At 29.9% G+C, this 277,388-nt stretch overlaps 3 protein-coding genes and 1 long non-coding RNA gene across 5 annotated transcripts; 2 read left to right on the top strand and 2 right to left on the bottom strand.

Moving 5' to 3' along the window:
• Positions 1-34,906: 34,906 nt before the first annotated feature.
• On the bottom strand, positions 34,907-125,990 carry LOC129966938 (uncharacterized). Its single transcript, XR_008784318.1, has 4 exons — positions 125,891-125,990; positions 87,757-87,852; positions 75,745-75,822; positions 34,907-35,032 (listed from the first exon to the last, which is right to left on the bottom strand). It is a non-coding gene; the product is annotated as an uncharacterized LOC129966938 (long non-coding RNA).
• Positions 125,991-126,729: 739 nt separating this feature from the next.
• Positions 126,730-131,975, top strand: LOC129966821 (stress-associated endoplasmic reticulum protein 2-like). Its single transcript, XM_056081399.1, has 3 exons — positions 126,730-126,936; positions 129,654-129,726; positions 131,908-131,975. The coding sequence occupies exons 1-3, from the start codon at positions 126,853-126,855 to the stop codon at positions 131,943-131,945; spliced, it is 195 nt and encodes a 64-aa protein (XP_055937374.1). The 5' UTR covers positions 126,730-126,852; the 3' UTR covers positions 131,946-131,975.
• Positions 131,976-152,845: 20,870 nt separating this feature from the next.
• On the top strand, positions 152,846-174,203 carry LOC129966683 (eukaryotic translation initiation factor 3 subunit E-B-like). 2 transcript variants are annotated; one of them, XM_056081198.1, is made up of 13 exons: positions 152,846-153,023; positions 163,247-163,364; positions 165,442-165,559; positions 166,921-166,963; positions 167,105-167,209; positions 167,952-168,077; positions 168,195-168,218; positions 168,312-168,436; positions 170,770-170,887; positions 171,398-171,609; positions 172,522-172,624; positions 172,710-172,844; positions 174,103-174,203. In XM_056081198.1, the coding sequence occupies exons 1-13, from the start codon at positions 152,934-152,936 to the stop codon at positions 174,130-174,132; spliced, it is 1,347 nt and encodes a 448-aa protein (XP_055937173.1). In that variant the 5' UTR covers positions 152,846-152,933; the 3' UTR covers positions 174,133-174,203. The 2 variants fall into 2 exon arrangements, with proteins under 2 accessions (XP_055937173.1, XP_055937174.1); XM_056081199.1 differs by lacking the exon at positions 168,195-168,218.
• Positions 174,204-265,293: 91,090 nt separating this feature from the next.
• LOC129967012 (uncharacterized) lies at positions 265,294-269,879 on the bottom strand. Its single transcript, XM_056081642.1, has 3 exons — positions 269,581-269,879; positions 267,197-267,611; positions 265,294-266,035 (listed from the first exon to the last, which is right to left on the bottom strand). The coding sequence occupies exons 1-3, from the start codon at positions 269,734-269,736 to the stop codon at positions 265,410-265,412; spliced, it is 1,197 nt and encodes a 398-aa protein (XP_055937617.1). The 5' UTR covers positions 269,737-269,879; the 3' UTR covers positions 265,294-265,409.
• Between the last annotated feature and the right edge of the window lie 7,509 nt (positions 269,880-277,388).

Raw genomic sequence — 277,388 nt, 5'->3', positions numbered from 1 at the left:
GTAATTACATAATACATTATAATATTAAAACAGTACATATGTATTAATTTTTCTGTGTATCCTTGACGCCTCTTGTAAGTACAAAGCACTTTTCTGTTTTCATTAACAAAATGCATTTTAGGTTAGTTTTGAGTGATATACTAAAATATGAAGCGTTAGTTAAACATTTCCTGCTGTTTATTTTACGTTTTATTGTACATAAAACGAATTTTCAAAGTTGGAATGACTGTTTTCTCTTTCGCTATACCCGTTTTTAGCTTTTTTCGGATTATCCGCGATTTTTGTTATCCGCGGCGGCCGCGCCACCTAATTCCGCGGATAATCGGGAGTGTACTGTATATATATATATATATATATATATCGAAGACTGGAACGTCTAATAAATATTTATCTATTAGTCATGTACTTTCACATGAAATGCTCAAAGAAATCTAACCATAATTATGACTTAAGGTCTGTTTTGTTTTTGTTTTTTTTGGGGGGGGATCAAATTATTTCAAGTAAATAAATCAACTAAAATGTCCAATTAAAATAATGGATTCAATGTCATTGAAACACTAGCAAGCATAAATCAATTAATTCAAACAATGAAAAATATTATTGTAAAATATACTTAAAATTATATTTAAAGATTTATTAAAGATTATTATAAAAATTGATTAAACCTATAAGAAAATAGCACCGATATCCCTCATAAAATGTGCGAATACAGTTTTTGTTTAATAATTTGCTTTTAAGTAATTAAATAAAAGCATTAAAATGTATATTCATTTTTAATTACGAAACTAAATTTTGAAATAGCTTTCGTAATTAGCATCTACTTATCAAAGAAGAAACTCTGAGCAGATTTTGAAAGCTCTATGATCAAATATCTGTTCTGCTGCAGAGCGTTTTCAATATTTTTTGCGTCACGCATATCGCAATTTATAGATTTATGTCAATCCATAAACAATATCCTGTTAATAATTCTATAAAAATAAACGAGTTAATAATCTAACAAAACGAAAAAAAAAGTTTTCTTCAATTAAGTTTTTCTTTTTCCTTTTATATTTTGCGTTTTTGTACCACAATTTCTTTATAGGGTTTTCAAGGAATGTTCACATGTGACAGTGAATCAAATAAAAACATTCGCTTAGAACATTAGAACTTTATTTTACGCGTGCTGTTTTCTTTTTCTTATAAATGATCCTTGGACAAAAAAACATTTATGCAATAAATTTATCTCTTTTCTTAAATTCCAGCTAATTATGTAAATGGTTAAATATTTTTATCCCATGTTTAAAGCTTTCCCTTTTTTAATAAAACAAAGAAAGAAAGATAGGTCGTCTCACTTACATATTACTTTATTAAGCATTAAAATTTAACCTCCATAATCCAGGTTAAAATCATATGAGCCACAGATTAATAAATAAATTTAACTGGCAGACGATAATAGATCATAAAACATTAAAGAGGCATTTAAAGTAATTATTGAGATTTAATTCATTATTTTCTAAGAAAACAAATTCATTTTAAATTAAACAACAAATGTATCAAATTTTTAAAAAATAAAGATAATGAATCTTAGAAATCTTTGTTGCTTTTAAATTTGTTTATTTGAAACAAAAAAATGTTTTAAATTATTATAATAAGATGGCATTTGTCTCTCAATATATTATTTGAAAGACTACAAATTATAATTTATAATGGTTGCTTAGCATTTGTTCAGTGTTCATTACGCGTATTGTATTTATTATTTTTTTAACCTTTATAAAACAAAAATATTTTAGATGATAAAAACAATTCTGCACGCTTTAAAAAAAGCAATAACGAAAAAATGCAACGTATTGAAAATAAAATGATAATCTTGTTATAAAAGGCAGTTTCTCTTGTTTTGTATTCACCACCAGTTTGGAACTTTTGAAAACAACTATATCATTGAAATTCTTTCATTTTAACAAAAACTCAGAAAAACAATATATATTTAGACAGTAAAGGGCGCAAAAAAAATTTAATTCATTTATTCAAGCGTATCAGATATAATGCTTTTAAACCATTCATTTGACATAAGTAACTACCTTTTTCTATATTTAGTCATCAATAACTAGGGCGGGAGCTCTAAAATAACAAACGATATAATAAATTTAAGAGGTTACAGAATGATCGAAAAACGATGTCCATTATTTTGTACTTCTCAAAATAGAGTGTTTGAACACATAAAAGTGCCACTCTGTCTCTAGAATATTTATGAACAGTCAGCATTACTTAAAACATAAAAGTTGCGCATTATTCCGAAGATTTCTGATGTGTTCTAGAAAAGAAGCTTAAAGTTGATAGTAAAACTTTCACTGCTGTTATTTGTTTACATTCTTGATTTTCCATCGTAATTCAATTAAAAACTAGAACATGAAGCTTTCCTTAAATTTGTTAATCATTCATTTTGTTACCACCATTTACTGTTTGCTTATTAAATTCTAAATTAACTCATTTGTGTTTAGAGTTGCTTTAGAAACAGGATAAATTTGGTTGCCGAGTCGCTATTGCTGCTGTTTACTTACTAATTTGTTTCTTGACACTAATTCAATATCGAATAAGGACTTTCTCCAAATTGGTCAGCTATTTTCTTTGTTGTCACAATTTACTCACTAAAACCTAAGCCAACTAAATTATCTTTTAAAGTTGTTATAAAAATTGAAGTAAAAATGAGTACCGAAAACCATTGTTACTTTTCATTGCTAGTCGTTTGCTTATTGATAGTAATTCATTATGAGAATGTGCACAGTTCCCGAAGTTTCACAACCATTCGTTTTGTTGCCATTATTTTACTATTTGCCAGTCTGAGTGAATTGGCCATAGTTTACTAATACTGAAGCTGGGACATCTATTTATCAAGAGGCGAGAAAAAGCCATGGTAATATTCAAGAGATCTTTAAAATATATTGTTACAAATCTGTAATTTTGCTACCCGGCATGAATAGTATCATCGTGGGAAAAACCGTTGTAAGATCTGTCCTGTGCGAGCTGAGTGGGTGCCGCGTCAATGACCTCAGAGCTTGGCGACCATTTGGTGACTTGGCGATGAATTTGGCGAATTTGGCGATTAAATGGATAATACTGGAAAGTTCGAGAACTTTCACGATCCATCAACTAAGACACGAGATATACCCAGGTACGCCCTGGTTGGTCTAGAAGATTCTAACCCCGCCTCCCGGAACTATAAAAGACAGGCTTTCTGAAGCTGCGGGGAAGTCGTGTGTGAGAGTAGTCGGAGTCGCCGACAAGTGACAGAACTGGAGGATTAGACAGCAAGGAAGCTGCTGCACTAGCGATTAAAGGCGCTGCGTTATCACGATTGATTGGCGGTATTTGTAGAAAAATTTTGTAACAATAAATTAACACGGTAGTTAACTAATACGAAGATCTCGATTATGAAGCCAAATTATTCATCTCAAAAACCATTCAGCCAAAGTATCTCAAAATTACATAGCCGACTTTGAACAAGAAGCTAACCTGCGAACTGGAAAATGCGAAGCAAATAACATAAACTCAATGGCATTGGAGGCATCTCTAATCGTTATAAAAGTTTAATATACATAAAAAAAGATCTCAATTAAACTTTCAAGCATTACGACAATTATTGAAAAGCAAGTTTTATAAAACATATAATATTTAAGGAAATATATTAATGAATAAATGTAAAAATATTTAAGGAGATTCGAACCTCAAGTCGAATTGTTCAATGATAATGCTTCTGTCTTGATTTGCTTATCTGAAATTTATTTTAAAAATTCATTCTTAATCATATAGCATATAAGTGCACACAAAAAATTTTGCTTAATAACATCCAAAATGTGTGAATATAAAACCAATAACTAAAATAATAAAAAGTATTACTGCAATATTTATTTCAAAGTATTTTTAAAAATTAGAGAAATAAATCGGACGTAAATCAAATTCTTACTTTTGAAAAGTTTAAATTTGAAATCTAAAAGTTGTATGAAAACTGTTTATGTAATAATATGTTTCGAGATTACTGAAGGAGAATATTAAGGTACTAATTCATTACTTTATTGTAAATGAAACGTACAAAGGGAAAATATTGTGAACTTCGAAAAATTCGATTTCCCCGTTTCAGTCCCACCTCGAGTCTAAAAAACACATTTTCAAAATTACGTGTATCTGTTGTAACGTCTTGATATAGACTGATCAAGTAACGAAGCAGAATTTCCAGACAATTCTTTATTTTTACAGCCCTATATATACAAAAGAACAACTAAATAAATAGTTATTTACACCTGTTGTAGGAGACACAATAGTCAAAGTCGAAGGCTTTCTTGAAACTCAGTTGGTTCTCGGACTCCGAACTCGTGGTCGTAGTCCAACAGTCCGCCTGCAATTCGTTTCTTCCCTTCTCCTAAAAAAATCTCCGCACTTTATTTCGGTGACAATCTCCGCCTCTTAATTTTCATTGGTCATTTCAGCTCCCTTTCGGCCAATCGGGGTTCAGTAATATGCTCCCTCAGTGGCGCCAGTGGGTCGTGGGAAGCTCCTTTCACAATGAGAAACATTTAGCATCCAGATGTTTGGACACTCCTTTCTCTTTGAAGGTACTATCAATACCTCTTGGACTAGGAATTCCACATGTGGTCTTTCACTGTAGTCGCTAACGAACAGATGCGAGACCACCCAGGTGAAAAGATCCACCATCTAGATATCTCGAGGCGTTTAGTAAGTAACAGCGACTACACGGCTGTCTGTAAATGTCTTATCAGTACTGGGAAACGGGGAATGTTACACTGTAAACATGATAGCCCAAAAAGCCTTTTAAGATAGATGAATGAAATTTGTTCTCATGTTTTAACAGTATATTTTCATGTTTCTGTTAAATGTTGAATGAAATGCATTGATAGGAATTTTGTTTGACCGGCTGTCCGAATATAATTTAACACGATAGATCCAAAACGACGAAAACCAGAAAAATAAAATTTGATACACAGATTTAACTTCTAAGGTGTAAGCACGTATCAAAATTTCGATTGAAATCCATTAAAGAATAAATCGTCTATCACTTCTGTACTTTCATGAGTATGTAAATACGATAGCTCAAAACCGAAATGACCTAAATATATGAAATTTTTTATGAAAATTTGTAAATGACAATCGTCATTCTGTATCAAATTTTGATTTCTGTGGGTCGGAAAAAGGGAGTGCAAAATTTGTATTCAGAGATCTAGTGTTTGTGCATTAACCGCATCATAGCGATTCATCGCCAAAGATTGCACACTTGTACTCTCTTTCGTAATTATTTTTCACCAAAGATATGCAGTTCATAATATACGAGTGCACTTATGAGAGAGAATATGAAAAATTTTCAGATGACTCTTAAGCCTCTTTGGTTTTTAAATTGAAATCTAATTAAAATTTTGAAAGCTTCTTTCCAAATCAGATTCTACTTTCCAAAAAAAATTACTTTCTACATTTGGTAATTCAAAAATTTACTCTGTATACTGTAAAGCATTTTGTGTGGCTTTTTTCATCAAGCAGCTTACTGATGATAAGTCAGCCTATAAGCATTCTGATACAATGTTATGATTCATTTTATAAAAATAAGAGTATAATCAGATTGCTTAGGTAAGTCCTATCACTGACTCTCCGACCCACCCGAAAGCACACGGATAAAAATATTGAATGACCTAACCGCCGCAACAACACTGGCGGTAACTGTGGTTGAATCCTATAGGCCATCACCGGCCACGGTACAACCTATCCCGAAGGAAGTACGTCCCGTCATCGATGGGAGGAGCCAGATCCCCCACCTTTTTGTGTACCCTCCATATGAAGCATCTCATCCTCATTTCGAGGTGCAACCCCGGGGGTTAGATTGCTTAGGTAATAACAAAATCTTTTGGTGCCTATATATTTTAAATGTCTCATTAAATCTCTGTACAGTTATCATAGAATTCCTGTACACAATAAAAACCCACGGGAGTGTTTTCTCCAAAATTTTCTTCCATACTTTCTAATAAAGGATGTATCCACTTCATACCGTATAAAATTTCAGACCTTGCGTAGGACTCATGATTGGCTTGCACGACCTTGGCGAACTAAAGTTATGAGATATTGATATTTGTCATGAATTTAATATTTTAATTGAATCTATCTTGTGATACTTGACAATTAATCTATGGCATGGAATTAAAAGTATCCGAAAACTGAATTTGTGTCTTAGATTCTTATTTTCCAACCGATTGAAGCCAAAATTGTACACAGAGCTATAATTGTAGTCACAAAACCAAGTATCCATTTTGATATATTTAAGTAATTATGTACTGTGTTGTTTTTTTTAATTATCGCGTTTACTTGTTTGTGAAAGTACATACCGAAATAAAAATAACCCTCTGACAGATTTGATTGCGACCCTCTGACAGATTTGATTTTAAATGTTAAATTGTACCAAATTTTACCTATCTAGTTATATTTACTCTGATGTTATCATTATATTCGGACAGCCAGACATAGACTTCCTCTGAATGGATTTTTCTGAAAATTTGATAAAATTCTACAAATATGCTGTAAAGACCATAAATCATATTTCATCGGCTTAACTCAAAGCATTTTTAAGTTATCGTTGTCACAGACAGATAAATATAATGCCAAAAATGGGTTTTCGAAATCGGGAGGTTTAAAATGTAGATATTCTTCAAAACTTCGAGTTCGAATTTTTTGACGATTACAATACTTTCTCTCCATTCTTTGCATACGGGAAAGTAAAAATTCAACTTGTATATTGAAGTAACCAAAAAAAATGAATATTTAAATTATGTCTTCGTATGTATATTTATTTATCAGGGCTTCAGTTTTAAGCTTGTGGTTTTTAAAAATAGCTTTGCAATTAATTATTCTTTAGTAAGAAACTTTTAAAACTTTTCTATCCAACTGATCAGAAATTTTTCCTATAAAAAAAAGAGCAACCCAAATTTTCTACTCGGCAAAAGCAAATCACGGCCCATGGGATATCTTCTCCGTCGGAACAAAATTTCCTAGAGGGAATTCGGTAACAAAAAACAAAGGCGGAATTCTTTGCATGGCGCTTGCTAGTCTAAGGGCTTTCGGAAAGAAAGGAATGTGGGTTAATTCTCTGCTGCATTCATCAGCAGTTTCGAATGAAATAGTTCAATGCAGTTTTATTTTCTGGTTCGGGTTTTCTTTTGTATTTACTTTTTATATCATTGCATTACTTCATTGTCATGGCTTTATCCGGAAAAATTCCACTGAATTTATCTTCTTTGTATGCAGTCATTGAAATAAATATTAGGGCACAACGCAAATAACAAAGTTAATCATCATATACAAATTAAATATATAAATGAAACAAAAAAAAAGAAATATAGTGCATTTTTATAAATGCAAATCATTGTAACTCAAACAGAATTCATATATCAATACAATTATGATTCAATTTTAAAGTTAAAAAAAAAGTCTTCTTAACATTTAACGCTTTCAAAAGTTTTTCGTAGGATTGAATTTCTGAATTAAAAAGATCTCGTATCTCTTTACTTTTAAGGAATATTGTGGCTGACTATCTGACCCAAAAATCCCTCAATGTTACTTCTTTAGTTTATAAATAATCAATGTGCTTCAACATATATTAACAAATATTGAATAATTTTAATAATAAATGTTCAATTTTCCTGTAACGTACAATCTCAGCAATATTTGTTTTTTAGAAAAACATTTTTGTCAGCATTATACATCCTTTTGATATTTTTTTTTAATTTTGCAAATACTTTTACATTCAGCTATCCTCTGATTCTTTCTGCGGATATTTTATTTCAAGTATAATTTAAATTTGATAGAATATGATTAGTTGAATTAAAAATTATCTATTTATGAGTTTTTATATTTTAATATAAAGTTTTAATATAGAGTTTTTTAAAAAATAACCTTCAAGAAAATTCGGCTGTTTTGTTGGTTAAAAGAAATACAAGAGTTTTTCCTTCAAACTGCTATGATTCTCATTATACAGCTAATGATATAGTCTTAAAATGGATGATTTTTTAAAATTTCTTTTTATGTTTTAACTAAGCAATAGTTGCCATTGGCAAGACTTTCGTTACTTCAACTTATATTTTAGATCACCGACACAAAATTAAAGCAGTTGTGGATATTGTCCATAAAATTTAATTCAATGACAGCGTAAAAAACATTTTTATTTAAAGGAAACATTAAGAAGAAGTTTTTGTTAGATAATGAAATACACATAAATCTTTGAATAAGAAAGGAAATAATACAATGGTAGCAACTCGTGCATCGCATGATTAATCCACTTGCGCAGCTTAAACTGAGATGCCATCTTGGTAAAAGCAAGATCACCACACAGTAGATAATTTTAATTACATTTAGATAACTTTGCGCGTGTTTTAGTTTCCTAAAAATTAAACGAAAACGTTTTCTGAGTTAATTCATTTTTTTTTCTACTGGCCATTTTTTCCGAAAGAAAATTTTGTACTTTTTATTTCCGGATACTAATTTCAGAATTAATTAATAACTTGGTCCCAAACGAGAGACGATAAAAAAACCAGAACTAGAGGATCATCTTTTGCCCACTATGTAATATTTTTAAATGTCAACATTCTGCTGTAATCGATATTATCATCGATCTTCTCACGCGAAGAGAAGCAAACGATATTTTTTCGTGCATCACGCAGCATACAGCTTATAACTATTATCTAAATTAACCTTTTCTCTTTCATGTGTCCTTTGCGCCATTTTCGGTTGCAACCGGAAAGCTTTCTAGCGAGAGAAGAGAAAAATGGAGTTATGAAGTTCTGACATTTAACGCGATGGAGACATTTGTGGACTGAAAGGGTAAAGCCGGAATTATCAAAACTATTTTCGCTTTCCAAAAGAAACATAAACCACTTTCTAGAGAACAAGAAAAAATGTGAAATACATTCTAGGATTATCGTAATAATAAAACTTCTATCCCATTTCATTCCTCATTTTACTTTTCGCAATGTACCATTTATCATGTGTTACTAGCGGAAAACAAGAATTCCATCTGTTAAGGGTGTCCCAAAATTAACGCGATCTGAATTGCCACCATTCTTGCAGTTAAGTGTTGGTAACCTTATTTAAAATACCATTTGACAGCTAATAGTTTAGAGTTAAAAAATGGAAGCGTTACACAATAGAACGACGTGCTAATGCAAGATTTGAATTAAATAAAAAATGAAGGTTTTTTTTCCTTTAAATTGTTATATTTTTATTTAATTGTAAAGTACTATGGAATAACACATAGGGCAAATGGCCTCCACGGATTTGATGACATATAATCATTTTTGTCGAATTTTTCCATGACCATTTTGTATAAATATGGCTGAATTTCGTTGATGCAGCGTTGAATTTCCACCTTCAATGCCTGCGTGCTTGTGAGCTCGTTGGCATAGACTTTTGATTTCAAATAACCCCATAAAAAATACAATGGTGTTAAATCATACGATCTAGGAAGCCAATTCTGAAATTTTCGAACTGTGGCCGCCAGACTTTCATTATATTGTTTAACCATGAGAAGAACGCAGTTCTAACGTGTAACGCTCTGTTTTTAACTAACCCTAAATTATCAGCTTTCAAATGGGGTTTTTAATAAGGTTGTCAATACTTTATTGCACGAATGGTGGCAAATTCAAATCTGGCTTTAATTCTGAGACATCCTTTAGGTTCTACTTTAAAAAAGAATATAGATAAAATTTAAGGAAATTTTTGATCAATGTCTAAAGAAAATTTTTAAAAAATTCAATGCACCTTCTTTTTGTAACAATATTACTAATCTGAATGTAATTTATTTAAGTAAATTTATCGTTTTCGTAAATAATAAAGCGAACTCGCATAAATACAAATAATATCAAAATAATTTAATTATGTGAGAAAAATATTTTACAAATAAAATATGAAAGCATATAATCTGAGCATTTAAAGTAATGGCTTTTTGAATTGAATCTTCTGAAAATAATGTTTACAAGGTAATAAAACGTAATAAAAATATAAAATAATATTTAATTATACGTTAAAATAAATTAATTTTCTTTATGCTTTTAGCTTTAATGAAATTTCCATTCATCAAATCTGAACCCTTTTAATACATATAATTTCTAATGTTTGATAAGGTTTCTTCTTAGACTTACGCTTACACTTTTTTTAAACTTGTTTGCACGACAGGAAAATAGGTTTTTCTAGCCGTTAAACAAGTAATATTGTTACGAATCCTTGATGCGGCTTCCCAGCATAGTGGGTTCCATAGGAGATCCCAGAGCTTGGCGACAAACTTCGAGACCATTTGGCGACTTGGCGACGAATTTGGCGACTTTGGCGACAAAATAGATTATACCCGAAACATCGAGAATTTTCCCGATCCGTCCAGGTAGGAACGGAGATACGCCTCGAAAGTTCCTGATTGGTTGAGAGGCGTCTATCCCCGCCTCCTGAGACCTATAAAAGGAAGCACCCGCAGCTGCTAGGGGAGAGTAGACGGAAACGACAGTCAAGAACTGGCCTTCCAGAGTTAAGCGGAGCAGCGACGGAGTGAAGCTAGTGCTGAACTAAGCTGTGTTCTACTGTCTGCAGTAGAGTCTGTTGTATGCTGCTGTTTATGCTATTTTGTATGCTTCTGTGTATGCTGCACGTCTCGGCTGAAGATAATCGTCTTCTGTGCTGTATATAGTTGTCGTCTTTGTGCTGTCCTGTGTGTCTTCGTGTAAATAAACGTCGTTGTTTTATTTTCTACTGCCGCCTGCTGATTGAGCGTTCTTCACACCATATAACTTCCCCTATCCAAACGAACCCCGGAAATTCCGTAACAATATGAAATCCATTTATTTAAAATGTCAACTTACTGTAAAATATGAGCTTTAAGGAAACAATCTACTACAAACTACTGTGAGTGCAAACTAAAAAGTGTATATATAACAAAATAAAAGCGAAAACGGAAATCCCAGGGCAAAGTTAATGCCTAAAAAGGTACTATTTTATCTTACATTTATTACTGGAAAAACATGGAACTGAATGGTTTAAAGGAACAATAATTAATGGTAACAGATTATGCATCAAATTAATTCTTAAAATTTTATTATTATTAGAGAAAGAATTATATTGAAATAAAATTAGTATTATTAAGAATTTATTTTCAATTTTAAGATAATGAAAAGACATTTTTGTGAGATAATATTTTTCCTAAATGCAATCGAAACACACTAAAAATGTACATAATTTTTTATTCTTATATTTGAATTAGTTACTTATTTTTATAAAAATTTCATTTCATTTAAAATTGGCAGTGGCTAATCATTTAAAATATGAATAATAACAAAATTTAGACACGATATGAATTTAAATATTTTAATAACCACCTAAGCGAATATATTTTTCAAATCTTTAAAGAAGACATCATTCTGTATTAAATGCCATATGTGCCATCATTAAATGTTAAATTCTAAAATATAATTTGTATAAATTACGAACAATTAATCACGTGTAATGGAATAAGTTTTTGCTGGACTTCACCTATGCCTCGATATTTTGCATTTTAATTTTTAAATAACTGTTCCATTTCTCATTAAACATATATCTGGGAATATTTTTGATATTTAATATATCATTTAATGAGTGCGTGGGAAGCATTTTATTAATTGGAAATTTTAGTACATGGGAATTGCATAAAAATCAAATATTGTTTCTCAAAAACTACTTTTTACAAATGTTTAATCGGCACCATAAACTTTTGTATTTTTATCAATATGTCAACATGCGATGTTTAAAGAATCATGTTCAAAGTCAACCTTATTAGGTAACAAAAACTTGAGCAATTACTATTAAATGATTAAGGAATAAGACATTTTTCAAGAAATGTTGTTCTAAAATTACAACAGCATTAAAATCGGCATATCTTTCAGTTTGATTCCATAAATGGAAAAATGACGATGTCATTTCATGCGTTATTAATAAGTATCCGTATGAGAAATAGATTTGTGTAATATAAAGAAGGATATTCATCTTGAAGTTTCTTTCTGCTTGAAATTGCATTCACCTTATTAAATTAAAAATACTATTCTCGTCTAATCAATTTAAAACCAGTTTAAGGACTCAAGATGAGTTCATTATCCGAATAAAAAAAATAAAACTTTTCAAAAAGTATACTTTTGAATCCTTGTGACTAAACTGAATATCAGAGAAAGATTCAATTTTTATATACATCTATATCGAAACTGTTTCAGTCATATAATCCGATAAAAAAATATTCAAACGCTATTCGTTATTCCAAAGCTAATTATCCTAAAATAAAATTGCAAATACCTGTCATTTTAAAAATGTGTCATCCGTAAATGTAACAATTTTTTTTTTATTTCAAGACATCGTCTTTATATTAATTTCCCAAATTAAGTGTTTTTCAACTTACAATATAAAATTTCGAAAACATGTCCCAATTTCCCAGAAGAAAGTAGAATATTATATATATATATATACAGGGTGGTTATAATTAAAGTGCAAGTGTTTGAAGGGCTAAAGAAAAACTACTTGGAGTATGTTGAAGAAATTTGGCATATGTTACATTTACAACATGGGGAAATAAATTATACAATAAAAAATTTTAGTTTATTTTCTTGCAATAGATGGCGCTGTAGATTATTAAAACGTTGTTTTTGTTCTGTACTATGTAAAAATGAATGCCACTTAAATTTATAATCATTATGATGATAAAAGTCATGTATCTTTAAGCTATAGCCCTGACATTGTCAAAAGTAGAACGTGTTCTGCTAGTAAAATGTTATTACCAAAAGAATAGCAATTATAGCTCTGCGTTGAAAGAATATCGTCATCTTAAAGATTTGAGAAAATGAACGATGTCTGTGAATGGTTTAAAGAAAATAATTACTAAATTTAAAGCTGAAAGAGAACTCGGAGTGCTCCCTGGAACTAGAGGAAGGAGATATGTGATGTGGAAGATATTAGGGAAGCAATTGATTCAAGGTTAGTGGATCAACGACCTGTAAGCGCTAGAAATATAACAAGGACTTTATCAAAACCATGGTCGACCGTATGCAAAGTCTTGCGCTACATTTTCAGACGCTATCCGTATAAAATTAAAATTTTGCAGCACTTACAACCAGGCGATTCACAACAAAGAACTGATTTCGCCAACTTCATTCTTGCCAAAATTGATGAAGACGAATCGTGGATTCGAAAGATTTTGTGGACTGATGAAGCGCATTTTACTTTATCCGGTCAAGTCAATATCCATAACTGTAGAATATGGGGCTCATTCAACCCGCATACTTTTTGGGGGTAGCCCTTGCATTCAACGTTTGTTACAGCTTGGTATGGTATAACTGCTTACTTTATAAAACTTGGTCCATTTTTTTTTCGAAAATCTTACATTAGCATGGTTAATTCACTGCACCGTAACAGGTATTAGTTACACTCAAATTTTAGAAAGTAATGTAATCCCTGCTTTGCAAGACAGAAACTGCCTCGATTCAACAATATTCATGCAAGATGAAGCCCCACATCACATTTCTCATTGTGTAACATAACTGCTACACCGAACTTTTAATGGAGATAGTATAGTTAGCAGATGTTTCCAAAATGTGTGGCCACCGCGTTCACCTGATTTGAATCCTAGCGATTTCTCACTGTGGAGATATTTAAAAGATTGCGTCTACAAGGACAAACCTAACTCTGTAGTTGCTTTAAAAAGCAGCATTACAAGACATGTCCTAGAAATTCAGCAGGAAACATTAGGTGCTGCTGTGATCACACTGTCTTGCATCTACAGCATTTGATAGGACTTGAAGGATCCCATATAGAACAAATATTATGTACTTAATGTTTTAACAAAGAAAAATGTTATAATTACAATGTATAAAATAAAAAAAAAGCCTTAAAAAGCGCCACCTATGACAAAAAGATGAACTTTTTTTTATTGTGTAATTTATTTCCCCGTGTTGTAAATATAACATATACTAAATTTCTTTAACATACTCCAAGTAGTTTTTCTTTGACAGTCCTTCAAATACTTGCACTTTAATTATAACCACCATGTGTGTGTGTATATATATATTACAGCCTTTTGTAAGTTTGAGCAAACGCTTAATTATTAATAAGTATTTGAAATTTGGAGTCTCTCTCATTAAACGGGAGTTCCCACATTTTCCATACATTTCTAATTTTAATGAATCTTTAACGATTCATCACATTTAATTGTCGGCGTCCGTGCATAGGGGTAGCGCATCTTACCCGTGACCTGGGGTCCCGGGTTCGAATCCCGGTTCGAGCATGGTTGTTCTTCTTCTGTGCTCTATCTGTGAGGTGTGTGAATGTGCCCCCTTGTAAAAAGGGTTGTGCAAGCGAATGTGTGTGAGTTTCATCGTCAGATGAGCTAGAAGTCAGACTTCTGCCCTCGGGTGCTTAGGGGTCTTTACCCTCAGAAGCTACTGCACTCCCCTTTACGTGGTAACGCGGACACGACATCATCATCATTACATTTAATTTCCGTTTTATTAACAAATGGAAAATGGCAACTACATTTTTTTATGAAAAAGGTCAAGATAAGGGTTGGAATAATAGTAAGATAATTCATTTCTTGCAAATGCTGAGTTTGCAAGAAACCTGGAATACAAAACATAACAAAGGTTAGATAAGCTGAGCTCAGTGACAAACTTATTTACTGTTCTACTCAAAGTAATTTTACTATTAACTACAACATTAAGATTCGAAACCTTACTAACCAAAGTAATTCTTACTCACTTTAAAGTTTCACAAATTATTGTACTTCGATTTTGAATGCGGTACTGCTTTTTGATAGTAGGCATTTTGATTTTTTTTATGATTGTCGAATTGAATTGTCCTTTAGGAAAAAATGAAAACATTTTAAACAAAGCGGATTGAGTCACAGTTATCATTCCATATGCTTTTGTTGTATTGCCCCTTACATTCCTTTTTACGATAATTCGTTCCAATAACATAGTTTTCACAATTTTTTCTAAACTTTTATCAAAATAATAATATGGTTTCATTTAATAAAAGTGTGTGTGTGTGTGTGTGTGTGTGTGTGTGTGTGTGTGTGTGTGTGTGTGTGTGTGTGTGTGTGTGTGTGTGTGTGTGTGTGTGTGTGTGTGTGTGTGTGTGTGATGAATCTCTGGGAGTTTTCTTACTTACGAAATTCTTTGTCATTACATATTTTTTTTTTTAGATTGCTACAAACTTTTATTATTTTACTGTGCCCTCCAAAATTACGATTTAAAGATATTATTTCCTATATTTTGCACATTAAAAAATCCTTTGGGGGGGGGGGAGTAAAGAATTTTTCATAATGTTTTTGTGATATTTTGAAATTTTGAAGCTATTGTTATTTTATTTTTTTTATTCACTACTACGTTCTCAAACTGAATGAATAAATTAGCTGATGACTCAATCTTGAATTATCAATCAATTTATTCAAACTAGTACAATCAAAATATTGCACTACAATTGGGAATAAAACCCCGTAAAAAATTTCACAATTCCAGTATTTATAAAGTGAAATTAACATTCTTACAAGCTCAAAATTTACAAACAGGAAATCGCTAGCTAGACAAAATCATGTAAAATAAAAGAAATGACATTTTTGTCGAAATATAAACTTTTGATACGTTCAGTAAAGTTATGCAATAATAAATGTAAAGAACAAGGACAATTTTCGAATTTAATTACATCTTTTTCTTTTGTTTTGTTATGTTTTTCTTAATAATTAGATCAACATTTCATCTTAATGGCAATTTTAAAATCACACATACTGGAATCAAATATATAAGCTCTCAATGGAAACATTAAAAGCGAAAAAAGAATTGTCTATGGGTTCAAGAATTTTATACATTCAGAACGGAAATATTCCCTCACTTTGAAAATAAAATCGCTTAGTGTGCAATTATATTGAGATCGTGATATTATTCAGTTGGTCAAATCAATTTCAGATAGTTAAAATTGCTATAAACTTATATTGAGTGTTGCGAGAAAAATCTCAAGCTTAGATGTATTTTATTTAAATTATATTAATGTGTCTCTTTATTACATTAAAGTATAGTTTCTCTATTAAAGTATTATATTTAAGTAGATAGAAAAATAAATAATTTTAAAAACGCCGTGAAATCTAATTTATCGTAGACATAATCTAAAACAATTTTAGGATTTTGAAACATAGTCTTGTTTTTAATTTCGATATCACGCATTTTCCAAAGCAAAATATATCAGTATATTTTAATAGTCCCTGTAATCAGAAATCTCATCTTAACCCTAAAAAATGTCTCAAAATAGTCTGAAGTGCATTCCACCATAAACTACTAAAACTAAAAACTGACGTCGTAAAAGCTATATGAAATGGGAGTTTTTTTTATCAAAAAAGCCTAGGACAATGTTTTTACTGGACGATATTGCTTGGACTTGAGGCATTCAGAGAAACTTTTCCTGTAATACCTGAAGGGCAGACGATTTTCCTTTGGTCACGTACACTTCACTTCTTTTCTCTTGAGTAAATCTCTTCTTCAAATTCTTTTTGGAATTTCTTTTTTGAGTTCTTTGTTATGGGCTTAGAGTTAGAATAGTTTAATAAAAATATTTTTCTATCCTTGTAAAACGGTAGAAATCAAACGGCATAGAGGATTTGTTTCGGATTTATTGTTTCGGGACTTGATAGAATTGGTTGATAAATTTACTGAATAAAATTGACATACTAGACTGCTATAAAATTTTAAAAAATTAAATAATTACTTTGTTTTTATAGAATATTTATACTACCTCAAAAGCTTTGGAAGGATAGGATTATGTAAAACAACTTGAATGAATTCCAAAAACACAATTTTCAATATTTGAGATTTTTAACACAATTTTCGGTTCACAGATTGTCTGTGGCTGATTATGTTTTTATTTGTCTTCAGCATTATTAGATTTCATTAAATCCTTTTTTTTTTTGCACAATGTTTTCAACAAATAATTATCAGAACCAGTTGATTCATAATTATTAATAAGTTTTACATCATGAAGATAAATAAAAAAATTAATTTGTTTAAGAATTGAACTTATTGCTTTCTGAAATTAATTCCCAAAATTGGTAAAATTCATATAAAAAATCGGCACGGCAAGCAATTCGTTGTTATTAAAAGGATAATTTATTTGAATTTAAAAACATTAGTTTTAGGCAACGATATTTTCGACAGTTACGGCGGATAAAACTCAGTCTCTCTTAATTTTTAATAAATTACAATTTTAATTATTTATTTTCATATCCTAATTTAAAATGTTCTTCCAAAAAACATATTTCCATCTTCCAAGGTTTATTTGTACCAAATTTGGTAGCCCTAGGTCAAAATGTCTGTCCTATATAACCCTGGCATAACATACATTTGCCTTTATTATTAATAGAAATAACTTATTGTTACGAGTTTGCAATGTTGCTTCCTTGTTCAGTAACTCCCCTGGTATGTATGCCGAATAAATGACCCTCGATATCTTGATGACAGGAAGAGTATTTGTTAATCTTGGCGATAAAAAGGTTGGCCCCAGCATATTCGAGAATCTTGGCGATATCGTTTTTAAGACTCGAGTTCCAACTTGGGGTCGTGAAGCTTCTTTTCCCTATCATAGAAACTAGAATAAAACTTAGATGTAGAAACGAAGAGTCAATTTAATTGCATTCAGCGAGTTGTAGTTGAATCGGTGGAGAACAGTGAATTCTCTCTATGCATTGTGTGTTCATAGATTGTGATTGTTTAATAGCGATTTGTTCTTTTTATGGTGGTGTTTACTGCAAATGCTGTTCTTGAGCACGCTCCGGCTGTGTTTTTGTTACTGTGTATTAGTGTTTTGTAGAATATAGAATCGTTATTAAACCTATCGGTTGTATAAAACACGAATAGATTTGAGAATTCGTGAATTTTTAGAACAATATTGTCAATTCAAACCAGAAATATTTTTATTGAGAAAAAATGCTCATTGCTCATCCAGTATACTTCATTTAGTTATATCAACGCTCCGTTTTAAAGCAAAACTAGAGCTGTTTCGGACCTCGTAATTTTGTGCCACGGTCAGATGAAGAGGCCGACACCTGAGCTGGAACTCTCCTGTACACACTTCGGTACCACACCAGCTGAAGCATGAACGGATTTAACGTGCACCAGACAAACTTATACGAATCATCGGGTCTGAAATTCAGGAATCCTCCGCCCCGAGGCCAAGACCTTACCACCAGACCAACGCGGCTTTTCAATATGCTTAATAAAGTATGTTCGTCTAAAATCCATCATTTTAATTTAAAGTATTCAGTTGAAGAAATTTGAAGTGAATTCATTTTGTAATTATTGTAATTACAAAGAAATGATTTTCCACCTAGCAATTATTAATATGACAAATTTTGTAAAAAAAAATTATTCGTCTGTTAATGCATCATTAAGATGGTTCAAAACTACTGCAGTAGGAAATTTAAAAATTCTGAATTCTTTTTTTAAACTTTGTTCCAACATGAATATATTACATATGATGGTCAATAATGTCTTCGAAACTGCGTGAGTCGAGATTGAAGAGCAATATGTATGTTTCGATATTTCTGACAAGCGGTACTTTAGAAAATGTCCAGATTTTTTTATTTGATATTTAAATGCACTTCAAAAGTACACCGGGAATACTCGTCCAAAAACTTTCGCGTATACACCTTAATAAAGATTTAAAAAAATCAATAAACAATTATTAATCTGACAGTGATTCATAGATTGTAATTTGAATAAACGGATTTGTTTGATTGTAATTATAAAATTCCTTTTACTGATTGGACATGTGAAGCATCACTCACGATTCAATTCCAAAATTTCTACATAAAATTCATAAATTCTCATTATCTCGAATTAGTCTCCATCAGTTTCATTTTTTCACTACTGTTGTTCAAAAAAATCTGGTTCTATTGTAATTTTTGATATTGTTACCAATTTGTTATTTTGCTATTTCGCTGATAAGGAAAATAGTTTTATAGATACAGTAAATATACATGGATGCCGAGTCAATGATCATGATCTTGGCAATAAACTTGGCTACTATTTGATAAGAATATAAACCTGCAATATTCAAGAATCTTGTCTGTAGCTCTAGCTTTTGTTCTGGAACATTCGATGTCATGTCATGGAAGTTAAAAATATCCGTAAGGCGGAATCAGTTATTGAGTAATAATTGCGTTGAGCTTAAATTAATAATCGAATGAATTATATTATTGGAGTGTTGATCTCCAATGAGTTCGTTCTGAATCCTTTTTGTTGTTGACATTATATTCAAGATTCGTTGTCTGTGTGTTGTTGGTTTATGCAAGTGTTGCTTTGTTTTCTGTGTTTTGGGGTTGAAAAAAGTATCGTTTCATTTACTGAGACCGGTTACGGTTATCATAAACCGTACACCCACCGGATAGTTCGAATTTTTCCGATATAATATATTTCCATAATAAGTCTTCTTGAATGTAAACTGTGAATAATGCACCTAGTTCAGACATCGATGGATCAAACTACTGCGAATGCAGAATTCTTCGAAGTAACATCTTTTTTTTATTTCGTACGCTATTGGAAATTCAAAAACTGGAATTTTTTTACGATGGTAGATGTTATAAAAAAGTTACTACATTTTCCACCAATACATAGAAAAATGAGAGAAAAAAATAAATTCTTTCAAATGCATACTTCTTCATTCAGAGCAATGAAAAAAAGTTCTTTTTGAATAGATTCCATTTTCTTTTCCAAATATCGGCCGAATAAGTTGAAGAAATAGTTTTTTTACTTGTACATTACATCAGAAAACAGATATTTTCCGGTATCATGTATATTTTACTCCTTTTAAAATGCAGAAAAAGAATTTAAGTTTCTAGAAAGGTAAATATATAAAGTATTACACAGATAAAAGTGTGTGTGTGTGTGTGTGTGTGTGTGTGTGTGTGTGTGTGTGTGTGTGTGTGTGTGTGTGTGTGTGTGTGTGTGTGTGTGTGTGTGTGTGTGTGTGTGTGTGTGTGTGTGTGTGTGTGTGTGTGTGTGTGTTTCAAAAAAATATTTATGTCTTTTAACCAATTTAATAGTCATACAGATGTTTCCTGAATTTTGATAGTTTTTTTTTTTTTCAATTGTGTGTGTATATATATGCCTGATTTCGAATAATTAACTACATTTTTCCCTAAAACTCAAAACGTTTTCATCGTTTCGTCAACATTCTGATAGCATCATTTTCATTCATTTTTAAAAGTTGAAGGATTTTGTTTCATGTCAGAGTAGTTTGCGAGACGTATAAAAAAGTATTTACCGCAAAATTTATAAGATCGAATTATCACTCATTTACATTTTAATAGAGCCATGATGCCATGAAATTAATTTTCATTGGAAAGTTTCAATGAGATAAGCATATACAAGATAATTAAAATAAGACAACCTTAATATCCTACAATTTCACGGTATAATGAATATGAAATTACATTGAAATTATTAAACTAAAATAAGAAATAATAGCTATCCACGGAGAGCCAACTGGTTGCCAAAGTTGTCTAGTATTAATATGTCACAATTTGAGCAATGTATAATATGACTAAAATTTTCATTAAGTTAATCTGAATTACTACTGTGCAAAAGAATATTCAATATGTTTTGTATAATATTCGTGATTCCTATTTCTCCATTCTTCTGCTTTTCCAGTTTGAAAATTGTCATTGTTCCATAATTGTTTGGAAGGAATTTGTCCCTTAACTACTCTCTACTTGGGTCATCCATAGATATAATGCCCGACGCCTCCTTTATATTTTCCTTTTCTTTAGAAAGTATAGTAAGTCGTGTATTTAAACATGTCTTAAAACTGGTTTGTTGAGACCTATCTTATAAATGGTATTTTGAGACAAATCATAAAAGTGGTATCTTGAGATTTGCATATTATAAGAGGATGGACAGCGGAAATCAAACACATTTGCCATTCATAATAAATTAAGTTTATTAGATATACACGTGCAGTAAAAATAACGAATAGAGTACTTTAATTTTAATAAATTTGCGCATATTCCTTGCTTCTTTATAATAAAAGCCAGAATAAACATATTTGAAATGAAAGAAAGATTATCAATTAAAATAAACAAAAATCATAAATATTTTTTTTTTCAAATTTCGGAATATTGTTTTTTAACAGAAATTTTAAATGCATAATATTACTATTCAATATAAAACTAACTTTTCAAATAAATATAAAAAAAACTTTTCAAATAACAACGCGAAATTTTCGAATTTGATTTATAGTTAATGTTGCATTATAAATCAGCATAAAAATACTTTATGGATTGATCTTAATGACAAAGGATTACTTTAAGTCTCGTAATTTTTTTAAAAACTCTCCCTTTATAAAAAGAAATGCTGGCTAAATTTGAAGCTCGGAAAAATTATTTAAACCTTTAAAAAATCCTTAAAATAAATTTCCTCCACAATTAAATGGCAGCAATTAAATTCCTTAGTTTTTAATTTTATCTTCTGCGTTTAAAAAAAACAACCGAGAAATAATATTTAACGAAAACACACCATAAAAAACGGCGAATTTCATTTAGAAACAAAAAACTCTACCGTTAAATTCTTGACATATAAATAGATGTAAAAAAAACAAGGAAAAATTGCTGCTTTTATATTTTTTGTGAGAGAAAACTCAGAACAAAAATAAAGTAGTCGTTACAAGGTCGAGGTAGTTCCTATGGTTTACTGTTGCTTTTTAAATCAGTTCGTAGTCTTTAAAAATTCAGAATTTTTTGGTTGATTAATCATTTTTATGGGCTTTTATTTAATTTGATTCGTTTCATGTTTGAAAGATGGTATTTTGGGTTCGATTTTAACTCAATTTCTCATATACTGATTTTTAGAAATTATGAATTCCTGATGACAATACATAGTTTTGTTTTCAGAAGTAAATTATTAGTTAATCAATGCATTTAATTTAATTTTAATTCCATACGAGGGGCCCTAGTTAATATTAAATATCAAGAAAAGATGTACTTATTTCAGAATTCCTTAATATGTATAATTAGAAAATGTAATTAAAAAACTTCTAAGTAAAAAAATAATTAAAATAATTCGACTTTTTAGATCAATAAGAAAAGTATTTAAAAATGTGTATTTATCATTTTGTCTTAATACATTATTTACTTATACATCTGCATAAGGAAAATATTTCTCAATAAATATTTTAGAAACAATTTTCTTAGACTCAATTCTTAATTTGAATCCTAAAATTGACCGTTAAATAATATATCATATGAAAGTATTGTAAATATTTAAATGGAATGATTTTTTCCGATTATTCTCAAGAAAACTACAATATTCATAAAATAAATTAAAGATAAAAAATAGAAACATTTTCAAGTCTCAAAATCAAAAGCGTTAGAAAATCATAAGAAATTCTTTAATTTAGCCATAGAAATGTTTATACTAATGACATCTTTGCGTCTTCTTTTGAGCTATTTTGAAAAGTACCAAGTGTTCACGTTTTCTCATATTTTCCACTTTATAATGCATTGTCCATTTGGCAATTTAATATGAAAAACGATGCTTTGAATTTTTTTGGGGGGAGGAGGCATTTTTATCGTTAGTTACTTCTTTCACTATTCTTATGGATTACATAACTATTATTTTGTCATTCTTATTATTTACTAGCCGCCTTTGGCGACCAGCTGATTCGCCGAGAATTGATTTGCTCAGCTTTTATTCAATCTCTTATGTATAACTTCAAGGTTTCATGATTCTCTCAAAAAAATTATTCTTAAATATCAAATAGTGATAAGTATTAGATTTTTATTATTTTATTAAATTTACACTTGAATATTTATTGAGTAAATGAACCTTTATAATGGAATCAAATCCCATGACATCATAGCGCTATTAAGCACATAACTATTCGAGTAATCTTCTAAATTCATGTTGCCTTTCGCATTAATGTACCTTCACATTCTTAATCGTTTCTATAAACTGCGTAGACGATAAACAGAAAGATAAAATTCTACGATTAAATACGATTTGGTGAAACAATGAAAATATTTGAATCTCATTACAGTAATTATATATTTGGTTAAATATTCAGAAAAAAAAATTTTTAAATCCTCAATATTAAGAAAAATTTTACATCATAAATAAATTATAACAGAATAAAATAATATAACTTTTTATATTTTGAAGTGATTTCAAAATTATTTTTGTATCTTAATATTTTAGGAAGTTACCGTTAAACAAGCATTATTTTTCATTAATTAAAATTTGAAAACAAATAGCCTTACGAAGCAACTACAGGTTAATTAATCTGCTCCTTAGAACCTCAATACTTACACACGCACATTTACTATTAGTGGAGATTATGTTTATTGGAAATTACTTCAAAACTGAAAGAAAAGATTAAAACGTCAATTACATGGGTAACATTAATCAAAATCAAATTCGGTTCTGATAGTAGCTTGGCGTTTATTTAGAATTCCAACATAACCTTTGGAATCTAGATTATGTAGAAAGATAACAAGCATCCTTACGAAAGTAAAATAAGAATTTTAATCTCGTGGTAACCAATTTCTAAGAATATCCAAGAAACCTCAATAGTTGTTCTTTCCTATCATAAAAGTCAACGGTATATATTTTGTTGTTCACATGATATTTATCAAGCTTTTCCTAGATTAAACAACCTGTACGTGATAATTTTTTTCTGTACATGTAATACCTGTCTGTGAAAAGAAAACATAAGCCGCTATTTTCACTCTGGTTTCATTATTTCTATGAAGTATGAGCTCTTGCTATGAACTTTGATATTAAAGGTATTCTGGAAACTAATCTTGAGGCTTTTGATAAAATGAAATATGATGTTTGATATGTTAAGGAAAAAAAATATTTTTTATAAATAAAAGGAATCAGAAGTTCAAAAAATATCAGTGTGTTGACAGAAAGTTTTGAAAGAAGGACGAATTATTATGTTAAAATTGGTTTTTTTCTTAATATTTTAGGAATGCTAAAAGTATCTTATTAAAAAGATTGAATGAAAAATAATCTAAACTCGAAACATGTTTTTATTGATGTTATGATCTTTCCCAGTACATAAAAAATAAAAATACAGAATTCGAATTTCTTATTTATATTCCATATTATCTGATGAAGGAACATAGAATTCAAAAATCGCTGTTCCGTTCTATTTGGAATGCAGATTGATATTTTTATTTATGTTACTCCAATTGATGGTATCTCCAAATTACGCAGTTCCTGACTTTTCACCTTTCACTGGAATATTTCCAGTTTTAAGCAATAATACAAATACCAAACTAGGAAATAAAAACAAATAACAAAAATATTTTTAAAAATTTCCTCATTCTCTTTCAAATGTGATCCGAAAATAGTGCTAAGCATTAATCAAACGGATCCTGTAATAAAAATTAACTCCTTACCTGTTCCATTTGAGACTGACACTAATGATGGGCTCATAATTAAAAAATAAGTGGTAAAGAGTATTAGAATAGTGGAGAAACCATTATTTTGACTATCATAATTAAATAAAAAAAGAAAACGTTTCCACCATTTAATAATTTACAGTAAATAGACAGCAAGTATTTAAATTACGCATCGCCAGTTAATTTTTCTAAATAAGTAATTTAAGGTTTAAATAGAATTTTATGAAATTTGAAAGATATATTCATTTATGAATCGCCCCACTAGCCGTTTCAACCTACGTCCCTATTATTAGTAAAATGACCAAAAAAAGAAATCAAATATATAATACGCCTTTAAAAGTTAGAATCAAAAAAACAATCCTTAATTTTTTTCTCCAATTATTTGCCAAAAATTATTTTTTTGGTTCCACAATATAAAGTAACATGAGAAAAACATTTAACTCCCTTCAGTTATCCAGTTTAGTGAAATTCAGTCGCTACAACTGTTTCCTCAAGATTAGAAATCCGTTCTAGTTAAGCTTCGAAGCTGGACATAAATGTGGATACAAATACGATTTCTCGATTGAAATATCACTGATACATGGAAATAATTGTCAGGGAATCTGAATTTCCATGGTATCTCATTTCTGTCAAGTTTATCTGTGATGAGTTATGATCTCTGTGATAGGTCAGCTACCTGAATACTCACCGATTCGTAGATTAAATACAGAAGGTACGACAAGTTACTCAAACATATTCTCCCGATCTTCTTGTCAAAAGCAAATGATTTCGTATGATAACTTGTTAATCAATTACTTTGGCACTTTCAAATCATAATTTTAACAATAAAGTATTATTTACGATTGCCAGAAAGGGATTTCCGCGGATTAGTTATCCGGAATGGAATGCTGCAAGAGACTTTATCGCTAACTGAGGTGCATAAACTAGACTAAATTTAAACATAATGTTCATTATGTTGAGATACTTTTCAAAATGAGGCAACATATTTTGTACTTCCTAATCCAAAAACGATACAATCTGTGATGATAAACAGAAGGAAAAATCTTTGTGTCACAGCATTGTCACCCTCAAACTTCTTGTTAAAATAGAAATACTTAAATTTATATTAAAAAAAACCTCGAAAAATAACAGAAGTAGATGTATATACTTCAAAAGCGATATATTTTTAATATTATTCCAATCCATAATGAAACATCTTTATGATCGTTTTCTTATAACTGATGGGGTAGCTGTGACCTAAGGATAAAGTTAAGGGAACAAGAACTCCAATTCCATCAAAGATCCCCCATATATGAGTGCTCGGCGCACATTAAATCCTACGCCATGAGCCAAACGCCTCCTTCCGCTCGCCGGGGCAGCATGGCAGCCTGAAGAGGGGACCAGTCCAAGTGCCGCTCCCGCCGTCTGACCGGGGCTCAATATTACAAAGACCAAAATAACACTCATGTGGCTTACAAGCAAGATTTTAATATAACTAAATCGTTATAATTGATGTATCTTCTTCTGTTAGTTTGAACTAACTGGCCCGCCAACACACTCTACTTATCACAACATATCTATGGTGCGAATTGCAAGTAGAAGATTACTCTATAGAAAGCTCACTAATCCAATACGCATAAAAATACTATAAGTATTGTTAAACTAATCCAAATAATGAGATTAGCGACCCATAAGATTTTAAAACTTATTTGCTATCTAGAAATTGTATTTAGCTGAGCAGCAGTTTTTCATTCCTGGGCGATTTCATTATTTTATTATGAAATATTGAGGTATTGTTTTTCTGTGTTAGATGTAAACAATGAAGAGAATAAAATTATTGAATGTATGAATATTGTATAAAGAATTTTGTAGATTATAAAATTAAAATCATTTGTCAAAATACACTGCATTACCCGATTTCGGCTTTTGAACTTTCATACATTATAATAAATATTCTTTTTGGCAAGATGATTCGTTGCCAGGTCTATTAATAATTTATAGTTTTTACATCATTGAATAAATTATTTTTATTATCTAATTATTGTAACAATATTCTATCACTAATGGTTTTCAATAGCATTATAAAGTACATTACAGATTTTCTGACTATAGATAATATTCATGTTATTTTTATTATTTTGATGTGCTAGAAATAAATTATTTTGGTTATATTGTGTAGTAAAAATTAGAAAAGATTTGAGCCTCTAACTGAATCATCGTAGCATGATAAAATTTTATGATTCATTCGTCTATTTTTATATTTTCTTTTAAAATTAATTGTAGCAACGATAACTTGCTCAACAAAAAAAGGGGCTTAATATTATTATAATGTACGTGTGTACAAATGCGCTTACTAAAATAGAAAGGCGCATACAACTAAAAATTAGTACATTAAAAATTTAAAAAATTAAAGCTTTAATTCAAATTATAATATCAAAAATATTATTGAAAAATTGCAATTAAATTACGGAAAGAATTTTATGTAAATAAAATTGCCATCACTGAAAAACGAATTCGTTTCATTTTGAGGCTGTGTAAAAGTTACAATAATAATTTTTGTACAATAATAATTCTTTGTAGGTATTGAAATTAAACATTAAAACTTCAATTAAAAGGTAATTAAAATTCAAAAAACTTCTTTCTAAGCGAGAACCTACCCAAGAAGTAACTATATCTTAAAAAGGATAATTATAGGTCCAACGATCTGCCAATTAAAGTGTTTTGCACGACTTTTAATTGCACATATTATTGCGGGACACCATTTATTGTAATTAAATCACCTTCTAATTAGATTTATATTACATTTAATGAGAATCTCCGAAGAAAAGTTAAATAAACTAATACTGATCAAAATAGAAAACACTATCGCTTGAAATAATGGACAATAGTTATAGTTGTCACTCACTAACAAAGAAAATAGTTAAATAATAGTTAAAGTTTCTTCTTGACAAATGTTGATTTTAAGCTGCACTTAGCCTATATCTTATTCCCTTAGGGCCTATTTATCACCCCAGAGAAGTTGCTGGAAAGAACAAAACTGCAGTGAAGTGATAAATGACCCCTTTGGAGAATTGAGAGATGGTTAGATCAACAGCGGCTTTATCAGGTTATCTGAGCAGATAAATAACCAATTTTAAGTCTAGATTTCAACGCTGATTGAAAATTATTCAAGACGTTTGACTTTTTGTTGTTAGTAATGAAATATTGCAATCGCGAGAAGCGAAATTCGATTTAGAGATTTTAATGACTATAGAATTTTTAAACCACCCTAAAACTATAAAAAAAAGTTGAAACATATTTGATGTCTGGTTTTGCTTTGTGCGAATGAATATAGTAACCCAACTACATTCTCAGTTAGATCAATGACTTTTGATGAGAAATCATCAAATAAAAAATGTGTATCTGCAGCAAATCATCAGTAAAAATCAAGATTTAACCTCACACATTTTTATCATAAATAAAATATACAAAAAAAAGATGCAGTGCTAATATTTTTTACTTTCCTCCTTTCGATTAGAAGTAAAAAAAATTTTATATTTATTTTAAATCCTTTATTTACTATTTACTTTTTTCCTCTTGTACAGTTAAAATCTTTATATTTTATATTATATATATATATATATATATATATATATATATATATATATATATATATATATATTAGTATTACAGTAATGTTTTTAGGAATATTTATCAATATTAACCCTTTGCACTCGGAAAGGTAATTCAAAGCATAATTATTCATCTAGCACAAGGGCTTGTTTATTGCTCCGAAATATATATATATTTGTTTTAATTTGTAATAATATAATTGTTTTAATTTTAATTTCCCTGACAAATTAATCTACATCTTTTTACCATTCTGTAGGCGTTTTTAACAATCGAAATTGAAAAATAAATAAAATGTCAAAATGGGGCACCATCCGAGTGCAAAGGGTTAATCAAGAATATATGGCTGTATTAAAAGACACATTCATTTTAGTTATTTTTTGTGAGATAATATAAAAAAAGTTAAAGGAAGAAAATTAACCATTCGCTAAATTTATTTGTTATATAGAAAACATTGAAATCCACAACACATTGGAGCTCATAGAATCGGAAGATTTTAGACTTAATCCCTATAAAATCAATTTTAATGTTAGTCTGCTTGTTCGAGGGTATGTCAACACGCAACTACCTAAATGCTTGAATTTTAATATATGATTTTTACACCCAAATTACAAATCTATATCTAATTTTGGATCAAATCTACCAAGGGATAAACCGTCTATTTGTCATTTATTCATATAAAGAGATATTTCAAAATCTCAAGCTAAGAAAATGAAATTCAATATGTACTCTTGACATCCAAATTAAAAGTTATTATTCAATAACTAGAGGTTTGTTCATTTACCAAATTTTGCTCAGGTATATTCCTGAATTGAATTGAAACGAACGAAAAAATATTTTTCATTTTGGCCAATAATTAAAAAAGCTCTGTTGTTGCTGCTTTGGCAAATAAGTTGTTTATTTTTAAATAGTGCCTGGAACACATTTTTCCTTGTCAGGTAAAACCTGAAGTTATTAACATGCAGTCACAATTATTTCAACTCTCTGCATTTCAAATGGTTTACTGTTAAGTCCCTAATTTACTTCAAACGTCCCAGTATCATACAAACGCAACATCATTCGCCGAAGGTTCTGTATAGTAAGAAGATATTGGAGCAAACTTAATCTCTCGATAGAATTTAAGAGTGGGAGAAACAATGCTATTTCCCTAGTGAGAGTCATATAAGTACCGCTCATTTCCCTGAAATGAAATTAACTAAAATCTAGTTAGTGAAAAAGAACTTCTTGGATTCTCTAAATATAAAAATTTCAGATCTTTTAAATTTTATGCGAATCATTAGCCCTACTGGGTCATTTTGCACCATCATGAGTAAATGTAAATAACTCTTTACTTTCTAGTATTCGAAGTATAGAGAAAATAATGTAATCATCAAAAACTTCGAAATCGGGATTTTGACAAATCTCCATGTTATAGAACTTCCTGAGATCGAAAAAAAAATGATTTTGTGATATGTTCATCTGTCTGTCCGTCTATGACAAAGATACCTCAAAAACGCCTTTAACTAAGATGATGAAATTTGGTATATGGTTTTTCACACAAAATTTGTAGATTTCTATAGATTTTCATCAAAATCTATTCGAAGGAAGTCTGTCTGTCCGCCTATTCGAACATAAGTTAACACAATAACTACAAACCGAACAGAGCTGGATGCATAAAATTAGATACACAGATTTAACATCTATAGGTATCTATTAGGTATAGATTTAACATCTATAACATCTATCTTCTATCTATTAGGTATAGATTTAACATTTATAACATCTATCTTCTATCTATTAGGTATGAGATTTAACATCTGTTATCTGTCAAAGTTTGAGCTAAATCCAACCACGGGTGAATATCTGTTGATTTTCTTACTTTCAGAAGCATCTAAACGAGATACTCACAAACATAGTGACTTTCATATATTAAATTTGATGTGTGACTTTGTGACTGTGTCTGCGTCAAATTTTGATTTCAGTTGGTTCAGAAACCAGAAGGAGTGGTCTTCCTGAAACTCTCTCGCATACTCTCTAATAAACTTGTCATGTCAGAGAATGTCCTGAATATATTTGGCGTACAATAGTTATGGACTATTAACTTTTGGAAATAAGTTTAGCATTTTTACTGAATCTATCGCATCATTCTTGGCGTGTTTTTTGGCGATTAATCCTGGTATGCTGTTAATAGTATCCGAAAATGGAATTTCTGCTTTAGACACGTTTTTCTCAAACGATTGGAACAAACATTTGATACAAAATGCACTTTCAGTCACAAAATCCCATACCAAATTTGATATATTTAAATCGCTCAGTTTTTGAACTATCGTATTTACATGTTTCTGAAAGAGCAGACCAACAGACACTCAACCCATAATTGGTTTTGGCTCAAACTTTGATAGTTTTCGACATTATAAATGTTAAATATGTGTAACGAATGTCTATCTAGCTCTCTTCGTTTTGCAGACATCGTGTTAACTTGTATTCGAACAGCCAAGCAGACGAACAGATTTTATTCAAAATTTAATAGAAATCTGCAAATTTGGTGTAAAGACGGTATACCAAATTTCAACCGTCTAATCCATAAAATTTTTGAATTATCTTTAAGTTTTCACTGGCAGATGGGCATTTCCCAAAAATATGCTTTTTCGAACTCGGAGAGGTCTAAAACATGGAGATTCGTCAAAATCTCGAGTTCGAATTTTTTGACAATTACTAAACTTTTTCTATACTACGTACACGAGGGAGTAAAAACGCGTCTAAAGCACAAATTCATTTTTGTTAGAGATTATGCGAGAAAGTTATGGATAAACCATTCCCACTGGTTTCCTTTAAAACCGAAACTACATACTCAGGAAAGCATATACACAAAATTTAGTAATAATACAGCTAATAATTCTTAACTTCCTGTTTTATATAATATGTTTGAATAAACTTACATATCAAATTTGGGATCTGATATGTAATTGTATTGGATCTGATATGTACTAAATTTGGATCTGATATGTACCATTGGTAAAGATCTATATTTGCATTTAATTCTCTGTATTATATTGCAGCATCCAAACTCAACTAACCCAAAATCACTTTATTATGTAAATATATGAGAAGACTGAGGGAACATTCCAGTTGGTTTTAATTGATTTTAGCAAATTCTACTTCGCTAAATAGTCTCTTTAAATAAATACGTCAAAACATTGTGCCTATATTATGTATCTGATTTTTTAACCATTTATTATATGTATGTTAGGTACACGCTTATGAATATTAAAATTTCTTATAATTCTCATGAATGAAATGAAAATCCAAGAATAAAATAGAACGTAAGAAAGCAAATTTAAATGAATATGGCTGAGAAATTGAATATATCAGGAGAGAAATATTTTCCTTAAAATAATTATCTCCATTTACTCAGTAACATTTACAGTTTCTCTCAGACGTCTAGTCATTGTCATTTCTAACTGTAGAACACTTTTCAAAAATGTCTACTTAATTAAAAGCAAGCAAGTGTTAATAAATATGCACGTAATGATCATTTTAGTTGATTATATTCTTCTATGATGTAACTGTTTCGAAATGTTCTGACAGATAATAATTACGTGAGTAAACTTCAAACCGAACAACAAATGAGAAATGTCATTAAACGGCAAAACGAAATGAAAATAATACACCTTCTCCTACTTTCGATAATGAGTGTAATAAAGTGGAGCATGAGTATTTATTCTTTGCATTTTAATCTCTTCGTTTTCTGGTCAGTCGTGAAATGTTGAAATAATTTCATTGCGTTATACGCCAGAGTTCAATTCCATTATCTTTGCTCCGATATGATATTTTGATTCTTTATTTGGAACCAAAGTAAAGTCTCTAGAAGACTTTCAGTGATAAATGAATTGAATATTTATTTAGAATGGATTCTATATGTATTTATTGCTGGCATTTTTCTTCATGGTCCTCCGTGTATTTGCGAAATTTAAAAATGAATTTCGTTGCCCTATGCATTAGAATTTCAATTCTTTTCTCTTTAAATATACTATTCGAATTCTTTATTTGGAAAGGAAGTAGAGTAAGCCAATTAAAAGAATTTTAGTGATAAATATATTCAGGAAAATTCAAACAGATATTTACTTCATTTTTTATGCTATCGAACAATGACATCTTTTATGTCAGAAAATACTCCAAATTTATGAAAAGATTTTTTTTGTTTAATAAATTAAATAAATACTTCCGAATATCTATGTATCAAACTTGAAGATTCCTGGAAAAAATAAGATGCACAGAATTTCCGATATATTAGTATTTCATTATATATAAATACCGTAAATTTTTCATCTTTTTCAAGATAAAAACAATTTTCCGTAATTAATTTTAGGATTAACTAAGTCTTAAAGCAATTTAACTATCAAAGAAATTTATTTCAAAATGTAATTTGTAAGGGTTGGCATTTGTATAAAGAAATGTACAAATGCCAACACTTATTTGTCACTATTCTTATCGAACGTTTTACTTTTTACGAACTATCCTTACTTTTTGTAAAATCTTTCACATATATTTCTTACGTGTTTAAATGAAACCAACTTCTCTCAAAAATTTTCATTTAAGATCCATTCTCACTTAAAGAAATATAAAGAAAAATTAAAATAAAAATCTTCCATAAGTTAGGAAAAGAGGTTGTAGAGCATCAATTAAAGCGAATGATTCCTTTTAAAAAAAATCCAGTCTTCCAAGAATTTCCAATATAGTGAGAATCAATGAAACAGATTTTTTCTTATTTAATTTATATTTATCTTTAGGAATAAATTTAATGATCGTCTTTTAATTGCATATAAGATATATAATTTTTAATAATTATAATTATATATAGTTTTTATATTGAAGTATTTTTTTGGTATACTCGCTGTTCCCAAAAAACAATTGTGATAAATGTTTATTTTTCCGAATATTTCCCTTAGACGTATAATCCCAAATACAAAGCTCCATTAAATAAGGAGGGCAGTTGTATGAAAATACTTTGGCTTCTAATAAAGTATACAATAAAAAGTTTTGAACAATAAATTCTTAATGAAAAGTGTCAGCTAATAAAACAATTCTTTGTTTTCATCTACATTAGTTTCACCTCTTTTCAGCAAAATTGGCAGAGATATGCGTAATTCTAAATTTAGAGAAACTGGTCTCAAATGTAGAAATATTTGTTTTATAAATGCAAATTCTACAATGCATAGAAATTAACATTTGCAAATATGTTTTGCATATCTTTCTTTACATCATTCAATCTTCCTGCTTTAAATCTACTACTCACACATATTTTTATTCACTTTTATTAGTCGATAATTGCGATTTCGAACTTAAGAAGAAAAACATGAGAAATTGCACAGTTAATAGTATCTCAGGAAAGTAAAACAAATCTAAACAAGATTTAAAAAATTGTTTGATTGCAAAGATGAACTTGACGTTAAGTTCCTCTAGTGAATGACATTTTTTCAACCACTAGTAGTGTTTGTAATGCAGATGATTAATGCAATATGTAATTGTAATGCAGGCACGTGTATGCAAGTGTTTTAGAAGAATGCAACTTTGCATATTTCTCAAAGATGTTCATTTACAATAATTTTTGTAAACGTTTCAATTTATGCAGTATTTCACTATTTTTGAACTAACAGCATTATTATTTTTTGATTATGTTCTTTCAATAATCTATTGTCATATGTGCATTACCTCTGAAATGTAAAATGAAAGGCTTATTCAAACACTAGCCAGAGATATGAAAATGTGCTTTAAAGTAATAAATTTTAATTTTTACATTTTACAAAACAGTGCATTTTCCAATATATTTCCAGTTTCCAACAGTTTGATACTTTAAATAATGTTATTTTATTTATAATATGTAAATAAGCTTTCAATTTTATGACTTAAGCAAAATATATCACCAATGTTCATGCTTCGTTAACTGTGAGGATCCACTTTAGCGTGAAGTGTCAGCATTCCTGATACAAGTTGGTTAAAACAAATTCAATATAAGTAACTTATGAAACTATTGCAGAGACACACCACCGAACATTTCAGTTATTCTTTCTTACATGTTGAATAGACTTAATTCCTGCGTAACCAACATTTATCCGGTCAATATTTTAATTGGAAAATTTAAATGTATCCTCTTTGTTTTTAAGCAAAAAAACTGCTTATAAAAACATTTTATGGAAATAAACAATCTTACAGGAATGCAATAGTTATGTATATTGTTAATCATGTTTCATAGATTTTTTTAAGTATTTGATGGAAAGAAAAACCATATAAATTTACAAAAATAAACACTGTTTATATTATATTGCCGCGTTGAAAAAATAGACAGTCGAATCTCCATGGCCGAATGGTCATAGCACTGGTCTCATAATCAAAAGACCGTAAGTTCGAATCCCGCTAGAGACAATGCGATTCATAATATGTGTAAATATTTAATTCTTTGATTTTATGTTCCTCTTAATTTCATGTTCTAGAAGATTCTGGGCATTTCTTCAGTTTACCAGACAAGTGTTCTGCACTTACTGTCTCCAGAAAAGTATACAGGAATCTTGACTGCTAGTATAAAAGCAGAAGATCTGTCAGTCACTGTGTTCTGAGTTACTAAATTGGTTTAGCTCTGCTTCTTTGTGTGTCATTGAATTCCACACTAGAGTATCTACGCGACAATATATTATATTGTATGTAAAAAAATCAAAAATCAACTGATTCATATTAAAAAGAATATAAAAATGGCTTATCAGAAATATAAATTTAAGTTACGAAGTAATTTGATAATAAGGAAAGTTACAGAGCATAATGATAAAAGAATATAGTAATTGAGAAAACTTACCAATTGACACGTAGAATGCCAATTAATGTAAAGGGAAAAGTTGCTGACAGGAGTCAGTTCATACAGAAGCAGTAACATGATGGGTGGCTTGGCTATTTTCGTAAATACCATAATTTCTTTCGTCATTTTATTAGCTGCTTTATACTCCTATCCTGAAAAATACAAAAAAAACCATCAAAATTGACCCTAAAATGGCCAAATTAATTTTGGAATCCATTAAGCATCTAATATATGGAAAAAGATGTCGATGCCAGAATATAGCGTATGAAAACAAGCATTTATATGTTAGAGAACATATATATTAATTGCTAACTGAATCAAATGAAAATTTCGACTTTCGACAAAACGATTGTCAGATATTCTACTACTACACAAAAATGGTTACTCTTCCAGGCAGAGAACACTTATTTTCATCAATTGTTGAAAGTTAAAAATAGAAATGTTTCAATTTTCTGTTGCCATTTGGATCTCCTTTGAAAAGTTTTTACCAAGTCTTGAAAGAGATTGGTGGTTAAAATATGTATAAAAATCTTGGAAAACTTTTTTCTATTTCATTCCCGGAAGCTGGGAAGAGGCCAGTTTCCGTGATATAAATCCCGTCTATGTTTTTCTAGAAATTACATCTTCAGAAGGACATACACTTAAACTACGCAATAATTATAAAACAATGGAAAATTTTAGACTGGAAGAATTATCAGAAGTTTAATAATCAATTTTGGGGGGCTTCTATTTCCATTCATGTGGCTCTAAACTATTCCGCCAAATACCAATCATACATCGTTTGTAAATGCTTTCATGGAAACCCTAATTTTTTTTTAAATGAGTTTCTTCATTCTTCTAAAAAAATCATTTTAATTACTTATCACCTTAATTCAGTTATTTTGCCGTCTTTTTCTCTTACTTTTAAATAATTTGGTTTAATAAAACTGTTCAGCTGTTTAGTTTAGTTATATTAACGTCTCGCTGTGAAGCAACACTAGGGCTATTTGGGACAGACCTCGTAATTTTGAACCGCGGTCAGATGGCGAGGACGACACCTGAGCTGGCACCCCCGTCTCCACACCACACCAGCGGGAGGACGTTTGGCATGACGGATTTAGCGCGCAACAGACACCCCCCTTACACGATGGTTCTTCGGTGGAATCGGGTCTCGAACCTGAAACCCTACGTCTCACAAGCCGTGACCTTACCACCAGGCCACCGCGGCCTCTGTTCAGCTGTTTAGTAATAATGATTATGTCACATAACTGATAAAAGAAATCATGAGAAAATGGGAATAAGAGCTTGTTTTCCCACAAAATCTTATTAATCAGAGAACAAAATGAAAATTTATTTAATGTAAGAATTGCAGTTATTTCTATGTAGAATTAAATTTCCAATAAGCAACTAACCGAATTTCATGCTACAATCTTCTTGAAGTAATCGTTCAGCATGAAAAGATAGATTGAACACTTAAAATTTCGACATTTTAGAGTTTTCACGGAGTGCATTCTTCTATTGAAATTCTATTCCAATCTACTGGTTCTTCTATTCTTCTATTGGAATTTTCATTTCGCAACAAAGATAAATTAAAATTAAAGTGTAAAAATTTGTAAATATGCATTCATGATAATTTTTTTTATTATCATAAAACGTTTTTTATCTTAATACAAAAAGAGTATACTTCCTATTCTTCTTCATAAATAAAAATGATGTATAAGTAGTTATAATTTATGTTGTTGGTACTTATGGCACTTGCCATGGACAAGCCCGCTGTTCAAAGACAGGCAATTTAAGCCTAAGGGGAAGCGGCTCTTGTTTTTGTCGTAGAGCCAACTAGGGTCAAGAGTACGACTTAACTACACACACGTCACAACCCTTTTTACTGGGCGGACTTCATCCTCGCATGAGAGAATCATTCACTCATCCACAGATCGTAATTTAGACATGAATCGGAGAACGATCACCTCTGATCCAGTACCCCCAGTGGTATTACTGTCGACATGGAGGACTTTGTGACCACGACAGATTTATACGCGCGTAAGCCACCAAACATGCGGGGAATCTTCGGCCGCGGGGTTCGACCTCGCAGCCAAAGGGACGCGAATCCAACGCTCTACCAACCAGGCTATACCGGCCCAGTAATAATTTATAATAGAGCATTGCTACATTTGGAAAGACAACAAGGTATATTCTGGGTCAGGCTTCGTAATTTTGAACCATGCTTATATTTATATAAAAAAAAAAACTACATGCCTCCCTCGTTCCAAGCTCACGAGAGAGTCTCATGTGTACCGGTCTGTGTCTGCTGTGGGTCATTTGTCAAATCAAATCATTAATACGCAATATTTTTATAAAACATGAAACTTTGTCACTAGCTACCTGTAGCTCACATAATCACAAAGAATCATCTCGACCATCTTATATATCGAGTCCCGATGGAAACAAACACCATAAAATCGCGAGTCTTATAAAAAGCAATGATGATAATAATAGAATAAAAAAGAAATATAATTGGGAGGCACTGTTGTATATAATGGCTAAAATTTATTGCCAAAAAAAGGATAATAAGCATCTTCGAAATTTCAATCATATTTTGGCTGTTTCACAGGTATTTATTTCCTTTCGATTAAAAAACAAAAAGTTTTTCGTTGTTTTGGGTGAAATGAAGCTATTTGAACAGAAAAGGGAATTTCAAATCTGTCACAGCTTTTGAAACTGCTCTACCAGTTTATTACTATGAAATTCTGGTTTCATCAGCCAGAAACTGTTTAAAATAGCCACAGTGAATTTTGTTTTTATAATTTTGAGAAGATAAAATGTATATTTCTCTTCAAAAAAGTAATTTCTTTCCAATGAAATTGAATTAGTAAATAAGAAGCGAATAAGATTTTGCATTTAAAATATTCTTTAATGGAATAATAATATACTTAATTACTGTAATTTCCACGAACAGGTTCCTTAAAAGAACTGGAACGATCTTGACGACACAAAACGCCGAAATTTGATTTGTAAATAAAGAGGACTTTTTACTAGTTAATATACAGTGGCTCAAAAAATTGAGAGTACACCTTACTTTTATTTCATAAATCCGACTTTCAATATAAATAACACATTACCGGGAAGTGCAAACATGATATTATTTTCACACATAACAAATGGTTTAATTTAGAGTAAAAATAAAGAAAAATCAACAAAAAATTTCTAAATTGAAAATTTTTAGAAGCATTTTAAATAAACATACGCAGAATTTTATCTCAAAAAATTGAGAATACACCAATGAAATTTTTGCAATATCACGCATAGAAATAAAGTGTCACTATTAAATTGCGTGTCTTTTGGTTCTTATAATGGCCTCTAAACGTCATGGTACCGATTTGACCAATTCTTGATGGTATTTGAAGATATTTTACCCCATTCGTCTTGCACCACTTATTTTAAATGGGTTTTGTTTCTAATTTTGTGTTTTTGAACCCCTTTTTCGGGTATGGCCCACGAATATTCAGTGGCATTGATGTCGGGGTACTGTGGTGGTGTGTGTAACTGCTATTTACAATGAAAAAGACACCATATTTTAAAGTTGCGTGTATTCTGTTTGGGGTCGTTGTCTTACTGGAAAATGAAATTTCCATCTAAACCCAAATTTTTAGCACTTTCCTTTAGATTGCTGCGATGTATATCCAAGTAAACCGTATCATTTATAATGCCATCTATAAAAATTAAATTTCCTACCCCGGATGAAGCCATGTAACCTCAAATCATCACGGAGTCACCATCAAGTTTAACTGTAGGACGTAAATTTTTTGGATACAAAGGCAGTATTAGGCTTTCTCCATACAGTAAGATGGTTGTCACTGCCAAAAATGTTGAGGTTTCTTTCATTACTAAATATAGATTTCTTCCAAAGGTTATTGGTCTTCAATTGATGAGTTTTTGCAAACTTCAAATGCTTTTTCTGAATTTGCAAGCTGGTGAACGGTTTCTCTCTAACAATGCTACTTTTATATCCAGCTTGTTTAGTGGCATTTAGCACAGTTTCAGCACTTACACTTCTGCCTATGATTTTAAAAGTTTCTGCAACAAGTTGGATGAACCATATGGTAGCAGCAATCTAAAGGAAAGTGTTAAAAATTTGGGTTTAGATGGAAATTCCATTTCCCAGCAGGACAACGACCCCAAACAGAATGCACGTAACGTCAAAATATGATGTCTTTTTCATTGTAAACAACAGCTACACACACCACCACAGTACCCTGACATCAATGCCATTGAATATTCATGGGCCATATTCGAAAAAGTGATTCAAAAATACAAAATTAGAAACAAAACCCATTTAAAACAAGTGGTGCAAGACGAATGGGGTAAAAAATCTTCAGATACCACCAAAAATGGGTCGAATCGGTACCATGACGTTTAGAGACCATTATAAGAACCAGAAGACATGCAATTTAATAGTGACACTTTGTTTCTATGCGTGATATTGCAAAAATTTCATTGGTGTATTCTCAATTTTTTGAGGCAAAATTCTGCGTATGTTTATTTAAAATGCTTCTGAAAATTTTCAATTTAGAAATTTTTCGTTTATTTTTCTTTATTTTTACTCTAAATTAAACCATTTGTTATGTGTAAAAATAAAAACAAGTTTGCACTTCCCGTTAATGTGTTAAGTCGCATTTATCAAGTAAACGTAAGGTGTACTCTCAATTTTTTGAGCCACTGTATATACAATAAAATTTAGCATTTATGGAAGGATAAGTCGCTTTTATTATAAAATAGCGTATTAAATATGCTTTTTGAAATATCTGTTTATTAACAGTAAATCCAAACTGTGTCAGGATGCGATAATATAATAATTTATTCACAAACCGGTATGCTCGCCCGAAAACGATTATGTATAAAATTGTTCAAAATCCAAATATACCAAGTCAATAACTGCAATGAACTTATTTTCATTTTAATATATTTAAAATTAAAAAAAATCTTAATATGGAATACCGGGTAATTTGATAATTTGAAAGATAAATGATATTTTTTTCATTATAAAGATATAATTGCTCAGAATTGAGTAAAATCGGCTTAATAGATGCATGATGCTTTTAAATTTTGAAGTACAAAATTTCACATGTGTCCATTTAAAAGAATTCCATACATATAAACTTTTTGAATCTAAAAAAATATGTTTAGAAAAAAATATGCAAAAACCTGTATTTATGCATGCTTTCTAGAAAACTACCCGTTTTTTTTCAGCTTCAAACTATAGCTTGCAGAGCATCTTAAATTCTTAAAACTAAAATAATACTCCAAGCCATTTAGAATTCCATCGGCTTGTTTATTCTTTGAACATAACAGCGTATCTTACAAGCATTGCCAGATTCCAGAAGGTTTACAATTGATCATCAGCTATTATACAAAACTAAACGAAATAATGTGAACAAAATATGTTTATCAAAGAAAAAATCGTTTGCTTTTACTTTTTAATAATATTTTAACAAAATAAAAATAGGAATTATAAAATATCTGAAAAGGAATCGTCTGCTAAATGTCTATTAATAGATTTAGATTATGATATTTATTGAATATGTATCTTTTAATCAATGGAATTCATGCACGTTCTTTATTTACATAATTAAAAGTATGCTTATAAATTTTCAACTTATAAAACTTATATAAGGCAAATTTCAAGATATTTCTTTAAAAACATCGGATATTTTTTAAATGTACAAATCGTTTCAGATTCCTTAAATATGGGTCAATACTCTCTTATTAAAATGACAATACTATCTGATTGAAGTTATGTGATCTCAATTCAGTTTCTAGATCCAATAATATCAAGGCCTATTTAAACTGAGAAAGTGATTCCAATTTCATCAATTTGTCATTGAAGTTGGAATATTCAGGAATAAATTAGACTTAAATGCTGACATCGGAGTCTTAACAATTCTCACCTGATAACGAGAAATTGACGGTGCACGAAATGCAAATCTCGAGTCTTTCATCAAATGCTAATCAACTACGAAACAAAACAAGAGAGCCATTAGTCATTTCGGTTGCTATGACTGATGTGCTTTCCTTTAAATTAGGAGCGATATTCAACTTGCAATCCTCATTACCTTCTAGGTAATCAATTTATGTCCAATTCATCGGTTTTAAGAGAAATTGTTTACACGAATTCCAACTTTCTCTAGTGGGAAACATTGATTTTAAAGGTTGATTGTAAAGCGTTGCACATCTAAGAAAACCATCCTAAATCGATTTCGATATTTCAATTGTGATTCAAATATCGTTGATTCCTTCGTTATTACACCCGAAGAAATTATTTTACTTGGCAACGTTTTACAGTACAACATATTGTCAAAAAACAAATATTAAGAACCATTGCTGTTTATAAAATGGAATGGTGTTTTTAATGAATTTAAAGAAATGTATTAAAATTCAAACAAAAACCCAAATGTCCCGAAATCTCTTATCAAAAATTGCTGAAAAGGCAATTAATCGAAATCATGAAAGAATGGCATTTGTTTATTTAATAATTATTTGAGTAAAAAAATTACTATGCCACATTTTTAAAACGAACTAAAAAATAAAACGATTTCTCCCAGCTCCAAATAGATTTCTAACTCCATATAGATTGTCCTGAAGACAAAATGATTGTGAATTTTTAAAATTCACAATCACAAATATTCAGGATAAATTTGTAGAATTAGGAACTCCATGGAACCGAGAGAAATTATTTTATACTTTTTAGCCCGCTTTAAAAATGTATTTTTTTATATAAAAAAATAACCATTTTTTCATTTGTGTATGTAAAAATTTGCAATCGCTTTAAGTCTAAATATCCGGCGAATTTGTGACTTGGTATTGCACCATCTATTAGTAAAGAAAGATTTTAATCGATTGCAAAATTGTATCGTACAGATAGAAAAAGAAAGCAAAAAAAATAGTTAATATTACATAGTCATTTAGTTCTGAGTTACGTTTAAAGTGTCAAATCCCTAGCTCATCAGGAAGTCAGTTTAAAATTTATTTCAAAATTTACACAAAACAGACAGGTAGACAGAGAAGTAAGCGCGCTAAAAAAAATGTGTTAATAAAATACCCTGTTAGGGAAATATCCATAAGGCTGTTGAGATTTAGGTATTTTATAGAGGTTTATCCAAGAAAAAGCAAAATGGGAATTATTAAGCAAATTTAGATTCTCTAACTCAGATATACTACAGAACTAATTATCGAAAATATCTACTATCTTTTCGAATCAATCATTGCATTGTGAGAAAAACTGTATTGTATGATACGCAGACGGATTCAGAACTGAATAAAGAAAGAAGCACTGATAGAAGATAATCCTTTCGTCATTGAAATGATTGCCATTATCTTCACCTATAGCAATAAATTGATGTCATTATCATCGTTCTTGCTATGTTGCAGAATAATAGGGAAAGAATTAGAATTGTTTCTTGACGTTTCTATCAAATGCAATAGACGTTCACAACAATAGATCTATAATACAAATTGGAAAGGAAAATAGAATATAAATTAAAGAAGAATGGTACTTTTGATAATGCTCAAAACGTATCTAAAATAAAAGGATTTTTTTTCTTTGAGAAAATATATTTCACTAAAATAAAAGACGACATTTTTTCTCGCAAAATCTTTACAGGACACTAGATTGTTAGGTCACACCAAGCGAGACTTTTCGTAAATACAAAAAGAAAGAATATCAGAGAGTAAAGACAGTGGAAACAGTTAATCGTCTCATTCAAGAATGAGAATTTTGGCAATGCATAATAAGTAAATGGTCAATTAACTGGAAGATCCAACCGATTAAAATCCTTCTTAAAATGCAATCGTCAATTAATCGGTTAAAGAACTCATTTCTGTCATTATTTCCTTGGAATTCCATTGGTAATTTTTCATCAACCCACCTTTTAAAAAAACTATTTAGCTACTGTATATAGAGGAATTTTTACTTTTTAAGATATTGTAAATGGTACTGAGGGCCTGCTGGAGAATCTATGCATCAAAGAAGATCCTTCTGAGAAAATTGGAATTATCGGGTGGCTCTAAAGTGAAGAAGTTGATTGATGGTCTCTGATTGATCTTTTTGATTACTTGTGGTGTATTATTATACCCTCAATATGATCCGACTGCTGTATTCACATTCGCATGACTTCGGCTAGAGAGGAACAAGATTTTGTATTCTCTCTTAATGTATCGTATGCAGCTGATGATGTCCATACAAAATTGTATTAAATATGGCAAAGGAAAAATAATTATTTTTCAACTGCAAGGGAATTTTACAGATTATCATATTCATTTATTTTCATGATAATATATAGAAATTATCTAGAGCTTTGGTGACATCCAGTTTAATCCAGAAAGTAAAAATGACTTGCCGGCTGCAAAAATTGACGATGGCATTCTTCTGAGATCATGTGGGGAGCTGATTTTCATATTTTTAAAGCGTACCGCGACCATTTCCAAATATCAATAATATTCATTAACAGGAAGACATACCATATATTACGCAAAAAGAGACACAAGCAAAGGATTTCAAGCTATATCATGATTACCCATGATTGCATCCAGAAACACGTGACAATTCAAAAGTTTATTGCCACCGCACTCTTCCTATAGTATATATTTAGCGCCATTGCATTTCTACTTGTTTGGATAATTGAAAGCTTATCTATATGGAAAACTGTTTTGAGATGACAAGAGTTTATTGTACATACGTGAGAAAAATGGCAACATTGAGAGTATCGCTGGTGTCATGGAAACAAACATAAATACAGAACAGAAAAACAAACTTATATTGATTGACTTTTCCAAACGGATAATCTATTTCCTTTTCTATCTACAAAATTAAATTTACCTAATGCTTATCATTACCAAGCTACTATAGATTATAAGTTACTTTTTGATTAAGTTGTAGTGTTTCACTTCTAATTTGAACAGAAATGCTTCCTTAAATTTACTACTAGATAATCAAATCTAGTTCTTGAGCTATCAAACACAATGAAATAAGGTAATAACAATTTTCAGCTAAAATTACCTTAATAAATCTAGATGCAATGCTCAATTCATATTAAATCACAGCTGCCGGTAAATCCTTTTATATAAGCTAACGTTTTAAAATACATAATTCTGGTCATAAAAATCAGAAATCTACTGGACAAATTTCTAACCCTAAAATTCTCAAATTCACTCAAGAATTACTAACTCCATATAATGAATATTCCAATCATTAATATAAATTGTAACAAAGACTTACTTTGTGGAATCAGCCATTCCCATGTTCTAGAATATTAAAGAATATTTTAGCTTTATGAGTCAGATGCCTTTCATGTTAATGCAGACACATAAGAATTATGCTATAATGCATTTACGAAACAAGCCACTTATCATGAACAGCATTCTAGAGCTAAAGCTAATTAATGAATTATATTAGAAAATGACACTTCAATGGCGGTAAAATATTTATGAAACTAAAGAAAGGTGATGTAATGTAATCAATCTTCTAGAATGAAATATTTCGCACGATATATTATGCTGTTGTACTCAGTCATATGAAACTTTTACCTGCTACAAGTAGTTTAGCAAACTATTAAATTGGATTTTTACAAGATTTGATAAAATTTCTTCTATATATTATTTATATAAAAACTTTTATTCTTAACTTTTATTATATAATGAGATGTAGAAATACATTTTCTTAAGGAACTAACTTTTAGTTTAGTTTAGTTATATTACCGTCCCGTTTGAAGCAACACTAGGGCTATTTTGGGACGGACCTCGTAATTTTGAACCGTGGTCAGATGACGAGGACGACACCTGACGAGGCAACCCCTCTCCACACCACACCACACCAGCGGGAGGACTTTTGGTCAGGTCGGATTTAGCGTGCAACAGACCCCCTTACACGACTGTTCTTCGGTGGAATCAGGTCTCGAACCTGACACCCTCCGGTTCCGAAGCCGAGACTTTACTACCATGCCACCGCGGCCTAGGAACTAACTTTTAAAAGTTAACAATAAAAATTTTTTAGTTCAAATACCTATTCAACATCCATGAATGAGTACCAATTTATATTGATATTCCGTTCTTTCTGAAAATCCCAATTTTGTAGTTTCCATTAGGATTCCGACTTTAGATACAAAATTGAACTTTTGTGCAATAAGAAATTCTTTCATTTTTCTATTCTGTATGATATAGCAAAACTTAACATCTTATATTTACATTATTACAACACTGTTGTCTTCCGTTTTGTTCAGAGATATTAAATAAAAAAGAACGCGTAAATTAAACTTTGAACTATATTATTTTCAGAATATAATTACTGAATTCCTCTCTATCACACTGTGTGTGTGTGTGTGCGTGTGCGTGTGCGTGTGTGTGTGTGCGTGCGCGTGTGTGTGCGTGCGCGTGGGTGTGGGTGTACGTGCGCGCGTGTGTGTGTGTACGTGCGTGTGCTGGCGCTCTACAGGACAGACTGTTAAACTTGAGTATAACACTTATGTATTTTGAAGAAACATAATAATTTGCAAATTTGGTGCTTTTTTTTATTTTAATTTATTTTATTTATTTAATTTTTCTCAATTTATTTTATAACACCTTAAAGTCTATAATCTTTCTTTATCTTAAAATCTAAATCCTCAGTTATTGTCTTATAGATAAACTAATCCAGAACCCCTATAAAGAAAAAAAAATACTTAAAAACTAAATCTTAGTAAACCATTCAGATACTCAATGGGTCCATCAACATAGTTTAGTAGTCTCTGCTGAAAATTTCTCATATCTACTTATCATTAAACCAATAAGATCTACAATGAAATGGGAAAAGCAAATAATAAAAAAGAAAAAAAAATTAAGTACGCAGACATCATAATTAGCGAAAAAGTAAATTAGTCTCAGCATTTTCAGAATCTACAAATTAAAACAACCATCAGTATCAAAATGTATTAACATTGGCGATATATGCAGATTGATGTGGATTACAAATTGGGATTTTACTTTTATGGAGACTATGTGCTGTTGGCTTTGGCCTTGACAGCATTTGACAGATAGGTAAGAAGGAAGAGGAAATGAAGAGCTTTCTTGTTATATTTAGCATTGGACAAGGCATCGATTTTTAAAGGCGCTGGTAAATACACCTTTACATAGGAATAAATAAATGTCAGTAATGGCTGAAAATGAAACACATATAATTAAGAAAAAGAGTATCCCGCATGGTCATAGGAAGGATGGCATCGAGGCAAGACGGCGAAATAGATTATATCGGCCTAATTCTTTATATCATTTTACTATACCATTAGAGGGGAAATGGATGAGATCAATATGATGAGCAATCGAATTCAAAAACTGATACTCTTTCGTATCAGTGTTGTGTACCTGAGGGAAAATATCAAACTGATAAAATGACATCTAACTGGAATTCATCTTTATCAATCATTAAAGATTCATCTGAACAAAAGAAGCAAGATAAAAAAATTTGTCAAACCTGTTTTTGACAGTCTTGTCTCTAAATCATTTGATATGACAAATTACTAAGTAAAAGCATTTCATAGATAAGATGTTCTATTTTGCAAAAAAAAAAAAAAAAAAATGTACACATGGGGGGAAAAGACAATCCTGCAGATACTATAGAAAGGAATAATCATTAAACTGTGCATGATTCAGTTTAAAGCTGAAAAGTATTCCGCTGGAGATACAATAAAAGCAAAAACTGATTCGGAGTTTAACCCCTCAGGGGCTCACCTTCTCATCCCGAGGTTTCCATGGATCTTTACTTTTTCTTCTCTCTTCTCCCTATCTCTTTTCTCTTCTTTATCCCCGTCTCTCTTTAAATTTACTCCCCCCTGCCCCTTCTGTTTGCTTCATCCTTCCATCCCTCGACGGTAAGCTCTCCATGAGAAGCTGACTCCGTTCTATTTGCTTCTTGTTTCTCATGGACAATCAAAAACCCCACCAGTTTGCCATGCGTGGCGACGCATCAGACAGGTGGTACATTTCGGTCCCTGATGTATCAATCGGCCGGTATCACAGACGTTTGACTGGTTTGCTTAAGGGGATCAAGCGAAAGTGGTCAACTTCTGGGGCTTGGCGTTAAGGATGGTTAAAGTTCCCGGAAGCGGCCCTTAGCGTATAGGTTCCGGCCAGCACTAGGGTGGATGCCGAGGCTTGAAATACCCAGAGCCGGTAATTGCCTTCCCTTGTAGGACTCCATGGTGGGCGGTGCCGTTGGAACCCGAATTCTTATCCATTTTGCATGGGCTCTTCTAATCACAGCATTGTTACTGTTGATTCAACAATTTTTATCATGTCTACTATTGAAATATTTCACGAAATTTCGCCATTTCTTGTTCATAAGCTTATTCAGTCACATATTGGAGAAGTGAAAAGTGTTAAAAAATTGAAATCTGGAGACTTATTAATAGAAGCATCGAACTCATCAGAAGCAATAACTTTAAGTAAACTTACTACATTAGGAAACATCAAAGTTAACGTTTCTGTGCACAGAGGTTTAAATTTTTCTCGCGGAGTTATTTCTGAGCGTGGTCTCAAAAACCACACTGAATCAAAACTTGTTCAAGAATTGTCTCAACTAAAAGATTGTGCAGCACGCCGTATTTACATCAAACGGGATGGTCAGCTAATTCCTACGCAGCATGTTGTCTTAACGTTTCAACTACTGATCTACCAAAATTTATCAAAGCAGATTACTTAAGATGCCCAGTGAAACCATATATTCCAAATCCGGTCAGATGTTATAAATGCCAAAAATTTGGCCATTCACAGCAGGCTTGCAGAGGGTCGAAAATCTGCGCTAAGTGTTATGTTTTTGGTTTTGACACTTCTGCGTGTATTTCTGATGATGTCAAATGCATAAATTGTCGTGGAGATGATCCAGCGTATTCGAGATATTGTTCTCAATGGGTCTTGAAAAACAAATCCTTTCAACAAAGATATGTCGAAATATTTCCTTTGCTGAAACCAAGAAATTACTTACTTACCGCAATCCCAAACCAGGATTATTATATTCATCTGCTGTAAAGCAACATTCACACTGTGGCCATATTACAGATTCATTCCACTAAAGCCGAATCTAAACATGTTTTCTAGAACGATTTTATCAACAATACCTGCTAATTCTACACAATAGGCAAAAGAACCACCAATTTCTGCAAACACTTCTTCCACTATTACAACTTAGTTGAAACAAAAACTCGAAAGTTCAAATCAAAACCAGACCATTAAAGCAACAAACAACCAAAACTCTTCAAATTCTAAGAAACCTGAACATTTAAAGGGAAAAAAAGAAAGCAGTTAAAAAAGCTCGTTTGGCTGTCTGAAAGAAAAAGGAAGATTTGACAAATCGTCCTATAACTAAAGACGATTTTTTAAAAAACTTGAAAAAGACTATAGACGCACAAAAAGCTGAAACTCTGATAAATATCCATCCATCAGATGATGACATTTTGACTTCAGCTAGTGAGACAGATGTTCGACTATCTTCTCCGAAAAGGTCCTGTTTTTCCATGAGCTGTTTTTTCCATCTTCTTTATGGCAAACCTGATCTCTTGGAACTGCCGTGGCGTTAAAAATAAGATTACAGATCTAAAAGATATTATTAACGCATAACAACCTTCCATCATTGCACTTCAAGAAACTTACCTAAACCTAGGAGATACAATTTCACTAAAGCATTATAATATTGTAAACAAAATTGAAATGGGAAATAGAGCCTAGGGAGGAATAGCCTTGCTGCTTTCGAGCTCATTCGCTTCATCTCCATTAACCTTAAATACTCCTTTGCAAGCAATAGCTGTTCAAATCGGCACCCACTCATTATTTACAGTTTGAAGCCTTTATCTTCCACCGAACACATCTGTCGATCAGACGAGTCATAATAACCTCATTTCTCAACTTCCTGAGCTTTTCGTCGTCCTAGGTGACATGAATTGTCACAGTCTACTCTGGGGTAATGAAGATGTTAATACCCGAGGCTTACATATTGAAAAGATTTTAAATGATTTCAATCTCTGTTTATTAAATAACGATCAATGCACTTATTTTCATGAACCGACCAGAACGTTTCACTCTGTTGATCTTGCTATATGCAGTCCACCCCTCATGCCTTATTTTTCCTTACAAGTTGACGAGTACCTACACAATAGCGATCATTTTCCTTTGATTATATCTGATAGCAGACGGCAAACCCATCTGCCAGTCACACATCAAGATATAATTTAAAAGCAGCAAATTCGTTTAAATTTCTATCTATGGCAAACAAAAAAATAGTAATTAATAACAGTATAGATACTGCAATCAAAAATATCACCAATATCTTAATTGCCGCAGCCGATTATTCAATACCTAAAATCTCACATAATTTCAGAAAACATAGGAAAATTTTATGGAATGATGATTGTCGAAAAGCATGAAGAGACAACAGAAAGCTTGGGACCTTTTTCGACGCAGCGTAACAAGTTCAAATTTTGTCAGTTATAAGCAAGCTAAAGCTAATTCAAGAAAAATACAATGGCGCAGTAAACGAGAATCATGAGAACAATATTTCAGCAGTATATACTCCTCTATATCCAGTAAAAAATTATGGTAAAGAGTGAAAAAAACATGTGGCATATTTAAATCTTCAAATATCAGAATATTGTACAATAATGGACTACCAGTTACATCTCTACAAGATATCGCTCACTGTATTGCATCTGCATTAGCTCATACCTCAAATAGCAGTAATTATTCTATTCCTTTTTCACACCACAAAAGTGCAGCAGAAAAGCTAACCCCCGGTATAACACAGACTTCACTTTGATGATGATGATGTCGTGTCCGCGTTACCACTGAAAGGGGGTGCAGTAGCTTCTGAGGGTAAAGACCCCTGAGCACCCGAAGGCAGAAGTCTGACTTCTAGCTCATATGAAGATGAAACTCACACATTCGCTTGCACAACCCCTTTTTACAGGGGGGGCATATTTACACACCTCACAGATAAAACACAGATGAAGTACAACCATGCCCGAACCGGGACTCGAACCCAGGACGCCCAGATCACGGGGAAGACGCTCTACCCCTATGCCAGGAAGCCAGCAGATTTCACTTAATTCGAACAAAAACATTATCTTTCCCAAATGAGTAAAACATTTCCAGGTCCTGACAACATCAGTTACCTTATTATAAAACATCTTTCTAATACATCTTTGCACAATTTATTATTGCTTTATAACGGAATTTAGAATGAATACTCTTTCCCATCCTCATGGCAACATGCTATTATAGTACCAATTCTCAAACCAGGAAAAGAACTGTCAAACTCTTGCAACTACCGATCCACTGCTCTCACTAGCTGCCTTTGTAAACTCCTTAAAAAAATGTTTAATAAGCGTCAAATTTATTATTTGGAAACCAATAAAGTTTTTAGTCCCTTTCAAAGCGGGTTTAGACAGGACGCTCCACAACTGATAATTTGCTTGCTTTGGAGACTGAAATACGTGATTCTTTTATTCGTAGACGGCACACAGTATCTATCTTCTTCGATATTGAAAAAGCCTATGACCGCGCTTGGCGATTTGGCATTCTTCGTGATCTGTATAATTGTAATCTACGAGGTAACCTGCCCCTTTTCATACAAAAATTTTTAGAACTTATTAAATTTAGAGTCGCAATTGGAGATCAGTTATCCGACTATTTTATTCAAGAGGAAGGCGTACCTCAGGGCAGTGATCTCAGCGTAACACTCTTTGCTTTAAAAATAAACGATATTTTAAAACATCTACCAACTTCTGTGAAAGGTTTCCTTTATGTTGATGACTTGTACATTTCTTGCACAGGGGATAATATGAGTTTTATTGAAAGACAACTGCAATTAGCAGTAAATAAGATACAAAAATGGTCCAATTTTAACTGATTTAATTTTTCTATGGCTAAACCCACATGTGTGCACTTTTGTCGCAAGCGACAATTTCATCCAGAACCTGAGATTAAGATTGATGGTCAACCCATCAGTGTTGTAAATGAGATTAAATTCCTAGGACTGGCTTTTGATACAAAAACTTACTTTCCGCCCTCATATTTTACATTTACGAAAGAAACTTCAAAAAGCTTTGAACATCTTGAAAGTCCTTTTAAGTATGCCTTGGGGGGCTTCCAGAACATCATTACTTCGAGTTTACAGAGCAGCCATACTCTCTAAAGTCGATTACGGATGTGTAGTTTATGGCTCCGCAAGACAAAGTGTGCTAAAAAGATTGGATCCTGTTCATAATTCTGCTTTCAGACTTTGCAGTGGGGCCTTTCGCACTTCTGTCGAAAGTTTGTATGTTGAGTGTTGTGAGCCTTTTCTAGATCGCAGAAGGAAAATGTTGACCCTTCATTACTATTTTAAAATTTCCATGCATTTTTTAACTACAAACAAAGTCGTTTCATACATCGCTTGCAAAATGCTAGGCCAACAATCATTCCTTTATTTTTCTCAAGAGCTACAAACATTCTCAATGACTTAGGTATGACCAATATTCATGTTATGTCGATTTAAAACATCATCTCATCCCAGGGAAATCGCATGGTATAACGTATTTAAATCCATTCAAAACTTTTGACCAATCTAATGCGATTCGTACAGCTTACCAAGAACTTTTTGCTCATCATAGGGAAGAATATATGAATTTTATTCCCATTTTTACACACGGTTCAAAATGCTCTTCTAATATTTCATTTGAATGTGTTTTTATCAATTCCATTCTCTCATTCCAAATTCACCCATCATGCTCTGTTTTTACTGCCGAAGTCACAACTATTCTTCATGCTTTATCTCTACTTTCTAATAGTCCTCCTGATAATTATATCATATATTCAGATTCATTAAGTGCCCTTGAGTCACTGACATTGCTACATCATTTAAGTCACCCTTTGGCCTTTAATATCCTCGAACTGCACGAACATCTTACATGTCAAGGATTCACTATTCTCCTTTGCTTGGTTCCCTCTCATGTCGGGATAGCTGGCAATGAACTAGCTGACAATTTGACAAAATCTACTACTATTAGTTTAAACTTTCCTGTCCCTTTCAACGATATAAAAAAATATGTTAAAATCAACCTCCACTCAAAATGGCAAAGTGAATGGGATCTCAATAATACAAATAAGCTCCATTCAATTAAACACATTGATAATTGGCCCACTTTATCTGATAGAAAGCATAATACAACTCTCACTCGATTTAGAGTAGATCATACTCGACTCACGCATTTGTTGCTGGGAAAACCCGCCTCTCAATGTACAGAATTGTCAGTTCAACACATTCCAACACGTTCCTACACATTGCCCATAATTCATTTCACAACGCATCCGTTGCTTTCAGTCTTCCTCTGTCACTTTAAAAGACATTCTTCACAAAATTAATCATCCAAGCCTTTTTACTTTCTTAAAAATGATCAGGTTTTACTATTTGATCTAATTAAAAATGGTTCAATTTTAAGGTTTTCGTACTACTTTTTTTACCTTTTACATAAACAAATGATAAAATTTTATACAAGAGTTTATAAACATGGTTTTAATTCATGCCATACGTTTGGCGCAGCATAATCAAGAATGGTTTTTGAGCCACAAAACTCCACTAAATCAAATCAGATCAGATTCGGAGTTTAAAGAAAATCTAAATCCAAACCTTTCATAACATGATGCAGTTATAAGTTAATTATTTCCTCAGAGAAATCGTCAATCACGTTTTCTTAAAGTAACTAATGAATTCAAAAATTATGTACTTGCCAATCAAAAAAAGCCGGGAGTTATATTTTTGAACCTTATGATTTTGTTACATTAAAAATAATAATTATGAACAATTTCCCCAACCATATTCCAAGTAAAATATCTATTTCATAATAATGAAATAGGTTACAATGTATCGCCAAATTTCAAAGTAATTCTGCAGAATCTCTTGTCAAGATTTCCACATTCTGATACCTACAGAATATGATGAATTAGCACATACTGCATTCCTCTAATTCACGTAGTTTCATTAAAATCACACACTGTAACGGTTTGATTTAAACTGTCTGGACAAGAACGGAAAACGATCCCATTTAAACATCGCAGCTCGAAGTAAATAGGTATATAAATATATCTCCCATTTGAAACAACACTGATACGAGGCGATAATTGTCTGCGAGTCTAGATTTCAGCTGCATCTCATTTCTGGGAATTTAGGTGAGATATTCTGTGCACGATAACTCCCTACACATGGAACGTTAGTAACTCGTGAATTAAATTTAGAAGCGTTAGACAGATTATTCTAACTTATTTCCTGAACTTGTTATCAATACAAATGGGTTGATGGTGTTTAGACTGCTGAGTTAAGATTTAATAATTTTGGGTAATTGTGGTCATATATTCAATTAAGAATATCTGTGATTCTGCAACCAAATTTAACGAGCATTTAATCCATTGTAACAATTAATAATATAGTTACGAATCTGTAATGTTGCTTCCCAGCACAGTTAATTTTATCGTAGGAAAGATAGTTTTAAGCACAGCTCTATTGGAGGCTGATTGGTTGACGGATCAATGACTCCCGTGCTTGACGAAAAATTTGGCGGCCATTTGGCAACGTTGGGACAATACTGGAATTTTTATGATTTCGGCGATAGGATTGCAATCAATAGACATAATATTGATGATTGCTGTAGATGATTGCTCGAGTGCTTTCTCTGTCCTGCTCCGGAAGCTATAAAAGGACGTCTGTCTACACAGTGAGTCAATGAAATTTAGTTGGATCAATCCAACGAAGCGCAAGCGTTGAGTGGATTGAGAATCGGTACCGTGCGTCAAATTTTAGAGACGAGTATGAAGCAGCGTCGAGTCTTATAGTAGAGAGTCGACAGTTGGGTCCAGCTAAAGCGAGGAGACAATAAAGAATAGCAAGCGTTTGGAGAAGCTTAGCGAATAGTTACTTGAATCCTCCTCCTCCTGCTGCTGCTGCTGCTGAGCCGTTTTATGTGCTGTTGTATTTGTTTAATACCATTACTACTTAAGCTGCTATTTGTTATAAGTACTGTTGTATGTTGCTTGTGTACGTCTCGTCTATGTATTCGTATCTCCGTGTTAATAAACATTATTTGTAACTGAAGTCTGTTGACCTGTGTCACCATTCACCTCTACAAGCAGATCTGTTCGAGTTTAGTGGAACTACTTGTTTCGTAACAATATAATTACTTCCTGAAGAGTCCTAAAAATTTTTTTAATCTTCTGAAATCTTATCAGATTTATCATTAGAATAATAGCCAGTTATAATGATACGTAATGGCTATTTTGGGACGGATCTCTGAATGTTGAAATTTTCAGACAGACTAGAGATAGATGGACAATAATATAAATATAGGTTAACTAAAAACTCCCAAATAAAAAATAGGGCTAAAACTAAACAATTATTTTTAAAAAAAATTTAACTTTTGTGTATTTCTGCAATCAGGCTATAGTTACATTTACTATTCATTAGTGCACCAAAAGGAAAACGTTCATCTTGGCAAACACTGCTTTTAAATTACTCTTACTCGCACAAGAATTATTAAAGAGCGTCATACGTCAGACAAAATACAAATTACTTCTTTTGGTGAAAGGCGAAAAAAGTTAGATTGTGAAACTTTTAATCATTTCTCGACAGAACAAAACTAAATATTTGCCTACATTTGAGCATTAAAAATAAATTGACAATAATGGTTATCAGAAGATTATCATACTATCATTCGAATAGCTGCAAGATATTCATGTTCAAATTTAAAACAAAAAGATTCTTACCGATTTTAATCAACTTTAACCACCTCTCATTTTCACAGCTCATTCGTACCTGCATAAAAAAAGATTTTTTTTTTCGCTTCTTGTGAGCGTATGTGACTGAATGGCTGGCGCATGCTCAAAGGAAAGTATGGGTATGGTGAGATCAGATTATCTACAATAATAAGAGTCAATTATCTTTTTTTATGTTAACATAGTTCTACCGGATATATATACAAGAAAATTTCAATCCACAATAATCCAATTAAAATTTTCAGGCTGTGTTTTTTTTTCAAAATGTTTCTTAAGATAACGAAATGGACAAACAGCTATTTGAAAGAAGAAATAGTAAAACAGTTTGTGTGAAACCAGATGAAGTCGGCTGAATTCTCTTCTGTAATTCAAAATATTAAATTTACTTTTACTCTATTGATCTCATTAAAATATTCTTGACATCTGTTTGAAACCAAAGTGTAACATATTCATTATAAGAACATACATTTAAATTTTCTTAGTATAATAAATTTCTTAATCTGATTAAAAATCGCTTCGGCATGGAAATAAAATGTCTTCTTTATATAAAAACCGATCAATTCATTTGCTTAAAATGTCATTATGCGAATTAGTTTTTTTAACAATGAAATAATATTTCACGTAAAAATATTGGAACAATTCATTTCAGTCACAATAAAAAAATTCTGAGTGGTATATTGAAATATTTAAGGCTTGGATCAGTCACGGATACGGGTTTGAAAATAATTTTAAAATGTAATGAAATGCTTTAATTTTCAATAAAAAATCATATTACTTGGAATCTGAAAGCAATTTTTCATGTGAAACAGTAATCGGAGTCAAGTGTGATTTTTTTTTCTGTAATCTCAGTGAAATAAAATGAAAGAAATACAGTTTTCGCTTTTAGCAATCCGTATATGATCCGTAGTGGGTTGTCTCTTTTCAGGTGTACTTTTAAGCAAACAAAAATGAATTATTACCTAAGATTGCGAATTTTGTACCGAATTTTGATGCATATATATAAAAAAGATATATCTGATCGAATTATTGATAACTTTTAATTTTCGTAAAGGAAAAATTCTGAGATTCATTAACTATGCTAAATTATTTAATTAACTATGTTAAAGAGTTTCAGTTTTCGATCTAATTAAATCTGTCTTCTTGAATAATTTCCATCAACACCAGTTTTATGAAGATGTGATAATAAATAACAAAATTACAGAGGTGTCCCATTATTTTTGTTGACTGCACAATATTCCTCTTAACACTATACAGTACTTATATGATTCAATTCCTAGAGGAAGTTAAGCTGTATTACATGCCGTATTACATATATTGTATGCCTTATTAATAAATATTCTTGTATTCGTTTGTAATGTTTCCAGTAATCAAAATTTGGTAAATCAGCATCAGAGAATTTCTTAAAATGACACTTTTCTTTAGTTCATGATTAAGCAAAAAGTTCCCATATTAGTCGATTTCAAAAAGTCGTTTTTCGAATCTACGATCTGTATTAAAGTGACATTCTCAGTAAAGCAAGAAAATAGGCAATAAAATCATATACATTCTAGAAGGATATTTTCCGAAGTTTAACTGTTTAAACAGTTATTTTAGATCATGATTACGTTACATTGCACACTTTAAAGTTATAAAAATTAGAAGCACAAACAGGGAAAATCCGAAACTCTGCACAATTCAGAAGATTGAATGTAAGTGATAAAAAAAATAATGAATTTTAAGAACATGGATAAATTGAATTTCTTACGCAATTATGAACAATTTATCTACATTAGAAGTTCTAGAATATTTTGGATTAAAAAAAATTCTTATAATATGACGAATAAAAACTGAATAATGGGAATTAACAGTGCATTTCATGTACCGATATTTCGACGAAACAATTTCCCTTTACTCAAAATTGCTTACTACTTCATCGCTAAAGGTGATGAAGTGTTCATAGGTGCATGCATAATTAGATGCAACACATGGTAATTAACACATCCCTAACGATCCTCTTAACCAAAATACAGAGCACTTAAGGAATATAAATGGGTTTTGATCTTTTATCTAAATAATAAGCGCTTGAGTAAATTATAAACTAAGTGCAGAAAAGGATCTAATTGAAAAGGAGAAACAAAAACTAAGACTGATGTTTTTAACAACAGTGCTCTGTTTTCTATAATTATGAGGTGATTTAGGTACAAACGATGAAATAATGAGGGATAAATAATTACTCTTAGTATCTCAGTTTGTTCACCAACTTTTCCTTCCCTGAAAATCCGGAATAAATTTGAGGAATTTTTGTTTTCTTTTTAGAGTGTTGACAGAGGAACAATCAACACTCCAAAAGGAAATCCATACAATGATCACTCTCTTTAACCTTTCACTTGCTGATAAGGCATCAAAAAATATAGATGGAACGCCAAATCTCAAGATCAAGAAACCATCTTAATTCAAGTAATTATAGAAGCATCATATTTGTCAGCAAGACTGGAAATGTTAAGACTTAGTATCCATTAACATCAATCAAAGTATTTGTAAAACTCTTTTCCTTACTAGTATACTAAATGCGCAGGGAAGTAGCATTACTGATCCTCAACAATACTGAGTGAAAGAATATTCTTTGAAAAGTATAATGGCAGAAATTTTTAAAAATCGAATGAAATACTATCAGAAAAATTAACAACTAAACGTTATAAAACATCAAAACATCTAATATACGTAATAAGTTCATAAAGAATGAAAATTTCAGTTTATAATTTGTTTGGTCGTAAAAAATCATGCAAATGGATATGCATCGGTATTCAAAATTAAGATAACTTTCATTTTTGTTCAATTTCCTCCAGAAGAATCTGACAAATTTTAATAAAAAAATAGCTACCAAGTAACTGTAGGTTGACATATTTCATGTTGATAAGTTGATATATTAAATAAGGAAATATTAAGGAACATTAATGGTTGATATGTATCAACTTACATATTGGTTTTCAGAGCCCATAGAACCAAAAAAAGTTAATAAAGATTAGGATCCTTTCTTTTGTAACTTTCTCTATGAATTCATGTTAAAAGCAAACAATTCATGATTATATATGCCGTTCACAAACCCTCCTCCAAAAAAAGCTGCATTCAGGTCCTAGTTCGTTCTAAAAAGTGAAAAACCTATTGTAGCCATTCTTCCAAACGCCTGCTGAGCATATTCTAAGAGGATAATGACCAGATATCTGGATAGCCAATATTCTTTATTTACCAGTAATTCACTAAGCAAATGAGTCCTGTGTGCACGAGGATTATAGTCCATAAAAATGAAATCAGCACCAACTGTATCTCTAAAATAGTAAACCGAGGATTTCAATATCTCAACCGCATAACGGACAGATGTCACAAAATTTTTCGTAAAGACGTAGATCAGGACGTCTATCCAGCATAATACCTGCCGAAGCAATCAATCTCTGCTGGCATATCTGACTTCCTTCGATGTTGCTTGATAGGTAACCAACGTTTGGTTCCCAACAAATAAACATATGTTGACAATCTATGATCTAAATTATGGTTGCGTCACACTAAATGCTGATACAAGCATCTCTTTTGTGCTGTTACTGAATCTGTTTTGTGCTACTTGCGCTGACAAATTTTTAACGCAAGAGATTTGGAAACTGGGTCAGTTATCCATGAAAGAGATCACAGTCATTTCATGTTAGAGCAAAGGATATTGGTAAGAAAGGATTATAAATAACAGGGAAAAATAATATCTTCAAAGTATTTTATTTATTTATTTATATTCTCTACTTTTAACACAAATTATTTATGAAATGAAATTTGGAGTTGCTTGAAACCCATATGAATCTTTGATTCCACTTATTTCACCTGCTTTCTCCTTTAAATGTGAATTATGTGCATTTTAAAACTAAATTTTCAAGTTGAATATCGTAATATTCACACATTTTATCCCAATTTGGCAAAGGGTGCACGTACGATCAATTTGAAATTATCTAACTGGAAATTCGGCGGATAAATCAAATCTACGTACTTCATGAATTTAATCTATTTATCAGGCTTCATTTGTACGTCAACTTGGATGAAACGACTGGACAGCTGGATCAAAGTGAGTTAAGTGATAAACAACCAAAGTTAGTTGAGGGATTACGATAATCATCTTCCTGAAAATGATTATCGTAATGTCTAAAACTTAATCTTACTTATCCTCTGAACTCACATTTATTTGGCCATGAAAGGGATTGTACCTTTATCCTGAATGTGACTTTGATTGGGAAAGATCAAAGGATGTTCCAAACACTGGAGACAATGTATATTTAAATTTTAAAGCAATATTAATTATTACAGATTTTATAGTAAATATTTGTCGTTACATACAAATTAACTTTTATCAAACTCATGCTTCTCTAGATTAATTATTTGACCAATATTTCATAACTTTAAGCTCAATCTGATGTTTGATTATTTAAATTTCGATTTGAAACTATATCAATTAAGTTAGACAGAGAAGAATGTTTGACCTCCAGATCTCTACTCTTATGTTTTTAATTATAAAATTAAGATTTTACATTAAAGACGTCTTTGAAATTAAATGAATAGAAGCTTGGCCCCAATATCACCATAAAAAAATATTAAATAAATTTATGAAAATTATTCTCGTTTCCGAATAGATTCGGGATATCAAATGAATTGTTTTTTTCAACTGTTATTCTCATTTAAGGAATTCTTTCTACTCTTCTCATTAAAAAAAAGAAAGATGAGAAGTCATTGGAATCCTTGGAATAAATAAACCTTAAAAAAGTCACAATATCCCTAAAAAATTTAACAAAATACTTCAATATTAATAAAATTTTAAATGAAAGAATTTTTTCATATCAGCACTTCATTAATTTCTAATAAAAAATTTTAAAATGCTTAAAAGAGGAAATAAATATTTGCCTAAAGAATTTGAGGAGATGCTTTTAAGAAATTGTCTTAAAAAATAAATATATACTGTTTCAAATTATGGAATAATCCAGGATCTATGACGCTTAGACAATCATTGAAGTAAACATTTCATAAATATTATTATTTATTTTTAAAAAAAAAACTATTTTAACATTTATATAGAAACAAATCAAATTTTTTAAGTGTTCTGTATGCCAAAGCTATTTTAATTTAAATACGTTTATATAAACAACTTATTTAAAATCTCTGTTTAAAGTTTACCCCGGTTCATTTGGTAGTCAATAGAATAATTAAAGAGGGCGGAAAGTTAAAAAGGAGTAAATTTGTATGCAATTTATACATCAAATTTAGAGATTTTTGACTAATTTTCGATTAAATAAATCGGAAAGTTTACTCTGTCCATGTTTACATTAGCACGATGCGCGACTGTCTTAACTATAAATCCATTACACAACAACAGTAGGTGCACGAGACACCTAGAAATATTTTTTAACCCTTTAAAGGGCCATTTTTTTCTAGTCATATTATGTTAAAATATTTTTTAGGCTTGAAATTAGAATAAGGAATGGGATTTATTTAATTTATTAGATAAATTCATTTTGATTAATTAATTTGGTTAATTAATAATTAAATAACAAATCAAGACACATCATTTTGTGTGAGATAAAGAACTGCAGCATCTAAGTTTCTGACTTACTAAAAAAATTTGTCAGAACTTATTCCAACCTACATATTTTCATACAAAGATTGATAAATTTGGTGGAAAGCATACTTCTCACGGCCCTAGAAAGGCTTAAAGAAAGGAAGTCAATTGTTTTGACATTTTTTATGCATATATTTTTTTTATCTTTGTCGTATTTTTAGATTTTTTTATTACAAATTTCATTGCTGATAATTCATAGTATTCCTTCCTCTTGCAGTTTTACTGATATTGATTATCTTGCTTATATTTTCAATAACTGTTATGAATTTTTTTTATTTAAAAAGTATTTTTTCCTCATTTCAAAATCGAAAAGTGCATATCGTTATTCACAATTCAAAAGGTTAAATTTCAAAAGTTCACTGGTAAGTACCTCCTCATGTCCTTAACGCATGCCAAGTCATCAACGTCAAAAAGCAAGACGGCTGTTAAAGCAAACATTGTCATGAAGTGGTTAGAATAAGGATTAATTGCTTAAAGTTTAAATAAAGTTTCGTATTTATCGAAGTCGCTTTATTTTCGTGTCTCTATAGCTTAGTTCGCCTTATTTACTATAACGTAAATCTTATCCGCTATCTTCTTTTTTTGCAAATAATGCAACTATGAAGCTAAAACTAAGGATTAAACGTTTAAAATTTATATGAATTTTCATTATTTACCAAAGTATCACACATCTTCCTTTAATTTTCGTACATCCGTAGTTCTGTTTTCCCTATTTAGTATAATATAAATCTCATCTTGCTTATTGGCATTGGCGACTTGGTATCCGTTTATATAAAGAGGTATCCACTCATAGATTTTCAACCAAACTGAATTTTTGAAATACGACCTTTTGCGACTGAGCGACTCTATTTTCCTTCTGAAATGTTTCTTTTTCTGTAAGTAAATGAAGTATTCTATATATGGGAATAAATGTTTGATTTCTACAAAAACGTCTTAATCCCCATCTCCTTGAAAAGAGAATAAATTTTTGGTTATTTTATATTTCACATTGATCGTGTATAAAATGCACATATTTATTTGTTTAGGGCTATTTTTATTGTTAGAGCATCTGTTTTTTTTTTTATCTTAAGGTATCCATCTAGGGTAAAAACATGATTTTAGATGAAAATTCGCAATTCAATATATTATATATTACAGTTTCAAAAAATAGAAACATTTCTGTTTCCAGCAGTATCTTTTATTTGTTTCTATGTCAGTTAGAAGCCAAGTTATAACAAACTAATTCATACTTTAAGTGATGCTTATTTATAAGCATTTAAAAACTATAAATGCATTTTTTGAAGAGTTTTTTCATGATTCTACTGTACGAGCATCGTCATATCTCAAAAAAATAATCAAGTTATCTTAATAGAATTAATAATTAGGGCTCATTATGTTATGTAGAATATAATGAATTGTGGATTTCATACTGAATGCTCAAGAAACGGATTTATGATTGTTTAATGTAAATATTGTTGAAAGAAATTCCAAAATTTGGTAGATAATTTCGTATATTACACACAAAAATTTTATTTCTGAAAATAATTCTTAGATAATAGTTAGATACACTCTAAGATATGTTAGATATTTAATGTTAGAAAGAAAAATGAAAAAGTAAAAAAAAAAGATTCTCTAGAACAATCCTAGTTTTCGTAAATAAATGCTACATCTCACATCAAAATATGCTTTTTCTTTAAAAGATACATATGTATTTAAATAATTTCACTTTTATTCCTCATTTTGTCCCTATTAATTAAAAAAACCTCATATAAACATTAAAAGATTTTTTTTTTTTTGAAAATTCTCTTCCGAACCTAGTCGGATATCTTAAAATATCTCGCCAACGTTAATTTTAAAATTACAAGTTACCCATAATGTATTTAAAAAAAGATCTGGAAATATACACTGGATATGTTCGCGATGACATTTGATCTTCGCTCTTTAATTATATCAACATACTCTAATTAATTACATCTCTAAATCTTTATCTAATAACTTACAAAGAGGAAGCAAAATTTCTATAAAAGTTACTACTATTTGCCATATTATGAAGCCTTATAAAAATTAATATTGTATTACAACTTATTAATTATATATATATTTTCATTGTCAGACGTCGTTCTTTGATCTTTTTCCCAGGCAAGCTGATTTATTCAATAAGATAGTACACATCACTTTCTCCACAAAATAATTATGAGCCCAAATGTATCTTGAATTCTCACTAATTATCAACAGTAATGCTCAGATAAAAGCAGCCGATAATCCCTCAATTTACTTCGGTTGTTTGTCCGTCAATTCACCAGACGTCGCTGCCTTGTCGCTTTCATCCCAACTGTCGGACAATGTGTCCCCCGATACGCAGATTAAATTCATGACGCAGACAGACATGATTAATCCGCAGGATTTCGAGACAGGTAATTTCAAACTGATCATGCATGCTTATCGTCCGATTTAGATCTGCTGAGGAAATATCTTTTCACCTTCATAATTGTAAAGATAAAGTTAATCAGGACAGTCTGATTCAAAAGTAAACCTGTAATAAATAAATGAGATCGAAAATAATATGGATCTCAAGCGAATTATAATTCTATTTCATCCACAAAGGGTATTAACGGAGGTCACATATATAAATAAATAATATTTGGGGAAAATAAACTATCGTTTCCTGAAGTTTGGCACCTTTTCATCATCCTTTCATTATTAAGAATTATTAACTGACCCAAGATAAATGCAATTAAATGCAGATCTTCTATAAATCGTTCATTTTCTTAAGGAAAAAGAACTGTTCAGACTAGTGAGCAGTTAGTTTTTAATTGCTTTTTTTCCTCCACACTGTGGTTGTATTTTGAATATCTTCATTTGGTCATACTAAATCTAATTTTCATAACAATATGCCCTTTAAAGTTTACATCCTATAAGTGTTTTTACTTTCTGTTACAGGAAATATACAAAAAGAAATTATCTTAAATGTCAAAAAATCCAAGCTCGAGATTTTCTATTTCATTCTAAATTCTAAATTCAAATTTCTAAAAATTAGTTTATAAAATAATTATTCAGAGTTAAAGTACAGCTTATAAAAAACACAATACAATAATGATACGTTGAAAAATGTTTCCCATAAATACATAAAAAGCCTTTCCCATTAAATTTTTTTAAAAAATTCATTCCGTAGGTTTTTTTTCATTCAACTAAATCGGGAATTATATCTTGGGACAACAGCCAATATTGTTACACCTAGAAATAATTTATGGACTTCGTGAAGACAATGTTCAGCAGTAAACTGCTAGCACACATACATTTTATTTAAAATTATTGTGATCCCTATCAATGTATGAATAAATTTCAAGAAAAGCAATTCTTTGGAAAAGATTTCTTCCCTTTCTCCTTGACATTTGCAGAGGGAGATGAAGTAACAATTCACCACCTCTAATCTTCGCCGATTCTTTAAACTCATATGTGCGATGGTTTCATTCAAAATGTTGCCCTTGTAAAGAAACAGTCTTTTTTCAAACATCACAATTCAAGTAAATATGGATGAATATACGTCTCCATTTGAAAGAGCATTGATACGAGGAAATAATTATCTGCTAATCCTCATCTCATTTTCGTAGTATCTCATTTCAAGAAATTAGCTTATGCTGAATTATCTTCTACGTAATAGACCTGATATTTGAGCCAGACAGTGATTAGTGAATTAAAAATAGAAAGAGCAGATAGATTATTCAGACTTATAAATTGAAATAAATGTACAAAAAAACGACAGTGTTTGAGATTTAATCATTTCTGTCAATTGTAGTCCGAATATATTTTGGAAACAACGAATTATCTATCTGCATTCAATATTATATAAGTTTAAGCTATTTAAATAAGTAGTACTATATTTTTCTTAGATATTCAGAAATATATTAAATACTTTTCGATATTCTCTTATTATTATTATCATTTTAGTCACATAATTACATAAGCTAATAATTTCGGCGCATGTTTTGGAAGTTTTTAAATATCTTACTAAAGAGAAAGGAATATCAAAGAAGAATTAATTTAGAACAAAAATGAAATTTATTAATTTTGGACGCATAGCTAAAAAATTAATAACTAAAAAATCTTCTCATGAAATATACTGCTAAAAAATATAACGCAGATATATCGAAATAAAGGAAGATCCATATAGCTTAATAATAAGATTTTATATAAATCCATCAATGTTTTAACAAAGAAAACAATTAAGCATTACCTGAAAGTTACTTCTGCAAAATATTGAATCTAAGACCAAAAGAATTCTTCGTCACTGTAAAGAAGTTACTGCGAGGAATAAAATTGTAAACAATTAGGAAGTTAGTTTTTTGGAGAATAATGAGAGCAATAATTTAATATCTTTTCCGAACAAATAAGTAGAAATGTGCTTTCCTAAATCCAAACATGAACAAAAACGCGAATTTCTAATTCTTTCATGAGAAATTATTCCTGCCATAGTTGGCTATGCGAAATTCTTCAGAACATTCTCTTGACTTATCTTAAATAAATTTTCTGAAGATAAAATGAAAGAAGTATTATTTTAGAGGATAAAATTCAATTTATAAAAAAAAAAATGGTAGTGATATCGAAGCAGTTGATCACAAAATTACTTTTTTCGAATATTCGCTCAATAAATACAAAATGATTTTCAAATTGCATCAGTTGTATTTTTAAATTATATGCTGTTGAAAATAACTTGGAAAAATATTTAAAAAAAATGAGGAGCATTGCTATTGTTGGATTTTACAATATCCAGAATACAAACTCATTAATTCCTTTTTATTTATAAACTCTTATTTCTTTAGAGATTTTGAATTCATTGCCGGACCTTTATTGCAATAATTACTTCAATAAATTTGTATAGAATGCTTTTCACCTTTAACGGGAGAAACGATTAACGGAAGAATCACCTTTACTGGCAGAATCATCCGCTCTAATAATCTGCAATTGTAAAGTTGGTATTTAATTTTTTAATAAATTTTTAATAGTTAAGAATATATAACAGAATAGCTATTTATAGTAATATTTTTGAATATTTGATACTTAAGGAGATAAACATAAGTATAAAGAAATTTCTTGTAATAATAGGAATAATTTTGAGAATAAAATAATAAGAATAAGAATAAGAGATTGAAGTTAACCCCATGAGTGTAATAAAACTCCGAAATCGTTACATTACACTTAAACATTTTTCTTTTATTCAATATTATTTACATCCTTAATCTGGGAGTAGTGTAGAAATCACAAATAAATTAAATAGTACTTGTACATAGCAATACATATATTATGAAACATATGTAATGATTCTCTCAGTTCTTTCATTTCTGATAAGCCCTAAACTCTTGTTCAACGAAAGTACGGCGGGAGCCCAAGACGTCTAGATATCACCGTGAAATTTCTCCCCATTTTATAATATATTATTGACCCGGAGGGCGTTTCCTTTGTTCATTAGAGACACTGAATTATACGGGTTTTGTGGCCAAGGACTCACAAAAGATGTCCGAGCCTACATTTCCTTAGTAGTCACCGGCTTATCGACATCCTTTTTTTGTATGCCAACCCCTTAAGAATATGGTTATCATTATGATTTTTAAGGGAGGGTGTTCTTATTTTTAAAGGAGAAGTTGAGGTACCTGAACTCGAAGGATCAAGAAGATTAAATAAAATGGAAGTTCTTCATTGATATAAACATGTTTCGGCCGTTTTAACTAAATGTTAATCATATTTAAACTTCAAAAAAAGCGAAGAAAGTATAATTAAATCAAAGAAATAAATAATAAATGGTATTTTTCACAACAACGTTCTAATTTTATTGATTATAGTGTAATTTATAAGCAACTAATGAAATATTGAATTATAAATATTTACTCTTAGTAATTTATTCTGCTCTTAATATCTTTTATGTTATATAGTTTAAGAATTAATTTAAGGTACGTATGAACCAAAATTTAATTTTTAGTATCAACAGAAAGTTTTGATTTCGGTTAATTTGACATTTTATGGAAGTGAAGAAGATGGAAACGTTTACTGATAAAATGATTAAATAATCATAGAATCTCAAAATTAAGAACTTCTTTAAAAAGTATTGGTCTTTTATGATTAAGTAAAAAATTGTCAGAGGTATCCTTTCTCCACTGTCATCAGTCATTCGGGAAAATATCTCTTATTATGTGCTATCAAAATTATTTGTAGAACATAGCATCCAAATGTTGTGGATGTAATTCTTCTTTGGTAAGTTTTATAAAATACTTGTATAAAGGAATTTTTGACTTTAAAAATTGAAAAAGAAATGGTTTTAAAAAAATCAGTTAAAACCAAAAGTGTTTAAAACATCGGAAAATGTACGGTTTTTAGGGTTATAAATAGAAGTATAAAGCCAATATCTTCTGCTTTATACATTTAACACGTTATTTTTTTAAAACTTTGACGCTATATTAAGAAATTTATTACCTACTTCCTTAAATAAAAAATAAACTGCACTTTTATCTAGTCTTCAAACTCTCAAGTTCGGCTAACAATTAAATGTGAAATTTTAAATTACTGTCTCTTTATAAAGCATTAAAATAATTTTAAAATCTTTTTAAATGAGAAAATTGCTTATTTTGTGGTTCAGAAAATGCAGAGCGTATTGGAGTAGCACTCTGACAAATTTAAACAAAAAAATGGGTATTAGGTTTTAATTTGAGGTTCCTTTAAAGAGAATTTTACAGAAATTTAGAATCTGAAAAAAATAGCATTCCCAGATGTAAAACAGCATTTAGAGATGCAAAACAGCATTAAAACATATGTAAGCATAAAAACGAATGCAACTTATCAGAAAATGAATATACAATGGAATAATTTAAATGGCTTTATAAAGTAAAATATCTATTCAAAATTATGCCACACATCACTATATCTACCAAATAAATTTGAGCTCAAAAGTCTGTTTAATTTCCAATAAATATCCAGTTATAATTCTCAGAAAACACCCACCTATAGTCCATTATTCAACTTCAGATGTTTATCTGCTAATTCACCGAACGTAGTTGCCCTGTCCCTTTCACCCAAGTTGTCATACAATGTTTCACCCGATATGCAGATTAATTCATGACGCAGATGGACATGATTTATCCCCAGATATCGAGACAGGCAATTTCTGGCTGATCACCCATGCCTATCGATCGATTACAATCAACTGTGTGAATATTATACCTTCCCCCCCCCCTATAAATTTGATTATTTCGAAGTGCTTGCTAATCGAGCTTGAAGGAAAACATTGCTCTACAAAACAGAATTAAGATGTTATGTGGACCACCAGTAAATTTTCGTTTTATATAATTAGAATAAACATTCATTTCCAGAAAAAAATATGCATTTAAAAAAAAAATCACAATTTTGGGAGGATTATTATTTCTTGATATTTGGCATCATCGACTTGCCATCATTGTGATATTGAGAATTAATTCTGGAGATCTTTGGACCCAACTGTCCCAAGATAAATATTATTAAATCCAGTTCTTAAACAAAACTTTCTTTTTTACATGAGTTTCTTTAAACTGTTCTTGCTTGGGAATAATTTCAAATACATTTTTTGCTTCTTCCCCCCCCCCCAAGAATAGGCTTTACATATTAATTGTCTCCATTTTTTTTTCATAGATTCCTGAGGATCGATTTTCATTGCAATCTGAATGTTTATATTTATATTGTTACGAATCTGTAATGTTGCTTTCCATCACAGTCAGTTCCATCGTAAGATAGACCGTTATGGGATCAGCTCTATTGGATGTAGATCGGATGCCGAATCAATGACCCTCGGACTTGGTAACAAACTTGGCGTCTTTGTTGACAAAATGAATGATACTATAATCTTCTGGAATTTTTTCGATAGGACCAACTGGAAACGAAATATGCTTGATGGTTCGAGAACCTCCTCTGCCTGCTTCTGAAGCTATAAAAACCGGCTGTCCAAGCCGAAGTGAGTCGCCTAGAGAGTGGCATAGTCAGTGTGTCCTAAGTCAGCGACGATTTAGTTGAATCAGACCAGCGAAGCGCAAGCGTTGAATGGAGTTCAAATGATTGGTGGATTCAGCCGTGTGCCAAGTTTTGGAAACAAGTATTGAAGCAGTAGTAAGTCGGCAGTTGAGTATACCTAAACCAAGGAATCTATGGAGAATAGCAGCCGTTTGGAGAGACATTAACGAATAACTCTGTGGATTACCTCCTGCTGCTGTTCTGTTGGCCGCTTATTGTGTTGTTGTGGTTGTTTACTACCGATTATGGGATTTATTTGTTATAAATGCTGTTGTGTGTTGCTTGTGTACATCTCAACTATGCAATTGTCATCTGTGTATTCGTATTTTCCTGTTAATAAACGTCTTTATTAGTTATTGAAGCTTGCTGACTATGTTATACCATACACACAATGCAGGTAAATCAGTCTGAGTTTAGAGCAATAATTTGTCCTTAACAATATCTTTGATGACTTTTCCGTCATATTAAGCATCAAAAATAAGTCTTGCATCCAAATGGGCAGTAAAAAAGAAATATTCGTTATTACTATTTTTCGTTTTACAAAATTGGTATTGTCCTTACTTCAATAATTAAGAATCTGATATCAGCTTAATCATCGTACATGCCTAAAAAAAGATAGCCAAAATTGAAGCAACGTTTAAACCGCTTAAGATGTTTATTTAAGTCTCAACTTATAAAACTAGAACCTTTATTTTCAGAGAAATTATTACTACTTTCAGCATTCAGAAGTAAAAAGATAACATCCAATTTTTCTTTAAAATGCATTAATATCAATATATGATTAAATTAAGAAGTTGGTTACAAGATTTGTCATTTGTGTATTTAAAATAGAATTTTAAGTAATAAATTCGGCTTAATAAATAAATTCGGCATTGTAGGCTTAACAACTCACCTGATAAAATTTATTCGATATGAGAAGCACAGATCGCTAAACCTTCATCAAATGCTAATTGAGAAAAAAAGTGAGTGACATTTGTTATCACGGTTGTAATGTTTGAACGTGCTTACCTTTAAATTAGAAGCAATATTCAAGGTGCAGGCCTCATTGCGATAAAATCAGTTTATTTGTAATTCTCCATCTCTAAGAAAAGCGTTTGTAGAATTTTTCAGATTTCCTCCGCTGAGAAATGCTGATTGGATAGAAATTTAAAAATTCCTCATGGTAAGCAGGAAGGCAAGCTACTTTACTTCTAAGTTACTATGTGGCATAAATTGTTGATGTTAGAAACAGTCAATATAAGGACTTGAAAATCACTTTTCAGCCCTTAACTCCTAATATATTGCGGTTATAGAAAAACTTTAAATTCAAAAGTTGTTTTACTTAATGATGCGTATATTTAGTTAATCGTATTTATTTTTCTATCTGCAATATTAAGAAAGTTATGGCGAAATGAAAATTCCGATTCCACATCATTTTGACGCTTTGTGAAGTAGATGGGCCATTTACGAACTCGTCCAAGATTTTTACATTTCTAACAACATATTCCAAAATAGTTAAAATCGAAACAAAATTACTCTAGTTATCCTCTTCACAAGATAATATGGGCAAAGCGCTACATTTTGACGAAGAGTGTTTTTGGGTTCTGGGGACCATGATAAGGGAAAACTTTCCGAAATCTTGTCATGAGAGCCATTGCAATAAGTAGTCTTTTTATAGGAATCTACCTTAAATGTTGCCTTTAGATTTAAAGAAACTTTTGCCTTTATTAACCAAATTTTTCATGGTTTTAAAAGCGAAATCAAGATTTTTAAGTATCAATGATGAATTTTTTTTCGAGAAATTTTTGAATTCATTTATTGTATTTTGTTTTCTGTTTTTAAGATTATATCGAAAATATCAAACGTCAAAGATGAAATTCATTAAAACTTTTTGACAGACTTCTAAAAATTAACCGACTTGCATGATTAATAACTTAATCAGAGCACAATATATCAGAGGTGTATCGCAAAAGCTTTTTCATAACAATATTAACCCTTTCTAGGACCAGGGAAATATGCTTCCCATGAAATTCATCAATCTTTGTATGAAATTATTTAAGTTCTGACAAATTTTTTAATAAGACAGAAACTATATGCTTCAGTTTCTAATCTCACACAAAATAATATATCTTGATTTGTTAATTAATTAATTCATTCGTTAATCAAATTAAATTTATTTAATAAACTAAATGAATCGCTTTTTTTAAACTGATATCATTTCTGAAAATATTTTTTATATACTTATATATTTTTAAAGGGTTAAAATATAGATTTCTTCAATTATATAAAAAAAAAAGATTTTTTGTAGCGAAAATCCTCCAATTTAGTTAAAATAGACGTAACCTTCATACAGCACAAAATCACAGTTCATGCAAGGAAATATTAACCTTTTGCACTAGAATAGTGCCTCTCAGTCACCATTCAAGACGATGCATCATTTTGACGCTTTATTTATTTTTCAATTTTGATTGTTAAAAATGCCTACAGAATGTTAAAAAGACAGATTAATTTTTCGAGGAAATTTAACTTTAAAAAAATTATATGCATATTAATTTTTTGGAGCAATAAACGATCCCTTATAATAAGTGAATAATTATGCATTAATTACTTTTCGAGTGAAAACAGTTAAACTTTACAACAAAAGAACAATCGAACGATATAACTTCTGATTATAAATGCCAGAAGAACATCCATCGGCTTGATAAATTATTAAACCTAACAGTCCCTTATCGGTTGCAAATTTAATTATTTCACATAGTGAAATACTCTGGTGGAGAAATAATCCTCTAGAATGAACACTGTTTTACTTTGCAGAATTTGTCACTCACATTCCGGAATATTCGAAAATATTTTAACTCAACGACTCAAGATGCCTTCCTTTACAACTCCGGTACTTAGGTATAATGGGTTTAGAAATCACTCAACATTTATCATGAACAAAATGCACAACATATTCTCTTTAGTTAATGAACTACGCCAGAAAATGACAGTTCAAAAATTACAGCATCTTCAAAGATGATGAAATATTTCTGAAACTAATGAAAGGTGATGTAACGCAATCAATCTTCCACAAAGTAGTCGTTTCAGTGAATTACTGTAATGCAGAAATGCCCCCTCATTTGGCTTTTATTTGCAGCAAGTAATGAAACATCCTGTGGCAATATTAGTTTGGAAGACTTAACAGGGTGCCACCATTTTTAAAGATAGCATAAAAGATACGACAAAATTTCAAATTTCATTATTTATGGAAAACCAATAAAATTTAACCTGGCCATAAATACTTTATCTCTGTAGATCATTTAAAATTAGTAGTTAAAGAGTTGCTGTAACGACTAACTCGACAGTTACAAATCAATTCGAAACATTTTCAATGAGACAGTTTTACAGAAGAAAGAAGAATCAGAGATTTCATTTTCAAGTGAAATTTTCAACCCATTTAACTGTAAAATTTTCATAAAAAAAGAATTTGAAGCAAAGCGTTGCTATTTTGATACCTTTTCTTAGTTTCTCATTTTAAAGAATTAATTTTAAAGATCTGATAGTAGCTATCTATATCGATTGCAATTGAAGTTTGCAATAGTGAAGTAAGAAATTAATATGCAATATTTAAAGCTTAAAGCTCGTATTTTCATTAATAGAAGCTTACGTATTTACTGAAAATGTTATCATTACATATTGAAATATTATGCATATGAAATAATTTCAACAAATAAAATCAACTAAAAATAAAATTAGTAAATTGCACTTTCAAAGAAAAAAAAAGGAAATGACTCTTTAAGCAGAAGGAAGAAATTATAATGTTTCTGTTTTATAAATAGTTAAAATTATCAAGTAATTGAATGCCTTTTCCTTGATCTTGACCCAAACTGCACGACTCATCTTTCAATTCTTTTTATTTCTCTACTATAACATTTAGCAATAATAATAATAATAATAATAAAGTTAAGTGAGAAACAGAATCGTGAAAAAATTTACAAAATACAATGTTATCAAATCAAACTTGTTCGTAAATAATCTTGTCAGTTGCTTTTACTGCATAAAACCCATCAGAATGACCGAAATAAAATTTTCATTTGAAACTGGTCTGATTAATAACTTAAAAGCTAAAAAAATTATATAATTCATCATATTTTATATAAATATAGAATTCGTAAATTCAGTTTAAATAATGGCATCACAAGCTTAACAACTCTCCCCTGATCAAGTTCATTCGATGATATGCGAGGAGCAGATCCCTAGTCTTTCATCAAATGCTAATAAACTGAGAAAGAAAGCGAGAAACATGTGTTATCACGCTTGTAACGTTTAATGCGCTTTCCTTTAAATTAGAAGCGAAATTCAAAGTGCAGGCCTCATTGCTCATGATGTAATCAATTTACTTGTAATTCTCCATCTCTGAGGAAAGTGTTAATAGAATTTTCCAGTTTTCTCATTGAGAAACGCTGATTGGATGGAAGTTAACCATGTTGTAAGTTTCCGCGTTGCAGATTTAAAGAAACGGTTGCCTTTATTAAACAATTTTTTTATAGCTGTAAAAACGATAAAGATTTTATAAATGTCACAGACTCATTTTTCTGAAAACTTTTGTATTTGTTTATTGTATTTTGTTTTCTGTCTTAAAGATATTTTAAAAATAGTAAGATGAAATTCATTACAAATTTTTAACACACTTATAAAAAATTAACTGACTAATAATGTCCTAAAATGATTGATAACTTAGAGTACAATATATTAAAGATATATCTCGAAAGCTTTTTCATATTAACCCTTCCTAGGGCCATGGGAAGTATTCTTCATACTAAATTCATCCATCTTTATATGAAATTATTCAAGTTGGTTTTAAGATCTGACAAATTTTTCAATAAGACAGAAACTAGATGCTTTAGTTCCTTGTCTCACACAAAACGGTACGTCTTGATTTGTTACTTAATTATTAATTAACAAATTAATTAATCGGAATAAAATTTATTAAGCTAAATGAATCACTTTTCTTAAGACGATATCAATACTAAAATATTTTAATATACCATCACTAGAAAAAATTGGCCTTTTAAAAGAATAAAATATGGATTTATTTTTTTTCAGTAATAACAAAAAAAAACTATATAACGAAAATCCTTCAATTTATCTAAAATAGATAAAACTCTCATAAAGTACAAAATCATAGTTGATGTAAAGTTTTAATATTCCCTTACATCAAAAAAACACCCATGCTACAAAACGCCAGATTATAAATAACAGGAGAACATCTATCTACTTGATAAATTATTAAATCTAACAATTTCTTATCCATTGCAAATTTAATTATTTTGCATAGCAATGATGCTCTGTATAGCTCCGATTGCGAAATAATCCTCTAGAATGAATACTGTTTTACTTTGCAGAATTTGTCACGCTCACAATCCGGAATATTCGAAAATATTTTAACTCAACGACTCAAGATGCCTTCCTTTAGAAATCCGGTATTGAGATATAATGCGTTTAGAAAGCACGCAACATTTATCATAAACCAAATACACAACATCTTCGCTTTTTAGTTAATGAACTACGTTAGAAAATGACAGTTCAAAAATTACTTCTTGAAAGATGATGAAATATTTCTGAAACTAATGAAAGGCAATGTAACGCAATCAATCTTCCACAAAGTAGTCGTTTCGGTGAATTGCTATAATGCAGTTACACCCCCTGATTTGGCTTTTACTTGTAGCAAGTAATAAAACATTCTGTGGCAATACTAGTTTGGAATACTCATAACATGGAGCCACCGATTTTTAAAAGAAAACATAGAAGATACGACAAAATTTCAAATTTCATTATTTATGGAAAAGCAGTAAAGTTTAAGCGAGTCATAAATGCTTTATCTCTGTAGATTATTTAAAATTAGAAGCTAAAGATTTGGAGTTGCAATTAACTCAGCAATTAGAAATAAATTCAAAGCACTTTTGGTAGACCATTTTTAAAGAAGGAGAAAATTAGAAAAATCAGATTTCCTTTTTCGAATAAAGTTTTCAACCTATCTAAATGAAAAATTTTCAGAAATATGAAATTTGGAGCAAAGCGTTGCTATTTTGAAAGCTTTTCGCCGCTTCTCATTTAAAAGAAAGTTTTAAAGATCTGATAATATCTATCTATATCGATTGTTTGCATTTGGAGTTTGTAATAGCGCATTAAGAAATTAACATAAATCATTTAAATCTTAAAGCTCTTATTTTATCGGAACATAATTACTGAAAATGTTATAATTGCATATTGAAATCTTGTGCATACGAAATGGTTTCATATAATTTCTAAATAAAATCAACTAAACAAAATTAGTCAAACCGAACATTCAGAAAGAAAAAAACGGAAATAAATCTTTAAACTTAGAGGATAAAGGCCTTCCATTTTATAAATAGTTAAAATTATCTGGTAATTAAATGCCTCCTCCTTAATCTTGACTCAAACTGGTCGACTAATCTTTCTATTATTATATTACTCTTTCTTTGCTAATTATCATATTAATCTTAATGCAATAAGTGAAATACAAAAATTATTAAAAATTTACTTAACACAATGTTATTAAATCAAATCAATTCGTAAATAATCTTTCTATTAGCCGTTTTACAGTATAAGATCTATCAGAATGACAAAATGGAATTTTCGTTTAAAACTAGTCTTATTAATCAAATAAAAGTTTAAAAAATGTATTTAATGCATCATAATTTTATAGATACAGATTATTTAAGGAATTTCTTTCCAATTTCTTGATTTTTAGCTTAAAAATATATAAATTTTAAGATCTGAATTTTTAAAAAATGCATTATTTTTATATCTAAGAAAAGGCATACCAATATCAAATAGTAAATAATATAATAGTAAATCTTTGTCAATTCCAGCAGATAGTATTTTAGAAGTATGAAAGATAACCTATGGATAACTTCCTCTGATTATATAATTATGACTGAAAATAAAAAGTTACATATAAGCATTATTATTTGTTTTTCTTCTTCAATAGAAAAAATACATCCAAAATTATTCCATGTATTTTCAAACCTCTTTCCAATAATCATGCTCCTATTTCAATGATTTTAGCATTTAATATGTTATTAAAATGGCAATTCGAAACAATTCCATGCAATATTCTTTTTTTCTAATAAAATGAATATGGGGCAAGTTTGACAACTTAATTCCAATTAATTTCAATAAAACTTGTCGAAAATATATGGTTATCGAAAACATCCTAAATTTAAATTTCGATGTGACACTATCAGATTACAATTGTGCACGACGGAATAAAATTTTTCAAACTAGAACCGATACGTTTCTTATAAGTAAACAAAAGTGAAGTAAAAAAGAAGAAGAATATTTAAATTCAAAAGTATAAGAATCAAAAAAGCCTATCAAAATAAATTCAAATTATGAAGATATATTGTAAGTAAATTAAGGAAATAAAAAATTCAATGGAGATAAAAAATAACTTACATTCAATAAACTCGAGTGTCAATATCAATCGAAACCAGCCAGATGCCATTATGTCCATTGTCTTTACGGAACATTGGCCTGCAATATAGATATAAATAGATCTGTATAGCGTGTTTTACAGGTATTTTTTAATAATCATGAAACGAATTGTACTAAATAACTACATCAATTTGTTAGTAATACGAATATTATTGCTTTTGCTATTTTGCAAAAACCGGGAAAGAGGTGAATGAATCACTAAACACGTGCTCCAAATCCCATCAACTCCGAATCATAAAATAATTTTAAGTCAACTCATTTTCGTCATTGAAATGGCAAGTCACATTTACCCTAAGTTTTAAAAGACTGGAGAAGAAATTTAATTAATCACATTTCTTTCATGCCAAGAAAGGATTTTTTTTAACTAACCAAAATTGGCCCACCGATGACTAAACTATGAGCAACTTTATAAATCATTTTCAATAATAGCCAATCAAAAAAAGGATACGTCTTGTTTAAAAATATTACGATTATCGCCTATGTACCACCAAAATATTAACCTTTTAGATGCCATGATCCCCATTTGGGTATTTTGGAATTTTGTGTACACCACTCGGTGCGAAAAAAAATATTTGATACGCCTGAAAGTTTAGTTTCAGTCAATATTACGTGTAACAAAATGCGTGTATTCTCTTCTGTCATCGTTTCTTTACAACAAGCGAGCAAATTTGAAATTAGTCTGTAAGTTGAGGGGAACAAAATCGTCACAATCGTATAATTTGGATATAATTTTACTGTTACACAACTTTTCGAATATATATAACTTATCTGGCCAAAAATTTCAAAAAAATGGCAATTAATTAGCTAAACAAAGCATCTCTATATAATTTCTCGCTGTTTATATCAATCCCTTCTATTTAGCAGCTATAGAGTTAAATGAAGAAACTCGTTCACCATCTCCTAATAATCGGAATCTCATTCAATTCATATGCTGCAACGATTTGATTCAAAATGTTGGACAAGTTTAGAAAATGCCTTCTTTTTAAACTTCACAGCTCAAGCAGATATGGAGGGAAATAGATCTCTGATTAGAAACAAAAATGGCACGATGCGATAATTGCCAGTGAATCTTGATTTAATTTTCGTCTCATTCTGGAAAGCATCTGACCAGTTATTCTCGATGCAATAGCTTCAGAACATGATTTCTCACCGACATAAGTATTAAATTTAAAAGGCGCTAGACAATTTATATTTTCCTTTTTCAACCAAACATACTCCAAATGAATTGGGAACGTCTAAAATAATTTGAAGTTTAATTATTTCCATCCATTGTAATCATTACTGAAATTATAATAATTTTTGATTGCCTGTCAGCATTTAAAATGTATTGAAACTTTTCATCGATTTTTAAGAATTTGAAAAAATATTGTTATCATCTTCTCAGATTATTATTAATTTAGCCATAATAATATAATGTTAAGAAGAATCTCGAAATTTGTTTGACAATGTTTGACAATGAAATGGAATGTTATAGGAGGGGGAGAGGTAAAACTATAAATAATCCATAGATATTTAAAGAGCTGTAAACAGAAAGAAATATCGGTAACAAAGAAAATGTTACAATACAAGACATCGCGCGAAAATTAAACAGATATCTATCAAATGGAATGTCCTTCATTTCTAATTATCACATTCTATTTACAATTGTCTTCCATTTTAAAAAAAGGAAAATTTTGAAAATTTCTTATCTACTAATACTTATTTGAAGTTGTATTCTCCTTCCAAAAGCAATTACTTATTACCAGGGAAAAGGCACTGCGAAGGTTACAATTATAAACAATTCATAAATTATTCGTACAGTTTGTAAACAGAAAGCCAAATTCTAAAATTTTTATTTGTTTATTTCGAATAAATAAGAAGCAATTCCTTTAATAGATATGAATATTAGAAAAAAATACAAATCAAAGTACAATCTTTTTGATAAAAAAAATCATTCTCTCCAGATTTGGCGGTAGAAATTTGCAAGGGCAACTATATTTCTTCAATGATTTTCTAGAGATAGCAAATATAGGATATTTTTGAAAAAAATTCTAATTGGTAAAAACTATTGAGGAGGAATTAAAACCGAAATAGTTGATTTCAAAATACAGAGGTTGTTAAGTACATTTTTTTCAAAAGCACTCATTATTTGAAATTTGATTGCGATTTATTAAATAAGAGTTACATAGTAAAATTGTATATTGTTGAGAAATCCATGAAAAAAAATTCCAACGAAATGCTATTGCTATAACATTGCTATTGTTTAATCTTTTTATAAACGTGAAACAAACACTTTAGCTACTTTTTAATAGCAGAGTTATTTCTTTTCTTACGATGAATTTTCTTCATTTATTTTTGTTGCAACGATCTAAATACATAGACTTTCAGATTACTTTTTGCTCTTCATTGGACTGCTGATAAAAGTACCTTTCCTAGAAGACATATTGCTTTAATAAACTGAAACTATGCGTCATAGTTCTTTATTAAAGTTTTTTTCGGAAGCTCTCAATGAGTTCGGAAGTATAATATTATATTTACAGTAGTGTTTTTGAATATTTTATACATATCAAAACTATCATTAGGGCATAGAACATTTCTTTTAATAAAGTAAATAAATTTGAAAATAAAATAGACTAAGAGAAAATTCATTAACAGAAAATATCTGATACATTTTCGCAAATCGATATATTTCGTATAAACCGTTTATTTTCTGTTACGCAATTTTATTCGTATTTTTATCCCTGAAAAATTGATATCCTTAAACGCATAACTATTTTGTACACGTACAACGTAATAAATGTGTACATAATATAATGATTCTCTTAGCAGAACCTGGAGTTCTTTAATAATGCAAATATGTGTTGATTGTTTCAACTGCATAATAATCGCATGATTATACTTCAAACTAAGTACATAAGAGGGCTCTAATTAAAGTGTTGAAATAAAATGATGAGTGATTCTTAATAATGGCCCCTAATTTTAATATTTATAATTCATGAGCAATTGATGAAATAATGGAGGATAAATAATTAATCCATATATTACTCTAATCATAAGTTGTCTTCTGTCTTGCAATTTAGGAACAAATAAATGATAATGTGAATTTAAATTTATTTCTTAATATCAGTAATAACGCTTAGTAACATTTTCTAATTAGACATTTTATTGAGATAAAGAAAGATGGAGTTTAACGGTATATTAAATAATTATAGAGGCAGAAAACTGTATATTTTATTGAATTCTTTTTAACAATCATTTTTGGTTTCTCTTTTTCCTTTTTGAAAAATAATAAGTACGACAGTTTCAATAGGATTTAATTTGATCAATTATTCACAAACTAAAAGAAAAATTACATATACTTTGTATTTTCCTAAGCATACATACTCTAACGTGTTTCTCACCACTTTCTTGATTTTGACTTAAAAGAATATATTAACTTCAAAATATAATCTGTCAGAAGTTACAGACAATATTATAATAGAGTTAGCAAAAATATTATTAGAAAACTAATCTAATCATAACTGCTTTTATAAATATGAACGAACCATAATTTAGTGACAAAAAATTCTACGGATAATATTGATTATTTTCAGACATAAAGATGTATTCAATGAACTATAGAGACTGCTTCCATTTTATTTTGCTTTATTTAATAAAAAAAAATACACCCAATATAATCTTATGCATTCTCAAATCCATTGCTAACATTCAGGCTTGTATCTCATTGAATTTGGCATTTAATTTTTATAATTAAAGAACAATTCAAAGCAAACAGATGCAATACCTTGTCTTTTAAAAAATATAAGAAAGATTTATACTTGAACCACAATTAGTTCTAACAAAAATATTCTCTTAAAAAAGCATGATGGAAATCTTTCGAAGTTCAGTTTCTGGTGTAATAACATCGATTTACAATTGCATCCCACTAAATGAGATGTTTCGAACTATAATCTAAGCGTCTCTTATCCCTTTGCAGTCGGAAAGATAATTCAATGCATAATTATTCACTTAAGGTGTATGTACACACTTGAAACTTCGAAAATCGTTCAAAATATCGGATATTTTTTTTTTATTGCTTAATAATGTTCTCTGATCCTTTAGCTTTCAAACGATACCAAGATGTTGCCAATATTCCAAATATTTCTCGAGTTATAAATATTTTTCTTGAATTACTTTCATTGAAAACGCTAGTTACGGTGTTTTTAAAACTCATTTTATGAAGAATGATATTTTCCCACTATGTTGCTTCATTCAAACAATCATAACTCAACAATAAATTAACTAAATACAGTTATTTATATATCAAAACAATCTGTATGAAATAGCGGATGTTTTGTGCCTCAATCAAAGTAATATTTATAGAAATAAATTTTTAATAGCTGTTTAAAGTTAAAATGACAGAAAAAATCTCGCTTTTTCTATTCATCCTTGATGAAAAAATTGTAAAAAAATAACTATTTTTATAACTTGATTGAGGCAGACAACATGAAGACTAATATTAGGCATCATTTCCAACTAGAATTATGTGTCTGTACAAATTAGAATTTAAGATATGTTTCAAAAAATAGGCTAATTAGCTCATTAAATATTATTTAATTAATTAATAATTAGTTTAATATGGTTTTTCCTCACTGAAATGAGTTTAAACATATATTAATAACCTACTGTGAAAAAATTGGATTTTTAAAATTAAAATTTAAAAAAAAATCTTCAAGTGTGTACGTACACCTCAATACATGGACGTGTTTATTACACCAAAAAATAAACACATGCAGCTGCTTTAAGTTCAGTTTCCTTGAAAAATGAATCTACATCATTTTAACATTTTGAAGGTATTTTTAAAAATTAAAATTAAATAAATAAAATGTCAGAATGATGCTCCGTCTTGAATGGGGGCTGAGAGAGACGTTCTACTGCAAAGGTTTAATTATATGGGTGGTCAATAATGAACTAAAATAGAACAATAAAAAATTTAAAATAAAAAAAAATGCATCAAGGTAAAAATCAAAAAAAAAATTGTTAAAACATATTTTGATATGAGAATAAATTAATGAAGTAAAAATTGCACATCATAGTTCTTAAAAGTACATCTGATAAAGAAAACATTTTACACCACAGTTCATATAAATCATCCCTAACAAAGCCATAACATTGTAATAAATATAGGAAAATCTATCTTCAAATTCAAGTATCAACATAAATCAAAATCAGCTTGGCGTTACATCCCTTATCATTTACAGAACACTGTGTCATAAATCAGAATTTTTAAGCATGCATAACAAACGTCCATAATTAAGTTCATGCTTTGTATATACTTTTGGTCATATAGGAGACTAAAAATATTGAATAATATTATTTGGTTTATAAAACAGGCATTAAAGTTCTTGCCGAGTCACAAAACTTGAGTAAAAAAAGAATCTCAAATCACCCACCCTAAATATCACAAAGCAATTTTGAAAAAAATACCTTTCATCATTTGAGGTTAAAATAAGCTGTTTTAAAGCCAGTCAAACGTTAGAATGTCTTGTTTATGAAAAGTATTAAAAGATTGATAAAGATTTTTTTTGTAATAACTCAAGTTTTCCATTCAGCCAAACCATCAAAATTACATTTCCGCTACCATACACCTAAAATTAAATTATAAACAATTTTCAGGACAAATATTCAAAAAGAGGCCCTAGAAAATCTATAAATTATTTAAAATCATTGTAATCGTTGGCAAAGTTTTAAATTTTAAACAGAGAAATACTTTAGAATTACTGGCCACGACTTTCTGCATGACACCTGCAGAATTAAATGAAGCAGCATGTTCTGTCCTGCCTACGATTCGTAGTTTCGTTCAATTCACAGGCTGCAACGACTTAATACAGTTTTATTTGGCAAGTCTGTAAATTAGTCCTGTTTAAACATCACAGTTGAAAGTAAATATAGATGTAAATATGACTTGCATCTGAAGCACCATTGATGCGAGATGATAATTTGTCTTCAAATCTAGAAATCCGTTCATCTCATTCTCGAAAGTTAACTTGTGATCCGCTACATGATTACATCCATGACTAAACACTCACTGACTAATGGATTAAAACTACAAAACGCTAAATACGTCATTCAAACAGATCCTAAATCAAACATTCGCAAAATGAGTTGACAGCGTTTGAAATGAAGAGATGAAATTTAACCATTTGCAGCATTTCTAATCATTTCTTAAATTCTGAAAAGCCTTTGCTTTCCTGGCGGCATTTAATGTAGATTTTGTCTGTTTAAAAACTAATATATATATATTTCATTTTCATAGATATCGGAGAATTAAAAGCATTATCTGCGATCATCTCAGATTATTATTAGTTAAGTTATATTGACATCCGAAATAAGCCTTCAAGAGGAATAGATATCGGGATTTTGTGGCATTGATAATAAAAAGAAATATCAGAGGAGGCAAAGACTAAATCTGGAACAAAAATTAAGTCAATGGATATTGAAAGAATTGCGAAAAAAATGAATTTGATAAAAAAAAAATCTAATAAAAGAACACTGCCGAAAATTTAATAAAGATATATTTTTTATAAAGTTGCATAATAGAAAGTCCATACATTCTACAGATGAGAAAGCACTTAACCTTTATCATTCATTAACAAAGAGAGCCATTATCAGTATCAATTGAGAGTTTATTCTCGGCAATTCCGTAAACGCAACCATCTCTTCTTCTCCAAAGAATTATTCATCAGTCAAGAAAAGTAAATCCGAAGGATACAATTATAACAAATAACTGCATCCGACTCAATTGCTTTTGTCAAGTGATAAGTTATCATATTGCCGCATTGAAAAGAGGCAGTCGACTCACCATGGCGAATGGTCATAGCACTAATCTCTTAATCAAGAGATCGTAAGTTCGAATCCCGCTAGAGACAATGCGATTCACAGTCCGTGTAAATATTTAATTCCTTGATTTTATGTTTTCCTTTATTTCATGTTCCAGAAGATTTTGGGCATTTCTTTAGTTTACCAGACAAATGTTCTGGACTTTTCTTACTGTCTCCAGAAAAGTATTCTGTAACTTTCCGTGCTAGTATAAAAGCAGAAGATCTGTCATTCACTGTGTTCTGAGTCCAGAGTTCAGTTAATAAATTGGTTTAGCTCTACTTCTTGTGTGTGTCATTGAGTTCCATACTAAAGTACCTGCGTGACAATATAACTTATATAAGTACTATTCAATAGCATTTAAAATTAAATTCAAATCATCAACGTATTTAGTTTTGAAAAACGGAGATATAAATTTTTGGAACAGATATATTTATTCCTTAAAACAATCCATTTCTAAAAAATATTGATATTTTTGAGACAAATATTTGTTCAGCTTTCAGTGTTAAATATTTCTAATATAAACTCCGGAAATGTTAACATGTAATATTCTTTTTTCAACAATTTTTATCAAATTTTAAAAATAGTTTTTTTTTTTTTTTTTTTTTTTGTATATGCAACGAACTCTGAAAAATCAACTTTTTCCCTTCAAAAGAGATTAAATATGTTTTCTTCCTAAGTCCAATGACTTCTTATCTCTTTTCTTCCTGCGAGTGTTCAAAAGACAAACTCCTTAGTTAAAGGTAATAATTTTAAAAAGTAAATAAATCCATCAAACTTAATCTACAAAGCCGAAAGTAATTTCATGATATTTCTTTTTATTGGTTGCAATTTTATTGGTTGCTTTTTATTGGCACTGATGTCATAAATTTTTAATTTAAAATTCTATTCAAGATACAATAAAAAAAATGGCAAGAGATATGGAAATAAATAATTGAATATCTGAAGGTAAATTATTCTTCTACTTTCGACTTATCAAAATTGTTTTAAATCTAAATCGGATCATAACAACAAACTTAAAATTGTAAAACGTGTGTCGAATAACCGATACAAAACAAGCAAAATCTTTATCATTACATCCGAAAAATTATTATAAACATCTATTAAAGATTCTGTAATAATTAATATTATTTCAAACCTTGAATTATTAATATAGTTTTCATTAGGATCTTTTAATTTTCCAAATTAAAAGTTCATTCAAAATAATGGTATATATTATTAATGGAATCAAACATTCATCTCAAACTTAGAGAATCTTAATATAAATAAAAGTCATTTTGACTTTTATTTATATTAAGTGTGTGTATGTATGTGTACTACATCTCTCCCTGGGCAAATAAGTTGAATTCAGCGAAATTTTGTGTACTTATTATTTAGGTTAAGAATAAAAATACTATCAACTTTTCAAAGGACAAACATTAATTAAATATTGAAATACTTAGAAATTAATAATAGCGTTTCTTCCTCGGTAATTTCATGAGAAATTGTACCAGAAGAAATATTTTTGAAACAATTTAAAATTCAAACTTTTATTATTGCAGTAATATCAGTTTCATTTCTATACAAAATATCTTTTAATAGTTATCAATATTTAAAAAAATTAAAATATGATTGATATTAACTTTGAATTACTGGATTTCTTTTAATTCTTCTTTTAATCTTTATAATTCTTATAAATTCTTTAGAAACTTCAACGTAGATGATTTTAAAATATGGAAATTTATACATACTCCTTTGCTAATAAACGTTAAGACTTTGAACAGTTCCACCAATATTTTTTTTAATTTCTCTTATTTCAAAAATGTTTTGAAATTGGTTTTGTATGATATAATATTTTATGCAAAAGTCGTTACTATGTTTTTTGTCAATATTATACATGAAAGGATTTTAATCCCACACAAAACTTGGTGCATCAACTCGCTCTCTATAAATATCCAACATTAATGCTCAGATAGAGGCAACCCGATAATCTTTCAAATGACGTGGGTTGCATTTCCATTAATTCACCAGACATTGTTGCCCTGTCCTTTTCACCCAAGTTGTCGTGCAATGTTCCCCCCGATATGCAGATTCAATTCATGGTGCAGACATAAATAATTTTTGCGAAGGATTTCGAGACGGGTCATTTCTGGCTGATCAGTCATGTCCAACTCCTGTGATTAAGATTATCCGTGCGAATATTATGATACATTTTTACCCACATAAATTGAGGATGCTCCTCCATCCAACTCATAGGGTAAATCAAATCTTTATAAATCTTTATACAAGTCTCAAATAAATAAAAATTTTATTTATTAGAAATGCATGCTGAAAGTAAAGAATATAAATACTTTAGAAGAAATGTTTATTTCTTAATAATTATTATAACTGCTTTAATTAGAATTAATTCATAGCCCAGTTTTCACATACCTTGCATTAAAATTTAACTTTAGAAAAATAAGCATAAAATTCCAACAAAAATGTATATTCAACAAAAGACTGCCGTAAAAAAACATAGCAGATTGGACATAGTCCGCCAAAAATGCCAAATCTTGTACGTCAAATTCAAAAGTGCATCACTTATGTTCAACGAAATTCCTAGTATCTTTGAGGAAACTTCTGAAATATCTAGCAGAAAGGATATCCTTTTTTATAAAATTTCTCCAATTCTTCATCTTTTACCGTTTATGCACAACACGTCATTTATAATCTTGTGCACGCCATTCATGCACAACACGACATTTATAATCTTATGCACGCCACTCATGCACAATGTTATTTTTAACACTATGCATACCATATATGCACAATGTTATTTATAACACTATATAAATAATGGACAATATGCTACTTTTACCATTTATATGCCACTTACAGACAATAACTTTAATGTGCCACTTATGGACAATGTTATTTATAACACAATGTATGCTACTTATGGACAATGTTATTTATAACACAATGTATGCCACTTATGGACAATGTTATTTATAACGCAATGTATGCCACTTATGGACAATGTTATTTATAACACAATGTATGCCACTTATGGACAATGTTATTTATAACACAATGTATGCCACTTATGGACAATGTTATTTATAACACTATGTATGCCACTTATGGACAATACGTTATTTATAACACTATGCATGCCACTTATGGACAATACGTTATTTATAACACTATGCATGCCACTTATGCACAATACGTTATTTATAACACTATGCATGCCACTTATGGACAATACGTTATTTATAACACTATGCATACCACTTATGGACAATACGTTATTTATAATACAATGTATGCCATTTATGCAATATCATACATGCTTCTTTATGTATAAGCATGATACCAATATATTGCTAGCTTGTTTAAATCCTAATATACTCCAACGTAAAGTAGTGACCAATGAAAATGCACCACCCCACATTTTATCATATTTTATAAACAAGGTTTATGTAGTCACTTAGAGGACGTCATGACATCAAAAACCATTGTTGCAAACATGTTTTCTAACTGCAAACCAACCAAGCACATACTTTCTTTTCAATAGTAATATTTGCCCAATTTAAATTATGATGCCGTATTCATTAAAAATATGATTGAGGCAATTTCACTGGACACTATTACAAAAGTAATTGGTCAAGATTTCATAAGCTTTTGGATATAGATCTCATATTTTATTGAAATGCGGTCACAGACAGCGTAAACGGATTCTGTTAATTCTATATAGTACTAGAGTGTATCTGTAAATTCGAGGTGATATGTACTTATCAATTATATGGACAGTAAACACGAAGGTTGAAACATCCTTACCTTTTTCTAGTTGTCTCTGTCTGAAGAAACAGTTTTTATTAATAGTATGGAAGAGGCATCAGATTTTGTTTGATTTATTATGGTTTAATGAAGCAAGAACAAGTATGGCTAAACTGCGCCAAAAGGCTACAAGATAGCGGTTAATCTTAATAAAAGATTAAATATATCTGGATACACACAGTCTCTACATGGCAACCAGAATAAAAGTATTAAACTAAAATCAACGTAACTTTATTATTATAATTTTATTACCATTTCTCAGGTATTCTTAATGCATTACTAGCTGATTTTCAGTATCATTTGTATAGTGAAAATTATCCTTTCCAAGTAACTAAAACATTTTAATCTTTTAAGGTTAAATCTCAAAAATAAAATTTGTAAAATTAGGTACATTTTCTAAATCCATATCCAACTAATTATCCAAGAAATTCACAAGAAAATTCATTTTTGATATAAACATCATGGGGATTTTTTCCTCCCTTAATTATATTGTAGACTTCAGGGATTTTATTTTTTTATGTTCATCTTATTCCGCACCCTCCCTGTTAAAGAAATTAGATTTGTTCCATAAATTATATTATTTTATGCTTACTTATCTTATACGTTTCATTTTTATACTTATTATTTTTATTTCTTTATAGCTTTGTCCATCCAAAATGGATATAATATAGATAATCTAAATTTTTCTTACTATAGATTCGTTAACCTTCACCCAATTTGGATCAGCTGTGCCGACTTGGGAAATAAATATTTTTATCTATATTATTCTTTCCACAATATCTCGTAAGAATTTGAGCTTACCGAGTAAGTAAATCAATTCTTGGTAATAATCATATATATTATATAAGAATATTCCTATACATTATTAAGATTATAAAGTCTACTATCCAAACAGAAAATAAAAGGATAATACATGTAGATAAGCGAATTTGTATCATTTTAATTTCAATAAAAAAATTGAATGAAATGTCAAAGCTCTTTTATACAGAAATGTTATGCAATTCTGAGGACTAATAACTAACCAGAATTTCAAATCAATTAAGTTTTGATTCAATCGAAATTGTCCAACAGGAAGATTAACACTTTTCAAACTGATAGATAAATCTTTTATTGTCTAATTTGTGATTTTTAATAATCTATTTTATTTAATGCATTTTCACAAAAGCATGCTTTTTTTATCCCACATGGTTTTGAAAATTGTAAAGGGTGTCTGATCTCTATGTGATGAAACATAATCGTGCAATTCCAAATTCAAACAAAAAGAGCATTCACTTTGAGGCATAAGTCTGGCATTTAAAAGGAAGAATAAGTAATAAATTAGATTAAAATAATTACCTGATAGTCTTAACAACCCGTACTAGATCAAACAAAACTGATGATAAGCGAAAAGCATTCGCCCTCGCCTTAGTCTTTCAATCAATTCAAATCAACCTACGAAATAAAGCAAGAGAGACATTAGTTACCACTATTACTTTGATTGCTGCGTTTTCCTTTAAATTAAAACGAATAATAAAAACACGTCTCAAGGTTTTCGAATAATCAGTTTGTGAGTAATTCATCAGCTTATATTATATATTATAATAGCTAAATCCACCCATTCAAACATGGTGATTAAGCAGTAATTTATAAAGTAGCTCTATTTTATCGCTGGATGCTAATGAAAAGTTTTTGAATCTCTAAATTGAATTTTCTATGAAATGTGAATAAAAAATTATAAGTAGAAGAAAGAAATTCTAGAAAAAAGTAACTGAATTTCGCACAAACTGTTCAAAATTAATTTTCTTGTACAAACCGTGTACTCGCAGTCTATAGCTTATAGTTTAAAAAAACACAATACTTTTAATGATGTATTCCAAAAACCTTTAAATAGCAAAATTATCCCTCAAATGAGTGGTTTTTCTGCTTTAATTAAATATTATCTTCAGCTTTTCAACATGTTGCCATTCGATCTAACTAAGAGTTCATAAAATACTTGCAATGTTTATGAATTCATTAAATTTTTGTATCGAATTACAAGATCTGTCACTGAGTTAATTTTAATTTATTTATTGAAAATGCGGTTATTCTGTATTGGTAGCATCGCTAAAAAGAGATTTACGGAGATTCCTATTGGAAGCAGACTGAATTGCAGGTCATTGAAACTCGACCTTGGAAACCATTTTTCAACTTGGTAATAAGACAACAGTTTCATCTTAAAGAATTCGGAGCCAAAAATGAAGATTCTGGAAAATACAGGAATTTTGGCGCTATCTCTTTTAGAAGTCGAGTTATTAGATCTAGTAAATTCCATATCTTATTGAAAGACTATAAAAAAAGAAACGCTGACACGAGAAGTCAATATTTTCTTCGGAATTGCATCTCTAGTTTCTTCTCTCATACTCTGAATCTGTTACTTTTTCCGTATTAGCGATTTGCTATTGTTCTTGTGAATTTCTACAAGTATTGTTCTTTGTATATATGCTGGATGTGCTTTTTTTTTTGTTGGTGGTGGTAGTGTTTATCTTTTTGTTGGTTTTGCTTTGTGTTTTCTCGTGGAATAAAGCGGCCTGATCCCATTTTGTTGGGCTGCTTTCATTGCATAAGCACTGGTAATGTTTGTAACAATGTTCAAGCTCTGCACATCATAATCAAATTTTCTATTAATGGAACTACCTTATAATATCTGCTCATAAATATCAGAGAAACACCCACTTGACACATTGGTAATCCTAAAACTTCAAACATTCTAAAACAACATAACTTCACTTAGTAAAATTTTCTAATTACCAACTAATTTCATAACAATCAACATCGCGTTACTCTTACTTTAATCAAGTAGACCTTCGTACGCACTAGAATATTTAAAATATTTAACTTCCTGAAACAAGATACCTTCCATCACAATTTATGTATCGATATAATGCTATAATACATTCCGAAAACAAGCCACTTTTATCATGAACAAAGGCACCTGACATCCTAAAACACAACGCTAATTAACAAACTATGCTAGAAAATGGCACTTCAAAAATTACTTCTCCTTCAAAGAGGGTGAAATATTTGTGAAACTAATGAGAGGCTATATAATGCAATCAATTTTATACAAGGAAATAGTTTGCATAATACGTTATAATACATCTACACCTACTCAGTTTGGCTTTGATGCACTATAAGTTGTGAAGCATTCTACGAAATTATTAGTTCGGAAACTTTTTAGAAACATTGTGTTGCTTTTAAAGATAATTGCCTTAAGAAATAATGCTTACGGGCTTTAATGAAAGAACCTGAAGAAAAGATTGAATGTAAATTCGTAATGGCTTGAAAAATATTTGAAACTTTGAAAATATTTATAACTTTCTAAAAAAACAATAACTCCACTTTGGTTGGTATTTATGACGGGAAAAAATTGGATTTATGTGGTCATTAACATTATTTCAAAGACTTAGGTTGTATTTTTATGGCATTTTCATTGCCTTTTAATCTGAAATAAATCTCATAAAATTCGAAATCTTAATTAACCCCTTACCTGCCTAGGATAACTTGCGAGATTCGGTCCCCAGTGCCACGTATATAATTGCGAAACGTATATATACGGCAGTTAAAACACTGACTTAGGGAGACGCATATATACGCCCGCGGCAGGCAAGGGGTTAAATAATGCTCTTTTTATACCTTTATTTAAATTAAAGGGTTCAGTTCAATTCAGTTCAGTTACATTAACGTTTCATTTTAAAGCAACACTAGGGCTATTTTCGTAATTTTCGTAATTTTTTCAGATGACGAGGACGACACTTGAGTTGGCACCCCTTCCCCTCACGTGACTTCCGCACCATACCAGCGAGGGGGCGTTTGGTCCCGAATGAATTTAATGTGCGCCAAATCCACTTACGTTCTTCAGTGGAATTGATTCTCGAATCCGAAACCCTCCAGTTCCGAAGACGAGACCTGACCATGGCCCACGCAAATTAATGGGATTAGTGTCAAAAGTTCGACAACTTGGACTCTCGCTTAAACACCTGTTAGTGTTTGAAATTCGTGTCAAATTTTTAATTAAATCCTTCAATCACATTTTCATAAAAATGTGCTTCACATTTCATTTCCTGCTTCCATAAGTATGCAATGATGGTCAGTGAAATATCACCACCAGAAAAAGATGCTTTGAAGATCCACAAACGATGCTACTTTTATTTCTAGTATATCTGAAGCATTTATTGTATTTTTTTATAACAGTCATGTGTAAAAGTACTACTAGAAATGAGTGTAATAAGAATCATCTACAGCTCCTGTCACATCTGTAAGTGGATGTATGAAATAATAATGGTCAATAAAATTTAAAAGCTATAACTGAAGGTGTGTACTGGACTTGAAAAATGACGGGATTGTGAAGCAGCAAAAGAGAAGATTTGATTTAGTTAAATCACAAGAAGAATGAATCAAAACGTCAAGTATTAAGCGGGTATCACTTCACGAAGGCAATTATGCAAGAATGTAGGGAGACGTATGAAAAGAAAGGACCATTGATTCGAAATATTGTTATAGCCAATCAAACACGTCTGTGTAACAAATTCAAGTTGTCACGAGTTCTGCAGATACATCACAAAAATTCAAAAAATCATTTCTTTCACTGTGATTTCCATTCCAAATGTTTTGTGGTATATTTATCACTTACTCTGAGGCACCATCAAAGCCTCTTCGCGGTTGTTATGTACAAGTTGATTGAAAATTCATACATAAATAATTAAGCTCCATTTCCATGTTAGTAATAATAATACGATTCTGGTAAAAATAAGGATCTACGAAAGAGTTCTTTCCTGAAAGATAGTTACAGCAGGCAACTTCGAGAATGACCCACTAGGTTTAGCACTTTAATCTAAAACATCTAATAAATTTCGAATTATAATAAACTTATATTGAAAATAAGAAAATCAAAATTTTGCTTGTCTATCAATTAATATATGAAATTAAGGTTTGCAAATACGACAATAACAAAAAAATCAGTTCAGAATAACTCAACTTCACTTCTATTCAGTTTAAAATAGAAGTGTTAAGCATACTTGCAATAAAACTAAAAGTAGTAATGTAATATACTTTCTCCTTGATATCGATACATAACGGTTTACTGTTGGCTCTCTATATATATATCAGCTAATTTTATAAAATTAAAAACAATTTTTTAGAATTTTCAGCTTAAAACAAAAAAAAATTTAATAAAGGAAAGTAAAAGTGTCATTGAATATAATTTTGAAACTCATTTTGCAAATAACTCATTTGAACGGCCACAAGTAATGTTATATCGCAAGAAAATAAGAAAATTACTTTATCCTATTATAATTTTGGTAATAACATTTAAACTATTTATCTTGTGAAGAAAAATTTAAAAATCAGAAACTGCCAAATTTATATATCCAATACATATAAAATGAAGTCAAAATAGGACAAATTCATTATTAATAGAATGATCTCTAATGTGAAGGAAAGCTTCAATATCAAATTTCAGAAATTTAAATTGAATTTAAATCAAATAATTCTATTACAAATACAGATATTTGAATGTAATAATATTTAAGATATAAAAAAGCACTTTCGTTTTTCTGAAAAAACATTTATCAATTAAAGTTTAGAGATAAACACTCCATAATTCATCGCCGTTCCAAAAAAATTCTCATCTTGAAAGGGCAGATGCACGAATTCTTACCATTTTTCATTATGATTATTAAACTATATGAATAACGATTATTTTGGGAGAGGGATCCTATAGCTCAATTAAATGACAAGCAACCCACTTCCTTTTACAAAACATTTTAGGAGTAAATATGTATTATATAAGATACCTATCAGGGTTCGGAATAACAGTGAGATCTCTTGCATCGCTTACCCTTCAAATCCCCTCAAACAAACAGTGATATATCAGAGGGCAGACTTTCCCTTGCGATGCCATTTTAAAAGAAAAGTTAAACATTAGCTACAACAGGAAAATGTTACAAAATTTTTTAATGCTTGGGTTTACAAACAATACTTACCATTTATATTTAATTTCATGCAGCTTTCTTACGAAACGTCTAATTATATAAAATCATTCATATTCTATGTTTTTATTCGTTACTAAATGTATAATTAAACGATCGCATTCACTATAGTTTCTAATCTTAGACATTTGCTTTCTAAAAATTGTTATTTACTTGATTTTATTCGAAACATTTTTCAACTGATTTCACAAAAATTTTCGATTGTTAAAATAAAAGTTAAATTAATTAAAAATTGCATAATTCAAATTGCAGTTGCACTTTTAACAATCTTGACATTTCTTCTTTTCTTTTTATCTTTTCTGAACTCTGTCAAAAAAAGTTGTGTCTTTAAATGAAACAATTCCAATTAAAAATAATTTTTATAATACAAAATATTTACTGTAGAAAACTTCTGAAACAATACTTTTTTCTTCTCTTCTTTGATTGTATGATAAATAAAAACTACTCTTAAAAGTCTGATAAATAATTAACTTTTCATACGACGCATAGAGACTTTTCTTCTACCATTTTTGCTTTTTAATTAAAAATAATTTTTTCTTTGATAGGGGAATATGCATTTTGCTTTTATAGTTTCTTCCGTTCGGTTTTTATAAATTAAGATTAGATTAAATCTAATTGAAAACTTAATCCAGCTAATTGTTTTATTCTTGATAGTAAAAGAAATTTTAATTTGTATAACTGAGCTGTTTATCAATTATTCCTTTAGAATAAATTTTTTGAATTATAACTTTCTAAAAAATCACATAAAAGATTTCCTTCCCGAGTATTTTGCATACGTAGTCATTTATATTGCACCAAACGGGTCTGCTTTTATTCTACACTAGCCGCCTTTGGAGACCAGCCGGTTCGCTAATCTTAATGTTCGTTAAAATTTTAATAATTAAATATTTTATGCAATTCCTACTTTAATAGCTTCTTCATCAAAATATTTTAAAACTTTGAATTTTTGATAGACATATAATTTACTCATAATATTATAAAGGCCTTCAGTCATAACGTAATATGTATCTCTCTCATTTTCTGTTACCTCCCGTAGAATTTATGCTTTAAATTAAAGTATAATGGATTATGGAACACCGAGATATTATTGGAAGATGGCTGTGCACGTTCAAGAGAAATCGATGTGTCGTTGAGTGAAAAGAAAGGGATTCCTCTAAAATATTCCGCATACAACAGTTCAATTTTTATCTGCATAAGATGTTAGTAGAGCACATATCTATTGTCGAATGTGTGCATGACATGTATGCATTCAGTGTACTAAGCTACATAGACTCATCCTCATAGTCCATCATTCAGCAATAAAAGTCAATATGAAAATTTTTACTGAAAAAAAAAGTGCAAACTAAAACGTTAGAAGCAATTCGTGCATGAAAACAAAGATTTACAATTCCTGCGCCAATATCATGTGCATCATCTGATCACGGATCAAAATTATAAGGCGAGTCTCAAAATGGCCGTTAGATTGCTTCAAAACGGAGCGTAAACTTAATTTCTAATTACCACATTTCATACAGTTTATTTGTGCGATTTTTCGTCACTCTAATATTTTTGATAATAAATTCTGATCACAGTAAATTTATACACATGATATTTTGTAGTTCGTTCTTTATGTTACATGGAGTTGTCTCCCCAAAACTTCCTCGCATATTCTCGAATAAAAGTGTTATCCTTTTCTCCCCTTACATAAAATTGTGGACCTTTAATGAATGCATTGCACATAGCATTGGTAGACAATAGTTACAAAAATATCACTGGCATGAAATGAGCATTTTTACTCGATCTATCGGGCGATCTCCGACAACTTTTTTAACAATTAACATTTGTCATGCGATTAATATATATGTACCCAAAAATTAAATGTGTGTTTTGGAAGCATTATCTATACTTATATTAAAACTCAATGTGTGTGTGTGGGGGGGAGGGCTCTACAGGCCAGACCTTTCGACCTACAACTACCAAATTTGGCACGTGTATATCTTGGAAACCATTGTAAATTCTGTAAATAGTTATTTTTGTTTCGTTTTCCTACTGTAAATTTTTTGTTAATTAAATAAAATTCCCGTAACATGCCCACCAAACCGCTCAGTGACCAGAATGGTCACGGATACGGGGGTGAGAGACGGCGTTCTGTTCTATATCTTGGAGACCGGAAATGTGCACCTCGGAGAGATTTTTTTTTTAATTTTTAATTAGAATTTTAATTAATTGAAAATTTAGCGAAATTTTGACGTTTTTCCGCTATAACTTTCGAAAATATTACAGCACAAAATGTTTACATCATATAAAAGATTAAAAACTAATCTTTTCAATGATACTAAAGTTTTAACCAACAAATTAAATTTCTATTTTTAATGAATTTTTGAAAGATATTTAACCATATTTTCCAACAATTTAGTTCACTCAAAATAAAAATAAAATTTAATCTGCACGTTAATGGGAAATAAATTAGCTTTTATCAACGTGTTGCCATCACATTAACAAAAGTTCAAATAAAAAGTAAGTTATTATTGAAAATTAAATATATGAAAATGAAATGTTCAGCACGTGTCTTTATGAAATAAAATAAATGAAATATTTTCAAAAAAGTAAATGCAAGAAAAAAGTTTCTACTATCTTTAAGTTACTTATTATTGATTTAATAAATCAGTTACATTTAAGGCATGCACAGTTTGATACATACAGGACTAATTGAATTCCCTCTAACTGGATTCCGACAGCTAATATATATACCTTATGTATCTACTAACAAAATTGTTTAAATTTGCAACACAAATCAACAAATTCTCTGTTGAATTACGAATTTTAAATTATTATACAATTCTCAATCCTGTAAATTATATTTAACAATATATTCTTGAGACACTAATGTTTTAAATAAAAAGATATGTCAAATCTTATTTAAAATAAATCCAATCAACTAAATCAAACAAAAACTGACTGATTTATGTGAATTTCAGTATCTTCATTCTAATAAAAACACACGATTTTGGACCTTTCCACTCACCGTCTTAAAGAAAATATTCAACCAATGCCCGGAGTTCCTTAAAAGCTGATTATTGAACATATGTGTGTTTGTATGAGTGTGTGTTGGCGCACTACATGCAAGACCTTATGATGTAGAGCTATCAAACTTGGCCTATATTTTTTTTTGGAGGCTGGGAATGGATACCCCGGAAAGACTTTAAAATTTTAATTCATTAAAATTTTAACGATATTTTTGCGTATTTCCGAGCTAACTTCCAAAAATTTGACATCTCAAAACTAATTTTTACATCATCTTAAAGTTAAAAAAAAAAAAAAAGTTTTTTTTTCGACGATGCTAATGTTTAACCTATAAATTAAATTTCTATTCTTAATTTTTTTAAAGTATTTTAATTATATTTTCTAACAATTTATTTCGCACAAATAGAAAATAAAATTTAATCTACACGAGCACATCATAAGTGGGTGAAAAAAAGTTGCCATCCCCTTGACAAAAACTCACATCGAAAGATTAAGTTAAATTGAAAACACTCTTATGATAAATTAAAAACCTAGGAACGTGTAAGGTTCAACATGTGTTCACAATAAATGGAACGAATATGAAATGTAATATTTTCTATAAAAAAAAGTTTTCGTTTAATGTGAAAGTTATGAAAAAAGTTTTCGTTGACATTTTAAAAGAGTTATATTATTATTTCAGTTTTAATTAAGGCATACATAGTTTAATATATGCAGAATATCAGCTCTAATCAGTCCACAACAGTGAATTTTTTAAACTTTATTAATTGGTGTATATATCTATACTTATAATAAAGCTCAATGTGTGTGTGTGTGTGTGTGTGTGTGTGTGTGTGTGTGTGTGTGTGTGTGTGTGTGTGTGTGTGTGTGTGTGTGTGTGTGTGTGTGTGTGTGTGTGTGTGTGTGTGTGTTGGCGCTCTACAGGCCAGACCGTTTGACATACAGCTACCAAATTTGGTACATGTATACCTTGGAGGTTGGGAATGTGCACCTGGGGTTTCTTTTTTCGAATTTTTAATTAGAATTTTAATTATTAATTAAAAACTAACTTTCCCGCCAAAAAATCTTCCATTTTCCCCAGCGCCAACTTTTCCGCCAAAAAAATCTTCCATTATCCCCAGCGCCAAACGAGAAAGGCTTCAGTTTTTTTTTCTCCCAACAGTAATGAGCCTAGGGTTAAAATTTTTCGGCGGATTATTTCAATCGGTTCTGTTTATTTTCTTAATGTTTGATGCATTTAAAATTAAACATTGTTAATGAATCAATCTTTCAGATTCATTCTGAAGTACTTTTGAATTAAAATAAAACAGAATAAAGGAAATTAAAAATTTCTAATCCGCATAGCGTTACCCCAACTGGCGTAGAAAAAATCACGTATTTGCGTTACGTAACCGGCGAAGAAAATTCACGCATGCGCATTCTGTTCTGATTGTTGCCATGACAACGTTATCAATGGATGATTTAAATTATTTTTGGGTTAGTTGCATGCTTTTGTAAGTAAATTGTATTTATGTTAGTTATATATTTTTTGTATATGCTTATAGTTTTAAGTACATCGTTTTTTAAGTAGTTTTTTTAAAACCTGTTTTCAACCGTTTATTTTTAACGATTCGTTTTATTTTCTTAGTGTTTGATGCATTTAAACTTAAACATTGTTAATGAATCGATCTGCTCATAATGAATCTAAGAAAACTTTGTTGACAAACTCTTGAGATATTACAAAAGATATTCTTCAGTGCCCATAAAGTTTAAACGCTGAGTGACTCTATTTTCAGTAATCAGATTATAAAAAAAAATGCTTTGTTTCAGTAAAAAATATTATTATATTAATTGAAGATTAATTCTTTCCACTTTAATTTAAAGCATAAATTCTACGGGTGCTAACAGAAAATGAGAGATACATATTACGTTATGACTGAAGGCCTTTATAATATATGATAATCAAAATTTGAAGTTTTAAAATATTTTGATGAAGAAGCTATTAAAGTGGAAATTGTATAAAATATTTAATTATTAAAATTTTAACGAACATTAAGATTGGCGAACCGGCTGGTCGCCAAAGGCGGCTAGTATTTAATAAAAGTGGATTAAATAAAATAATCATATTTTATGTAGTTTGAATTAATAAATGTTCTAATAAATTATGAATTTTAAGTTATTATGCAGATCTTCTATTTTGTGAGTCATGTTTAATAAAATATTCTCAAGGCACTAATATTTTAAATTTAAGAAATGACCACTATTTTTTTTATGTCCACTGTCCATAAAATGGACACTGTATTTTATAATGAATCAGAGAATTTTATAAAATAATTCTTTGAAATGTGGCATAAAAATATTTCGTGGTATACATAAAATGACAGTGCTGAGGGGTTCAATCATACACACATACACATATTACACATACATCAGGAAAAATATTTACACATCAGGAATTACATATACATCAGGAAAAATATTTTAGTATTTATCGAATTTCTATCTCGTCCATTTCACATCCAAATTTAAATTTTACGGCAGCTGACAGTAAATTAAGAAGCTATATAGCACAATGAGCAAAATATTGGGAGGCTTTTATAATAATATGAGTTATATAGCTATATAAAATTGAAGTTTAGAAATATTTTCCAAAAGGAGCAAATTAAGAGACCAAGGTACATAAATATTAAATTGAAAGTTTTAGGGCGAATTCATTCTGGCGAACCAACTGGTCGCCAAAGGCGGCTAGTTTCTCAATAAATGGAACATTGAACTTCATCTGTAGTCGCAAGATCACATTCCAAATTCCATTTATTTAAGACATTGCGTTTTTGAGTTTTTGCGTTTACATCCATGAGAAATAGAAATCGATAGACTCTCAGAAAATTTTATAAAAATCTATAATTCTGATATTAAACATAAATACCAAATTTTATTTGCTTAGTTTTTTAGTTATCATATTAGCTTGTATTAGGATAGCAGGACAGACAGAAGTTAATAAATTTGATGTTAAATCTATATGCAAAATTTCATATACCTAGGTCAAAGCAGTGCTTTTTTTAAAAAAATTGTGTTCACAGGCAAATAGACGGTCAGAACAAAAAGATTGAAGATTACATAATTAAACTAAGAGATTGAACATTAAAAACGTGTTATCCAAACTCAGGAAGATCTAAAAAGTGAAAATTTGTCAAAATCTTCAGTTCGAATTTTTTTGGCAATTGCAATACTTTCTCTTTATATACTCCCTATACGAGAAAGTAAAAACGGTATTTTCTCGGAACACCGAATATTAATTCGATTTACTAACGGAATATCTCTTCCCATACATAGAATAAATGAAAATAATTCGTCTAGAAAGACAGGCCTTTCCAAACGCAAATTCCGTAACTGTACTTCGATCGCTTGGGCGCATTCCATAATGATGTACAAATGTAATTATGGGTTGATACATGATAACGTCGAAATATATCATTCTGTTTATCCGTTAAGGCACAGACTCCACAAAACACGAGCGGTTACGTTTTTGCTAAAATTGGGAGGAAATTTATTATCTACCGTCAGATTTATCTTTTAAACCGTTCTAATTTTGGAAAGACGATTAACTCATCTCAAAATTCTATGCAGACAGATTGGCTAACGACATGGGATTTTTGATACACTAAATAAGCATTTAATAAATGCGAACCGTAAATTGGGTTACTGTCATAATTTGTGGGGGGGGGAAGGAAAGTGGATATTTGGGTCACTTCAATGCATCCAATTCTTACTTTTGTCTCTTTACTTATAAATATTATTTATTAGTATACCCTTCGAATTAGACTTCGTGACAGGTCAAAAAGATAATAGATAATAATTATTATATTATTAATAATAATAATAATAATTTAATAATTAAAACCAATAATAATTGTATTATTAGTACAAATTGTATTTGTATTAATCAAATTATATTAGTCATTAGAGACTGTTTTTGAATAATCTCAAACTTGTTTTCTATAATAAGGTTATGAACTCGTAATATTGCTTCCATGTTAGTTAGTTTCAAGATGAGGAAGAAAGTTTTACAAATATATCTAATCGATGCTAAATGGTCCATTGCAAGATGGATGGACTATGCTATCTAGAAGCTAGTGGAATGTTAGCTATATCTTGATTAGGAACGAAGACACAATATCCTTCTAGAAGCCTTGTCACGGGAACTATAAAAAAGCAAAACAGTAATAAGTAATCGAGCTAAACTCAAGCAATTAGTCAAGTAAATACTCCCTTTGGATGCTTGTTATTTAAGAATTGCAAATCAGAATTCAATATTTAAGGCCAATTAAAATTTGAATTTATAATACAGGAATTACAAAACTCAGCCGACGGGAATAGTCTCCCCTCAACTTACATGTACATCGTCTAATAAATGTACTTGTGTAGTATAAACCACTGTTGAACAATTGTTACCAAAGAGTCAATTAAAGTGCAATATTTTGCGAACTTTTGTTTTGTCTTGCTTTTTGCTGGAAATCGCTGATGTGCGGTTAATGAATAAATACCAGAAAAGCGATTGCGTATTTTCGACATTTTCTTTCCAAACTAACAAGCAAAGCAAAATTTGATACAGAGTTACGATTGAAGTCACAATCGTAGCTTCGTATCGAAATAGTCTACAGTCACAAAATCACGTATTAAATTACTTAAAATTTAGTATCTAGATTTCTTATTTAATTCCATCTAGCTCTCTTCGTTTTGTAAATATCGTGTATTTTATTTGAACAGATAGATTTTCTCTGAATGTATTTTCTTCAAAATTTGATTGGATTCAGCAAATTTTAAATAAAGACTGTGTACAAAATTTCATCCATCAAGCTGAAAGTGTTTCTGAGTTATGGCATTTATGACAGACAAATAAACAGATATAGTTCTAAAAACGATTTTCGGATTCGGCGAGATCTGAAATGTGGATATTCGTCAAAACGTCGAGTTCAAAAATTTTTTAACTACATCAATACTTTCTCTTTGTATACTCCGAATATGAAAAAGTAAAATTTACAAGAAAAGGAGATATTTTTGCATCTTAATATTGCAAAACTACCAGTTGTAACAAATCAATATTTTAAAGATTCAAGATCCTTTTTATACTTAATTTGTTTTCACATTCATACCAGATTTTGCTCTCTTTTTATAGAATTGGCAGGGCCAATACAAAGACTTCTGTCTGAAAATCGCAAATCAATCAATCCTTACCTGAATTGTCCAAAAACGATGAATATTCTAATCAACAATAATACTGCGATTTTCGTTATTTCGTCGGAGAAAACAAATAGTTATTTATTTAGAGATCAACAACCTGTATTTCATTATCCTTAGAATAAACAAATATATATATATATCAATATGTTGATCCTTGAATTATGCTCCTTTTCATATAATCGCTATGAACTTCAGTTGAGGCAAGACATATCTATTACTTTAAACAGAAATATTCACCATAAAAGTAGAAAATCAAACAATTATTTTCCTTCACAAATGCAGTGCACTTTTCAGTTTTCCTTGAATTTTGGAGCAAATAAAAACATGAAAAGTCAATATCAATTTCACATAAACTAAAGAGACCGAGCCTCTACTATAGAGAATCTTTAAAACCCTTCAAAATCTTTTGAATTTAAAAGGCTTAGTTTTACTGCAATTACAACTGCTTACAGATGGCACGAATTTAATCTTTTGCGGCTGATACCGCTGCAATGACGGCAATTCCATACCATCGTAGAAGTCGGCATATCATAAAATTTATGTTCTAAAATGAAGAAGTAAGTTGTGTATTTCCTCCAAATGGATTACATTGTTAATTTCTGAAATTTTGAAGACAAATTTTTTTACAGTATGGAAATGCCACTACTGTGGCGGCACCGATTGCAAAGGGTAAATACTTTAGATACAGAAAAAAAAGATATTGTTTTTGAAACTTTTAACTTTTAATACTCAAAATGAATTGGAGAATGTGGTGAAATGAAATTATCAAAAACACAACTTGTTTTTCTCTATAACACTAATACTTATTTTTGTTCCAAATTATCGTTTGCTCCAAAATTTTCTTTTATTATTTGCCAAAATGTTGTTATATTCTGATTTATACATTAAGAATGCATTAAGGATTATATAATGTTAAATGTATACAAAAATTGATTTTCGTTTACTTAAGTTAATTTAAATAAATTATGGGTTAACCTTTTCGTTTGGATATATGCGGATAAAAGTGCTCCAACAGAAAGAGATTTTTTTTCCCTAATAGGACTGTCAACGGGACCAAGTTAACCGTCACTATAGATTAGAGAAAAATCTAACAGGTATTAATTTTCGTAAAAATATTCATAATAATGCGTGAAAGGTACCTTTCATGTATAAATGAAACCGTTTTCAAATGTGCAATAATAGATCTATTTTCAATCGTATTTAAAAAATTAATTAAAATACTTAATATTTAATACTAAAAAATGAAAATATTGCATGAATATGAATCTTGCGACAAATTCACGCTACCTCTCAAAGAATTTTAGTAGGATTTTAAAAAAAAATTTCTATTTTTAAGAGAAATTAATTAAAAACTGAGCAATTTAAATTACAATTGTATTTTTAACAATCTTGACGATTCCTTTTCAGTTTTTCTTAATTCTATGAAAGAAATTGCATCTTTAAACGAAACAATTCTAATTAAAAATAATTTTTTAATAAAAATTGACATTAGAAGATTTCTGAATGCACCATCTTTTTTATGCCTTGATTCCAAGATATGTAAAAACTTCTTAAAATCTGATAAATAATTAACTTCTCACACAACACATCATTCTAAGAATACCAATTCTTTCCTTCTACAATTTCAGCTGTTTAATTAAAAAATACTTTTTTTTTTAATAAGGGAATATGCATTTCGCTCTTAAAGAAATTTTTTTCTTTCGATTTATGTAAATTAAGATTGGATTAAATCTAATTGAAAAACTTGATCCTACCATTTGTTTTAATCTTAATGGTAATGAATCATTTCTTTAATTTGTTAATTGAGTTATCTATTAATTAATTAATTTTTTCAGAATAAAGCTTTTGTACTATAACTTGCAGAAAATTCCCATAAAACATTTTCTTGCCTACTATTTTGTCTACGTAGTAATTCATATTTAGCCAAGCAGGCCTGTATATATTTCACTTTGTAGGACTTTCAGTTATCACTGGAAGATGGGTGTGTGCGTCAGGAGATATCTGGTGCACAATGCTTTTGGCGATATATCATTGAATGAAAAAGAAACGACAAATTAATAACCAAAAAAACATCGCTTCCTCAGAAAAGATCCAGTATGCATTAATCTAATTTTTATCAGCATAATACGTTAGTGGAACCGATATTTGTTGTCAAATGTATATATGATAGTGTATATGTCATGAGGTGCAGTTTTTCAGTGCACTACATGACACAGATTTAGCTAAATACAACTGTCAATATGAAAACACTTCTACCGAAAAAAATTGGACTACCAATTTGTGGATTGCATGGTACAAATTATTTGCTATGATGGCTCTATTCCAGTCAAAGTTTCAATAATGCTAATCGTTATAAACCAAACTTCTTATTTACCGATTTTCCCTCTTCACATGGTTACAGCGACAACAGAAGCTTTTTCATATAATGATTTTTTTATTTCCATGTATCATTTTGGTGTTAGGTGTGCCTGACCATAAAAAATACAGCATAATATTCCTTTTATATATATATATATATATATATATATCAATTGTAATAGCGCAGCGCATTTAATTGCTATAGTTCAGCAGCTTTCTTGCTGTCTAATCCTCCAAGACCACTCTTTGTTGAGAGGGATTACGGCTCATTGGGGCCGCAGGCCCCACCATCCGTAAATCTAAAAATGGTTAACTTTGGAGTGATATGAAACTGACCTTAGTAATTACAGTGCATCATACATGGTTTATTTTAGTTTGGAAGTATTGTTTTCTTGTGTGTGGAAAAAAAAAAAAAAAGAAAAGGTTATGTATTATTTGTCTGCAATTTAAATTGCAAGGGCACAGCGAGGTCTGCGTTTGTTGCAGGTGTCGTTTATATCATATGTCGGTAGATTACTTAGGGTGGGGTTGTCTATATTTATGATGTTTCCATAGAAGTTTTGGGCTTGTTTGAGGATGAATTGTTTGATTGGGGGGATGTTCAGAGCTTTAATGATTTCCGCATTTCTGATGAACCATCTGGCCCTGACTATCATCCTTAATGTTTTGTTTTCCAGTGCGACTATTTTTTGTAGGTTAGTTTTCGCCGTAGCAGCCCAGATCGGACATGCATAAGTAAGTATTGGTCTTAGATATGCTAGGTAAATGAGGACTTTATTGTTTATTGACAGACCTGAATTTCTGCAAATTAGCGGGTATTGGATTCTGAAAGCCAAATTAAATTTTTCTCTTGTTTTATTTATGTGCGTTTTGTAATTTAAGTTTTTATCTAGTGTTATTCCCAGGTATTTGACCTCGTTTTGCCAGCTGATTTCAGTTTTGTATATTTGGATTTTGGGCCAGTTATTATTTTTCTTGAAGAATAAGATTGCCTCTGTTTTGTCCACGTTGAGTTTTATTTTCCAGCGGGTTAGCCAATTTTCGAGATTATTAATGTAATTTTGTAGGGGGATGATTGTTTGCTGAGGGCTTTTGCCTTGGGAGAGAATTGCAGTATCGTCTGCATAGAGACTTATCATGATGTCTTTTTGTTGGGGTATGTCATTCAGATAGAGTAGGAATATGACAGGTGCCAGAATTCCGCCTTGGGGAACCCCGGCTCTGAGTTTTCTTTTTGTTGAGTCCGTCTGGTTAACTTGCACTGTGAAATATCGGTCCGTGAGGTAAGATTTAATTATGTCAACTATTGTTTTGGGGAAATTGTAAGCAATTAATTTATGTATTAGGCCTGGGATCCAAACTTTATCGAATGCTTTTGCTATGTCCAAGAATATGGCTGCTGTTGGTTTTTTGTTTTTCCTGCCTTCATGAAGGAATTCTATCATGCGGAGTAATTGATGAGTGGTGGAGAGTTTCTCCGTGAAGCCAAATTGCTGTGGGATTGAGATGCCAAGTTCTTTACTGTGTGTTAAGTATCTTGTGAGGATTATTTTTTCAGTTAGTTTGCTGAGGGTTGGGAGTAGGGAAATTGGTCTGTAGTTGATTGGCAGGGAGGGGTCTTTTCCAGGTTTAAGTATAGGGATAACTCTCGCAATTTTCCAGCATTTGGGGAAGTATCTGAGCTTTAGGATTTCGTTTACTAAGAGGGTAAGTTTGATAATGATATTGTCAGGTAGTTTTTTGAGCATCTTGTTGGTTATTGCATCGGGACCTGGGGCTTTGTTAATTTTTATTTTCTTGATGAATTGAACTATTTCCGATGGCATAACTTTGAGGTAGTTTGTGTCAAGGTTTTTGAGCTCGTATGCTGCTATTGATCTCTCAACAATGCTTTCTGTGCTTGGATCACTAAAATTATTTGGGTTGAATTGCTCTTCCAGCTGGTTTGCAATTAGCTCAGCTTTTTCAGCATCTGTGTGTGCTAGAAGTTTGGTGACTGGGTCAGTTAGTTGGGGGATGTTCGTTCTTTTCCGTTTGAGTTTTTTGGTTGCTCTCCATAACGAGTTATCTTGGGGGTTGAGCATTTCGTTTTGATGGATGTATATGCTTCTATTGTATTCTAGGACCGCAAAGCGAAATTTTTCCTGGGCTTTGTTGTACTGAGATTTTGAGGCTGGGTCTCTATTTCTTTGCCAGATCTTTTTTGTTCTATTTCTTTCTGTTTTTAGGTCTCTTATGTTTGGAGGGAGGTATAATTTTTCATGGTATTTGAGGGGTCTTGAGCTATTGTTGTATGCCAGGGTAATATTTTTTGTTAATTTGACTATTTCATTTTCCAGGGTTTCAGTATTTTCAATTTTTGGGATATGGAATGGGACGTTAGTGCTGAGAAATTTTTTGTAGTTTATCCAGTCTGTTGTGACATTATTTCTATTTATGATTAGGGGTGTGATATTGAAGTTGAATTTGATTATCACTGGGTTGTGATCTGAGGGGAGATCTGAAATTGAAGCTATTTCATGGTTGTATGAAAAGTTTTTAGTGATTGCGAGGTCTATGGTGGTGGCCGAATTCGGGCCGAATCTAGTAGGTGTGGATGGGGCGATAATTTCTAGATTTTTGTCATATGCAAATTTTTGAAGAGTTTTTCCAGTGCTAGAGATTCTCTTACAGGACCAGTTGGTGTGGTGTGCATTTGTGTCGCCACACATAATAACGCTGTCAGAGAGGTTTATTATTTTCTCCAGGTCTCTGGTGAAAATAGTGTTTACACGGCAGGGAATGTAAATTGAAGCGATTGTTATTTGGGGTCGGTTTTGAGGCGTTATTTTGACTATTGTGGTTTCAATGCAGTTAAGGTTGGGGATGTAGATTTCTTCATGTTTGATGTTTCTTTTTACAAAAATTCCAGTTCCACCGCAAAGGGGGTTTTGTGGGCCGTCCTGTCTGTAAAATAAATAATTCGGTAGATAGGGGGTGTAGCTGTTTTTTAGTTTTGTTTCCTGAAGGAGGATTAAGTCAGGTTCATTCTCGTCGACAAAAGTTCGGAGATCAAACATTTTATTTTTGAGTCCATTTGCATTCCAAAACATGATATTGAGGCCAGGGATCATAAGATTATACAGTGTTGGCTTCGCTGAATATGGGCATGAATTTGATTAATATTGATAGTTTATCTATATGGTTGTTAGCATTTCTGAGTTGCCTAGCAATGCTGCTAATGTCACAACCGTTAAATAGTGCTCTGAATTCGTTAATCACATATTTAATGTCTTCAAGTTCAGATACGTTGTCCTTGGGGAAATAGACTTGAGAGTGGACATTATTTTCTATATCTTCGGGGGTCATTTTTCCTGGTGGGGGTAGTTCAGCTTGTAAAGGTTCATTATTCACTATTTTTGCATATGAGATATTTGGGTTTACATAACTGTTTTTGGTAAGTGTTTTAGTAAATCTTTGGGACTTGGGGAATTTTTCACATCCACGGTATGAAGCATAATGCTCTTTCCCACAATTTATACATACAGGTTTTTCTGGTGGCGTAGTGCATTGGTCTTTGTGGTGTTCACCACCGCATTTTATACATCTTGGTTTCATGTGGCAGGATGCTGCACTATGGTGCCAATAGTTACAATTAAAGCATTGAATGCTACCTGTTTTCCTGACAAATTTTTCTATTTTTACTCTTAGGTAGAGTAGGGAATTTAGATTCCATATACTTTTGTTAATGTCGATATTGGGTAAAGTAACTTGGAAGAGAGGAAGTGGTTCTTTTGTTCTAAATCGGGTTAGTTGGGCTACTTTTTCAATTTTAAAATTGCAATCAATTTCCAGAGCTTCTTTGATTGTCTGGGTTGGGATATTGTTGGGGAGACCTCTTATAACAACTTTAATGGGGCGGCTAGATCTGGGTGTTATCACAAAGTAGTCGAGGTTATTGTCTTTTAGGAATTTTGTTAGTTTACGATGCTCATCATCACTATTAACGAAGATTTTTATATAAGGACCTCCAAGTTTGCTTTCTACTGGAAAACATTTGTCATTTATCAGTTTTAGATCATCAATGAATTTTTCTGTTCGTTTAAGCATTATCGGAGGGGGCCTGGGAGTAACTATTTTCGTTTCTTCTATTTCCTCATCTATTTCTAGGTTCTCTAGATTTTGATAAGTGTTTTCACTTAAAACCGAATCGTTGTCATTATCCTGGGTTTTAGTGACAATTTTGGCAGTTAATCTTTTGGGTGGGAATCTGAACTCATCATTGTCTGAAATTTTGATTTTTTGATCTACGTTGGATTTTAGGCTTTTATTTGCAGTTTTGAGATTTTTAACATTCTTAGAATTTACAGTTTCAGTTCTAGGTCTTTTAGTTTTGATTAAGTTGGGCTGGTTTTGGGGGGTATGATGCATGCAATTAACTAGAGGACAAGTTCCAAAGTCACTCACCCTTTTTTGCAGGTCCTCCAGCTGCTGGTGTAGGGTCTTTTCCAACGTTGCGAGCATTTTTAACTCTGGGTTCTCGGTGCCGGACGCCATCATGGCCTGCAGGTGTTGGATATTTTTCTTTTTGGCTTTGATGTCAGCGGAGCACTTCCTTAACTCATCACAAATGGAGTTGGCGTCTGTGAAATGTTGAGCGGGTGGAGTGGTCTTGGCCAGTATATCCGAGGAGGTTTGGAGACTGGGAGAAGTATCCATTAGCGGGAACTCAGCGTTCTCGATGTTCATCATTCTCTGCCCTTCCAACACTGATCCTGACAAGGACGAGTCGGGCAGCTTACGCGTAGCGGGATGCTCAGGGAGTGGCAGTACGAACGGAGCTCAGGCGAAACACGTCTTCACTCAGCGAGCGCTAACACAATTTTTTTCTCCAATACCCTCCAAGACCACTCGGTCTCGAGTGCTTGCTTTTTTATAGCTTCCCACAGGAAGTGATGTCATTTACAGGAAGTGACGTAATCTTGGGAAAGTCCCAGAACTTTCTCCAAGTTTCAAGGAGAAACTGGTCTCGGTGATACAATGTTGGGACCATCTGGAGTCTTCTAGAAGATTCCTTTCGACGCCAAGGTCGCCAACATTTGTCGCCAAGACCGCCAAATTTCCCGCCAAGTCGCCAACTTTTGTCGCCAAGGTCGGCATGTCAGGAATACGTTTTTATCACTTCGTAACAAATATATATATATATATATATATATATATATATATATATATATATATATATATATATATATATATATATATATATATATATATACAATAGGGTTTCTCTCTTCAACAGAAAGGATATTCATCAACCGTGAATGACTTACACATTGATCAGAGATACTTAGAAGTTTGTAAAGACTAGTTTAATTACAATTCCATATTTCGCTAATTCATTGGATTGCTCTGTTTATATATTAACCCTTTTGCGGCTGAGTGCTCAGGAATGAATTGCGCTCGAGGCAGCCAGCTTGACGGTGGAAAATCTACTGCGTGGACAACACGATACGCGAGTCGTTCCGAACGCGATGTGTGGAGCTGATTTTGCTGGTCATTTCCCAGAGGCCTGCACCCCGAACAAACAATAATATTAATAATAATAACAACTTTAAGTCAAAATATAACCTATAAAAACAGTTTAGAAATCTACTTCGGGATAGGATGTATGACAAATAAACGGTGCCAAAAGACACTGTTCGTTCGGAAAGAGCAATTTTGTCTGAACTTCTATAGGTGCTGTTCGCTCAGAGTGAGCGTCTATAGCTAAGCGTCTAAAGCGAATGTTCGCAGCGAAAGAGTTAAAGAAGATACTTGAAACCAAATAAAAGCGGAAACGGAAATTCTGCATGGAGTTAATGTCCAAAGAAAGCAATATTTTATCATAATTTTAAAAATGGTAACTGCACAAGAGTGGTAGATTTGATAAACAAATTAGGCTGAATTTAATTAAGCAACCGATAACATTACAAATCAAAAAATAATTTTGAGACATTTACTAATTTAAACTACCAAAATTGAACTCAATTTCGTTAAAATAAGAGAAAACGCTATTATAAATTGAGTTGAAAATTAATTTTTTTTAAAATTTGCAAAATTTAAGAAAAAAAAAGTTTAAAAAATTGCATCATTAAAAAATAATGATCAGTTCTGTAAGATAATATAAAAGTTATTTTCATACAATAATTATTTCAAAAGTTGTCAAAAGCTGAGCAAATGAAAAATTGAGCAAAAACACTGAAATTTGACTTATTTTTTTTATTATTTACTTAAATATCTTATGGATTAATTTTTAAAATTGAAAATTGCTGATTTGTTCTATAAATAACACCGGAATGGAGTATGCATATTTTATACGATTATTTTTCACTGTTTAAGAAGAATTCTTGCTACTAATAAACAGGCAGATATAACAAAAAATAGGTGCTTGTATTTTCTCCCTTATATTATAGTTATGATTGAATATCTACATCATATATTTCAATAAGTGTTGTGATATCATCTTTCTAGCAGATAATTTTCATTTATTATTAGATTTGATTTAATTTTGAGGGACAATAAGGTATCATTTCTATATATTCTTTTTGAAACTAAAACAAATTTCACTAGTGACATACAATATTCTTTAAAAAAAATTTTTAAATCGGTGAAACTTTTTGAAAAGCATTGTATAAAGTGCTTCCAGGCATGTAATGCATTTTTTTTATATATTTAGGATAGCATATTAGCAAAGACAATGATTGATTACACTAAAATTCTTCAGCCCATAACTCCTAATCTTGAATAAAATAAAGCAAATAAACCAAGGTAACTGATTAACTTTGAAAAAATTCCGAAAATAAGTTATGGGGAAAACTTTTTTTTAACACAAACAAGAAATTTGTAAAAAACTTTTAAAGTAAGCTTCCCTAATCAGCTGCTCCATATTATTTTGATGGTTTTACAAGGCAAAATTTAGAGTCTTTGAAGAATATCGCTATTCTTAATTACTTTAAAAAATTAATAAATTCCAAAATAGGTATAGAGTACAGCTTCAGTCTTTGTATCGATACAAGGTTTAAGTCAAAACCTTAATTCGCATTAAATGATGTAGAAAGTATCGAATATTATTTTTCAATGGAAGGGAGAATTGGATAATTTAGCGAGACTAACAATATTTGACACAGAATACAAGTTGACAATTTAATTATGCTGGCTGAAAAAGCAATCGATACTTTTCCTTCTAATGTTATTAATAACAATTTTTGTTGTTGGCTAGCAAGATCTTTCATTTTCCCTGCACTTCTAACAAGCGTATAGTGAGCGAGTGTTTCTTTATTTGTTGCAGGGCATGGATTGTGTTATTGATTCCGGTCTGCGCACAATTTGGCACATAAAAGCTGAAGAAAAGCATAAAAGTATTCCTGTACGTTTATACATCATCTTCAGATATATTGAAAACACAGTGGTGGATAACTTGGTAAATTTATTCTTGGCCAACACAGCTCTGGAATCTGAACTTACTAGGCCCCTTCCAGAAACTCATGAAGCAATTTCTGTACTAAACACCAATGGACTACGTTGAAGATCTATCAGCATGAAACTGTTGCAGAGGACAAAATTAATACAACAGAAATCTTCCAATTGGTATTACAATCCAGCTTCTCATCGTCTGGGATGTTGCATCAATCTTTCACTAACACTTCTTTTTTCATCATCTTGATGTATATTTACCTTCACACCATTTGTTGTTGTTCAAGTATATAGTTTAAACTCGAAACCAAGAATCATTTGATAAGCCCTTTGCACTCCGCTGGCGACAGCTACTGTTATTCACACTATAGACTCACAAGACATAGGATGTAACTTTTATAAAATCATTTTAAATGGGTGCTATTCTTTTGAAGGCTGGTCAAAGTAATTGCATTTTCCTTGTGAGAAGAATTTAAAATGCGAATGTAGCCTGTTTAACACAACAAATATTTTTTTTCTAACAAGAGATTAATTGTTACGAAATCTTTATGTGTGTCTATGTATAAAATTGTTATATTCTCTGTGGGATCTTTTGACATTCGAAAATCATTAAAATTTTGGACTTTACACAAAAGCTAGGAAGGACAGAACAAGCAGGTAACTCGTAGAATTAATTTAATAACTTTTAAAAAGTTACATGCAGAGTGATTCATATGAAAGCACGGAAGTCCTAACGTCTGAATAACAAGAGCTGAGAGTATTTGCACAAATAATAGTCAGCTACAAAATCACCACTCCCAGTCCAACCCCAATTCTTCCAGTAAAAGGCATGACTTATTGAGATGTGGACAACATGACCACCCCCACCAACCTGTACCTATTGAAAACCCAAAACTTCTCTAACTTACCCTGTAATTCTTATACATGAGGTGTTGCTGGAAAATACAGTATACGGATTTCATACAAATAAAAGTCCAACATTCAAAGAATTTTAATTTGGGGAAACTTTTGTGTCGAAGATAGTTTAGTATTCAATTGAACTTAAATTTTACTATTGTGTCACCATATTCCTCACATAATTATCATATTAGTTTATATGATATCAGATAGCATCGCATCAGCTCTATTCATTTTCAGACTTCCTTATAAAAGGTTGGAAACAGATATGAATCGTGCCAATACCCGAGACGATACTCACATTTTAAACTTCCACAGTGACAAGTGGGATTGACTGTTTACTAAACAATGTCGTTTGAAATTGCATTAGAGCTGTATATGATCAAAATGAAAGGTCATTTGAGTTTCAAATAAATTTAATGCGCACAATTTCTCAATCATTATTTGACTCTTCCGATCCACGTTGAGGCACACAGAATCTCCCCCGGGGGGTGGGTATCTCAGATACGGGGATGAGATGTTTCCGGTATCATAGTTGGTTCTCGCCGCCCTATTTGGTACAGAAATGTTGGGGGTGATTACGTAAGTTATTTCCTACGGGTGGGGCCTGTACCACAACGCTGAAGGCCTCAAGGATTCAACCTCGGTTCCTGCCAATGCTATCACAGCGTCCGGAGAGACAGAATTTTCTGCGCACAATTTCTCAATGTATGGCAAATGCTTTACAGAATCAATATTAAAGACCGTTTTAATAAAAAAAAAATAATAATTCAAGACTTCATTGCGAGTTAATCATGACAAAGTGCAGTAGAAACTTGTGGAAGCATTTCCGGCCTCCTTCAAGAAAGAGGCCAGAAAGCACAACAAAGTGAAGGAAGTGAAGAACAATAATAAATTTATAATGTTGAAAGAAATATAAAGAATCTGAAAGAACGAAAACAATGAACGCAAATTTCGAAACGGTTTAAAGTTAAGAATTAAACTATCTTTAAAATACCCTTCATTACAGTATTGATACCTTATTCATTAATCTTTAGTTGCACCATGAAGAAAAATCATTAATGTCTCTTGTTTCAAAGACTAATTACAGAAGAATGCTATGTCAAGCGCTCCATGATACTTGTGAATTTGATTTATAGATACTACCTATATAAATATGGTTGTGTATTTTAAGCTGAAAGGTATCAAAAATGTTATTGCATTTTTATGCAGTTTAAATCTGATATTTTAAATTGCCCAAAGTTCAGTTGCTAAGATTACTTGGTATAATGTGGATTCTTACCGACAGTAATTTTGAATCTTTTTAAATTTTAATGCAAGTTTGACAAGTTTGTGAAATTCAAGTAAAGTCTTCACCTTTTATAAACTAAGTAGCTTTTGGTTCTTAGTTTCATGGTCTTATTACTTGGCAATGGCCTTGTCTTTTTCTATCTGAAATTTCGTTTTAGTTATTTGTTTTGAATATGTTAGTCACTAAATCACATTGCTGTTTAATTTAATAAATCTACTTGCCTTGGCTCATTTTAATTGCTTCCGTTTTAAATCTAATAGCATATATGGGTTTATATGAGTGAATATGTGAGTGTCATCTTCATACGAGCTAGAAATCAGACATCTGCCCTCTGGTGCTCAGGGGCCTTTACTCTCAGAAGCTCACTGCACAAATTCGGCTTAAATCACTCAATTCTTCAGTTGGCTTGTCTATGACAAGTGCCGTAAGTAACAACAATATATCGCATTATAAAAGGCTTTTAGATAAAAGTTTGTATTTATTTAATTACTCAAGATTATCGTTTTTAATGTCGATTTTTTTTTTTTTGTTATATAATACAAAAAAAATTCAGGATTAAAAATATAGAACTCATCAATCATAACAGAACATTTTTATAAATATTTGCTTAAAGGCTGAAATTTTTTGTTAAGGAATCTTATAAAAGCTTCAAAAAATTAGCACTGTGTTAAAACAGTGAAATTCGCGTGCGACTTTTATTTCGCAAAAGAGCTTAAACTGTCATTTTATTATGCATTATCCTTCCCAGACAAGAACAAAAAAGGCCAAAAAGAAGGGAAATTTCCAGCTTGTCAAGTTAAATCTTTGCTATTTTTGCTTAACACGCAAGGAAATAAAAATTCTTTTGTAAGCTTTAAAAAATTTTCCAGAATATTTTTTCAGAGATAGATAACAAAAAGATATCTTAAATATATTATCTGAAATACTAAACCAAAAGAAAAACGGTAAACAATCCGTTCTGGAGCAAAAGAAAATTGTGTAATGTTTCATTTTTTTAAAAATAACCCTAGAGGCAAAAAGTTAGGATTTATTCTTATTCCTTTGTCAGCGTTAAAGGTATGTTCCTGCTTTGTTTTTATAGTTATTATTTCAAAGATTTTAATAGTTTAATAACTCATTTTAAAAAGTGAAATGTAAATTTCGTAGTAAAATGTAACTTTAAAAAATGAATTAGTTTCAAAATAGGCTTTAAGAAGTTTTCTAACAAAAGTTAAAGATTAAGAACTATAATCACTTCAAAGCTGAACCATAAAGCTTTTGGGGACCGCAGTTACCTGATGGTAAGGTTTCGTCCAAGAGTTCCAGTTTCGAGACTCGATTCCACCGAAGAACCGCCGTGTAAGTGGGCCTGGTGCACGCTAAATCCGTCGGGGTCAAGCGCCCCCCCCCCCCCACTCACACACACTGGTGTGGTGTGGAAGCTTGGAGAGAGGGAGTGCCATGTCAGGAGCCCTCCTCCTCTTTTGACCGTGATTAAAAACTAAGAGGTCCGTCCCAAAATAGACCTAGTGCTGCTTTAAAACGGGACGTTAATGTAACTTTAAAAAAAAACAACCATAAAGCTTTTAATTGATTTAAAGAGCACCTTATCTTTCTGGGGATAATTTTGCATCTGTCTACGCTTTGAAAGACTAATAACATTAAATTTTTATACTTGAAATTTAGAGTTCTGACTTCAAATATAACTGGTGTGCATGTAATAAATTATTTTCGAGCATTTCATAATTTTCTCCTTTTTTTCTATATCCGTTATGACGAATTTATTTAGAATCGGATAATGCACCCGGTACAGTTCTCAGAATGGAAATATTTCAATATATTTCCTTTATAAAAATTTAATTGTTCCGAAGCTTTCATTAAAACTGCTTTAATGTTTGTTTGTTTTCCCATGACCTGTGACTTGATTTGTCAGAGCTCATACTAAGAGCTTGTGGTCAATCGAATTCCGACTGTCCACAAGTTCTCATATACGTCATTTTTCTGGAGCGTCATCCGCACTCTCGCCTTAATGTCGAAGTCTCTATATACATTCCTTGAGAAAAGTAAGACCACCCCAGTAATTACAGATCTTTACCATCCAAATTTAAATACAGCTTGTCGGAACACCCGAACTTGGATTAAAGGACTATCTCCTTCATTATAATGACTATATATTAACGTTGCATTTAGTAGAGTGACATGAAGAGAGTACAGTCTTGAGAATTGAGAATTTTATAATAATTGTGAGTTTTTAGATCTTTCTTGAAGTAAGGATGCCTACTGGCCGTTTAAGGGATAGTGATCAAATGGAGCTATTCTATTGGTTGTAAGTGATGTTGAAGGTGTTGGAGCACGCTGCTGAAAGTAATCGGGTAGTTTGCGATTTTGTTCTCTCTATATCATTTAGATTTCTGCTAATTTTTATAAAACTAGATGACGCTAGAAGTATTCTTATTATAACTTTAATTTAAAGGCTTAAAGAAAGGAGTTAGAAGGGTTAGAGTAGGATATTTCTAGATCCTTTTGGTCTAGTATCAGTATCGTACTTGGGGATTATTTTAATACCTTGTTATCAATGTTATTCAAGTTGTTATAAAATAAGTTGCTAATTTTCTTATGAATTTTTTAAGAAAGGATTAGTCAATAATTTTGCAAATTTCAGCATTGGAAAAGTAATATGGAGCTTTACAGATTCTTTTAATTACTTGACTTCGTAATCTTTACCATCCCACGAACTATGGGGCTTTTATAACTACATCGGTCACAGCATCAGTATTTTAGCGTAAGGCTTCTCGAGCATAAACATGAGAAGCTATTTTTCTCAATATGCAGCTTCTTGCTGATTCGGGGAACTACAATAAAGGTAATGTGGCCAATAAAAGTTCTCATCGTCAATGAAATACGTCTATTTGGGGTGAGAGCTTATAAAGTTGCTCCAAAATTAATGCAAAGTCTGAATTTGCCACCATTCCAGCAGTAAAGTATTGGCAACCCTATTAAAAAAAACCATTTGACAGCAGATAGTTTAAACTTAGTTAAAAGGGAGCGTTACACGATAGAACGTGTCAAAGCAAGATTTGAATTAAATAAAAAAGATTTTTCCTTTAAATTGTTGCATTTTTAGTGAATCGTAAAGTTCACAGGATAGGATTATGTATGGAATAACAGGTAGGGCAAATGGCCTCCACGGCTTTGCTGGTACATACGCACTCTGTTGTCGAAATTTTCCATGATCATTTTGATAAAGGGGGCTGAATTTCGTTGATGCAACATTGAATTTCCTCCTTCAATGCACGCGTGCTTGTGAGCTTGTTGACATAAACTTTTGACTTCAAATACCCTTAAAAAGAAATCCATTGGTGTTAAATAACAGAATATATTCGCAACTTTTCGAATTGTGACCGCCAGACTTATTATTTTTGAAATATTATTCGACAATGAAAACACATTGCTCTATCGTGAACCCTCCATTTTTACCAATTCTAAACTATCAGTTGTCAAATGTTAAAGTTGTCAACACATTATTGCACGACTGGTGGCAAATTCAAATCTTGCGTTAATTTTGGGACATCCCTTACTTGTACCACTAGTAATTGTTTTGTACAGATCACAGTTTCCAGTGTTATTATCCACGAAGGACCAGTCATTCAGCTTTTAACCAGTGCTTCGGCTGGTCGGAATTATTTATATTTACGCGTCGATATTTGTGAACAAAATTTGAAATATTTACAACAAAGATTTTAATTACTATATATTAAATCAGCATCGAATGCCACGTAATGAAAAAGCCAAATACGATTAAATATAAACGCATTTAATATTAGCAGTCAACGAAATTCCCACACACTTAAATTCGGGTTTGTGATTTTTTTATATATTCATTTTTTACTAGAAAAATACTTTCATATAAACTAGCCGTCTTTGGCAACCATCTTGTTCATCCAGATCAGTGATTTTTCGGACTGTAAGTGATTCATACAGGGTGCATCCATTTATTTATTTTTTTAATTCGCCTTGTTATTTGACACTATTAAAAAACATGAATTCAGTTGAATCGGTTTATTGAATATTAAAAAGTGTGCATCTTGCGAAATAAAAATGGTAGTGAAAATCCTACAATATAATTAATGATTGTTAAAAGCAGGCAACAGAACGTTTCCATGGATGTGTTTGAATTCCATTACAACATTTAAAAACATTGCGTCAAATGAATTGTGTAACAAATTGAATTAAAAATATTATTAAAATTAAAAAAAATTTGGGAAAAGAAAACTGATTCAAGAAAAAAAAAATTTTAGTTTTAAGATAATACAAAGGCCCTTTTCTTAAGATAATCGTTTAGGAAGACAGACGATACGAACATCAATTTCCATGAATAAGTCGTAGCGATTACCCATTTGTTGACTCTTAAATCTTCTTTTCTACTCGGTTAAACTGTTTGTTTGAAGCCTTTTCTTTGATTGAATGGACTTCTTAATGACGCGGTGAATACTCTCCAGAACATTTCTGATAATACCTTGCACTTCCGTTAATTAACTAAGCGAAACGTTGAATCCAATCGTGACCTCCGAAAGAACTCTTTCGGAGATTACGATTCAATGCAGTTGTAAAAACGTTCAATGAAGCAATCTGAAATTCATACGATGGTTTGTTTACGTCTGATTGTTGCCATTCAACAATAAATAATAACAGTGATTTGTTAAAAATTTAAAATCTAATAATATCTTACCAAGTTATAGACTACAACAAACTATTTTTCAAAACAGTTGAATGCTACACATTTGTTATTAATTATTTTTAAAGAATCCTATAAAATTAAACTAGCCATTGCGAGTGATAATTTGGAGAAAAATAAAATGCCATTCCTATGGAATGAATATATTACAGTCACCATGATAGATAAAATAAAGTTTATATATATATATATATATAAATAAAAACATAGTTTATAATTAAAAATTAAATTTTTTATTGCCACCATAATTTTTATGCAAAATTTGAAGAATATTTATTAAGAACTTATATTATCAAAACGCACAAGTTATGATTTTTTATATATATAAAAAGATGTCTGGAATGTAAAACCTGTTCATAGACGATCACAAAAAGCGAAGTGTTTAATAAATATAGTGAATGTAATGATGCGATTTCCTAAATTCGTTCATTGATTTGTGCTGCCATCTACATTTCAAATAGTGAATTCCAACCAAATAACCAATTTAGAGTAATTTTTTATATTTTGAGAAAGGACAAAGCATTTATTCTTCGATATTAATAATAAATTACAAAATTTCCCGAATATACAAAAATTAAATTGTTTTGGCTCATACAGCTCTAAAAAATGTAATTTTAAACAGTCAACTCTTTATAAGAATTATGTTTTATTAAATTAATAATTCGCACGTTTTCTCAAATAGTATGCGCATTTTTATATAAATTAAGATTAAACTCCTAAATATAAAATTATGTTGCAAGAAGATATATGCTCACATAATCTATCCTCTTCTAAAATGAATCTATTAGTTTTAAGGTTTTTATAAAACTTTTTAAAAAAATTTCTGAAAATAAAGTTTAGAGAATATTTTTAATCCTTTTCAGCAATTGTAATTCTGTTTGTATCAGTTCAGGTGGATTTCTTAGCACTTGAATGTGATTAAAAAGATTCGACAGCAAAATTAACATGTTATGATGTTGTAAATTATATGTTATTCCTAATCAAAATAATAATTTTACTGGCCCGAAGATTAATCTTCAAATAATTCCTAAGAAATATAGAGTTTCTTTCATTCACTCTCTGAAATTTTATATATTTTGTACTTACTCTATATTATTGCATGATACCCAGAATTTCAGAAGGTAAGGAGCGGATAAGAAAACTTTCCGGTTTAAATATTTAGTTAATTTTGGAGAAATAAAGCATTTTATTAAATCAAATTTTATTAAATTGTTGCATTAAATAAAATAATAAATTTATCAATACATAAATTAAATAATTATAAAATCAAGATTTAGTAAAGAAGTTTATGGAAAATTTCTATTAATGAATAAAAATATTTACATTCAGCTCAATGAAATGATGCTTCATAGCTTAAAAATGAAATTGTCTTCAAAGTTAGATTACCTAATAGAGAAAGTAATCAGCTGTTTAGGGTTCTGAGATATTTTTTGTGATATTTTCAAGGTAATTCATTTTATACTCCCATTTGTTTGAAAGGCAATGTGCTCGAAGTTATTCAAATTAAAACCGTTTCTCTTTAATATTAAACATTCTTTGGGTTTTTTTGCTTTTTGCTTGCAAATTATTATAAATAGTTCGCAGATTTTACTTTCCCCATTTATTTAATCGACAGCAAATCAACATCCTAAGAAGCTTTGCATTGCAAGATTTAGATTGTACTAGGAAAAGATTTGCAAGTTTCTTCCTATGTTATTTGAAATTATTATAAAATTCCAGTCTCTTACATGCGATATACAGAAATTAACTCTCTTGAAGGCTATTATTGGTTAAATATTTGTAATTTCAATTTTTCATAGTACTTTATTCTTGCTTTTAAAAGTTTGAAGGGTAAAGGAAGAAGGATACATTTAAAAAACTTAAAATCCCTACGGACTCTTACAAATCTTAATCCGGCACTGATTGTCCAAGCTTAACAAATAGCAGTGCTGGATTTCCGATTAGGCCTAAGAGAGGTCACAAGGAAGTGAACTATTTTTCTTGTTGACAATTAAATTGGTAAAAATTGCTAAATTATGAATTACAAAATATTAGGATAAATAAACATTTTATCATAATTGGTGAAATTCTTATACATTTCATTACATTTATATAGTTATTAAATTATTTATAAACACCGAATATCTATTTCACAATATTGTGTAGAACATAAACTGCCAGATTGTCTGGAGTCATAATGGATAAGAAACAAAAATAAATACATTTTCACAAATTTAATAAAATAAAAAAGTGATCCATGACAAACTATTTACTTGTTGAAAATAAGTGACATGTGAAGTTAAATTGACCAGTTTATTAAAATAGGACCATCATAACATACCTCGCTAGTGCCCTAAAATACGTCAGTTCGCCACTGTCAAATAATATGGATAAAATATGGCATTTTCTATCGCATCGATACCTTTTACATGACCGAAAAAAGATAAAATATCCATCTGTTAGGATAATTTTAGGATCATATGAATGCCGAAATATCTTTGAAGATTCTGCTAGTAATCTTATCCGACTTAGTTAAAATACAGAAATTATGTTTATGAAATTATTATTACACATTCATTTACTTTGGAATGTATTACTATTTGCAACACATTTGGTCTGCTCGTCTAGACGGACTGTTGACCTGTTAAGAATTTCTCAGATCTAACCGACTCAAATTAATGAAAATTGTAGTAGAAAATCTCATGCTCGTTGGCACAATGCTTTAAAAAAAGTTTTAATTATTATTTGCACTGTGAAATTGTCATCTAAACCAATGCAATAGCACTGTGAAAATGGGGAGGTTTTCGTTTCTTTCTTATTTTTTCGAATCAATTCTCCAATCAATCTATAACTGACTGAACTGCTTTGCGCAAACTGTTATTAATTACCTAAAAAATATGAAATGCTGCCTTATCGTTTATAAACGTTGAATTTATATTTTTAGATTTAATGCTCTGAAAGAAAAATATACACCAAGGGATTTGCATATTTCCCTGCATTTCACGAAAAATCACTAGACTATATATATATATATATATATATATATATATATATATATATATATATATATATATATATATATATATATATATATATATAAGTAATCAATTCATTTTCATCTGATAAATTTTGACAAGTTCTCCCTCAAATCTAAGAAATCAATAAGAAAATAAATGAAAATTGATTCTCAGTTAATAAATAAAAATCCAGTCGCAAATAGTCATCTAATAATATTTCGTTACAACGTTTTAGAATGAGATAATCTTTGCTTATAATAGTCAAGAATCTGGAGAAAGAAATTATCTTATTAATCTGAAATGTAATTGTTTTCTACTTTCAGAACATGGCATCAAGGATAATGTTACAAAAACAAAACAAGCATAAAATTACGGAACTTGAATTTCGATCATTAAGGAAAACAAAGTAATGTGAGGAAATAATTCTATATAATATTGTAAAAATTATACATTTTATAAATTTTAAATATTGTAAACAATATTGCCCATTATAATTTTTAGAACATTAATATACTACTAGGTTTAGAATCTTTCCGTCTCAAACCGAGCCGTTATCATTAAGCCGCCACAGCCCATATCAATCTTGTTGGAATCAAACGCCATCTTCTTGTGGGGTAGGGATATCTGAATGGAAGGTATCGCCTTCGTGCTTTGCTTTTCTTATCTGACCCCAATTCAAAGATATGAAATTCTTTTCAAAACAATCCTGGTGCTGTTCCCAAGAGAATTGTTGCGATAAGTAAATCAAATTTATCATGTTCCTCTGATATATTTTTCGATCTAAACATGGTCAAGCAACTAGCTCGTAAACAGTCGGAATATGACTGCACTAGATTGTTATCGTTTAGTTTAATATTTGTGTGTGTTTTTTTTTTTGTTTTTTTTTTTGCACTTACATTTTAATTAAAAATTTAAATTGTTTACCTTTCACAAAGATTAAATTATAGAAGCAGGTTGATGAATATGAACAATCTGAACATCTTTCGATTGACACTAACAAAGACGCAATTTAAATTAAGAAAAAAAATATTTATATAATTTGTTTTTATATAATTTATTTATTTTCAAAAACTTTTGGAAAATAATTCCTTTTAAAATAGAAAAAGTGGCATTAAAAATCATATCTGTCTAATTAAAGAAATTAGCTTCACAAATTAAACCATTAATTTTTTTTAAGCATAATCAAACAAAAAAATATTTTCAAATTTGCAATATGCACAATGTTTGAACTAAATTGGATATTTCATGCATTATTTCATTTTTTTAATCTACTTTTATTTCTTCTCATATGATAGATCAGAGGTGCGCATACATAAAATGGGATCCAGGGCAAATACTTAAATACTCTTTTTCTTTTTTCTAACTTCAATACACATATCTTCCATTCGTACTAAAACTTTATGCTACGGAGTAATAAGATTAAAATTATAATCAATTCCAAATTATAATTTATTTAGCATTTTTCAATTAATATGATCCAGTCATCTTTAGTGACTAGCTGATTTATAAATCCAGTTTTTCTATTTCCTATTGTCAATTAAAACTGATAAGATATTAATCGTAATTAGCAACCAAAAAATAAATTAGAAAATATGAAAAAAAAAAATGTTTTTTATTTGAATTAAAATTGTATAAACAAAATAAACAGCCTGTTTTACAAAAATGAAATTCTTAATTTAGATCCTCACAATTATGTCACACAAATGTAAAAATGTGCAGAAAGACTTGATAAAAAATATGCATCATTAAAACTATTATTTTAATCAAACATGAATTTAATTTGCGACAATCGTATAAGACTAATCTAATTATAACGCACAAATTGAATCAAAATATATAACTGAATAACTGATTGATTGCTACAAACAATTTTGTACTGATATTAAGCATAGTTATCATTTATGAAATATACAACCAAATGTATAAAAAAAAAATCAAGACATTCATCATGCCGATTAACGTTTTGAATATTTATTAATTCTTTAATTAAAAGAAAGACGAACACCTAATCCGAAATACTGTATAAAAATAATGTTTTAAATTTGATTAGTCTATCTTTATTTTATATTAGTCACCTCAAATGACCAGTTGATTCGCCGGGAATATTGGTTATATTTTATATCAGATAAATTATTTTTAATAACTTCGTATTCATGACTCCACCAAATTGCCTGACATTAAAGCTACGTTATTTTAATTCTCTTATTAAATTCTATTTATTGTGTACTTGAACCTTTCTAATGCAGATAGTCCCATAACATCATAGCTATATTAAACACGTAACTATTTTGTTCATTTACCTTCCAAATTTCACGATATCATAATTCCTTTTTTATTATTATTATTATTTCTCTTGTAAACTACACAGATAATAAACAGAATCCTTCTTTGGTTTTCAACAATGGAAGAAAATCACGCAATTAATTATTTAATGAAACAAGGAAAAACGTTTGAATTTCAGGACAAAAAAAAGTAATCTATTATAGGAAATAAGGAAAAATATTTTAAAAATTCCCAAAATTCAGAAAAACTTCGCAAGACTTAAAATGGTATCATTAAAAAGACTATTTTTAATTGAGATGGTGTAAAATTCATTTTTGTGGAGAAATATTTTTGAATGTTATCTTGAGAAAACACCAAAATTCAACTTAATTCTTAGTTGAATTTCTAATTATAATTTGCAGTAAAAAAAATCGCTCCAAGGCGCACATTCCCACCCTCCAAGGATACATATGTCAAATTGGGTAGGTGTAGGTCAAAAGATTTAGCCTGTTGAACACCAATATACACATATTCATTAGTAGTAGTATAGATAGAGATCTTAAATATGCTCTAAATTATAACGCAAACTGTAATATTCACCCAAAAAAAGCATTTAAAATCTTGAGACTCACGTGAGCATAAATCAAATTATACAAACAATGAAAAATATTATAATAAAAACAAAAATATTTTGGAAATTTTAGTAAAATTAGAGAAAAAATAGTTTTGAAGTAAACCAGATGTCATAGAGAAACTCTTCTTTAAAATTTTAAAGTAATATAAAAATGGTTTTTTATGCAATTATATGCTTCGAAGTTATTTAATAACTTCGTTTTCTTTTTTTAAGTAAAACGATAATATTTCTATCTAATTAATTGTTGAAAAACCCATTTTTATACACTAGAAGCACCTACCAGCAACATTCTAGGTGCAAAATTTTCTTCTACTCAGGGCTTTTCTCCATTTAAAATCACTTGCTTGACAGATATTCATTTGAATACCAGTTCCTATAACTTCTCAATCTGATTATCAAATAGGGTCTTCTGAAAGTCTCAGAAATTTACCTATAGCTTGTTTCAAATCTAGACGGTTTCAGTCGGTTGTCACATAGCGCAATTTGCAGATAAAGTGTCAGCTTATAAACTTATCAAGGTGAATAACATCATAATACTCAAGATGTACTGATATATAATTTATCATATGATTATAATAAAATTCACAAGGAAAAAACCTGCATAATGTATGAAATATGAAATAAATTCATTAGAAAAATGTGATATATGTAACATTTTTTAGCCATTAAAATCTTGATAATTATAATAATTTTATTTATCAAGTGATTAGAAATCGCATTCAAAATCTACTTATTGCGCATAAATGAATAATAAATTAATAGCTACAGATATTTGAACTCTTAAAATAAGGAAAATTGACATTTTGTTTAATAAAATGAACATTTTAAATAACTTCAGAAATTATAACGTTCTTCGGAATAAACCATGTAGACTTAATATCATATAAGATATCTATTCCTTAAAAGAAAATCTAGTTTATGCTTAAAATTTCATATGCAAAAAGAGAAAGGAAAATCAAATATCCGTAAATTCTAAAGCCACTTGCTGGCTTATCGTAATTTATGCAATATTGTAAAATGAAAATCTTAATTAAAACAGCTATTTAAAATATAATAATCCTTTCTAACAGAAGATTAAAAAAAAGTATTTAAAGATTGTAAGGACTGAAAAAACAACTAGTGCAAATTATTTTTAAAGATATGTTGAAATTATGGCAAAACTGCAGGTTAACTAAACTTATTAGTGGATATTAATAAAATTTTAAAAGATAATTTTTGGTATTTTAATATTTGCTTTTAGTAAATAAAACTTTAAAAAAAATCAATACCTTTTAACAAAACAGATTTAAATTCGTGGAAATCGCTTCGAGATTCACATATTCATACTCTAGAATAGATTTAAATCAAATATAAGCAAAATAGTATGTCCTGTAACGCGTAAATGGACGAGATAATAAACAAGCACTTCGCTTTTAAAAGCAGTACGGATAATTTCAAAATGATATTAAATATTGGAGGCATTTTCATCGAAAATCCTCATAAGGATATATATATATATATCAAAAACTAAAGTTAAAATTTCCCAAAAATGTTTCAGTAAATTTGATACATTATTAGTTTAAAGTTGGAACTTAAATTTAAAAAATATAGAACACTTATTTACATGAAACAGCTATTCGAATTATAAAGCAGAAAGCAAGTATTTTAATTCCATTCATCCAAACTATAAAAAAAAATTAGGTAGATTTAATGGATACGTTATTTGATCAGCTGGAAAAAAAATCACAAATATGAACAATAATAAAAAAAATGCATTACCTTCTTATCTATAAAAATTCTAAATACTGATAACTGATGTACTCCTTTTACCATTTTTTTTGTTTTTTGTTTTTTTATACTTTTTGTAAATAGAAATAAATTTTAATCGTAATTTCACAAACTTCAGAAGAAAAGTATATCCTAGTATGAATATGAAGGCAATGACATCTTGTTTCCATTCATCCATATAAGTTCCCGAGACAACCTATGGAATTAACCGATATTACCGTCTTCCCTTTTCTGAAAAGATCCGAGAATGGACAAATAATCCATTAAAAAACAAATATTTGAGGACCATAAAATCTCTACTTTACAGAAAACAAATCTTATTTCGTCTACTTATTTACAAATAACAATAACTTATATACAATAACATGAAACAATCTTATTTCTATTAATCTTATTTACAATTATACATTTTAATCCTCAAATAAAAATTGTAAAAAAAAAACTGCATCTAATTTCTCTTATATTTCTGTGAAAACCTTTTAAATTTTAAGAGGTTTTTAAAAAACGTATTTTTCTCATCTCCTCAACTTTTCTAATGGGCTAATAATGGCCCTCATGACATTTGCTTTTGGTGTCCCCCCCCCCTTTAGCAGTAAAACATAGTTTTTGTTTCTGTTTCTAATCAATGTTTGATTTAATTAATATTTTGGACGGAGGGAACTTTTTCCACGTCCAATTTATGAAAACTGCCAATGATTATATCTATTCATGAGCAATTCTTCTAGATCAGGTTAACAGTTCCATTAATTTAAACCATTCAATTGTTCTACAGTCTAAACAACTTTCAGCAAACAAGAAAATGATTATTCAAATTTTACCATCAAAGTGTTTTGATAAAATTATAATACCAAGTTTAAAAATAATTTTCTCTCTGAGGATATAAAAGCTACTTACTTTAAAACACAGTAGGCTCCATAACTCTTTTGTTAAAATATCTAATTAGTATATATGAATGTAAACATTTATTCAACAACTGTAACATGGTACATTTTCCACCTCTATATTGCTGCAACATAAGTTGCCAAATATCTAGAAGAATTGATGTTACGAAATCAGTCCTATTCAGACGATGGTCCAAATTCGGCAACTCTTCCTTATTTCTGATTCTTTGTGAACTCCAATTTTTGGTGACATACCTGAAGTGTGTTGGGCAATTTTAGTTTTGGAATCGATTGCGTATCTTACAGAAAAAAAAGAAATGCGACAACAAGCTCAGCTTGTCAATATGTAGTTATGTGCAAAATGGTTTCATTGTTTCAATTAACAGACAGTCCTCAGTTATTTTTTGTCTTCCTGATAGATGGAACCCGAATAACAGGAACTCAGTATCAATCATTTATTGTATAATACTATCAAAAAGATTTGATGCTATTGAAATTTTTAGCAAATATATAAAAAATAATTCAAAATATTAAAAAAAAAAAAAAGATTATCTGAAAAGTTACATTGAACTGCAGTGTTTTTTAACAATCATCGCATGCTCTTCAGATTGTTAATACTCCAAATTCCATCCATTTTCATAAAATTATTAGTCGAGCATTTAAAAACAGTAGCAATCAAAAATACATAAATTTGATTACTAAATATTCATACTTTCCTTAATTTTTTTTATCATTTTTAATGAAAAGGTCAATGAATATTTTATTCTATTTCAAAACGCAAGATATTAAACAGGTAAAAAAGTTTACACGAGGCGTACAGTTACACTGCAACCACCTGAATTTGCTCATTTCTGTTCCTAAACACGTCAACATCGCGCAGTTGGCACTTGTAAATTGTAATTGTGACTACGTGTATTGTAGCACTCTGTTGTGTTTAGGTTATTAGTGTAGAGTTTAATTTTCTAACTTTTAAAAATGGTTAACAGTCAACGAATGCGCATTGCTAATGAAAAGGCAAGCAAAAACGTTACTCAACGAGGGAATGTCCCTAAAACATCCGTAAGTACTAATTAACAAAATTGGGTAATGCAACATACGTGTCTAAGCAATCTTCAAATTATTTTCTTCTAGCATTAAATATGTTTTCTAATTAAGAAAATTTCTAATTACATGTTGTTTAATCTTCTAATTAAACTTTTATTTATTAATTTTGCTGATTAGAAAGATTTGTGTTCCTCGAAAATATATTTGCCATCTGACAGCGTGGAATTATGTTTATAAAATCCCATTTCCATTCTTGGATTCAATACAAGTAACGAAGATAAATGTGATATCAGAATGATTATTAATTAGAAATTACTCGAAATTTCTTTCGACATATGGTAAAATTAATGTTTATTTGCTTATCTTTTGCCTGCGTATCAACAAAATATCGAGATATAATACCAAAACATTGCGATTCTGTCCATTTAAATTAGCATATGTTGGATATGAAATATATAGGTTTTAGTAAATACTTCAAAAGAATTTGAAAGAAATTCGACTACTTTAAATGAATAACATTAAAATTTAGGAAATATTTTAAAAATTCGAAAATAATTTTATGTATTTAAGTGTGAACTTCAAACATAATGGAAATATTTTTTATTCCTTCCATTTTTATTATTGTAAGACGGATCTTATCCAATGTAAGCTGCATGGGAGATACGAGTGAATGCTTGTTAGAAAAAAAATTCTCAATTGCTTGAAATATTTAATTTTTTTGATATTCAATATATATAAGGTATTTGGCTTCTTTGAATTTATAAGTAGTTTTTAAAATTCATTTATCAATCATCAAAATGTTTCTATTAAGTCAAAATATGCAAATTAATATCTTGGATTTAAATCTCTATGAAATAAATATTAGACATGGAAACTCAAATCGGGTAGGATTCTTAAAATTAACTTATTTCTTTCAAAATGTCTTACAAATTGTAAAGCCGCAAGATCCATTACATGTAACATTTTTAAATGTCTCTGAAAAAAGTAAGCATGAAAGCAGTTTAGTAAATAGTTTCTATATAAATCGTATTAAAATTTTAATGACTAGTAGTGTTTTATAGTAAAGTGTCTATTTTGTTATTTTCAATGATAAAAGTAATGTTTTTATCTTTGTTAGATTCAAAATAAAATTTCTACATTCCTTCTTTTTTTAGTCATTTTAATATTTACAAGTGTTAAAAAAATCTAAATTTGAGCAGATAAATTCAATTATTATTTAGAAGTTAATGTTGCTGAAGGCTGTTAAATTCTCAACTGTAAGAAGCAAGCTTAATTGCTAATGGGGGAGAAAAAAACTTAATTTTAGTAGTGCCTGCTTTTTTATTGAGAATTTATTTTTAATATCTTATTTTTGCATCTTTGTGGGCTGTAATCACTTTTAAAGTATTTAGAAAATTTCTACTTTTCACAAAAGGATTTAATCGACTCTTGCATAGCCGTGTTTCAAAACTGTATTGGCGAATGATTTAAATTTAAAAATAATTGGTACAGTACCAAAATGAAAGGCAGTCAAAAATTATATGTGCTCTGGTGGCTAAATGTGAAAATAAAGAAAAATTCTTTTTTGGTTATTTTTTATTTAAATAAAAAGAAGGCAAAATGGTGAGAATATAAAATAAACACAAAAAGCATATATATGTATGTATGTATAGCATATTAAGATAAGCCGGTAATTCTACACTTGTGTAATATGAAAAAATAAATTCTTGTTAAAAATTTTACTAAAATTTTTTTCACCCTTTTTTTAGGTTCCTGTAGGATATACAACTCAAAATTAAAAACTAACAATTATTTCACAAATCAAATCAAACAGCTTCTAGTACAACTGTTTGGCTTGTTTGTAGTTGCCCAGCAAGTTCTGAAATATCAATTATGGAGCATAATCATAAATTCAAGTTATGTACTATGTAAATTTTATTAAAACTGTTAATAAAATGCTATTTTGAACATCATAATACATTTCATACAGGTCACAGGAGTTCTCATTTTTAGCAGGCCAAACATTGTAACTGGGTCACGAGGTATCTCATTTTCATGTTTTTTGCATCTGAATACATGCATAACCAATCAGAGGCAAATATTTTTGTTATATTACTAGGATAATGAAGCATGTATTCTTATGGCAAATAATTAGCAAAATAACAATGTCTGCCAAGCATATGGAAACAATCGGTCAGTAGCTAGTACATCAGTAGATCTGTGCCGATCGTTTACCCTACCTTATGAAGGTTTTTATTCTACGTTTTGTTATTTCAAAGTTCGTGTTCTAATTTGCAAGGAAACAGCTTTTTAAAATGTATAAAATCTTATATAATAAATAGCTGTATAAAATATATAGTAATATTTAAGAATACTTTATGTAAGTATAATACCAAATGCAGATTAAAAATGTGCATATGCATCCTATTGTTTGCCTAGCATGCTTCTAGAATGTTGAAAAGTATACAAATCCTGGGAGTGTGCTGCATGTATTGTGTTAATACTTGAATTTTTCAATAAACCATATTCTCATTATGCATTATAGTCTCATCTCTTCTATTTGAAAATCTGTAAAAATGCTATTTGCTGACAATCAAAAAAAGTAAAGACTAAACAACTGTTTTCCAATGTATGTTCTGCAAAAAGCTTTATAAGTAAATTTGAATTACTTTTGTTTTTCTGATAGATGTAATGATTTTATTTTGCTTGTTTGTGACTTCTCTTGCTTCTTCTAACATCCTATTATTTTACAGAAAGCTCAAGATGAAAAGTATGCAGTTGGACCATGGCTGCTAGGATTGTTCATCTTTGTTGTCTGTGGATCTGGTAAGTATTAATATAGTTTAATGTATTGAAGCATATAATAGAATTTAATATTTAATTTCTTCTGTATGATTCTGTTTATAATAATCTTACTGTAGCTTGATGGCAGTCTTTTATATGGTCTAGTATATATTAATTCTATCAATATCCAAATCTTCTTGTTGTGGAAAAGGATGTTGGTTGCTGATTTCATTATCTGATCTTGATTTAAGATTGAGATCAATCTCAAAGTAGACTTCATGTAGTGTTAAAGCAATATTAATTCTAATACTATTAATATTATAAAATTCCACGCACACTATCTTCCTCAATTCCTCGCAATATTCTAATTTTAACATATATCTATATTATATGGTTAAGTACTTCCTAGTGTAATGAAAACTGAATATCCAATTTAAATACTTTATTTTCAAACAATTAAAACTAGAATTTGATATAGATGTATATCTTGATTACAAGATTACATTTCGGATTTCATTAATCCAAGTTAGTAGATTTCTGATTTATCTTGTTTATAAGTTGATTGAAAAATGGTCAACCCATTGATGAATCCTATCTATCTAGCTTTACATTTTTATTTTTAGTAGCATTTACATGTATATGGAATGAAAAACTTCCAGTAGATTTTGTCCAAAATGTGGCAAAAAATCTGTTGGGTGTTAAGAAATTTCAAATTTCATCTATTTAGTTCAATGTATTTTTGTTCCAATTGATATGTATAGTTAAAATTTGTTCTTCAGGTTCAAGGATGTTTAAAACATAGCAGCAAATTTTATTTTTTATTAACATTTCTTTCAAAAGATAGAATTAAACTTAACTATGCCAAAGAAATTTTAGAGGATATTTTTGTTAGAATAAGAAATTCAACATTTCATAACTGTAAATGATCGTAAAGAATGTGCTTGAGTAAATATTTGTTTCATTAAAAACAGCTGCATAAATATTCTTTGTGAAATATAACTATTTCATGTGCGGTGGATCGTAAATGTCTTTTTAAACAGCTGCACATTTAACCTTGTGGATTGGAAGTATACAAGCAAATTTTGTTAAGACTGCTTTTTTTTTTTTTTTTTTTTTTTCCCCTTCACTGCGAAATGAGGGCAAACATGAATTTTTATGCATGATCTGTTTCCTCACCCCCCCCCCCTACTTTAATCATTAGACTTTTATGCTAATACCTTTTTCTTTGCCAGAAATGTTAGAAAAACTTTGCATAATGTATATAGTATTGACTTGTATATAGAGACATGACTTCTATTTAAGTTAAATAATGGCCAAAGTTAATGAAAGGATCTAATTTATAATAGATAATCCTAATAAAACAAATTTGAAATTCTTATTTTGTTCTATTTGTATGTAACTTAACTACAGCCATAACTATTCATTTTAATTATATATGCAAATTATCAATTTTTGAGTTTAATTTTTATCATATTCCTTTTATTTATTTTTTAATTAAAAGAACAGAACAATAATTTTCAGTTCTATTTTAATAGAATGGGGTTAATGACTTTGTTAATTTGACCTAGTTTTGAAACTTATTGTTACTATTTCTTTGTTCAAATCCTTCAAATGTTCACTGCGTTTACAACCTTAATGCATGTTACATGCACCAAACATCTACTTAACATTTTGATGTGAAAAAATGCATCATATATAAATTTTGTCCCTTATCATTCATAACTAAGGTCGGTTCCAAAATAGATTTTTCAAGTAACTTCAGCGGAAAACTAATGCTTAAGAAGATAGAAGTCTTGTGAAATTTTTTTAAAATCGAGCACTTTAAACATTATGAAGATGCTTTTTAACAGGCTTGAATATATCTGAAGCAAGAAAATAGTATGCAGTATTATTTTATTATAGATTAATATATTATCACAATTTTATTTTTATTTTTTAATTTCAATACATGAAAACTTAAATAAAGGTTGAAATTTTTATAGTGAAACAGTTAATTTACAATTCATATTTAGATATAGAAGTAAGAATACTAATTTTCTTTTCATTAAGTTTCTTATTCTATTTTATGAATAAAAGTATAGAGTATATTTTTGTTCGTTTATGAGCATTTTAATATTTTAGTTTTCAGTGAAGGAAATATACATTTTTTTTTTTTTTTTTAATCTTTAAATTTGTAGATCTTTTTAAAGTTTTATTTTGCTTAAAATGTTTTTTACTTTTTAGCTGTGTTCCAGTTGATACAGAGTATCAGATTTGGATGAAGAAATAAAACAAAATTTATATTCCAGAAAAATGGACCAGAAGCCTTTATACAAATATTTACTTATTTCTAAACACAACACTTTAAATAAAATTTTGTTTTGTAACTTGTTTTTTTTTTATCTTGAATATTTTATTTTCTGTATTTTAAGATATTAAAATGAATGGTTCCAAAAGTATTGCTATAAATTTTTAATCCTAAATTGAATTCATTTTTTTTATTGCTATTCACTGAATAAATGGGTCTTATCACTTTTAGAATTTTACTGGAAATTCCATTTTTTAGACACAAAAATGTAATTAGTCAAAATCAACATTATGAAATATTGACAACATGTAGTTTGAATTGTGTATGTCAGAATGAATGCATTTGTTAAGGTTATTGGGAAACTTAACATACTAATTTTTACTGAAGCATTTATCGTTGACTTCTTTCATTGTACAAAGAACCATTTTTCCTTCCTGAATAAAAGATTTTTTATGCTGTATGGAAGTTTGATTGTGAATTAGTTAATATTTATAGGCTTTTATAGATTTTTTTCACTTTATACTAATAAAATAAGTAGCATTCCATAGATAATCCTTTGGCTTATTTCTTGTTGAATAATGAAGTTGCAAATTAACTGGGACACCTAATTTTGGCAGTAATAATTAAATGAATGTCTTGGAACTATTGAAAACAGATTCATGAAAATATTGTAAAAGGGAGAGTCTTGACTAATTGAATTATCATTGTTAACAGTAATATTCATAATTAAGAAATTCTCAGGACATTTAATCCTCTACTATTGCTGGTATGTATTAAATTATTGAAAGTGATATTCTATTGTGTAAGTTTTATTATGAATGTGCATAAATTGAATATATGTTGCCTGATATTTAATTTTTATGAATTTTATGTGTTGTGGCTTTGCAACTTATGGTTTCATTGCAACCATACTCAAATGTAATTGAGCTTTTTCTGCTATTGTTCGCCATTCCACACTTAAATCTGTCGGCTTTTTTGCAATTACAAAGAATTAACTTATAGCATTTCTCAAGAGAAAGTTCCATACAATTTTTTCAAGATAAACTTATATCAGAAGTAATATTCATTATTCTTCTCATTTTCGAATTTGATGTTTGTACTCATTTTAATAGTTTCAAATTTTTTTCAATGTTTAAAATTTTAAATGAGAACGAGAATTTTTTTATAACATACAGAGTGCCCCAAACTGTAGAATAAGTGAACACAAAGAACAATTTTTCTTGAAATTTTACACTTAGACAGTTGCATTAAATAAGGTATGCAATTTTATGAATGCATTAAATTCTGTAGAAGCTGATTCTAAAGAGCTTAAAAAAAAATTTCTTTTTATACAGTTTTTTATAGTCTAAGTGCCAAATCATGAAATATTTTTCATACTCTTTCATGTACTCACACAAGTTTTAACTTCTGTCTATAAAATTTGCAATTATATTAAAAGGAAATTACTATATTACTATAGATTATAAAAGGGCTGATTTAAAAAATGTTTAACTCATAATGCAATCCGAGAAAAGGTCAATAATTGATGTAATAATTGAAGCTTTTATGAAATTAATTCTTGCATCTTTGACACCTTTACATAATTGCATTGTTTCTAACAATACTTGTATATAAACTATCATTTTAACCTCTAAGTTTAGCCTTAAGCTAAAAATCGAACCATTTATCATTTGTGGCATCAAGATAAGATTTCTCGAATTCAAAATCGAATTTTAAAAATCGTTCTGTGTACGATTTATCTTAATATACAAAAGAACATAAGTGATCCCATGAATAAAATTGAAGTTTTAAATCTGGTGATCCAGGAAGAAATTCCTTTTAAGCCAATCCAATTATGAAATCCTGCATTTAACCATCATTTGACAGATGTGTGCAAGGGCAGATTAAGCAATGTTGGGGATCCCTGAAAGAATCGCTTATGAACTTCTCTGATGTGATTTTTTAAATTATGAATTAAAATATGCGAGATTAACTATTTTTATTAACAATAATTTTCTTTTATAAGTGCACTTTTTTTTTGTTACCTAAATTATTAGTTTAATATGCTTTGAAGTCAGTGGATGAATTTATAAAATTTATACCTGTAATTCGTATGCACAAATACTTACATTAAGTAATATTCGTGCTAAAAAAAGAAAGGATTTTTGCCTTGCAAAATTATTTTAATTATCGAATGAATAAATACAGTGAAATCTTGTTAATAAGTAAAATTCGTTCCTGAATTTTATTCTTAGTGCGAAACATCAGTTAAGCAAAAAAAAAAAAATTTCTCCATAGGAGTAAATGAAAAAATACTCTTATAAATTTATTATTTACAATGCTTTTTCACAAAAAAAAAATGTTTAAAGACATTCGAAAAGCTTTGAAGAGGATACACAGCATTACTGCCCGATTAGGGTAATACTATTAATTGCACTATGCAATTATTTCAAATGCTTTAATCGTCTTCATATATATTGCATTATGCAATTATTTCCAATGCTTCCATCATATCCCTTATTTTATTGAAACGTTGTTACTCTTCTAATACTATTATTTCCCCTCTCCAGACATTTAGTGATGACTCGGAGTACAGTTTCATAAGCTCTTCGGTAGTTCTGGGTATAATCTTTGAATGACTATGTTGCTATACACTTCTAACCCATAATCTTAGCCAGGTCGTTTAATTAGGCTTCACAGATACTTGCTCAAGCACCTCGGTGTCGTAGCCGACAACGCTAACCGGAAACAGCTTTTTTCGTGTAGAAATTAGGATTCTTTTCAAGCAAATGCTTTACACAGGCTCATATCCAAGATACTGCCCAATCCTACATATGATGTCTCGCAGCCACTCGTTCTGCGAAACATCACTCTTTAAGAGGGCAATTTTTTTACATTTCATTTTCCTCGTTATTAGAAATACTCATTAAGCGAGGTTTGATTCTATTACATTCAGCAAGTTAATAAGATAAAAATAATGATTCAAATACTGGAAAACGACAAAGAAAGAATGATAAGAATTCAATCTTCGTAACAATATAATTGATGTTTCTTGCCCCCCCCCCTTCCCTTCCCTTTTTTTTAAAGAGCCACAATCTATTATAAATCCTTTTACTTCTTCCCTTTTTTTAACCATTTAGAGCAGATATGGACAAAAGGAGCGTGTTTAGAAAAAGTAATCCATAATGTACCTTAAAATAAAAGAAACTATGAGTAAATTCGGATCAGTCAGGAATTTGCTCAGATTTTTATCAAAAAGACAGTGAAACTATATTACTTTGTTCAACTATTTATGATAAGTCGATTATTTTCAGATATCTAAAATATTGACTTTTGGAAGGTCTTGTAGTGATCGTAGCGCCATCTTTAATCATGTCATTCTAAAGCGCTACCTATCTACTTTCCCTAATACAATCTATGTATATACTTCTCCCGGGGAATCCCCGTTCTGTGTATACGTGCGCTAAGCAGCGATGTTCCGATAGTTGATAGTGTAATAAAGAGTTTATTTTTCTAATAGCGATGAAATGCTTTACACTACACTCTACATGAACATCACCACAAATGGTGACCCGGATAAGAAATCACGCATCTCTTTTGATTTAATTTGATTAATATTATCTTACTAAGTTTCGTTTTGAAACGAAAGCGCACTTCATGATGGAGGAAATCTCAGCGGTGAAGATGCCTAACTTCATTCCGTCCGACCCTTCCCTCTGGTTTACGATGGTGGAGTCAACATTTGAATTGGCTATTCCAAAGCCAATTACAGCTTCTCGCACTAAATTCAACTACTGCGTGAGCACTTTGCCACCTGAAATCGCGATAACTGTGCGCGATATCATTCTTTCGCCAGATGCAACTGACCCTTACAGCCAACTTAAATCTGAGATAATTTCCCGATGCGGAGAATCAAAATCTCAGGAAATTCGTAAGTTATTGGCTGGAGAGCAGTTGCATGATAGAAAGCCGTCCGAGCTGTTAAGAATTATGCAAAGACGTGCCGAAAGTCACAATATTGCTGATTCTCTTTTACTGGAATTATTTCTTCAGCAACTACCATCTAATGTGCAATCGATTCTTGCCTCAATACAACCTTTGACACCTCAAAAAGCCTCTGAAATAGCCGACAAAATACTGGATATAACACCAAACCAGGTAAGTGCTGTTTCAAATGCAACTGCTACAGCTGATTCTGAACTGTTATCAGAAATTAAAATGTTGCGTAAAGAAATTGCACAGATGCGTCGCCATTCCAGAAGTCATTCACGGAATCGCCAACCTCGTTTTCGACGGAAAAGCCCTGCCAGTAATGATGATATCTGTTGGTATCATCGGAAGTACGACTCCAAAGCACAAAAATGCATTCCGCCTTGCAATTATCAGCCAAATCACAACGGCAAGGAGTAGCGGCGACATACGCCTCGCCCAGTAGTTCTCGTCGCCTTTTTGTTCGCGATAGAAAATCAAATGTAAATTTTCTTGTTGACACTGGCAGTGATTGTAGTTTGATTCCTGCGACTAGAAATGATAAACTGTGTACTCCGATTCAAAAATTCTTTGCAGCAAATGGTTCCATTATAAATGTTTATAAACAGAAGTTATTATCTTTAGATTTAGGTTTAAGAAAACAATTTGTTTATCCTTTTTATGTTTGTGATATTAAAACTGCAATTATTGGTGCAGACTTTTTACATCATTTTAATTTGCAACCTAATTTAAGAAATCGTCGTTTAAATGATATGTATACACATATAAATGCTCATGCTATTCTTAATAATACTGATGTTCATTCTGTAAAATCTGTATTTTGTAATGATGATTTTTCAAAGTTATTGAATGATTTTCCTAATATTGTTAAAGCTCCATGTGCAAACCAAACTGTAAAACATTCTGTTATGCATCATATTGAAACTTTTGGTTCTCCTGTTTATGCAAAACCTCGTAGGCTAGCACCCGATCGCTTAAAAATCGCTAAAATGGAATTTCAGCATATGTTGGATTTAGGCCATATGCGGCCATCCAACAGCAATTATGCCTCTCCTCTACATATGGTTCCGAAAAAGGGAAGTGACGATTGGCGTCCTGTTGGTGATTTTAGAGCTCTTAATGCTCAGACCAAAAAGGACAAATATCCGATTCCCAGTGTTTTGGATTTTACTAGCGAACTACATGGAACCACAATTTTTTCTCATATTGATTTAGTAAAAGCTTTTCATCAAATTCCGATTGCTCCCGAGGACGTTCATAAAACAGCTATTTGTACTCCGTTCGGACTCTTCGAGAGCACTCGGATGCAATTTGGTTTGTGCAATGCATCAAGTACCTTTCAGAGATTTATTGATGAAGTTACTAGAGATTTAGATGGTGTGTATGCTTTTATTGACGATTTATTAATTGCTTCAAAATCAATCGAAGAGCATAGACAGCATCTCAGAGCTCTCTTTTCAAAATTAGACCATTATGGACTTACAATTAAATCTTCTAAGTGTACATTTGGTGTTCCTACCCTAGATTTTTTAGGATTTAAAGTTTCCAAAGAAGGTATTTCTCCAATTCCTGATCGAGTTAGTGCAATTCAAGAATTCCCACGACCCACTACCCTTACTCAACTTCGTAGATTTTTGGGTATGTTTAATTTTTACCGCAGATTTCTTCCCAAGGCAGCTCACATATTATCACCTTTGATTAAGTTTCTTGAAGGCCATACTAACAAAAAGAAATCACCACGGCCAGCAAAAAAATCTGAAACTACTCTGCAATGGTCTGAGGAAGCTGACAAGGCATTTTCTAATGCTAAGAAAGCTCTTGCCGAAGCTACCCTACTCAAACATCCGATTCCTGGAGCTCCTTTAAGTCTGTGGACTGATGCATCCTTATTTGCTATCGGAAGCTCTTTAAATCAACTTTCAAATGGAATTTGGGAACCCATTGCATTCTTCTCAATGAAACTTTCTAAAAGTCAAACTAATTGGTCAACATACGACAGAGAACTTCTTGCTATTTATGCTTCCATAAAAAAATTTCGACACATGCTTGAAGGTAGGGAATTTTCAATCTATACTGATCAAAGACCCCTTACTGAAGCCTTTAAGCAAAAGCCGGATAAATGCTCACCTCGTCAACTGAGACATTTAGACTTCATATCCCAGTTTTCTACCGATATTCGTTATGTCAAGAGTACAGAAAACATTGTTGCAGATGCATTGTCTCGCATTGAAATCAATTCAATTTCAAAGAAAAATTTAAATTTTAATGACATTTCACTTGCACAGTTAAATGATTCTGAACTTAAAGAATATCTGAAGTCTTCAAATTGTAAAATAGAAAAGCAATATTTTCCCTTAGAGGATGTAACCTTGTATTGTGACTTATCTACTAATTCACCTCGTCCGTACATTCCAAATTCTTTTCGTTCAATAGTTTTTGAAAATATTCACAATCTTTCTCATCCTGGCATTCGAGTAACAAGAAAGCTGATTACTAAACGTTATTTTTGGCCAAACATGAATTCATTTCTTAAAAATTCTGTTCAATCTTGTCATAATTGCCAACGTTCTAAAATTCAAAAACATACAAAATCTCCTATAGGCACTTTCGCTTTGCCAGATGCTCGATTTGCCCATATAAACATTGATTTCATAGGACCACTCCCACTATCTGATGGTTATAAATATTGTATGACAATAGTTGACCGATTTACCAGATGGCCGGAAGCTATTCCTACTTCAGATATAACTGCTGAAACAACATGTAAAGCCCTAATTCATAATTGGATATCTCGTTTCGGTTGTCCAGTAACTATAACTACAGATCAAGGTAAAAATTTTGATTCACATCTATTTAGACATTTGAATAATATTTTGGGCACAAATCGAATTCGCACAACGTCCTACCATCCCCAATCCAATGGACTTGTAGAACGTTTCCACAGGGATCTTAAGAGTTCAATTATAGCCCATTGTCAACCAAACTGGACTGAAACTATTCCCATAGTTTTACTCGGAATTCGATCTGCAATTAAACCGGACATTAATGCCACATGTGCTGAATTAGTCTTTGGTACAACCCTCAGATTGCCTTCTGACATTTTAACCTCAAAAGTAGATCTATCAGTACCAACAGATACTTATGTATCAAAATTCAAAGCACTAATGCAATCTATAAATCCTATCTCTACGTCTAGACACTCAGTTAAACCTATTTATATTCATCCATCCTTAAGTACTTGCTCTCATGTATTTTTGAGAGTGGACAGTGTTAAACCTCCTCTTTCACCTCCTTACACTGGTCCACACCTTGTAATCAGCAGGAAAGATAAAACTTTTGTATTAAAAGTTAATAATAAAAATGTAACAGTTTCCATAGACCGTGTCAAACCTGCATATGTGTTGACAGGATCTAATGACTCGTTACCTTCTATACCTGCAACTATTCATAAAACTCAAGGTGAACTTTCTTCTAAAAATGAACAATTACCGACAAAACCAACTACCACTCGTAGTGGACGTCATGTCCATTTTCCAACGAGATTAATTACTGAGATATAAACTGTTATGCATATATATATATTGTAACTGTAATTTTATGTATTTCATATATTATTGCATCTATTTACTTCAATTTCTATTTACCATTGAAACCATTATCCTATATTATACTTATTGTATTATGTGATGTTTTATTTTTATGCGCGTATAATTATCTTGTATTATTACATTTGTCGTTCTCCTTGTTCACTAGGGGGATACTCATGTAGTGATCGTAGCGCCATCTTTAATCATGTCATTCTAAAGCGCTACCTATCTACTTTCCCTAATACAATCTATGTATATACTTCTCCCGGGGAATCCCCGTTCTGTGTATACGTGCGCTAAGCAGCGATGTTCCGATAGTTGATAGTGTAATAAAGAGTTTATTTTTCTAATAGCGATGAAATGCTTTACACTACACTCTACATGAACATCACCACAGTCTCAAACAACCATTTGATGGAACATGATAAAGGAAATTATGTTCCGTTATATAAGGACATAATATAATAATTACTGCTAATATAAATTACCACTTTCAACGTTAGTCACACCAATAATTCTCTCGTGTGTTTGGCCGCCATTGATTTGCGAGCTAAAATCATCGAACGCGTGAATAGGATCTTAAGCACAAAAAAAATCTGTCGCAGCATTAAAACAAAAACTTTATTTCGGGGGCCCTTGGTCCGTTCTAGTCTTTAACTCAAATTTGGGCTTGTATTGTGGAGAAGCACCATCTTAATGCAACTACATGTGTGGAAGTACTGTCAATGGCAAATAATTCATAAAAATAAAAGTTTGTTCTAAACTAATTGAATACATTGGTAAGTTTTTAGCATATTGTTATACGAAACAGAACCAGCCAATGAGTTTACACACATCTATGGAAAAATTGTCGTTGATGACGACCTCTCGTTCGAAAAAGGAATTTTTAATGTTTCAAAGTGATTCTTATAATGATTCGTGCTTCCATATAGGTTATAATAATATAGGTTGTATATAATATAGGTTATTCATCAGCTCATATTACATTTCTGAGAAAAGAAGGATTTGATTCTACTTGAAGCAAGATCCAAATTTAAAATACCGTCGATCATTATCTATTTGTACCTATCCATGAATGTTGTATGGATACCAGTAATTACTTTCAAGTATTTTCGGCACTGTCATTTTTCGAATCTTGAATTCTGAATTGACTGTTAGAATACTGCCTATCCACCACGAGAAGTCTCGCCGCCAAACATCTTCATTTACGTCAGTCGCTATAGAAACAGGTTCCAAGTACGAAGAACCTATTTTGATTAAATACTAGTTCATTCAAGTTTCTTACACTGGCATGCTTTGCTCCAAATTGGTTACATATAGCATTATTAATTTTCGAAATAAATTATTCAAATTCACAGAATCTTGAAAATAGCAAGTATAGTTGTCCTATGTACACTAAGAACAACAGAAACCGAATGGAAAAAAAACCAAATAATTATTTATATGCCTAACGATTGCTCAGTAAAGCGAAAAATTGTTATTAGAATGAGTTCACGCTAACAATTAACCGTTTTCATTTAATTTGTACTGAGCAATTAATACCAAATACTCCCGAGAAAACGTGGGATAATTCAGCTAGTTAAACATAAAAAACGATAAGAAAATTAATAGTAATTATTTTTGTAATAATTTATGTCCTAATATCAAGTAAAAAGTACATTATTAAATGCTCATGAAATCTTTTAGCAATCTATAATTATTTACTTCTCAAATATATATTTTCCCACACACAAAATAAGCAATTACCATATTAAAGAAAAACATCTAAAAAATTGTTTATTGTTATATTTGACTTGTAACTTAATTTCATAAGCACGCTTTCTAAAACATAATTAAATTCGCTATTTTTTTTAAAAAAAAGTATTCAGATTTTTGAAATAATTCAATAGCACAGTCAGGCACGCACCACAGGTTCCGGACTTAATAAGAATTCCAAATAAAACTGATTTTTTTTAATGTTATTTTAAACTAGCCTCCTTTAGAAACCAGATGGTTCGAAAGGATTAATGTTCACCATTATTTTATGCAACCAAATATTTTTAAGCCTCAAAATTTGGATAATTTTATATCTTATACTATTACAGAAACCTTATACTTGTTCATTGTATTACGCATCTTTCTAACTTTCTGTCAACTCTCATAAAATTTGTGATACACACAAGATTTCAATGCTGGACGATTCTGTTTTCCGTATTCAAAATACCATAAATCAAAATTTCATTCAGTTTCTACGAACAGTATGATAGATAGGGGTTCATGTATCAAATTGTATATATATATATATATAAGCACTCTGCATATCCATTTCAAAAGGACTGCAGAAAACCATCATTATTTTGCTGATATTAAAAGTTTTCATTTTATGTGGTGCACATAGGAATTGGAAACCATAAAAATCTTGTAAAGAACGGGAAGTTAAAAAGCAGCATCGTTTATGATATGTTCAGAACAGAGAATTCGTTACGATTAACGAAATGTGCGTCGAATTTGCTTAAATCGTTAATATGTCAAAAAATATTTGTCTTAAAAGCAGGTGCATCAAAAGACGTAATCTTCAAAAAAATAGTCTGTGGATTTTAACTAATTTAAACGAATGTTTAGAGTTTTTCACATTTCTGCAGAAAAATACTTTTATATCCTTTTGCGTAATGTTGACGTGTTTGGGTAAAATGAATTGCGAAGTTCTTAGAAAAGTAGGAGGGGGGGAGGGAGGGGATAAGGATTATTATTGTTTAAAAAAAAGGTTTATAGATGAAAGAAAAATATTTTTAGAGTTACTCTTAATCTTAAATGTATTAAATATACAGTTCCATATATGTTAATTTTTTAATACAAATCTTCATTGTTTCGCATTATCAGATTGAACAAAATTTCAATAAAATTTTCTGTTGTATTACCAATGTACTATTCTTCATAAAGGAAATACCTTGATCGAAAATTCTTTTACGTTTGCTTATTTAAAAAAAGACAATTTATTTCGTGTAAGCAAGCAATGATTCATTATTCAAATTAGAATTTAGTTAGTTAGTTTAATTTGCATAATTATTTTTAAAGTTTCAGCGGAGAGAGGGTATGACTGATGGTTTGGTTTGGTTATATTGACGTCCCGTTTGAAGCAACACTAGGGCTATTTTGGGACGGGCCTCTTAATTTTGAACCGCGGTCAGATGACGAGGACGACCTCTGATCTGGCACCCCCCTCTCTACACCACACCAGCGGGAGGACGTTTGGTCATGACGGATTTAACGTGCAACAGACCCCCTTACACGATGGTTCTTCGGTGGAATCCAATCACGAACCTGAAACCCTCCGGTTCCGAAGCCGAGACCTTGCCACCGCGGCCCCGAGGGAATGACTGAAAAAATCCAAGTTCCAAGTCTCCATCACTCGCTACTTTTTCAAGTTCATTCCCTAATTTTATTTCTGATTGCAATTGCAATAAAATGATGTGTTTTCATTTTTGTATAAATATAATATGAAGGCGAGGGGGGGAGGCTTCATGAAAAGTGAAATTCTTGGGACTATATATTATGCCAATTTTTTTCATTCTTTTTATCGAAATGATTTTCTTCGGCACTTATTTTAGTTATTCTAGGTTTTCTTACAATAATTATTATTAGATTAAAAAAAAAAGATTGAAATGCAAATTAAAGAGATTTTATAATGTACATGCATAACAAAAAAATCACGGAAATTTATTTCATTCTCCTGTATACAAATTGAACTTTAAAATTCTATAATTCTGATGCAATTTGGTAATTTTTTGTTAAATGAAATGCTTACTTATATATATAAATTTAGAGAAAAGTATTAAATAAACTGTAATTTTTGAATTATTCAACTTATGACTTATATCCAATTGTATATAAATAAAAGTGAAACAAATATTTTTTTATGCTACAGTAATTCAAAAAAAAAAACTTATTAGATTTTCGACAAATGTTGTTTGTAATTTCATGAAGTATAAAGAAAGCTTCGTGACTAATTGATAAACTTTTTTTAAATTTAGCTTTCATTAAAACTATGTTTCTATATATTCTTAAAATCTCTGTAAATCTTATATTAAAGCATAGTAATGTCGTTTGTTCCTTCGTACTATGTAGGGTTGCTCATCGGCGGCTCCATCAAGTTTCCCGCATGGTCTCTAGCTATGTCAGGGTATTGCTTGCATTAAAGCAATAGTATAATAAACATTTTAAATCTTTTTATTTGTCTGTCTTCGAATTGCTTCCCTCAATGTTTAACTAACTTTCAGGTCGTCATTACTTAAAATTTTTTATTGACTTACTGAAATAATTAGTCTTAAAAGTCATATCTTAAATTCTATACTCATTCGTCAAGCTAAGAAATTTAAAAATAGTTTAATGTGGGGGATATTCTTCTTTTAATTCAAAAATAAATCGCCAAATTGAAAGATAATTTTTTATACTATAATTATTATTTTATGTAAAAATAATTTATTATTTAACGAAGTAGTTTTTCATAAAAATATTTGTTTTTAAAAAATACACTTATTTGTAAATGCGTCCGCATTCTTTCGAGTATTATTACTGAATTTTTACTGTCTCACATTAGATGTATATACTACAATTGATTTGATGGGATACTATAGTTTTTATTATGTGATAAACACCTGAAATTTTGTTCACAAATGCTAAAACAATAAGAAAGTTTTAATAAAATTTTCACGATAATTAATTAAACAGTATTGTTTGACAACGGATTCTAAAACCCTCCGCGCTTTTGCGCATGCGTTAGGATGAGTTTAATTCCTCAAAATAGGGGTGAGAGGAAAGATGAAAGGAGGAATGTTTACATTTAACAATAACGTATATTCGGATTTCTCTTGGACTGAATTAAAATAATACTCCAGAAACAACAAGATACTCGCATACACGTGAAAAAAAATTGAGCAAAAAAGTATCAAATAGGACGAAAATCAAGATCAAAGAATGACGAAGAATTCCGGAAATGTGCTCATCCCTTTTGCGTCTCTCCCCTTAATGAGATAGAATCGTCGAAAAGTGGTAGTCTCAGAATACTGAAACGAACAGTAAGTATTTTAATACACGTGTCTAATATTTTTAATTTAATTTTTTAAAAATTTTATCCCAATCAACATCGTATTTATAAACTTCAATATCAAAGTATTGAAATACGTATAGCTACATTTAACCAAAGATAGTAGTCTCTCCAATATCTTCTCATATAGTCACCAATAATGGTCTTATCCTTCATCAATTCGCATAAAATTGTGGATCTCGGGTAAGGTCCCGAAGGCTTTGCTTAGCACTGTCAAACAATAGTCTTTGGATCTAGCAAAATCTTTGGAATGGATCTAGCATTTTTATATCATGCGAATATGCGTTTTAGACTGTGGTGGTAACTTCATAAGTCAGATAACAACCTCCGGAGAAGAGTGTACACTTTTGTCTAGTGGCTTTGTTACTCGGCTATGAACCCTAAGGTTGCGAGATCGAACCTCAACCTTGCACATTGGTGATCCTGGTTCTGAACAAACGCAACCTTCGTTCAGCTGTCGTGGCTACATCTACCGGCAGCAACCACTCACACACGCTCGCCGTAGCCCGCCATAACGCTTGGCACAATAACAACGTTCATCGCTAGCCATAACGGCTGGCGCGATGATCACGTTCGTCGCTCGCCATAACTGGGTGATAAAACTCCACCGACTCACTGGTGGGGGAGTATTGTGGTGGTAACTTCATAAGCCAGATAACAACTTCCGGAGAGGAATGTACACTTTTGTCTAGTGACCTTATTACTCGGCTATGAACCCTAATGTTGTGAGTTCGAACCTCAACTTGCACAAGACGCTTTTTATCCGACCAACTGGGATAAAAATTTAGCAGAGGACTATAGTGGTAATTATAAGATAACGTACCGAATTTCATTGATTTCAGTTAGTGCATTTATATGCATACGAAAGCACAAACCGACAGAATATCAACCCTTTGGTAAATTTTGTTCAAAATTTGATAAGAATTTACATTTTAAACATTAAATCTGTATACGAAATTTCATTTTTATAGTTCTCTTCGTTTGGTAATCATGCCAGCTTATATTCGAACAGCCAGACAGCAATACTTCCTCTAAATGAATTTCGTTCAAAATCTAGAAATTTGGTCATAAGTTTATATACCAAATTCCCTCTGCCTAGTTCAAATTGCTTTTGAATTATCGCATTCACAGACAAATAGATATAACGCGAAAAAAAAAAGATATTTTTTTCGAGCTCAGAGTGGTTTGAAACTTCGAGAATAGCCAAAATCTCAAATTCAATTTTTTAAAAAAACAATTGCAATGCTTTCTCTGTACTTCGTATACGAGAAATAAAAAATATATGGTCACGAAATTTTTATCGTTTTTTCTGTAATAATTGAAATAATTAGTGTATTTATAGTATATGTCTAATCCTATATTTTAAAATGAAAAATAATACAGAAAAAAAGCTTTATGTTTTTGTCCTTTTGGTTTAAATAAAACAAATTCAAAATGTTTTTTTTGGTAGTTTTATTTTTTTTAATTAAGTGACATGCATTTTCTGGCTATTGCAATTATATTATTAAATAAAAAATATATATTGAAGTAACTTTGGGGCAACTAAAGCTGAATAAGATTTCTCAAATAAAATAATCCAAAATATAATCTGTAAACTTAAAAAAATGGACAAAATCAAAGAACCCGTCTCCCATCCCCCTTTATAAAAGAAGTCTCATAACCAATTTCTAATTATATATAGAAAACATACGACAAAGTTCCTGATTTAAAATCATTATATTGATCTCTGTAATTTTTACTTAATTTGAAAGCTATTTGCATAGATCTTCGATAACCTCATCCACTATTTTCTACGGTTTCGTAAAATAAAGTCTTGATCCAGTTTCAATAAGTGAACTGATTTCACAACTTTCATTCACTAACGCAAGATGAATAACAATGTTGTTACGGTATTTAGAATATTGAAACACAACGTGGAGAGTTAATTTAGTGTACGCACAGAGGGGAAATCCAAATGCTCTAGGCACATTGTGCAAGTATAATTTAAATCATATAACATATATAATATATTATGCATTAATCAAAGTTTGTTTCACTTTATTCTCTTAAAATGGTGGGCAAAAGGCAGGTCACTATAAAGCACTTTGTGCTATAATATTTCTGAAAATCATTAAAGGAAAATTGCCAAAACTAGCTTAATTTTCAATTTTTTTGAAATCACTTCTAAGTGCCTGTCCCAACTTTCAAATATATTTATGCGAAATTTTTGGATCCATCGGTTTATTCTGAACTCAAAACGGTGTAGCATCTGCACATTTATTATTAATAAATATTCATCAGCATATTAAAAATTAATACTCTGAATTGAAATCTGATCGTTCGATTCAATCTAGTTCAAATTTTTAGAAAAAGAATTGAAGGTATAAATGAACAATTATTGAGTAACACTGCAATTTCCTAAACAAAATGAAAATAAATATTATTTTACAGAATGAACATTACCTGTGTGATCCTATCATTAAAATTTTATCATATTTTTCCAAAAATAAGCATGAACGTATTTAAAGCTTCAAGTGCAATAATATATTATGAATGAGTTATTTAATAATATGGTATTTGTGAATTAATCGCTTGCCAGTAATTAATCTCTAAGAAAATTAACAAAGATTTCATGTTAGTCTGTTGACTATGTTCGCAAATGGCATTAGTTAAACCCGGAGGCGGCGGTAGCAGAGGGGCAAGGGGGGCAATTGCCCCCTATCGAAACCGCTTGAGTTATCGCAACCGCAACCGAATCAGTTAGAGATTGAGAGTTTCGTTGGGAAAAGTCTTCGCCACTTCAAGATGGTTGTAGACTCTACAATGTAGACAGCTGCATATTAAAAAACATGATTATTTAAAAACCACCTTCAAGTTAATATAAACTGTTGAAATAGGCAAGTAACGATTAAAGCATTTTGACTATATTCGGCAAAATAATCGATAGGATGCCAGGGCAATAAGATGCCTATTTTGCAAACAATTTTTGATACATAAAGAACTAAGCGCGATGGATGTCGAAGACGTTCGCAGATTTTCAAACATCTGATAGAAATGTCGTTCACCTTATAATTTGATCTATTTTGGCAATATAACCGACAATGTAACAAGTGAATAAGATATCGACAAGGTGATAAACGCATTTTATGGACAATTTTTGGTCGGTCAACTATGAACTCAATGCGATGAGTTTCGAAGATGTTAAGTTAGCAGCTTTTCAGACATTTGAGTGATTTGTCATTCAACAAGCTTACAATCTGCACTACTTTTGGTAATATAAACAAGGCTACATGTGAATAAAATATCAAATTTTGCCAAAAAAATTTTAATCAGTTGACTGAGAACTCAATACGATGGATGTCGACGACGTTAAGTGCGCACATTTTTAGTCATCTGATTTAGATGTCGCTCATTCAGCTTATAATTTGTACTAAATTTAGCAGAATAATCAATAAACTGGCAGGTGATTAAGACTTTGCATTTTTACAGACTAATTTTTGTCTTTCAGCTAAGATGTTATCATAGGTCATGGAGATATAAAATTTGTATTCATCGAGTGCTTCAATTACTTGCCAATGGAATAATTGGGAAAATTAAAACTTTTAAATGATCGATGAATAGAGCGATAAAGTTGTTTTCCCTAACTCATCATTCAAATTCAAGTTCTAAAATTGATTGTCATCTTATTCATCAAATTGTTACTTCCTTAATAACGAATTGATAAATTTATTTTATTTATTTCATCATGAGAATTGTCTGATTAAAATCTAGTTAACGCTTAAATTAAATTTAATAAAGAACTCTTTCCTTTCGACACTCTTGTGCGTATGCATGCTAAGAAGATTTATTTTTCTGTAGCCAAATTATACGAATACATTATAAATCCCTGAAGTAAGTAAATTATATAATAGTAAATTAAATTAATTTAACAGTAAAATATCTGTTTTTTTAATCTAATCTGTAATTTGCTGTAATTATCACATTAAAGAAATATTACCAACTGCAATTGATGACAAAAAAATATATGTTGTATGGTATCTTTTTAGTTACACTAAAAGAGTTTATTCAAGCATGCATTAAATTTGTTAAATAAATTATTGTCCACATTCTTCAGATTCTGATTCAATATTATAACTATGTAATAAGGGAACACATTTTTTTTTTTATTTAATTTTTAATTTTTTCTTTCAATTACTCTTCGTGGTAAAAACTACATAATTACAGGTGTTTCTGAATTTTTAATAGACTTTGGATAAAGATGTCTTGATAAAAGGATGATTAGAATAGTTATTCACAGAATATTCATAAATAACATATAACCTTTTGGCATACGAATTTACTTAACATCTTATTCGGGAAAATTTGAGAAAATGATGCATTTTCAAGTGATTTTTGTCACGTTGATGCTCTACTTGATTATTATCTTTGTTTTTTAATATTTTATGAGTTCCGAATGGCAACTGTAATAAAAATGGAATAATGTTATGGTATTTTGAGAATGGCTTTTGAGTAGAGTTTCTTACTTTGATGATATTAATAAGCATGATTTACGCCATAAATATATATTTCTGAGTGAAAATTTGGGAAGTTAAACAAAGAGAGTATATATTTGAATTATAAAAAACGTTTGTGTTAATGTGGAAGAAGATAAATTTCATCCATTTTATGACTACACAAAACATCGAGTTTTAATATACTCCTGGTTCGTAAAGTACAAAGTGTGAAACGGAATAATTTTTGCATTTTAAATTACTTAATACTTTCACTTAATTGCAGACTTAAAATTAAAAATTTAGTAATTCCATGCACAAGTCAGACTTCTCATTGTATATGAAATGGTTAACAAAAACAATGCATGCAACTGAAGAGATAAAACTCACTATTTGGAAGGAATATTAGTTTGCAATTACTTCGAGGGAAAAAGTACTTAACCTTAAGAAGTGTGCCTAAAAAGGAAGATAGCGGAGTTCATATTCAAGACAATTGTTTTTAAATAAAATACATTTTCAAGTCTAAATATACATTGAAAAATAAATACACGGGTAATCTAATGTTTAAGTAAATCATTTTTCACGGGAATATTTTTTATATTTTGCATAAAATAACTTTTGTACATATATTTATTAAATCTTTTCACCGACTTTCTTAAGTAACAATATTATTGTATCTTTTCCACATTCTATGTTGTTCGTGTCCGTACTATAGTGAATTTCTGTTGAGCACGCGCACTTATACGAAATACATCATACGGATTTGAAATACTTCTGAATTCCTACTCGTTTCTGCAATTCTTATAAAAATTATTTTAGATAGAGAACTACACTAAAAAAAAAAAAAAAAAAAAAAAGATTTTTTAAGCTAACTTTTTTATCTTAATTTTTTCAAAACTATTAATTTAATTTATTTATTGGGGTAAACTATTTTCTGAAAAGTTGAATTAAGAAAAAGTCATTTCGTTAAAATGTTGACTTTAGTTCTTTATTCTGCCAATAGATGGCGCCTGCAGAATGAAAGGAATGTATGCCATTAGATAGTCATGTCACAGGCAAGTAGAAATGATGTTAGTGGGATAACGCATTGTCAAATGCGAATATCGGAAAGTCAAGCGGAATGGTTATCATAGCGGAGTGGTGAATTCACAATTATGAACACTTTCCTGTGATAGCTCCACTTTCAGTGATATGCGATTCAATAAAACGATAATTCTAAGAATAGCTAGGAATGACGAATATTTACGTAATACGAGCGGTTATTACGTAACCAATATTAAAAAGTCACAAATACCAGTGATCAATACTTTTCAAAGAGGGTGTGATTCAAATCCTTGATACGATCTTACTGGTGAAATTTCGATAACAGATTTTGGATCGCGATAGAAAGTAACAATCGATACGACCTGTCCAATCGAAGCTCTCGAACAAAGCAGAAAAGATAAATTTCTGAATGGGTTGAAAAGTGAACGGACCGGTTATTTTTAGAATTATCGTATCATTGAATCGTTTATCACTGAAATTTATCGGAGCGGCGACTTCACTGGAAAGTAACGATCGATACGATCTGTAGAATGGAAGCTCTCGAACAAAACAGAAAAGGAGAAATCTACTAATGGGTTGAAATGTGAACGGACCGGTTATTCTTGGAATTATCGTATCATTGAATTGTATATCACTGAAATTTATCGGGGTGAAGGGTGAAGTCACCTCTCCACTTCATGAGAGTGACCTTGACTTTCCGATATTCGCATTCGATGATGCACAATTCCATACAAATCATTTCTAATTGCTTGTGACATGACTTTGCATATATTCGGTTTATTGCTGGCGCCATCTATTGATAGAATATAGAACTAAAGTAAGTATTTAAAGAAATGACACATATATTTAATTCAAATTTTTCAGAAAAGGGTTTACTCCAATAAAGAAATTAAATAAAGAGTTTTGAAAAAAAATCAAATTTAAGAAGTAAGCTGAAATAGATAAATTAATTCAATCACACGTTAGTTAAATTAGTAAATTAAGTATTAATTACAATTAATCAATTTTATATTTAATACTAAGTAATAATTTTTAATTAATTACATGATTGAAATAACAGATATTTGGAACAAATATTTAAAAATAACAATAGCAAAATTATTTGTTATTCCAAAAATCGTGAATTATGCATCTCTAGTAATAACAGCTCTTAAAATATTCCTCCGAATTAGAGATGCATAATCCACGATTTTTTGAATAACAAATAATATTGCTATTGTTATTTTTAAATATGCGTTCCAAATATCTGTTATTTCAATCATGTAATTAATTAAAAATTATTACTTAATATTAAATATAAAATTTATTAATTGTAATTAATACTTAATTGACTAATTTAAGTAACGTGTGATTGAATTAATTTATCTGTTTCAGCTTACTTCTTAAATTTTATTTTTTTCTCAAAACTATTTATTTATTAGAGTGAATCATTTTCTGGAAAAGGTGAGTTAAAAATATATGTCATTTCTTTAAAATGTTTACTTTAGTTCTATATTCTACCAACAGAAGGCGCCAGGAGTAAACAGAATACATGTAATCAAAGTCAATCATGTCACGAGTATAGATGCATAATCCACGATTTTTTGAATAACAAATAATATTGCTATTGCTATTTTTAAATATGGGTTCCAAATATCTGTTATTTCCATCATATTATTGATTAAAAATTATTAATTAATATTAAATATAAAATTTATTAATTGTAATTAATACTTAATTTACTAATTTAAGTAACGTGTGATTGAATTAATTTATCTGTTTCAGCTTACTTCTTAAATTTGATTTTTTTTCTCAAAACTATTTATTTAATTTATTTATTAGAGTGAACCATTTTCTGGAAAAGATGAGTTAAAAATATGTCATTTCTTTAAAATGTTTACTTTAGTCCTATATTCTACCAATAGATGGCGCCAGCAGTAAACAGAGTACATGTAATCAAAGTCAATCATGTCACGAGCAATTAAAAATGATCTGTATGGAATAGTGCATCATTGAATACGAATATCGGTCACTCCCGTAAAGTTAAGCGGTGACTTCGCACTTTCCGGTGAAATCACCGCTCCGATAAATTTCAGTGATATGCAATTCAATGATACGATACGATAATTCCAATAACCGGTCCGTTCACTTTTCAATCCAATCACAGATTTCTTTCGAGAGCTTCCATTGGACAGATCCTATCGATTGTTACTTTCCAGTAAAGTCACCGCTCTGGCAAATTTCAGTGTTATCATATCGATTGTTACTTTCCATTGAAGTCACCGCTCTGGCAAATTTCAGTGATATCGTATCGATTGTTACTTTCTATCGTGATCCAAAACCTGTAATCGAAATATCACCAGTAAGATCGTATCAAGGATTTGAATCACACTCCGCTTTGAAAAGTATTGATCACTTGTATTTGTGACTTTTTGATATTAATTACGTAATAACCGCTCTTAAAACATTCGTCATCCCTACTCCGAATCGCATAAAGTTGAATGTTAGTGTGCGTCATCAATACTGTGTCACGTGATTTCCTTCTTGGTCAGAAGTATTACTATGCAATACGTACAGTCTTTCATACTTGAATTAATTCACTATATTAAAGCTTCATTTTGTTATTACAGTTATTTAAAGCTCTAATCTAATTAAATTGTGAATATTACAAAATGAGATAATTTTTAACTATTGCTATGTTATAAGATGAGCCTTATTTTCGATATTTGATTTGTGGCATCACCTCTACGCCGCCATTTCGGAAACTGAACACATGGATACGTAAATATCCTAAATTATTATTGAAGCACATCGTTTATTGTGAGAGAAATATGGCGCAGTGGGATTTAACTTCAAAGATTGGAGCTTTTTTAGATCGTCATTTAGTTTTTCCTTTGTTAGAATTTCTTCATGTGAAGCAGGTAAATATTAAATCTGTGCCATATGACACTCAGGCAATGAGTGCAAATCACTAATTTTAGATCGGATTTCTTCCGTGAAATATGAGTAAATCACTTAAAGCAAATAATGCTGTTAATTTATAGATTAGATTGATATGCAGATAGATTTTTTTTTTTAATTCTGTATATCTCCTTTTTTATATTTTTTTATGAAATTTCTGTGGTGCTGAATTAGTTTTTTTAATATTTTATTAGATGATAATTTGATGTTTACTGATGATATTTACGGGCATTAAATTGACCTAGTCTTCATGAAATGAGATAGTTGTATATGAAGAATTATGTATTGTAATTATTGTATTTCTTTAATGGCTATCTAATCTTTTAAACTCTCCATTTATTTTCAATCTAGATAAATTTTACTTTTTTTGCAATTTCCTTATGTCAGTTGGAACTATTTGCATCTTTATTAAGCAAACTTTTATCCTTAATTTCCTATAGATTGTGCAATATATGTGGAATACTCATTTCATTTGTGTGTGTGTGTGAAAGATTTAAGATTTTTTTAACAATTTAGCTTTTCTTCATTGCTACATATTAACAAAGAATCATTAAAATCATTTTGCTTCATTAAAGTAATTAGAAACAATGTGCATGATATTTAGATTCAGAAAGAACAGTCATGTTATTGCCTTATTGGTATCTATTTATATTTATTTTAAATTTGTATAAATTGTTACTTTATCTGCTATATTGGATCTTATCCACTTTTACTTATTTCAAACTTATGCATAATCTTACAATAAATTGTTCTGTATTTCATTCGCAGTTTCTTGATAATATGTTATTGAATGCAACAAAAAAAAAGTGTCAAGGAGACTAATATAAAATGCTTTAACTATTAATGGTTATTACCCATCACATCAAAGTCTTTAAAAAAAAAAAATTGCTAAATTATGACTATTATGAGTATTAATGATTATTTGTCACTTATTGCATGTAAATTTTTTTTTAATATTTTATTGGTAAGTTATAAAATATGACAAATCTGAAAACCTGTACTGTGTACAAGTGACTTATTTTCTCTGTGGGGAATTTTGCCTGACCATGTGTGAATATCCTCGTGGCATTCCGGTTCTCTATCTTGATTAATATGTGGTATAATGGAAATTGTCAGTATCTACCGAAGCCTTTTTCAAATCAATTTGTAAAAGGAATTATATGCAATATGCTAAATTTTATCTTTTTATATCCATATATCACAACTAAGATAGGAATCAGAATATGCAAAACCTGGCAATATCCATATTAGGAACTTATTGATGGAAATGAAGAAATATTTTTCAGATATCTGTAACATTTTACTTCAGAAAAGATGCACGAGAAATTGGAATTTCACAAGTTAGGAGTTTGAAAGTCAACCTATTTCTTTTTCAAATATGTAGCATTAAGATTGTAATGTTAAATTAAAATCATACAGCTGAAATAAATACTTTTTAAATTTTGATAAAAATCTGTTTTGAAACAATATATGCTCTAATGCTTTCTCACACTCTGTTTTCTGCCTTGTTATGGCAAGAAAATTGCTTCTTAATTGTAGATTTATTGAAGGGAGAAAAACAATGTTATAGCTTTAGAAAAATTGAGCATTTTTTTTCTAAAATTTTAACTTCTTTAGTCTTGAGGTACACATATGTGTACCTGCAATTTTTTTCAATTTTCTTATCTTAGTAAAATTTTGTCGAAATAATGCATGCATTTCAACATTTATGAATGTAGCATCCATTTTGCATCAATAAATAGCACTATAGTTCAATATTTTTTTCATATGTCTTCATCGCTATTAATTAGAGACGTAACGAAAATGGCGTTGAACAGAAAACACAGCAAATATAAATACATTTTTTAATATTTTTTATTAAAAAAAAGGCTTGTATATTGTTTTATAAAATATTAAGTGTCTGGTTAAAGTCATTACCAAATTATACATTGTTATCTATAATAGAATCAGTGAAAACACAAATTTTAAATTTTACTAAGGTACACTGTGTACCTCGGGCGTTTTCACTCCCATTTCCTGACTGCTTGCGATCCATTGCGCTGTTTATCTTTTGAGCGCTTGTTTTCAAATTGTCGTTTCTTGCCCTTGAATATATTGTATATCTTTTTTATAATAAATAATTCTTATGTTCTGTAATGTAATAAGATATAAATTTAAAAAAATTTAATTTTTAACTTGAGTAAGAAATTTAATTTTATAGTTGTTTTGTTGTCAGTAATTGATATTTCAATCCGGCATTATGTATAGAATATATAGAATTTTATAAACTAATGAAGATTTTTTTTTTCACATCAAGTGGCTTTAACTCAAAAGGAGGTTAACTTTTAGAAAAAAGTGATTTTAGGGGAAGCCATAGAATTTCTCATGTATCGAAAATTATGAAACCTGGCAAATGGGATGAATGGGTCACAGATGATAGTCAAATGTGCCTTGTCAAGTAGAAAGATAATAAATCTTTGACTCTATTATCCACATGTATAGGTAATGAGCCAATTGGAATAGGCAGAAGACAGTCCAACTAATGAAAACAAAAAACTGATATAAAATAATCTGCTATTGTAAAAGCATATAATATGGGAGGCGTCTATTATTATTTTGCATATTTACCGGTATGCGGTAATTACAAAAGGTGACCGACGCGAGCATGCACGCATTTTGTAGATTTAGTAGTTGTCAGTTGCTTGATATACTATAAAATGGTGGCAAAGCGAAAAGCAGAGCTATTAGAAATGAAGCTGAAAATATTATGAACTTAATGCAATTTTGAATGCATATAATTCGGTCCGTGTTAAAATATGAGGAAATTCTCATTATCAGCAAGAAAAGAAATTAAGAACAAGTAAAAAATCATCTTTGAATGAAAACAAATTAATAGAAGAAGGTTTAGTGGATTGGTATAGGCTAGGATAGAACCTAGAACCTTGTGGTTCATAGCCAAGTAACATGACCACAATACAAAAGCAATTGCCCATGTAGCGTAGCTATTAACTGCCTTATAAGCTTTTAAAATGTCATCAAAGGATGCAACTAAAAGACCATTGGATATTTCATTACCACCATCTGATGAAAATACCTCTAAAAGAGCAAGAAAAATTGTCCCTTTTCAATTAAAAAGAAATAAGACTAGCTATGTCAAGCCATCTACAACATTACATGGACGATAAGTATGAATTAAAATGCAGGTATCTAGAATGTAAATCTAGAACAGTCCTACTTATATAATATTTTAAAAAATAAAATTTCATTCAAAATAAGGTTTAATAGATTTTTAATATAATAAATTTTATATTTTTTCATTTATAAGGCCTTAGAATAGGAAAAGTATAGCTATTAAATAACCAGGAAAATTATTTATTTTTTTTCATCGAAGATGCTTTAACTTGCTTAAGACCTGAGGTACAGATATGTATACCTTAAAATTGTTTGAGCAGCAAATATTTTTTCCACAAACTATTGAGATGTAACAAAGGTGAAAGATCTAGAAATCAAATTTTTAAACCAGTTTAAAAAAAATCAGGACTGAAGAGGTTAAAGATCAAAATGGTTGAAGTGTAGTTTAGTGTGCCCCTGAGTTTGTTGCCATTATGGTAACCCAACAAAACGATCTTAAAGCAATCCTAATGCTGCTTTTTTTTACAGTAATTTACAGTGCTGTTTTTTTACAGTACATAAACTACAACTACTTCTTAAAAAATATTAAATTAAAGATTTTAATTTGTTTTAGAAATCTGAATTATTAATTTGAGAAATCGTTTGCAATGGTATTCCTTGCACTTTTCGTAATTATTTTTCTGATCCAATGGTTTCCTTGATAATTTTTTATGTTGCTAATTGTTCAAGAATAGATGTGTTGTGAATGGGATGGCAGGAAATGTTTTGAACCTTGCAGAATGAATAAAGGGTGAATATATATATATATATTATGAGTTGGGAAAAAGATGCTTGCTTGAAGTTTTATATGGTGAATGGTTTGATTGCTTCTTTCTTTGTTCTTTCTTTTCTTTTGTTTATGTACTGTTCCTGTTATTCACACAGTCCTTATGTTGAATGAGCTAGTGAAGCTGCTAGGATCCTGCTCCTGCTGCTAGCAAAGCCTCATGATATATTTTTTTTTTTTTTTTAAGTTAAAAAAATTTTGTCCTGTGCCTTCAGTTGCGGAAGACATTGCATGCTCTAAATTTTACTCTCTACACAACAGACCGGTGCAGCCAGTTTGAAAAACTTCTTTATTTCAAAGTTTTTAAGATAAATAGCAATAATAGCAAAAGGTTTAACGGGGGAAAAAAAAATCTCAGATGAAATAATACTTATTAGTAAAGATCATAATTTTAATGCAGAAAGTGGTAACTGTTTTGCTGAAGTGTTTGTCCGCCATCTTTATTGGCAACCTTGGTGCTGCAAAGGGCACACTAAACTACACTTTTACTGATGAAAATATTTGATTTCATATTTATTCCCTACTTGTTTATTTACCAGAAGTTTATATATAGTAGTTGTATAGTGTGTGTAGAGTTGAATTTCTACTTCTGATCCATTTGTAAATTAATGTATTATGTTCTTTGTTAAAGTAAATTCATATACTATTTGGAACTAAAATATCAATTAAATAATTGATAATTTAGTTAAAATCTCTGAATTATCTTTAAAATTATAGCTGTAAAAATATCTTATTTGAAGAAGTAACTTAATGAATTAACAGAAATGTACTTTCCCTATTTAATAACCAAACTTATAGTATATACTTTGATATATAAAAATAAGAATATTATAAAGCTTTCAGTTGGAAACCTGGCAGATACCTAGATGAAAGTTGCCATGGTGAAACTGTTTCCTTTCCTGTTTCATACATTTATCTCTCTTCTATGAAATTTGTCCTAAAAACTAATGATTTTTTTTATATTAAGGATGAACCCTTACTATCAAATTAATATTCTATTTTACTTTATTGTATCGGTTGCTTTCATTTGTTTATGCTTATATAAAAACTTAGATGTTAATCATTTCTTTATTATGCAAAATTGAACATGCTTTGTTACACTTGCTCATTGTTTTACAATAATACAAAATATGCTTATTTTATTGTATGAAAAATGGCACAGTATCTATTAGTTTATTGTATTTCTCAGATTTTTTCAATTAAATGAATTGAAATATAAATTAAAAATAATTAAAAAGTTAGATATTTAGTTGCTTAAATTTTAAAACAGTGCTTGTTTTAGAATATTAGTTCAATAATCTGCTTTTGCTTCTAGCAATCATTTTAGCTCTCTCAAGACATTTTGAAATCTATGTAAATATATCTTTTCTGCAGCTCATAAAAAAACATGTTATTTAAGCTGTAGGATTTGGCAGCACTGCAGGCATGGTCCTTTCATTTCTTTTTCAAATGTAAATAAACATGATCTGTATTTCAACTGATTACTGTTATTGTTTAATCTTATATTTACTATTAAATGTTATCTAAACAATAAAAGAAGAAAAATCAATAGAAGAAAGTTTTAAAAGATATACAAGAAGGAGTATATTATTTTAAGATGCTCGGAGAACTTGCAAATGTATGTGGATGGCTACAGCATTCATGTTAAAGAGAACAGTGTCAGAAATTTGTGAATTTATTGGGGAAAAAATGAATGAAATATGTAAATATTTCTCTTGTGTGATGTTAATAAATTCCAAGACCAAACTTTTACTAAAGTGCTTTTAGTGTTGAGCAAGCCTGTCTTTTCACAGGCCAATTTTACATCGGTTTGTCTAGGGCCAGATTTTTTTTTAAAGAATTATAGTGGTCTCTTTGACCAAAGAAGTATGTAGATGCGTTTATAGAGAGGTACTGTAAACAACCCTTACAAAATAATACGGTATATAGTTAAGGTGTCCATTTTTTTTTAACCTGAAACTAGGACAACATGAATTTTGACGCCAAATTTTATAAATTTTTATCAAAAATTCACCCAACGGCCAACCTGTATACCTAAGTAAATAAAAAACTTTTAGATATCAAAAAATGTTGCGTTTATTTAAACACAAGAAATGTGAAAACTAAAATATGATTTTACAATATAAAAATAAAACATAATAAACATAACATAACATGATAAGTCATACCTAATATAATAACATAATAAAACATAAGGAGCTATTTAATTTAGTTTGTTTTTGTTTTTTTAATATTTTTCTGAGGAGTGAATTGTTTTTAACAAATTTTTGTTTTCCTGTATATTTTCATAGAATTCCATACAAATTGCATTTAAATTATTTTTGACAGTCAACAAGGATTTCAAAGTTTCCACTTTCAATTGGGTTTTCTCGCTAGTCCAGATGTTGTTTAATAAAGAAAAAACCCTGTTCTGTCGGTGCATTAGTTCCTGGCATACAGAGGCAATACTCTACCAATTTGCCAATATTATTGGACATGTCATTTTCTTTAAAGGCTTTAAAAATTTTAATCCACCTATCCGATACCGAAACACAATTTTGTTTCCAATGCCCAGGTTTCTCATCTGTGGTGTAGCGCTGAATGAAAAAGATTTCATCAAAGAGCTCATCTTCAATTAAATTTATTTCCGGATAATGTTGAATTAAATAGTCACTGCATACTTGAACCATTTGATGCGTAGGTTTCATGTTTAATGTAATCCAATTGAACTTCTCGATTCCCTCAAAATGGCCTTCCCATTCTTCCATATACTGAAAACATGTGCTGTAAAATTCCACCACTTTTTCTTTGAAAATATTCGATTTAACTAAGCCGTCTTCTAGCTTTTTAAAATTTTGTCGAACTTGCAGGGGCAGAAACACATTTGCTATCCTGTCAGCAATTTTGGTTTTAAGGTCTTTATAAATGATATTTGTTTCCAACATAGAAATATCTTGTCCTTCTATCTTTAAAACCGTGTTATGAAACATTGACGACACATTATGGAGAAAGAAAAGCCAAGATTCGGTTTCAGGATTCTCAAAATAATTTGTAATAATTGTCGGAGTTTTTTCATTAGACGCAAAATACGATTTTAATGCAGCAAATATCTCCAACACGCGCACAATAGCTGGTCGCAATGCTAACCACCGCGTAACACTGTAACCCAAAAGTTTTTAATATTCTATGTCTACAAAATTCTTTTAATTCACTGACGCGCACAGTATAAATGTAAAAGTAAGAGTAAATATTGGTAATTAAAGTTTGTATATCAATTGGATGGCAGTATGCCGCGGTTTGTATAGAATTGTTTAAAATATGCGCTGAGCAACCAATTCCCACAAGCTCCCGTCCGTCCAAAGTAGCTTTTAGCTTGGTAAAAATATTATTTTTCCCGGCTCTTCGCATGCCTCCAAAGTTAGTGTTGGTGTTGTCGGCACAAAACCCTAATATCTTGCTTTCTAAATTATGTTTTTTTAAGACCTCTACAATATATTCGGTAACTATGTCAGACGTTTCTCCTGGCAAATCCTTTACTTCAATAATTTTTACTTGTATTCCATTCTTGTATGAAAAATATCTGACAAGTAAAGGAATAAGTTTAATTTCTTAGTGATTTGAGGCGTCTGAATACACTGATATAAAACTTACGTTTCTCAAATCTTCATCCAATATTTGATTTGCATAAGGGACAAGTACATCGGTGATCATAGCTTCGCATTTGGTCCTAGAGCATGTGAATTTAGCATCGAAATATGCCTTAATAAGTTTACAGGTACAGTCCATTGATCGAAAAGATTGATTATGCATAACTGTATGATATGCCCACAAACCTTCAGCTGCAGCTATTTTCTTCTCGGCAGTTTCAAATTCTTTTTTCTTAAAATATGATGTCATACTCGAACTTGCAATTGCTGCTGACACTACTCGTTTGTGTTTAACTGTTTTTATGTGGTTTTCAATGTCGCTTTTTCCACTATTTGCAATAGAAAACGTACTTCTGCATTTTTCACAATATACTTCACTAGGATCAATATTATTACTTTCTTTAATAAATGTATATTTTAATTTTCAATCATCAATAAATACGCACTTTCGTCATTTTGCCGCCATGATAATAATAAGGTAGGCACATCACAGTAGTTAGTACATCAGACACCACTGGCTTGTATGACGTCGTGGCGGTCCTGCTCATACGACACTTGATGATATCACATGGAATTATCAGGGCTGCAAGTTCTAATTTTATTATTTTTATTTTATTACTTTTTTTTTTTTTTTTTATGTCTTCTAATCTAAAACCAGTACTTTTCGTGTACTGGTTTTGTTTAACGACTAACCAGGACTTATGCCCTGAAAACCAGTACTGTACTGGTAAAATCAGTACGAATGGTCACCTTATATATAGTTTATATTTTGACCGGTGAGTATATTAATTATTTTAATGTTTATCAACTGTTTTGGAAAATTCTTAAAAACATGAATATATTGCTTATTTAATAATTGTAAGCCTGGTATTCATCTGGAAATCAACTTTACATTTTTCTTTTACACTTCTGTGATTTTCCAAAATAATTTCATTTGCATTTGGAATTTGTTTTCATTATACCTTAATCACATACACACACAAAAAAAAAAGGGGGGGGGCAAAAAATGTTTTTCTATGTTGATGAAAATAGGAAAAGCAAATCAATTTAGTATTTTCATTAATTCATAAAATTGCCCCCCGCCCTTTTTGTAATTTTGCTAAGATGCCGTACAACAGGTTCTTTATCATTAAATCTAAATATTTTAAAATTTCAGAGTTTTCAAAAAATCCTGTATTTTTCCATTTTATCCCTGCAGGCTATAAAGACCTCAAAAACGATACAACTGATCCCAGATTGAATTTCCTTCCTGTTAAAAATTTTTATGTGCATACTATATGTTGATGCCAATAAGGTCTGCTTCGAAAGATTTGTGCCAGTGAAATGGAAAAATACTAATACTCTCAAAATTTTTATTTCCTGCATTTTGCACTTTTTTGATTTTTATAGTTATTTTATTCATTTTCTAAATGCTTACAAAAATGAAAATTTTTAAGGCCAATAAATTTAATTTGGTTCTGATTTGAATTAAAGTATTTTAAGTTAATAAATTTTGCCTTGGCCTTTTTATAATAGCTAGGACAAATGTCTAGATTGTAGCAAATGAAGTTTACCTGGGCTATGCTAACAAGCGCTGATGCTATGATTGATAAGCAGATCCTCTGAGGATTGATAAACAGGAGATAGAGCCTTCCAGTTAATTATGCAGTTGAACTTTTTTTAACGAGAATAATTCATTCCCAAATCTTGCTTGTGATGCAAAACATCCATTCAGCGAAATAAATCCCCCCCTCCCCAGGAAACATTTAAAATAGGGCAATGTGAACATTTATTTTTATATAATTTATTATTTATATTACTTCTTTTTACAAGAAAATTTTCAAAAGACATTTTCTTTGGCTACATCTAAAAATTTAGAGAAAATGAGGCTAATAAGCATTATGGTTAAATGAATTTGTAGCAAGCATAGTTATTGCTATCTCAGGATAATTTTTTTTTTCAATTGGGCTTTTCAAATGCTTTGCAATAATCTTGCATGCTTTCAGCATCTTAATTTATTTCATTGGAAGGTTATTGCTCTGTTGCATCTACTATTTCTTCCTCTCCTGATCAAATCTCCCCTGAAACCTGATGCTATGACACAGAATATAACTTCATAAATTCTGGCTATGCTCATTTATTAGCTCATCATAGTTGCTATCCATCTCCAGCCCTAAAATCTTGATCAGAGACAAAATCTCGCCAATTAAGGTTTCATGGGCACATGCTCAAATCCTTTGGATTCACATTCAGCAATGCTATCCTGCTAAAACTTCTTCCGTGTAAGTGTTCTCTTCAAACAAGCTCCTCAACGCAGACTGATACAAGTCAGTCCAGCTTGTGACATAGTGTCTCCTCCTCACTTGTTCTGCAAAACATTGCTAAGTAAGGAATCACATTTTTGTGTTTTATTTTGTTCGTTAAGCAAGATTTGACTGTTTATTGTCTTTTTAAAAATTCTTTTGCATTCTCACTCTTTTATTATATTTTATGTTCAATGGTTCTATTATTTTTGTGAAATGTTGCTTTATTTTTGCACTGAATAATGATTTGTTATTATTTAAAATCTTAGATGAGAGCTTTTAAAAAGGTCTCTTATTTGTCTTGTTTAAATTTTAACAGAATCTATTATTATTTTCAGGTTTATGATGAAAGGGAGCTCTTGCTCGGAAAGTTAGAGATTGTCAAGAACACTCGGATGATAGATTATGCTATTGACATATACAAACAACTTTATCCCAGTGCACCTATTCCTGAAGGTATTTTTTTTTCTAATGCAATTAGTTATTATATAATTATCAACATTATTATTGACTAGTCCCCTTTGGCAATCAGCTGTTTCGCCAGAGATATTAGTTTAGCCAGATATATTTAATTTTATTTAAATCTTTGAGACATAACTTATCTATGATTCCATCACCAATTAACTTTTAAGCACTAAATTGCCATAGGTATTAAAGTCTTGCATGTGTTTCATTATTTTGCACATGAACTTTCATAATAGAAACCTGTCGCATAGCTTCATAGTGGTATTATAAATGTGATTTTATATTCATCTCACTTCTCTGAATTTCACAATATTGTATCTTCACTTTATTATTCGTCATATAAATTGCCCAGATATTAAAAAGAATACATCTTTAGCTTTTATTTGTCAAAGAAAATCATGTAATCAAATGTTTAATGAAACAGTGAAAACAGTTTGAATTTCAAGGCAACAATGTTATCTATTGCTGAAAATATGCAGATAAATATTTTTTTAAAATTTTCAAAATTTGCACAACTTTTAAATTTATATCATTAAAAAGACCATTTGAATTATTGTAACATTCATTTCTGTGTAATAGTATTTTCAGAAACAGTTGATGAAAAAAATGCCAAATTTCAGTTTAATTTTTAATTAAAATTTCCAAAAAAATCTTAAGTACATAATTTTGCCTCTAAGCTGTTTGCTGCTGTATATGTACCAAATTTGATCACTATAGGTCAAATGGTCTGAATTTTAGATAACCAACACACACACGCTTTAATTTTATTGTTAATATAAAATATTGAACGACAGTCAGTTGTGATGTTTTCATTAATAAAAGTCAATGAATTTTAAAAAATGTTATTGACTTAAATAGGTAGCAATCAGGAAATTTAAATTGTAATTCCACATTACAAAATTAAGAATGTTTTAGTTTATTTTTAATCTTTACTGTATGGTTCTAGCATGTAGGATAAGGATATTAATTATTTTTATATATCTGGTGAGGGAATAATGATTAGTATAAAACTGAATAAGAATTAATGAACTTAAAAATAAAATTTATATGTATTCTATTTTGGAAATTAGAAATAAATGAATTTACTTTAACATTTTTTAAATAATTCGTTTTCAGCATATTATTATGAAGGGAAAAATATTCTAATATAAAAGAAATGTTTATCTTCAGATGTGGTATTTTGCAATATATGCTTGAAATTTATTATCGTGACTGAAATAATAATTTCAATAAGTAACTTGCAATTTTTAAAATCTCTACTTCCTGAATATTTGTGACATATTATATTAACTAAACCAGATAAAAAAAGAATTCTATTTTTACCAAAGGGAAGGTGCAGGATCCTTTTACCACACTGTATTTTTTTACTACACACACAAAAGCTTGCAGTAGAAATGTAGCTTTGTTTTTAAATGAAAGGAAATTTGGAAACAATCCTGAAAAGTCCAGTCATGTGAAGGGAAATATAAAAAAAAATTTATTAGCTTGCTTGAAATTGAAATATTAAAAATCATATATATAAATTAATGATATTTTAAAGTAGTTTATTGATTTTTTTTTATCATGATTAGCAAGCTTTCTTGGAACAGAACAAAAAAACAAAAAAAAAGATGTAATTTATATATTATCGCAGACCCTAGATTTGATTTTCCAGTAACTAAGATGTATAGTTCTAAGGGGATTGTATTGTGTATGATGGATCTTGGCCTAATCTTAAGATTGTGAAGTAAACCAGGAGACTGTTATAATGCATAAGTGCCATAAAAAGTTTTGTTTAATCAGAATATTGTAATATTGCTTGTGTTATTATTTCTCAACAAAATTGAAAAATATTACATTTGCTATATTTCTTATTTAATTTTTTAATAAACAATTTTTTTTAAACTTTAACTAGATGTACAATTTTTCAAGTTTTAACTATACTTTAAAAATCAAGCCCATACATGAACTGTAGCTGATGATATTCTTCACAGATATATTGTGTTCTTTTTAAATTCTCCTGTTCTACAATGTATAATGTTTTTAAATCTCAATTCTGGTGTATTAATTATACTCTTTTTTTTCCTAGAACTTCAGGAGAAAAGAAGAAAAGTTGTAAATGAATTGAAAATATACCAGGAAGAAACTAACCATATTAGGCAAATTTTTGAATCTCAGCCTGTGGTTAAGCAGATTGAAACTACTAGGTATGTTTACAAAAATATCTTCGCTGTCTTTTTCAATGCTCTCTTATGATAGTGTGCAATAAATGTTTAAATTAATCTAAAAACATTTTTATATTATTATTTTTAGTCCTATTTATAGTTTGTGGTCTTATGTTGCAGGATGTTAAGATATAAAAATTGGTTCATTTTCATAGAGTTCCCAGAATCCTTGAAAAGACTTTGAAATTAATTTTGTTAAGGCCTCAGAAAAGTTATTAGTTTTACATTTTGCCCTTGAAAAATGAATGAAATGGACATCCATTTTATTTATTTTTATTTGTGGGCCGAAAAAAAAAATCCTATTTTAAAACTGTTGCTCTATGATTTCAGATAGCATTGTCATGGTGAATTTTTGGAAAAAAGAATGAAAATTAAATTTGAAACTAATGTTTTGTCTCATTTATTAAATTTGAACATATTATTTGAACCATGCTTATTTTGTAGTATTGTAATAACAATATTAAAAAAAAAAAAAAAAAAAAAAAAAAAAGATATTGTAATATGAGTATCAGTTCAAAAACTGCCATTTTTAAACCCATGGAAACTCATAGTCTTTATATTTTTCAAGTGCGTGCTTCAAACTTTATTTATATTAAATATTTTTCTTGGCACCACACAAAGAAGATTGTTTTTATGCTACAAAAAATGGGGAGGGGGACATTACTTGCATAAAAACAGAATAAATAAAATACAAAAAAAGCTTTAATATATATATATATCAATTTTAAAATTCTGTATTTAAAAAGATTTTAAGCAATAAGTCTTAAAAGAAATTTTTAAACTATAAAAATTCAAAAATACAAGGCTTTTATTGAAATTGATATTTATTGATAACAAGGAATTTTAATGTTATTAAATTCAAAATAAATTATATTTGTGACCTACTTTTAAGCAATCCAATACCAAAATGCTATCAGACACATCAAACTTGAGAGGCCTATACATGCCTATGTCTAGCTTTCAAATTATCTTGAATGTAGTTGGTTATTTTTCATTCCTATTTTGGGAGTAACTAGACATTTATACTGGAATCAATCTTTCTATAACATATGTTGTGCCTGTAGAATTTTGAAATCTTTTATCTCTGAAGTTATATATTATCAAAGGTAACCGAAGAATAGTTTGAAGGTCATAATAACAAAGTAAAATTTTAAACAATTTGTAAGTTTGAAATATTTTCCTTTTTCTGCCTTATATACTGTTCAATCTTCTGTTGCAAATAATAATGCATTAAATTGTCAAAAGTTCACTACAGAATTCTGCAGAGAACATCAGTAAAAAGAAAAAATTAGCTTAGCATTTATTACAGTGTCTACATATTTTAAATTTCCATGTTTTTATAGGGATGGACGTATGCTTTTGGAGTTCCTTGTTAGGAATTATCAGGTATTTGTTCTTTTAAAATCTTCCTTAAATTTTGATAAAATTTAAGGAAGAAATTTGACTACATTGAATATAATTTTTATATTTTTTCAAGTTAAAAATATTTCTAAAAATTTAACTTTTTTTTTTTTAATTTTATTTTAGTTTAACATTGAATGGATGGACTCTGTGTACATCTTTGCTAAAAGCCAATATGAATGCGGAAATTATTTAGCTGCTACTGAATATTTATATCTATATCGTTTATTGGTAAGTTAGAAGCTAATTTTAGATGAAGACTCCTTTTTAATTTTGCCTGCATTTTCTGTAGAAATGCTTAGTATTTTACTAATTGATAATTTTAATTGCAGAAAATATGTGTGGAATGCTTTATTTGTACGTTTTGACATATTTAGTATACATAGAGATTTCTGTATGGGTTTTCTTTTTATTTCTAAAATAAAATTATTTTTCTAGTTGCTGAAACTTTTTTCACTTGTTTATTAGCTATAAAAATAAATTTCTTTTAACTAATGATATTATTGTATTCTTATAATAATTAGAATAGCTTAATAAATGTAAAAAAAAAATGCATTATGTTTAAAAGTATTATAAAAATATTTTGCAAGTACTTTAGCTAATTTTGATGCATTTTTTAAATTTAAATTGTGATTTTATTTCTCAACCTTTGTAAACTGTAGTTCCAGTACAAAAAAATTCTTGCTTTGAAAATTTAAACATTTCTCTGACAGCACTTTTTCTGATAATCTTATTTTTATGTATAGTTTTTTAAATTATTCTCTAAGATCCTCTTACTTAATGCATTTAATGTAAGGTTAAAAATGCTCTTTATATAAAGTATATAAGTAATTTTAACTGCATTTTCATGTTGGGGAGTTAATGTTGAAGTTGTTATTTATGTTAACCAAAAGGAACTATAATCAGAAAAGTAAAGTTTCTTACACTATAAAAAGGATGATTTTTTTTTCAAGACTTTTTTTCTCTTGATTAGGTTCCATCTACTGATAAAAATTATTTGAATGGAATGTGGGGTAAACTTGCTGCAGAAATCTTGATGCAAAGTTGGGATACTGCTTTAGATGATTTCAATCGCTTGAAAGAATTCATTGATAGCAATGTAAGTATAATACTCTTATTTTTCAAAATTGGTGTGCGTTTGACATATCAGATTTATATTTTCTGTTTCTTGAGTTATTATTTATCCTAATTATTATTTTTTCTTGAAATGTCTTAGACAAAAGAGTTGAATGATAATTTTGTAAGTAACATTTTAACATGCTTATAATTTGTAGTGTGGAAGTCTAAAAATGGAATTAAATAAATTTTGATTTCTGTTGGTTTCTGATTTCAGCCTTTTGGGTCTCAGCTTGTCACTCTGCAACAACGGACATGGCTTATTCATTGGAGTCTTTTTGTTTTCTATAATCACCCTAAGGGTCAAGATCTTATCATTGAAACATTCCTGTTCAGCCAACAGTATGTAGCCATATTATTTATAACTTGATTGAATTATCTAACTTGTGTTTTATTTTTGAAAATTGTAAACTTATTTGTTTAAAATATTCTAATACAAAAAGTTTTTTAATGTATTTAATGAAAAAAATAATATATATCAAAATAGTGTTTTGTGTATTAATAAATAAGTATTTTGTTTTTAAACACATTTATTATTTTGTATTGGTATTATGTATTTAATTTTTCTGTAACAAATTCATTTAGTTAAGTCAACAATTGTTATTGTTTCATACTTTTGATAATTGATCTTATTAAATGTACTTTCATATACTTTTTTTTGTGGTGGTGGGGGTGCTATTTCGTAAATTTCCATCCTTTCCAATGAAATTATTTTTTGAATATGATAGCTATTTAATGCCTTATTTTCCCGTTTGCTTTTGTGTTTGAATGTGTACCACATGGATTAGATTAAAAGAATTGGAACAACTTAATCTTTTGAGTAAAATGAAGAAAGAGGATCAATTATGCATTTTTAAAGTTAATAATTTATTTTGTATGTTCATGTTTCCTTTCATTTATTTTGAAAATCATGTGAGAAGTTTCTCAAACTGGATTTTCATGTTTTAATATTCACTATTTTTGTACTCGCTTTTCATTTAGAAAAATTACTGAAAACTATTAAATATGATTTATTTGCATTCTACGTAAATAAAAACAAGGGAAACAAGAAATACAACACATATTTACTTATAAAATTTATTTGGTTCAGTTCCATGTGATTAAAACATACTTTACAGGGCTTTAAACTTTAATTCACTCTTTTGTTAGGGTTGAAAAATGTCTCTTATTTTCTTAGCAAATTAATATTCAAGAGTAATTTTTTTGAATTGCACTTTTTTATTTATGTTTTAAATAGTTTGAGAATAATTAAGAGATTCTATTTCTGTTCAGTTTAAACAGGTCAGTTATCATGTACTTGGGGGGGGGACTATTAACATTCCATATAAGATACATTGAATTTTAATCAAAAATACTTTTATAATTGTGTATTTATTTTTGATATTTATTTATGTGGTCCAAATTTAAAAAGTTAAGAAAACTGAAATATCTGATGCAGAAAAGTTCCTGTATGCTACCATAGCCAATATATTATCTATCTGTTCCATTCATTGTATAAAAATAACAATGTTGTTAATTAGTTGAAGAATAATTTTCTCTAGTAGCAACTCTGAATAGAGAAAACAATTCTTTGTTTGGGTATTTTAATAGTTTCGCAGTGATGTTTTAGAATTCTTAGTAAATTTCTTTTCCATTTTGAAAATATTGATAAACTAGCTGATATATCCAGATTTGCTTGTGATGAAATTATTTTCATGCTTTTTATTAGTGAAATGTCTGTTTAATTAACTAAAACAAATTACTTATTAATACTTGACTTCATATAAATCAGTATTGATGAACAAGATGTGAATTTATAGTGTAACAGCTATTTCTAGCAAAAGTTATATTACTATATAAATTACTATTATATTACTATTTTATTATATAAAAGTTTCTTATAAATAGAATCTAAAAAGTCTAAGCTTAGCCATAAACAAAACACTTACTTATAATATATTTAGTATGAAGATTAATTGTAGCTTTATTTTTCATTTAATTTTTTTACATATATAAATACCTAACCTTCTTCTTATAAAACTACCTCTTATCTAAACTATCTACAGAAATTTTTAAAGTAAGAAAATGTATTCCACCAAATTATTTTAATTTCTAATAGTTTGTGGACAAATAATTTTTTTAAAACCTACAGACTGGATTAATGTTTCATATATAATTAATTAAATATAATTGTTGAAAAAGTAAGTAATCAAATTTTATTCAATTTCAAGTCATTGGAAATTTCAAACTAGTTTTTGAGTTAAAGAAATATCTCATTTAAGTTTATCTTCTCTTATTTTAACTGTTTTTCAATTTTTTTAAGCAAATCTTGTGTACTACCCTGTGTGAGTAAAACTTGTTATAAATCTATGAATAATTTGGATTTTTATAAAAAACAGGAAAACTATATTTTAATTTTTTATTTATATGCTTTTTTGGCAATTGAAGAACATGGCTTGTTTTCATGAAAATTGTTTCCCTTATCCCAATATTTAAAATTGTTTCAGTAATAATTGCTTCTTTTTCTATGAAAATTATTGAAGATGAAAGAAAAATGCAAATATTGTATACGTGGGGGTTTTTTTTTTTTTTTTTACATGTGTCTTTTGTTTGTGTATTGATATTACTAATAAAATTAAAAATTTTGAACAAGAATGTATGATTTTGATATCATTTAATTATATCTTTATTTCTAGGTATTTAAATGCTATCCAGACAGTTTGTCCTCATATTTTGAGGTATTTGACAACTGCGGTTATTACGAACAAACAAAGACCATCTGTCATAAAAGAGCTAGTAAAGGTCATTCAACAGGTTAGTTAAAAAATTAAATAGAGTATCTAAATTGCCATTATTTAGTTCTAATAGTGTTTGTAAAACTTTGATTATTTATTTAAAACATGATTTCCTTCTGTCTCACTAATATTTGTTTTTTTAATACTAATGTCATAATTTATTACAACTAGACTCCTGTGTTTAAATGTGTATTATTGACAACTGGATTTATTTACTTCATTGTTTGTAGTCATAAAAAGGAAGTAATTCATAAATACTAGATGAGCGTATTTCCTACTTAAAATCTTTCTTTCTTTCTTTGATTTGAATACTTACTTTCATTACATATTTGGATATTTTAAATTTAATATTTCATTATATAGTTTAAAATTTTAATTAATATATACTTATTTTTGAGGTTTTTTTTTCCCCCACTAGAAATGAACATTTAAAAAATTGAGCAGTGAACCAGTTTATGTATAGATTTCCATTCATCATCTAATTCATTTTAAAAAAGTGTAAAATTTATATTTTACTATCTATTTTCAGGAATCCTATCAATATAGAGATCCTATTACTGAATTTGTTGAATGCTTGTATGTCAATTTTGATTTTGATGGTGCACAACAAAAATTAAGAGAGTGTGAACAAGTTTTGGCAAATGACTTTTTCCTTGTTTCTTGCTTGGATTCTTTTATTGAAAATGCTCGTTTAGTGATCTTTGAGACATTTTGTTGTATTCATCAATGTTTATCAATCAAGTAAGATTTCCATCTCTTCATTTTTATATATTAATATTATATAATTTTAATATAAACCTTTCGATTTTAAAAAATTCGGCTGACAATATATATATATATATATATTCTAATTGTATTAAATTTGAAATGAAGCTGGTTAACTCTACATGGACGATTTAGCAATCAAATCACCCTTTAAAGTGGTAAGTCCATCTTGGATAAGGGTTATCAAAATCTATTCTGTTTACTACTTTAATGACTCAGATTAGCACTATAAAAATTGTATTGTGCAATTATTCTTTATTATTATTTATAATATATGTAGTTTTACTAATTTGTATTTTTAAATGTATAAAAATATTACATTCATTAAGGATTGCATACTGTATTTATATGAAGCTGTTTAACTATTTTTTTTTTATCTCTTTGATATTATATGTTGTATTTTAGTGTTTTTTAGATCTTATCATTTAAACCAAAAAATAAGTAATTTTATTACAAATTATTGGCTATTTTTACATTGTTTAGAAAAGTATTTCAATAAACATGTTTTTTTTTTTTTTTTTTTTTTTTTAAATATTTCATATATATTTTATTCATATCATCTTCATTACACCGTATTTGAGAAAGATTACCAAAAAAAAAAAATGGCTGTTAATTCTAAATCAAAATTTGTTTTTTCCGAAACTCACTCTTTAGCAATTATTTATATGACAATATAATAATTTGTAGAAGGAAAAAAAAAATCGTTAAAAACATGTAATTTTTTTGTGTTTTAAAACTGTTATATTTTAATTAAGTGTTAAATTATTAAAAAAATAATTATTTGATAATTCTTGAAATTTATTACCTTAATAATGTCTGTCAATTTGCGTGGTAATATGTCAGATGTGAATAAAATGTTTTTGTCCGCTCAATATTCTCTTTTTTTAGAATGTTGGCAGAAAAGCTGAATATGACACCTGAAGTTGCTGAAAAATGGATTGTCAATTTGATTCGAAATGCTCGATTGGATGCCAAAATTGATTCCCAATTAGTAAGAGAAATGCTTTATTACTGCATATTCTCTTCTCAGAAATTATGTCAATGGATCCTTTTATTTATTAGTCATATATTTTTAGGGACATGTTGTTATGGGTACAAAGAAACTTTCACCTTACCAACAACTAATTGAGAAGATTAAAGTTATTTCACTTAGATCACAGCTGTTAACAACAAATGTAGAGAAAAAAGCATCTGCTAACCATCCTGAGAGGGTATGTAAATCAATATTTATTTTTTCATTTCTTGATTATCTAGCCTGTACCTACTTTGTAAAAGTATTTTTGCAAAATTTTGTCCTTATTTAAAAATATTTTACATATATGTATATGCTTGATTATTGATTGTAGTATAATTATATGACAGAAATATACTGAATTTTTAGTACAAAGTTGTTTCTATTTTTACATTATTTGAATTTATACATTATTATTGTGAGATTAATTGCTAATATTTTACAAGTGATGTATATTATTATTTGTAAAACATTCACTTTGATCTTGGAAATGCTGAATAAAAGAGTGAATGTTGTAAATTGATATGCTTTTATTATATCAACTTTGTTATATGTAATTGATGATAAGTTGAAGGAAATTAAAACCTGAAGGAAAAAAAAAGAAAAGAAACCAGCCTTTTGAATAATCTGTTTTATGGGGGGAAATATTAGCCTGTTTTAATATACTTGATAATATGATTTTTGAAATTTGCATTTTGAGGTCTTTTACAGAAAGTTGTGCTTTTTATTTTTTAATTTAATAATAAGTCTGAATTTTTTATTTTAATAACTATGTAAAAATTTGTTTTATATATTTATTATGATTCAGGACAATGTGGCATCCAGTTTTATACACAATTATATTTAAACACATGCTTGCTATGGCTATTACTTTAGTAACCAAGTTAATGCAGTAAAACTAATTGGAACTGGACCAGTTATATAAGACAAAGTGTTAATATTATCTTAATATTTTATAAATTATATATGCATAAAGTTGAGAAATGTTATATTTTGCATAAACCAACCCTTAAATGAGTTCTACTATGATATTGAGTTCAAATGTCCTATCTCTTCCCATAAATTAATACATACATAGAACTGCTTACAGTTTGCTATTTAATTTTTAAGCTGTTTGGAAGATTACACAGTAAAGAAAGAAATTCATATTTAAAATTAATATAATTCATTATATATTAGAAACAGCTCAAATTTTATAAATGTAATATATCTTAATCAGGGAATAATCATTCTGTAATACATCATATAATTATTAAAAAGTTTTATTTCTTTGTGTAAGATAATTATTGAAATGGGCCTCCAAAAATTATTGCATTATTCCAATTAAATTTGAAGCATATTTTATAGCATTAAAGGGGGAAAATCACTTTGTTTTGAAATTATTCAATATGTGAATTTTGTAGTTCTTTTTAGTTCTCATTATTAGTTTAAATTAATTTCACTTCTTCATTTTACAGATTCCTTACTGGGGAGCGCCAGATTTTTAGTAAAATATGTCATGGACTTTTGTATGATACCATATGAATATAATTATATTAAAATGGATTTTATACCATGATGTTCTGTTTAATATCTCATGAGTGAACTTTCACATCAACATTCATATTTAAAAGAATTCAAGCTGCATAATTCAAATTATGTGATTGGTGATTGGTCCTTTTGTTTTTGCTTCAGATATTGAACACCTTTGTTTCTTTTTTTTTTTTTTTTTTTAGTGTCTTTAATATGTTAAATTTATAGAGGGGGAGGGAGCTTTTGAACATTTTAAAATCAAATCTAAAATCTTATTTATGTTTTTCCATATCATCTTTTATATACTATTATGTGAAAATTAAACATAATGACCAATTAAATAAACAAACTGACACAAGAAAATTATTTATTATATTGCCCTGTTTTTGTATTTTTTTCCTTTTACTTTCAAAGTTACTGAGAGAACTCTGATATTACATTTATTTTTTATTGATTCATTATTTATTTTTATATTTTGTAGATGTGATTGCTTGTTTATTTTACCTTCTCTTTTGTATTTGATTACAAAATTCAGAAATTGATTTGTTAGAAGATGGGGGAAAATAACAAATTCTTTTAATATAACTTGTTGGGTAAAATGGAAAGAAATTATTCATTTTTTGAACATAGGGAGTGAACTGTTTTTGCATATTGATTTAAAAAGAAGAGGTGAAATTGTGTAAATATTTCTATGTATTGGGAAATTTTTATTGGAAACTACATAAAATTGTTAATGAAATATCTCACTGGATCTCTGCTTTAAATATATATATATATTCTCTCATTTTTCATTTTGCCAGCAAGATAGTTAAAAAAAAAGTTGAAGTGAAGTTATAGATGAGTAGTTGTGAGTCCTAAAAATACCAATAGTAAATTTGCTAGGATATATTTCTGTATAAGCAATCAAAAGTTTTAAAGTAATTCACTTTGATTTCAAGGTTACAATAAATTTTGCAGTTATATTTAATTAAAATTTTGTTTACTTTAAATTAAAACTACATTTTCTTACTTTTGTGTGCTTTTAGTGCCATGAAAAAAATTAATACACTAGCTAGAGGTTATTGAATATTTTTTGCATTCAAAATGGAGTGCAAAAGATAAAGATTTAAGTCTTGCTTTTGATGAATCTGTAACTTTGTTACACAAAAGAATTATCATCATTCCCTAAATTGAATCTTATTTGGAAAATAAGTAGACATTATTGTCTGTTGATTTCAGCTTAACACATTAAATAAACTTAAAATTTAGAAATTGTATACTTTTTTTATTTCTTTAAATTGAAATAACATTTAAAAGGTGTTAATAATTAGTTTGCTGAGATGAACATCAGTATGGATAACCAACCACAGAATGCTAAACTTCTCTTATTTAATGAAAGTGTTTAATTTTTGGATTGTTTGTTGAATCTTTTATGATGTGCAATTTAAAATTTAATTATGCATCATTATTGATTTCCATTGCTTCATACCTAAAGAATAAATATTTTAAAATTGAATTGATATTGAGAAATCTGAATTGATATTGAGACCATTTTGAATATTTTATTCGGTTTGTTTGTAAATTTTTTCATATCTTTTTTCATGATATTGTTATTTCTAAATTTGCATAATATTAACATTTTAAAAATTCATAGTTCTGAACTTAAAATTTAACATGTTTTAATAGCTAATTATTCCTTCTTCCATAAATATAATAAAAAGGCTTCAGATGTAGAAGCAGGGTTTCAAGTAATAGAAATATGTTACATCATCAGTGTTTAATTATCTTTAATTTAGAGATAATAAATTTGAGACGACCAAAAAAAGGAGGAAAAAATAAAAAGGAATGCTGATAATATTGACATATAAATCATTGTTATGCTAAAGCAGTATTTTAAAGAATACTTAACTAGTAATTTTCTTAATTTGCTATGTTTTTAAATTCTTTTCTTAATGCAAAATGCAAGGCTTACATGCAAAATACAAGGGAATAGGCTTACACGCATAAAGAAATTTTGTGAGAAATTATATATCAAGGTTGATTTTTTTTTTCTCTCTCTTCAGATTAATAAATAAAAACTAAACTTGATTAATTTAATATTTATTTTCTAAACTTCGATGTGCAATCATTGGAAATAATGATGCAGATTTTTGAAAAATATTTTTACTCCATATTAAATTTAACTGATTTCTAAAATATGTTTTTATACTAAATTTTTAAAAAGAGAAAAAAATAATTGTTTTAAGGGCTGGAAGAGAAGCTGTAAGGAATAATTTGAATTATTAAAATTGCAAGTTTTTAAATGCATTCTTTCTGAATTAACTCTTTGAATTTTTATTGTATTGTTCGGACGCTAAAATTCTGAAAAATATGCGACTAAAGACACTATATATCATCAATATTCAGATTTTTGAATCCGAACTCTGTTAAGTCATGCGATGAAATCGTTTGCGGTCATCAAAGCTGCAATGTCTCATTGTAACAAACCTGCTTGCATATTTCTCCTCTCTTGCTCGCAGTGCGGCACATCCGTCCCCGCATGGTAGGTTACGCAACAAAACGCAACTTAACTCTTGTCAATTTCCAGAAAACCAGTTTTGAAAACTCTCAGCTGTTTTTAAAATCCCTGCATGCTCGCTTTAAGGCAGGAAGTTAAACCGCTTAATTGCTGAATCATTTGCGCGGGAAAATAACTTATGACAACTGCGCTTAGGCGTAGAACATTATACTCCCTAAAATTGGCATTTTGCCAAGGTTAAATCTTTTTTTTTTTCTTTTTTTTTTTCCTGTATAAAAGTTGGTTGCAGACGATTTTATAACAGTATTAAAAAGTTGAAGTAAAAGAAGAAAAAAAATTGAGTATGCTGCTAATAAATATCATCCCCCCCCCCTTTCTGAACCCTTTTCGTGCAGATTTTGAATCTCCATCAACTGGCTAAGGTCCCATTTTCTTTTTATCTGTTTCTTTCGGGGTTTTTTTCTTTCCTATAGCAACTGCGCAAATTCCTTTAGAAATGCAGTTTTCCAGACTGGGTCTTCGACCATTCACCTGTGTGCCGGGGAGTAAAGACTGGGAGAAGGAGGAGAGAAAAAAAAATTCCAACTTTTTAACAATAGAACCGCCACAGACGGGCCCGTAGACTTGGCTGGTGTTAGTATATAAGCGAAGAGTAGAGATGTAATGCGAGTCGCGTCTTTGGGATTGATTAGTGACGTCACACCGGGTTGAATGTCTGGCATTTCGCTAGGGGGCACTGTATGCTGTCTGCTTTTGCTTTTCTGCATACTTTTGCTCTTGAACTTCAAGTTTTGTGGGCTGAAGACGGAAATCTGGTCTGATATTGACCGATATATTCAAGGGGATAAGCTCAGTCGAACGAGACATAGGAGAGGAGGATTTTCCAACTTCTGTAGTTCGCTTGCTTGAGACAGTTTCGATTTTTGTAGTCTGCGATCGCAGTTACATGGGGGGGGGGAGGCTAAGCCGAAATTATCATGAGCTTAAACTTCTAAATTAGTTTGCTCGAAATAGAAATTATTCCGATTCCAAAAAATGAAAAGTTTGTCGGATTATATTCATTATTTATATTTTTCGTTGGAAAAATAAAAATGAGATTTTGATCGTCATTTTCGTAAAAAAAATGACTGTAAAAATCTCTTAAAGTAAAGAACTGTTATATTTATTATTAATTATTACTTTTATATTGAAAGAGATCGATATATGAATGCATGCGGAAGTTGGTCCGAATTTTAATTTTTTCTCCACAACTAGCGTTCTTCTCGAAAGTTTTTTTTAATCTTCTGATATTACACAAATGGATAATGCTTAGACATTTTTCCAGGAACATTAATGACAGATTATTTTATAATTTGCATAACTTTTGCAAATAAAAGGAAATATTTATTTTGTTGATTTTGATTATTTTTACCTGATCCTTTCATCAAAATTTGCAAAATGACATTAGCAGTTCTCTTAGTTTTCTTTCACTATGTTTTTCGTTAAATTATTCATATAATTTTTCAATGCAAGTAAAATAATATGATAAAAGAGAAAGATAAAGTATTTTTTCCTAGATTACTAAGTGTTGTAAAATGATAAGAGATTCATTCAGGAATTGCATGATGTTAAATTAGATAACTGTTGAATAAAATGAACAAAAACATCTAGATTTTAAGATGGATCGAAAAATCTTATATTATGCCTAAAACTCTACAAAGACTGTTTAGAAACCATAAAGAAGACTTTTATGGTAAATATAAAAAAAAAAGGTTGCAATTTGGAAAGTGGAAGATCAATTCATAATCTGAATTTAATTCAAAATTAAAATTCATTGATTGTCGATTCAAATTTGGGTATTCAAACTAACTAAATGTTGACTATTTTTATACTTAAGTTGAATAAATATGCGTAAGTCAAAAGTACCAAAAAGTTTACAATTTTGACTTAAAAGGTTTCAATTCTGATGGGGAAATTAATAATATCTAGTTCGCTTTTTTTCCATTAGTATCAATTTTGACGTTGAGGACGCTGGTTTGAAAGAAATCGGACATGTTGATTCTTTTGCAAAAAACGTCCTCAAGTTGGTTCAACGGTGTAGCGATGGAAAGGGTATAGATGCCGAAGCGCTGTTTGTTTGGCTACTGGACTCAAAAATCGTATTGTAGACGTCACTTACCTTGGATATGCACTGCAATGGTTGGATACACAAGCTGAATGAGAGCAGTGGCTGCTCAGATGTAATCGAATTACTCAAGTACATCTGATAAAAAAATGCGGTAACAAATAAAACTGAAATATTGATACCGGTCCAAGATGAGGTGAAAAAAAACATGGACATTGCATGATTTCTGGAATTTTTGAGTAGAAGAAAGGGATAATATAATAGAGATCTCGGTTCAAGGCATTTCTTAAGAATATTCCAAATAATTGTAGCAGTTTAAGTTACCCCTTATTCAGTTACGGTTCTCAGCGATGGATTTAGGCATTTTATGGCCTTAAGGGATGCTTATTATAAGGCTTCTTTAATAAGACGGTCAATTTAGTTCATATTTTAAGTATGTTAATGATTTATATTTGTTTTATTATTATTATTTTTACTCTGTAAATATGTGTTTGTTTTCTTTTATCTATTACGACTCCATATTGCCTTTTATCTCGTTTGAATCCGACATTATTATAGCAGGTGTTCGGATTAAATAAATATCCAAATAATTCAGTGAAAGCGTAATGAAACGCATAGGAATATGACAGTTTTGACAGTGTTATTATTAACTTCAATATTTTATAATTCATAGAATTTTTACAGTTTTATTTATTTAGCGACTAGGAATTTTTTTTTTTTTTTTTCAATCTATCAACTTGCGCTTTCCTCTCAACCTATAGGTCTTAGGCAGCTGCCTAGTTCGAAATCTGTTAATGACGCTTCTCATTGTCAAATGATTCTCTTGAATTGGTTGTCTTTTAGGAGGGCGAAATTCATGCTCATAATGAGCATGAGAAGCTCATAATTGGAGGGAGGGGACGTTTTACCTGTGTTATCTTAAGTATATGATAAGTAGTCCTTTAATGTAAATTTTTTTATTTAAAAAAAAAAAGTCCTCTAGATAAATATCTTTACTATACTTTCATTAACTAATATAGATTGAATTATCCTTAATACAATTGATCTAGGAGATGATTAATAAATAAGCAATTGTCTTGGAGCCCCGATATTTTTTTGCGATGTTTTAAGAGTAATTTAATTTTGCGTTTTCATTTAATTTACAAGAGGCGTATATTCACACTTGTTCAGCAAAGCATCTCTTAAATTTTATATCCTTATTCTTGTAACATTCATACTTAATTTCCTTTTTGCAAGTTTTGTTTTCGTTATTTTATTACTCTAAAAAGTTTATAGCTTTATATACCTTTTTTTTTAAATGCTTTATCGTAAATTTAAATAGTATTTAGATTGTATTAAAAAAAATGTTTTTAATCATTTTGTTTAAAATTACTTTTGAATTTTAATTTCGAATTTTCTGCTGGGAAAATGCTAAAACTAACTCTTAAAAGTAATATGTTTTTTGAGTTGTCAAATTTTATTATTTAAAACTGCTTTCATAGAAATTAAAAATTCAGTAGGTCCATTCGAAAATTTCTGATTTTGAAAGTTGGGAAGGTTAAGAGAGGATTCCGAGACTTGCATATTAGAGTTCTGCCAAAATTTAATCCGGCCTTGGATTGATCGATTGCAACACTTCTAATTGAGATACATAAAAATGCTAATTGAATCAATTTGAATCCGTTTTACATGGATAAAAACATTTAATTCGTAACTTCCAACGATGCCATCATTCATTATAAAGGGCAATTTTACTGTGTCTAAGGAATAAAAAAAAAAGAAAAAGAAGCAACTTCATTACATTACTATTCCATTCTCAGTGTCGCAGCAATTGTCTCGGCAGTTGTACAACATTCCCCCGTTGTCTTCTACTCATTCAGACTCTTAACCTTAGCTATAAACGGATCGTCACTTTCTCTATTAGACCAAAATAAACGGCGCCCTCACCCACATCTAAGGTGTCATGCCCCTTTCGAGGTAATCCGAGCAAAGACGTGAAAATCGTACTTGCGGTTTTCCCCGTCTAGTCGTCGAAAAAGATGAATAATTCAAGGCCCTCGTCTTTTAAGAATTCGCCGGCTTGCTTAATCAAGGTTCCAGTCTCATTCAGCAGAAACAAGCTTAGTACTCCTCCCACTTATGGCATTTAAACAATTTGTGCCGGCTAGTTTTAATTTTTTTTTTAAATAACTTGGGTGCCCGTTCTAATCGTGACCCAATAACTAATTTTTAAATCATTAAAAATAGACGCACACTTTTAACTGAAAAAAAAAAAATCAGCGGGAGTGGCAGGTCTTCCCAAAAGTTTCTCGCACTCTCAGAGAACGTCTTGCATGCCCTGGCGTACAACAGTTAAATATTAACTTTTGGCGTGAATTTAACATTTTTTTAACATCATATTTGACGAGTGCTTTTTTTTTATGGTGATTAATCCCTGGCATGCGGTTAATAGTATTCGAAAATCGAATTTGTGCTTTAGACACGTTTTCCTCTGTCGAATGAGACAAAAATTTGACACAAAACTGCACTTGTAGTCACAAAATCCCATACCAAAATTGATATATTTAAGTCACTGCGTTTTTGAATTATAGATTTCTGAAAGTACAGACAATCATCCTGTAGTTGAATGTGACTCAAAATTTGATAGATGTTGAACATTTGTATTGAATGTTACCAATCTAGCTCTCTTCGTTTTGTAATTATCATGTTAACTTATATTTAAAGAGCCGGGCAGAAGAGCTTTCTTTGAACAGATTTTACTCAAAATTTGATATATATGTATCTTATATGATATATAAAACCATACATTAACCATCTAGCTCAAAGCATTTTTGAGTTAACATGTTAAAAATATGTTTTTCGAATTTAGGGAGGTTTGAAACGAGGAGATTCGTCAAACAGTTCGGTTTAAAATAACAGAGCTATTTAAAAATGAACTGTGCAACTCTGAACCATAATTAGATGATGGTGACAAACCTTAGCCTGTACCGCAGCCCACCATCATGAGGTGTTAGATGTTCGTCAGATTTAATTTATAATAATACAATTTGAGATTTATATACACTACAGATAGACCCGGGGGGGGGGCATCTCGAAATGAGGATGAGATGCTTCCGACATGGTGGTTGGATCTCGCCACCCTGAAAGGTACATTAATAGGTGGGGGATCTGACTCCTCCCATCGATGACGGGACGTACTTCCTTCGGAGAGGGTTGTACCGTGGCCGGTGATGGCCCTTAGGACTCAACAACAGTTCCCGCCAATGTTGCTGTTGCGGCGGTCCGGTCATTAAGTTTTATGGTTTAAATCCGTGTTCCTTCGTGGCGGGTCGGATAGTTAGATGGTTAATTTATAATAAGCAGTTTTGGTATTAACTTAATTTTGAGCCGTGATCAGATGATGAAAATTCGCATAAGATCCTGTCCCTTTTCAGAAAATTCGATGTCTACCATTCAGTAGGCAGGGTGTTGACTCTGATAAATTTAAAGTTCGAAAGATTCGGTTAATATTTTATGATTAAATTTATTATTAATGTCATTAAATAAATAAAAAGTTTCGTTTTTAAAAATGTATTGAAGTTTTATTTTCATAAAAAAAAGAAAGGCGAATAGAACGGTAGAAAGAGCTATGCAGATTTCAGCTTCTGATATCATTCCAATCAAGTTTGAGGAAAAAAATATGGATTCAAAACTTTTATTACATGCTTTAGCACAAAGAAGCATGGAATACAGCAGCTAGCTCTTTTGGCTCTGAATTGGTCTAAAAATGAACGTCACAGGAATTAATTCCGAGCTCTTACCAAACATGAGATTCATTTCATTATATAAGTAATTAAGTAAATAAAAAAAATGTTTATATTTTTTAACGTTTTAGTTATGTTACGGAATATAATTAATAGCTACTTAAGAACTGCTTTAACTCCTATTAAAGTAATTACTAATTCATCATTGTGAAAGTTCGTAGCGATAATTAAGTAGAGTCTGAAACATAATATCATTGTTCCCCAACCCATCCCCTACTCCTACAGTTGAAGGTTTAGAAAATGTAAATAGAGCCCAGAGCATGATATTGTTTTTCGCCCTCTGGAACGCTTAAGCACACTTGTGTTTTAGCGCCATTATGCCCCTTACATTATTATTGCACGACAGTTGATGGATCTCTGGCAAGATCCTGGACGAGATTTTATTATTTCTGTAGTAGCCTAGGAAACAGACCTGCGAACGACGTCGGATTTCTGACTTGGCAGACTAGAACGTTCTATAGGGCAGCAGGGAGGTCAGTTTAAAAATATTACTTTTAATTACCAAATATATAAATCTATAAAAATTATGAATTCTGTAAAATATAAAATATTAAGATATTATCTGTCGCAGCCACAAAGACCTCCAAGTCGAGACAATATTTATGCGTCATTATAAATAAATAAAAATATATAATTTTCATTAAAGTTACTAAAATAAAAAGAAAATAGTTTGGATTAAATCATTTATATATATATATGTGTGTTGATTAGGGTTAAAACGTGCAAAAATATAAAACGAAACTGACCTGCTTATTAAAAGTTCCTCATAATGTGCATTTCTTAGATATTTATTTATTTACGTTACTATGATTTAAAAGTTTATAGATACAGGTGTCATTCTCATCATCTGACCACGATTCAAAATCATGAAATATGTGCTAAAGTATCCCTGGTTTATTCAAAACTAAATGAAAATGTATTAATCGTGAAAAACACCGCATTGCATCGATTAATCATACATCGCAACAATACGCATATATTAATCTCGCAAAACACGCATACATCTTCATTTTATGTTTTAAATTACATTCCTGTTTAAAAAGAAATAAAAACTTCAATAAATATATAAAAATACATCCTGTTCTCACTTTTCCTTGACTCAGTCTGTTTCACCGTGTTTTAAGGAATCAATATTGTACTCAATAGATGGAGCCACTAATAGCGGTAAAAAATAAAAGAAATGGAAAGTGTGACATTACGGGTATTTAGAACCAAGGCCCGACTTAGCCTAATTGGGGCCCGGGCAAAAACTTCTTTGGGGACCCCCCCCCCTCTGCTTCAGTAATGGAGAACCGAACTTTATGGAGATATTTAAATTTTTCACCGCATTTTAGATATATAACAAGAAAATTGACTAGATTATAAAGTCGACCCCTCTAATGGAAAGACGAAATATCATTCTGTCCATTTTATTGATTTTCTGACAATTCTATGTTGATCATTAAAAGGATATAGCATAGATGCATAAAACGGTTAACAATGGAATAAAAAAAATAATTTTCTTTTAAAATTTAAAAAAAAAAAAACATGCTAATATCAAAGCCTTTAGTAAAGAACAATAAAAAATTATTTTTTCAAAACAACTAAAACATTTCTATATATCGATCTACAGATATATCGAAATAAAGTATTCTTTACTGTTACAGAAGATTTTATGAAAAATGAGACTAAAAAGTGTCTTTTGTGTAAATACGTATTTGTACATTTGATCATTTTTTCATATCATAACATTAAATAATGTTTTCTTTTAAAGCTATTACAAAATATTATTACTATGCAAGAAAAACTGAGAATAATAAAATTTATATTGACCTTGAATGATTATGCTTATTTTTAAATTTACAAAATTTTAGCATGTTTATTACTAACTCAGTTTTAACCAAGATTTACTATTATCTCAAAATAATAACAATGAAAAAAAAATCGATTTGGGGCCCCCCTCTGATGTGGGGGCCCGGAGCAACTGCCCCGTATGCTCCTGCCTTAGTCAGGCTCTGGTTAGAACTTCAAACATTTGATTCATTTCTATCATTTTAAAATAAAACTGGTTTATGTAAAGTGTGTAAATTATATGTATCGCAAAAAAATATTTTCAAAGTGTAATATTTTAAAAATTAAAAAAACATTTATTTTGTTAACTGGATTATTAACTCCGAAATCTCTTATATAGAAGTCCACTTTTAACTACCCTTTGTTTCGTGCAACATAGACAGGTTTGGCTCTTGTTTCTTTAAACCCCTCATAACCAACCAACCAAAACATATTATTTATTATGTTATGTTCTAAAATATTTTCTTTAAATTAAAGGGAAAAGAGAAATAGAAAAAGTATAACTATCAGCAGAATATGTAAAATAAATTCTAGTTAATGCCATATATATATACTAGCCGCCTTTGGCGACCAGCCGGTTCGCCAATCTTAATGTTCATTTAAATTTTAATAATTAAATAGGTTGAACCGGAGTTTAACCCCCTTCTTCGCCCAGTTGCGATAACGCGCCAAAGCTGACAATCTTTATTATGCACTATAATTGAATATCTGCTCCTTTGCTTTTGAACATTTCGCAAGATCATTGTTGGCGATTTTTAAAAATTGCGCCATGCAGGGGGTTAAATCCGGTCGTACCATTAAATATTTTACGCAATTCCAACTTTAATAGATTCTTCATCAAAATATTTTAAAACTTCAAATTTTGAGAGTCATATAATTCACTCATAATATTATAAAGGCCTTCAGTCATAACGTAATATGTATCTCTCTCATTTTCTGTTACCTCTCGTAGAATTTATGTTTTAAATTAAAGTGTAAATGATTAATCTGCAATTAATATAATACTATTTGTTACTGAAACAAAGCATTTTTTTAATAATATGATTACTGAGAACAGAGTCACTGAGCGTTTAAACTTTATGGGCACTAAAGAATATCTTTCTTAATTTCTGTAATATCTCAAGAATTTGTCAACAAAATTTTCTCAGATTCATCATGAACAGATCGATTAATTAACAATGTTTCATTTTAAATGCATCAAACACTAAGAAAATAAAATGAATCGTTTAAAATAATCGGTCGAAAACAGGTTTAAAAAAACTTCTTAAAAACGATGTAGTTAAAACTATAAGCATATACAAAAAGATAAACATAAATACAATTTAATTACAAAAGCATGCAACTAATCTAAAAATAATTTAAATCACTGAAAACAGGTTAAAAAAAACTACTTAAAAAACGATGTACTTAAAACTATAAGCATATACAAAAAATATATAACTAACATAAATACGATTTACTTACAAAAGCATGCAACTAACCTAAAAATAATTTAAATCATCCGTTGATAGTGGTTGTCATGACAACAATCAGAACAATGCGCATGCGTGAATTTTCTTCGCCAGTTGGGTAACGCAAATGCGTGAATTTTTCTACCCCAGTTGGGGTAATGCTATGCAGATTATACATTTTTAATTTCCTTTATTCTGTGTTATTTTAATTCAAAAGTACTTCAGAATGAATCTGAAACATGGATTAATTAACAATGTTTAATTTTAAATGCATAAAACATTAAGAAAATAAACAGAATCGTTTGAAATAATCCGCCGAAAAATTTTAACCCTAGCCTCATTACTGTTGGGAGAAAAAAAAGCTAAAGTCTGACTCATTTGGCGGTGGGGAAAATGGAAGATTTTTTTGGCGAGAAAGTTGGCGGTGGGGAAAATAAAAGATTTTTTTGGCGGGAAAGTTAGTTTTTAATTAATAATTAAAATTCTAATTAAAAATTCAAAAAACGGGACCCCAGGTGCACATTCCCGACCTCTAAGGTATACATGTACCAAATTTGGTAGCTGTATGTCAAATGACCTGGCCTGTAGAGCGCCAACACACACACACACACACATTGAGCTTTATTATAAGTATAGATAATAGTTAGATTTCGAATAAATTAAAAAAAGAAATGAATGATTAACTCTCATTCACATACAATGGCGTGACAGATACGCACATGGAATTTAATTTAACCTCTGCAATTATGTAAAAGAATAAAATAATTTAAAATGCAAAAGTGACTTAGAAATGCTTCAATATTTTAAAACCTCTTGTTTTATTTTAAAAATTTAAATAACAATAAGTGTCTCAAATTGAATCTGTCATCTAATTAGAAAAATTAAACTTGTTTGTCAAAGGATTTTTATAACCTTATATGACTCGAATATTTTCGTATCCAAATTTTAAAAAAAAAAAAATGAAAAAAAAAGTAAGTATTTTAATTTAATTGTTGGACAATTAACTTTTATATTATTTTAGTAGAACTAATCGATTTTTTTTTTTTTTTTTTTGTCTGCCAATAGCATATATTTTTGAAGGTCCCGATGACTTGAGTCTCTAGATCAAAGAGATCCAGATTCAAAATTTGATTCTACTACAAAAGATCTGCTATATATGTATAGGCATGTTAAATCTAATGGCAAGGAGCGATCGGGAAAGATGGTAACCGGATGCCAGTTTTAGGAGGGGTCATAAGCACAATGCATTATTAATCAGATTCCATTTTTTATTGTCAAATACGATGAAGGGACAAAAACATACTAAACTCCAAGCAATATTTATCCTTACTACGAGAGGGTCACGGTAGCCTGGTGGTAAGGTCTCAAATTCGGAAGCGGATGGTTTAAGTTCGAGGCCTGGTGCACTTCGTGTAAGCGGGTCTGGTGGGCGTTAAATCTGTCGGGGCCAAACGTCCTCCCGCTGGTGTGGTGGGGAAGGTTGGAGAAGAGGGGTGCAAGCTGAGGTTTCGTCCTCGTCATCTGACCGCGGTTCAAAATTACGAGGTCCTTCCCAAAATAGCTCTTGCGTTGCTTTAAAACGGAATGTTAATATAATTAAACTAAACTTATCCTTGCTATGCTTTTGAATGGTCAGCTACTGGAGTGGCATGGAAGACGGAGGTGATGTTGCTTTTGCCATCTGACTCAACTCAAAACTAAGAGTTTCATCTCAAAGCAGCTCTTCTATTGCCACAAAATTGGTTTTTTGTTTTTTTATTTGTCCCAACAAAGCGACTCGAAATCTAACTTTGGACATAACTGAAACTTTTGAGCCATGGCTTGATGACGAGCACGACATGTAAGCTACCCCTCTCGAAATCTCTGTACCATAGGAGGATTTTTGACACCGACAGATTTCACTTTGTTCCAACAGTTCATGATTGCAATTGTCCAAAATCTTACTTCGGTACTTGTGGTATAAGGATACGACTAGTTGTCCCGTGCATGTATGCCTTATATACATACTATCATTCGTTGGCCCTTGATGTATGAGCATTTACCAGTATTTCGCAGGAAATTTCGCGTAAACCACTCCAAATTCCTTAATCAAGCAACAGATCTTAGGGTTCCCATAATGAGTGTATTTACGCAGAGATCCATGGCACCTTAGATCTTGAGAACAAGGGATGGTGATTTTTCGATGGAATCGAGTTTCACACATCTCAAAAGAAACACTTAATATTGCTAAGTCGAATTAATCTTGAATATTTTACTTTTTTCTGGACGAACATAAAATTGTACGCCTTGTGTAAGGCCTCGAATGCTTTGCATGGTATTGGCAACCTTTGGCATGGTATTTAACCTTTGCGTGCATTTAGTTTTTTTTTCTAAATCTATCGTGTGGTTCTTGGCGATTCTTTTAGCGATTAATTCCTGGCATTTAGCATTAAATACCCAAAAATTGAATTTATGTTTTAGATGCGTTGTTTCATATTGATACCAAAATTTGGTACGGACTAGCTACAATTGTGGTCATAAAATCGCACGCCAAATTTCGTTATTTAAGTGACTACGTTGCTGAGCTATCGTTTTGCATACTTTTGAAAGTACACAAACTAATAGAAAAATAGAGTATGCAATATTGTATAACTACACTGAGGAAAAATATAATTGCAGAACGTATGAAGTATACTAACATAAAGTCAACCCTTCACAGATTTGTCTCACTTTAGATAATAAACCTGCTACGAAATGTTATCCGTCTAACTCACCGGGATTTGTAATTATTATATTATATTCAGACGGACTTACTATGAATAGATTTCACTCAAAATTTGATAAACATCTGCAAATTTGGTGTAAAGATCATATGCTAAATTTCATCTATCTAGCTCAAAGTGTTTTTGAGATGGGTCCCCCTGCAGATAAACAGACAAATTGCCCAAAATGTATTTTTGAACTCTGGGAGATCTGAAACGTAAAGATTCATCAAAATCACGAGTTTGAATTATATTTTTTATGAATTATATTTTTATTATATTTTTTTGAATTATATTTTTTATACTTCATATACAAGAAAATAAAAAAATATTCACACGTTGCAAATTTGAAAAAGGGGGGGGGGAGGAATCCAATCTTCGATGCATGTTTCTGTCATAATATTTTTTATTGTTAACAACAACACGCTTGTTTGCATTTACAGAAACTTTTCGATTTTTCCGGGAATCCGACACTCCTTCTTCGCATTTCCTCTGCATTTGATACAAAATATCAGTTTCAAGAGCACATAATACTACGGTCCAAGCTCGAATTTTCTTGCGAAGAAGCCCTCATCGGAAAAAACACGTTTATCTGTATCCTGCATCGGACTTATTGTCGCTGTTGGGAAAAATATCCTATAAATATTCTTCGATAAACATAGTTGAACCCGATGGCTATATCTGACCATCCGGCTGGCTTCTTTTTATTCATAGGGTTCTCCGAATTCGCTGAAAGTAAACTAAATCTGGCATGGAATATCCGAGAGCTCGCCAGTGTTATAGAAATGTGATGCCATTTACAATCATTGCTAAAGGAAAAGGGCTATTTGGCAAGAGGATGGTGGGGGACTGTATCCATTCTGCATGCTTTTGAGAAATAAATTTGCATTCTTATAGACAAACATAGATATTAATTTCAAGTATAATTTTTTGCGTTTTAGAGAAAATTGGTAGGGGCAGATCTTATGTATTAGTTCGTTCTTTGATGTTGATGTAAATTTGATTTAAAAAAAAAAAAAAGAAGAAGAAAAACTTTAAAGAACTTTTTTTTTTATTGTAATTCTATATTTAAATATTGAGACTTATTAGACATTCATGAAACTTCTGTTTAATTGAAAAAAAAAATTGGTGAGAACCAGTGACGGATTTCTGACTAGGTACCTGCCTAGAACCGTTGGGATGAGGGGAGGGACATAGGCACCTCGATAGAAATATGGTATTCTCCATTTGCCAACCAAATAAATTTGTACAAACTTTATTCTTAACAAATTCATACGAACTTAAGACTTAACAAAGAACTAAAATTATACAAATATTTTATAATTCATAAAATTTGTCTACAAATTCAATGAATTATAAAAAAAATTGTATAATCTTACTACTTCGTTGAGTGTGATTAGTCAGCTTCTTATTTATTTTATTCCATTTTCTTAATTATCACAATATAGATAAACACCAAGTATTTGCTTATATATAAATTTGCACAAACGTAGATGTTGGGTAATGCGCAGTCATTATATATATATGTGTGCGGGTGTGTATTCACAGCATTTTTAAAATAAAAAAATTAGCCTGAAATAAATCATTAATATAATATTAAATTAAATACGTGTTTTAATGAATCAATTTATTATAAGTGAAATACTGCCTGGGGTAATAAGGTGTCTAAATGCTCTTTTGCTGAGAATCTGTGCCAAGTTTAGTTTAGTTATATTAACGTCCCATTGTAAAGCAACACTAGGGCTATTTTGGGACGAACCTCGTAATTTTGAATCGCGATCAGATGACGAGGACGACACTTGAGCTGGCTCCCCATCTCCACACCACACCAGGGGGAGGAAGTTTCGCTTGACGGATTTTTCGTGCAAAAGACCCCCTCACACGACAGTTCTTCGGTGGAATCGGGTCTCGAATCTGAAACCCTACGGCTCTCAAGCCCAAACCTTGCCACCGCGGCCTCAAGAGTTTGTGCCAATACATCAGAATTAGGTACAGGTTCACACCTATTTAAAAGTATTAATTAACTGTTAATTTTATTTAAACTTCAAATTTATAAGGTCAAAGTGCTAATTACTATTCATACTATTTTGAACTTATTAAGAGATAACAGTTCTAACTTGAAGTAGCAAAACTATGGAATTAACTTAATCATAAAAATTAAAAATTGATTAATTTAACGATAAAAGGTTAAGGCTCAGAAAAAGTTAAGCTATTTCAAAAACAAAAATTACAATTCTCACTTTTCAGTGTCAGAATGATTAAACAAAATTCTGGACTGAAATCGAACTTTAAAATATTATATTCTGAGTAATTCTTTTATCAGAATTTTGTAAATTTTTTAATCTATCCCTGAGTTTTATAGACTTTGGCTATGGATTCTCATTCAGGACATACATAACAATGCTGTGATCTCGAAAACTATTGCAAGACATTTTTCTTTCAGATTCTACAAGAAAGTAAATTTATCCAAGAAAGTTTTCATTCAAGTAGAGATTTTTTTAATTGAAAATTTCCATTAAAATATTATTTATAAATGCTTTATTTTCTGATTTATTTTTACCTTGGAAATAAATAAGATTTGTATTTAGTAAATTTAATAAAGGAGGTCCCATTTGCTGTCGGAAATGAGATTGTAGGAGTTTTTTCCCTCTTAAAAATCGATCACATTTTAAACAAATTATCTTTACTTAACTTACATTATTAACATTAATACTATTTTTATAGCAATATATAAACATGTATTTAGAATCTCTTATCCCATATTTGACATGTCAGCTTTACGTATCATTATATTTTGAAGTCACGGCTCTGCTAAAATGCCCCCCCCCTTTTTTTTTGTCTAAATTTTTGTCCCAAAAAATGCCTAGATTTTTAAATTAAATTGTGTAAAATTTAAAAATATTGCTAAAGTATATTACAATTCTAACATAGTAGTTCTGTTCCCCCTCCCCCCCCAAAAAAAAATTTCTCATATGGTCCTTAATAAAAGTGTACCCCCCCCCAAAAAAAAGTCGCATTTGGCTCAAAATTCTAAAGGTGTCTATATTATAGATGTTAAACATGTGTACCGAATTTTATCGATCCAGGTCTGTCTCTTTGTTTTGTAGTTATTGTATTAACTTTATTCGAACAGCCGGATGTACAGATTTCTTTAGAAATGATTTTGCACAAAATTTGTTAGGAATCGGCAAATTTGGTTTGAAGACCGTATATCAAATTTCATCCATTTAGCACAAAATGTTTTTGAGTTATATTTGTCACAGACAGACGGACATTTTCTAAAAATGTGTTTTTGGAAATCAGAGACGTCTAAAGCGTGGAGATGCTTCAAAATCTTGAATTCGAATTTTCCGGCGATTATAATACTTTATTGTTGATAGTTTTTAAGTGGGAACATAAAAATTAAATTATTTTTATTACCAATCAAATTTTTCTGACTTGCATTTTATTCGACAAATAATAACTATTATTTATACATAATATCTTTTAAAAATTAAAAAGAAAAATGAAATAGTTTAAAAGATAGAAAAATAAGAGCAAAACTATTTATCTTTGAAAATGGCATTCAATATATTTCTAGGTCATGTCCGTTAGATTAAATTTAAAATAAAAATAAATTTAAGATATGAAGCTATTGAAATAATAAGAATAATGCAAGATTCGCTTAAATTGCTGGGAATGTAATTCAAGTCGGAATTTATCAAATATAAGTCAGTATTTAAACTCCGTAGTCAAGTCAGCGTCTTTTGTTTCTTATCTCCGTGAACATTCAAATGATATGTTTTTCATCCATAATCTTGAAATTTGAAATACCTTATCAAAAAATAACATCCATTAAAAGACGATTGAAAAAGACTTCCTGTTTTTGCAATACGCTTCAAATTATCTCTCCAATTGCCTGTTTTAAATTTTACTTTTCTTTTAGAAAATTTGACCGCAATTTGGCAGTAAGTTTATTTTTATAAAGGTGGTTTGCATAGTATATATTTTTTAAAAAAAATATTTTATCTCTAAAAGCAATTTATCTGGCTAGATATACTTCTTAGATTAAATAACAACGATGAAAAGCATTGAAATTAGATTTGGAACAGAAAAATCGGAAAATTTAGTGAATGGCAACATTAAATTAACTTTATTTTATTTAATAAATAAACCTTTATGTTTGTATATGTTTCTTTTGTATTTTTTTAAATCATTTTCACGGGTAGAAAGAATTACAGGGTTCCGGGATAAAAGTGCAGAAATATAAGAATACTTTCAACTATTTACCTTAAATGCTACGTTACAAATTTTTAATTTACTTTGCTTAGATCTTTTACAAAAACCAGAAAAAAAAAATTCAGATTTTACTCTTTCATCTAAAGTCTACATTTTAACAGTACTGAAATCATCTATCAATGAATGGAAAATATTATATTTTCTGCAATCAAAAATAGACAAAATAAGATTTATCTTAAAATGTATGCAATATTTTTATATTTAGACTTCCTTTTTACTTTCTCGCGTACAAACTATAGAGAAAATTTTGTAAAAAAGAAAGAAAAAAAAGCATTCGAAATTTTGTTGAATCTTTATCTTTCAGATCTTCCTAAATTTGGAAAATACATTTTTTTTTGACATTGTCCGTTAATCGGACTGTAAAAACGGTTACTAAAAAATGCTTTTAGATAGGCTGTTAGATTTTAGTATATGATTTTTACAAGGAATTTGCAGATATTTATCAAATTTTAAGCAAAATCCAGTCATAAAAAGTCTGTCTGTCCGGCTGTCAGAATATAAGTTAACATAATAATTAAAAAATGAATAGAGCTAGATAGCTAAAATTTGGCACACAGATTTAACATCTAAATTGAAGATTCACATCAGATTTGGAACTAAATCCGTCAAAGTGCTTACCAACTTTAATTTGAACTTTCACAAGCATATAAACGCGATAGCTAAAAAAGTGTATGAAATTTTATATGTGATTTTATGTCTACAATTGTAATTCTGCATCACATTTTGATTTCAGACAGTTAAAAGAAACGCCTCTTAAACACAGATTCGATTTTCGGGTACTATTAACCGTGTGTCAGGAATTTATCACGAGAAAAAGAAAAACTCCCCGAGGATCACACGGTAGATTCAGTAAAAATGTTAAATTCAAATCTAAGATCAGTATTTCGTAGCTATTGTTCCCCAATGTAATTCAAGGCATTCATAACCTTACCCAAGATATGCAATTTTTTGAGGAAGGGGAATATTTTGTGGTGATGACTCCCATTAATTCTGTAATATTTTAAAGCGTGCTGTGCTGTGCTTAGCAAACATTCATGAAGTTCTGACTTGCAGTTAGAGGTTGAATGATAGCAAGTTTTAGCACAGAAAGAATGTTATTAATATTATAGATCAGATAAATGTATAAAACTTTGACTTATCCGGTTTTTAATATGACAGAGTTAACATGACAATGCTCCAGTGATGAATGTTTTGAACGGAGCACCTGGACTCTGTGGTCCTACATCTCCAAGATCTGATAGTTATTTTATTTAGCCCTAGTTAATATTGTTTTAAGTCTGGATATTGTTGGTGTCTTCGTTCTGTAAGGGAATTATTATTTAGTGACATGGTATAACTCATTCATTCATCCTTTCTCTTAACATTCACACTCATATATAAATAACAATATTACCAAGGAAAAGCATAAAAGAGAGAGAGAGAGAAATAACTATTTCCCGCTTTCTTCTATTTCCTATTACTGTTTACTGTTTATTGTTTAATATGATAAAAAAAAATCGTTTCAAAATGCTTTACAGTGCAGACCTTGAATCTAGAGCTGCCAAATATGGCACTCAGTGACTTCTTGGAAATTAGATTTTTATCAAGAAAAGAGTTTTAAAAATTTTCGTTGGATTTTAAATTAAAATTTTGATGTTTTTCTTCAATAACTTCAAAGTATGTCAATACTCAGAACCATTTTTACACCATTTTTAAATTTTTTAAAAAATAGCCTTTTCAGTTATTCTGATTTTGTTTTCATACAATTTTTTCTTCAATTTTAATAAATTTGTAAAAACTGTTTTAGGTATATTTTATAAAAATAAATTGCATTATTCTAATTATTCGATTTATACTTATCGAATTATTCTAATTATTCGATTTATACTTATACTCTAATTATTCGATTTATAAGCGTTTTGACAATATTAAATATATTTTGTATGGGCATATTTAAGATGGCAATAATTAGGACCAAATTTTTAAAAAAATTAACTAAAACTAGACGAGTCAATCCTTTAACACGCATTATCATATTATAATGTTTCGGATTAGAAGTTCGAATCTCGTTTTTGTTATCTGGCTTGTCCTTTTACCTCTTAATCGTATAATTAGAACCTTACTATAATGGAGAAAAAGTATTTTACATGCATTTCAGCTGTACTAAAGAGAGAGTACTCATCTAGCCTCTTTGCAGGTTAATTGAGTTCATTGTACTCATCATTAGGGACTCCGCAGATGTTCATACAGTAATGGTCCCCATGCCAAATGTTTAGCAGCATTTTGAAGTGTTATTAAATAAAGCTGTTTCAATTAATCGTAAAAAGTAATTTTCAGCTGGCACGCAATAAATTTTTTAGGAAATTTATGTTAAAAAAAAGGCTAATGATATCTCTTAAAATTTGTCAGTCTGGTCTTTTGGGACGGTTTTTTTTTTTTTTTGGATCCATGGTTTAAGAAAGATCTCAATCAAAAATTCGGTATAACTTTTTAATGGAGCCTTCGTCTACAACCTGTATGAACAAAAGAAAATCATAGATAATATTCTCTATCAATGATGTAGCACTTTTATAATTAATATGTTATTTGTTTCTCTTACTACAAAACATTACTTGTAGATACCTCTATCGGAACACCCTTTAAGCGAATAAAGTAATTATGTGGGGAAATATTTTAATTGCATCACTTATGCATGAAATTGGAATTCACTTGCTAAATTCACAGTAAATATTTCCAAATTAAAGCCTCTAAATTTTAAAATGCGGTGGTGGTTTCAGGTTAAGATTCAGGCTTTGAACTAGAGGTTTCTAAGATCGATATTTAATTCTATTAAGATTCCATCTTTAAATTGATATTAAAATAATCTTCGGTGTTCAAACCTCTTTTCACTCGTGTAGACTTTAATGCATTAAAGTCCTATCCGTGAAGAAGGGGTGGGTGTGATGGCTACCAAGTCAACCTCATCATTTGACCCGATTTAAAATTATGAAGCCAGTCACAAAATAATCTTCCTTTTCCTTCAAACCGGCCAGTTAATATGATTAAACAAAACCAAAATGTAAATAAAGTTTAATTCTTCAGTTTGATCGAATTACTAACGAACGATTTAGCTTCACATTTTTTTAAACCTAAAATATGCTCTAGAAATAAAAAAAAAAAAAAATCGCATGTACATTCGGCAAGGGTGGAATAACAACACGCAAGAAAGCAGTTCATTCTAATTTTATTATATTATTTATTCTAATGTTCGATTATTTTGTAGTATATGTGGTATTTGCTATCATTTCTAGAAAATGTCAGAAATAGCTCTGATAACCTTTAAGTAAAGGTACTGTTTCATAAAGTATAGAATGTTATTTCACAAACTAAACACAATTAATATCCTTTTCATGTGTAACAAAAAAATTTAAAGGGCATTCTAACCTCTAGCCTAAAACATCATAACATGATAGTGATTCATTTATCTTTAAATTATTTTTATTAATTTACTCTTAATTGTCGTGTAAAAAATATATTTAATATTGCTTCAATGGGCATGTGTTATAAATACAGCAATTAAAATAATGGAATTCGGAAAAAGATTTAAAAATTATTAAGATGACAAATTTGAAAAAAACCTTAGCCATGAAACAACGGTATCGAATGGAATTCTGAAGAAGGAGAGGTGAAATTGAACGAAAATAGGAAAATGTAATGAAATTGGGCCAATGAAACAAGTGAACAAAAATCAATAAAAGGTATTATTGGAAAATTCACTTAAAAATTTTTCCCATGCTAAAAATATTTTAGTTATTAAAATTACAGGAAAAATTTATATGGCAAAAAATAGATATCGTTGGAAAGATAATGTTGGAATTTTAAAGTGGAGTAAAAATAGTATAAATATTTCCAAGTTAAAAAATCAATTAGATTCTCTCAATTTTTTCAATTTTTCTCTCAATTTTTCTATCTATTATTAATTTTAAAATGGTATGAATAAGGTTAACGTGACATATTGCTTTATTGACGCTAAAAATATTAAATTTTTAATTCAAGGCTAATCAAAATTTTGAAAAGCCTTTTCTTAGTGAGTAGATGTTATCCAGCAAATTACTACATGCCAAATTTGGGAATTTTAAATAAAATAGTCTCCTGTACTGAATGTTTGAACAATTTTTGCATCATGAATTTATCATCAAGTAAATTACAAATAATAAACAATCTATAAACGTTATCATTTTTATGTTACTTCTGTCAATAACATATTTTATTAATTTTTAAAACAATATTTCATAATAAGCTAGACAAAAATCACCTGCGTGGATTTTGCTATTTTGTTTAGCATCTTTTATTTTGCAATGTAACTCATTATTGTTTTTTTTAAACGGAGAGATTTATAATATGCAAATAAGTCATCTCGAATTGTTTTGCTATTGAAGAAGGGAATATCGTTTGTCTACAAAGGATTTGAAATATTTATTTTCATTTCGTTATTTTTTTGTTTGGCAACGCTTGTAATATCATTTTCATACTTACAGTTAGTTTTATAAACCTTATCGTTCGTAAAAATCGTGTGGTAATATTCTTTTTGATTCTCATATTTTTGTTTAATTGATTTAGAATTCTGATTGTATTGCAACTTGGTTATTCAATTAATATAAATCTGTTGTGTGTTAACTATGCAAGGAGATCGAAATTGCTGAAGATTGTCTTAAGGTAAGAGAAATTATTATTTTTATTATTTTCAAGATTCTGTATGGTGCTTTTATATGAAGTGAATTATCATCGAATGTGTATAGTCGCTTTAAAATTATTCTTTATATTAATGGGCTCTTATGTTTAATATTTCAAATTTGTTTATTAAAAAAACATAAGTACAGCTTTATGGCTAAAACTGTAGTGCATATTATGCATTGTTCGTTGATAAGAAGCTGTGACTATCTTTTGTATTTATAAACTTAAGCATGAAATAAAATTCTGAAATATTTTAACAAATTTGACGTTTTCCCTAGGTAGTAGTTGAAATTTTAATAAAAAAAACAAACAAATAATCTTTTTCAGATAAGTAGACTGAACTGTGACTATCAACTGTTTTCAATATAATTTATGGAATTGTAGTCATTGAAGATCTTTTATATTTCCCTTTCTCTACCCCTCCCCCATTTCTTTTAATTATTTCTCAACTGTTTGATATGATTGATTCCTAATTCTTTAGAAATTTCAAACTGCATTTTTGTGATTTCTGAAAGATTACGACGTTTTAGTAAAAGAGTTTTTCTTAACAAATTATTCTGTATTTATTCCTTTATAAGCTGGATGCTATCATTAAATTATGACTGAGGCGTCATGCGATATTTATGATTAAAAATCATTTAAAGCACTCTAATGGACAAGATTTTGGATATAGTTTATTTAGAAGGTAATTATGTAAATGTTAACTAAGAATTTTTTTTAATTTTCATTATATTTCTAATTAAAAATTAAGATAGATATTAACGTTTTTCTTAATATCTTTGTAACATATAATGGCACAAAATTAATTTTTTCACCAGTTCAAAATTCAAAAAATTAGCTTTTCATCAATATTAATTTTATTTTCGTATCATTTTTTTCTTTAATTTTAATGTAATTTTAAGTATATTTTACAAAAATATACGTAAAACATAAACACTTTTTATGAAAGTTAAGATGAAAAATACTGTTCATCGTTTTGGTTATTATTTTTATACACACGCGTATTTCAACAATATTTAAAAAATTTTCTTCCTATGCTCATTATTATTGCTATAATTAAGAAAAAAATTTTAAAAATAAAATAAAGTTACTCTAAATCATTATCATGCTTTGGTGTTTCAGACTAGTCGTTCCAATCAACTTTTGGTTTTGTTTTATTTTTTGGTCAGTCCTTCTGCCTCATTAGGATTTAAGAATTTATTGTAGTTGTGTTAGATTAAGAAATATACAAGCTTCAGTGTGCATTTCAGTTGCATTAAAGGAGAGGGAAATCCTGTCCTTTTTTTCATGTCAATTGAATTCATTATGCTCATCATTAATGACTATAGATATTTATACACTTTTACCAAAAGTTTAATAATATTTTGTTTGAAGTGCTATTAAATTGAGTAATTTTACTGAATTGGAAAAGGGAATTTTTTGAATTTCTTGAAATATTTCTTTTAACAAAAGCTTACCAATAAAAATTAAAATATCTATTTTTCGATGACAGATAATTTTATTTGTGGGGTCTTAGAGCTGGGTGTTATATTGTGTAAGGTTTTCTTTACATTCAACGAAGGTGCCGAAAGACTGAATTGAAAAGAATTCTGTTGTATTCGGTTTGCGATTATATTTTGAGCTTTACTGTGTTATGATATCCTATATTATTATGCTAGGATATGCTCACTTAAAAAAGTCGTATTGTCATTATATTACATTGTGCTTACTATAAAAACAGATCGAATGAGAGAAATATTGTAGTAATGATAGCGAATTAAAGTTCAATCATACAATAATAAATACATCTACGATGTTTATTGGTTGTTGTTTTTTTTTTATTTATACAATTATTTTTTCTAATGATTCTAAATCATAAAACAATTTAGAGGGGTTAAAAAAATTGGGCATTTCCTTGCATGTTTTAGCATTTTTATCGTAGAGCAGCGTTTATAAAAAAATTTTCACTGCAGTGTCTACAATAATTATTCAAAACAACGTTCACCAGCAGTAATACAAATCTGGGAAGTCACTTTAATGAAGGAATGCCTAATCTATTTCTAAGATGTCAGGTATTTCTCCCAATCATGTGTATTAACAGAATTTGTTCAAAAAATACATGTCACGCATTTCAACATCATTTCGAATCTCATATTATTATAGGAGAATGTAATTTTGAATAAATATTGTATTCGAAAAGCTGTGAACGATGCTCTACGGTTCGTTTCCAAACATGTTTGTTTTATTAAGTATCACAGTATGTTCTGTGATTTTAGTACAATTTATATTTTTTAATCTATTATTGCGATAAATTAATACATATATCGGATTGTGTTTGTTTTTCGTTTAATAGTAATTTTGTTCCAATAATTAGAATAAACTGTGGGGAGTTAGTTGTATACTTTATAACACAATGAATTCATTTTTATCTCCTTGCTGTATATTCATATATCATATCACTAAAACGGCGATTGTTCAAAAATGGGGGAAAAAAGGAAAATTTTCACGTTCTTCTAGATTTTCAAATGAATTCACCATTCTTATAATACACATGAGATTATATGCTAGTAGTGCTGTTCCTTTAGAATTAAATCCTAGATATTCTTCCTGTTCTGATTCATTTTCCGGTAGAATAAATTAATCATAAGATTTGCTCAAGTCATCATCCGGGTAACTCACATAACACTCATTCATTTGAAGGATGCCATTTTCTGAATTTTATTAATGGACTATTTTTCAGAAATTTAACTTTCAGAACCCATAAAAAAGAAAGTAACTTTCTTAATGCGTCTGGTGTGAATCTGCTTTTTTTTTTCCCATTATTTGCATTTTTTTTTTATCTTGAAGAATATTTTTAAGGCATATTCTTAATATAAAAAAATGCAGTTTTGGTTATGGTTTATGGCCCGTTTGGATGTACATTTATATTTAAGACAATAGAAAGAATACAGTTAACTTTCCAAAGTTAATTAAATATTCAATTAATTAAAAACTAATTTAATTTTTGATGTTTTTGAATTCCGGAGAAAATTATGCCACAAAAAATTAAAACACATCCACATATTAAACAATTAATTATGCCATCGTTAAATTCAAATTTTTTTTTTCCAATAATATCATTTTATTTTCGTGTAATTTTCCCTTCAATTTTAGTTAATTTCTCAAAGTTTATTTAATAATTGAATAGATGCAAATAATTTTGAAGTAAAGAAATTTTTAAATTTTCCTTGCTAGACTACAGCGACACGTTTAACTACTCTGCCTCTATTTCATGATTTTTTTTAAAAATAAATACTGTTTTATTTTTGATAACATTTTTTTATTGATCTTTAAAGACAGTTTGTACCATAGAGCTGAGATTACTATATTTGTAACAATATTTTGTGCTGTTGAAGAACAAGAATATAAAAGAAAAACGGTTACTTGAGCACATCTACAAAATTCTGAATAAACAGGGGGGAAAAACACACACACAAAAAAACAAGTTTTATCAAGAACAGTTTTTGATTATTTTTTTTTATTTGCAGGTAGAAAATTAGCTACCAACGGTTTATGAAAATTTACTAATTCAATTGGTATTTTCTTTTTAATTTTTAAAAAATGTTCTAGACTGTAAAAGGATTTTAAGTACTGTCAGATTTTACACAAAATAATTTTTGTTTAAAAAATTTAGACATGAAAACATTTAAATTCTGGCCAATGTCGGATGTATCAGTTCGCCTTAAACTGATGTGGAATACAAAAAAAATAATAATACAAAAAAAGAAAGAAAAATAATAACTGCATGACAGAAAAATATCCTGGATTTCTCAGAGCCCCCATTTCTTATTACATTGAGGCTTAATAATAGCTATTCCCAATAGAAAATTCTTATCTTTTCCACGATCTTTTTTACAATTTACATATTTGAATAACTAGAAAGATGTGGTTTTTTTAATTTTAATATAAAAATTTAAAACAAATGAGAAATATTAAAGAAATGATAACCAATAACAACAAGCAAAAATCATGCATTAACATTATCGGTTTAATAATTGCTCGTGCGCAAAAAAGTAAATGATGTATCATAATATCTAATTAGGGATTGCAATACCGAGATACCGAATACCGGTATTTTGAGCCATTTGTACAATTTTGTAATACCGGTATTCACAAGTTTAAATACCGGTTTTTCGGTATTTACTAGAAATTTTTAAAATTGTCTTTACTATATGTTCAGGTATCGATAAAATAGCAATATAGTATATGTTTTTGTTTTTATGTCTCCCTAACGGGCGAAATTAATTAGCTAATTAATGGCTTAATTAATTGCTTAAATCTAAATTAGCGAAACATGGATTATCCCTGAAAGAAAATATTGTATCCGTAACAACTGATGGAGCAACAATTATGAAAAAAGTTGGAAAGTTTATTGGTGCAAATCAGCAGTTGTGTTATGCACATGGAATTCAATTAGGTGTAATAGATGTATTTTACCTAAAATATAAAGAACAGATGAATCCAAATACTGTATATATAGAAACTTCGGATGCCAATTATATTAAATTGAAAAATCGCACAGAAAAAAGGCATACCAACATAGAAAATGTCTTATGGTATTTACATAATTCTAATGATTTTAAAAATGAAAATGAAAAGAAGAAAAGAAAATAACCAATTCAAATCTGATTAAGTTAAAGTTTCTAAAAAAAATTTTCCCACAAACCTATCCACATTCAGAATTCGGTTCAATTATCGATGATATGTGGTCACTACTGTCGATAGTGAAAAGGAATTGTCTCTTGAACAAAAATTAGAATTAGCAATAAATAAAAAAATTTCAACGAACCAAAATACAATACAGAAATCAACTATATCCAAAACCATCTGACGAGAAATCGATTTATTTGAAGATGAGGGATTTACAGGTAAATACTTGGAAAAAGTATATCGCGCATTGCTAACAGTACCACCAACTAGCGTAGATGCCGAAAGAGCGTTTTCGACAGCTGGTCATTTTTACACAAAATTACTTTTTAGGCTTAATGACAGTACAATTGATGCATTACGTTTTTTTAGATCACATTTCAAAAATTTGTAATAGTACCACAAACTGAATAGTGATATTTACACTTTTTTTTTGTGATTTAAATAAATAAGATGTTTCTTTACTTTTTTGTGTTTATATACTGTTATAATTTATAAGTAACAAATTATTTTTTGTGATATTTACACTCTCTAACAAAACTGGCAAATAAAAAAAAAAGAAATACCTGTGTTTTCTTTCTTTTTCCAAAATTTCTAATACCGGTATTAAAACCGGTATCCCGGTATTAAGATTTAAAAAATACCGAATACCGGTATTGAAATTTTGGTCCGGTATTGCAATCCCTATATCTAATTAATTATTCCAGAATACTGCCTAATTTATTTAAATGAGTTCATATAAATGACAAAAATTTAATTTCAATCACTAGTAATTTTTATATTACGTAATGAAACTGCACATTTAAAACGAAAGTCGCTTGACACTTAATGGGGTGAAGTTATTTTTACAATAAAATAATATTATGTCATTGACGAGTAATACGATCGTCTCAAACAAACATAACATGATCCTAGCTGCTTCGTTAAAGATCCAGAAAAAAAAAAAAAAAAAAAAAAAAAACGGATGTGATAGTTTAAATATTTTAAGAATATTATATTATTTTGTATTTATTGTATAACATTATGCATGATGAATTCTGTAAAATATGAGTAATTATGTTATTTGTGAAAATAGTGCAACGATTTACTATAGAATTAAGCATGCATATTTTCTATACTTAAAAATCTTATTTTCTATAAATTTTTGTCAATCCATGTTACTATAAGACATAAAAAATTAATTTTGGAAAAAGTTATAACGTTTGCATTACAGTTATCAACAGATATTTTTTATACAGAAAAACTGCTAATGAATTAAATAATACTAAATAAGTATGAAATAAAGTTCTCAAATGAATTTTAAAGAAATACGCTATGATACTAAAATAAACTAATTCTTAAAAAATAATAAAAATTAGGCCTAGGACCTGAAAACCATTAGCTAAATTTTTATTCATTTATTTTGCATTAATAAAACTTGTTTTATAAATAATTTTTTTAGTTCAAAATACAGAATTAATATATTTGGAGCAAATGTAATTATTTTTGAGCAGTAATTAACGTTTTGAGAATATCAAAAGTGATGAATTTCAAAAAGGAGATAACGAAAATGTTTATTTTTCAAAAATAGGGAATCAAAATTTCGATAACATGAAAATTTTTTTGAATATTTTCTTCACTGAAATGCTAATTACTACTAAAATAATAATAATTTTTTTTGAAATCAATAACTATCCTTTATCTACTCTTTTTCCTTTCCAAAGCAATTTGAAAAAATAGCACTCAGATATTTTAGGCATAAGATATTAGAAAGAAAAGAAATTCGTTTGTTAAAACAACTTATAAACAATTTTCAATTCTTTTATTAAACTGGATGCTCCTGAAGCAATAAATAATAGTTTTATTCTTTGCTTGAATGAAATTCTGATAGAAATGGTAGCTCATGAAATACTTTTTTTTCCCCACAAGATATATATATATATATTTGAATACTTTTTTTTAAACTAAACTTCTCCATAGGATTTATTAAGATCCATTTCCGCTAACGGAAATTGTGAAATAACAGAACTAGAATTTTCTTTAACTGATTTATTTTATTTTATTTTTATCTGAGTAATCAAACATGGAAATAACGCTTCCTGTATTTTATTTTTCATCTTCTTTGAATCTGTAGCATAATTTAATTCTTTGTTTTATGTAACGTTACCTATTTGTTGAAATATGAATTTGATGTGAACTTGATTTATTTAAAAGCACAGCAGTGTTTATACTTGAAAACAAATTATTTTAAATTATAATGAATAATCTGCAGCATGATCTTACCTATATTTTTCAAATAATTAATTTTCTATTGATTTAAAATAAAGTAACATTTAATATTTCACTATTAATTTAATTGTTTATTATATTTTTCATTTTTTAAATTAAAGTAAGCGATAAAAAATGTTTTATAGTAACTCAAGTGGTTATAATTTTTTAAAAAATTGTGGCCTACTTTTAAATATGGAATTTATAGACTCACTTGTTAAGAATCGAATTTATAGTAAACCGTTTCATCCTCCTGAAACAAAGCAATACTTTTCGAAAAAAAATCGATCAAAAAAGAATTTTCGTTTTTTTTTTAAATTTTAACATGTGATAACAAATTGCCGCGAAATTATTAAGTAATTGAATTGAACGTTTATAATGAAAAGGAGCGTCTGATTAGGTGGATGGTTTCTGAGGTGACAAAAATCGTTTGATTGCGTATTAAGACTCTTTTTATATATTACCATATGGCTAAATGAAGATTTCAAGCCTACATGATATTTTTGAAAATTGCGGAAAGATACCTAAACATTCAAGATCTTGTCGTGATTCACCAGGGTCGGTCGCTGAGTTGCTGCCCCCAGTTCTAAAAAGCCTGTATTAATTTTTAAAATATATTTTTGGTGAACAGTATTTATTATGAATAATTAGAGAACAAATAAATAGTATCAGGTGAAGCTCATTGTTTAAAAAAAGCAGAAGCAAATACTTAATACCAAAATCAGGAATGTCTTCTCTTCGATTTTTCTCTACTTCAACAAAAACGTAATGATAAAATAAAAAAGGCAAGTATTGTATATTACTCAACTAGGCATTAATAAATATGCCGTGAAAGTATCTAAAATAATTTTTATCAGTAATGATAACAATTAATACTTTTTTCTTAGTCTGATTGCCGTTTTAGAAATATCACGGCAATAATAATAAAAAATTATTTTCTTTTTTCTGGCTATCGTTTAATTAAACGAAGTTCAGATTTAAAGCTTTAGTCCAAAATATCGTAGCATAATAAAATTTTAGACTCTATTCACCTCATTTCATTTTATTTTTAAATTTTAATCTTAATTATATAGCAGCGATAATGTCTACACAAAAGAATGTAATATCGACGCAACACGGGTAAGTGTAAATTCAATCACTGAGACAGAGAAACGTATGTTATAAATTATACCTAAAATATATTTTTTAAATTTAAAGGAAGTAGTGGGAAACTGTTAGGAAAACTTAAAATTAGTATTACTAGATATTTTATTTTATGAATTTTAAAGGTGATGTAAAAATAGGTAGAAGAAATTCCATAATATTCCATGAAGTTATTGAGTAAAAAAAGTAACATTTTTATCCATTTTTAAACAATACCATTTTCCCATTTGATTTGTTTTAAAAAACTTCTTAATGAGTAATTATTAGCCAAAAAAAGTCACCCTTTTTAAACATTAAATTTCACATTTGACTAAAAATTTTTAAAATCTTTCTTAATAAGCAATTTTTAACCAAAAAATAACTAGTCACCAAATTTGGTATCTCTAGGTCCAATGGTCGGCTCAGCGGAGCATTTTAAATGTTTCATTTATTCATTTTATTGTGCATATCATACGACGTAATTTCCTCATGACCATGTCAATCTATAAACTATAAATAAAAAATATTTTTGTAAATATGGTAGTTTTTGCATAGTTAAAAACACAAAAACAAAATTGCGAAATAAATTGACTATGTTTTCAGGAATAATATCTACTTTTTGTTGTCGGCATGTACAAAAATGCAAAGACAATAAATAATGAATGTTGACATCTTCAAATTAACGTCTTATCGGAATATCTGCCAAGTCGATATGCTTAAGAGAAAAAGAAAATTACTTTTTTGTTTATTTTTTATTTATAACTAGCATTTTAATGAGCATTTTGTTGAAAGAAAGATTAGAACAGTTTGCAGAAAGTATTACTATCTCAGATAAATAATATGAAAGTTGTTATTTTTAAACGTCTTTCTTAATTAAATGTGCTCAATTATATTCAAGTAAATTTCTAAAACTGGGTGTAAGCAATCTCTCTCTCTCTCTCTCTCTCTCTATATATATATATATATATATATATATATATATATATATATATATATCGACAGAAAAAAATTTAGAAAAATATCAGCACATACCTATTAATGAACCGATAGTATACCCATAAAATTTCGCGTTGCCACACAGTAACTTGGAATTTGATACAATCAATGTCAATTATTTTTTTTTCAGGACTATTTTTAGGGGGGATGGGGGGGGGAAGTTTCTATACTTTTATTAATGTCCAGAAACCGAAAATTCTGCTCCATCACGAATAGTTTTCTTTTCCTTTTTCTTTTTACAAATTTTGGTAAGATACAGTACACTCCCGATTATCCGCGGAATTGGGTGGCGCGGCCGCCGCGGATAACAAAAATCGCGGATAATCCGAAAAAAGCTAAAAACGGGTATAGCAAAAAAGAAAACAGTCATTCCAACTTTGAAAAATCGTTTTATGTACAATAAAACGTAAAATAAACAGCAGGAAATGTTTAACTAACGCTTAATATTTTAGTATATCACTCAAAACTAACCTAAAATGCATTTTGTTAATGAAAACTGAAAAGTGCTTTGTACTTACGAGAGGCGTCAAGGATACACAGAAAAATTAATACATATGTACTTTTTTAATACTGTAATGTATTATGTAATTACAAAAGCATAACTGTAAAACTGCACCTTTTTGAAAAAATTAGACAAAAAAAAAAAAAAAAAAAAAAAAAAAAGCTTTGTGCGGCAGACGCGGATAATCCGCACCGCGGATAACCCGCCCGCGAATAATCGGGAGTCTACTGTATTTATTAAATAATACTGCAGTGAGTAAAATGGGACATTTATATTTGTAATGCAAAATCAAAAAGTGGAATCCTTTCTAACTATTAGCATTACATTTTAAATCTTAAGTTCATCTACTAAACAATATTCACTGCATTTGTATTTTCTTTCTCTCCTCCGATTCTTCTCTTTTATACTTCTATATAGTGTGTTTTCATAACTGCCCTTTTTCTTGGATATTTCGCTTAAGTCAGCCATCGTAGCATCATTTTCTCTGAGTCGTGAGTTCCCCCCCCCCTCACTTTGTATTCGCCCTTGGACTACAATATGATTCTTTGACAATAAATATGATAAAATTATACGACTGTTTGATAAAAAAAACTTCTTTTAAAAAATTATAAACGAAATCAGTTAGGTAAAAAAATGAAATAAATTGATTTATTTTCATACTTTTTTTGTAGTCTTATATATCTAATCTTCTTTAAAAAAATTTTTTAAATAAATTTCATTGATAAACAATCAATTCACCGTCGGGGACTTTCATGTAAAATCGTTTTTACGAACGCTAGGCGAAATACATTTTATCAAGTCAAAATGCGTATTCTATAAAAGAATATTATATGTTATCAATGAAGCTATGATACATTCTATATATTAAACATATATAGTATATAGAGCGAGTATAATGTGTTCGAAGCTTAGGGTGAATTCAATAATGACAATCAGCAATCATACGCTTTAAATACATTTGCACTAATACTTCTTTTTTTCTACGAAATTGACCAGTCAAACTTTGAAAATGTTAGCACTAATTTTGTATTTAAAATTACATTATATTGCCTATAACGGACAATTTAGCTCCAAATATCTTTGGTGCCTTTTTTTGGCTCTCAAATCGCTTTAAAAATTTTCCATCCCAAAACTATGTTTTTGAGCTTGATTCTCCTATCCACTAAAACAATTGTTGGATTATATCCGTCTCTGCTCCCTATCTTCTTTAATGGCATTGGGGACAAGATAACTTGATTGCAAAGTTCCGCTTTTAGGCATTGTGGATCCAGGCAGGAATGAATTATGAAATTGGCTATTTCAATGGATTCAAGACGTTTTTTGAAGTATGTTCAAAGTATTATTTTTTTTTCCCACATTAAATTGCAGGGGAAAAAATGAAAGTAAAAAGCAAATTAAAATCACGTATCCTTTGAATTTTTGATCATTATTCGTAGAATTTTTTTCGTGTTTTCAAATTCAAATCTATGTAATACTTTATTTACTGGTTGTCTAACTCTTTTCCCATTTACGATTGTTTTATTGACTTAGGGTCAATAGCCATTGAAAACTTAGTATTTGAACATATTTAGAAAACGTCAAAAGTTCTATAGTCTTTTTTTACAATTCTTTTTAGAATTATTTTCAAATTTAAAAATCTTAAAAACGACATTTTAAAACCAACTATCTTAAAAGTTATCTGTAATTAAATGTTTTATTATCGGTTTTGTCGTTAGAATTATTACTTAAAAATTGTTTAGATAGATATTAAATTGAAACCAATGAAAAAATAACTGGCTTTGAACTCTTGATGGGAAAAGAAAGGGGGGGGGCGAAACTTATTGAACTTTACATAGAGCTTAATCCGCTGTGGGTGTCTTTAATAGTGACGTAACAAAAAATAAATAGCGCTGCAATTATCGTTTCGATCTTAATCTTTTTTGATTGAAAAAAAAAATGTTGTAAACACACTAATACTTAGTTTCCCTGGCGCCAGAACAACTATATCCCCTCCCCTCCACCCTTCTCCTTCGTTGTTTCGCTACTGTGCCTTTATATATGCTCTTCAGATTTGAGACATAGAATAGTGATCTTTATTCTACTTTAGATGACTAAAACGAATTAATTTTGTTGATTTAATTTAATTAATTGATTTGGTTTTAAAATAAAGAAGACTTTTGTTGGTGCAGAATCAGATATAGCTTACATTCGTTCTTACAAAGGGACATATTAATACTTTCCTCGGCAGGAAGCGTTTGAAATTGAATTCCGACTCTGTATGGAGTCGCAATGTGCATAAATATATACTTATTTATAATTTTTTGTTGATAAATAAAATGTTTTGATTTCGGTAATTTTAAATATCTGTCTGAGATTCCTATATATTGTTGAATAGAGCTATGATTCAAATATTATTATTAATGTTGAATGATGAGAAATTTCATGAATTCAGAGAAAAACGTTTTAGAAAATACAAATTTTTTTCTTTAAAATTAAAAGTAGACAATGAGATTAGTGCTTGTATTTAATAAAACTGATGAAACAACGCTGATCTTCATTATAAAATATTTTAAAGTATTAGAAATTCATGCGATTTTATCATCTTCCTGCTGTTCGATGAGTGTTAGAAAGTAGCTTGACGAAAAATCCAATTTTAAACTTGAAAACAAAACAAAAAGACATTTATTGAACAAAATTTATCTCATTTAAAATAAAAACGTATTAGAATAAATCAGAGGTTTCTGTAGACTTGTATTTATTTTTCTACGATAAAAGAAATTGCTTTCATATTTATATACAACCCAGCTGATACTTTTTTCTATTAAAAATCAATCAAAGCGTATCGTTGGCTATGCGCAAACAAGCTTTGACAGATTCGTTAGCAGCTTTGATTAGCGTCACTTATCAAAAGGGCTCAAAATTCTGAATGTTAAGCTATATTTTCTGCTGGAATATGCAAAATGATATTCAGTAAAGCATCGTTTATACGTTTCTCATTTACGTGTCGTTTCATCTCAGTCCTGTTTCGTTTGCAACGGTTATAATGAAAATACCTTTTTGGTATTGAAAAGGACTTGAATCTCCTATGAGCAGAGATCATTTCCGAGAAATAAATGAACGGTTATATCGATATAATGATATCGGAATTATTCTCAAGCGATGAATTAATAAAATCCAATTATCTACTATTCATTTAAGCGATGATGAAAAATGCTGTGCAGAAGTTATCCCACTTTCATTTAAAAGTACAATAGACCCAATGAAACGTATTTTGCTTGTCAAAAATGAGTGATGGATGCACTAATTCGATTGATAATGCTTTTCGAAGACAATTAGGGAGTCAGATAACATTTAAAGATTTAGTTTTAATACTGAACTCCTTCCTACATGCATATAAATAGTATAAGAAATTTATGATTTGTACTCAATATATGCAATAAAGTTATGATTGTTCCCCCTTCATGATAATTTCTTAATTTATTTATTATTTTCAATGTTATACTGTAATATACTAGAATGATATTTAAAAATTTCATTACTTTTAAATGAACTTGTTTTAATAATATTTAATTTATAATAATTAAACTCGTTTATTAACATTTCAATTATACGTCTTTTCATTTACATGTCATTTTATATCAGTCTTTTAAAGATGTATAAATGATGCTTCACTGTATCATTATGATCAAAAAGTAACAGGAATGTTTCATTTTAAATATTTTTATGCAGCAGAAATCGTTTAAAAAATCCTATCACATATTTTTAAGACTTAAACAAATATCTTGCAACACTCAATATTTGATTCATATTACCTTTTGAAAATGAATTTATTTTTAATGAAATGACAATTGTAACTTTTCCAGTTTTCCAAAATGGCGAATATAATTAAACAAAGAATATTCATTAAAATTTATTTCCACAATGGCAATTTCTAATATAAAAATATTTGAAATGCTGCTTAAAGCTTTCAACGATAACAGAAAGGATATTTGAACGTTACATAATGTTTAAAGAGGTAGACTATCCATAGACCTAATCAATCATCACATTTCTGACAAAAAAGAAAAATATCTGAAAGCATAAAGCCTTTAAAAGAAGAACCAAAAGAAAGAATATTTGAATATTATAAAATGTTTAAAGTGGGTAAAGAATCCTAGCAGACCATCTACTATGTCTAATAATAAATAAATAAATCTGATCAGAGAATCGGTACTTAGTGACTGTCATTTAATAATAAGAGAGAATGAATAAACCTATATTGAAAATTTCAAAAACCACTTGAATTTAGATCAGGTAAATCAAAGGTTTTGCAAAAAGATAATGCATCTTTTCACAGTATTATAATAATCCGTGAATTTTTTTTTTAATAAATCCAATTACTAGGATTTCAAAAGCTCTGTATTCATTTTGTATATATATATATATTTTTGTTTTCTTTTCTTTTCTTTCTTATTTCGACGTTGAAATTGTTATTTATGGGCTCAGTTTTGAATCGATTGATGCAATAAAAGGAAATTATTAACCCTGTGTTGAAAAATTATGAATCTACGAATTCCGTAGAGTTTTCATGAAAACCTTTTAAAACGTATTTTGAAGATCAGAAAGTTATGAACAAAAGTGCATTGCAGTTGAGGAAAATAACTTTGAAAGAAATTCAATAAATATTGACCAATAAATTGATATCGTTTGTTTTTTACATTGTTTTATGATTGTGATAGTAAAAGCTTTCAATTATATAGAAAATTCCTTTCTTACAACAAAGCGTGCAAATATATACAGTTTGAAAAAAATATTTGAATGTAAATATTAGATCATATAAAAATTTTTTCGTTATATAACAAAATGAACTTTCAGTTACAGAAAAATCCTAATTTTTTTTTTTTTTTTTTTTTTTTTTTTTTTACATTTTTGCTCATTTTTTTTAAACACTGTAAAAATAAAATGCCTTTAAAAAATGAATTTGTTAACATAATAATCAGTTTCTAATCAGAAAACTCTTTTTATCCGAATTAAATAAGTAAATCTTTTTAAGTAAAATTATTTTTTATTTAAATTCATAAAAGCAATTTTACTTGAGATTGCTTTTACATCAAATATGCATCACTGTCTTCGGTATTCGATACATTATTGTAATCATTCAAAAAAAAAATTCCTTTAAGTCTTTTATTTTCTTAATGAAGCGTAACGGCGGCGCCGCAAACGGTATCTGAGTGAATCTAAGTATCATTTTTCGGACTTCTTTCGCATTGTGAAGGTCTCGCTTACGCATTTCAAAAGAAAAATGACGTTGCTGATAACAGAAAATGTAGCGATGCTGAGATAAAAAGAGAAAGAGAGAAGGAAAAAAATTCCATGACCTTGATCTTCTATTTTATCTTTCTCTTTATTATCCATAAAAACTACTTCTTAGTACCATAATACTAGTTGAAGAGTAGCAATTAGCATTTCCGGCGGGGTAAGTTCCGGGCATGCTTACTTTGTGTACAAACTTTCCACGATGACGTCGGGAGAAAAATGGTTTATTTTGAGCATATCTGCGCAATTAAGAGAGCCGGATGCAAAGGTTAAATTATGGAGTCTGAATCGTCGAGTGAGACTTCAAGAGGAACCTGATTGTGTTACACGTAAAAACAGCTGACCGTGTGGTGAAAATAAAAGAAGCAACTCAGATAAATTTATGAAGTAGTAGAAGCCCTTGAAAAATTAGACCGGCGTTACAAGATCGCCTTAGCTTAAACTGGAACAATTTTAAAAGAGGTCATTGCTTTGAAAAGTCAGACATCCGATATCTGTATGGATTGAAACTTAACTGAGTTTTTCAGTCTGTTCAAGTAGAAAGAATTTAAGGTAGGGGAGACTGGGATTAATTATAATATGTTTGAGAAAATTCGTATATTTTTAATGCATTAACGATTCATTAATAGTTTACTTTTTAATACCCTAATTATTCATTCAAAATATGCATCAAATAAACCTTCAATCATTTTGTTGATTTTAGCGTTAGAATTATATTTTTTAAACTTGACGATTTTAAACTAGTTTGCTCCGATATGAGGCCCGTTTTAATAGGCATGAAACAAAATGTAATAATAAAAAAATATTTAAAATTATTAAAGAATATGAGATATTTCATAATTAGATTTGGACATAGTCTAATTGTTTATTACTAGACAACGTGGTTTAGTGGTAATAAATGTTATCACATAATTTATAGTAACCTAAAACTGACTACTCCGATCTCGCCCGAAGGCACACCGAAAAATCTAAATGACTGGACCGCCGAACAACAACACTGGCGGGAACTGTGGTTGAGTCCTAAGGGCCATCACCTGCCACGGTACAAGTAAGTACCTATTGAAGTATGTCCCGTCTTCAATGGGAGGCAGCCGACACCTAACTATTTTTGTCCCACCAGAATGGCGATATCCAACCACCATACCGGAAGCATCTCATCCTCAATTACGAGATGGCCTTCAATGGGAGTTAGTTTATAGTAAAATAAGAATAAAATTATTTAACTAATAAATATTATAGTCAGTTCTGTATCAGAATTATAGTTAAAGAAAGGAAATGATAGACTGCTTCCTATCTCAGACATTTTGTATCAAAACTCTGCAAATTAAATATTGAACTTCTTTTCTTTCATGAAAATTTCAGGCTGTGGTGGTCTGTTTTTAATGTTTGTCTCCATGACTGCAGCGACTCTGGCTCGGGAGGCAATTTCAATGAAAAATCGCCGATGTAACCAGGTCTGGTAAGCGCTAAATCTTTCGAGGTTTAAGAGTATTCCCGCCAGTTTGAATGGCCAGAAGTTCGCCACATCATGCGGTACCCTCGTCATCTAAACACTGTTTACAGAGAGTAAAGAATATGCGAGAAAGTTTTGGAGAGACTATTCGCGCTGATTTTTTTTTTCAGAGTTTCTTAGACTTGAGATATAGCAAGTTTGAAGAATTAAATATCAAACTAAAAACAAATGTATATTCATATTCCTGTTATGTATTTAATCCATTGTTATTTAATTTATAAAATTCAATGAATTGATGCAGTTTGTTTACAAAATTTCAGAATACACTTGGTTTTTTAGAGAATATATTTATTGCTAGATTCAGTTATTTTCAGGCTTTTATGTAACTCTACATTATTTTCAAAAATTATTTTCAGCGAGTCTGAACTATAATTTTTTGAAAGAAACACGAAGGAGTTTCCCCGGTTATAATTTCAATAAAAGGGAAAAAAAAAAGAAGAAAAAAAAAAAAAAAAGACGGAAATCGAAAGAGAAAGTTCACGGCCTTTTAAGAACTGAAAAAGGGGATTCCCTGCTTTAGAAGTGAAACTTAATTAAAACTAAAGAATTGCTCGAGTGCCAGTTTAAGATAATTAAAGCTACGGCTATTGAATCCCGGTGGGCGTAGGGAACTCGCGCAGCGCAGAAGTTAAAAAGCATTTAAGACTGAATTGGAGTAGGTAGAAAATAGTTAATTAAAAAAAATGTGAATAAATTTAATTTATTATACAAATGCACACATGCTTATATATGAATGGGACAGATCAGATATTTTAATAAAGAAGTTATTCATAATACAAACTAAATATAATAAAGAATTGAGAGGGGAGAACTTGCAGGAATATGATATCTGCTTGCATTCAACTTACATAGGAGTATATTAAAACCTTTTCATTAAAACCTTTTAATTCTAATTTTACTTATAAATTGTTCAGCCTCATGACTTCATGCTTTTTGTTGTATCATTCATTTAATATTTTAAATACTTATTATTGTATTTCACTATTGCGAAATTGTGTTATTAATCTATAAACATTACACATTACTATTTGAAAAATAGACTGTAATGTACTATCTCTCCATTCAAATAATATCTATCAAAATCTTCTGTTTCAGAATGGTCTAATTATGCTATTCATTTTGTGGATGACTGCAAGAATTCAAAGTATTCGTTTTACATAAGCTGTTGCAATGGAAGGGGAGGGAAATAAATTATAACTTATTTAATTTTTTTGTATTAGTTTTAAAAATTAATCAATTAAAACAATTTTACATTTTTTTAAAAATGTTTTTACGCAGTGCGAGATAACAATAAACCTTATTTGCACAAATAATGATTTGTAGCCCAAATTTAAAAGTCAGCATTTGTGCACCAAGATTATTCTTTTCTTTCTGTATCAGTTCTTTATTTACTACAAGTATTGATGGTTTTTATTTACAGTTCTCCGTTTTTAATTAAATGGAAACAATTTCATTTTTTGCACGATGAATTAAATATGTTATAAAAGGCTGTGCATTTCTGGAGACAAACATATTGAATTTGTGAAGAAAAGAAAGATTTAAAAATTTTATTGAATCTCTAATATTTCAAATTCTCAGATATAAAAAATTTACAGAAGTTAACAGTTAAAACAACAAAAATAATTGAATCATAAACTTGTAAATACAATTTGCTATGCGAATTACTAGAATAATATTGCATCTTTTAAATGTCTTATAATAAAGTCGTTGATGATACTATCTTTATTTAATATTCTTTTATTCGGATCTAATATGAAAAAAACATCAATCAAGATAAATCTTACTTGACTAATACAATTTTTTTAATGCATGTTTTCTCTTATAGTAACAAAGTTTGAATACAACACAAATTAATATTATGATCTTGGACGACAATCTTTCATTTCATTAAATAAATCAATGCAATAATTATTGTCTTGTTAAGTCGTATTTAAATCTTTACAACATTCCAGAATCTTTTCCTTAGTCATTTTGTGAATATTACATAAATCCATGTGATGTATCATTTTCACGACAGATTTCGAATCTTTTCTTAAAAGAAGTAATGGAATTTTCGGCCATGATAAGGACTAAGTAGTCGGCCCATTTGCAAGTGTAGTGTGACTCTAAGCATCCAGCCTTGGAATGATGTATGTGAAAAATTTACGAATCGAGTAATAATATTCAAATGTACTTGCATTCGAAAAAAAAAAAAAAAAAAAAAAGAGGGAGGGTATTTTTACTTATGGAAAATTAGTCTTTTATGCGAGGCCTAGTCTTACCGTTCCTAGCCCCCTCAATTTGGCTCTGGAAATGAACTTGAATGAAAATTTTTGATGGCATTGAAACCAATTCACCTCATTAATCTACAGTAGAAGTCTAGAGAATGAGGTGTTGTCTCAGATCTTATCCTCCTTAAGAGAGGAATATATCTAAATCCTTCTTCGAAAATTTAAATTTTTCTTTGTAATTTGGACCTACTAATAAGAATTTTAATTTTCTCTTTAGTGTTTGCAAAATGGTACATTAACGTTACTGATCAAACAGTCTCCATGTAAAAAAATTTCTGTACATGGTGAGAGAGCAGAGTTATTTATTCATTAAATTAAATCTCTGGTAAATCAATAAGTCTTCCAAAAATTCATTAAATACCACTTTAAAATGGAATAAAAGGACATGATTGAAAGCAATAAATTCTTTCTTTTTAATATTAAATGATTTACTAAAATTTTGAAAATTCATATTATATTTTTCCAATATTTTAAAACTTAATTTTGCATATAAGAATAACGATTTGATGGAGCAGAACAGAGAATGCTTTAATTGAAGTTTAAAAGTGACGTTTTCGCGTCAGAAAGTTTTAATTGGTATTGTGAGTCTCATAGCCACTAACAAAATAAAATTAAAAAATTAAAAAAAAAGAAAGAGAGAAAACCACAACTTTGGTATGCTTTGAATACCCGTTTTTGGAAAACTCGACCTGTTGTAATTACTAGTGGTTGCGCCGCTCCGCCATCGCTTCATAGGACGATTAAATTTAACTAGACATTAAAAAGAGGAGTCGTTACTATATGTGGTCATTATCTTGTGATAAAATTCGTCGAAGTCAATGATACTTCCTCAAAGTACTTATTCGATGACATAATAGGAGACGGATGATGGTGAAAACGATTTGGAAGGTGATGTGTTTGATAATTGCCATACCCTCCTGTATGATGGACGATCGCCTAGCTACTTGACGGAACAGGTGATGACAATTGTCTCTGAATGTATTATCGAGTAAGCTGTTTTAAGCTTTGCCGGAAAGTGAAACAAAAAATTATTTCTCATGAAAAGAATTTTTTGAATTATGAAAAAAATGAAAGGTTTAAGGAATTCAATAATCATTGTTGTTATTTTATTACTTTATAGTAAAGGCTGGGTGATAGGTAATATTGGTCTACAGCCAAAAGGTCAAAAACCTAAAACAACTGAAAATTCAAGGATGCTGAAAAAGAATCTGACAATACAAATTGCAATTTGGCTTTAATTTAAAAAATAAATTATCTCTATCTGCGTACTTATGTGCACTATGGCGAAACCACGTACTCAGATGTCCAAGAAATTGGATGTATCTTGAAGTCGAAGAACTCTTAAAAATTCCAGTAATTAAATCTTCTATTAAGAACATTTCGCCAAAGCTCTTGTGTTTAATTCTTTCCTTATGTAAAAAGTTAACATACATTTGTTGTATTTAATGTATTTTTAATGTTTCACAATTTAATATGTAATGTAGAATATAATGTTTTTTTCCTGGCCCGATATGCGTTCTCTCTAAAAGGTCTTTTGTTGTTTGCAAGTGTCCAATATTGTTGTTTGTTCCTTCGTGCTAGGTGGAGCTGGCTCTTCGGTGGCCCCATCAATTTTCCTGCATGGCCTCTGGCTAGGTCGGGGTTTTGCTTGCATATTATATACATATACGGCATTTAATTTGCTCTCGTTTCTTCTCTTGTGTATACATCGCTATACCAATCAAATAATTCTCCTTCTTCTAAAAACCTGGCAATAGCCGCCAGATTTCAATAATAATCATACTTTGTATTATTCTGAATTAGTTGCAATAGTTTTCTCTGTGTAATCTGGCGTTGTACACATGTAAAAGATTTACTTACATCGTTTTCTTTGGTTTATCTGTTACTGATTGTACTTATAACACAAATGCCACTGAAATGTATGAATAATATTGAAGGAACCTATTGCAATTGTAGAAAATTACCATTGATTTGGTAACAGTGAGGAATCGCTCTATTTGTAAGAAGCGCTTTCAAATTGTATTCTGATTTTGGATTTGCTGCTGATTCGGATAAAGCAAAGGTTTCATACATATGTTCAACGGCCCTACACACTTCTTCAAGATCAACTAAAAGCTGACTTTTAGAAACTCAATTTTTATCTTTCTATCATTTTCATCTGCATCTGTGGTTCTGCAAGCGATGAGTAGGATAATAACTCATTCAGACAGAATCATCTGGCATGGGGAGACTTAGGAAAATAGAACTTATCAATGTTAGTAGACTATTAGCAGAATGTTTAGTGAGAAATACCTCTAGATTCGTAAACAGAAGCAACAAAGAAAAGTAATTAATGTCCAAATTACATTGTCCTATTGTATTTTAATAGGTATATAGCATGTTTCATAATTAGATGAAAATCTTAACTGTTCCTACTCTACAAACTGCATTACACCCCAAATATGATTGTAGTTTTATTTTTAATATTAATTAATATATCTATAAGCCTGTGCTAATCCAAGATGCAAATACAGTAAAAATTAATTGCAAATTCAGCTCCTCCAAATCATAAAGAATTGATCATTTTCCTTTTTGAATGAAGTAAATAAAAGCTTGAAATTTTACAACCAGTGTATTTGTCATATTTGAATGGAAATGTATATGAAAATGGTAGTCTTTAGTAAAAGGTGTCCCAAAATTAACGCAAGATTTGAATTTGCCGTCATTCATGCAGTAAAGTGATTATAATTCTATTAAAAAAACTATTTGATAGTTGATAATTTAGAGTTAGTAAAGATGGAGCGTTACACAATAGAACAACGTATTAACGCAAGATTTGAATTAAACAAAAACACAGGTTTTTTTTCCTTTAAATTGTTATATATTTATTGAATCGTAAATGCACAGGATAGAATTATATATGAAATAACACATAGGGCAAATGGCCTCCACGGCTTTTCTGGCACATACGCACTATTTTGTAGAAATTTTCCATGCCGTTTTGCAAAAATGTGGTTGAATTTCGTTGATATAGCGTTGAATTTTCTCCCTCAATGCATGCGTGCTTGTGAGCTTGTTGGCATAAACCTTTGACTTCAAATAACTCCATAAACAGAAATCTAATAATGTTAAATCACACGATCTAAGGAGCGAATTCTCAAATTTTCTAACTATGGCCGCCAGACTTTCATAATTTTTTAAATATTGTTCAACAATGAAAACACGTTTTTCTATAGTGTAACGCTCCGTTTTTACTAACCCTAAAATAGTATGAGCTGCCAAGTGGGTTTTTTAATAGGGTTGCCAATACTTTACTACTCAAATGGTGGACAATTCAAATATTTCGCTAATTTTGGGACACCCTTTATTGACGTGTATTTCATATAGTATGATGTGAAATGAATTTTTTCTTCAAATTCTACGCCTACAATATACATATACATGAATGATTGATTGACGTTGCTAATGATTGGTTGACGATGGCATATTAGCTTTGAATTTGTTACCATTTGTTGAGAGCGGTTCATTTGTTGTAATATCATTTTTAAAAAATCTTTTGTTCAAAAATATAGATCTTTTTTAAAAAGCGAAACAACTAACCTTATATAACCGGAAATAAGAATGGTAATAACAAGAAGTTTTGAGTATCCGCCAGAAATTTCAAATACTCTAAATTGCCTCCATAAAATCAACGATGCGTCACCAAAACTGTTTACAACAACAAGGATAAAATAATTTAAAGTAAAAAAATATGAGTCAAGCCATGTTATTTATTTGTCGAAGAGATACATTCTTAAGAATGAGCAGAAGTAAACAGTGATACATTTTTTCAGATTAGGCTTGCGAATTCAGGGCCGATATAAATCTTCCGTATCTGAGCACATCTTCTCAGAGAGATATTTCCGATTTTTATCATCAGGTTGGAGCAAGTTCGCCATCTTATCAGTGTTGCTTTACAGACTTCTAATTTATTGTAAACATTTGGCGCTTTTTTAAAAGGGAAACATCGGGGTCTTTAATGGATAGAAAAGAAAATGATTTTGTCGTTGTTGTTGTTAAAATTGAACGATATTTTTCGAAAAGAAAAACTGGAATACATCAAGATGAAATGTGTCCATATTTTATTCTTGTTTTTCCTTCCAATTTATCAATAAAATTCTGCTTTCTAAAGTCGCTTCAATGAGCCACTGAAATCATTGGTTCATTTTTAAATTTGTTGGAAAATTTGATTCCTGATTTTTGTGATAAGTATATTTTGTTAGAAAGATAAGTAGTCAAATTAAATCAATTAAAAATAAGACCAATATAAGTAGAATTTGAAAATAGAAGGTTATCATCTAATATTTTTTTAAATATTAATAAGATTTAAAAATATTTATGGAGAGTTAGATGAGATAGAAAATAATTTTATGAAAACAAAATTATGAAAATAATTTTCGAACTTAAAACCTGCTGTTCCGTTCGAATCTTTGACTCGATATGTTTGTGAACTAATAAAGCAAGATGGCATCAACGTTAATTTATAGATACTTCGTGATTTTGTTTGTGCGAATATATTGTTGTTTCCCTGAAAGGAATTTTTTTTTCTTCTTATTTATAACTTTGATATGCTTTAAAAAAAAAATTGTATTTATATATCATTCGAATCAATAATACCCTATACTCTTTTATCTAAAAACTGCGAAAGAAATATATATTGGTAGAAAAAACTCGCGTGGATAAAATTACGAACCAGGTTATAGGCCAAGAATGTCAAACTCAAATAAGAACATGAGCCAAAATAACGAAGTCTAAACTTATGCTGAATGAAAACAAAAGCACCATTAATTTTTATAAAAATGTAAGTTTATTTCACTAACACATTATAAAAAGAATAAATACAACTGTAAAGTAAACGATTTCTTACGATTACTTGGCATCTATTTTCTGATATTGTATTTCTTACTTCGAAAGATATCCTTTCTGCAGTGATTCATTTCTGTTGCGAATGTCAATAATTCTGGATTTGACAAGAGACTTATTCCCTTTCATAAGTGAAAATATTTGCTTTTTTTCCGATACCAACTTCCAAACATGAAAATAATTTAAGGAATTTTTTTTGAAAAAAATTTAGCTGGCTAATATGTAAAATTCAGGCATCTATAAATCACTAATCTTCTAGTCTGAATAGCATTGGATGCTTCCATTGCATATGATTAGATACTATATATATAAGTGTGGGAAAAAAGCAAAACATCATTTTTTTTAAATACTAGTGTTCTGTTTGATGTGTAGTAAAAATATTTGGTTATGAGTTCGCGAGTTTGATATTTTTATTCTAGTACAATAACTACTCGCCTATTAGGGCTGCAGCGCCCCTTATTGTTATTTGGAAAACTTTTTTTTTTTTTTTTTTAATTTTTGAACTTTTTTTTATTAAGAATTTGATGAATAATAAAAAAGAAAAAGACAGAGTAAGAGAATTAATCAATAAGCAGAACAATGTGTTTTGGCTTCATGGAGAACAGCCCAGCAATCATTAAAATTCGCTTGCTGCAGAGAAAAACTATAGATTTCTGTCAATGTGTTCAGCAACAGCTGGACTACTCTAAGCCTGGCACGTGGCCAACTGTGTGATGCTATTTTTTTATCTCTCCATGATACAAATTTTGCCTGTTCTTCCTTTCTTCGTTTTTATTTGGTTCTGGTTTCACTTTCATTTTGTTTCCGCGAAATTTCACCTGCTTTAACATACATTAGTTTTCTTTTATTAGAAGTCACTTATAAAAAATGATATAGTGATTATTCTCTAAAATAAAATGAAAAATTTTGGATTACTTGGATATGAAGCCATTTTTTTGGAGGAACTGCATTATAAAAGTATTTTTTTGTGAAATATTTTTTGCAGCACTGCTCATTTTTGAAACAACCATTCACTACTGCACTAGTCCATACGCTCGCCACAATTTGCTGTGCATCAAAAATAAATTCCGTGGCATCTGCAAACCAACCGACACGGTGGCCACCTCATATAGCGGTGTGTGTGCCCTTAGTTTAACAATTCAAAAATCCACCTTTGAATTAAAAGGCTCTTTCTATATGAAACATGCCGATAGCTACATCCCCCTCCCTCAATACATATGCTTAATAATAATGAATTCAGTCATCTAGTCCCTTACTTCTCATTCTCGTATTACTAAGATGATTACTAAACTGGAACAGTTATCATATAAAGGCAACAAAAAGAAAAAATTTCTTCATCTTATTGCTAATCTATTTTTTAAATTAAATTATATTTTTACCTTAAAGCTTGCAGAACGTAATAACTGATAAATATAGAAATTATTTTAACCAAACAGTTAATAATTTTCAGAAAAAACATTATGTTTGAAATTGATTTCATAAAATTTCTAATATTTAGCTCATATGAGATGCACCAGAAGAATATAAGTTCGTTCACGTTTATTTTATTTATTTATTTATTTAAACTAGAATCAAAGCTAGAGATCCATTCCACCAAAAATCTTTTTGTGTACATTTAATAAGTTTTCTGATTGTATGGTCTAACTAAGTCTCTTCTTTCCATTGATTTCGTATGGTAGTTTCGCTCCCGAATAACTGCAACCAGCAGCGCTTCATTCAATTCAAAAACAAGCGCTGTTGCAAAAACCGTTTATAATATTGTTTAGAATGTGAATATAAACAAAAATTTTTAAAAACCGGTTTGTTTCTAAATAGCTCTAAATTTTTAATTATAATTATCTGAATTGGCTGTGTTTTAGAAAATTTTCGATTATCTTTTTTGTTCCCCGTGGAGATACATCTAACAACAGAAAATAAATTTGCTGCAAAGTAGAGGAGTTTCTGTTGGGATAAAGTGAAAGTGAATCCAAAACCAGATAATACTTAAAGAGAAGAGGCAAAGGAAAACAAATTTAGAGGGAAAGACGAACCTTGCGTTGGAGAGGGTGGGTGGTGGGGGGAGGGGAAGAAGCATCACGCAATTAAACGTGCAACAAATCTGGTCTGCGATTAGAGAACCCAAACAACTCAAAATTGCATTCCTATTCTTTGTACTCCTGAGAGAGTGCCTTCTTCCCTTTCAAAGATTTTAGAAAAGGGATTTTAAAGCTTTTCTGTTGCAGAAATTTTTTTCGCAAATTTTAAAATTTCGTTGTAATTAAAGTAAAACAATAATAAATAAAAATAAGGATAATTTTTAACAAACAAAAGTTGAAAATATTGTACAATTATATTTTTTTGTAAATAAATAGAAAGAATATCCGTACATGTTTATTTATTTTAACTTTACAGTTTTGTGATTTTTATTGTTTAGCCGCAAATGAGAGTAAGAAATACAAGAAAAATTATAGAAAACTTTTATCTTGATTTATTTCTAAATAAAAATTAAATAAAGATCTGTAATAGTTTAATTACGGTTTCTTTTTTAAAATTTAATAATACCAGGAAAAATTATTAAGCTGTTTTTATCAACTAATAATTAAAACATACAAAATTAATTTAGAAAAGACAAGATTTAAGTTGTGGCGATTGGCATCATTGCGTAATATTGGATAAGTAGGAGCTCCTGCACGATTACAATGCGCAAGCCACCACTATCTGTAGCGTACAAACCATTTATGCTTTCAATTTTTATTTATCCAAGTCATCAGGCAGAGAAGTCATATCGTTCGATAAAACAACATCGATTTTTTCATGCAGAATCCAGATCTTACTTGAATATTTCTCAATTTAACAAGTTACAAATTAATCTCTCAGTCCTATTCTTATTTAAATGCCCCACCAGTAAACAAATAACGTTGCGCAATTTCCATTCACGTAACAGATATGACGTATTTTTCGCGCATGCGCAGAATGTCGAAAGACCGGCGAGAGAAAGACGTCATTTTCCACTAAACCAGCTTTCCTTAAGATAACAAATACCGCGAATAGGGCAAAGTTCCTACCTTGTCAGTAAGTATTGAAGGAAATAACTCCAGCATAACTAGAAGTTTGTCAAGGGCATATTTTAATGATCAAGTTACTGAACTTTTAAACGGGTTTTTGCGTATTGCGTAGCAAGAAGGGCCCTCTAAAATGAGAAGTCTGGCCCTCCTCAACGGAGAAGGTTTCGGTCTCTTTGAAAACAAATCTCTCTGTGGGATGTTTTTTGATACAGAGGCAATTTATTTAATGAACGGTCTTTTATTTATTATTATCTTCGTTGGACAAACAAATATTAGAATTTTTATCCTGAATGCTTCTTGTGATATCACAATACAAGGTGTGGTCGATTCCCCAATACATTTGATGTGATTACGGACGATTATTTTATTGGTTCTCAATCGTAAGAGAAATATAAATAATATGGGATTTTTTTTATTTCATTATCTTTTATTAAAATGACTTTTCTACCCAAATTATTCTGGCGTGTAAATGAGTTATGCTATTTTAACAAAACAGAGGACAGTAATAGAGCCGCTACTAATGCAGCACAGGCGATGGTTATAATTCACGAAGTTAGCATTTATTTTCCTTGTACGTGTAATGGTTACCATACTATTACTTTCAGTCCAAAAGCTAGTTATGGATTTGGGATAGGGCAGGGGGTAAGAAAGTGTATAGTTGCCTCGAGCGTCATGAAGACAAAACTAATATATTTATGTCAATCATTTAAATTGAGGAGAAGTCAGTCTACTTTTAAACCCTTCTCTGACAGATGCTCGAAAAAATAAAATAATCCTTGGCGACATTTATATTTCCTAAACTACAAATGCTGACTGGAGGCGAAAAAATCATATTACGTTCTGAGCGCATCCTCGCCACGCCACTGGCTCACTATTCTCCGTTCTTTGATAAATAGCTGCTTATTTCTCTTTCCCGGTCTTAAAAAATATATATTTGGAGCGGATTTTAAAAAAATATCTAATTATTCTTCTTAAATTTTTTTATTGAGAAAAAATAGCTTATGAAAATGTTAGTTAATTTTAGAAATTAAAAAAAATGGATATTTCTAATATTAATAAAAAGCTTTGGTAATTAGGGGCTAAGATAGATTTTTTTTGAAGATTAAATACAAATAATTATATTGCAGTTCCATACATCTTAAGACATATATAGACGAAGGAATAGTCAGTGATGTCATAAAGTAAAGAAGAACTAAGAAAGGATTTTAGTAAACGTTAGTTTAGTTATACATTCTGTTTTGTAAACTAACTAACAATTTTGGTAATGTAACAATACGACAATTATTTGGTGTGGACCTCATAATTTTGAACCATTATCAGCTAACGAAGATGGCGTCTGATCGGGCACCTTCCTCTTTCAGCTTTAGCTCTAGAATGCGAAAGGCATTTAACCCCGATGGATTTAGCTTCGAAACTTGAATCTTACCACTAGACCAATGCTACCCGGGTTGATTAAATTACTTTCCTTTACTACTTTACTTTTTTTCCTTTACTATTTTACTTTTACTAAATAATTACTTTCTTAAATGAAGTATTATTTATTATACGGGGGAAAAAATCAGTTGGTTATGAACTGATATTCCGCTATTATGGTCATGTCAAACATATAAATTACAGCCCTCAGTAATAATTCTTGCTTTTATACTCAAACATTTTTTTTTCTCTTTATAAATTGACTTTTATTTTTAAAATGCATAGAAATAAGCGAAAACGAAAGAGAGTAGTATCATAAGTAGTCTCCTAAGGGTGCTTCTTTCTCCACATTTTTAATATGTAGTCCGAATAATATCTTCAATTTGATACAAAATTGTTTTGATGATAAAAGAGTAAGTGGTGGCGTTAGAAAGGTGAAATAAGTCATTTTCCAGAGCAATTAGAACAAGAATTAATTTTCGATAGCCATATTCTTATTCATTTTGATATACAACGCTATTTCCGTGAACTCTCAAAAAATAGTTATAAATCGATATTTTTTGTGTTAAAATTTGGAAAGTTTCTTTTCCTTACTTCTCTCCTCTCTTAATATCAATTTTTGTGTCTATTATTCCGCAGTCGTTACTATGTTTGAATGTGGAAAAACCCGAACGTCCCATTATGGTAGCTAATGCTCCGAAAACGAAAGCAAAAGCTTCTCTCGTTCCACGGTAGATTGAACAACAAAAAACAAAAAGAATGAAAACCAGAAATGGAAAGAAAGAAGAAAGGGGGAAAGGAAGGTAAGGGGAGGAAGAAAAAAAAAGAACGGATCCGAAACCTTCCAAGAACTTCTGCCAAAATGGCGCTAAAAGCGCAAACGATTTGATAGGCCCAAAGCCTACAGTCGATAATGATCTAGGATTGTTAAATGTAGTTAAAGACTGAAGGGGTGGGGGAAAAGGAGTGTCGGCCTCCTTTGGTGAGTAGCTGCATTGTCTTTTGGCGTAGAGGCGGGGGAGACCTCATTTTCCGACGCAGAAAGTGGGCCATTGACCCAGGTACAGACAGACGATAGTCGCAGCGCTGGCAGACAACGCGTCTAGTCTTGCTTTTCCCTCTACTTCAGGGTGGATTGGATAGCGGAAGAGGCAGACGAAATTTCGGCGCAGTGACTCGATTGCGTGGTCCGCATATGTTATAATTACTTGGGTGTATTCGGGATACCACGTTTAAATAAACATTGCGCGGAAAAAATGAATTTTTTCCCTAATCTCTGGCTGTCAGATTCTAAAATGGGCATTTTGCCAATAGTGCTGCAACATTTTGGAGGGACTCTGACTCAACTAAATGGTTCAGATGCGTCATAGCGGTCAGCAACTTATTATCGATTTCATGGTCAGTAAATCATGTTTGAAAAACTTTCACGCGACAGCAGAAATTTCAAAGTTTTCCTTTTTCATTTTAATTCACGCTTTTGCCTTAATAATTTGTGAAGAAAAACCATTGTGAAATTTTAGGTTAAATTATGCTTAAATATTTTCTTGATATTTGAATTGATGTTCAAATCTGAAATTAATTTTTGACTCAAAGTTACATAAACATTTTTTGGGTAATATTTGAAATTATTAATTACTGATTTTAACTTCAAATAAATAATCTATTTTATATAAAAAGTCTATCGAGAGATATTATTTAATTTTACAACTTGAGAAAATATTTCGTATTTTCAATAAATCTTAAGCATAGGATTTTTTTTTTATTGCCATTGTATTATTGCATCCCTGAAGGGCACCATTCTAATTTTTAGCTACTCCCTCCACCCTCATTGAGAAAAATTTGCTTTCACAAATGTCGCTACATCGAAAATAAGAAGTTTTCAATCGAAACGAAATTCTTCAAAACGCATTCTAATCATGATTTTTAACTTTTTGCTCACAGATTTGGTTACCGATGAATATCTTATTACCTGAAACGTATCATTCATATAATGGCGGTAGGAGAGCTATATGAATCATTGTTTAAATGTTCCTTTTTGTCACCCATTATTTAAAGCAATTTGTAAAGCAAAAATTACTGAGCAAATTAAAAAATATTTTTCATTATAATTTTCGCAATATTTCGAAACTTTGTTCTCTACGATAAGGTATAAAATAAAAATACTTTTATTTTGCAATTTTAAATTATTTTCAATAAATTTTAGCACACTTTTAAAAAGTAATAATAATTTAAATAAAATTTCTTCTTTTTGCTGATGGAATTTCCTCCAGCAATAGCAATGAATTTTAAGATTTTGAAAATGCGAATAAGAATAAATGAAACAAATTCTATGTAGAGCAGAAATTATCAATAAAGAGATTATATTTTGTAGCTATATTTATTTTTAAATAACAAGTAGAAAAAAGATAGACCTCTAGAAAATACATTTATAAATAAATAAAAAAAAATTACTGTAGACCTTTGTAGGCGATATATGGCATTCCTACATAATTTTATAATTATTAAAAATAATCTTTTGATTCTTCGAAATCTGACTGAAAATATCCAGTTCACATACACCCGTGGATGCTTAATTCAAACCACAGTACCTATAAATTGATTTAACTTGCTACTTTTAAAAAATTTAGAATAATTTACTTAAATATTTAAGTAACTTTATGCGTAACCTTATACGTTTGTCTTTAACCTTATACGTTAAAGACACAGAGGAAGACCATTGTTACTCCTTGCTTTTATTCTTTCACCACCAAAAATGAAAAACAAAGAGAGCTAGATAGATAAAATTTGGTGCACCGATTTAACATCCATTATGTAGACACCTGTTATATTTTGAGCTAAATCCAACAAACGGTTGACTGTCTGTAGGTCTCTTCTTTCAGAAACATGTAAACGCGATAATTCACAATGACTGGAGTGTATAAAATTTAGTATGGGATTTTGTTACTATAAAAGCAATCTGTGTCACATTTAAGTTTCAATTGGTTGAGAAAAACTTGTCTAAAACATAAATTCGATTTTTGGATATTATTAACGCAATTGGATATAATTAATCATGGATTACTCGCCAAATAAATCGCGAAGAATGACACGATACACTCAGTAAAAATGCTAAATTCACAATGAATAAATTAATATTTCGTAATTGCTGTATGGCAATGCCATGTAAGGCGCTCTCCGGCTTGACAAATTTATTAGAGAGTAAGCGAGAAAGTTTGGGGGAGACCACTCCTTTCTTTAAGTAACTAATTTAAATATTTCTGACCATTGCTAATCAAAAATTTCCATATAGAATTTTTATTTGCGAGATAAAAGCCAGAGCTTTCATATACAGTTTTTTTTTTAATTAAAATCCAAAGTTTTTTTTTTTTTTTTTTTTTAATTTTTTTCCTCTGCAGAAACAAATACAACAAAGAAAAATACTTTTTTTTACCCATCAGTTTTACGAAATTTATTTCTCCCACTTCAAGAAAATAACTTACCAGAACTAAAAAAATAAATATCTTACTTGAACGTTGGTTTACTTTTGGAAATTTATTGATATTATAACACGGTAATTTACTAAAATTTCCCAAAGATTATGTAGAAAAATCCAGACAATGATCTTAGGCTTAAATATACATACCCTTTATCATTGCATTATGTTTTACAAATTTATGCACAATACATTGAATGAAGAGACGAGTAATACTTTTAACTACATTTTATGATACAACATTCAGTTGTCATAGGAAATTGGTTATGCGCTCAAGCGAAAAATAATCATTTTGTGTAAATACCGAATCGAAACGTTTCAGTGGCAGCGCCAGTAGAATAGCTATGAACAGAAGCTAAAGAACAAGTGTATTTGAATAAAGAAAGCTTTTTAAAAGAAGAATAGTTTTGAAGAATTGTATAAGCATTTATTTCATCACATTATGTGCAAAATGTTTGAAACTCAGTTTTAAAAAGTCAGCAATATTAATATTAATGATGTTGAAAAATGGTAACACAATGAATTGTGTAAAAATTGATAAACCTTAATTTCAGTACATATAGATATATATATTAAAGATGCGCGTTGATTCTTGTTACTTGTCAGATGGTATTCCTCTTGTATAACTAGAGTACGGTTGGCAAGACACATACTTAGACGGACGCAAGATTAAGACTCCCTGTAATTTTTTTTAAATTCCCCCCCCCAAAAAAAAAATTTAATGCATAATCAAGATAATTACTATCTGACTACTCCGACCTGCCCGTAGGCACACAGAAACACTTGAATAACCGACCCGCCACAACAGCAACACTGGCGGGAACTGTGGTTGAGTCCTAAAGGACATCGCCAGCCACGGTACAGCCCTTCCCTAAGGAAGTATGTCCCGTTATCGGTTGGAGGAGCCAGACCCCCACCTCCAGCAGCAGACCCACATTCATCTAGCAGTATAGCTACAGGTTAACAAGAGAAGTATAAATTCCAAGGCCTAATCAGTGGAGAACAAGGCCTAAAAGTGCCTTTGGATCACTTTTTAAAGACAAATATGATGAACGGGAGTAAAAATAGTACTCTATTTTAGTATTTAGTACCACCTGCTTTTTTTTAAACTACTGATGAAAAAATTGGGAACGAAAAAAATATTATTACTGAAATCATCCGATGGGTGTATGGCACAAGGAACACGATACGGATAATGCACTTTATTCCACGAGGATACACAGTATCAAAAACGCGACCGAGGCGTTCACAACGAGAGTACTTGCAGAAATCAACAACATGCCAGCAGATATCAAATCATTAATTAAATAAAAGTATAGTATACAGTGCTCACTGTAAAACAGCTAGAGAGCTCACTCTGCGAACAACACTCCAAAATAATGATTCATACGGCGGACTTTTCTTTCTAGATGTAGATTTGTCGAGAGGGCATGGAAAAATTTAGAAGAATCCTCAAATTCCAGTCTTAGAAGAATTATTACTTTAATTCGTGTATTTTGTAGAAGTTTCATTTTTTTTGTCGAGGTCAAAAATCGTTGACCTAGTATCCATCTAACATTCATTAAATTATCTGTAAATCTTTCTTCCTTACTATGAAACTGAATATGCAGGGAAGCAATATTTCAGATTCGTAACACTATTTTGTTCCGGGTGCTACTTAACCTCGCTCAATCATCCTGATCAATAATTTTATCTGTGATTATTACTTATTAGAGTTTATTTATTTCCAGCAATAGCATTCTCACATTTGATTTGAAAGAAGAAACAAGTCTTTTCAATTTATACAGATAAGTAGTGTCTTTTCGCACTGAGTAAACACAACTAACAATAAAATCTTTGAAGTATTTCGGCACTCACAAAGAGAAAGAAGCAATCGGCCTCGACAAAATGAGTACAACCAGAAAAAAAAAGCGATCTAATGCTGTCGCGAAATTTGCTTGATCTTTACAGGAACAAGCAAATTTCGAGAGAAAGAGTAATTGAGTTTTTATAATTTTGCGTTGACTTAATTATTCAGAATTTATTTTTTGCATTTTTGCTTTTTTTTTATAATTTAGTTTACAAATTGCATTTAATATATTTATGCATATGTACTATGGTTTTGTGACATAATGACATAATACATTAAATCCTCATCGATCTGCCCTTTAATTTAAATTGGTCCTTTAAACCAAACCATGACTTTTTTGGAAAAAAAAAGGAGGGGGACAAAAAAATTGTGACTGTCAAAAATAATTCTGTATTAAAATGTTTATTAAATATATGCTAATCACATTAAATGCTCCTTTATTTAAAAAAATTATATCTATTTCATTGGCCTAAAATCATACTTCAGTGCTTCTTTTTTTGCTGGTATTAGACATATAAACTATTATTATTAGGTAGATTCCTGTAGGAAGGCTACTTATTGCAATAGTTATCATGGCAAGACTTTGAGAAAATTTCTTCAATTCTTCACCGATCATGGTCCCTAGACCTAAGACTACCCTTCGTTCAAAAGATTACATAACGCTTTGCCCATGTTATCTTATGAAAAGGATATCTAGAGTAGTTTTGTATGGATTTTAACCGGCTTGGAATATGGTGCTAGAAATGTAAAATCTCGAACGAGTTCGTAAATGGCCCATGTAGCTCAATTAGGGTGGGAATTTTCATTTCGCTATAACTTTCTTAATATTGAAGATAGAAAAATAAATTACTATATTTACGAAATTAACGCCTCATTAAGATGAACAACTTATGTATTGAAGGTTTTTCTGCAATATCTTAGAAATCTGGGACTGAAAAATGATTTTCACGCTCTAATATGACTGTTTCTAACATCAACATTTTATGTTGCCAGAAAGCAAAGAATCTGCTTTTGTCTCCCAGCATGCCAAGAATAATTTTTATTCCTTTTTAATACATAAAACTACATTCTAAATAAAGTGAAAATAAAATGTTGTACTGGCCCCAATATATTTATTGAAATATATTGGATTTGCAATTGAGTTTTCAATATTTACGTAATATCATCGAAGCGTGAAAGAGTGCGCTAAATATTGCGTACTAATGCTTTCATTGCACTAAGATCCTTCAGCTGGTGGAAAGGAGGTGCTAGCTCAGGTGTCGTTCCAGTCTTCTAAACGAGGTTCAAAACTGCGAAATCGGTCCCAAAATAGCCTTAGTGTTGCTTCAAAATGGATTTTAATATTACTGAACTGAGTTTCATTGCACTAAGGTAGAATATATTTTTCTTTTAGACCTTTTTATGCTCATGTTTCTGGTTTTTATTCCGGGTGCTTGTTTTAAATGTTTTGAAATGTACCTTTTTATATATCTGAATTTGTTTTTATTTGCACCCTTTATTTTTTGTTATTGCTTACACGTACAAACAGTTTAAAAAAAAGTATCTACTTACACTATTTGTATATATATACTAGCCGCCTTTGGCGACCAGCCGGTTCGCCAATCTTAGTGTTCGTTAAAATTTTAATAATTAAATATTTTATGCAATTCTAACTTCTTCAGCAAAATATTTTATTCTTCAGCAAAATATTTTAAAACTTCAAATTTTGATAGTCATATAATTCACTCATAATATTATAAAGGCCTTCAGTCATAACGTGATATGTATCTCTCTAATTTTCTGTTACCCCTCGTAGAATTTATGCTTTAAATTAAAGTGTAAAGGATTAATCTGCAATTAATATAACAATATTTTTTACTGAAACAAAGCATTTTTTTAATAATATGATTACTGATAATAGAGTCACTGAGCGTTTAAACTTTATGGGCACTAAAGAATATCTTTCTTAATTTATGTAATATCTCAAGCATTTGTCAACAAAATTTTCTCAGATTCATCATGAATGGATCGATTCATTAACAATGTTTCATTTTAAATGCATCAAACACTCAGAAAATAAAATGAATCGTTTAAAATAATCTGTCGAAAACAGGTTTAAAAAAACTACTTAAAAACGATGTACTTAAAACTATAAGCATATATAAAAAATATATATAACTAACATAAATACAATTTAATTACAAAAGCATGCAACTAACCTAAAAAAAATTTAAATCATTGAAAACAGGTTAAAAAAAACTACTTAAAAAACGACGTACTTAAAACTATAAGCATATATAAAAAATATATATATAACTAACATAAATACAATTTAATTACAAAAGCATGCAACTAACCTAAAAATAATTTAAATCATTGTAAACAGGTTAAAAAAAACTACTTAAAAAACGATGTACTTAAAACTATAAGCATATACAAAAAATATATAACATAAATACAATTTACTTACAAAAGCATACAACTAACCTAAAAGTAATTTAAATCGTCCGTTGATAATGGTTGCCATGCCAACGATCAGAACACAGTGCGCATGCGTGAATTTTCTTCGCCTTTTACGTAACGCAAATGCGTGAATTTTTCTACGCTAGTTGGGGTAACGCTATGAAGATTAGACATTTTTAATTTCCTTTATTCTGTGCTATTTTAATTCAAAAGTACTTCAGAATGAATCTGAAATATGGATTAATTAACAATGTTTAATTTTAAATGCATAAAACATTAAGAAAATAAACAGAATCGTTTGAAATAATCCGCCGAAAAATCTTAACCCTAGCCTCATTACTGTTGGGAGAAAAAAAGAACTAAAGCCTAAATCATTTGGCGTTGGGGAAAATTGAAGATTTTTTTGGCGGAAAAGTTGGCGGTGGGGAAAATGGAAGATTTTTTTGGCGGGAAAGTTAGTTTTTAATTAATAATTGACTACCCCTAACATTTAGGGGGATGAAAAATAGATGTTGGCCGATTCTCATAGATACCGGATAAGCACAAAAAATTTCATCAAAATCGGTCAAGCCGTTTCGGAGGAGTATGGCAACGAAAACTGTGACACGAGAATTTTATATATTAGATATATAATAAAGTTAAAATATATAATATATAAAGTCATTAAACACTCCCTACATTAAAAATTGATTAAACAGTCGTTATATTAAAAATTAGTAATCATTGTTCTTTGCGCATTGAATGGTGATAAATTTGGCTATTTAAATCAGGTAAATATATATATTATAAATAAAATTACTTCTTTTTTATAATCAATATCTACCAAGAACAGATTATTCAAATATACATTCTATCTCCTCACCCAGAACAAGTTAATTTGTTTCTTCACATTTGCTGAACGATAATTCGACATTTTTATTTGTTTATAAACATAACGTAAAAAAGAGGCATTGTTTTATTACGATATTATGATGATAACGTAAATGAGCTGAATATCCGCTTCTTACTTCTATTTTCACTTTCCATTTGAAAAATAAATCCCGAAAAGCAAATTATAATACTGTTGTTAACATTGAAACAAAACTTATTCAGGATATGGTTTGATACCTTGCGAAAAGAAAATGAGTAGCAGAAAGTAGCTGCGGCAAGTGAAATGTGCGAAAGTAAATGTTGAGGAGCCGGATAATTTGTAGAGTGTACTCTAGCAAGACGGACGGACCAAATTAGGGACTCGTTTTGAAACCATTTCATCCCACGCTTTCCTGACGGAGAAGGAAGACGCGAATTATTTAGACCATCCATGTCACACGAACGAGTGACGTTATAGAAGTGCGCTCACTTAACATGTGTTACAGAATTTATTTATTTTTTTAAATGAGCACACATTTATACATATGTGCTTTACGCACAGCGATTTTGAAGCATGTTAAAAAATGGCACTAAGGTGATTAACTGAAGGTTAGGTAAGATCTCCCAAAGTGAATTGGAAATCGGCTACTGTTTCTCGTTTATGAACAATATTTATAATTTATAAACTTACTTAAATACATCATCAAAACAGTGGGTGTAGTCTCCCAGAAACTTTCTCACACACTCTCCAATAAAGATCTTATTCCCCGGCCTCTGCATAAAAATGTGGACGGTTAAAATCGGGAATGTTTTGCATGACAGTAACGAACACTAATTCCGAAATATAGATCTTTATATCTAGCATTTTTGCTGAATTTATAATGCTAAGAGTACTTTTTTCTTCCACCCAACTGAAATTAAAATTTGACACCGAACTAAAGTTGCAATTACAAAATCACATGCCAAATTTTATATTTAAATCATCGAGTTTAAAGGCGCGCGAAAGTACAAACAAACAACCCTTGCACTTCTAAACCAAAATTTGATAATCTACGTTTTAGATGTAACCTGTGTGCCAAATTTTATCTATCTAGTTGTATTTGTAGTTATTGTGTTCACTTGTATTCGAACAGCAAGATTGATAAACTTCCTCGCAATGGATTTCGTTTAAAATTTGAGAGAAGTCTACTAATTTGATATTAAGTCCGTATACCAAATTTCATCCGTCTAGCTCAAAGTGTTTTTGAAATATCGCGTTTTGAAATATCACCGGCAATTAGACATAATATCAAAAATGCGTTTTTCGAACTCAAGGAGGCTTATAATGCTTTTAACAATTACAATGCTTTTTTTGTATAGGAGAAACTAATGAATTAAAGTTCCAAATTTAATGTTATTAAATTCTTTAACTTTCTTTTAATTTCTAAAAAAAATCGAAAATATGTGAAATTTATTCTTTCCTTTGCATTTTAAAAGGAACGTAGAAATAAATTCTTTAACTTTCTTTTATCTCTAAAAAAAAAACCGAAAATGAATGAAATTTATTCTTCATTCATTTGCATTTTAAAAAAGAATGTAGAAATAAATTCACATGATACTCTTGAAAAGTTGAATACGAGTGAATGTAGAGGAAATTTAGCTTGAATGTTCTTTAACCATTCCGGACATCACCGAGAAAAAATCTGATTCTAAGAAACAATAATTACCAATATCAAATGAATAAAATTATTTAATCAGAAAGCCGGTTTTAAAGAAAGCGAATATTATACAATGAAATTTTAAAAAGTTGTATATAAAAATAGGGAATAATAAAATATATTTGTTGAAATAATATAAATTATTTCCAAAAATTCCACATCTTTCATGCTGAATCGAAAAAGTAGAGCTCTGCCAAAAAAAGTAAAAATCATGATTATGTTGATAAGATAAAATTTTACATAATAGATAAAACTTGGGCTTTTGCATAGTAACTAAGAAAATTATTTTTGTTTGAACGTTTTGATGAATTTTTCTAACTAATCAAGTTTAAACTGTTGTGCCATATTAATACAATAATTCGTTTTATGCATTTAATGATTTCTATTTCGACATTATTACTTTCTATTTGATTTATTTTATATTTATAATTTTAAAACAGAACTTCTAAACTTTTCCCACTTTTTTGAGTGGGTAAACATTTTCCTATTTGAAATTTTAGATTGAAAACTTTTTGTCGCGACCTGAAAATATATTTAAAATATAAAAAAATAATACCATTAATTAATGGTAATTAAAATAAATTCCATCACATAAATCACTCGCACTGCTGTGAACTTTCTTTGAAGGCAATAGGCATGTGAATATTTAATGTCTCTCTGGAAAAGCATTTAATTTGTCAAATTTATTTTTTATTGAACAAGGATCTAAGTGGGTAATTAAAAATTAAATTAGATTAGATATGATATCATCGAGTTCACTTGTGCTCGAATGGATAATATATGTTTTTTTTTTTTTTTGAATTTTGAATTTTAAGGACTTCAAGTATTATAAGAATTTTAAATATAATTTTTAAAAGTTATGAATTTTTTTGACGTTTAATAGCGGATTTCTATGAAGATCTATATACCTCAAACGTTCCATTTTATTTCTACATACATGCAAATGAGAAGAAAATTACAACTTTAATTGATCTATGGTTCAATTTTTTTAAATGAAGTGTGAGTAATTGATATTTCTCTAAGATATAACTATTTAAGAAACAAGTTGTGTGTAATTTTAATAAAGTGAAATTATTTGCGCATATTTTTCATATAATTAAGTAGTTTCAAATGCCTTAATATGTTATCGATATAATAAATAATTTGTAGATGGGCGGGAATTTCAAACTTTGCTTAAATATCATTTGTCATTCTTTAGAAAGTCTAGGTATTATATAGATGCCTAAGGGAAAGTATGTAATAATTCTCAAATTTCATACTTTGCTTAAAAAAATCCGGCATTGTATACAATGCCTAGGCATTCTATAGAATGCAGGCGTTTCATACTTTGCAGGTAACATATAAATGAATCTTCTAAATGGAGCCAAATCTCATGATATCATATCACATTAAAAAACTTAATTGTTCAGGTAATATATCTTCTAATCGCATGTGCTCTTTAGTTGTAACTTCACTTTTCTATTCTTCATAGAAATTGAGTAGTGCAAAATCTTTCTTTAGCTTACAACTGTAGAAGAAATTCACTCGATTAAATATCTGATAAAACAAAGAAAGTGGTTTTAATTTATCTACAACAATAAGATATAATGTTACAAATTGTTTAAAAAATGTCAAAATGCAGGAAAAATTTGTATTGCAATTAAATTGGTATTATTAAAGATAATATTTTTTTTTATTATTTTAGAATTAGTTTTATACAATAATCTTTTTTTGGAATTATCGTGGAAAAACATGAAAATCTTATTTAATCTTTAATTAATTATAATTTTAAAAAGAAAATTTTCTGTGAAGTGCATATTCCTATCCTCCAAAGCATATCTGTGACAAATTTGGTGGCTCTAAATCGCACGATATAGAGCTATATATTTCTTATAGAACACGCAAGCATATTAATGGTAAAGATAAATATTAAATAATCCTTCGAAATAAGTCTTGTATTTTTTTGAGGGGAGGGGGAGGGGGTGTCTGGAATGTATTCAATTGAAATAGCAGTGTATTGCATTTTGTATCTATTCCAATATATTAAATTTTGTATTTGGCATTTGTTATGGACAAACAGTTACCTTTCTAACTTCGATATTTATATGTTTATAGAACCTTTTGACTTGAAAATGCAACTAAACTGTGGGTAAAACCATGATTAGGACGAAAGAATGCATAATATTGCACGCGAATTTTATCGTTTCGTCTGAAGACTAATCAAATACATTCCTATTGGATGCTAGAATACAGAGAATATTTTATCTTCTAGGAGTCGGTATTTTCAGTTTGCTCCATTTGAAGAGTATCTTGGAAAATTTCTCTGTTTTCACTGCCCTCTGGAAACAAAATCAAACACAGCAAAGATTGTACCGAACTATTACTCGTTATCTATGGAGAGATTACATTTATTTACTTAGGGGGCCCGTTTCCTGTTTCCTTCACGATTGCGCGGCTGCTTTAATATCGTCCAGTTTAAATTCTTAAGTTGGTTTATCCAGGAGTTTACAGATACTTGATTTGCTTCAGATGAAACGTCAACATGGTATTCCAACGAATGGTTTGTTATCGAAATTATTACTTTGGAGTATCTTGAACAGGGTTGTAGGCTTCGTTCATTGTTAACAGATGGGTAGAAAGTATTATCTTTCCAAAAAGTTAGTATAATGACAACTACATTCTTAGGCAAATTCTTAGAACATAGACGCCAGCCAGTAAGAGGGAACATTCTTCATCTTAAAAATGACCATTTCATTTCCAGTTTAAGAGTTAAACTAAAGAACAAGCATCATAAAAATTATTGTTTTGTATTGGATCTTAAAATAAGCATAAATTTAAAAATGAAATCATAGATGAATGGTAATAAATTAGAGATGGAATAGGATAGGTGGTAATTTTTAAAGGCATATGAATTCGAAATAAATAAAATAAATAGCGCGAGGGGATAGGTGAAGTTAATTAGCAATCTCGAGACCTTTGATTATGGAAGGACCTACAGCGGAAGGAATTTTAAACGAAAGTATATTTTTTGACACAAAATTTTGTAAATATCAATGAACATCTGTTTATGTCTTGCTATAATATTTTCTTTAACTTTGAAATGTTATTTGTTTGAGTCTTTTTTAGTGTTTAGTGTTCAATATTTAACATTTTTATTATATTTAGTTATATTTCTATGTTTTCAAAATAATCTGACATTTCTTCATATTACTTGAAAAATAAAGGCAGTGGTCTAATGGTTTCGGTATTTGTCATGGAGGGCTCCACATTCGAAACCCAATTTCACTAAAGATTCTTCGCGTATATGTTTTGAGTGCACGGTAAAATATGAAAAGACAGACAGTATGAGTCAAATGTCCTTCCACCGGTTTGGTCGGAAGCTTAAAAGAAAAATGCAAACATAGGTGGCGTCTTTGTTATCTGACAGGATAAAATAACAGTTTAAAATTAAGAGATCCATCTCTAAATAACCGACGCGTTGCTTCAAAACGGGACTGTAATGTAATTAAACTAAAAATTTATACACACAGAAATATTTCAGAAAATATTACCTTTAGTGAAAACATCTGTATTATTTTTTAAATTGATAATTTAAAAGCTTAATTATATTGCTTTTTACCATAACCGATGTGATTAAATTCACAGCAAACTGACTGTAGCTAATTCACGAGCGTTACTTAATGTAAGCAAAACTGCGATAAAACTTGTAACCCTCTTGAAAAATATGAGATTGACACTAAAATTAAATTAAGTGTTTATGTGTATCATGTTGGCATAAAATAGTTCCATTCTGTTTTATAAGCGAATTTAATATTTCTTTTTAGATGCTGCATTTCTTTCTTCAAGATTCCTATTGTCAAATAAATTTATTATAAAATGGAATTTTGAAATTATGTTATTTCTGTATCTATTTTGATTTAAAAAGAAAGAAGATATAAAATATCTTGTGAATATATCAGCCTCTTTATACAATTCTGAACGGATGTGAAAGAATGATATCGTTATTTCTCCAGATATGATAACTGAGTTTTATTTGTTTTACAGCTTCTCTCTCTTCTTAACAGTGGGAAATCCCGCACAAAATGATTTCCCAGTTCTTAAGAGATAATACGAAGGAAAATTGCAGCTATTACAATATCGAAATGCAATAGCACTCAAATAAAGAAATTATAAATGGCTCTTATTTCTTAAAAGCATCGTTATCATATCACATATTTTTATTCAAATGCTTTTGAATTTTGAACTCATAATTTATTTTCAAGATAATCAAATCAAAATATTCTTAATATTCTTCTAATATGACTTTAATTTATCTTAAAAGTTTTTAATTATTATTCTAATTAGTCGCTTTGGATTTAAAGGTGAGAATTTTCGCGCACACGAGGGTTTATTTTCGCATTAAAGAAGAGGACGGCACATAAATAATCAGAAAAATATACTGCAGCACTGTGCGGCCTTGGGTACAGAATACAAACTACAGCAACATTACTATTCCCAAAAAGATAAACTCAATGGCATCAGAATAAAACTGGTTGCCAGATACAATAGTATAATATAAAATAATAACAAAATGCATTGGGACAATGCACAAAACATAATAAAAGTAAATATTATTAAATACAAATATCAAAAACACAAATATATCCAAACACCATTATTACTTATAAAAAGCAGAGAGAATTTCATAACAAACTATATGTATACACCTCATTACGTGACTGTGTACTCAGGTCACATAGAAGTTACTGAATGTTTTTTCAATTATTGAATCTTACTTGTTTGAAATACAGGAGCACTGTTTACAATTCAAATCATCATGGCTTCATTATATGTGGAGATTTGAAAACATAGGAAGCCAGCCGAGTGCTCTCAAAAAATGTGTCTGGTCACAATTTTTTTCCTGGATCCATTTGAAGAATTCGATTTACAGACACAATTATGACTCGAAAAGTCAGGAATATTCCCAGCATTCTCTCACACTCTTCAAATGTGTCAAGAAATGCACCTGGTTATTTGTTGTCCACTTTTAACCCTCTTATTCCGTAATTTTTAAAAATCACTATTTAGATGCGATGTTTGCAAATAAGTTATAATATTTTTCAAGCAAAGCGAACTGATACTATATGTTGCACGACAATAATATGATATAATAAAAATCTGTAATCGTAAAAATAAACACACTAAACTGCGAACAACGTGGGTTGCAATATAAAATAGATTGATTGCCAAACCGCGAAATCGCGGGATAAGTAGCTGGAGAGCAATTCGTGTATATATATACATTTATTTCGTGTATCTCGGAAATCTTTTCTCATGTTTTGATTCGAAAATTTTCTCAGTCTTTTCCAAAATTTTACAGTTACCAGTTGTCTAAGGAGAGGTTTCTATTTTATAACTTTGAACGAGCAATTCGTGTATATATATACATTTATTTCGTGTATCTCGGAAACGGCTCCAATGATATATTTTATTCGTATTTTATATTTAGATATGGCTTGCTTTTTAAGTTTATCTACATAGGTGTCTTTCCTGAAGAAACTCGATTTTACACACACACAAATTATATCACATATTAATACGTGACTAAACATGACTTGCATTAACGCATCAGAGATGCAGTAGCAGTTAGTGCTTCAGATTCCCATGCATTTTTTTCATATTCGATCCCGAGTTTACAACTTAATTAGATTTCGCTTATAATTTTAAACGAGCCGTAGGATAGAATTTTATTTACAGTTTTACAGGTAGAAAAAAAAAAAAAACTGCTGCGAAGTTTGGTCTCCCAAGTATATTTTAATCTAAATAGAGCCAGCCTATGTGATGACAATGATCCTAAAGCTGCTCTCGAACTGTGTTTTATTAAAATAAGGACCGAACAAAATAGCAAAATCTACTATTTTGTTTAGTCCTTGTCACTGACTTGCTTTTTCATTATTAATATTTTTATTAAAGAATTTGTTACTCATCTTACCTAGTACTTCAGGACAAAGAAAACAATTGTTGAGTGAAGATTGAGCTATGATTAATCCACCCATACTACACTTTCAACAATTTATAATGCAATTTTTTAATCTATTATGTGATTGTTAAAAAAAACCCATCATAAATTGCGAATCAAACAAGCGAACTGCGCCAAAGTATTCACTTTATTTTAATACTTAGTCAATATAAACCAGAAATTTCAATAAAAAAAAAACATTATCAGGAATAAAATGCGTTGATAAAAATTTAATTAGGATAGCAATTCTCAAAATAATTCTCTCTGATATAAATTGCCCTTCCGCTGCTGTGGTGTAAAGTTTGGAGAGGGGATGCCAACTCAGGTCTCATCCTCGTCATCTGACCACGGTTCAAAATTCACTACATCATAGGATTTTCTTTCAGAGAATGAGTTAACACAATTGAAATTCATTCCATGAATGAAGTACTGAGGAATATTAGCATTTCGGAGCGCTGAATGAAATTATCAAAAGAAATTATAACCATTATTTCAACATTCATTCTGTATGACACATCTAATTTAAAAGAATCTGTATTGATAATTGATAGCGTGATGGCTTTTAACATTGAACTATGCATTGCATTTAATTTTAAGGTATCAAAGGTAGTTAAAATGAAAATGCAAAAATTGGAAGCTTTTAGTCAGCGAAAATTAGACCTTCGAATGTAAAATTACCAACTGACTTCAATTGAAATTTTTCACAGGAATCAATTTCAGTTAGCTCGAATTTCATGCAATTTAAACTTAATGACAAAGTTTATGGTTGAATGAAATATATCTAAAGTTCTCTATTATGTGGTTTATTCTAAATAATATAAACCACGCAGAACATAATTTTAATCATTTCAGAACAGTAGTTTTAATTTTACACATATTAAAAATGTATCGTTACAAAAGAAAACAGAAAACGTACCTTATTATACATTTCTGCCGTGTTGAGACTTATAAAAGAATTTAGCGAATTAAAAACTTGACCATATTTTAATTTTTTCATATTGTTCGTCTTAAAAAATGCGTTTTCAATTTTTTTATTATTTTATAAATGAATATTTTTCTCAAATAATAAATATTTTTTAGCATTCTAAAGTTTGTATTAAAAGGAAATATTAATTATTATTCACAATGATTCATAGACAGATGACAAACATTTTCCTTTCACCCGGAGAATTCTTTGAGAAAAGAATCACAAGATAGTCTGACACATTGATGACATGAAATTCTAGTCTACGTCTTGTAAACAGCAAAATACGTTTAAAATTTTATGTGTTTCATGATATTGCATATGATACAGGTATTGCTAAATTATTTTTTGATGGTGAACATTTTTTGTAAATCTGATGTTTTATCTGAATCTGAATAGTAATGTTTTATCTGAATAATAGAATTTTTTTACAGTTTTCCGTTTAAATTATTCTAGTTATTATTATTGAATTTTTATATTTATTTAAATATGTTATGCTGTAAAATGAATTTATTTTGAAGCAACAGGCAGTTATTTAGCAGTTTCTTCTCAACGTCAGCTTATTGATTTTTATGAACAGGATGTTCACACTAATTGTTCTCTCAAATTATGATTAATAGCTCATGTCTAAGCCGTTTGTATACTTTATTTCGGCAAATGCTTTAAATCACATAAAAGATTATGCTTTGAGTTGTTTAAGACAATGTAAGTATAGTGCTAAAAAATTATGAAGTCGAAATTTTTATACAATCCTTGGTACGAATCGCTACTAGAATTAGTGATATATTTTCTCTTTTTTATTAATAAAAAAATTAACTCAGACATGACCAATAAATTTTCTCATTTGCGTTCCAAAAATAGGCTCTTTTAATCTGAAATTTAAAAAGATTTTAAAATAAAATGTAGTTCTGTAACAATCAGAATAATTATGTCATTATTTAATAGAATATTGTCAAAAATTTCATTATTTTACTTTCAATATACATTCTATCATTCATATTACTAGAGAATATTATAAGTGTAATCCGATAGTTATTATTCCAATGTGTAAAAATTAATGAATCATTTCTTTGTATTTGCTTTTTACTTAACCCTCTTTCCCCGTAGGGGTTCAGGGAAAAAAAGGTTTTATATACATTAAAAAAATGATGCATAAATACCGTAAACTTTTCTCATTTGTAATTAATTTATTCTTTTTAGATATTAGATAAAAACAAAGAATAGAGCCGAATTTTCTTATTTTGAAATATTTCTCTAAATTAGAAAATAAAGTCTAAGAGATAGTTATGGTCCATCTGCAGTTTGTTATGTTGAATTAATGAATCAATTACCAAAAAATGTGCCGTAAGGTGTACCTCCCCTATATTTAACCTCATAACTCTCAACAGATGCGTATGTTTTGAGCTGAAAAACCTTCAGAGAAATGTTTTTCCGTGTTTTGTAATTTCTGACATAAATCACGCATTTGAAACAGATTAACGATGTCTGAGGCTTGTACCTTCAAATTATTTTTCCTTCTAATTCCGAAATAAGCATATTTTCAGATGTAAGTATCGTTCTCTGAAATCATCTTAGCAATTAAATATGAAATATAGTCTTAGATTTGGCAGATTTTGCACAGTCTGGCAACCCTTTCTACTGAAAAAAAAAAAAAAAAAAAAGAGCGGGAAAGACCCCTCTACCCTCCCGAAAGAATTCCTTTATTCTCAGACCCCCTACAAACTATCTCTTCATCCCAAACCTCGAGCAGGTAAAGGATGAAGCATTCAAGTGCGATTGAGAGGGGGAGTCTGGAAAAAAAAGTTTTTGAACTTGTTTGTATATCTCAATCTGTGTTGAAATCTTTAGTAGTATGAAAAATATATATATATATATATATATATATATATATATATATATATTAAACTCGCGATTCACAACGTATATCTTTGTGATCTAGAAAATGTATAACCAAATTTAGAATCCGTATTTTGCACTTTTTTCCCTATACATAATTATTAATAACGAGACAAAATATACGCCAGTGGTTACAGCGGCGCATCATTTTTCTTAACGAATATCAGTTGATATTTTAGAAGCCGATGTTAAAATAATATTCATATAGAGATTTAATGTTGTTCAGGTTAGATCTTGAATTCAAAGAAAAAATGCAGTGAAGCTGGTATGCCTGAATTTCACAAATATTTGCCAGCCAGGTTTAGAAACATTCGAAAATTGGCTTATGAATTTACTTCGAAGTCTGGAAACACTTATCGATGCAAGCAATTATTTATTTCACTTAAAAAAGAAAATAAGTCTATAAAATTCAGAATTACTGATAATACTTTTGAATAAATTTTGAAGTAATCACTACGAATAAGATATCCCCTGAAGTAGGCAAAATTGTTGCAGAAAAGAGACATTAAATGTTAGGAAGAAAACATTATCTTTACAGTTTCAAAAACATAGAAATTGAAGCTTTTTTTTTTCGGTGCATAGAATCTTAATCTTCGTTGTCTAACCATTGGCTTGTGCTAGCATTTGATGCTGTTATAGTAGAAACAGTGAAAGGTAAGGGGAAGTATAAATGCTTGTATGCTTATACCACTTTTTAACAGCAGATGTGATAAAGAGGTAAAAAAAAAAAAAAAAAAAAAAAAATTTTCGGTTTAAAACTATACCCGAATTATATTTAATTACTGGCAGGGGTGTGAAAATCAGTATTGTAGCTCAGGTGCTACTTATCATCGCTACTCAACTAAATAGGAGAGGGGGGGGGAACGATATTAACAATTGATAGATGGAATTATTTTACAATACCTTACAAACCTGCGCTATTAAAATAATCCATATTAGCGAATTCTTTCAAATGTACGCAACAAGAAGAAAAAAATTACAAATATTAAGATAGTGATAATCAGTTGTTTAGAACTCGGCTTTGTAAACTTTTCCTTATATTGCCATAGTTATACCACTTTTAACCATGCACATGTGTAAACAGACGAAGTACAAACGGAATCCTAATGAGGTAAATGCTGTTTGATGTAATTAGTGCCTTCAATTGCATCTACATTCTTTGCCATTTACTGATTGGAGTAATTATATAATAGGGTTAGATAATTGTTCCTTAGTGCATTGAAATAATTACATGATCTTACAGAGATTGATGGTATTTCCGATACAAAAGAAGAGCGTAGAATAGAGTATAGAGCAACTTAATGCTATAAATAAATTTTATATTTCGTTATAAATTGCCATAATTTATTTAATACGAATCAAAAATACGTAATGAAATCCTCATAAAAAATGACAGAAATCTTAGTTTTTACTGAAATTAATCAATATTTTTTGATATGTTGTAAATAATACACTGACAAACGTAACGAACAAGTAAATTAATATTATTAATCAGGTGAATTAATATTATTCAATAACATTTGATTCATCAGATGAATGGCATTACAAAATATTAATTTACTGAATGATCGCATATTTAAATTAAATAAATAACCTGCAAAATAAAGGAAATAAAGATTTGAATTCCTCTTATTCGTTAAACTTTATGTTAAAATTTTGTTTATTTTTTAGTTTAAAGAATTTCCACTAGGTGGCGATGCTGACATAAAAATGAAAATCTTTGTAACAAAAATACTTTTTTTTATTTTCAATTTTTTAAAATTTTAAATGAGGATGGGACGAAAAAATAAAGGGAAAAAATAACGAATCCTTAATTAATTTTGGGATATGAAAATAAATATTAAAAATGCAAACATATTTTTTCAGAGAAAGACAAAATAAATATAAGATTCAAAATGTCTGAAAATAGAAATCTAGGCTATTCCATCAACTTATATGCAATAATGTTGTATTATATAACTAACACAATTCATTTCGAGTAATTAAAATCACTTTTATATATATGCATATTTAAGTGATAGTTTTTATTACATTGATTAAATCTCCTTTTACCATATCTTGTGAAGCCAGGAAAGTAATGAACTTTGGGTCATCCCAAGCTCACTCAAGATCAATTTATTTTATCAAAAGAGCGTCTGAGTCGTAATTAATACATTTCTTTTGTCATTAGCATAATTCCATTATAAAAGAATGACGTTTAAGAGTGCGTCATTAGTCAAATGTCTCTTTGCTGCTCATGTTGGGCTCGAAGCCCTTTCGAACCGTCTCCCGGTAACTGTTGTTAATTTAGAATAGCCCGAAATATTTTCCTTTTGTGCCTCCTCCCGTGGCGCCGATCCAACTGTGGGGTAGCCCCGAGATATTGCGTCACTCCGTTCTGGCTTCCAATTTCCACTCTTCCGCCTTTTTGCATACATAACACAGCTTCACGTCATGCTCTAAATTTAACTCTCTTTACTATGAACGACCCCACGGTGACTGCCCCTGCGCTTACGGAAGACGGAGTTTACCTGGCACACGAGATGGGTGCCTAGGTAGACTACTAAACCCAGATTCTTTTCTTTGTTTATTTGGATGGAAGGGAAAAGATTACACGGGAGAGACTGAAACGTATGTTGCAATGATATCAAGTCGTAATTCTTCTGGTAGAAACTCATTAACTTTCTTGAAAGAAGAGACATTTAGTTTCTGAACTAAATTACATGTCATCGCGACATTGCTCCCCAGTTAGTTTTATTTCACTTCTTATAAGATTTTTATTTTTCTATTTCATTTCAACGGAAAAGCAGCTCTTGGCAGAATGAAAGAGGTGCATTGATGAGGAGAAATGATGATTTAATCCGAAGAGAATTTCTCTGTCCAAACTTAACATAATTTTAAAATTCAAAATTAATAAATAAGATGTAACTATAACGAGCAAGGTTATGCTTCTATACAAATAAGAAAGCAGATCAGTTGGCTCACTACATGTCAGATCTTTTATCTAAAGGCTACTAAATAAGGCCATTTTTCTGTTCAATTTCAGACAATAGTTTTCATTAATGGAATGATGTTCAAATGATTCGTCTTGTTTTATCAAATAATAAGGAAGCGGAATTTCAAGACAACTGAACATAGATTACCCTGAGAGTTATGTTTTTAATTGCTCTATTATATTATTTTACTCGACTCCATTAAAAAGGTTAATGTATACCCAATAAATAGAATATGTGTATGGCTATCAAAACATTGAACCTTAATTTATTTAATTTCATGCTTAAACAGATTTTGTTGAGAAAATCAAGAACACTTAAGTTATTTAAGAGATTTAATTAAAATTAAACACAACCAATATTTTCCTACAAATTATTTTGTCGCAAAAGGTCGTTAATAAGTAAATATAATAAAAATAAGAAATCAAAAAATACAGAAGATACAGTACTTTCATAAATGCTTTTAAAAAATTGAGTGGAATTGATTTCTGGTCAAATGACAGACGTTCAAATGCACCACTTGGATACGCGTTGAACTAATACTAACTCACACTTCGTTCCTATTTTAATTTTATGAAAGTAGGTGGAAAAAAATTAAATAATAACAAATGATTCATTCTATTTTAAAATTTCATACGTATGATCGACGAATTATTTTATAAAAAGTCATAGCAGATAAACATATCAAGTTATGACTTTAAATGAATTGGATAGTTTTCAAGTTGTCAAAAAATTACAAGTTGAAATTTACAACATTCTAAAAATTATTTTCTTTCTAACATTCTGCAATGAGTTATGGAGAGAATAATTTTATTTGATATTGATTGTTTTTATCTTTGAAGAATGTATCAAAATTACAATTATAATAAATATAACTATAAAACTTTTCTATTAATGGAAGCTGAGTATTTAAAATACATACTCATTTTCTCTTTTCTTAAATTTAAATCACAAGTTTATTAGTTTAACTAGAACTATCGCGATTTGCACTTTCTTAATTATGCCATCTAAGAATTTATAAGCTGCTTTTTTGTGTTACATTCAGACTCCCTCTCTCTTTCTGGAATTTTTGCAACACATAAAGCAATAAAAAAATTATACGGATGCAATATAACTTGTGCTTATGTATATATAAGTAGTGGCCTCGCAGAAAAATTAGATGAAAGTCTTTTCTATAATTCCTCTTAACTCCCAGATATATTTCAGTATAGTTGATGGAGACATTACGGTTCATTGGGGCCGCAGGCCTCAACACTCGTTGATGTGGAAGATTGCAAACTTGAGATGGTTGAGCGTTCATTTTTTTAGTTAATCAGTGGCATGCAGATGAAGAACAGGAGGTAAGCAGTAGGAAAGGTGGCAAGAGGAATCAGGAATCCAAGATGGGAGCGTTCATAGACCAGGGATTCTAAGAGAGATAATAAGCTGGCAAAATGTCCAGATTAGCATGTACCAGTGTGAAATAGAGAGCAAGGCAACAAACAATCCAGAAACAATCCCAATCAAACAGAGAGAAGAAATACAACAAGGAAAGAGTTAGACTAGACAAACCGTGTTTTGGGATCTTCTGCAATTACGGGAATCGGCTAGGTCATATTGTGGGATTTTTGATAACGCAATCAATATTATATACATCACTATCGAATTTAGTAATATAAATTGAACTAGGGGGGATTCTCAATGCGTGATTAATATCTTCATTTCTGTGGTACTATGTGGCATTAGCGATTGGTTTTGTCTGTGCTAGTCCAAATCGGGCTGGCGTAAATGAGTGTTTGTCGAAAATAGACTTGGCAAAAAAGTGCCCTATTGATGACTGAGAGGTTAGTTTCTGCAGATGAGAAACTATTGTTTCCTTAAAGTCTGATTACATTTTTCCTTGATATACAAGGTGCGGTTTTTGAAGTTGAGATATTTATCCAGAATCACTCATAGATATTTAACTTCATTTTTTGCCGTCTATATCGATATTGTGTATTCTTACTTTGGGCCAGTTCTTCTTTTTCTTACAGAAGAGAATCACTTCCGTTTTTTCAATGTTCAATGTAATTCTGAATCTTTGGAGCTATCTTTCCAAATTGCCTATGTAGGATTGTAGTGGGACAATTGCATTATAGGTATTTTCCGCTGAATCATAATAGCAGTGTCGACATCATAAAGTCTTAAGATTTCTCTTTTCTGGGGAATATCATTCATGTAGAGGGTAAATATAATGGGTTCCAAAATCCCTTCCTCTTCTGGTACACTACCATTATTTTTTCTTGATGATTCAGCATTTTTTATTAATAACATGAAGTATCTGTCCGTAAATAAGAGGATATGATGTTTAAGATGTAGGCGATTAACTTATAGATTACACTTTGCAACCAGACTTTATCGAAAACCCTCGCTATGTCCAAGAAAATGGCTGCCGTTAGATTGAATGTAGGTCAGTAGTGGACAGTAACAACCCCCCTCCCCCCTCAGTCAATCCATCAACTACTTGAAACCATCCCTTTACTGCCGTTTTCTATAGAAACTCTTCCTGGGAAAACCGAATGCCAATCCAATAGGCGGAATGTCCTTTCTTTGTCCTCAACACTTTTAGGTTTCCTTCCAGCGGCTGGTCGGTAGGGTCTAGTCTTTCTTTGTGTATGTATGTGATTTATTATTATTACAACAAGCCTTTAAGACAACTTGAACACTCCCTTCTCACAGCATGAGATCCCTCTCCTCATCTAAACAATAACATAGCAGCACAACCCCCCTCCCCCTTTGTACACCATCCCTAGTTCTGCTGTGCTTTTCCTAGAAGTTTGAAAGCGGAAATGAATGGGAAAAAGACTGGACAAACTGACCGTTGGAATTGGGGAGCAGCTGAAATTCCAAACTATGCATCCGACCCCATATTCCCCCTTTCATTTGTTACCATATTCAGCAGCCCATCCTAGAAAAATAATAGCTTTTGGAAATAAAAGTTTCTTCAGGATTGGAGAATTGAGGAATTGATTAATACAATCCCAGTATTATATCATTTCAGATGAAAATATTTTATTATGAACTAATTTTAAATAAAAAAACAAAATCCGAGACATTTAGCTTAAATTCGGAACCAACAAAGTACCCTGGCTGATTAGGAACGTATGATTCTCTTTTAACTGTTATAAAATATAAACTGTTAATTACTGGCGACATTCTGCGCAATATTTTTTTAAGCACTTGAAATTAATGCAGTGAAATAAATTAAATTATGTTACTCGTTTAAAGTAGTAAATATAAACATTTAATATATATTCTCATCCATCAAGTGTTGTTAGAAAGAAACAAAGATTTAATGTGATTTTTAATAAGTGTCAGAGCTATAATATCTAAAATCTGCTTTTTTAGTAACATTAAGCCCAATCATTTTTTTAAACATACATTTTGAAATTTCTTGATAATATGCTCGCCTCTTAAAATTCTGTACTTAAGTATAATTTTTAATATGTATAAAATCTTTCCTATAAAGCAGTATAAGGCAAGGGAATAAAATCACGAAACATTGTTATGTATTGAAACATGTAAAATAGAGTTCACGGAACTAATTCTAAACCATCTATCTCAAAATAATTTTTCAATTACTGCTAGAAACATTTATGAATACAATCGCAACTGATATTCTTGAAAGTATTTGCTTTGATGAAGAATACGTTTCTCACTCTTTTCAAACAATAAAAGTATTTTATGTAGATATCATGAGAAAAGAGATAAGATTGAATAATATGCATATTTGTAAAGTTTGGGACTTCCCCAAATTTGAATGAATTTTATCTGATTTAACTTATTAATGACTAACTCATCTTTAAAAAGATGAATTAGACTTAAATTTGTAAAGGTAATAAAAAATAAATTCATTTGCCAAACTTTTGTTAATAAGTAATGACTAGATACTTAAGATTGTACTGTTTTCAGTTTTTGACTAGTTGTAGTTATTTGAAAATGTGTTCCGAGTTCTAACTTTAAATATCCCTAATTGCTCTGCTTCCCTTTCTTGTTGGTGAACAGTTTAAAGTTAAAAAAAAAAAAAAAAAAAAGGAAGTTAATCATATTTAAGCTTTCAAAAAGATAATTTTGAAGATTTCTTGCCAGCTTCTACTAAATAAAGATTCATCTTATTATGTATCATTCTAATATGATCAATGTGGATAAATCTACCCGAAAGTAAAAGTTATAGAAAAATATGATATTTATGTTTGTTAATCCTCTCTTGATTTTTAAAGAAATAATTACCTATTTAATCTGTTTCTAAATTTATTTTATTTCTTTGTATACGCTTTTTTTTTTTTTTTTTGGATTTGTTCCATAGAGTTTTTTGCCTCTTTCTTTTTCCCAGCCAGCGTGGGTTTCTGGATTTTAGTTCTTAAAATCTTATCATTTCAGTTGAACTAGATCACATATTTACATTTGGAATAAAAGTACGGTCCACAAATGTCGGTTAGTTGAAATGGAAACTAAGCCCCTCCGAAAGAATTTACAATCCCTGAACCTACATCTTCTGCTTCTTTCCCTCCTCCTCCCCTCTTCTTCTTTCTTTTCTTTTTCTTCTCCCCCCCCCCCCCCGTTTTTTTGTTTCCTAAATATTCTTTTACGATTGGTCGAAGCAAATTTCATTCATGTCATTGGTCACTTTGGTTCTTTGTCAGATGCTTTTTTCTTCAAATGGTTTAGGAAGAAACCAAAATGGCCTCTTTAGTTTTTTTTTCAAATTTCATTTCCAACCAGCTATCAAAATTCATTTGCTGAAAAATATCTTGGTATTTATATTATTTCTAACCATATTTGTTCAATAGCATTTGAAATAAATATATGCAATGTTAGTTTCATTACAATTATCATATTGTATCATTAATTCCAAGTTACCTTAATTTGTAGCGAAAATTGTCATAACAATAGAATTATCAATTCACTTTTTCCATTTCAGCCATTGATTATGGAATTACTAAAGTTGATGAAAAAAATTCTTTTTAAATTATTGGATTTACATTCGAACAAAATTAATAATTTTTGAAGAAATTAAGAGAAAGAAGAAAATATAACGATTTTATAATGGATCAGATATTTTTTCTAATATTTCAAAATCCATATCCGAATTTCATGCTTTACTTAAAATAGTTTACAGAGTTCACAATTAGTTTTATTCATTCTGAAAGTAATAAGAAATGCCTCTTCTCAAAAGTAAATTTCTGTTTTCAACTAAATTTTCCATTTCAGAATATTCTTTATAATCTTGAAATATGAATGAAGTCGAGAATTATTGTGAATAAATTTTCAATGAAGTTTATGATTAATTAGTTATCAATTTTTTTTATGAATGTATTTACAAAAGACATACGGGAATTTGCTATCAATTCTTCTTTGAAAATTTTTAAGTCTAATCTATTGGTAAACAAAGGGGAGAAAAAACAACTCTGTATAAAATAAAAATTTGTTTAATTTATATATAAGCTAACATTGTGAAACTGAAATACTAATATGGGCCAAAAAAAAACTTCAGTTTTAAAGTTTTAATAGAGTAGTAAATTTATTAAGAAAAAAATGTATAGTATAAAAAAATGTGCAAGAAGAATGTTGACAATTGTCATCTCATTTCAATCTCCATCTTTCCAACTCAGAAATGCACTCTGTAAGCAGTAGTTAATTTCCAAATTGATCCAAAATAAATTTCAATAAGTCTGGATCAGACAGGATACAAATTTCCTTTTAAAAATGAAAATAATTCATTGCGCAGATAAGTTTTACTTATCATATGTTAACGTTTGAGTGTTTTCAAACTTAGCTGGAAAATATTTGTAAAATTCAGATCCTTTAGCTTTGCTTTGAAATTTGAACTACATTGGATCTGTTCATCACCATTATTGGCTACATATTTTATATCTGTGCAATAAACTTTAAATCTAATGCATTTTACCTTTATTTCAGATTTAATTCTAAGACTGAAAATTTTGTTGTATATTTCTGTGAGTCACAAAGAAATTCGTCGGGGACCGTATGCGACATCAAATTTTATTCTTTTGATACTAACTATAGCCCCAAATCAGAATAATTCAACTTGGAGAAAAACCCTCGCAAAGAATGTACATCCCTTGTACGGGAACCTTTCCTTCTCGGTTTCTGAGAAGACAACTTCCAAAGTTGACCATGCAAGGGAAGAAAGGGGGTGGAGGGGTCCAAGCGGTCTTTTCCTTTTCGTCCGAACAGCAAGGACACAAAATGGCCGCTTTACCACAAGGGGGGGGGGCGAATTGGAATTTTTGTAGTTATAGAACTCCGAAAAACTAGATGACATCTGAGCCTATCCCGTACAGAAATTTTTGATTTTTACAAAATCTGATCATCTTCCATTAAGGAGCAGTGTTTTATATTTAGTCACAAGTAACAGAAAGCAAAGTTTTAGAAACACATTTCTGTCACAAGTAACAGAAAGGTTAGTTTTACATTTAGTATGAAAAATCATAATCAAACATATGAAAAACTTATAATCAAATTATTGAGATTGAAATTTCAGTAATTATACTTCGAATGTAACTTCAGAAGTAGTATTGAAAATATTTTAATGTAAATTAATGTGAAGTAAATATATTAAAGTCATTTTGGGCCTGATCATAATAAATATAAAATTTATTTGTGTGTGTGTGTGTATTAAAATAAAAATGTTGCATTTTTGAAACTTGGTAATACTTCTTCTAAATTGGTTCGAATAAATTTTAATAAATGGAGAAAAAAAAGCATTTTTTTTTTTTTTTTTTTTTTTTTTGGCAAGTTCGGTTTTAACAGAAGTAGGAGAACTGCTAAAAAGTCTTCACTAAAAAACAATATAAAAATTGTGTTAATATTTACTATATATAAAATTCATTTTTAGTTATACTTTAAATCTTCAAAACGGAACATATAGTATAAATGCTTCTTTTGAAACAATCCATCCTTATAATAAAAAACTCTTATATTTGGCATTATTTTAATCATTTAATTTTACTAAACAGCAATTAACACACTATTTATTTGATTTAAAAACTGATTCAGTGTCATATCAGTATCAAAACAAGTGAGAAAATAGTTTTCCTGGATTGAATATGCGCAAAATATTCTATAACATATCTATCAATTAATTGCAATATAATCATAAACGTTTGTAACATCGATCTGCTGGGAAAATCTAATGAATACACACCTAAAGTGCTGATAGAGATAATTTAATTTAAGAATTCAATACTCATCTTACAAAAAGAAAAAAAAAAGAATGACGTCACCCCATACGATAAGATGCGGCTCGATTACATATGGCATGCGCAAATGAGACGGCTGATGAATTTATTCCATAAAGATTTTTGAGATCGCTTTTTCTCTCCTGTATTTTGAGTAAATAATACGAAGTACCAGAAACGTATAGTATGCTATCACATTGAAGGTTTCCTAAACTCTTTAATGTTCCATTGACGGGATAGAAAAAAAATGATCACCATTCCCGTTTCTGTAAAAGAGAGGGACAAAGTACATTACCAAAAAACGAAATAGAATGCTAAATGTTAAAAACAGAAAGTAGCCTTTCAGTAATCCGGCATTGCTTTTAGTGTCCAGAATTTTCAGTGGGCAGTATTGTAGTTTACAATTGTCTGAATGTAAACAATAGTAAATAGTATTTGGGTATATATATATATATATATATATATATATATATATATATATATTACTGTAATGTCAATTTTTTAATTAAACAAGGCATGGTTTGGGATTAATCCTTTGGCTTAAATAAAAATAGAACTTTCCTTGCATATTGGATCACTCAATAGATGGCGCTGGGAGCCTACCTCTGTTTACATAATTTACCGTTAATTTTTTTAAAAACAGGGAATCGCAATCGATGGTTTAAAGTTTTCTTGACTGTTGGATGGTATGTTCTGGCCTTTTCGTTTTTAATTTTACTTTTAGTGCTAGTTTTTGTTTTTTATTGTTATTTTTGTTATTGTATTTTTACTTTGTTGTGGCTATTTTCTTCTAATTTGTTATTTTGTATTTCCTTTCTGTTAAAATGGTATATCTCTTGAGCATAATTTCAGGGGATTTTCGGGTCACGAGGAATCATTATTAGACAATGTCTGTATGTCCTCACAGAAAAAATCCCTTTCTTTGAATCCCTGCCTGAGGGTGACCCTTGAAAAAGTCTTCAGGCCGGATTCTTTCTAATATTTTTTTGGTTTAATTTTTATTTGGTTTTTTTTATTTTCCTATTAACTTGATTTTAATACTTTGTATCAATTCATCTGTTTTTAGAAGTAGCTACAGTTGCGCTCTCTAAATACTATGAAGTTCTTTTTTGGTTTTAGTTTGAATTTGTAATAAATTTTAGTTGCGATTTCGAAACTGTTTTGTTTCGTTTTCATTTTAGTTTCGTTTTCAAACTATTTCTTACTTTAGATTGGTTACTTATATATATATATATATAATTTAGTGCATTTTGTGCAATAAACACAGGATTTACCACGAAATTAATTTTTAAATTAAATGTTTATTGTTTAAATGCTTTCGTTAATTCGGCAGTCTTCTGGAATTATATCTACTGGTCTTTTGAGAACCTACCATAAGGAAAAATAATCAAAAATAATAATTTAAATTACTTACAAATGACATATGAAATTCTTCTTATTTTTTGCTGACAAAATCGAATATTTTTTTATGAAAAATAAGAGATTCTATTAATTATCAACCTGACCCCACTTGCGCACGACGCTCACAAACCTTGATTTCACTGTTATAAAATATTTGTCATTCTTAATGAAAAGCAATAGATATTTGGTGGTTAAAAAAACTGCCTGATTCTAGGAGAGGGGGAGCACTTAAATTTAACAGACAGTTATTCAAGTAAATCAATACGAAACAAAAATTTTCGTTCGAGAATGTAGATCAAAGAAGCGCGAATTTTTCTAATCCATCTTTTTTCCTATTGAGAAAGACCATTGAGGAATTTACAGTCCTCACTTCCCTTTTCAAATGGTTTATTCTCTGGCGGGTAAATATACTTGATTCTGATTGGCTGCGAATCTATACGCTGAGGCTGATGCTGTTCCGTCTGGTCATTCGCGATTTTTCCTGAAATTTCTTAAAATGGCCTCCGATTACTGAGACTATGATGTCCAGTCGGAGTAAAAAAAATAAAAAATCTGTAAATTAAAGTTTATTTAATGTCAATGATGGCTTTTAAATGGAGATATTTTTGGAAATTCAAATTTGATATTTGGTTAGCATTTAAAGTAGCTAAAAGCAAAATTTAAATTTTTGAAACGAAAGTATAATTCAAATTGCTATATTGATTAGTAAGTGATGCCAAACTGTTGTTTCTAAATGAATTTAAATTTCTTTCATTTTAATTTTCAACGCATCATGAACAAAATATAAATTGCAATTTGACTGTTTAATCATGCACATTATTACACTAAAATAAAATTGGCAGTTTTTAACTTTTCCGAAAACTTAATTAAAATATGAAATAATATTTTCAAAAAATTAATATTTTTTTTAATATTTTTGAAAATTTAATTAAAATGCTCAGACGTATATTTCCCATTAGATGTATCAGCTGTTTGGGACCATAATCATCTCGGAAAATCAAAAATTCAGTTAATAACGATTTAATTTTCAATTTTAATTTCGTTTTCCATCAATAAAATTTTCCGAAATTGTTTATTTCAAATTATATAGATAAAACCTCAAGTACTGCTATGTATTATTAACTGTTTTATTTATTACCTTTTTAAAAATATTAGCTAATTTTGATAAGGAATTCATGTATGTTAATGATTTCCTCTGCTTCATTTTCATTTACTTAATGATTATTTAAGAAAATTTTTCCTCACTTAACAATGAGAAACTTCGCAGCACTTTTACTGTGCCATTTTTTTTTTTTTTTTTTCATGAAATTACTTAGAAGTTGCTCATATGTTTCTGAAATGTTTAAGAATTAAACTTTGTTTTTCTTTTACGTAATTTCAATAGATCACCTTCCGATAATGATGTTTTACAAACCTTCGCAACGGGCAAGTAGAGTCTAGTGATAATTTTGAAAGCGACGTTAATAAAAAAAATGAAGGTAAAAGGGAGGCAAAGGGCATAATTTGATTTTTGGTAAAATGGCTTAATTTGGCTAATAAAAGCTCGGATGATCGACGTTCTTCTGTTCTTGATGTGATAGATTTTTAAATGATATTTTTCATTATTGTACGATCTTGAGCAATTTGAATATTTACCTTGACGGAACTAAATTTTTCTGTTCTATAAATTCATTACGATATTTTCAGTAATTCAATATATGTGTGTGTGTTGTAAACCATAATAAATTTTATTATAATGTTAGCAGCCTTCGACTACTAACTGGTCCGCCAAGAATATTGATTATATCTAGTTTCAATTAAAATTTGTTATGAATAACTGGATGCTCGTGATTCCCTCTACTAGTTTGTGTTAAGCATCAGATTGTATTAGGCGTTCAACTCGCGTTATTTTAATAGATTTGTACCTATTCTGTTTATTGTGTATATGCAATTCCTAATGGAGTCAAATCACAGGGCATTATAGCACGATTGAAAACTAAATGTCAGTATAACCTCCCTTTATTTTTCAGAACAACGTAACTTTACTTCCAAATTTTTCATGTAAACTGTGCAGATAATATAGTCACGTGATTAAATATTTGACGAATCAATGAAAATCGTATAAATTGTAACTATTGTTGAAAATTATGCATTTTTTGTTATTTCAATTCATCCATCATTTCAATTAAGACCACCATTATTTCAATTAAGACATTTTATTTTCCAAGTTACTTAATAAATATATTTGTAAGGAACACAAATTCTATGAATGATAAAATATTACCCGGCGTCCTGGCATAGGGGTATCGTTCCCCGTATCCCGGGTTCGGGCATGGTTGTTCTTCTGTGTTCTATCTGTGAGGTGTGTAAATGTGCACCCCTGTAAAAAGGGATTGCGCAAGCGAATGTGACGCATGAAGCAGCTAAGTCGTACTCTTAGCCCTTATTAGCGTTACTGAAAACACAAGAGACGCTCACTCTGCTTAAATCGCTGACAGATAACTGTCAGAGGGCATGTAAAGTGCCATAAGTCACAACATAACGACATAAAATATTAAGACAACATTAACATATTATCAAATATTGGTTAAATTGCTATAAGCTTTATTACGTTCACTAACTTGATAGAATATTTATCACACCAGTCATATGGTTTAATAATATTGTGTACAAACATAGATACCAGACAGACTATAGATAGCATAGATAAATAAAAACACACACACATATATATATATATATATATATATATATATATATATAAATTAAATCATTAACATTTTAAAAATACGCGGAAGTATTAAACGAACTCAAAATTTTATTAAAAAGAGGGGTTTTGCACAGCCTGTAACCGAAAAAATAAATAATGTGCACCGCATAGAGCCCCAAAATACCGAAATCCTTTAACGCAGCAACGTAATTAGGGTTTCCTTAGCGGAAGCATTTATAGTGAAATCCACTTCGCCGCAAGCCATACGAATAAAGCTTCAACAGTAAGGGACTTTTCTATGAAACTTCTTAAGGGCAATTGACTTTTTATTTATTTATTGCATAGAGAACGTATGGCAATCGTCGAAAAATTCGAAATCCAGAGTTCGAAAGACGAATTTTCACGTTTTAGGCCTTCCTGAGTTCGAAAAACACTTTTCCCAAAGTGTCCGTGACAAGAATAACTCATAAACTTCGAGCTAGACGGATGAAATTTAGTATATCGCCTTGATACCAAATTTGTAGATTTTTATAAAATTTTGAGTAAAATATGTTCAGAGGGAGTTAGTCCGTCCGGCTGTTCGAATATAAGTTAACACGATAACTTATATCACATGAACACGATAATGCTAAACTTAGAGAGCTAGATAGATAAGATTCGGTAGCACAGATTTAACATCTACAGTGTAGACCACTTTCAAAGTTTGAGACATAAACAACAATAGGTTGAATGCCTGTCAGTCTGTACTTTTAGAAGCATGTAAACGCGATAACTCAAAAACACAATGGCTTAAATAATTCAAATTTGGTATGTAATTTTGTAAATACAAGTGCAGTTTTTTTGTTGAGATTTTTGTTTCAGTCAATTGAGAAAAAGGTCTCTAAAGCACAAATTCAATTTTCGGATACGATTAAGATTCTCATGTAAAAGATTAATCACAAAAAAAAAAAAATGTCAAGAATACGGGAGTTTCAGTAAAAATGCTAAATTCACACTAAAAGTTAATATTTCGAGAGTATGCGAGAAAGTTTTGGGGAGACCATGCCCACCGATTATTTGTGGTGAGAACCAAATTTTTCTAGAAAATGATTTAGATTTGAAATTAAACTATGCTAATAAATAGCTATCGATTTCTCTAATCAGTATCAAGAGTCAATTATCCATGTCTTGAGAACAATTTAACAACAACAGCAATTTAAATTATAATTATTAATTTGAATGTACAGCAATGTAACTGACTTTGAATATTAGGAGTCTAGTACTATCTTTAATCTCACTACTGGTGTCTGTAATACATATTCGTGCCTGGCGAACTGAGCATGAGACTTTCGCAATACCGGTAGTGGGTTTCTTATTACAGACACGCAACACACGGAAACAAAGGCATAGACCAAGAACTACTTTTCATTCTTCAGAAACAAAAGCCGCATCTTTTTAATGGGAATTCTAAATTTAGTTCGCAAAGGAGGGAAAAGAATCCGCATCAGAATTCTGAAAAAGAGTTTACCCCTGCTCATTGGACATCTACCAAGGCTGAATCTGCAGCTGCAGATTCTTCCCTTTACCAGAAGAACCCAGGGACAAAAAAAAAGTTACTCCTTTTGCGAGTTGCGGCATTAAAAGTTCTTCGACAAAATGTTTCCTGTCTTTGAGGAGGCAAAAAGGTTAATAACGAGTCTTCTTTCGGTGCTTAATTAGTGTTGAATCATTAAACTAAAAATTTGTATACAGTAGAATTAATACAAATTACAGCAGTGATTTGTATACATGTCTACAAATTTGCAAATAATGTGAAGAAAAGTTGTGAACATATATTCATTATCTGCTCTGGAAAAAAAGGGGGAAGAAAAAACTTCCCAGCCAGCTTGGTTTTTTAGGTACTATACTAGACATAATGTATATTGTTGTTATATTATGAACATGCCGGCGTCCTGTGCTAGGGGTAGCACGTCTTCCCCGTGATTTAGGCGTCCCGGGTTCGAGTCCTGGTTGTTTTTTATGCTGTATCCTATCTGCGAGGGGTGTAAAAGATTTCCCCAGTGAAAAGGGGTTGTGTAAGCGAATGCATAAGTGTCATCTCCGTATGAGCTGAAGTCAGATATCTGCCCTAGGGTGGTCAGTGGTCTTTACCCTCAGAAGCTACTGCACCTCTCTTTCCCCGCTCTCTTGGTTTGAATATTCAATCCAAGGGGGATAAGCAACAACAATTTCATTTAAATTGCGACAAATAATAAAAATGAAATTATAAGAAATTCTGTTGCGACTTGAATTATTTGGTTTCTGTTTAATAATTTCGAATTTATTTCACTAAATTTTAATAATCATTTTTTTTTTTTTTGTGTGTGCAGATTACTTTTAAATACTGAGTGTGTTCAAGTGAGCATGCTATATGCATATACTTCAAGCAACTTAACTAATAATTATTACAATTAAAATTTTTGTAATTTATTGAACAAGAGCTTAAGGTCATTTGCTAGAAGAATACTACACTTTGTAGTGCTCTGTGGAATTACGTGCATATCTCCTCGTACCATTCCTATAAAATAGAAAAGAGCTGGAGTACAACTGCGCAAAAATACGGCATCGTTTTATTACGCGCCTTTTTTACATTTACGCCAGTGACGTAGAAAAGTTCAGAATCCTCTGATCCGAATAGTATGACGCAATTGATTGATCCCCCACCGGTCTCTTGCTCCATCCGCATCTTTTTTTCCTCCCGCTCCCTTAGTTCTGCGAGTACGGACCAGAGGGCGCTCCGTTCAATGGCCGCTGCTGCTGCGCGGCGGCAGTCCTACGTTCTGCCACAATGAGCAGGGGTGAGGAGGGGGTGGTGGCGGTGGAAGAAGGAGCCGACCGCTTTCAAGGCCACGTCGTGGTTCAGGGACAGGTAGCGGCAGCTTTCAAGGTCTACGCAGCTCTCAGATGACGAACAAAACAGAGAGGGCCCTTTAAATCCCGCCGCGTGCTACCAGGAAACAACGACTGTCGGCCGCAGGAATCCGCATCCATGAGGATTTCACAATGGTAATGTGAGTGGGACGTAGATTTGGCGGGAGAAAAATAATTCGCGTTGGTCGATTTGGCATTCTCGGTGGTTACTCGACCACCAGGAAATAGGGCTGGCTGGGAAGTAGACATCGCGATTTCCTTTTATATGAGAGTTCGCTAAGATTTCGATTCCGCTTTCATATCCAGCCAACAACAAAAGCATGCAATATGATCAATGAAATGAATACACATACTTTTTAATCCGAGAAATAGAGGTGTATTTAAGGGATACAGATATCCACAGAGCTAGTTTTTTTTTTGGGGGGGGGGAGATAATTTGTTTTTTAAGTGTAAGTAAACTGAGCCAGAAGTAAACAAATAGGACGGAAAAGGCGAAAAATAATTTTATAAAAAAGGGCCCAGTCGCCTAACCGTCTCTTCAGTGTTAGGTGGGCAAATTTAGGCTCTACTTTTACTAATACACATTGCATGATTTCTAGGATTGTTATCAAATAGCTCAGTTTAAGTATACATATAATTCTATTCATTTAAAGTCAAATATAACAAGGAGGGGGGGGGTAGTGAAGGAAGTATTTTTCGCTACCTCTTTTACTTGGACAATATTTATCACAGATCTAATTTTTTAGTCATTAGTGGTGGAATGACAAGGGCATATATATTGTTTCGAATGCTATGGAAATAAAACCTTAGTGCGTTTATGGGTCTTTTTGAAGAGATGTTTGATTCTGATAAAAGAAATGAAAATAAAACCTGTCCAAGGTACCATTTATACTTACAAACCATTGGTTTTTAAATACCCATTTTCTTTTAGCTTCGTCGTATTCTTTGTATATAAAAAAAAGAAAAGGCGGGTTGAAGGGAGAAAAAAGGAAAGACTGTCAAATGATGAATATATGAAATTTTTCTATTGTTTTATACACCTATGATTATAATATTGTTCTATCGCTTCCTGATTTTTTTGGCTAATATCAAAGTGAAGATATGATACTGTTACCCAATGAATAATCATATTCAAATATTTAAATTTGAGACTATTTTTATGCATTGGTGTTGTTGCTGACGGGAGAAAAAAATGCATCCGAATCAGTCCTGATTCACATAAATTTATCTTTATTCATTTTCATTCGCCTCAGATTTAAAAAGAAAGCAATTTTTTACGAAACCGATCAACATTTTGCCACTGAAGTAGCATTTTCGTCCCCCCAAGTATTCGTATAATAGAAAACAAAATATGAAGAAAGGTTGTGGATAAAGAAATATCATTTAATTTGAAAATACTTATCTTTCAGACGACTCTTTGATTATTTTTGCTAGCGAAGTAGAATGCAAGAGCCTTTTTTGTTAATCTTTCTAGTGTTTCATCTCGAACTAGAACTCGTTGTATATGAATGAGGCCAGGCATTAATTTTAAATTTTATGTGAATGAATTAACAATCTACGACGATAATACATAATATCAAAAATATATATCTGATTTCTTTATTAATGAATGGAGTCGAGGTTTAGTTGAAATAGCGTTTCGTTTTTAAGCAACTCCAGGGATATTTTGGGACGAGACGCGCAAAATTCTGAGATGGGTCAGATGACAAATGATTCAAGTTGCAATTTCAAGTAAAAGCACATCTGATGACTAAGCCATTAATTATCTAATAATCTGACGAACCAACGGCGTAAAGCGCTTTCATTAGAAATGCATACCATTATCGTCGTGGTTATAATGATCGTTCCAACGACAGCACTGTCTATTCATTATTAACCATTCTGGATTTTTTTTTTTCAATATATAAAAAAAAAATTACTTGTACTCAGCAGACAATTTATTGAAAAGGTAGTGATAAAGCTAACCATATACCTAATTTTCTTAAAGATTAATTAATAGGTAACATTCAACTGCATGTGAATTTGGCATTTTTAACGTTGGCAAAATTTAGTTCTTGGCTGAAAATTATTATTATTTTTGCAAAATGTATGAAGCCCAATATGGCAACTTATGTACCCAATATATCAACTTATGCACATTATTTATTTCCTCACATAAGACAAAACTGTATTTTTAGCTTGAACAAAAACATTTTGAATTAAATATTTGTTATAACACAGATTGTTCTATTATATATTTATTATCAATAACATCTAGATGCTTGATACTGATTCTCTGAAGATTTCATTCCGAGGTAAATTTTGATATTTTGGATTATTCTACATTAAATGTTATATTTAATAAAAAAATGAATAGATGACACTTAATAACTTCATTCATTACTCAGATTAATTCCAAGAATTTTACTGCACATTCCTTCACATATTTTGACAATTAATGTAATTTTTTCAGAAAAATTATTTGTAATTATTCACATTTGTATACTAAATAACATGGAATACACTTAAAAATAGCATTTACTTCAATATGAAATTAAGTATTATAGTTATTAATCATTCATTTTTTTATCTATCACAACTTTGTTAAAAAATAGAAAATTTTAAAAATATTTCCAGTAACATATATGGTTGAGAAGTATATATTAAGTAACTGATTTGATAATTTTCATAGTATTTGACTAAAAAAAAATGGTACTACAAAAACAGATTTCATTAAAATCCAATGATGAGGTTAAATCGATAAAATATTATGATTTTAGATTTCACTGATCCCAGCTTTATGCTCTCATTATTTTTAAAAATATCAACACTTTTGATAAAGATGGATAATTTTTAAGCTTTAGGAACCTTACATGCTAGAACTTTACTTTAGTTGGCCATTTTGAATATTAGCACACATGAATATATTTTGTGATAAAAATTTAGCCAGCATACAAATTGATGTACAGTCTCAACATTTATAGAGTACCGACTTATCATCAGCAATAATTTCAATAATATTTAGACAAGTAAAATTTCATGAATCTTTTTCCTGAACTTTTTTTTAAAGTTGCAGCATGAAACTTGACAAATGAAATGTTTTCCCAAACATCCAACATACATTTTTATCAAATTAATTTATAATGCATAACAAGTATAATTCCAATATAACTTTATGAAATTTATTATATTATTATATAATATTATATTTTATCGAACTCAAAAAATAAATTAATACTGAAAATATAATTGTAATACGTGTTACTTTTAAAAAGTTAAAACAGAAAAATTGCAGTTGAAGCACTTTACAAATGCTGTTTTAAGTAATTTTAGTAGAGATAAGTGATACCTAGGGATAGCATAAGTACAATATATTATCTGGTTTAATTCTAATAAAAATAAGCACTTCTTAACAAGCATATCAATCATGTATATTTGTATATATGAAAATGGATATAAGATTTGATCAAAAATTTAAGCCTTAATATGATGGATTCATGTATATGAATGTTAATACTATGAAATTAGAACAGACAGATAAAATTGACTTACGTTTATTAATAAAAAAAAATTAAAAACTGAGAACATGAATATGCATTATATTACAGCATGGCAAATAATGAATATAGACAAATGGAAAAGGAGTTTTGAAAATCATTTCTGCCTCTTTAAAGATTTTAGTAGTTTCGCTTGGACTTTTTGCCATCGTTCTCGAAGTAAACTGTTTTGATGGTATTGAGTTTTGTAGGAACTTTTAGCAGAATGTACAGCTGTAATGTAACTTTTAGCACCATTCAGAATCTTTTGCTTAGATATCTGGGAAGATACTTTATCACCTCTAAGGTACTCATTAGGTATCAAATCACATAAAGAGGAAAAATTTCTTCGCAATACTTCTCTGCGGTGACGTTCACTTTCACTGTGATCTATTCTTCCTTTGCATGTTTTTTTCTTTGTTGTTCTTGAGTATGTCTGTCTCACTGGTTGACTATAAAATTCTTCTATGTCAGACTGAGATGGCGTCGTCTCAACACTATTCTTTGGCTTTATATTTTTAAACTGCCTAGTACTTCGAACCCTGCCAGTTTTTAATACGGCATGTACAGCATTTGAAATTTTACGTGCCTGTTCTCTTCGCCTTATTTCAGCAGTTCTTGCAGATGAACGTCTGGTTTCTTTCCTAAATGGTCGATATACAGGTAACTGTTCTGGAACAGGAGCTGGGAGAGCTTGTGAGTCAAGAAAATTTTCTATTTCCCATACCTCAACATCTGGGTCTTCTAAAAATAAAAAAATTCAATTACCATTAGCCAACACAAATTAATATTTTTAACTTGACATTAAAAGCTACTACACAAGGAAAACAATGTAAAATTTATTAACTTTTGAATAAATCAATCAGAATCCATGTAAATAAACATAACCTTCTCTAAGATAGAGAAAACTACTTTACAGAATAAATTTCATAAAATGATTCAATGAAGATATTCAGTAGGAGAAAAGATTCTGATAGAAAAATAAATGCCTATACCTATTTTCATAAGACAAGGGTTCTCATTACATTATTAGCTTATAGAAAAATAATGCAGATTGACAGTTTGAAATTTAAATATTTACATTTTAATCAAAGCCACTTTTTGCTTCTGTTGAATTTTAATCAACTACATACCACTGGTGAATAGTCAACATTAAAAGAACTTACATACTATTTCAATGAAGCCTTTTTGAAATTGCTCGAATTGAATTATTTTGTTTAACCTTTCTAATGTACTTTTTTTAACATATGCTTTACAACAATCTGCTTATAATTATAATAAAGAACATTATTAATAATCAACATGAAAAATATATACTTGTTAGGCATATTAGCTTTTTCAACAGTAGTATATTTCTTCCAAAGCCATTTGGCTGAAGGAAGCAAAAAGTAATTCAATTTTAAATTTAAAAATATATTTAATTAAAAAATATTGTTGAAAACTAAAAAAATCTAAGATATATATATATATATGTTCCTGTTATTTTATTACACCTACATAATTAATAATATTCATTTTCATAGGTGTTTGCCTGATTATCATACAACAGTAAGCATGACACTGAGTCACAAGTCATAAAAACAAACACTTTTTTGAAGATATTAAACTAGAACAGTTTGTATAAATCTGAATCATAAATCATAATCAAGTTACTGAATTATAAAATTAAAAATTATAATTTAAATCAATTTAAAAATTGTAAATGAGATGAACCAACCTGAAATGAAAAGGCAAGCCTTTTATAAAGTACATTCCAAATCCTTAAAAAGTACTACTGCCAATAAAATCTTCATATCAAGATTTACATTAAATTTGTAAAAATCAAATAGGAGATATGCACTTGCTAGGTAAACAATAATGAATGATACTGCGACAAAACAGTGTTCATAGAATATATTTACTAACCTTCACAGAAAGATTCAGGTTTCTCCGTGTCATTTTTCACTTCATCTTCTTTCATAGAGAAATAATCATGATCCTGAGAGGGATGGTAAGGCTTTGGCAATACTTGTGGCTCTGTTGGCATTAATTTTTGAGAAGAATTTGGATGGAGAAATGGATCAGTCAATGTGCAATCTCTAGGATTTACCATAATAGAGTGTGGTTCTGGTAGATACAATGGATCATCATATACGAAACAAAATTGTCCTAATCCAAATTGAGGTTTAGTAAGATATTGTCCCATATCAACTCGTCCACTCGTGTAGAAGGGTGCTGCAAATTCCTTGACATCGGGTTTACACGAATCATCCTCATCAGAATTCCGAATTTCCTCCCACGGATGCGAATGAGATGCCTTAAAGGCCTCATGATCTTCTTCCTATTGAGAAAAATTTTAATTAAGCAAAAGCAAACTCATAAATATAAGAAAAACCATCAGAAATCACATTCAGAATAACAAAACTTTTATACGCTTAAGTTACACAATTAAAATAGCCTCCACTTCTTTATTTCATTGAAGTTAATAATAAAATTATATGAAGTTGATTCATCCTACTATAGTTACAGACACTTAACAATAAAAATACTTGAATGAAATTAAACAACATATTAAATAACTTGAATATAATTTTTTTATAATTACAAGAAAAAATTTAATTTAACTTTGCTCTAGTAATTAATTTTGATCAAAATATAAAACAAATATTGACAAAAAAAATTCCAGTAGAAAACTTAAAAATTAATATATCTAATCATACATTTCATTTGCAATATCAAATCCATCATACAATAATACAGTGATAGTCATGCAGTGATACAGTGAATTATACTTAATTTTAAATGCATGGCATTTTTATGAAAACTTACAACTAACCACACAATAAGATATAATATTTGCCATATTATTAAAATTATTTCCATCCTTTAATTTAAAATTAATTGGTAAAATAATTTCTCAGATCATGTAGGGGAAAAAAATTTTTTAAATACAAATCTTATCCTCTATCCGAATTCTATTCACGCATCATTATACAAGCAATTTCCTTCCTTTAAGAACTGCACAATACTAGTTTTAAAAAAAAATTAAAATACATGTTCATACACATTATACTTATAGCTATAGTTCATACACTTACAGCTTATCAGTTCCAAAATTTTAAAGGCTCATTGGATAAATTTCAACTGTTAATTCTAGATGTAAAGTAGTAATGCTTGTTCTATTAAAGCATGTTATCATAATGCATATTTAAATTACCTTTACCCTTGATACCCAATACAATTACCGTTGATAATGGGACAAATATATTTTCTTTTTCCCTGGACAAATATTTAAATATATTGTATGTAAACAAATAATGGTGGCAAGTTATAGCTTTTAGTAAGTTTTTGTATGCCATTTTTTGTATTTGGTGAATTTTTGTATACCAAAAGACAATGTAACATTAATTACTTCAAAGCACGATTAATCTGAAGCCATCAATATTTAAGCATTAATAACTAAAATCATTAACTTTTAAGAACAAAAATGGAAAATCAACAAATTCTTTGCTAGAATATAAGGAAGTAGTAATAAGTAACTTAATAAGATATTATCAGAGAAAAATTAGGCAAATGAACAGTCTAGCTAATAATTTTTACGCCTTGATGAAAATTTCGCTATTGTGTTCATATTGGAAAATATAAAAATGCTGACAAGAACAGCATCATAATGATGAAGAAATGCCGATTGTAAATGTAATAATTGCAAAATTAAAATCGGGCATCAGTGAAGTAATTCCCTAAAAGGACAACCAAAAAAAATGGATTTCCACTCATTTGAGTGAAACAGTTCCCTCACCCATTTAAAGAGCCGGCAACCGGCTAACTGAATGTTGGGTTTAAATGGAATTTCATGCTAGCCTTCTCACCTGGCGGAATATCGCCCATGAGGAAGTGCTCTTTGGCGGAGATTGCAGTCGCCGGTATGCGCCACGCCATCAGCTACCGGCGAAAACGCCCTTACATATACTATGAATACGGATATTGAAAAAAGAAATAGGTTTTTAAATTAAAACAGAAATTTTTATTTTTTTCGGGCAGAAATAGCGTAAACCACCAACTTAAAAAGATATCGACATACAAACAAGAAATTTTGTCTAGGTCAACTTTCTCCATATGTAGCGACACTTTCTGTGCAGTATCAATTGACTAAAACTACTGGTGGAAATTTTTTTATCTTGTATCGCATAAATAAATAAATTATTTTAATCTTTAAGCTGGAAGAGGAAAAGAAAAAAAAAAACTAGCCATATGCGCAAATATTTTGCAAACAAAATTAAAGAGAATATATGAATAAATAAGTTACTTACAATTAGACTGAATAAATCCACCGAACTAATGTGAAATGTTTCATCAAATTCTGGGCCCATTGGTATTTGTAAATCAGCCGTAACACAATTTGCCGAATTAAGATGCGCTGTTAAATCCATAGTCATCGCTGCCATCGTCCTTTCCGCACAAGTCATGGGTTCAGACACAGTAATCCGTATACGATGCGTTTTGGAATAAATATGAAGACACGACAGAAAACAACTGCACACACACACTACCACTACCAGTACAACCACACTGAATGCCGGTCTCACACTGCACTTTGTGAGAAGACTCGTGGCTTTTTACTCTGTTTGTATTCTTCCGCGTACTAGTGCGTAAGACGAATGTAGTAAATGCGTGGCAAATTTTGCCGGTTTTGTTTGTATTCGTTAAAAAAGAAATTTATTCTCAAATTATTACTTAAACAAAAAATATATAATAATTTACATTAATTTAAATAATGATAAAATCAATTTAATTAAACAATTTAAGTATATATATATGGAACTATTTATTTAAGCGGAAGATCATTGAACCTGAGTGAAATGTCTTAGAATGGCGGGAAAACGTAAGGCGGAGTCAATAGATTTCTACCAATCGGGATGCGTAGAGTACCTGAAGCAGGGGATATTTTTTCCAAGAATACTATGGGAAGAGTGAATTGGGGATGGTGCGGTGATACTCTTGTCAATTGCATTTATTTATTAATGTCTTTTCCCCTTTCCCCTCTTCTTTCTCGGAAAAAATTCTTGCCTTTAAATTAACATTTCTTTAACTTAATAATATCGTTTTGTTTTATAATCATACAAGGAATTGATTTGAAGAATTAAATTCTGCATTTTGTGCGAATTCAATAATATATTTTTATTTTATTAAAGGTGCTAAATTCAACAAACCTAATTCAATTCTTTTAGCTAAAAAATATAAAGATGTTTCAAAATTTATTAAACTTTTTTTTGTATCTATCGTAATATTCTAATTTTATTTCATAACAAAATGTGCAACACTTGTAAAAAATGGGTATAAAATAGCGGAACTCGATCTTTATTTTCCCTTCGATCCACTGATTAGGCTTTTCATTTTAGAGTATCTGTTACTGTGAAAAAACATTCCTTCAAGTAAATAAATTTTTATTAAAAGGGATAAGAGCTTATATTAGCTTGAATATCACAGCTTGATTTAACAAAATACATAACAATGCAATAGTCCTGGAAAAGGGATTATTCTGCCAGTATTTTATAATTCTAAAGTTTGCTAATTGTTTTTTAACTTATTTTTTTTGTAGTAACATAACAAATAACTTTTTTTTAAATGAACTGACTCCAGCAGTTCTAGGCTGTTGCCTTGTCGGAAAATATGTTTGAAAAATTATTCCGGATTTCTAGCGAAAGCTAAGCTAGTTTATAATCCTGCTGTTCCTAGTCCAAGCAAGGGTCTAAAGTCTGCCAAGTCTATATTAATTTCCCGTCTGGAAAAAGGCAGAGATGCAATCAAACCATTCTAAAGGATTAACTTTTTCTCAAAATGATTTCTTGTTTAAGGCTACGATGTACTAACCAAAACTTTTATAAAATCATCATAAATAAAGCGAACCTGTTCTTTTAGAAACAAAGCACGAATAAAGAAATTTCACTAAGGAAAATTTTCCTGCTTAAATAGTTTTATTTAAAAGTAAATTTAATTTTAAAGTAATTAAGTAAAACGTTGCTTTAAAGAATCACGCGCTTGTCTAATTTAGACATAATTCTTTTAAATTTGAAAATTAAATTTCACGCTGCGAAATCCTGAAACATCATCTATTTGCAACTGTTTCATCTCTTCTTAATATCTGGTTGTGTTGGCTTTTCATATCAATTTTACTGGCAACCCTTCCAATTAATTGTGTAAATTTTTTTAAATCAATTTTGGAATGTTAATGCCAAAAAGATCTGTTTTTGCTTTTAAATGAACTAATTAATTTTTAAGGACGAATTTTAATCTTGTTATTAACAGAATGTATAGATTCGCATTTCTCTTTCATGTATTAATATTGTGAATTCTTTGATGTCATTATGCTTCACAGCTTGATATTCTTTGTTGAAAAAATATCAAAATGATTTAAATGTAAACTTTATTCATAAATTTAGCCAGAAGTGTTTGCGAAAAGTACAGAAAAAAATGTTTTTTTTTTCATCGTATAATATAAAATATCTAAAATATTTGAAAATGATAATATCTGGAAAAACATATGGATTTGCTTAGACATACTTGACACTAAAATTCTTAAGTTTTTTGCTAATTAAAATCATTAATGGCTTGCTTGACTAAAATATATGGATTTTGCTTAGACAGACTTGACACGAAAATGTTTAGGTTTGTTGCTAATTGAAATGATTGATGGCTTGGCTATTCTTTAATTTCAATGGCATCAATAGGTTTTCTTTCTGGCTCGTTAATAATGGGGGAAAAGTCCATTTGCATATCCAGATGGTGCTTTACCGGGTGGTGCTAACGTCTTTGAATAGGTCATTGAAATGATGAATGGTATGACCATTTCTTTGTTCCATAGTGTCAATGGGATTCCTTTCTCTACAGAGGTGACCAAAAATTTTGTCTCTGGACACCTGGAAAATGGGGGTCTGAACTGGTTTCTAAGAACAACTTAGGAAGATGAGAAGAGTGCGAAAGGGAGAGTGACAATATATAACTTGTGACCTTGAAATGGCGGAAACGTTCCTGGAATCGACTACAAATAGGAAATTCTTGCATTCCTTGCAATAAGTATTAAGTGTTTTTTAGTGACAGATAAGGAAATACACAAGAAAATACTCGCAAAAGAAGATAAATATCAGAGCAGTTTTGAATTTTTCTTAATTTCTAGAGCTTTTTAATAACTTAATTAAAACTGCTAATTAAACGACTATATATATTAAGTATGAATTACTGAATACTGATGAAATTATGAATTAATAATGATGTTATTTATATATATAAATTCTATTGTTATTTATAAATATTAATAACAATTATATTTGGAAATTGCTTTTTGCTTGCTTCAAATTTATGCAAACTTTCAATTAATTAATTTTTTATCAACATATTCAAAACAACGTAAAAGGTAGCCTTAAAATATTTACAATGCATAAACACATTTTTGTTACATTACATTTAATGCTTTTGAATTTAGATCTATTAAGAAGCCCATTTACATGGAAATATAAAGGGATCAGAAAACTAAAACAATAAAATTTAATTATTTCGTAATTCCATGCATATATTTATACTAATGACTTCTCTGAGATTTCAGCATACAATATAACGTGCAATTTATTGTATGTTAAAGTCTCTTGCTATAGATTGCTTTTGTAACTATATAACATATGGAATTATAGTCATTTGCTACGCAAAATTTGACTTGGAAATTTAAAATGAGTGTTTTAAAAAGTATTTGACCTCATTCCTTGATGCTTTTTTAAGCAAATTTAAACATATTAATAGGTTTAAAGCATTGGGATTCAGTTAACTTAGTGACTATGTTAATTGCTTTAGGTACTACATTAATACAATGATAACATTGTATTAATGTTATTGCAGAATTATGCACTCAGTGCATATTCGGTGGTGTCAACAAAAATGAAAAAAAAATAAAATTCGTCATGTAATTGCTCCACATTTTGCAAGCTACTACCCACTTCACATTTTGTCTCTTTTAATTATTATTAATTTACATTATTGTATTCTAATCTAATTAAAATGGTGGGTTCTCTATTAATTAGGAATTATATCATACTCTGCAAAAAATAGATTTCATACTTTAACGATAACATAATCTTGTTCATAAAAACCGCTTTTATAGCTGTAACTGCTTTTATAACTATAATTATAACTGCTTTTGATTATTTTCATAACTTCATTTGCACTTATAGTGCATTGCAGTGATATTAAATATGTTTTTGTGTGCGCTTGTCTTTTTTACAATTCAGAATAGGTTTTTAAAAATAATTCAAAGACAGGCGAATCAATCGACGACGGAGCACCTGAACTCGATGGTCCTTCATCTCCGAAGCCTTATAGTTGATTTAATTTAACCTTGTTTAAAGAAAATGGTTTAAACCTAGATATTTTACTGCCTGATAGGTGTTGATCTGTAAGGGAATTATTGTTAGTTAAAAAAAAGGCAATAATAATATATAAAATACATAAATAAATAGTAATTAGATAACATTAATAATTAGTAATTAATTAAGGCAAAATATAATTAGGATAAAATAATTTGGATGCAATCTTAATGAATCAATCTTAAAAAATTATCATGCTGTAATGTTTCGGATCTCCTTAATTTTACAATAACTTCTACGACTTTTCCACAATATGACCTTTGTAGGAACAAAACATTTGTTAATAAAATATGTCCTGGCAAAATAATTTTATTTTTGACGAATGACTTTTTTAAAAGAAAATTTCTGGAGATAATAAAGTAAACAAAAAGAAGTCGTGGATTAAAAAGGAATTTTTAAGAAATAGAGTAAGTGCCAAAGTATTTCATACAGCTGTATTTTTAAATCGGGAATCCATGCCCCGCAGACTCTCTTTTCCGTTTGGATTCTTTTCTTGTGACTGACTTGCATGTTCGTAAGTAAATCGCTTTCAGATGTAGTCAGTTGTCCGTTCTTCTCCACACTAGCTGTGACCCTAGGGCACTTGCATCTCTTGTAAAGACCACCTTTTCAAGGCGCCTTCGGTTCTGTGCCGGCGTCGTTTCATCTTTACCCTTTGCCTGGGAAAAGTACGTCAGCACTGCAATGCAATACTTGGTTATGGCTTCGAAGAGGGCCGCCATGTTCTATAAAATTGCGTACCTGCACTGAATGAGCCATTTTCTGATTTTAGATGATATCTATTAATTACTGTGAATTAGATATCATCATATTCAGTTGATATGTCCTTATGTGTCCCATAAAAGTGTGATATGATTGCTAAATAATTTAAACAGCAATGAAGTTTCAATCTATTGAACCTGCTTTGGGCAAAGGGCTCTAATTAAACCTTTATTATATAAACGAAATAGGAATAATGTAGCATAAAGACATTTTTCTTTCTGAAAAATAGCCTCGTTGTTAAGATGATAATCTTGACATTGCATTAGAAGATTGTAGGTTTCAGAAGTTATTACGCTAAAATTCATCCGCGATTCAGAATTATAAAGACTTCGGAATAGTGATCATCTGTTTCGAAACTGGATTATTGACTAGTAGATTAAATCTTTTGAAAAAAAAATATATAAGATTTTAATGACGGTAGACAATTTTGGTAATATGCTGTTAATTAAAATAAAATACACACATATATATATTGTAATTTTTTTATTACTAGAGCAAAATAGCTGAAATCTATTAGGGAGATATAAACTAGTAATCTCTAAAGGATTATCATATCTTCGGTCAGTGGAATATGGTTATTCTTAGCATTGCAAAACATATAGTGTCTTTTTCAGAAAACTGACTCACATTTGTGTAACTGAAGAATTAAGATTCTCAAGACAATAGTCATCTTCATTTAGATAACAATTAGCCATAATTTTATTATTATTGCGCTAAGAAAGAAAATGAAAACTTTCGTGCCTACTATCTTTTGTTCTGCGCTAAAAAGTGCTGCTATTCTGCTATAATTAAATCAGTGAAATAGTAATCAGAGTAAATAAAGCATGGCAGGCATAGAAAAAAGAATCAGAAAAGTCTTCTGGGAAATTCTGATGACTCTTCAATGAACAATTCTGATGAGGTTTCTGGCAGACTCAAGTAAAATAATGTCATTACTTACTCAACAAGGCACATTTACGCTAGAGCGAGGACGTAAGAGCTAAGAGAGGGTGAGACTGAAAAAATAACGATAATCTCAAGGCCACTGCGTATATTTCCTGCTAGTTAACACCGCTCCCTGGCTCGAGTCCCGAGGAGAAAGTTTTAACTCCCGATAAAGTGTAACTAACTTTCTGAAAGGACGCAACAAACTGGTGTATTTATGATCGTGCCTTTCGACTTGAGATACTTTTTTACGAAGGCGAAGTTTTCTTCCTCCTGTGACCTTGCTTTATTTTTTAACTGGAAAGAACGGCCTAGAATTTACAGTTTTTACCTCTGAATCGCTGAACAGAAGAAAAATGGGTCTAAAATGAGGAAGCCAGAATTCTGAATTTATTATTGAAACAAATGAAAGAGGAAGAAAAAACTGGCAGCACCTACTTAGACAAAGTATTCAGTTTCGGACGAGCCAATTCTTTCCGTAAACATCTCATCCATCGTTTATTTTGAAAATAGATGAAACGGTCTTGTTACAATGTTTTTCTTACTTGAAACATTTTGTAGGTCAAGGTTTTTGAACTTTTTTCACTGTCGACTAATTTTGGCTTCAAAAATATATCGTTAATCCGAGGGTAAATATATGCAGAAAAATAAAGCATCAACAAAATACCAAGAAAAAGAGATTCCACTTAAACATATATAACCAAATAATTTGATTTCTTAATTTTACGGACTCATTAATGTTATAAAATCAGGCTGAAATTAAGAACTCACAGTGTTTCTACGATCATATTAAGAATAGAAACTCCGAGGGAAAAAAAATTAATCAGTTTAAGAAAATTGAAAATTTAAATTTCCCAAATTACCCGAAGTAATTAATACCAAATAATAACAACAATTATTTGCATTCTAAATTAAGCCTGGTGTAATTTCCAGTAGTAGTCTGTTGATGAGATCTTAGCCTTTGAAATTGGAAATAAATGTTTAAACACACTAACAGCTCAATCAATCAATTAATATCAATCATTATTTTAAAAAAATAATTTAGAAAAAAATATTGTAGTACGTGTTTTTTCAAAAATTTTAATGAATTTGGCAGTTTTTAACATATCTGATTTATATAAAGTACAGGCCAAATTGAAAAATCATAATCTGATTGCCAATCTGCATAGAACGCAAATTTTCACAATTAGTTCACACACTCTGTCTATAAAATAATATTAAAAAAAGTATAAATTCATGCAGATGACGTAGGTGTAAATTTGCGTTATATAATACGATGATCAATGGGATGCAGATTTTCACAGTTCGTTCACACGTCTGCCCATCAAATAACCAAACAGACACAAATTCATCATGCAAAGGCAAAAAACATGTGGTAAAGACAAGATACTACTGAATTGGATAGATTGACACATATCTCATCTTAATCAATATATTCAATAAATTGGTTTTTACTTGTATATCCGTCGGGGGAGGGGAGGTTTAGAGTTTTTCTTGCTAAAACAGAGGGAACAGTCTTCCCGAAACTTATTCTCATACTCTCTAATAAACATAATTGTGTATTATTAAACACATGCTATTAGCGAACAATTATTACGGAATAGCCTGTTAAAGAGCGAGATCTTGTGCGACTTTTAATCTTTGATATACGATCAATACAGAAATACCAAAAGACCAAATACGCATTTTAAAGCTTTCTTTTTCCTACAAATTGAAACCAGCATTTTACGTAGAACTAAAATTCTGATCACAAAATAACATACCAAATTTAAAATATTTAAGACATTATGTTTTTAAATTATTGCGTTTACTTGCTTGAGGAAGTAAGACTCAACAAGCGGTTAACACTTCGTCAGGTATGATTCAAAATTTGATAAAGATCCATATTTTAGATATTTAAGAACCAAATTTCATTTGCCTAAGTTGTTAAGCTTTTAAATTATCGCCTTTAAAGGGAAGCAAAAGCTAAAACCGATAATCGGTCAACTACTTGACCGATTTCGTTTCAAATTTTATACGTA

This window comes from Argiope bruennichi, chromosome 4, assembly GCF_947563725.1.
Source record: "Argiope bruennichi chromosome 4, qqArgBrue1.1, whole genome shotgun sequence".
NCBI lineage: Eukaryota > Metazoa > Arthropoda > Arachnida > Araneae > Araneidae > Argiope > Argiope bruennichi.
This window is presented reverse-complemented; position numbering and strand designations above follow the sequence as displayed.

Excerpts from the sequence above, each read along its gene's own strand:
- LOC129967012 (XM_056081642.1), bottom strand. The coding sequence starts at position 269,736 with ATGACTTGTGCGGAAAGGACGATGGCAGCGATGACTATGGATTTAACA. Across the intron at positions 267,612-269,580 it reads TGGATTTATTCAGTCTAATT|GAAGAAGATCATGAGGCCTT; the intron begins GTAAGTAACTTA and ends TTTTCTCAATAG. Across the intron at positions 266,036-267,196 it reads ACCTGAATCTTTCTGTGAAG|AAGACCCAGATGTTGAGGTA; the intron begins GTTAGTAAATAT and ends TTTTATTTTTAG.
- LOC129966683 (XM_056081198.1), top strand. The coding sequence starts at position 152,934 with ATGGCGCAGTGGGATTTAACTTCAAAGATTGGAGCTTTTTTAGATCGT. Across the intron at positions 166,964-167,104 it reads TCCTTGTTAGGAATTATCAG|TTTAACATTGAATGGATGGA; the intron begins GTATTTGTTCTT and ends ATTTTATTTTAG. Across the intron at positions 168,219-168,311 it reads AAGAGTTGAATGATAATTTT|CCTTTTGGGTCTCAGCTTGT; the intron begins GTAAGTAACATT and ends TTCTGATTTCAG.
- LOC129966821 (XM_056081399.1), top strand. The coding sequence starts at position 126,853 with ATGGTTAACAGTCAACGAATGCGCATTGCTAATGAAAAGGCAAGCAAA. Across the intron at positions 126,937-129,653 it reads GGAATGTCCCTAAAACATCC|AAAGCTCAAGATGAAAAGTA; the intron begins GTAAGTACTAAT and ends ATTATTTTACAG. Across the intron at positions 129,727-131,907 it reads CTTTGTTGTCTGTGGATCTG|CTGTGTTCCAGTTGATACAG; the intron begins GTAAGTATTAAT and ends TTTACTTTTTAG.